General features: G+C 55.1%; 8 protein-coding genes and 2 long non-coding RNA genes across 35 annotated transcripts in view; 6 read left to right on the forward strand and 4 right to left on the reverse strand.

Annotated features, from left to right (window-relative positions):
- Positions 1–16410, reverse strand: part of WDR4 (WD repeat domain 4) — a 21594-nt gene extending 5184 nt beyond the window's left edge. The window contains exons 1-8 of one of the 6 annotated variants that reach the window (XM_049104637.1): positions 15703–15882; positions 14200–14262; positions 13195–13286; positions 11904–12132; positions 7462–7618; positions 6623–6735; positions 5029–5089; positions 1196–1294 (exon numbers count right to left, since the gene is read on the reverse strand). In XM_049104637.1, the coding sequence (XP_048960594.1) occupies positions 1196–1294; positions 5029–5089; positions 6623–6735; positions 7462–7618; positions 11904–11935 (462 nt within the window). In that variant the 5' untranslated portion in view covers positions 11936–12132; positions 13195–13286; positions 14200–14262; positions 15703–15882. The other 5 variants (XM_049104636.1, XM_025462078.3, XM_025462080.3 and 2 more) reach the window with 5 other exon arrangements.
- An 11183-nt stretch (positions 16411–27593) lies between these two features.
- NDUFV3 (NADH:ubiquinone oxidoreductase subunit V3) lies at positions 27594–40242 on the forward strand. Of its 2 annotated transcripts, XM_025462082.3 has the most exons (4): positions 27594–27738; positions 29452–29572; positions 36605–37738; positions 40016–40242. In XM_025462082.3, exons 1-4 carry the CDS (start codon positions 27691–27693, stop codon positions 40165–40167), a joined length of 1455 nt encoding a protein of 484 aa, XP_025317867.1. In that variant the 5' UTR covers positions 27594–27690; the 3' UTR covers positions 40168–40242. The 2 variants fall into 2 exon arrangements, with proteins under 2 accessions (XP_025317867.1, XP_025317868.1); XM_025462083.3 differs by lacking the exon at positions 36605–37738.
- Positions 40243–67225: 26983 nt separating this feature from the next.
- Positions 67226–70894, reverse strand: LOC112669178 (uncharacterized). Its single transcript, XR_003142113.3, has 3 exons — positions 70818–70894; positions 70036–70253; positions 67226–68202 (listed from the first exon to the last, which is right to left on the reverse strand). It is a non-coding gene; the product is annotated as an uncharacterized LOC112669178 (long non-coding RNA).
- A 279-nt stretch (positions 70895–71173) lies between these two features.
- On the forward strand, positions 71174–133469 carry PKNOX1 (PBX/knotted 1 homeobox 1). Of its 8 annotated transcripts, none has more exons than XR_004811018.2 (13): positions 71179–71314; positions 100772–100840; positions 102357–102464; positions 105260–105387; positions 107821–107992; positions 109920–110090; positions 114711–114810; positions 115385–115482; positions 121126–121254; positions 124681–124757; positions 128177–128349; positions 130221–130957; positions 132633–133469. XR_004811018.2 is itself a non-coding variant. In XM_025462086.3 (13 exons), the coding sequence occupies exons 3-12, from the start codon at positions 102414–102416 to the stop codon at positions 130430–130432; spliced, it is 1311 nt and encodes a 436-aa protein (XP_025317871.1). In that variant the 5' UTR covers positions 71179–71314; positions 100772–100840; positions 102357–102413; the 3' UTR covers positions 130433–130458; positions 130797–133469. The 8 variants fall into 8 exon arrangements, 7 of the variants coding, with proteins under 7 accessions (XP_025317872.1, XP_025317871.1, XP_025317869.1 ...); XM_025462086.3 differs by having other exon boundaries at positions 130221–130458; positions 130797–133469; XM_025462084.3 differs by having other exon boundaries at positions 130221–133469.
- LOC118353004 (uncharacterized) lies at positions 132950–139637 on the forward strand. The gene is made up of 4 exons (XM_035709360.2): positions 132950–133091; positions 135781–135923; positions 136096–136695; positions 138116–139637. The coding sequence occupies exons 1-4, from the start codon at positions 132950–132952 to the stop codon at positions 138215–138217; spliced, it is 987 nt and encodes a 328-aa protein (XP_035565253.2). The 3' UTR covers positions 138218–139637.
- Positions 139638–139906: 269 nt separating this feature from the next.
- CBS (cystathionine beta-synthase) lies at positions 139907–159406 on the reverse strand. Of its 2 annotated transcripts, XM_049104508.1 has the most exons (17): positions 159264–159406; positions 156457–156658; positions 153768–153874; positions 152096–152230; positions 151821–151900; positions 151596–151730; positions 151271–151340; positions 149912–150003; positions 149048–149173; positions 148421–148505; positions 147417–147522; positions 146306–146383; positions 146079–146213; positions 145579–145687; positions 143014–143098; positions 141302–141476; positions 139907–140654 (listed from the first exon to the last, which is right to left on the reverse strand). In XM_049104508.1, the coding sequence occupies exons 1-16, from the start codon at positions 159301–159303 to the stop codon at positions 141319–141321; spliced, it is 1743 nt and encodes a 580-aa protein (XP_048960465.1). In that variant the 5' UTR covers positions 159304–159406; the 3' UTR covers positions 139907–140654; positions 141302–141318. The 2 variants fall into 2 exon arrangements, with proteins under 2 accessions (XP_048960465.1, XP_025289825.2); XM_025434040.3 differs by lacking the exon at positions 139907–140654 and having other exon boundaries at positions 140683–141476.
- Positions 153836–155970, forward strand: LOC118352972 (uncharacterized). The gene is made up of 2 exons (XM_035709199.2): positions 153836–153930; positions 154319–155970. Exons 1-2 carry the CDS (start codon positions 153895–153897, stop codon positions 154991–154993), a joined length of 711 nt encoding a protein of 236 aa, XP_035565092.2. The 5' UTR covers positions 153836–153894; the 3' UTR covers positions 154994–155970.
- Positions 159407–172232: 12826 nt separating the features above from the next.
- U2AF1 (U2 small nuclear RNA auxiliary factor 1) lies at positions 172233–185705 on the reverse strand. 3 transcript variants are annotated; one of them, XM_025462092.3, is made up of 8 exons: positions 185547–185705; positions 181849–181936; positions 177921–177987; positions 174526–174575; positions 174253–174351; positions 173562–173695; positions 173379–173471; positions 172233–172519 (listed from the first exon to the last, which is right to left on the reverse strand). In XM_025462092.3, the coding sequence occupies exons 1-8, from the start codon at positions 185588–185590 to the stop codon at positions 172372–172374; spliced, it is 723 nt and encodes a 240-aa protein (XP_025317877.1). In that variant the 5' UTR covers positions 185591–185705; the 3' UTR covers positions 172233–172371. The 3 variants fall into 3 exon arrangements, with proteins under 3 accessions (XP_025317877.1, XP_025317878.1, XP_025317879.1); XM_025462093.3 differs by lacking the exon at positions 177921–177987 and adding an exon at positions 178828–178894; XM_025462094.3 differs by lacking the exon at positions 185547–185705 and adding an exon at positions 178828–178894.
- A 5058-nt stretch (positions 185706–190763) lies between these two features.
- LOC112669185 (uncharacterized) lies at positions 190764–200695 on the forward strand. Of its 10 annotated transcripts, XR_007407587.1 has the most exons (5): positions 190867–192438; positions 194465–194789; positions 198311–198508; positions 200163–200293; positions 200602–200695. It is a non-coding gene; the product is annotated as an uncharacterized LOC112669185 (long non-coding RNA). The 10 variants fall into 10 exon arrangements; XR_007407589.1 differs by lacking the exons at positions 200163–200293; positions 200602–200695 and adding an exon at positions 198875–199474; XR_004811109.2 differs by lacking the exons at positions 198311–198508; positions 200163–200293; positions 200602–200695 and having other exon boundaries at positions 190764–190904; positions 192328–192438; positions 194282–196617.
- Positions 200696–218708: 18013 nt separating this feature from the next.
- Positions 218709–221952, forward strand: CRYAA (crystallin alpha A). The gene is made up of 3 exons (XM_035709332.2): positions 218709–218995; positions 220006–220128; positions 221204–221952. The coding sequence occupies exons 1-3, from the start codon at positions 218807–218809 to the stop codon at positions 221411–221413; spliced, it is 522 nt and encodes a 173-aa protein (XP_035565225.1). The 5' UTR covers positions 218709–218806; the 3' UTR covers positions 221414–221952.
- Positions 221953–278311: the final 56359 nt, after the last annotated feature.

The raw sequence follows: 278311 nt of genomic DNA on the forward strand, positions 1-278311 counted from the left end.
GCCTGTCAGCCTCCCCACTCTGGACTGTCCTGTTCAAGTGGAGTTTAGACACAGCGAAACTCTGACAGCTGCCACTATGGCAGAGGAAGGAAAGGAAAAAAACAGTCCTGGAACTTTCTGGAAATCAGTGAGAGAAGAGGAAGACCCAGCAGACTACCAGTTTCACAATCCCAACGTGCCACAGCAGACAGCAAAAGCCTCTCCGTGACTGTGGCCTTCCCTCAGTGTCTCCAGAGCCAAAGGAACTGGTCAAGAATAAGGACAGGAGGGGACAGAGAACACAACGGATTATTAACGAGACACAGTTATGTGTGCAAGGTCCACACGTCCTGGAGAGGGAACATCCAGGCGCCGGTCACAAGTGGAAGCCCGGTCTGCCCACTTCTGAGGCCAGTAAGGGCGGCAGTTACAGAGCAGTCTCCGAGGCGACAAGGGAAAGCAGCCAACCCGAGGATGAGTCAGACGAGCCCTCCCACTCTGGCCCAGGTCTCCTTCGGGCAGGCAGGGTGCCACACAGGAGCTCCAGGGGAAAGGGCAAAGCTGCCCTGAGGACAGCCAGGACCCGGCTCAGCAGAGAGCACCCCCAGGGCCAGCTCTGCAGTCCCGCGTAAGCACGGCTCCCTCCCTGCCCAGCCCAGGAGGGCCTCGGGGAAACTGGTGGGGCCATTCTCAGGTGACCAACCTGGACCTCAGCTGTGCAGAGCACCGGCCCAGGAGCACCATGGAGCACCCCAAAAGGCAGCCCACACATACTCCCTGAAAATCTCTGTAACAACCAGGGCCCAGGAGACCTGACCTGGGGATACGCTGACCAGTGTGCCCTCCCAGGGTAAGGGGGCGGTCATGTGATTAACCCGTGACAAAGGGAGACTCGGGAAGGGTGCTCGGCTCCCTGACTGGCTGATAACCCCCGGTGAAGCCTTCTGCTCTTTTCCATTTCCAAGCAGGACTGGAGGAGGCATTTCTATAAAGTGGGTGTTCAGACACAAGTAAGGTGAGATTTAAGTTACTTCCCACTTACAGGACCGGGCGCTTTGAGAATTTGAAATACACGATCTCTCCAAGGTGGAAGGAGTCTGCGTAGACGGCAAGGAAACGTTTCCAACACAACAGCGAGCGGTCTTATTCACAGGATCCCAGTGACTAGAGCGGCACCCAGAAGTCCCCACAGACCCAAGAGACAGTGTGACGTTACCTTGTCACCGCACGGCTCCGCTGGCTCCCGCAGGCTGGTCAGGTGGCAGCAGTGCAGCTCTCGGCCCCCGCGGTACTCCCAGAGCCTCAGCGTGCAGTCCTGCACACACCACGGACCAGTCAGTGTGTGCACACAGAGCAGGCCATCCCTGGCACGCCAGGGCACCCACCCCGTGGCGGAACCTTAACCCAGTGACACGTAGCGCACAGAGGCTCCCTGCTCTGAGCAATGACAGTGCGGCCATGCCAATCGTTAGGTTAACACACGACACAAGACAACCTGCCTGTCACATGCAGGACGTCAAAGGTCATGACTGCCGTACTGGAGCCGGGAGCACACTCGCAGACACATTGCACACGCACAGATGCATCAACAGTCACACATTTGCACAGGAGCGATGCGGGTGGGGCCGATGAGCACAACGACTGTCCCACATCCCTATTTAGTGAAAAGGGAGAGTCCGAGCAGCCTGGGTGGCTCAGAGGTCTAGCACCGCCTTCAGCCCAGGGCAGGACCCTGGAGACCCGGGATCCAGTCGAGTCCCACATCGGGCTCCCTGCATGGAGCCTGCTTCTCCCTCTGCCTGTATCTCTGCCTCCCTCTCTATCTCTCGTGGATAAAGAAGTAAAATTCTTAAAGAAGAAAAGGGGGAGTCCATGTGTCACCCCCAAGACTGTCAACTGGTACAGCCTGCAGGGAAACTGGCAATGTATTAACTGGCATCCCCTCAGTAAGGGATCTCCGGGTGGCTCAGTAGGTTTAGCGCCGCCTTCAGCCTGGGGCATGATCCTGGAGACCCAGGATCGAGTCCCACGTCGGGCTCCCTGCATGGAGCCTGCTTCTCCCTCTGCCTGTGTCTCTGCCTCTCTCTGTGTCTCTTATGAATAAATAATAAAGTAAAATCTTAAAAAAAAAAAAAAAGCCTCAATGCTCCAGAAAAATATGTAAATACGACAGAAAAAGGCTCATATTAACAAATGCTTGTCGATGACCTCGTTGAAAGGACAGGATGTAGAAAGAAGTGCACATCTGAGAACATTCAGACACAAGGGCAGTGAAATGAAGCCTTGCTGGTTCATTTCCTTGGATGGCACCTTGGAGACCCCTTCCCCGGTGTGCACAGAGGCCATCCCGACAAGAGGGCACCCGAGGCCCAGATTCCAAGCTGCCTGCTTAGATGGCACAGACACAGCACATGGGGGAGTTTCTAAATGACTGGGAGGAAGGGAACAAGAGCAAGGCCCTTAGGAGCCAAGAGCAGCGGTGTGTGGGTACTACGCAGAAGCACAAATACCTGCCATGGAAATAGCACACAAACTCAGGGGCTAATGGTCACCCACCCCTAGGTCCCCCACAGCGACAGGAAAGGGATGTTTCTGAGGTGTGAAGCCTGGGGGACAGAAATGCAACAAAAGAAGACAATGGTGAGGCCCCCTTGGAGCAGAAGAGTGGAGGACCTGGTGCAGGAGGCTGCGACCCAGCAGCAGCATGGTGATGGGAGGGGGTGCTGTCAGAGTGGCAGGTTCACCCTCTGAAGCCAGGAAGCCAGAGGCCACCGACTCAGGGACTCCAGATACAAGCTGAGGAGCACAAGCAGCCCTCCCTGGTCACCTCCTGGAGCACGGGGACAGGCCTGATGCTCGAACGGTGAAGACGGCAAAGGGATCACCAGAAGAGGGCTGACCCAGATGGCCTGCAGGTGCCCGACTCCGACACCCTGGGCTCCCAGACGCAGCCTCCACCAGGCTGGCCATGGCCCCGTCCCCATCACAAATGGATAGATGAGACCAGCAGACATCTGTGGGACATGGACACCACAGAGGACGAAGGCAACACATGCGTGGGCTGGGTGAGACCAAAGACGTGCGCTCAGGACTGACGAACGGGGCGCCTAACAAAAGGACACTCAGTATGAGAAAAAGCTCCGGACAATTACCAGGAACAGCGGAAGTGAAATACCCACAGGACACTCGAACTAAAGTTGAGGAGGAGTCTCAAAAAGCTGAACCAGGAGCATGAGAGAGAGACCAAGGGAAAGAAGTAGCAGGAAACGTAGCCCAACATCCCACACCACAGACTCGAGGGGAAGCACCCCAGTGAAGACACTGCCGGGCCCAAGATCTCCACCGCAGGGGCCACCCCGACCGGGCAGCCGGTTTCCCAAGCCCGGCCTCCACCTCCCCTAACTTCAGAGCACAGGGGCAAGAAAGGCCCCCGGGGCATCTAGAGAAGCGGAAACAGATCCCACTGAAAGGACCCAAACTCACAATGGCCTCAGGCATCTCACAAAAGCCAGGCACACTGGGGATCAACCAGCGAAAACACGGGTCCCATGCCTTCCAAATCCCTGGGGGAGCTTTCACCTCAAGCTCTATACCTGCCACCCACCAGGCTTTCCTCCGCTGGGTACCACCCTGCCAGGCATCCCTCCAACCAGGAGCTGGGGGATTAAGGGCACTTCCAGGAAAGTAGCTTTATGACAACACCCCCCCTCCACCTTCTGATGCGCTGCTCCCAAACAGAGGAGAGCGAGAGCAAGAGAATGAAAAGGAACGGGGTGGGGTGTAGCCCACCAGTAAACAAGTGGACAAAGGGCAAGGGCATATCACCACAGAGGGCAGGAGGGCACAGGGAAAATGTGTGTTCTCGTTTCTCGATTGCTCACATTCTCTGGCTACGTGGGTCCCAAGGGCGCACCTTGGCAGAGCCGGTGGGAGCCACGGCCAATTTCCACTGCAGGCGGCACAGCAAAATTTCACAAGTATATGCTTCTAGTGAAAATGAAAAGTCCCTTTTGCAAGGTGTGAGGGGACAGAGGACAGTGCACTCTGGCAGCCAGAGCGCCAGCCCTCCTACATGTTCAAACAGGATTACAAGCAAAATGCTGGAACTTGCCAGGCTAGTGCTAAAATCAAAGGTATTTATTTCATTTTTCTGGACACCTATTTTTTTTTATTATGAGAAAAAGTAAAAGGCATAGGTACGGCAAAATTCACAAAAACTGGCCGCCCCTGAGGACTCTGGCCACATCTGTTTTCCTGTTTGCTACCACAGGACCACACACTGCTGGGAAGTACAGGACGGGACAGCAGAAACCGTGAGAACACGACGTGGTGAAGGAAAGCAGCACACATGCACACACAGCGGCCAGATGTGGCAGGATGCCACGGAGGCCACTGTTCCCACCCAGAAACCCTAATTCTTTGAAGGTCCAGGGCCCTTCCATGCAGCCCCCACCACCCCAGGCATCTGAGTCCCATAAAACACTAAGGGGCAAGAAAGGACAAGGACAGGGCTTCCAGAAAGAAAAGGAGACACCACCACTAATTCAAAGCCTTCACTGTGGCAGAGACTACTGCTCCATGATCCTTTCACAGATTATTCCTTAGAGTCAAGTCTCTGATCACTAAACCATCAAGCTTCAAGCCCCAACTGCCAGGACGTAGAAGTTTTCATTACAGGTCAAAGCCCCCACCAAGGCTGGGCCCCACCTGAGGGGCAGGGTCAAGAGCCAGCACAGTGGTAAGTGGATGGAACCCAGGACCCCCGGACCCAGAAAGGTCTTCCACCAACTGCTATAATGGTGGTGACGTCATGTGACGACAGCCCTGAGAACACCATCCTCACACCCTGCTCCCGTGGTGCCCCCCCCACACACACATAACACCCCTCAGTGGAGAGCCAGCCACAGCTCCAAAATTCAGAAGACGAGCACCATCTAGTGGACAGCCACCAGGCGAAAGACCCACTCTGCGAACAAAGGCTGCGTGTCCATCCTTGCCCCCCAATCCTCCTCCCCGACCCCGGCAGCCCCCCTTGCTAAAAGCACTTACCCCAGAGGAGGACAGCAGCAGCTCGGGGTGGTCGGGCACCACGAAGATGCGGCTCACAAACCTACAGTGCAGACAGAGCTGAGGGTGAGCCGAGTCCCCGTGCGCTGCTGTGACGTCTGCTCGCCCATCTGTCATCTTAGAAGGAAGCCTCCTCTCCCCGCCCCGGGCCCCCCACAAAAACTGCAATGGGTCCCCCGTGTAGCTGGACAGCACTGACAAGCTGGAGGAGCATGCCGCGTCGTTCTCAGGAGCCCCACCACAACAGACCCCAAGCAGGAGTGTGCCCCAGCCATGCTGCGGGGACACCACGAGCATCTGTACTGCTCACTCCGGCTGCCCTGCTCCCAGCCCAAGACCTTCCCTGCAGGTCTTCCTGCGGGTTTTCCTGCATGTTGGTGACCACAGGGAGCCTGGGGGTAGGAGGGGGAACCCGCAGGACAGAGCCAGGGGGTGGGGGCAGCAACACAGGCCAGTGGACAGAATCAGACCCACTGTCCTCTACCGCTGGCCGGGCAGCCCCCACCTGGGCTCTGCCGGCTGAGAGCCAGCCTCTAGCGTGGCAACGGGACAGCGTTCCCCGCGTCTCACCCAGCAAGGACGCCATCACTAGCCCACGGCTCGCGGGACACCCATGATCGCCTCTCCCCTGGAGAACGTCATCACAGAGGGCTTAAGTCGCCTCACTGGCTCAAAGGGCGGAAAGGACGGAAACCAGTTTCCACAGATCCTCCACGAGATCCTTAAACGCCTATCTGTACTCTTTGTTCACAAGCTGAAATACCTACTGAGCGCCTTCAACCTGCCGGCCAGGGTGCTGAGGGCGGGAGCCAGCCGGGAGCGCAGCCCGCAAGGCCCTCCGTGCAGGGCGCCGGCAAGAGTCGGGCCCGCGGAGGCCTCAGGAGAGCGCCCTCAACATAAACACGGCGCCGGCCACACCATTTACGTTCACACGTGACCACATTAAGAAACAGACACAGGTGAAAATAACTGACGCTACTACTCTTCCTTAACCCGATTCATCCAAAATACTACCATTTCAACACACGCCTTAACTAAAGACTAGTAACAAGCTATTTCTATGTTCTTTTTTCCTATGAAATCTCTTAAATTGGGTCTTGTACATTCATAGCACATCTCACTCCAGACTCCAGGACTCGGGGCTCCTGTCTAGACAGTGCAGACTAAGAGAAAAGCCCAGCAGCACAGGAAGAGCGGAAGGGAGACTTTGCTGAGAAGATAAGTGACAGCACATGCAAAGGCCCTGAGGCAAAGTGCTGTGTGCTGGGTGGGAGCACAGTGAGGAGCAGCAGACCCCAGTAAGAGACAGCCACAGGGCTTGCAGGTCGTAACTCCAGACGCTGGATTGCTAGAGACCTGAATCAAAGCCCACGTGAGCTGTCAGGAGCTACTAACAAGGCCACTAGTGACCTTCACAGAAGTCAATTTATATTCCATTCAAAACCAAGAAACAGGAGCAACCTCAGAATTAACTCACTCAGGGCAGGTCCTCTCACACAAGGCCCTCGCCCAGGCGCAGGCGGCCCACCTGTGCTTCAGCCTGCACTTCCTCCTGTGGGGCAGGAAGGGGACTCACTCTGTGTGCCCGAGGCAGAAGGACTCGATGCTGTGCGGTGCCGCAGCCCAGCTGACCCGGATCTTCTCATCCCGGTCGGCAGTGAGGACGTAGCGGTCATCGGGACTCACAGCCTGCACACGGGATTAGCAGGGACAAACCTGCTGGTGAGAGTGGCCAGAGCTGCCCCCCACCTCCAGCACCCCCCCAGGACTCGTCCCCCGCTCTACACCAGGCCGCAGCGGCATCCAGATGCCTGTCTCAATGCAACTCCCTCCTGCCACCTGGCACACCATCCCTTGGCCTTCCTCTCTTCCTCCTCCAAGTGTCCCCATGGCCAGGCAATCACCACGTCCTGGTGGTCTTTCCTTCAAGAACCCCTCCCTCATTGTTCCGGTCTCTCCTGTCAGGTCCCACCCCAGCTCCACCACCTCTTGACCGCCCCCAGCCCTCACCGGACCTCTGGCGGGGGAGGGGGGGGAAGCTCCAGGCTCAGGGGTTGGAAGGACAGAGGTGAGGCCCAGAAAACAGGAGGACGAGCTCAGGCTTTGAGATGGCACCTGCCCTTCCACATCCCTCCTCCACTTCGTCACCCAAACCAGGCTGTGCCTCACACCTGGAACCACCCAGGCACCTCCTAAGTGGCCTTCAGGCATTCACCCTGTCAGCTTCACCTTCAATTCCATTCCCGCGAAGCCCCACAAACTCCCACGAACTCCCACTCACAGAGCCACAGAGCTGTCCCTGCTACAGAACCCTAACCCCAACAGCTGGGCTCACAGACCCGGCCTCACCTCCCCGGTGACTGCCCCCGCCCCACCTGACTGCAGCAGAGTTAATTAGGCCCATCACCCACATACCACGTCCAACAACATTGACAGGTGCCCAAGCTCAAGCTGACCGCATCTCTGTGGCTCCAACACAGGAAAGGAATAAACGTCCCCAGACTTGTCGGCCACCAAAAGCTTCTCCTCCGAGGCCGTGAAGGTCAGGGCCGTGCACCTCCTCACCACGGTCCTGGAAGGCAAGAGACGCCCACAGTTGGCTTGCACGGGTCAGCACAAGATCGGCCGACAGACCTGCAGGCCGGAAGTTCTGCTGCCGTTACGTCAGCCCCTCGCCCCGGATCTCCCTGCCAGTTACCAAAAGCAGTGCCAGAAAACTCAAGCAGTTAAGAAAACACAAAGCCAATACCTTAGCCAAATTCTACTTTGTAATATTTTTGCTTTTATGACAGCAAAATCTAGGTATCCAATGTGAAATCTACCCAAATTTGCCGTGTATTTGAAGATTGTCGTAATAAAATATTGGGAGAGTCGCTCCTTGATTGACCCCAGCACCTCTACTGTGCACTTTGGGGAAGAAAATGGTCAGCTTCATCAACAGCAACATGTTCTGATCGGAACCACAAGCACACACACCACAGAGGGCCCTCCTAGCCTTGGAGGTCCAGGACCACTGAGTCCACACCCCAGCCCCGGAGGACCCTGCTGCGCGGGAATCCCACCCGTGCTGCCCACACACAACACCCCTGAATGGGGCGACAGACCCCGTCAGCACACACAGCATTCGCTGTCCCTCCCCCCACCCCCAGGGCAATTCCAGAGGAGGGCGAGCTGCCTCAGCACGTGCACTGCTGGGGAGGTCAGGGCTCCAGCTCAGGCTGTGTTAAAGTTAACACACTCATCAATTCAAGCCCTTGGTCCAGGTTCAAAAGATGTGCCACATCTGTGCGTTGGTTGCATCCTGTGCCAGCCTAAGCAACAAAGTGACAGCTCACACCACACACACACACCTACCGTTCTAGGTCTCGCCTGCTGGTGGGGAGCAGGGTTCACGCAGCTTCCTCTCGCTCTCCCGGGTCACCTCCCTTCTACAGGCATCCCTACAGCAGAGCCTGCTTTCCACACGGCAACCCAGGGATCCCACACACCTGTACTTATCCTACTGCTTCATGCACAAACATCCATGTAACCTACCGTTACCACGGTTCCCCTCAAAAGAGCTGGGGTCCCTCCTCTCCTTTGTCACCAAAGGGGGTGGAAGTGGACTCACTTTCCAACAAGAGCCAGTGTCTGTGCACAGGGCACCCAGCTCGCCACAGCTGGACCCCAGATGTCACTCGAAACAGAAACTGAAGCTCAAGAAAGCCACATCTCGGGATCCCTGGGTGGCGCAGCGGTTTGGCGCCTGCCTTTGGCCCAGGGCGCGATCCTGGAGACCCGGGATCGAATCCCACATCAGGCTCCCGGTGCATGGAGCCTGCTTCTCCCTCTGCCTATGTCTCTGCCTCTCTCTCTCTCTCTCTGTGACTATCATAAATAAATAAAAATTAAAAAAAAAAAAATTTAAAAAAAAAAAAAAAGCAAGCCACATCTCCAACATGAGGACCAGACGATGTGGGACCCTCCCATGTTCTCGGGAGCAGAGGAACAAGAGGCCGGAAAATGCAGATAAGAGGGCCTGTAGCTGTCCCAAGGCTCCAGCCTGTGGCAGCGGCACCTTCTCCCAAACTTCCTGGAGCCAGTGGAGCCACAGAAGGACAAGCATGCGGAGGGACTCCCGGGTGGCTCAGCAGTTTAGCGCCTGCCTTCACCCCAGGGTGTGATCCCGGGATCCTGGGATCAAGTCCCGTATCAGGCCCCCTGCATGGAGCCTGCTTCTCCCTCTGTGTCTCTGCCTCTCTCTGTGTGTCTCTCACAAATAAATAAATAAATCTTAAAAAAATAAAAAAAAGAGGGGCAGCCCTGGTGGCTCAGTGGTTTAGCGCCGCCTATAGCCCAGGGTCTGATTCTGGAGACCCGGGATCGAATCCCATGTCAGGCTCCCTGCATGGCACCTGCTTCTCCCTCTGCCTGTGTCTCTGCCTCTCTCCTCTCTCTCCTCTCTGCGTATTCTCATGAATAAATAAAATCTTTAAAAAACAAAAAAAAAAGAGAGAGAGAGAGAGAGAAACAAACACGGAGAAAACAACAGAAGAAAGACAAACGGCTCCTGGGCAAGACTAACCAACTCTCCGACCACACAGTCACTGAAGCGCCGCCGCACGTTCTGACGTGCATTGATGCAGCTGCTGCGCAGGCACTGGTCCACAGCGGGGGCTGGACCCCCCGGAGGATGGGGCGTGGACTCACACGAGCACCCCACCGCTGTCCCCCGCCAGCGCAGCACAGCAATGGCTCCAGAATCTCGTCCCTTTGTTTTCTGCTGGGGCTTTATCTTCTGAGGCTGGTCAGTCCTGGCAAGGATTCCAGGACGCACCTTTGCTATACAGGGCACGCAGGGGTGAGGGTCTGAGGGGGCAGGTCACAGACCCAGACGGGGGTGGGCTGGCCGCTCTGCCCCAGTCGGAAGGCAGGGGCCTCACCAGGCTTCGAGGGCTCCGCCCTTCCGCCTCCCTCCAGTCACAGGGTTCACTGCCCAGCGTCCCATCCTCACCCACCCCCGGGGCCAGCCTGAGCCTCTCCCCTCGGCCACCAAGTGGAGCACCGCCCCGGTCAGGTAGCTGAGCCCTAAAATCACCCCAAAGGCCTGGTGTCCATCCAAGGCCACCTCCAGAGCACCACACTCATTCAACAAAACCGAGCGTGTGGGGGCCCAGTGGCCACAGGGCACCGAGGATACCAAGCTCCCTGACGCCGCCACCTCCAGCAGCCAGGCCGCTTCGGGCAGGACAATCCCATCCCCTGGGGCTCTCTGCCTTTCCACGCTTTTATTATTTCAACACAGGCAGTTTCAGAAACAGCGAGATTTCCTACCTAAGATTTCTCACCAATAAACGTACACAACACACATAACAAAGTATCCTGCCACCCCAAGCACCCGACTTTTGGTTTAGAAAACCTGGCCTTGGTTCTGAGCCTCTGCGTTGTAAACAGACACCTTGAAACGAATCACTGCTATGCACTACTCCCATTTGGGCTTTTCCTTAAAAACCTCCAGGATTAAGTTTTAAAGCCGATGGAGAGCTCCGAGCTGTGAGCAACTCTTGCTCCAATGTGGGTAAGGTGAGCCCAGGACACCCTAAACACTGGACTAAAGATCAGATGCGTCGAGAATGGGTGTTTCTCTGAGGAAAGAGTCCATCTATTCGTGCCCCACCCCCCAGGTGTAATGGCTGAGGGACCAGGCAGCAGCACATCTTACTTTGAGATCAGCGTAAATCCACAGGACTAGGCAACGTGAGAAATAGACCCACGTTCTAGACCCACGACATTTTCTGGCCTGACCCCTTGGCTCAGTGGCTGCCGCAGATGGGATGGGAGTTATACGGGGTCCTGTAAGCACTGCACGCACGATGTACCTCCCCCAAGCAACACGAGAGGCACACCTCACACAGAGCTTTCCGACACAAAACTACTCTGCTGGCATCAATGTAAAAACCAAGGCTGGGGGATCCCTGGGTGGCGCAGCGGTTTGGCACCTGCCTTTGGCCCAGGGCGCGATCCTGGAGACCCGGGATCGAATCCCACATCGGGCTTCCGGTGCATAGAGCCTGCTTCTCCCTCTGCCTATGTCTCTGCCTCTCTCTCTTCTCTCTCTGTGACTATCATAAATAAATAAAAATTAAAAAAAAAAAAAAAAAACCAAGGCTGGGATCCCTGGGTGGCTCAGCAGTTGAGCATCTGCCTTCGGCTCGGGGCGTGATCCTGGAGCCCCAAGATCGAGTCCCACGTCGGGCTCCCTGCATGGAATCTGCTCCCTCTGCCTATGTCTCTGTCTCTCTCTCTCTCTCTCCTGGAGTCCCAGGATTGAGTCTCATGTAGGGCTCCCTGCATGTATCTCTGCCACCCCACCCCCTGCCATATGTGTCTCTCATAAATAAATTTTTTAAAATCTTAAAAAAAAAAAGACCAAAAAAAACAAATGAGAAAAAGGCAAGTGCCAACCACCATTTGCTAATGTGTAACTTCCCATCCTGACAATTTCTAGATCTTTCCATGAAGACAATCGCCAACACACTACCTTTAAAAGACAAAACAGGGATCCCTGGTGACATAGCGGTTTAGCGCCTGCCTTTGGCCGAGGGCACGATCCTGGAGACCCGGAATCAAATCCCACGTCCGGCTCCCGGTGCATGGAGCCTGCTTCTCCCTCTCCCTCTCCCTCTGCCTATGTCTCTGCCTCTCTCTCTCTCTCTCTATCATAAATAAAAAAAAATTTTTTTAATTAAAAAATTAAAAATAAATAAATAAATAAATAAAAGACAAAACAAAGACACAGCACCTTCCCCTCAAACATCCCTGGACAATGCAGAGGGAACCAGGCATACAGACACACGACTCTGTGCCTGCACACTTACCCGGGCCTTCCACTCCAGACCTTGCCCTGCATCCCCTGATATCCTGACAGCCTCAGGAACCCGAGGACACTGGGCAGCCCTGGTGGCTCAGCAGTTTAGCGCCGCCTTCAGCCTAGGGCGTAATCCTAGAGACCCAGGATCCAGTCCCACGTTGGGTTCCCTGCATGAAGCCTGCTCCTCCCTCTGCCTGGGTCTCTGCCTCTGTCTCTCATGAATGAATAAATAAAATCTTAAAAAAAAAAAAAAAAAAAGGAAACTGAGGACAGTCGAGAGAACTCTAGATGCCTTCTTCCAGACCCTGCACGATGCCAGGAGCTCTTGGACAATAGCCAGAGCCCCACCAGAAGCCCTGGGCACTCGCCCTGCAGTCAATGGGCAGGTGCCACCACAGGACAGGGGCGCGTTGACAGGCTGTGTGGGTGACCCCTGTCCCAAGGTCAGGACAATGCACCCTCCTGAACAGGGGACACATACCAACATAGATTGCCACCTGCGGTTTGTGTTTTTACTCTTCTTGTAGAAAATAAGATGCAAAAGGAATCCAAAAAGCACAGCTGTCCCCAACACAGATGTGAGCCAGCTACAAAGTGAAATTCCTTAACCTCGCCTGTTGGGTAGTACATATATCATCACCTGCATGTGTTTATCCCTTACTCCTGAGGGACAGCTACGCTGTGCAGCCTCAGGGAGGCAACAATGAGGTGACAGGATGACTCTGCCCCGTGTGGGTGCTTCCATCCTTGTCACAAAGACCTCATAATCCCGGCTCTCACCCACTTGAGGAAATAAAGAACTTAGTATCAGGACCCTGTCCAAGCAAGAGGAATTTATACCTGCCCAGGGCCTGTATCAACATCACCCGCCTCCTCTCCTAATCCTGATTTTCTTCATTTCTGCCACGACAAGGCTGGGGGAACACTGGAAAACATGATTGCTTGGTGGCCAGGGGCACCGACTCTAGAGCCAGAGTGACCAGGTGCAGGACCCAGCTCTGCCCTGAGCTGACTGGGATCAGCTTCCAGACTCCAGCCAGGGATGTGGGTGAGAACCCCCTCGCCCCCACGACACAGGGTTGTTTTGAGGATTAAATCAGTTATCACACATGGCACTGACAACAGTGCCTGGCACAAGGCTGAGACTACGTGTTAGTTGCTTATTTACTACGTCACTATTGTTGCAGGCATGCAAGTGTAAGCTGTGCGTTCAACATCGAAATTATTCAACGTTAGCATTTCATACCTGACACTCAGACATTGCCATGGTTTTGTACGGAAAAGAATCAGACGCTTACTGTCATCAGTTAAAGCAAAATAGCTGCCAGACTTGGAGAAGGTGGACGCCAGAATCGTGTCACTCCCCTTATCCACGGGCTGCCCGTCCTCCCTGAGAAGAGAAGACAAGGATCATCAAGGCTTACCTGTGTGAACAGGGCTGCGTTCCTCCAGGCTAGCCTTGCTCGTTTATATGAGCAGAGAGAGAAAACAGCAGGAGGTTCATGTACCCAGAACATAAACACGTATTAACCAAACAGGGGGAAAGTCAAAACAGCTGTAATTTTTAAGGAATAAATCTAATGAAACAGAAAAATCTCTCAGCACACAGACTAAAATCCAAAGAGCTGAGCCAGGGACTCCTGGGTGGCTCAGCAGTTGAGGATCTGTCTTTGGCTCAGGGCGTGACCTCATGGTCCCAGGATCAAGTCCCGCATCCCGCTCCCTGAGAGGCTTTGCCTATGTCCTCCCCTCTCTCTGTCTCATGAATAAATAAAATATTTAAAATAAATAAATAAGTAAACAAAGAGCTAGGCCAGAAAGACTCTCAGAGATCACATGGCCCACTCCCTCAGGGACATAAACGAATCAAAAACTAGAGTCAAGGACTAAATCATAAAAACAAAAAAAAGGAGCCACAAGACCAATTTTACCAAAAAAGGGCACCAGACAAATAATCACACTCTTCTTTTCTTATGTTCCAATTAACTAAAGCTAACTTCAGGGCATTTAAAATTGCATTGCATTACTTCAAGATTCCACCAGAGTTAATTACTGACAGAAACTAAGTAAAAGTATTTAGAAAAACCCTAACTACTCAAATGTTCTTAACACCAAACTTAAAGCTGGTTCCACTTTTCTTTCCTGATGTGGTACCCAGTTCATCCACACAACAGTGTAAACACAAATGAAGATTTTGACGAGCAAGACAGCTTACTCAGTGAGACAACAATTTACTCCTTGGGCTACCCTGTCCCCTTTGGTCCAACCATGATCGGGTCTGAAGAGTCTCCCCATCACCTCACCCTTTATTCTCCTGTGGCTTTTCTGCTGTGCTGCAATCATATGTGAAGAGGACGTCATCATCACTAAGAAAAAACAGAAATACTTTAAAGGGAGCACTTTATTAACAAAAACGTGAGGGTTTTTTTTTTTCTTGGAGTACAAATATTTTCATATTCCTTAAATTAAGGGTCTTATCCACAACAAAATATTGCAAAGTATTTCAGAGAAAGGCTAAGGAGCTTTATTTATTTGCTTAATTTTTTCAGATTTGCCATATACCAATGGCATGGTTCTGCACTCAAAATTACTGGTTAAGTAAAACAAATGAGGACAAAAACTTAATAGGAAGTAATACGTTATTCTTTCACGCCCTAGAAAATTGATGCAAGAGAGTTATGTTGGAAGAAATCACATTCGAATGGTTTTTGGTGAGATTCTTGCACGTAAGCTTAAAACCGGGACTCCTGGGTGGCTCAGTGGTTGAGCGTCTGCCTCCCACTCAGGGTGTGATCCTGGGGTCCCGGGATCGAGTCCCACATCGGGCTTCCTTCATGGAGCCTGCTTCTCCCTCTGCCTGTGTCTCTGCCTGTCTCTGAGTATCTCTCATGAATAAATAAACAAAATCTTAAAAATAAAAAAAAAAAATAATAAACTTGAAACTGCCACCATTTAAAAACGTCTCAATATACGCAACTGAATTATTAAAAGCTACATCTAAAACTAATGACGTGCTGTACAACGGCTGAGCATCTGTCTTCGGCTCAGATTGCGATCCCGGGGTCCTGGGATCAAGTCCTGCACCGGGATCCCTGCGTGAGGCCTCCTCCTCCCTCTACCTGTGTGTCTGCCTCTCCCATAAATAAATAAAAAATATTTTTTTAAAAAGAGGCACAAAGGAGGAATCATACTAAAAAAAAAAATTACGTGGGCAGCCCCGGTGGCTCCGCGGTTTAGCCCTTGCCTTTGGCCCACGGCGTGATCCCAGATCGAATCCCATGATGACGGGCTCCCTGCATGGAGCCTGCTTCTCCCTCTGCCTGTGTCTCTGCCTCTTTCTCTCAGGGTCTCTCATGAACAAATAAAACGTGGGCAGCCTCAGTGGCTCAGTGGTTAAGCACCGCCTGTGGCCCAGGGTATGATCCTGGAGACCCGGGATCAAGTCCCACATGGGGCTCCCTGCATGGAGCCTGCTTCTCCTTCTGCCTGTGTCTCTGCATCTGTGTGTGTATGTGTGTGTGTGTCTCTCTCATGAATAAATAAAATATTTTTAAAAATCTAAAGAATAAATAAATAAACGTTAAAAAAAATTAAAAGGCATATCCTATTCTTAAAAAGGGGGGGGGGTTATTACAGTTGTTCTATATCAAGCACAGTATCAAGTGTAATAATCCCATGACTCCCAGAGGCATGTGTTAGGATACCACGAGCCTGTAAAACAAAATAATCTGGAACCAAAAAAATACATAAATAAGCAAATCATAGTAATAACTGAAAGTAATAAAAATAAGTAATCTGGAACAAACCACAAGTTGGTGAGTGTTATCGTCCGTGAAAACCAAATGGTTAACAGTGCTGCCGGGTTAACCGAAACCCAGCCTTGAACAAAGAGCAGAGCGAGTGTCTACACTTGACACCCGTGTCATCGGCTTCAAGCACGAACCGCAACTACCCCCAGACGGGAGCAAGGGCCCGCCCGAGGCCGACCTCGTGGGGCCGGGCCGCGGGGAGCATGAACCTGCGAGAGCAAAGCGTCACGGGGTGCAGGGGGCGCTGCGCCGGGAGGACCCGGAGCTCCAGCGGGGGGGGGGGGGGGCGGCAGGGGGCGCGCCCGGGCTCCCCTGGGGGCAGGGCCGGGGCCCGCGGGCCCCGCCCGAAGCGGCCCGCAGCGTCGGGGCACTGGGGGGGTCTCGGGAGAAGACGAGCACGTGGCCCGGCCGAGGAGGAGGAGGGGGAAGGGGGGGAGGAAGGAGGGGGAGGGGGAGAGAGGGGGGAGGGGCCGGGTCCCCCCCGCCCGGACCCGAGCGAGGGAAGCGGCCCCCCAGGCCCCGCCGCGCGCCTGCCGCCCGCTCACCTGCTCGCAGTGGAGGTGGCGAGGAACCGGCTGCCGCCGCGCACCACCAGCGCCTGCCCGCACAGCGCCAGCCCCGCGGAACTCGCCATGCGCCCGCCGGACCGCCGCGCCGCCCCCCACGTGCGCCGCCGAGCCCCTCTTCCTGCTGGCGCCGCGCGGTGACGTCAGGCGCAGGCGCGCGCGGTGACGTCACCGGGCCCGCCCCGCGGAGGCGCTGGCCGCGCGCACGCGCACCAGGCGGCCGGCACGCCCACGTGGGAGCCCCTCCTCCGCGTGCGCGGGGCCGCAGCTGTGCCCTTGCGCGCTGCAGCCCCGCGGGGCTCCTCGTGCAGCAGGTCGGTGGGCTCGGAGCTCGGGCGCTGGCTCGCCCGCCGCAATCGCCCTTGCCGCCCCAAGCCAGAGGGATGCCCCCACAAAACACCCATCTGACCATTGCCTCCCCCTGCCTCCAGCCAGCAGGTGGCTTCCCATTGCTCTCACGGCAAAGACAGGCCCCGGTCATGCTCCGGCCGGCTGCCTGTGGTCTGGCCCCCACCTACCCTGCAGCCTGCACAGGCACAGTGCACTCACCCCAGGGCCTTAGCACATGCCATTCTTGGGTCTCCCCAACACCCCCATCTATTTACTGTAACTAGTGAATTCCAACGCTTCAGTGGCATCACTTGATCAGGGGAGCCTTCCACGCCTTAACGTTATTTGCATTCGTGCTTATTTAATGTCTCTCCAGACTACAAATGCCTAATTTTGCAGGTCACAGTTCTCCTAACTTGCAGCACGATACCTGGCGGGGGAAGTCAATATTTGCTGAGTAGGTGAATGGAACAACTAGTCGTGAATGGAACAACTAATCGTCTTAAAGGAGTGGTTACTGTTACAGAAGAGCGAAGGGGTGATGATGGGCAGGAGGCACAGGGAGCTGGGAACAAGCTGGCCCTAAACCCACCTCCTGTATGAATCCAGGATGAATTTGTGCCCCAAATCAAAGGAGGCTGCTGCCAGCAAAGCAGAATGTGTGGGAGAAAGGCAGACCTCCTTAAAGGCAATGCGGTAGGGCAACTGGGTGGCTCAGTGGTTGAGCATCTGCCTTTGGCTCAGGTGGTGATCCTGGGGTCCTGGGATCAAGTCCCACATCGGGCTCCCCGGATGGAGCCTGTTCTCCCTCTGCCTGTGTCTCTCATGAATAAATAAATAAAATATTTAAATAAAAAAAAAAGGCAGTGAGGTAAAAGGGATTTTCACAAAGGCAAAAGATGGGAGAGTTTGTGTATCACAGTACAAAGGACACAGAGGGTTAGGGAGAAGAAGAGGAGGAAAAACATTGCAAGGGAGTATTGGGGGGCAAGGTTGCTGCTAGGCAGTAACCACAGGGAAAGCAGGAGACTGCCCCATGTTTCTGAAAATGAATCTGCTATAAACATCATTTCTATTCGACTACACTAGCTGGCACAAAGTCCATGCTCATGGTCTGGGATGTTTTTCAAGCATGCGAATGAATTGACAGTTTCTATTCTGGGCAAGATAATTATACTAAGACCACAGAGATCCTAGAGGGGGGCCAGTCATCACTAGGCTTGGGAGCAAATTCAGCTTTCTTTACAGTCATCACTTAACGCCTTTTTTTTTCGTCACTTACGTCTTATAGAATGTTCCACGACACACCTTCTAACCTAAAATTGACTAGAATATACCTATTTGAACTGATCTTGAAGTTTGACTCCCTTCGTGTTATAAGTTACAACCTTGAAAAATTAGTACAAGTTTTTTAAGCTGTCGAGACTGAACAATAAAGATTTAAGAGAATCGTGCATTGTATCACAAGACGCAGAGCACGTATACATGAAAACTTAGAGTTGTGCTTGATCATCACACGTGAACACACCCTAGTCATTTTGATCTTTTTGAGGTGATGAGCCATGAGCCTCGCATTCTGAATCCTTACAGTACTTGAGCCAATGAGATGTATTTGCCTAAATATCTTTTTCTCAGCAAATTCCAGGTTAACCCAAACCTTTTCTTTGTAACTTTTTTTTAAAGATTTTATTTATTTATTTATTCATGAGAGACACAGGCAGAGAGAAGCAGGCTCCATGCAGGAACCCCTGTGTGGGACTTTATCCCGCTACTCCGGGATCACACCCTGAGCCAAAGGCAGACACTCAACCAGTGAGCCACCCAGGCGTCCCTTCTCTGTAACTTTTAATCAAGTCTGAATTGAAATGGTTTTAAGCTTATTTCAGTTTTCACAATTTTCCCTTTTGTACCTCTTCTGATGCTACATCAGTTTATTTTGTATGTGCTATCAGAAGTTAATGCAGGAGCACAGATGTGTTGCTTAAGGGGTCTTTACCACCATTCCTGTTATGTATAGATGTAAACCATTTCAGCATTAATATGATGTGTTGATATATTTTTTAAAGATTTTATTAATTTATTCTAGAGAGGCACAGAGAGAGAGAAAGAAGCAGACACACAGGCAGAGGGAGAAGCAGGCTCCATGCAGGGAGCCTGATGTGGGACTTGATCCCAGGGCCCCAGAATCACACCCTGGGCCCAAGGCAGACGCTTAACTGCTGAGCCACTCAGGTGTCCCGATGTGTTGGTATTTTACTATCTAATGTCTTTACCATATTACCCAAAACCCACAACTCAAATTTCAGTTCTGTAAAATTGGGCTGGTTTTTTTGTTTGTTTGTTTGTTAATGTAGCTAGTAAAGTTATAAGCAAGTTTTTACCTCTGAAATTTGCAGAATGATGAGGGTACATTCATCATTTACAGCTTGGATAGAAATGGGAGCCATTGGCTTTTGGGGCATTTCCCTTGGCAATTTTCTCAAAGAAGTCCGCTCTGTTAATAGCAGTTGTAGTTAATAACTTTTAGTAACTGTACTAGTAATTGTATATGTTTTTCCCTTGTCACAATAATACATAATAAATACGTAACAAGTAACAGAGCAACAAATTGTGTAGCCTAAAACAGTGATCATTTACTTAGCTCAGTTCTGGGGGTTGGCCATTTGGGCGGGTCTTAGCTGGATGGTTCCTCTAGCGTTGTCTGGTCTTTGCTCGTGTGTCCATGGCCTGCCATCTGGTTGGAAGAGAACTGGCTGGTCTAGGATGGCCTGGGACAGCTTGTCTCTACTCCATGTCATCCCCCAGGAGGAGACTGGGCCTTACCTACATGGCAGGCACAGTCAAGAAAAAACTCTGTCCTTATGAGGTCCAGGCATAGAACGGCTGTGCTGTTGCTTCCGACACCCTCTTGGCCAAAACAAGACAAAAGGGAAACAAGGTCCAAAAGGGGGAAAAGAAACCCCTTCTTGGTGATAGGAGCATCAAAGGCACATTACAAAGGGCCTGGATAAAGGGAGGGGTGGAGAATTGAGGCCATGTTGTGGTCAAATCTACTACAGTCCATCCTTTGGCCCCAATTATTCACATTTCTCCACCAAAAAAACACTCACCTCCTCCCAAGTCTCACCCAATCCCCATACCATACTCAGAATGCAGGGTTTCATGATCCATATACTAGGTTGAATGGGGCTCCTCAGGTAGCTCCTCTTGATCCACAGACAGGTAAACTAAAGGTATCATTTATCTGCCCCTGCACAGCATACAGTGGTCAAAGGGGAAAGGACCACCCAGTGAATACTTCCATTTGAAAAGGGAAAGAATGGGGCAGCCCCGGTGGCCCAGTGGTTTAGCGCCGCCTTCAGCCCAGGGTGTGATCCTGGGGACCCAGGATCCAGTCCCACGTCAGCTCCCTGCATGGAGCCTGCTTCTCCCTCTGTCTGTGTCTCTCTGCCTCTCTCTCTCTCTGTCTATCGTGAATAAATAAATAAATAAATAAATAAATAAATAAATAAATCTTTAAAAAAATAAAAAGGAAAAAGAAAAATATGCCCTTTAACAACTCTGACACTCTTACTGCCCTTAGTAAATTGGGGACCCAGAGGCCTTTTTCACTTTAAACTGTCCAATGCCCTGAAGGCGATGCTCTGTTCCATACAATGCCCTTAAAAACTTTGTGGGCATTGTGGGGGGCAGCCCCGGTGGCACAGCAGTTTAGCGCCGCCTTCAGTCCAGGGCGTGATCCTGGAGACCACAGATGGAGTCCCACGTCAGGCTCCCTGCATGGAGCCTGCTTCTCCCTCTGCCTGTGTCTCTGCCTCTCTCTCTCTCTCTCTCTGTGTGTGTGTGTGTGTGTGTGTGTGTTTCATGAATAAATAAATAAAATCCTTATAAAAAAAGAAAACTTTGTGGGGATGCCAGCATCGTGGCTGAGTAACGATACCCATCGCCAAGTCCCCCCACCCGACAACGGCCTAGCGTCCATCCCCAGACGGGGCACCCTTGTGGGGACTGTGGGACCCAGCCCCACACACCAAGGAAGCCAGGAAGCGTCTGGCCCACCCATGTGTCCGGTAATAGACACCTCCGCTTTGGTCCCAGCTCTGAAGCTTACAGTGGCCCATGAAGTGGCTCCACCTCCTCTTGGCCATGGTCTGGGAGCCTCTGGAAAACACCATCCTAGACAACACCTCCCCCAAACGAAAGGGCTTTTGTGGGAGTCCAGGTTTCCAGTGGACAAATTTCAGCACATCATTAGAACAACAACAACAACAACAAAAAAAATATATATATATATATGAGTTTGAGGCACTAGAGAGGGTAAGAGGATCATTGCCCATGTCATCCTTCCCCCCAGGCCCTACTTAGCATCGAGAGAGAGCTGCTCAGCCCATGGTTTCTCCCACAGGGGAAAGAGAGAGCGTGTGAGTGAACACCTGACTCCCCCAAGTGTGTGAGATGCTGCCAAAGACACCCATGTCTCTCTCGCCCCTTCCAGAGTATGAGCCACGAGTACTTGAGGGCAGGAAGAGCTAGGCGAGCCCAGATAGGGCTCCCAGGGGCAGGAAAGGGACCCCAACATCACCCACTCCCTTGTGACTCTGATCAAGAAGCCTGCCCAGGAGCCACTAGGGACACCTTGCCCACAGGTCCCCCCCAGCGCCCCATGCACCTCACGCCCACACACTCCCACCTTGTGACCGGCTCCCTGTGTGCACCCCCAACAGCACTGAGAGTGAGTTCTGGCAAAACGGGCCCAAATCCGCGGGTCGGGGAGAGACCCTCTTGAGCCTTAGCACCCTTGAGAAACCAGGGAAGCTGTGGGTGCCCGGCCTGGTCAGTTGCGGGCTGGAGAAGGCACACAGGCTTCAGAGTCGGCCACCAGAGGGAGCAGGAAACGCGGAGGAGGCCTGCCATGGCCCCGGATCCCCAGCAGGCCGGGAGCGGGGTTCTCTCCCAAAGGCAGGGAGTAAAGTCCAGAGGACGTGGGGGCCACTTCAAATGGGAACACAGCAACGCCGGACTTCAAGGAACATGCAAAATCAGAGAAACACGAAGGGGACGCCTGGGTGGCTCCGTGGTCGAGCGTCTGCCTTCAGCCCAGGGCGTGACCCCAGGGTCCTGGGATCGAGTCCCAAGTCCGCATGGGGCTCCTTGCAGGGAGCCTGCTTCTCTCTCTGCCTCTGCCTCTCCCCCTGCTCATGCTGTCTCTCTGTTTCTGTCTCTCTCTCTCAAATAAATAAATAAAATGTTTTTTAAAAATAATAATTGATGAGCAGCCCTGGTGGCTCAGCAGTTTAGTGGTGCCTTGGGTCCAGGGGGTGATCCTGGAGTCCCAGGATCGAGTCCCACATCAGGCTCACTGCATGGAGCCTGGTTCTCCCACTGCCTGTGTCTCTGCCTCTCTCTCTGTGTTTCTCATGAGTAAATAAACAAAATCTTTAAATAATAATAACAATAATAATAATAATAATTGACGCAGGATGCCTGGGTGGCTCAGTGGTTGGGCATCTGCCTTTGGCTCAGGGTGTGATCCCAGGGTTCTGGGATCGAGCTCCACATTGGGTTCCCTGCATGGAGCCTGCTTCTCCCTCTGCCTGTGTCTCTGCCTCTCTTTCTATGTGTCTCTCATGAGTAAATAAATAATCTTTTTTTAATAATCTTTTTTTGATACATATATATTTGTAAAATATATCAAGTATATAAACACTTGATATATATCAAGTCATTACATTGTATACTTTAAACTTATATAACATTATGTATCAATTATATTTCAATAGAGCTGGAAAAAAAAGAATCTCCTTAAAAAAAAAAGTCACTGGTATTTTCCCATCTGATGTGGTTTTGACATGTTGTTGGTTGACTTACATTTTCCCCAAAAAATATGAGATGAAATCCCAACCCCTGGTACTTGAAATTTGACCTTATTTGGAGAGAGTCTTTACAGAGGATTTCAAATTCAAATGATGTCATCAGAGTGGGCCCCAATCCAGGATGATTTGTGTCTTTACAAAAAGGGGAAATTTAGACACAGAGACAGACATGCACAGAAGACAGACACTCTAAGAGAAGCCACGTGAAGACAGGCAGAGGTTGGAGCGACGCGGCTACAAAGCAGGCAGTGCCAGGGGTTGGCGGCCACCCCAGAAGCTCGGAAGAGGCAGAGAAGGGGTCTGCCCAAGGTCTCTGAGGATGCTGTTCCTGCCGCCACCTTCTTTTAGGACTGCATCCTCCAGGACGGTGGGACGATAAACGTCTGTTGTCTTAAGCCACCCAGGTTGTGGTCCTTTGTTACTGCGGCTCTAACAAACTGATACAACCTACATTTTTATTTTGAGGACAGTGGTGCTCTATCAGCAAGTTCTTCCTCCAGGGCAGCGCTCAGCTATTCACCCGTCCTTGGTAGGACATTTGGCCATTAGAGAGTAAGAAAGGGGGACGCCAGGGTGGCTCAGTGGCTGTGCATCTGCCTTCGGCTGGGGTCATGACCCTGGGGTCCTGGGATCGAGTCCCGCATCGGGTTCCCCGCAGGGAGCCTGCTTCTCCCTCTGCCTGTGTCTCTGTCTCTCTCTGTGTGTCTCTCACGAATAAATAAATAAAATCTTTAAAAAAAAAGATAGGTAAAGCTCCAGTAATGGCCTGCTTGATGAGGTGGGAGGAGAAACATGAAGGCATTGAGCTGGGTTATATATACGAGATCCATACACACAGCATCCTGCCAAAAAAACCTATTCATCATTTCGGTACATAGAAGATAGAATTTCTAGTAGTATTGGAATCTGTATCTTTTCCATTAAAAAGTGGGCATCTAAAACTACCATATAACTTTTGGGCACCAAATAAAACAAGCCACTTAGGGTTTTTTGTTTTTGTTTTTAAGATTTTATTTATTTATTCATGAGAGACACAGAGGCACAGGCAGAGGGAGAAGCAGGCTCCACGCAGGGAGCCTGACGTGGGACTTGATCCCAGGTCTCCAGGATCACGCCCTGGGCTGAAGGCAGTGCTAAACCGCTGAGCCATCTGGGCTGCCCATAAATAAAATCTTAAAAAAAAAATGAGAACACAAGTCCCAAGGCTCCCTCCATGTGGACCTCACCCGTCCCCCCACCCCCCCTCCAGAGGTAGTGGCTTGTCCATGTTAGTGAGTAGGAAACTATGTATTCTGGATATCAATTCAGTAGGAGTTAAATGATTTCCCAGTGTGTGGCTGGTCTTTTTACTTCCTATAGCACCTTCTGCTAAACAGGATTTTCAGTTTTATTTATTTTTATTTATTTTTATTTTTTATTTATTTATGATAGTCATATAGAGAGAAAGAGAGAGAAGCAGAGACACAGGCAGAGGGAGAAGCAGGCTCCATGCACCGGGAGCCTGACGTGGGATTCGATCCCGGGTCTCCAGGATCGCGCCCTGGGCCAAAGGCAGGCGCCAAACCTCTGCGCCACCCAGGGATCCCAGGATTTTCAGTTTTAATATAAATAGCCCGGAATGTCCTGGGCCATGGGAAGTATGTGTGTGTTTTAACCCCAAATTCAAGAGAGGGTAGGCCTTGGGACACTTCTTTCCCCATTCAGTGCCCCGGCTGAGATAGACACATTTCCCCATGACCTTTCTTTGTAAGCCAGGGGCTTTGCCCTCATTCACCCTGTCCCTGAGGGAAGCTCCGCAAGGGCCTCCTGCTGCACTTCCCAGTCCACTCCCAGTGCTCATGGCTCCAAAGTCCTGTTTCCTCCTGACATCAGTTCAACCACGAATTTTATTTTTTATTTTTTATTTTTTTCAACCACGAATTTTAAATGAGATCAACAAAGGCTCCCAGGGCAATGGGGGCTTCTTGTGTTTTTTGCTTTGTTTTGGTCCCTGGGGACACACACTTCCTGTGGTCCAGGACATTCCAGACTATGAAGGAAATGATCACACTAGACCCAGAGAGGTGGCACTCAGCCTGGTGGACACAAACCAACCAAATCAATTCAGAAGTAGTGCACACTCAACCCAGGGCTTGGGAATTGCCACAGGGAAGAGCCCAGAAATGCATGAGTTTCAAGCACATCAGTGCTCAGCAATTATGGACAAGAGCCAGCAGAGACAACAGAACTGCACATGGGAACAGAATCGTTCATTGGAAATTATGCTCGTGATGTTTTACCCAGCACTGAGAAATATTCTAATATATTTTCAGGATATCGAGTGTCCAGATAGTCCCAGGGACAGTCCCAGATAGTCACTACATGTTAAAACAGTTTAGAGGCGCCCGGGTGGCTCAGGCAGTTGAGCATCTGACTCTTGGTTTCTGCTCAGGTTATGGAATCGAGCCCCAAGTCAGGTTCCATGCTCAGTAGGGAAGTTACTTCCTCCTCCCTCTGCCACTCTCTCTGTGAGCACATGCTCGCTTGCTCTTTCTCTCTCTCAAATAAATAAATAAATCTTTTTTAAAAACCCATAATTTAAAAAAATAAATAAAAAATAAAAACACATAATTTAGAGATCCCTGGGTGGCTCAGCGGTTTAGCGCCTGCCCAGGGCGTGATCCTGGAGACCCGGGATTGAGCCCCACGTCGGGCTCCCTGCACGGAGCCTGCTTCTCCCTCTGCCTGTGTCTCTGCCTCTCTCTCTGTGTCTCTCATGGATAAATAAATAAAATCTTAAAAAAAAAAAAACCCTTTATATCCACATAAAACATGAGGATCTTCCCTGTGATCTCGACAACCTAACACTCTCTTCATTTAAAAAAAATCCACTTAATTTAAAACACATAAAATTAAGTTGTATTACTTTACCTAGAAAAATGGCATAATACATCTCATTTGGGGCTTAAAAAAATGCGTGTATTAGACAAAATGCAGAGCTATGGCATGTGTGAGGATGGCAGGACACCTGAGTATTTTTATTTTCCTTTTTGGCCTAAACGCCTTTGAGTTCAGGGTTGGTCCAAGTGCTGCTCCATTTTCTAGTTATCTTAAAAAGTAATCTGCACTTAGGAGACCAAAGTTGGATATGTAGTAATTTAGAGAGTTCTTTAAGTGATTAATAAGGAAATATAGATAAACATAAATTTTTGAGGTTTTCATTTAAAAATGCTGAGTAGATACTTGCTAGAGCTCCATGCTGGGGTGATGGGTGCAGGAGAAACAAAATCTAGTCTATGGTTTTCCAGATGATTAGAAAATACAATCTGGGGGCACCTGGGTAGCTCAGCAGTTGAGCTTCTGTCTTCGGCTCAGGGTGTAATCCCAGGGTCCTGGAATCGAGTGCCGCATTGGGCTCTCTGCATGGAGCCTGCTTCTCCCTCTGCCTGTGTCTCTGCCTCTCTCTTTGTTTCTCATGAATAAATAAATAAAATCTTAAAAAAAAAAAAAAGAAAAAGAAAATACAATCTAAAGGGCACTTGGGTGGCTCAGTTGGTTAAGTGTCTGCCTTCGGCTGAGGTCATAATCTCAAGGTCATGGGATGGAGCCCTGAGTCAGGCTTTCTGCTTAGTGGGGAGTCTCTTTCCCTCTCTCCCTCTTCCTCTGTCCTCCCCCTGCTTGTGCTCTCTGTGTCAAATAAATAAATAAAATCTTTAAAAAAATACTATGTATAAGAAAAATAGAAAATAGGATATAATCCCCTCTCCACAAATACTCATGAAAGCACTAACCCTCTCTGGCCTCTGCATCCTGGATTTTTCTGCAACACCTTCTATTTGCCTCTTGCACTTGGCCCTGTCCTTTCCATCCTCTTTGACCTACCATGGTGTAGGCCTACCTCCACCACCCTACTTGACTGCATTAGCTTCCTGCTAGGTCCTGCTCCCTCCAGGCTCAGACCTTGGTCTTCCACATCTTTGCCATAGTCAACCTTCACACACTCCTGTTGCTTCTTTGAAAACCACCAACAGGGCTCCCCACCACTCAGCAAGTCTCTTCTTCCCCAGGGTTCCCACCACCAGATGTGCCCTCTCCTGTACCACCACTCTGGCTGGCGACCACTCTGGTCCCAAAGGCGTTGGCCTTCTCATTGTATTCCCGAGGCTGACCATTTCAGCTACCTTGAGCTGAATGTGCTGGCTGCTGGTGGGAGGAAATTAGGGCTCCGGCCCCCGTGAGGGGTGTGATGTGGACCTTCCCAATTCCAGGCCAACTTCCCCACGTGGCAGCTGTGGCTTTGCACCTTCAAGGTGCTCAGTCACCTTTGAAAGAAGCAGGCTGCACAAACACGAGTGTGAGCTTTCCACTGGAGACACGGGAGTGAATTGGGCTTGACCAAAGAGTAATTAATTCTGTTATCATGGTGATCCCTTCTCTTGCAGAGACAAAGGAGGATCCCTTTGTCACTGTGATGGTGAGACCTCAGGTGGTCCCTCTGCTCGGGGACCTCGGGTGGCTGGTGGCAGGCCTGGTGGCAGGCCGCAGGGCATTGGCAGGGCTCCAGGGTCCCCTCTGGAAGGGTGTCTGCGCATGTACGCCGCCTGGATGGAGTGGAGTCAGAGGTGGGGGCCGGGGGCCGGTGGGGGCCGGGAGCTCGGCTACCTGCCTGCACTGCCAGCCATGCACGTTCAGGTAAAGTAAAGCGTGCATCTCTGACCCTCCGAGCTCCGGCCCTGGTGCAGTCCCGGGCCCGGAGCGCGCCCAGGGTCCCGCCCCAGGCTGCAGACGGCGTGTACATCGCCGGACCGGGTGGGACCGGGCGCCGCGGGGCTCCGAGCGCAGCACACACGGCTCGGGGGCAGAACCAGGGCTGCCGGGCGCAGGGACACGAGCACACGCTGCGCCCCGCTTCCAAGACCGCGACCCCGCAGGAGCGCTCGGCGGCCGCGCTGGCTCCGCCCATCCCCGCCCCGCCCCGCCCCGCCCCGCCCCGCCCCGCCGGTGATTGGCAGCTCCGCCCGGGGGCGTGGCCTGAGGCGCCGCGAGGGATGCCGGGATGCGCCGGCAGCCTCCAGCCCTCGGCCCCGCCCCGTCCCGCCCCTCTGCCTGCCTGTGATTGGTGCTCTCGGCGCAGGGGGCGGGCCCGCGGCCCGTGGTGCGCGCGCTGTGGTGACGTCAGTCCGGGTGCGACCGCAGCCGGGCCAGGCCCTGGTGCGGGCGTCCCCGGTGTCACCGTCATGGCGGCGTCGCTTCTGCTGCGGGAAGGACGGTCCGCGGCGCTGAAGGTAAAGGGGAGCCCGTGTAGGGCCGGGGCGTGGCGGCCTCTCCAGCCGTCCCGGTGGGCGGTCGGCCCGCATGCGGGGCGCAGGAGAGGGCGCGGGGCGGAGGGGCGGGCCTGGGCCGGGCCACGGCCCCTTGGAGGAGGACCCCGGTCACCTGGGGAGCCCGGGGCGTGCGGGGCGGGGCCGGGCCGCGGGCAGGTGCGAGGGCTCCCAGGTGTCAGGGGCGCCAACCACGGCGTCTGCACCTCTCGTGTAGGCCGGGAGGGGGAGGCAGGAGGGCTGACCTGGTCGCCTCCCCGGCAGCCCCGGGGAAGCCCGCTTACCTGACCCCATCCGTCTGTGAAAACAGGAAGGGAGGGCTTTCCTCTAACCCGGAGGGAAAAAACGTAAAGCCGTTTCACTGTATTTAAATTTTTAGATGTCTCTCGCTGCAAAAGCACCAACTCTTCATTGCAAAGTGGAGTATAGACGTCGGAGGGGGGGGGGTCTATTTCAGTTAGTCCTTGAAACACTTGGTTCTGGGGCACCTGGGGGCTCAGTGGTGGAGCATCTGGCTTTGGCTCAGGTCGTGACCCCGGGGTCCTGGGATCGAGTCCTGCATCGGGCTCCCTGTAGGGAGCCTGCTTCCCTTTTTTTTTTTTTTTTTTTTTTTTTAAGATTTTATTTATTTATTCATGAGAGACACAGGCAGAGGGAGAAGCAGGCTCCCTACAGGGAGCCCGACGTGGGACTCGATCCCAGGACTCCAGGATCACGCCCTGGACTGAAGGCAGCGCCAAACCGCTGGGCCACCAGGGCTGCCTAGGAGCCTGCTTCTCCCTCTAAGTCTCTGCTTCTGTGTGTGTCTCATGAATCAATGAATAAAACCTTTAAGAAAGAAAAAAAAACAAACAAACCTGATTCCAAATGGTTGTTTGAGCTTTCATGTATACACAGAGGCATGCACTTGCAGTCATAAACGTAGAAAACACATTTTCCTCTTTGCATATAAAGGAGAGGCCCCTCTGCTGTATCTATATCCAGCTTCTAGAAGTGCCCAGCAGGTAATAGCTGTTAGTAAATACATGCTCGGTGAGTTATCAGTGATAGTTTGTTTTCCAATTATGATTTTCTTTTAAGATTTTATTTATTCATTCATGAGAGACACAGAGAGAGAGGCAGAGGCATAGGCAGAGGGAGAAGCAGGCTCCATGCGGGGAGCCCGACGTAGGATTCATCCCGGGTCTCCAGGATCACGCCCTGGGCTGAAGGCGACGCTAAACCGCTGAGCCACCCGGGCTGCGCCCAATTATGATATATTGTAAACAGTTTGGGAGTAATCATTATTTATCCACATCATTGTTAACAACCAGATAGTATTTCTTCTACTTAGCTTTGTAAGTACAGGAAAACATTTTACAAAAAGAATCGGTATTGTGTTGGCTAACAGGTAATCGGGGACGACAAAAAAGTGTGCACGGGAGAAGCTGTTTTGACGTTTTCCTGGAGTTACATAGCTAATAGTGACTGTCCTGTGGTTATCTTTCTTGCAGCTCCTTTTTTTTGTTTTGTTTTGTTTTTGTGTTTTTTTTTTTGTATTTTCGCAAATTTCTGTAATACACGTTATGGAAATGGTGATAACAATATACCATTTGGATGCACGTAGTATTTCTATGTTGTAATGGATCCTAAGTGATGTTACCCTAAAATGTCCATATTTGTTCATTCTTCTGTCAGATTATGCTCCTCGAAGCACGAGTATTTCGAGGACTTGCTTCCACGGTTTCTCTCTGTGCAGAATCAGGGAAGAGCGAAAAGGGACTGCCACCAAATCCCAAGAAGCAAAGTCCACCAAAAAGTAAGATTTTAATGATAGTCATAAGGGAAAGATAATGCAAAATAAATAAGTCTGTTTTCCAAGCATGAAAAGTTTTACTGACCACATAATTTGATTCATCTCCAGCAGTGTCCAGATTATAATCAGAAATAAAATCCATGCAGATTTTAGACCAAACACATCAGTAACGAAACAGTCTTTGACTCGGTGTTTAGCCCCAAACCAGTTTTGTCTGTTTTCTAAGTGCCTTACTCTAACACATAGCAAGGGGATACAGAGGGCAAAGGCTGGGGTGCGTAGATCGCCCTAGTATCGTACTGTAGCCCACACTCCCATGGTAGCTCTGAACCCCATCTTGCTTCCCCCAACTGTGGCTTTTCTCATTGTCTCTGAAACTCACATGTGGCCTCCCGGGCTCTGGTTGGCCATAGCCCAGGGTTGTAGGCATCCTCTTATGACAGTAGAGAGGGAGTTAGGGCAGGCACCATTTTCCATTACAACTCACTTTGATGCAGCATGATATCTGATCTGTGTCCAGCTCTTTCCATAGTCATTTTGACTGTTATTGCTGTTTTTTACTTTTTTTCCTCCTAAATACCAATGTAGCATATCCTCACGGAAAGAGAATAGAAAATGCAACAGTATATTTTTAAATACTTCTCTTGTGGGAATTTTATTTTCTACTCCCGATTCCTTACTAATGACTGATTTACAGGGGTGCCTGGCTGGCTCAGTCAGAGGAACACATGACTCTCAGTCTCAGGGTTTAGTTCGAGCCCCATGTTGCGAGTAGAGATTGCTTAAAAATGAAATCTTAAAAAAGAAAAAAAGTGAAGATGTATATGTACAGTCTCTGCAAACCTTGATTTTCATATGTGGTTCAGAATGGTAAGTTGAATTTATCTTATTTTCATCAATATCATTTCCTCTGTTTGAATATTTAAATATTTAAAAATACTTAGATATTTTTTTGTTTTGTCGCTTCTTGGTGTGCACACAAAAGCACTGGTAGGTTTCAGAATATTGGCCCATTGTGGATTGCTGGCCCCCGACTGCCTTTCATGCCCTAAGCACATCATTGCTGGAGGCCTGAATTCAGCTCAGTTTAATTCTGTTTGACTCAGAATGTTCTGTTCTGTGTAACTCAGTCTGTATTGGCCTCACTTTTATTTCTTTTTAAGATTTATTTATTCATTCATGAGATATACAGAGAGAGAGGCAGAGACACAGGCAGAGGGAGAAGCAGGCTCCCTGCAGGAGCCCCATGTGGGACTTGATCCCAGGACCCCAGCATCACAGTCTAAGCTAAAGGCAGATGCTCAGCCACTGAGCCGCCCAGGTGTCCCTTGCCTCACTTTTAAATCCAGTGTTCTGTCTCTCTCTTCCTCATGTTTTTAAATAGAGATCTTAAAAATTAGGACTCTTTTTTTTTTTTTTTTTTAAAGAGCCACAGTACCTTGATCACTCCTAAAAAATGTTTACAACCAGACTGTCAGTTCAGTTCTGTATTATGCCCGGCACATTTTTGACATTCTTTCAGTGTTTACTGCTGATTGGCTGCATCTCATCACTAATGTTCTCGCTGCGTTTGGTGAATTTTTAGTCTTGTCTCTGCAATCCTACATCATAGATTTATGAAACTGGACTAGTGGCTACGTGAGTGGAATAGGGCACTTGGTCATGTGACAGTTTTGGGTGCAGGCATGAGACAGGAACACTGACCTGGGAGTTGGCCTTGGGCCTGTGTAGTTTCTGCCCCTGGAAACCAGTTCCTCCCTGCCTGAGCAGGGCCGGCATGAGATGTGTGTCTGTGTCGTGTCCACCATAGAGTGCTTTCAGGTAGGAAGACAGAATGCTGAACCATACTGTTTTTAAGACATATTGCATTTGTGCCTCATCATTTCAAAATAATTACAATCCCTGTATAAAGAGAAAGAGGGGCGCCTGGGTGGCTCAGTGGTTGAGCGTCTGCCTTTAGCTCAGGTCGTGATCCCGGAGTCCTGGGATCAAGTCCCACATCGGGGTCCCTGCAGGGATTCTGCTCCTCCCGCTGCCTGTGTCTTTGCCTCTCTGTGTGTCTCTCATGAATAACTAAATCCCCCCCCCACAAAAAAAAAAAGAAAAGAAAGAATACTTCTAAATTGACATGTATGCAGGCCTCAGACTGGTTAAGTGTCGGACGCTGAAATGCCTTTTGCCTGCTAGTGGCACATTGTCAGGTCAACCGCTGTCAACTCTCAGGGGCTTTAGAAGCTCAAGTGGAAGCTTGCACACAGGGTGCTAAGCACTCACCCGTGTGCTCACATCTCTAGTCAGTGCCTGCCTTAGAGGCAGGACCCCAAGGTTACAGAACACCTGCCTTCTGCCCTCCAGAGCTCCAGCTTCTGGTAGCACGTGCTTCCTTCCTGAGGATAGCCCCCAGTGCAGAAACCAGAATCCAGGGTCTCTTTGTAGCCCCCCCTCCTGCAGAAGCGCCTGACTCCCCTACTTTTTTTTTTTAAGATTTTTTAAAAATTTATTTATTAATGAGAGAGAGAGAGAGAAAGGGAGGCAGAGGGAGAAGCAGGCTCGATGCAGGGAGCCCGACATGGGACTCGATCCTGGGACTCCAGGATTAGGCCCTGGGCGGAAGGCAGGCGGCGCTAAACCCCTGAGCCACCACTGAGCCGCCCCTCCCCCCCTCCCCAGGCTCCCCTGGCTCCCCTACCTCCCCTACTTTGATGTTACTTTGAATCTAGGCACTAGGCTGTTTTGCAACAATCAGTACTAAATCATTGACTAACTCCAGTGTTGCTTTTTAAAGAATCTGTCAAGAAGCCAAAGTTAATTATCCATTTCCAGTCCTTACTTCAGCTTGAAAAGTGAGAAATCTCTGGAAATAGGGATTTGTTGTATTTAATTCTAACCAACAGTGCGAGGCACTGTTCCAAGCACTCCATATATTATCTTATCTGGTCCTCAGAACTCCGTGAGTGGATACTATTAGTAACCCTGCATTATGGATGAGAAAGTAGAGGGAGGAGATCCATGAGCTGCCTGAGGTCACACATAGGTCAGTAGTGGAGCGAGACGTGAACCCCAGCAGTGAGGCCCCACCATCTGTACTTTTAATCACTGTACTGTCTTGCCTCTGGAAAAAAAATCTTGATTCTCGTGTATTCATTAAAAAAAACAACACTTTATAGTTCTGTACATGTAAAAAAAAAGTTTTAGCATGTAAAAGTTGAGTATTCTTTCATGTCGTCAAAATATTCCTTTGTTTTGGAGTGTGCTTTGTTTCCAAGATTAGTTTTGTGACCCAGTGACAGGATATGAAAGAATTCTAAGATAGCTAATCTATTTCAAACACCAATACATCATTTTTGCTTTGATAGGGAGGCCGCTAGGGATGCACTGGTGGCTCAGTAGGTAGACCACACGACTCTTGATATCAGGGTCATGAGTTTGAGCCCCACTTTGGGTGTAGAGATTACTTAAAATCTTTTTTTTTTTTTAAGATTTTATTTATTTATTCATGAGAGACAGAGAGAGAGAGAGAGGCAGAGATACAGGCAGAAGGAGAAGCAGGCTCCATGCAGGGGGCCTGATGTGAGACACAATCCCTTGTCTCCAGGATTAGGCCCTGGGCTGAAGGCGGCACTAAACCACTGAGCCACCCAGGCTGCCCACTTAAAATCTTTAAAAAAGAAAATAAATAAATAAAAGCTTTAATCAGGAGACCACTAAAAACTTGAAGGTCATGCCCTCACTTTTCAACTGAGCTGAAAAGATTTGGGATGTGGAAGTTGTTTTGAGAAGAAATAGAGAAGCAGTAAGACTTGTCCCGGTGCTGTTACTGGTATTCATAGCCCTTAATTGTGTGTAGGCTGGTATGGTCATTTGTATGGTCTCTGACAGAGTAGAAACAGTCCAGGAAAGTCTTCGACTTGTGCAGTGTGATGTGCCTCCTCGGTTGACTTAACTTAGGTAGTGTGGTGTTTTCATATACTTGTTTTTCAAGGAAGGTCAGCATCAAACTAAAACATAGAGTATATGGGCATCCTGCCTCAAGGTGAAAGTAAGGGACCTCATGAAAACAGACTGGTAAGGTCATAAAGGGAAAGCCATTGTTCCTCTGCATGATGAGCCTGTTTTCACGGTGACGACATTCTGCTCTGCACGGTTGAATGCAGACGTGATCTGCACCCTGGCACTCTGGAACAGCAGTTACTAGCGGCAGCTCCAGATCATTGTGGCAGCTTCCTTCTGAGTCACAAGAGGACACTGGGCCCCTGCTGCAGTGGGTCAGAAATTGGCTCTCATTAAAAATTAGCAAAATGCATCAGTCAGAGAAAGAAATAAAACAGAGGAGCACAGAGGAGGGAGGGAAAAATAAAACAGGATAAAATCAGAGAGGGAGACAAAGCCTAAGAACCTTAGGAAACAGAGAGGGTTGTTGGAGGGCAGGGGCTGGGGGGATGGGGTAGCTGGGTGATGAGCATCAAGGAGGGCACGTGATGTCATGAACACTGGGTGTTATATAAGACCAATGAATCACTGACCTCTACCTCTGAAACCAATGACACATTATATGTTAATTAATAGAGTTTAAATAATATTTTGAAATTTTTTAAAAAAGCATTACTATGTTTTAGTCTATTAGCCTTTCTGTGGAACTCTTCAGTAATTTAGCATGAATAAAAGAAACCTTAAAAAAAAAAAAAAAAAAAGAAACCTTAAAACATTCTTATTACGTATTACAGAAATTTTCTTTTCAAACAGAATTTCTAAATGATACCACTGTTAATCCCATTTGAAATTTTCTTTCCTTTTTTTTTTATTAAAGATTTTATTTATTTATTCTTAAGAGAGAGAGAGTGTGTGTGTGTGTGTGTGTGTGTGTGTGTGTGTCAGAGACACAGGCAGAGGGAGAAGCAGACTCCATGGTGGGAGCCCGACATGGGACTCAATCCTGGGTCTCCAGGAGATCCCTGGGTGGCGCAGCGGTTTAGTGCCTGCCTTTGGCCCAGGGCACGATCCTGGAGACCCGGGATCGAGTCCCACATCGGGCTCCTGGTGCATGGAGCCTGCTTCTCCCTCTGCCTGTGTCTCTGCCTCTCTCTCTCTCTCTCTCTCTCTCTGTGACTATCATAAATAAATTAAAAAAAAAAAAAAATCCTGGGTCTCCAGGATCACGCCCCGGGCCAAGGCAGGTGCCAAACCGCTGATTCACCTGGGTTGCCCTTCTTTTCATTTTTAATAGATAAAAATCAACCTATAATGTAGTTTTGGTAACTTATTTGCAATTTAAAAAATCTCCACAGCACTGTTTTTTTTTCTTAATATTTTATTTATTTATTCATGAGAGACACAGAGAGGCAGAGGTAGAAACCAGCTCCACACAGGGAGCCTGATGTGGGACTTGATCCCAGGTCTCCAGGATCATGCCTGGACCAAAGACAGCGCTAAACCACTGAGCCACCTGGGCTGCCCTCCACAGCACTTTTTGGAAGATTCAGGCATTGTAATTTTTGTATTCAAAGCAGCATATATAAGATATGCCTATTTTAACTTAACTTTTCATTCTCGGAAAATTCTGACCCCACATAAACATGGATGAATGATACAGGTGAGCAGGCTAGGAGGTTGTGGGGGCCACTAGGGATTTCTGAGCTGATTTAGGTACAGCTGAGAGAAAGTTCAGTACATGTACACTCTTTTCCTCTTTTTTTTTTTTTTTAAGATTTTATTTAAGAGACAGCAAGAGAGAGCCCAAGTGAGAAGAGGGAGAAGAAGCAGGCTCCCCACAATTCCCAGACTCTGAGATTATGACCTGAGCCATAGGCAGAGGCTTAACCTGGGTGACACCCAGGCGCCCCCCCTTTGTCCCATTTTTAGGTTTAACATGATCCTAGAGCTCTGTGTGAGTTCTGAGAGTTAGCTGCCTCGGCACCTGCTCCGCATTTAGAATGCAGATTCTGGACTGGCATGTAGCCACGGAATCACATGGCATGGAGGAGGTACTACTGCTCCTGCTGATGGTGCTGGTGGAGATGGAGGTGAAGGTGGTGGTGGAGGTTGGTGGGGTTGGTGATGGAGGTAGTAGTGGAGGGGGTGGTCGAAATGGTGGAAGTGGTAGAGAGATGGGTGGGGGTGGAACTGGGGGTAATAGGTGTGATCCTGGGGGTCCTGGGATCAAGCCCTGAGTCTGACTCCCTGCTCAATGGGGAATTTCCTTCTCCCTCTGACTCTGGCCCTACCCCTGCTCATGTTTGCTCACTCTGCTTTTCCCTCAAACAAAATATTTTTGAAAAATAATAATTGAGTCTAAAAAAAATGCAAGGTTTTATATTAGTACTCTTCTCCCCTCCCCCCATTTTAAAACCTGTTGTTTCCAGTGATAGACACATCAAGTTATTTTAGAATTTTTTGGTCATTAAACTTTTCTCTGGCTAAAGAAGCCCCCAGATGACTTGTGATTTTGAAGGACTTCTCCTCCACTCAGGGCATGTTCATTTGTATGACATCATCCCCACTCAGTGATCCCTAGCACTCACACATGTATGTGCACACTCAGATACAAATGAGGCTCTTGTCCCTGCTCTGCTTTGCCGTTTTGTTCATAAGGTTAAGGTTCATCCAGTATGAATGACTTTCTTAATCTTTGAAGATCTTTGTAAAGATTTAAGAAATTACGATTTGTAAAATGTATAATAGTCATTTAGAAATCTCTTTATAGCCTAACTGTTTGAAACTTGGATGAAATCGTTTAAAAATTATCAAAGAAGCCCTCATTGTCAAAAGTGGAGACAAGTTTGTTACTTCTGTTGGTAAAAATCCCTGTTTTTTAAATATTTTGGCTGCAAAGAAAAACATCTGCATTTCTTACTGTTGTCTGTCATGTGGCTTGGCTTTGACCTACAAGTGCATTCCCAGGAAACATTTCTTAGGATGAGTACATTGAAGATTTTATAATAACAAGTTGTTAGTAATAAAATGTCTGTGAGTTACTGATGAATTTAGATTGTTTTGTAAAATATTGAAAATAATATTCCTCTTTATGCCATTTCCTAGATGTAGTGGAACGAAAGGAGAGGGGCAGGCTACTCGCCACCCCAACCGCAGCCGAATTGTCTAAAAACTTGTCTTCACCCAATTCTTACCCGTCAATTGTGAATCGAGGCAGGGTGGTAGCTAGCCCTAGCACCAGTCCCGATGATAGCATGCCATTCACAGATGAAGGGCTTCCAGAGTTTTTATCAAGAAAGACTTTGGTAGAGTTTCCTCAAAAAGTTCTGCCTCCATTCAGAAAACAGGGTTCGGATTCAAAAGTTCCTCAGGAGAGCAAAGGAAGGACAAATGATTCATCATCATCTTCGTCATCTTCAACATCTTCGTCCAGCTCCTCCAGTTCAGACTCCTCCTCGGATTCAGAGTCTGACGAGGAGGGTGATGCCTCCAAGGTTGATCCTCAGATGATGAGCAGGGGCAAAGAAGGGCTTCCAACACCACAGGCCCCCCGTTCCCCTGAAAGTAGAGCCTCCAAAATTGCAACAGCAGCAAGAGAGAAGATCCGGTCACAGCAAATGCAGCCAGATCTCAGCCCTTCAGAGAGGCCCCGTCAGGCAAAGAAGAAAGGGCCCACCGTGAAGCCATCAGAGGACAGAAAAGATGCTAAACCAAAAGCTACAACCCCCAAGTTACAAGCAGATAAAGAGATTGTGAAGCAAAATATAAAGGAAAAACAAATGGAGAAAATACTTAGATCAAGTGAAAAAGATCAAGAAAGCCAAAAGCCACTTGAAGTTAAAAAAACTTTCCCTGACCCCACAAAGTCAGGATTGTCTACACAGCCAGATGTCAGCCCAGCAGCTGGGCAATCGACAGAAAGAACCAAAGAGGCAGGACAGCTGCAAGCATCTCCTGATTCCAGAGAAAGACATTTTGAAAAGCAAGTACTGGAAGGTGACAGGGAGGTGGCATTTCCCCTACCCGACAAGGAAAATGCAGGGAAGCAGGTAACGGGAGGAGTCTTGGAGGCTAAAGAGGAGATTTTGGAAGGTCAGACGCCACTGCAACATCCAAAGCCAGTTCCTGCCCCTGATGCAGGTGTGTTCAAGCAGAAGACCACAGGTCTGGAGCCTGAGGGGAAGGACGGGACGGCTGAAGACGCGATGCCAGGCCTGCAAGAGCAGGACAACACACCGGGTATACCTTCCCTTGTGCCCTCTTGAGAACCTCCTTTCCTGTGCGGGTGGCGGGCCTCTGGAGGCCCCTGCAGGGTGAAGACATGCTCCAGTTAGTCAGACCCCGCAGGAGAAGTCTGCCCCCTTCCACGGCCGTAATTGTGATGACACACAGCCTAGGCACAGCCCCGGGGCCCTGGATGTTTCCTCTGCACTGGAAGCGTGTGCCCTGGGCACTCCCCACCAGCCCACAACCAGTGCCGTTTCTGCCCTCGGGCAGTTCACATCCTCACCCTTAGCCTCGGAGGCTGTCCTCGGAGGCTGTCCACGTGTCCGTTTGGTGAACTTGCAGAGCCTCCTCTTGGCGGAAGGGGTCCTGTGTAACCCCAGAGGCCGTGCTTACCCCCACTGGGAGGGTCTTCTGGGCGGCTACACTGAGCAGTGCTCTTAGATTCCTCGGGTCCGAGGGGACATCCACATGTTAGGAGAGAGACCAGTCAGTGACACAGGGACAGCCAGGAGCAGCTTCAGTCTTCTTTCCACTGGATGACATTTCCTTCTCTGGTTTCCCCAAAATACACAATGGGTGGCTTTGTTTTTCTATACTGAATTTTTATGAAGGGCTACTTCGCGGTCATAAACGTTTAGTGTTTTATTCCTACTATGCTACCGTCTGGCGGTGCCCTGAAGTTTAGAAATGGTGTGTGCTGTAGGTGGGCGGTGGCCAGGCAGTAAGGGAGGGCTCTGGGTTCAGAGCCTGGCTCCGCAGAATATCTGTAAAATGCATTACTAACAAACCCAGCCCCTTCCTGTTGGCTCTGTAGTCCTCCTGAAGCCTCCCCTTGCCTGATTTCCACTACGTGCTAATTGTTGTTACTGGTTGTGTTATGTGGACAGAATTTGTGTTTCCTTCCCTCCGTTTTCTCCCTCTTTCATTAATATGCAAAGTGCCTGCAGTTTCCAGACTGGTCAAGAACCCAAGAACCGCATTTCCTGAGCCTACTGTTGCACTCATCCTGCCATAAATTGGAGAGGAATACCTAAACCTTTAGGACGACGACAGGGTCCACATTGCAAACCATTTTGAAAACAATTTGCTTCTAATTTTTCACGGGTGTGTTCTTTTTCCCACATTCCTTGTGCCTTTTGGAGGCTACAACCACCACCGCCCTGGAGCACAGCCCACGTGTGGGTGTCCCGAAGCAGTCGTCCTAGCTCCTGCCACCTGGCTTCTTGTCCCCTGACGGGATTGATTTTCATATGAGTTTTCTGAACCCACATTTCCCTTCAGTAACCACGCTCCCTGTATTTGCTTTGAAGATGTGCCTACACCATGGGGAGTCTCTGCTCGTTGAGATTGGAAAGGTGTCAGCTCTGAATAAGACATCATTTTTGTTTACTACAACTAAACACATGAAAAACAAAGCTTTGATATGAATTCAAGTAGGGGCACTATTTAGGTTATTTTTTGTGTAGCTCAAGTAGGAGTTGAGAGAGCCCCGATGGCAGAAGCCCAGGATCAGTAGGCACTTCACCCCGCCCTCCACCTGCCGCCCCACATGCCGCACCTCCCATCCCCTTACGCTGCATGTGACGTGGCAGGAGAGCGATATTTCTTTTGCTTCAACCACACACTTTTTTTTTTTTTAACCACACACTTTTAGTTCTTCGACTACCATTCTTTTTCACGTAAAGAAATAAAATCTAGTTTGTATATTTTAGTCTGAATCTAAAGCATACGAACAACTTTTTCAGAAAAAGTTGAAAACTATACACCTTGTTTCCATTTCCCCTTAAGTTGGTATTAATGTTATTAAAACAGGGTCTAATTTTCTTGTACCCAGAGACCTAGTAGAAGGCTCACTTAAGCTTCTGCTTTTGAAAATTGTTTTCTATAAGTGGTTTATTTCTATTATAAGACAGATTTCTAATAGATCAGGTTTTTTTCCTGTATCTTTAAGTGGCCTGAAAGTCCCTCCATAATTGTTATAGGCATTTTCAAAATTCTGCAAAGTACAGGATCTAGAAGTGTATGAAGTAAGGTGTTAAGACATCTCGTAAAAACCATCATGTTGCTCCCACTGTTAAGGCTTTGTGTTTCAGAATCCATTTTCAGCTAATTCCTTTATTTTGCTTCTGAAGATCCTGTTGCTTTCACGGGCTTTTCTTTTCTAATTAGACAGTTTATTATTTCAGGCAGATTGTATGTGACAGATGCTAGATGCTCGGGTGTCTGTGAGCTGAGCCCTGCAGAGGTGCTTCCTGTCCCGTGTTCTCACGGCCTTGCTTTTCCCCACAGAGCCTGCTCAAGCCGAGCCATTCGACAACACCACGTACAGGAACCTCCAGCACCACGACTACACCCCGTACACCTTCTTAGACCTCAACCTGGACCTGTCCAAGTACCGGATGCCTCAGCCCTCTTCGGGTCGGGAGTCGCCTCGCCACTGAGCTCTCCCCTTGAGAGAGTAAACCTATCGGTGTCTGGGCTACAGAAATAAAATCCGCTCCAGCCATGAGGCCTGACATGTATAATCAGTGTCCCTTTTACGGGAAACGGTGAATTAGTTAACACCCATTTAGAAACATCTGTGCACAAGGGATTTTTCTCCCGTGAGCCAGAACCTCAGAAAATTCTAGGCACTTTCCATCACTGTGATCCCACTATGTCGAGTCCCTGGTCAGTTTAATGTTAGTCTCCCTTACCAGCTAAGTGTTAATAAATGTAATAATAACTTCTAATTTGGTAGAACACATTCTCGATAAAGCGAAAGTAGGAGTTTTACTGATTTTAACTATGGTACTGCAAAAGAATTGTAACATTAAGTTCTAGCACTTTGAACAGAATCCTTTTGTTCACTTGAATTCAGGATTAGATGTAAACTCAGGGAAGTTTTCAGCAGTGGGATTAGGGAGCCGTGGAAGTTTTGTAGGGCCCAGCAGAGCAGCACTGTTTCCAGATGGCCATGGTGGACTCTGCGCTGTTTTAGCTACAGTTTCTGGGTTGGCTGAGTAACCTTCCAACACTCATGATAACGTTACTCACGCGCCTGGGGGCATAAGTGGTGTGAACAGGCTCAAGTGTGTGTTGGGGGGTGTCTCTGTGCTAGCACCCTGTGGGGACGAAATAACCGATTCCTTGGAGGACGTAACAAGTCGAGGTGACGTTACTCCCCATCGCACAAGTGAAGATGGAAGCTGGGGCCATTGGTTAGGGTAGCGCCGCTCAGTTTGGCGGGGAAGGCCGCCCACAAATCCGTGTCCTTTTCATGGTTTGCTTTGTTCTCCCACGGCCCCTGTTTATGGGCCCAAAAGCCTGGGCCTTCTCTCACTACATTTGGAATCCAGTCCCTGGCCTCAGTATGGTGTATTTGTCATTATGGTTCGTGTTTCTGTAATCCTGCGTTGCTTACATTGAGTTAGAGCGCCGAGATTGAACACTACTACTGTGATCATCTGCCTCGGGTTTTTTTTTTTTTTTTTTTAAGTTTTTTTTTAACTTTTATTTATTTATGATAGTCACAGAGAGAGAGAGAGAGGCAGAGACACAGGCAGAGGGAGAAGCAGGCTCCATGCACTGGGAGCCCGACGTGGGATTCGATCCCGGGTCTCCAGGATCGTGCCCCGGGCCAAAGGCAGGCGCCAAACCGCTGCGCCACCCAGGGATCCCTGCCTCGGGTTTTATTACCTCCTAGAGGCTTAGCACCTCGGTGAGATTCTCCTTGTCACATTTTTATTATTATTATTATTATTATAAAAGTCCTAAAACCACATTGCCCAAAAGAAAGGAAATGAGAAATACAACTGTGCCAACCCCACCGTGACTAACCTGTCCCATGCCTGCCCGGTGCTGGGGCTGCGGATGGATGGTGCCCTTGGCAGTTTTCTATCCTGCTGGGTGTTTCTGTGTAATAGCCAGCTTCATGAACTAACCACGAGATCCATGTGGCATGTGGGGTTCGCGGGGTGGGGTGGCGTAGGGTGGAGTGCAGAGCTGCGGTGGGTTTCCTCCGACTGCTCCTGCCATGGGGTCCTGCAACTCTGGAGCGAACAAGAAGTACAAGTATATTTCCATGTGTGTGAAGCTTTTCCCTGGGAACCAGGCCTATTAGATTATCTTCCAGTCTCCAGGAGTTGGCTCCCTCTCCTCTGTCCCCCAGGAAGGCTTGAAAGCGGCCACAAGGGGCACCTGGGGGGCTCAGTCAGTTGGCCACCTGCCTTTGGCTCAGGTCATGATCTCAGGGTTTTGGGATTGAGCCCCATGTTGGGCTCCCAGCTCAGTGGGGAGTTGGCTTCTCCCTTTCCCCCTGCTGGTGCTCTCTCTGTCCAATAAAATTTAAAAATTAAAAAAAGCCAAAACGAGTGGTGCCAGCCATGGCTGTGCTTGAAAGACCTGCCATGGTGCATCTGCTAGCAGCACAACTGTTGCCCATGGAGCACAGTTTTCAGATGTGTGCTAGTGCCCGTGCTCTCTTAGCAAGCACTGCCAGAAACATTGGTGTGACTATTACTCATGTTGTGTTTTGTATTGTTTCCTTAAGATGGATTTCCAGAAACCAGTCTGATGAATCACATGTGATTCACAAACATTTGTGTTGCTTCCATTTCCACAAGGTTTTTACTTTTTAAAAATTTTTATTTATTTTTTAATATATTTTAGTACCTTTTTTTTTTTTAAGATTTTATTTTTTTCATGAGAGAGAGAGAGAGAGGCAGAGAAAGAAGCAGGTCCCATGCAGGGAGCCCGATATGGGACTCAGTCTGGGAACTCCAGCATCACGCCCTGGTCCAAAGGCAAGCACTAAACTGAGCCACCCAGGGATCCCCTTTTTTTTATTTTTAAAATATTTTTTAAGATTTTGTTGACAGAGTGAGCAGGGGAGCTGCAGAAGGAGAGAGAATCCTCAAGCAGACTCCTCACTGAGCACAGAGCCCAACATGGGGCTCAATCTCATGACATTGAGGTCACAACCTAAGCCGAAACCAAGAGTTGGACACTCGACCCACTGAGCCATCCAGGTGTCCCTCCACAAGGTTTTTTGTTGTTGGTTTTTTTTTTTTTTTTCCTCTACAGGGTTTTGAAACCAGTTTAATATGTTTGAGTTAAGCAAGGTAATTATTGTTTCCTTTTGTGTTTTGCCTGTCACCTGAACTCTAGCATCCTTCTAGACATTTGTTCTTTTACACCTGTTATAAATAAACACCCTCAGGCTGGAGGGGATGGTACATGAAGCATAAGTCTGTCCCTCACTTATTGTGAATTCTTGTCCTAATGTTGACTGGCAGCCGGTTCATAACTGAAAACCAGAAGAGTGTTGTGTGATTTTTATGATTCTGCTTCCAAGCACGTGCTTTGTGTTTGAAAGGTTGGTGTTGTCCTGCCTGTCTCCACTAGCATCCGCAAACCAGGGAGGTGCTCCTCGGCTCTGAGGTCGCCACCCAGCACCATCTGGCCGTGGCCCCATACCTTGCACATAGGAAGCACCCACATCGGGCTCCCTGCATGGAGCCTGCTTCTCTCTCTGCCTGTGTCTCTGCTTCTCTGTGTGTGTCTCTCTCATGAATGAATAAATAAAATCTTTAAAAAAAAAAAAAGGGGGATCCTTGGGTGGCGCAGCGGTTTGGCGCCTGCCTTTGGCCCAGGGCGCGATCCTGGAGACCTGGGATCGAATCCCACATCGGGCTCCCGGTGCATGGAGCCTGCTTCTCCCTCTGCCTATGTCTCTGCCTCTCTCTCTCTCTCTCTCTGTGACTATCATAAATAAATAAAAAATAAAAAAATAAAAAAAAAAAAAGAATTTACTGCACGCTAAGGGATGACAAAACCATTGCTTCCCATAAAGCAGAGCCAGCTGGCTTTCGATGAAGGACCAGATAGGAAATCATTTGGGGGTTTGCCACATGCAGTCACTACTGCAGGGTCTTTTTTTTCTTACAACCCTTAAAAAAATGGGAAGCCCATTCTCAGTCTTCGGCCTATCACAATGACAGAGAGCAAGGGTTTCCCAGGGGTCGTGGGATTGAAGGGGCTGCTGTAAGCCGCTTAATACAAGGGCCCACTAGACCTTCAGATCACTGGTGCATTTCAGGTACTCAGCACCCATGCTTCTACCGTGTTCTCTCCCAACCACCTTTCTTTACCCTATTCCTGTCTTTATTCTAGAAAGTTTTTGGGGTTTGTTTGTTTTTTAAGATTTTATTTATTCCTGAGAGACACACACACAGAGAGAGAGGCAGAGACACAGGCAGAAGGAGAAGCAGGCTCCATGCACCGGGAGCCTCATGTGGGACTTGACCCCGGGACTCCAGGGTCATGCCCTGGGCCGGAGGCGGCGCTAAACTGCTGAGCCACTGGGGCTGCCCTGTATAAGTAAATTCTAATTTTAATGAACATTCATAAACTTAAAAAGTAAATTTTATTGGACATGCATTTCTTAGTGAAATGTACTGGAACTCTTACTACTTTTTAGTTTTTCCAGTTATTTCCTATATCCGTGAATGAATATTACCTAAGGCTAGAAGGGGTTCAATTAAAACAGCCAAATAAAGAAAAAGAGGGAGAGCAAGTATAGAGCAATCATGGAGAATGGATGCAGGTTTTATGGGGCCTAAAACTTAGTTTGTGGAGCTCTCTTAAATGAAAATAATGCAGAGTTATGAATTCAAAGTCAAGTGTGACAGTGAATATTATGTAGGTTGAGGAAAAGTAGCTTACAAATCTTAAAGAGTGGTAGATGCTATAAACTGCACAAAATCTAGAAAAATAACCTAGTTTAATTAGCCACACAACATACCTCTATGTGTCAGGCAGCTAATAAAAAAACATAACTTTGAGAGGCACCTGGGTAACTCAGTCGGTTAAGCGTCCAACTCTTTGTTTTGGCTCAGCTCATGGTCCCAGGGTTGTGAGATTGAGCCCCGTGTCCAGTGCAGTGCTGCTGAGTGTGGATCCTGCTTAAGATCCTCTCCCTCCCGGGGCACCTGGGTGGCTCAGCAGTTGAGCGTCTGCCTTCGGCTCATGTCATCATCCCGGGGTCCTGGGATCAAGTCCCATGTGGGGCTCCCCACAGAGAGCCTGCTTCTCCCTCTGTGTCCCTGCCTCTCTCCGTGTCTCTCATAAAAAAATAAATAATCTTAAAAAAAAAAAAGATTCTCTCTCTCCCTCGCCCTCCGCCCCTCCCCAACACATGCAGGCACACACTTGCTCAAAAATAAAAAATGATGTTGGGCTGTATACTTAAAAAAAAAAAAAAAAGATGTATTCATTTGAGAGAGGGAGAGAGAGCACACAAGATGGGGGGAGAGGCAGAGGGAGGGGGAGAGAGAATCCCAAGCAGGCTCCCCCTATTGAGCCTGGAGGCGGACGCGGGCCTCGAGCTCACGACCTGAACCGAAATCAAGAGTCAGACACTTAAGGGACGGAGCCCCCGGAGCCCCCGGAGCCCCGGGCTGCGTCCTTCTTGATTGCTTCTTCACACGACGATCGCGGCTGTTTTGCCAGATGTAAAGATGACGCCATCGCTCCTCCGGCACGGCTGATCGAAGTTTGGTTTTGGTAGTTCAGGTTCATAAACATGTGACCCCACACCGAAGTCTCGGCTGTGCGTAGTGCTGCTCCAAACGCACGGGTTCTGGTAAACTCTTTCACAGCATCCCCTGAAAAGAGGGAAAGTAAGGGCCGCGTTTAACCGCATCTGCTGCGTCACGGAGTCCGTCCTCGCCAGAGAATTCTGTTCGTACAGACGGGAACTAAGCCCGCTCATAGGACTTTTCATGATTTAACAGGATTTTGCACCCAGTAGCTTCTGTTCCATGTGCTTCAGGACCCGCACACTACCCCCCCTCCCCCGCCCGGCTACTGCCAAGCGTCGCAGGACCCGGTCACATCACGTTTGTGGCCAGGCCGCGCACTCCTAGCCGTGCCGCGCACTCTTGGTCACGTACGTGGTCACAGCCGTGTCCGTGATGGCACACGAGCCCGAGCCACATATCCCCTCTGGTCACCGCCTTCACACCCGAGCGCCTGGCGCGTCGGCTCCGTGGGAAGCAGGGCTGTGGTTGAAGCCGTTCCCACGCCGGACCAGCAGCGCGGCACCACCTGCCCAGACTGTGTACCCCCGGGGCGGGCAGGTCAGCGGGCCCCCAGCCACCCCTGGTCCCCTGACCAGGCACGGGACAGAGCAGGCTGGGGTGGAGAGAGGCTGTGGTCAGTAGCAGTTGGGACCCAGATGTCTTCCTTTTGCAAATTTGACACCAGCGACCGGGCGAAGCCTTGCCTGGACCCCACGGCGCCCCAGTGGGGGCTGAAGCTTGTGGCCCCATGGGAGTGCCCCACTGGGCGGGAGTAAGTGTCCTGCTTGCTCACACGGACGCGGTTGGCAAGTGACAGCGGACAGGATGGCCCCCATAGGAAGTGAGTGTGGATTTATGGCATTCAATCCTCAGTCGGCAGAAATGAACGCCCGTGTCTTCCCCACGAGGCTGGAGAACCCACAGAACATCCGGGGTCTTGAGGGTGTTACCTTGATCTGCCCGGGGTCAGCAGGCCTCTCTGTCTGTCTCCGTGAAGTCGCAGCAAATACGCAGCGGAGACCCGGTCAGCGGGCACAGCGCCGCGTCCTTCCTCGTGGTGAAGATCGCGGAAGATGCCCCCGGCCTGGCGTTCCCGGCCTGCTTTTGGCTTTTGCAAATATTGAATGCTCCTGGAGTCCTGTGGCCGAGGAACTGTCCCGCTGCCTGAGGACTCCCCTCCCGCGCCCCGGCAGGATGTGCAAGAGGCACAGCCACCTGTGACCGCTGCCCCACGCCCCGGCCCCGGATGCACAGCACCCCGACACGGGCCGGAACGTCCGCGGGTAACACCATGTCTTGTTCTCAGCAGAAATACATATGTGAGGGGCACCCGGGTGGCTCAGCAGTTGAGCGTCTGCCCTCAGCTCAGGGCGTGACCTCGGGGTCCTGGGATCGAGTCCTGCGTTGGGCTCCCCACTGGGACCCTGCTTCTCCCTCTGCCTGTGTCTCTGCCTCTCTCTGTGTCTCTCATGAATAAATAAATAAAATCTTTAAAAAAAAAAAAAAAAAGGAGAGAAGGAAATGCATATGTGAGACCAGGGAAGAGGGCTCCGCCGTGGGGTCAGGGGCCCTGACTACGGGCACTGCCCTGGAAGCGTGCACGTGTCTGGGCCCACGCGGCCAGGTAGGCTGCCAGGTGGGTGAAAGGGCTGCCTGCCGCCCAGCGAGAGGGTGGGCCCTCCAGAGCATCAGCTGCTCCGGAAGGCACAGCCCATGCCGTGGGCCACGCGCAGTCTCTGCTGCCCTGCAGCACCCTGCAGATACCTCCCGTCTGCACCGGGTTGGGCGCCTGCAAATGGACTATAAACCTAAGTCACGTTGGGAATGAAACAGGAATGTTGGCAACGAACCCCCTCCTCGGCCTCTGCGGGTGGAGAGGCCAGAAGGCGGGCTGTTGGACTCCGTGAAGAAGCAGCTCTTCTTACCCAAAGAGGATGACATGTCTCTCCTGTGGCCCGGTGGGACAAATCGGGACACTGAACATAGCCCGGGGCAGCCGTGCCAGTCTAGCGTCTCAGACAGGCAGCCGGCAGTTTGCAGACGCACGAAAGGGACAAAGGTGGGAGGAGAAGAGGGAGGTTTCTCTGCACTGTCCTCGGCAGTCAAGGCCTGGCCACCAGCTGGACCCCCTTGATGGGAGTGTCCTGTGACTGAGGACACCAGCCCGGGCCCCGGGGGCAGGACCAATCCCACCATGTTGGCACCCACTACCCTTTCTCTCTTTCTTTGAAGCACTGGTTTAGAAATCTCTCAAAATCCAAACTAATCAGAGCCCAGGTTACAAGTACATCTTGATGTTTTCAGTTTGTTGGAAGCCTTGCCAAAGCTTTTATTTTTGAGTACGGGGCTTAAAATATACCCTCCTCAGCTCCGAGCCAGCCGGGGCAAGCCAACATGAAACCCCATCTTCCCTGGAACATATGGCAAGTCACTGCTGCTGGAACAAGAGAGAAAGCAGTAGAGAAAGGATGTTCTGGAAATAAAAATGTAGGCCTCACGCATGGCAATAGGCATAGCTTCATGCCACCAAAAGCTGTTTTCTTTTTTTAAGATTTTATTTATTCATTCATGAGAGACACAGAGAGAGAGGCAGAGACACAGGCTGAGGGAGAAGCAGGCTCCATGCAGAGAAGCCTGATGCGGGACTCGATCCCAGGACCCAGGATCATGACCTGAGCTGAAGGCAGACACTCAACTGCTGAACCACCCAGGTGCCCCTAAAAGCTGTTTCTGAGCAAGAAAATGGTAATGATAGAGTTTATGAGAACAAGAAAGGGAGACAAGGCGTCCCTGAAAACGGACTCAGGCCCCGGGGCCTGACGTCCTGTCCGAGACCCACGTGCAGGAAGGACCCGAGAGGCGCCTTTCCACGCCGCTCCCAGCGAGATGCTCCTGCGGGAGGAGCCCCCCTGCCTTGGTACTTAAAGCAGCTCCTTTTCTTCCTCCTGCCTCTCGGTGTGTCCACCCTGGTGTGTCCACCCTTCGTCCCTTGGCACTGGGCCCAGGGTCCTTAAAGCATCCTGACGGCGTCCCCAGACCCCCACTTGCAAACTGAGGTCATGCGCAGCCCGAGGTCCGCTCACAGAGCTCACGCTGCTTGGACTGTGTTTAAGGCTGACTTTTCAGCATCCTTTTAATGTCCCCTGTATTTTTTTTCCAGTCTTTTGGTTATTTAACCTAAAACCATAATTCTCCTCCCACGCTTTTAGCATTCTGGGGGTTTCCATGTCTCTCTTGTCTTTTCAGTGACTGCTGTAATTTATGGTTGTCGTTCCTAAAGAGCTGACAACACAGAGAGTCGGAAATTTTATGTCGTGTTACCGGAGAGCAACGTTTTAGATATTCGGATTTATTGTTGGAGTCAGAGTGTCATTAGGAAAAAATGCGTCCGACGAAGGAGACCGCGGGTAGTATAATCGTAGAGGTATCGGGTTAATATATAATGTATAAGTCTGCGTAATGGATAGTTTTTATTATTCATAAAATGTTCAAATGACTCGCAGATGTGCGGCCCTGCAGCTGCTCCCTCCTCGCGAACGGCCTCGGGCTGTGACTCAGGGAGGAATGTGGAGCCAAGGGGTCCGGGCAGGGAGCGCAGCCCTTGTGATATTCCCAGGGAGGAAATCGCTCATTGTCAGCGGGGGTGATGATGACAGTCCCATAAAAGGCTGAGCGGGGAGGAGCTGCTGGAGACAGAAGCGCCCACGCGTGCTACGTGCTACGTGCTTTCGAAAACAAATGTATTGACTTCAAAATCCTTTCCCGTGATTTACTGTAGTCTGCTCTCCGCGCCCCGACCCCCGACCCCCGACCCCAGGGCAAATCAGAGTGGCCCACGGACACAGGCTCAGGGGCGGGGCAGTGGGGAGAGCGGACCCCTGCGTGGTGGCGCCCCCGCCCCCCCATGCACTCCCCACCCCCCTGCACCCCTACCCCACGCCCCACCGAAGATGCAGAAAGCATCCTTCAGAGGGCCCACTGCTCAGCCCTCACGGCATGCCCTGCCCGGGGCACACCAGGGCCCCCGCGGCCCAGCGGCTCACACGTGATCCTGCAGGAATCACCCAAGGGTGCTGGTGGAAATGCTGATTCCTGGGCCCGCGGAGGGCGCTGCCAGGACAAGACCAACAAGCAAGGAGAACGATTTTTTGCGGCCACTGCAACAGGCGGGGGGCCCCATCCACAGATCGGGGGGGTCTCGCCTTGGACTTTTGCAGGGAAGGTGGGACGAGTTACAAGTGGGTGACTCACGGTGTCACTGTCACCCGGCCAAGGGGGGCTCGGTCGGTCTGCTGAGCGGGAAATGTTTGTCTCTGTCTAGCCGGTCTTGCTGGGACAATTCGAATCTCAGCTAACCATGGATGAGACAAAGGACGGGAAACTGGAGAGTCTGCGTGTAAAAGGGCATCTTTGTGAGCCGTACAGGAACAGAGAGGAGAACAGAGAGAAAGACGGACAGGGAGTCTCACCCGAGGCACACGGGGAAGGGGGGCTTCTCGAGATTGCTGTTTTCTGGGGGATCAGGTGACTTTCGTTATTGTCAGCATCAATAATCTACATTTTTTTAATATATATATTTTAATAATCTACATTTTGACCAATGCCCAGACCTTGAGAAGGTCTGGAAACTTCAGGGGACTCCACTATGGGGCATTGGAGCCATGCAGGTGCTGAGTCACCCCAAAACTTCGCCCATCGTGTGGTGACCTGAGACACCGTTACGTGGCCAACCGCCCAAGTCCTCTTCGGGGTTTGCTGTTATTCCTGCTCATGGATGTTGGTCTTCCACGTCTCAGACCTCAGAGACCTCGGGCCTCTGCGTTCCCCACGACGACGAGGGGCTTCACCACCCCCGTTGCACAGTCTGTACGGGGATGGCCTGGCCCGCCCGGCACGGGGTACCTGGCCTTGCCTGCTCTCCTCAGTGACCTTGGCCGCCCTGTCCTCTCTCCTGGACTTGGACTGCCCAGAACCATCCCGGGCGTCTCCGTGACAACACTTTGTGGCCGGCAGGTGGCTTCTGCTCCTAAAGGGCCCAGCCACCTCTCACCTGGCCCAGGCTGCTGTCTGCTGCCCTCTGCCCATGTGCTGGCCAGGGCCAGTGGGACATGGAGCGCTCTCGACCCGAGGGACCTGGAGACACTTTATGCGGGCGGCCAAGGGATGCTGCGCTGTTAGTTCCCAACACAAGGTTGTCCAGGGCTGGGAGCCCATCAGGAGAGGACAAAGGGAGGCAGCGGTTCGCTGAAGCCAAGGAGGTAGATGAATGCGGGACGCGGGCAGTGGGGCACGGACACCGCACCCACGGGGGCCTGGGCCTGAGCTCCACCTTGCTTCCCTCCTACCCTCTGAATTCTGGGAGCCAGAAGGAGGGAGCCCAGGAAGCAGCCGGTGCAGGTGGCCCCTCTGGGCCCAGAGCAGGAGGGAGAGGGGTGCACAGACCTGGCGGGGCCGGCACCTCTGTCCTCCCCGGGGACCCAGGGCCAACCCTCCTCCTCAAAACTGCTGGAGTGCCTTGGAGAGTCTGGAAGGGACACCTCTTCCAGGGGATAGTGGGCACCTCCATCTTCATCTCTTGGCTTCTATATTTTTATTTGTTTGCTCCTGCATTTGAGCTTCTAACAAGGTGTGTGTTATTCGACAATAAAATCCAATACGCCTGTTTGAGGACATAAAGCAGTAGCGCAGGGGGAGATGCTAGAGCAGCTGACCCACCCCGGATCCACCCTCCGGCCCTGGCCTGGCCCCTGAGCTGCTGTGCTGAGGGCTGGGGCTGGATGCGGGTCTGATTACTGTCCAGCCCGAGGTGCAGCCTGTAATATCTGCTCAGGGCCATCGCGCGGGGACAACCCGTGTGACCCTGACACTGGGCGTGGTGCAGACCCTGCAGCCCCCCTCCCTTCAAATGGCCCTCGCTCCAGATGCCAGCTGCACTCTTGGGGTCCCAGCTTCCACTCGTGCTTCCGACTGACTGGCTGCAGATTCGAGAATTCCTACCTCCTCCTCTGGCTCGATCATTTGCCAGAACTACTCAGAGAATTCAGGAAAGCACTCTGATGGTGCTTATAGTTTCACCGTAAAGGACACAGATCAAGACCTGCCAGAAGAGGAGACCTCAAGGTGAAGTCTAGGGGGCGGGGCTTGAATGCAGAGCGTCTGGGCCCTCGGGTGCACCATCCTCCCGGCACGTCCCCGTGTTCCCAGCCCTGGAAGCTCATCTGAGCGAGGGACGTCTGGAGTTCTTATCAGGGGTTTATCACTGGGGCACGTTGAATCACAGGTCACGTGGCTGAGCTCAATCTGCAGCACCCCCACTTCCCCAGAGATCAAAAGTTTTGCCTGATATCACTTGGCTCAAAGTCCCAACCCTGTAACCCAGGTTGGTCTCTCTGGCATGAAGGGCTGGCATCCTGAGGCTGTGGCGGGCGTTAGCCACCTCCCTACCTCCCTTGCACAAACGCAGGTGTGGCCTGACGGTTTAGAGGCCCCCTCCCAGGAACTAGCCACAAAGACCTGCCACATTCTTCCTGTTAGGCCACATCGGCTTCCCACGGGCACAGCCAGGGTCCGAGGGAGCCACCTGGAAGCCACAGCCCTGTGGGGGAACCAGAGGACACCAACGTGCCGGCCGTGCTCCCCTGACGGATACCCAGGGGTTCCTGAAGCTCGAAAAGTGGTCGGGAGAAAACCCAGACATCCAAGATGTCAATTCTCCTGGCAGGAACAACAAAAGCGAGTAGGGGATGTTATTCAGAGTTGCAGGTGATCGCGAGTTCCCACATTTACTCTTTATGACTCCCTATGTTTGGATTTTTTTTTTTATTTTTTTTTTAAGATTTTTATTTATTTATTCATGAGAAACACACACACGGAGAGGCAGAGACACAGGCAGTGGGAGAACCAGGCTCCATGCAGGGAGCCCGACGTGGGACTCGATCCTGATACTCCAGGATCATGTCCTGGGCCAAAGGCAGGTGCTCAACCGCTGAGCCACCCAGGCTTCCCTGTTTGGATTTTTAAATGACTTTTCCACCTAAATGTAACTTTGGGGATTTAGCTTGTAATTAATCCTTTCGAGGGGACTCTGATAGCTTCTGGAAGTGAACTCTTTCAACCCATTTAAATATTTATAGACCGAGATAAATCTGTCTATGTTCTTAATCTGGTTGAGTATCTTGGCCACAGCCAGCACCAGGGAGTTGGTGACCGGCTGTACATGTAACTAAGCAAATCATTTCGTGGGAGTTTGTGTCTGTTCTGAGGAGCAGGGGTGTCGGGATGGAGGGGACCACTCCCGAGGCCTATCCTACCGTAGACTCGGTGTAACGTGTCGGATGAGATGCCTCACTTTACGGTGCCCCTTCTTCCCCATAAAGTGGAACGGATCACACTTTCTCCTGCTGCAGTGAAATAACCCGATGTCTGGGATTTGTCTAAAACTCCCTAAGAGGGGGAAAAACAACGGGAAGTGGATGGGCCAAGACTTGGGAAACATTGATAATCTTAGAGTGGAACGATGGGTACTCAGAGGTTCATTACATTTCTCTCTCTGCTTTGGTGCATGTGACTATTTCCAAAATAAAAAGCTAAAAAAAAATAATAATAACAATAATGCCCTCCTTGGTGTGCCGTGCAGGAACGTTCAGCAGTGTCCTCAGAGTACCTTTGCCTCTTGGAGAGGAGGATGGCACATAAATACATTCTGAGTTATTGCTCTGTGGCCCTCAAATGATTGTATCACCCCTGGAGGTATCGTTGACAAGGAGACAGAGAATAGATTAGGACCCACGGGACCCACGGGAACCACGGCTATGAAACACGAAGACGAAGCATCCGAGGCGTCGGATGCTACGCGGAGGATTTCATCTTAGTGTGACAAACTGGAAGCCCATCTGGGCAAATCGGCAACGTAGGAAATAAATTCGCAATATATCAAAAATATGTTGCCCACTAGCTGATAATTTATCTCTGCATCTCCGTATGTGTCACATTTCCAGGCTCGTAAATGATAAATAATAAATGTTTATTTATAAATCACCGGTTCCCAGCGGCAGATGAGCAGCCTGGATGAAGAGACGCGGCCGCAGACGCTGGTTCATTCCCACCAGTGCGACTCGGGTCCACATGTCCCCCTAGTTCGGGGAATCGGGGAGCCAGTGAGAAAAGTGGATACACTGAGGAAACCGGGCCTGTCCTCACTGGCGGCCGATCTCGTGAAAAGTGCATCTGAGGGCAGGGAGCAGCGGAGCACAGGAACACGGGCGGTCAGGTCTGCGCGGGTGCAAAGATGAACCAACGCACACGCATCCCTCCTCGGAAGAAGCCTGTTTGAGAAGACGTTGCAGCTGGCTTCCTGCAAAGCCCGGAGCTTTCTGGGGTAGTATAAAGGGAATGACCCGGTGTGAAATATCCCGAAAGGAGAAGAATGCCTCCTGGGGATGTCGGCGGCACCCCTCAGACACCTGGGGTGTACGGGTCCGCATGGGCCACGGCGCTGGCTGGGGGCGGGGGTGCACCTGCAGGTGCTCAGCCGCGCTTGGGCAGCAGGAACCCAGAACCTTGGACAAATATGACAGTTGTGGACAAAGGCAATGTGGTTGTGGCTGAAAGTGGGGAGGAAGATGTATGCAGAAGTATCCTGTACCTCTAGGCCTCCCGATTATTTATTAATTATTATTATTTTTTAAAGGTTTCATTTATTTATTCATTAGAGACAGAGAGAGAGGCAGAGACACAGGCAGAGGGAGAAACAGGCTCACCGTAGGGAGCCCAATGCGGGACTTGATCCCGGGTCCCCAGGGTCACGTTCTGAGCCGCAGGCAGACGCTCAACCGCTGAGCCACCCAGGCGTCCCACAGGAGGATCTTTAAGTCAGCAAAAAGTACCTTTTTTTTTTTGTTTTTTAGTAATCTCTGCCCCCCACATGGGGCTCGAACCCATGACCCAAGATCAAGCGTCACACACTCTTTCCACGGAGTCAGCCAGGTGCCCCAATAAGGAATAACTTTTGAAAAGACTTGTAAACTTTTACATAGAATTAGAAAAAGTTAGGCTAATTATAAATGATTTCCCCCCCCCCTTTTTTTTAAAGATTCTTTAATTTATTCATTTGAGAGAGAGAAACAAAGAGAGAGAACACAAGCCGGGGAGAGGCAGAGGGAGAGGGAGAGGGAGAAGCAGACTCCCTGATGAGCTGGGAGCCCAAATACGGGGCTTGATCCCAAGACCTGGAGATCACAACCCGAGCTGAGGGCAGACACCCGGCCATCTGAACCACCGGGCGCCCCTAATTATAAATGATTCCATCCTATTGGTGACAAACCTTCTAAAGAGCCTTATTAGGCCAGAACGTGTGTCCCTTGTTCACAATGAACAAAGGTAGGAAAAGGGGACACCCAGATACCAGCGAAGAGCACCCGCCGGGAGGGGGACCCGGACCTCGTCTTCTCTGTGCCTTGAACTTGTCCAGAAGGTCCCTCCCCATAAAGGGACCCGGAGAGGCTCCCTCCGGCTCTAGAGCTCTGTGAGCTCTTTCTGTTTTCTGGAAACAGAATCCCTCCCTCCACGGATCCTGCCCGTTTGCACACAAGAGTACACGCATTTGCAGGTACGGAATCGTGTGGAGGCGACAGGCAAGAGTGCGGTCCAGCCGGACAGGCCGCAGGGCGGACAGACACACAGCCGCGTGGCGCGCGGGCCGTCGGACCCAGCCCACAGTCCGGCCCAGGCTTTGTGCTTTGCTTTCTCCTCGTTGAAAACTTGCTACAGAAACAGCAGCTCCATCCTCTGATGTCTCAAGAGATGCTAAAGGCTCATTTCAGCAGGATTAGGAAACAGCCGAGAGGGAGAGGGAGAGGGAGAGGGATGGGCAAGAAGGAACAGAAGACTTTTCTGGCGCGAGGTGTCTGCGCGTGCTCAGAGCCCGCCCCCTCCTCACCCCTTGGGCCCCACCTGCAGCCTCCCCAGAGGCTCCAGCGGACCTGGGTCCCCGCGAGGGCCATGCGGCCTGCCGGTGGGCGGGGAGGCCGGAGAGGGGCCTGCAGCCAGGCCACCACCTCTCTGCCCCCCTGCACCCCCAGGCAGGAGTGTCTGAGCCCTGGGGGCTTGCACGGGTCGGAGGGGAGCCTTATACCCTTTGTGGGCGGACGGGAGCGGGAGGTGGGATTGGAAGGCACGTTTTTCTTTTCTTAAGATATTTTATTTTATTTTATTTTATTTTATTTTATTTATTTCTTTATTCATGAGAGACACAGAGAGAGAGGTAGAGATACAGAAGGAGGGAGAAGCAGGCTCCCTGTGGGGGAGCCCAACGCAGGATTCGATCCCAGGACCTGGGGGTCACGCCCTGAGCCGAGGGCAGACACTCAACAGCTGAGCCGCCCCAGCATCCCTGAAGGCCTATTTCTCTGGGGCTGACACTCAGCTGTGTAATCCCGCCAGGAAGAACCACGGGTAAGTGGCTAACTTGGCACAGGCCTTCCAGAACCGTCCACAGCAGCCGTGGCAGTCCACAGTGCCTGCCTGCTGTCCTGATGGCCTCCACATGCCATCATAAAGGCCTAAATAGAAATGAAGAGGGCTGGGACCCCCGGGTGCCTCAGTGGTTGAGCATCTGCCTTCGGCTGGGCATGATCCCAGGGTCCTTGGATCGAGCCCCACGTTGGGCTCCCTGCTCAGCGGGGAGCCTGCTTCTCCCTCTCCTCCTCACTTGTGCTCTCTGTCTCTGTCTCAAATAAATAAATACAATCTTAAAAAAAAAAAAAAGGAGATGGTGTTGTAGCTCAGGGCACCTGGGTGGTGCAGTCAGGGGAGCATCCAACTCTTGATTTCAGCTCAGGTCATGATCTCAGAGTTGTGAGATCAAACCCTGTCTGGGGCTCCAGACTCAGCGCAGAATCTACTTGAGATTCTCTCCTCCCTCTGCCCTTCCCTGCCCCCCCATAAATAAATAAAATCTTAAAGAGAGAGAGAGAGAGATGCTGCTGCAGCTTGAGTCCAAGGCCAAAGGCTGTCTGCTGGTAGATTCCTGCCTCTGGGGGGAGCCTGCCTTTGCTCTCAAGACCTTCCTTCCACTGTTGGGACGAGGCCCACCCCGTGACGCAGAGTAATCCGCTTTACTGATTACACGTTAATTGCATCTAAAAGAAACCTTCATGCCCACATCTAAACTGGTGCTTGACCAAACATCTGGACACCATGGTCCAGCCAAGCTGAGGTACAAAACTAAGCATCCCAGGTTCCAAAGCTCGGGAGGTACCGCCCCGCCCCCGTGCAGCTAAGCCCATGCCCAGAGCCAGCTGCACACACTTGTGTCGCTTTACAGTTCCTGCCCCTTGCGCTTCCTTCAGCCCATCTGAGCACGTCGGCAGCCCCCCGTCGAGGGGGACATGCACACAGCCAGCTGTGCCCCCGCGACCCCCGCCTGCTTCTGTGGTGCAGCGTGGGCCCCTCCTCTGCCCGCCGTGGGGTATTAGGTTTTAGCTGATCACTGACCTAGCCTAGAAATTCTCTTTCTCATTCCCTGTCTCTTTTTAAACATACACCAGACTATTATTGAGCCTTAAAAGGGAAGGAAATTCTGACCCGCGCCGTAATGTGAACCCCGAGGACACGATGCCAAGTGAAATAAGCCAGTCACAAAAGGACAAAGGCTGCGTGATCCCACGCGTACGAGGCACCTGGAGGAGATGGAAAGAAGAACCGTGAGTACCAGGGACGAGGCACAGAGCCCCCCCCCGGCCAGATGGAAGCGCTCTGTGGACACAGCAACGTGCCTGCACTCGAGGTCACTGCCCCCTGACATACAGTCAAAGCAGCAAACTTTATGTTACATGTTGTTCATCGTTAAGTGTGTTACATGGTTTCCAAAACTTGGGGATTTTTAGTTCTCTCTCTAGGACTGATTGGTGGCTTAGCGCCACGGAGAGCGAGAACATGCCTTGGAAGACTTAAAATCCTCCTGAATTCCTTGAAACCTGAGCATCCTCGCTGGCTGGCTCTGTCCTGATGCTGGTGATCATGTTTCGACTGTTCATTGACTTCATCAAGAAATGATCTCTTTGAAGACCTGGCATCTATCAGGTTGCAGAATCGGGTAATTCGGAGAATCGCTGGAACATACACTGTATTACGGTATTTGAACGGCTCCTGGCACGTGCTGGGTGTGACCCTGGAAGAGTGTGTAAAAACTCAACTCCAATTAGAGTAAAAAGCAGGCAGGATTGCACGTAGCATGTAACACCCAGCAGGGGACCTTGCACCTTCTGGGCTCTCATTACAGCTTAATAAGCAAGTGAGAGATGTAGATGAGGGGAAGAAAACTCCAGAAAGAGATCCTGCTGTGTAACAAATCAGAAGTCAGTTCAAAGAACGCCCCCTCTACTGTGTGACATTAAAGTCCAACCAGGTGGGGCGCCTGTGGGGCTCAGTCGGTTAAGCATCTGATTTCGGCTCTGGTCATGATCTCAGGGTTCTGGGATCGAGCCCCGAATGGAGCCTCACGCTCAGCAGAGGTGATCGTCCTCTCCTCTCTCTCTCTCTCTCTCTCTCTCTCTCTCAAATAAATAAAATCTTTTTAAAAGGTGTCCAACCAGCTGCTCTGAGAGCATGGCCCATGGGCCCCAAGGACCCCCAGGACCCATTCAGGGGAGTGTCTGTGGTCAGAACTATGGTTATAACAACACTGAGATGCTACTCGCCTTTTTCCCAAGGACCTGGGCCGAGCTGGTGCAGGAGCAACGGTAGGAAAAACCCGGGCTCCTCGGCACATCCAGGCAGTGGCATCAAGTCATGGACTCTGCACCTGCACCCACTCACCATCATACAGGATGGTTTCGGGACGCCTGGGTGGCTCAGCGGTTGAGCATCTGCCTTTGCCTCCGGAGTTCTGGGATCGAGTCCTGCATCGGGCTCCTGCTTCTCCCTCTGCCTGTGTCTCTGCCTCTTTCTGGGTCTCTCATGAATAAATAAATAAAATCTTAAAATAAAAAACAACAGGATGCTTTCTCTAAGGATGTGCTGAGGAAGCAGAATGTATCAACTAATTGCTATAAGGTTTGACTGCTGAGTATGCGAGTTTTGATATTCTGTGTAAGGAAATGGGAAGTGCCCTCATCAGGTTCCTCCGCTGCGGCCCCAAGTACGGCGAAGCCTGGAGGAAGGCTTGGGTGACGGTTTGAGCTGCCGTGGCTGCTGTTTCTCCATGGAACACCCCTCTCACTTGAAAGCACAAGTGACAGACAAACTTTTGCCTATTTAGACTCGGGGATTTGGCAGACATTTTCTTAAAAATGAACAAAGTAAGTTTGCCATTTCAAGGAAACCAACGGATGGGATTTGCTCTCAAGTGATAAAATGCAAAATCTCAAGTAAAAAATAAAATTCTGAAAAACTAAAAAAAAATAAAAATAAAAATAATAAAAATAAAAATAAAATTCTGAAAAACTTGGGGGCACCTGGCTGGCTCAGTCGGTGAAGCATCTGCCTTCAGCTCAGGTTATGATCCCAGGGGTCCTGGGATCGAGCCCCGCGTCGGGCTCCCTGCTCAACAAGGAGGCTGCTTCTCCTCCCTTCACCTGGCTCATGCTCTCTCCCTCTCTCAAATAAACAAAATCTTAAAAAAAAAAAATTCTGGAACTCTGAATTTGATCACATCGCAATGCTTAAAGACTGTTCGGATGAGGTGGTGATGTTGACAATTGTGACTTTTCATACTGTCTAGTGAAATGTACCAACACTTGCAGAATCTGTATAACTCGGGCAGCCCCGGTGGCCCAGTGGTTTAGCAGCACCTTCAGCCCAGGGCGTGATCCTGGAGACCCCGATGGAGTCCCGCGTCGGGCTCCCTGCATGGAGCCTGCTTCTCCCTCTGCCTGTGTCTCTGCCTCTCTCTTTCTCTGTGTGTCTGTCGTGAATAAATAAATAAATAAATCTCAAAAAAAATCTGTATAACTCAGTGGATTAATATTTTTCAAATGACCGGAGTGGCCGTGTGACAAAATCACGAATGGGTAATAGGTCCATTTGAAGTGCCGGAGAGACCAGTGGATTTTAGGCTAACAGCACAAAAAGTTCATTGATGCGGTGTTGGACTCCACATGGCCACACACCTTTCAGAAACGTCTACGTATAGGTTTTGCTGGGGTATCTATATAAATACTCCTGCACCTTCCAACTGCACATCTCTGCGAGGCCAAATTTCCTTCACATACATCATCTAAAACAATATACCACGACAGACTGAACACAGAAGCAGATATGAAAATCCAGCCATCTCCTCTTAAGCTACATATTAGAGACTTGCAAAAGTGTGAAACATTTTATTCCTCTATTTTTTGAATTTGTTTTTCCTAAAATACACTTTTAAAAAATTTTTATTTATTTATGATAATCATACAGAGACTGAGAGAGAGGCAGAGACATAGGCAGATGGAGAAGCAGGCTCCATGCACGGGGAGCCCGATGTGGGATTCGATCCCGGGTCTCCAGGATCACACCCTGGCCCAAAGGCAGGCGCCAAACCGCTGTGCCACCCAGGGAACCCCTAAAATACACTTTTTATATCATCAGAGAATACTATGGAATAGGTTTCTTTTTTTTAAATATTTTATTTATTTATTCATGAGAGACACACAGAGAGAGGCAGAGACACAGGCAGAGGGAGAAGCAGGCTCCATGCAGGGAGCCCGACGTGAGACTCGATCCCAGGTCTCCAGGATCAGGCCCTGGGCTGAAGGCGGCGCTAAACCGCTGAGCCACCCCGGCTGCCCATGGAATAGATTTCTTAATGAAAAAAAATTCTTATTTTTAAACTTTTTAAAAATTGTATTTATTTATGTGAGAGAGAGAGAATGAGCAAGGTGAGAAGCAGAGGGAGAAGCAGATTCCCTGCTGAGCAGGGAGCCTGACATGGGGGCTCAATCCCAGGACCCTGAGATTATCACCTGAATTGAAGACAGATGTGTAACCAACTCAGCCACCCAGGCACCCTCCTAATGAAATTAAATCAATTAATAAAAATCTTTTAAAAGCAATTTCTTGGTTTGATTCTCTAATGCCATATGTGTTCATAAGCCAAAAGCCAGCTGGGAAGAGTGGCAGGGCAGTGTCTGGCTGGCACAGCTCAGGGCTGGGTAAAGGGATTCATTCCAACTGCTCTGGGGAATGTAAGTCCAAATTTCCCAGTTCTTCATATTTAGGAAATGCCTTATCTTATAAATTTAACCTCTTGAGTATTTCAGGAGGCAGGAGGGGAGAGACAGGAGCTAAAGAAACTCAGAACCAAATGGTCTTTAAAAAATCATTGATACCATCTTACACCCACTAGAATGGCTACGACAAAAACAAAAACAGAAAATAACCAGTGTTGGCAAGGATTTGGAGAAATTGGAGCCTTCGTACGTGGCTGATGGGAATGTAAAATGGTGAAAAACAGGATGGCAGTTCCTTAAAAAATTAAAAATAGAACTGCCATATGATCCAGCAACCCCATTTCTGGGTATATACCCAAAATAATTGGAATCAGGGACTCACGAACTGGAACAGATATTTGGATACCCATGCTCTTAAAAACAATTTTTAAAAAACTTTTTTGGGGCCCCCGGGTGGCTCAGCGTTTGAGCGTCTCCCTTTAACTCAGGTCGTGACCCTGGGGGTCCTGGGATCAAGTTCCACATCCGGCTCCCTTCAGGAAGCCGGCTTCTCCCTCTGCCTGTGTCTCTGCCTCTCTCAGGAATAAATAAAGAAAATCTTAAAAAAAAAAACCCAACACAACGCTTTTTGTTCATAGCAGCACTATTCACAATAGTCAAGGGGTGAAAATAACCCAATTGTCTTGTCCATTGGTAGATGAATGGATGAGTAGAATATGGTATATGCAAACAATGAAATATTATTCAGCCTTAAAAAGGAAAGAAATCTACATGGAAAACCAAGTCATTGAAGAAAGAAATTGTAGAAGACAGAAAGATCTGGAAAGATGTTCTGTGTTCATGTTAAAATGTCCATATTACCCAAAGCAATATACAGATTCATGCCCTATCACAGGCAAGCCCTGTCCAATCTCAATAACACTATTCACAGTAGAGAATCTTAAATTTTGTGTGGAACAGAAGATCCCGAATAGCCAAAGCAATCTTGAGAAAGGATAAATCCAAAGGTAATCACCCTCCCTGATTTCAAATATATTACAATGTTGTACTAGTCAAAACAGTATGGTGCTGGCACAAAAACAGGCACCTAGCTCAGTGGAACAGAACACAGAGCCCAGAAATAAGACCATGCATATAAGATTAATTAATTTATGACAAAGGAGGCAACAATATACAATGGGGAAAGGACGGTCTCTTCAATAAATGGTGCTGGGAAAGCTGGACAGCCCCATGCCAAAAAAAAAAAATATATATATATATATATATGTATGTATGTATATATATATATAGACCACTATCTTATACCATACACAAAAATTCACTAAACATGGATTACAGGCTTGCATGTGAGCCCTGAAACCATGAAACTCCTAGAAGAAAACAGAGGTGGGGCAGCCCAGGTGGCTCAGCGGTTTAGCACCGCCTTCAGCCCAGGGTGTGATCCCGGAGACCCAGGATCGAGTCCCACGTCGGGCTCCCTGCATGGAGCCTGCTTCTCCCTCTGTCTGTGTCTCTGCCTCTCTCTCTCTCTGTCATGAATAAATAAAATCTTTAAAAAAGAAAGAAAAAAAAAAGAAAACACAGGTGGTGAGCTACTTGACATCGGTCTTACGAGTATTTGGATCAGATGCCAAAAGCAAAGGCAACAAAAGCAAAGATAAACTAAAAAGGTTTTGCACAAGAAAGGAGACCTATGGAATAAAAAGACAACCTATGGAATGGGAGAAAATATTTGCAAATTACGTATTTGGTACGGGGTTAATACTCAAAATATATAAAGTACTCATAAAACACAATAACAAAAAACACACAATCTAATTTAAAAATGGACAGATGGAAAAAAAATGCACAGATGGGGCATGTGGGTGGCTCAGTTGAGTGTCCAACTCTTGATCTCAGCTCTGGTCTTGGTCTCAGGGTGGTGAGTTTAATGTCCACATTGGGTTCCACTCTGGGTGTGGAGCCTACTTAAAAAAAGAAAAAAAAGTAAAAAGAGAAAGGTATGCCTGGGTGGGTCAGTGGTTGAGCATCTGCCTTTGGCTCACAGCGTGACCCAGGGGTCCTGGGACTCTAGGATCACGCCCTGGGCCGAAGGCAGGCGCCAAACCACTGAGCCACCCAGGGATCCCCGGTCAGGTATACTTTTTATAAATTTATGTATTTATTTATTTGACAAAGAGAGAAAGACTGGGTGAGTGAGAGCACGAGCGGGCTGGGGGTCAGAGGGACAAGCAGACGCCCCACCGAGCAGGGAGCCCCATGTGGGTCTTGATCCCAGGATCCCAGAATCATACCTGAGCCGAAGGCAGACGCCCAACCGACTGAGCCACCCAGGGCTGCCCCCCTCAAGTGTACCTTAATAAAAGCAATGTGTGTACGGAAAGGCCGACCTGTCACATGTGACAACACAGACATCACAGAGGACCCTCGGGGACGTTATGCCAAGGGGCGTGAGCAAGAGGCTTTCGAGCAATGGTTCGACTGGGTCACTCTTCGTAAAAAACAGCAAAGAGAGGCGCACTTCTGCTTATTGGTTCCATCTCTCAGACCAGGGAGGGGTGCACGGCTTGGCTGGCAGCTTCAGGTGCAGGTGGGTGGGCTGTGCCCCCACCTCCCCGGGCCCCCGACCCTGGGCAGCAGCGGGTGGGACAATCAGCTGGACTCTGCGGGGGCTTCCGTGTTGTGAGTTTTGTGACTTCAACGAGAAACAGATTTTTGCAAAAATGACACCAGACAATGCCTCTTGCCTCTGAAGCTAATTTAGAAACGGGCTGGGCAGGCCGGGAAACCAAGGCAGCCGTGGCGTCAGGAGTTGCTGGCGGCCCGGTCACCCGGTCACTCGCTGCTGCCATGGGCAGAGGAGGCCCGCCCTGGTCGGGCTGAGACAGAGGCACCCTCAGCCTTCCGAGAGCGACAGAGCGTGGCCGGCCAGCTTCAGGCCCCCTCCACTCGCCAGGGTTTGGGTGGTGACCCGGGTGCGACCTCGAATACCTGCTCGGTATTCCCCCCCCCGCGGGTGGTTCAGGGGGGCAGGCTTTGCACAGGGGAGCCCTGGGGGTCGGGGCCCCGCATGGAGCCCTCTCCCGAGTGGATTTGAAGTTCCCCACCTGGTACCTACAGGGAATAAGGATCACTCTTCCCAGAAAGGCTGGCTCGGGGTCTCTGGTGGGAAACTGCTTTCTTTAGAGCTCAGCCTCTGGGTTACCCGCTTCCAGCTTTTCCTCACCTGGGAGCTATTCTACAGCCCAAGATGTGGAGAGCAGACACCGATGCAGGCGACTTTTGCCCGTGGGCATGAAAACCACGGCGTGGGGGGTTTTCCGTCCTGACTCACCCCACACCTGCCTCCCAAGCCCGTTCTGCACAATTTGCAAGTCCACGCCAATGTTCCTGGCCCATAAGTGTGTCTGCCCTTCACGCTTTCCTTTGAACTGCTTGCGATGTGGGAAACAAAGGCAGAAGAGAAACTATTCAACGTCCTGACTGCCTACAGCCCACCGACAAGTCCTTGAAACAGGCAGAGTGGCCTCCCTCTAGGGAGTCACCTCCTCGATGGTGACACTTTGCTCAGGGCTAAAGGCAATCTTAGCCCCACCCCGGGGGACCCTGCAAGTCTGCTTTCACATATAACAATTCCTTTAGAAATGTCCTTTATCTCTACTCCCCGAGATAGGTGTTGGCGATCATCCCCAACACACGGGCCACCCAAATCCACCTGGAGGGTCTCATGCCTCAGGTTTTATTAGACGGTAATAAATGAGTTTTTCCCAACAACAGCGAAGCCCCTTGAGATCTTGGAAACCTTGCTTCCAAAATTCTTCAGAGACTTACACTCTCCCTCACTCCTCCCAACTTGAAAGTGTATCATGGGCCACTCCTCGTGACCCCAGGGCAGCTCTTCCTGCCTACGGGTCCTGACCCCATGCTTTAGTAAAATCACCGTTTTTTTTTTTTTAATATTTTATTTGTTTATTTATTTATTTATTTATTTATTTATTTATTTATTTATTTATTGGAGACCCAGAGAGAGAGAGAGAGAGAGAGAGAGAGAGAGAGAAGCAGAGACACAGGCAGAGGGAGAAGCAGGCTCCATGCAGGAGCCGGATGCAGGACTCGATCCCAGGACCCCCGGGTCACGCCCTGAGCCAAAGGCAGATGCTCAACCACTGAACCACCCGGGTGCCCTAAAATCACCTTTTTCAACCAAAGATATCTCAAGAATTCTTTCTTGGCCCTCGGCTCCGAAGCCTAAGCCTTTCCCCCATCGCTCGCACCATCTTACCGGTTCTCCGGGTTGGGAGTCAGGAAGGCGGGCGTCTGGCACACGCTGCCTGTGGACCCGCACGAGGCTCAGGATTCTTCCTTCGGTTCACAGCTTGTTGGACATCGGTCCACCCTGCATGTGGCCGCGGCTGCCGTTCCCCGCCGCGTTTTGCTGGGATCCTTGAGGGATGGTGGTGAGGACAGCGTCTCCTGATCTCTTAGGACTTCACTGTCGGGATCGTTCTCTCGAGAAAGCCAAGGCTTGGGAATAAAAGTGTGCGTGTTGGGACCCCTCCTCCCAGCCGGAGCTCTTCACGAGCTCTGCTAGCCCGGCGCCCCCAGCACTTTCCATCTGCAGCCCCATTTTCCCCTCTGTGCAAGCCTCTCAGACAGGTACCGCGGCCCCCCCTGCCCCCCTGAAGACAGGGAACTGAACCCTGGAATGAAACTGCCTCCTGGGGTTTACCTGGCAAGTGGCAAAGCCAGACTTTGTACCCGGACTGCGGGCTGCAAGCCCAGGGCTCCTTTGACCATACCACAAGCGTCTCTCTCTAAGATATTTATGTATTGATTCATTCATTCATTCATTCATTCATTCATTCATTCATTTGTTTTAGAGAGAGATGAAGAGAGATAGCAAGCAGAGGGAGAGAGAGAGAATGTCCAGCTGACTCTGATGAGCACGGAGCCCAATGTGGGGCTTCATCTCACAACCCCGAGATCATGACCTGAGCCAGACTAAGAGTTGGATGTTTAACCCCTTGAGCCCCCCGCAACTGTCTCTTTAACACGGACAAGGAAACTGTCTCGTGTGAGCAGCCCCTGAGTGGCCTGCTGGGATCCTCTCCTCCTGGAGGTCCTGTCTTCATGTGATCTCCCCTCGAGTGTGAGCGGGACCTGGGACTTTCTTCTCACCAATAGAGTACAGCAAAAGTGATGAGATGTCACTTCTGGGATGCCCGGGTGGCTCAGTGGCTGAGCATCTGCCTTGGGCTCAGGGCGTGATCCCGGGGTCCAGGGATCGAGTCCCGCATCGGGCTCCCTGCATGGAGCCTACTTCTCCCTCTGCCTGTGTCTCTGCCTCTCTCTCCGTGTCTCACATGAATTAAAAAAAAAAAAAATCTTAAAAAAAAAATGTTATTTCTGTCTTCCTAGCAGACTCTGTTCCTTGCTGGCCTTAATGAAGCAAGCTGCCGGTCATGAGTTCCCCCCATAAAGAGGTCCAGGTGGCAAGAAACTGAAGGTGACCTCCTGCCAAATGCCAGCAAGGAGCTGAGACCCTCAGACCATCCGCCCACCAGGAAATGAGCCCTGATAACAACCATGTGAGCTTGGAGATGGATCCATCCCCAGTGGAGCCTTCCAAGGAGCCCCCCAGTCCTGGCTGGCACCTGTGAGACCCTGAGGCAGAGGACCCAGTCAAGCCAGGCCTGTATTCCCGAGGAGCAGAAGCCGTGAGATGATAAATGCGTGTTGTTTGGAGCCACTAAGTTTGTGGTAATTTGTTACAAAGCGATGGATTGCTAATACACCGGGTCTTAGACACCTTCATTCATGCGTTCGGCAAATACTAGTTTGTCAGGCACCTGTCCAGGTGCTCAGCATCCATCAGTGAAGTGAAATTCGTGCAATGAATTGTAAGTGTAAATTCTAGTGTTTGCATGTGTCTGGGGTGGTGGTGGTGGTGAAACAGTAGACGTAGAAGCAGGCTCCCTGCAGGGAGCTCGATGGGACTCCATCCCTGAGCCAAAGGCAGACACTCAACCCCTGAGCCACCCAAGTGTCCCGGGGGCACAGAATCCTGCAGGTCCCCTTTGGCTACTACTGTAAAGACTTGGCTTTTACGGTGAATATGATGGGGAGCCTCCAAGGGGTTGAGCTGAACAGTGACGTGATCTGACTTAAACACTTTTAAGGTTTTATTTACTCATTTATTGAGAGAGAGAGAGGAGCAGACTCTCCGCTGATCTGGAGCCCGATGCGGGGCTTGAGCCTAGGATCTTGGGATCACAACCTGAGCCAAAGGCGACTGAGCCGCCACCCAGGTGCCCCCTGACTCATATTTTTAAAAGAATCACCCCATCAGGGCAGCCCTGGTGGCTCAGCGGGTTTAGCGCCACCTTCAGCCCAGGGTGTGATCCCAGAGCCCTGGGATCGAGTCCCACGTCGGGCTCCCTGCATGGAGCCTGCTTCTCCCTCTGCCTGTGTCTCTGCCTCTCTCTCGGTATCTCTCATGAATAAAAAAGAAAAAAAAAAAAAAGATCATCCCATGGTTGCAGCCCAGCACTGCTGGTGCCTTGGGGCCCCTGTCCACCCATGCAACCTGGGGCAGTTTATACATCAGCCACCCTGGCTGCCTTAATTAGCTTAGAGACCTGCCCTTATTTTTTTTTTTTAAGATTTTATTTATTTATTCGTGAAAGACCCAGAGAGAGGCAGAGACAGAGACACAGGCAGAGGGAGAAGCAGGCTCCATGCAGGGAGCCTGATGTGGGACTCAATCCCGGGACTCCAGGATCACGTCCTGAACTGAAGGCAGGTGCTAAACCGCTGAGCCACCCAGGGATCCCAAAACCTGGCCTTATTTTTAAGTGGTTTTCTCGCTCATTTTCCTTAGTGATGCCTCCAGATCCTAGCCATCCGTCAAGACCAGCTCAAGCCCTGCCTCCCCCCACCGCCTGCAGCCTTAACCTCGAGCCGTCCCCCACGCAGGGCATTAAGTACCTTTGTGCCATTAGTGGTGAAATCTTGGAATACAGGTGAGGCCCGGAGCCGACGACCAAGAAAGGATTCCGGAGGCGTCTTTGGTGCAGAGTGGGGGGTTTATGGAAGCCCGGGGATGGGCCCGTGGGCAGGAAGAGCGGCGGCCCGGGGCCTGTGAGGGGAGGCTGGTTACACACCTGGGAGTAGGGAGGGGTTTGAGGATGGCGTCCTCTCGAAGGAAGCTTGGAAGCAAGGTTTCCAGCAAGGTTTCCTGAGGGGCAGCTATTGTTGGGCAAAGGTCACTTATTACCCTCTAATAAATCCGAGGCATGAGACCCTTCAGATGTGTATCGGTGGGCCGTGTGCTTGGGGATGATCGTCAACATGTATTGTGGGGGTTTAGAGATAAAGGACATTTTTAAAAAAAGATTTTATTTATTCATTCACGAGACACACACACACACAGAGGCAGAGACACAGGCAGAGGGAGAAGCCCATGCAGGGAGCCCGACGTGGGATTCGATCCCAGGACTCCAGGATCAGGCCCTGGGCCAAAGGCGGCACTAAACCGTTGAGCCACCAGAGCTGCCCGATAAAGGACCATTTCTAAAGAAATTTTTATATGTTAAAGTAGACTTCCAGGCTCCTGGGGGTCGGGCTGAGGTTGCCTTCTGCCCTTAGCGAGGTATGAACATCCAGGCAGCTGAGTCCGTAGAGGAAGGTCCCTCTGCCTTTTCAAGGACTTGTCGATGTGCCTTGTCCTCAGCTAGTCCTCCGTTCCCTCATCATAATCATGACCCTTGGGAAAACAGTAATAAAGTTTAGGGGGGGAAATGCAAGAAAAGCCGGAATGGCTGGGTACCTACAAATGTCCTTTATGTTTGGGAACACTCGGTCCTCAACGTGAGGGCGGAGGCCGGGGGTGGAGGCTAAAGGAAGCAAGGAAGCATCGCCCCTCTAAGGCTCCATACCTAATTTTGAATTATTCTTCCTAGAGAGCCCCCCACCCCCCACACGTGTGAGCCTCAGTGGTGAAATTTTGGAGTATAGGTGAGGTCTGGAGCCGACGGCCAAGAAAGGATTCTGAAGATGTCTTTTTTTGCAGAGTGGGGAGGCTTTATGGAGGCCCGGGGTCGCACCCCTTGGCAGGAAGAGCGGCTGCCCCGGGGCCTGGGTGGGGCGGCTATTTATATGCCTGGGAGTCTGGGAGGGAAAGGGAGATTTCAGAAGAATTGTCATCTGCTAAGGAGGACCTAAGATGCGGGAGGCCTTGCCATTGTCACGTTGAAGATTGCTTTTCCCTCAGGCGAGGCATTAACATGAAGACAATTGGAAACTTCCTGAAGAATGTCACACATCCCACCCTGGCCGGGGGTCGTTTGCGGGTTATCAGCTGGGCTTTGTCCTCAGCGAGCCCTGCTGCTCAGCATCAGGGCTGCAAAAACTGGAGGTGATTGCTGACGGCGCCCCAAGCCCTTTGTCTCCCACCCACCCCTGAGACACCCCCCCCCCCCCCCCGTGAAAGGGAGAAAGGTTAGCAGATCAATGGGGTACAGTGAGGAAACCAGAGCACAGAGGCCACAGGGTTGGTGAGCGGAGCCCCGGGGCTCATGGGCCTTGTGACCTGTACCGGCTGTCATGTGACCCCACACACCCAGGTCCTCTCTCCGGGTTCCAGAACCCCTGCAGAGCGCGCTCTTGAGGGAGAGGCGGGTGGGGAAGGATGGCCAGCCACATCCCAAAGCCATGTGCCCCCCCCCCCCGCCCCCTCCAGTCTGGTTCAGTCTTGATGGATCCTCATCTTCAACTTCCTCCGGGAGGCCTGGCTCTCCCAGTTCCACCAGCCCTACGTTAAGAGGCTCTACAGCAAGCTGATTCGTAGACGTTATGTAACCTTATATTTTGTCTTCCATGTGCATTCTTCAGAGAGTGAACTTGGCATTTTAGGTCTCGTGCACGTGTTTGTGGAAACATGGGACAGGTGTTTTGAAAACACCTATGAGCTGGATTTGACCTTTTCCATCTAGAGGAGGTTCACAGTACTCTTGCTGAAATGGTGAGGGGGGGGATGGTCTTGGAGACCAACATGAATGAGATTGTTAATGCAAACCGATGCACATGATGGGCCACCTGGGTGGCTCAATGGTGGAGCGTCTGCCTTCCCTTCAGGGCGTGATCCCGGGGTCCCGGGATTGAGTCCCGCATCGGGGTCCCCGCAGGGAGCCTGCTTCTCCCTCTGCCTGGGTCTCTGCCTCTCTTTCTGTGTCTCTCATGAATAAATAAAATCTTTTTGTTTTTTAAGGTTTTTTATTTATTTATAAATAATCCAGGATCACGCCCTGGGCCGAAGGCAGGCGCCAAACCGCTGAGCCACCCAGGGATCCCCTAAATAAATAAAATCTTTAAAAAAAATTTGATGTATGTGATAAACGAGAAATCTGAGGCTGGCTAGCGGGAGCTGGAGCCGGTGCTATATCGGCTGTGAAGAATATGAATCTTCCTCGGATCCCAAGAAATATCACCATTGGTGACTTCAGTATAAAAGTGCCAAATCTGCCCACTTAGTAAAAAAAAAAATTAAAAGGGCCACAGTCCCAGGTGAAATCTAGGGGCAAAAGTCATTTAAGCTCACCATGCAGCTGTTCACCAAAAATAGAGACAGCCTTAACTTCTGCTCTTGGATGTAAGCCAACACACCGTATAGAAGTCGTGTAAAACCGGGATGGAAGTCTGATGTCGCTTTTCTCGCTCAGCGGCTTTGAAGGCATCGGGCGGTTCCGGTGTGATACTTGTTTCCTTTCTGAACTGCATTCCTACGGCTACCCAAGGCTCGCCTCTGTGCTGTGGCAACTGTGTTTCAAAAAGTGTTTGAGACATTTCTTTAAATGACGTAGGCTCCGAGATGTTGGGTGTTCTGCGCGCATCAGCAGGGCAGCCTCCCGGATCCCAGGACCCCGGGGTCACGACCTGAGCCATAGGCCCTCGCCCAGCCGCCGAGCCACCCGGGGGCCCCGCGCATCCGCAGCTCGCACTGCCCCCCCACTCCGTGGGGTCCCCGCAGCCGCCCCCCAGCACAGGCCCCGCTGCAGCCGTCCCCGTAAACCGCGGAGCCTCGGCGGCTGCAGCGCGGCGCTCCGAGGGTCCACCTGCGCCGCAGGTCCCGCCCCGCGCCCCGAGCTGGGCACGGACTGCACGGCGGCCCCGCGGCCCGCACGCCAACCCCCGTTCTCCGAACCCCGGAGGGCGCGGAGGTCACCCCGGGGCGCGGCCGGCCCGCCCACTGGGGCCCCGGGGACAGGTGCGCTCGGGGCCCGGCGCGGCCGCTGCAGCCCCGCCCGGGGGCAGCGGGCGCACGTGCGCACCCGCCCGGGGAAGGCGCACAAAGGCGCCCGCGCGGGGCCCGCCGGCTCGCACCTGCGCCAGGTCGCGCCCCGGCCGGCCCGATGGTCCGGCCCGCCCTCCCCGCCGGCCCGCGGCCGATGGTTCCGCCCACCGCGGCCCCGCCCCCTGCTGCATAGTCATGAGGCCGGGCCGCTCCTCGCCCTCCCCGGCGCGCCCTGCTGGGGGCGGAGCCCGGCGCGGGCGCGAGGCGGGGGCGGGGCCGGCCGCCGGCCGCCCCCGCCTCGCTCCCCGCCCCCGAGGCGCCGGCCCCGCCCCCCGCGCGCCGGCCCCGCCCCCGCGCGCAGGCCCCGCCCCGCGCCGCCGCGGCGCAGGGACGGGGCGGGGCCCGGGCGGCGCAGGCCCCGCCCCCCGCCTGAATATTGATGCGGCGCGCGTCGGCGTCGCCCTCCTCCCATTGAGCGAGGCTGTGTCGCGTGGCCCAGCGTCGGCGTGACGGTTGGACGCGGGCGCGGCACTGCGGGTCCCGATTGCTGCAGCCGCTTGTCAGTGTGATGAAGATTGGCACCCAGGTAAGCTGTCACTCAAGCGCTCCGCCGCCGCCGCCGCTCCGCCGCCCCGTCCCTATCAATCACGCCGGCCCGCAGGCGCCGCGGCCGTCGCCCCGCCGCCGCCGCCCGGGTCCCCGCGGGCCGCCATCGCCCGGGAGGGCCGCGCCGGACCCGCCGCCCGGGGCAGGGGGCGGGGAGGGGGCGCGGGTGGGGGAGGGGAGCCGCGGCCGCGGGGAGGGGCGCAGGCGGCCGGGCCGGCGCGGGGGCGCGCCCCGCTGGGGGTTCCGTGTGGCTGGAGGGACGCGGAAATTTCTGGAAGGCGCCGCCGCTGCCGCGCGGGCCCCGCTGCGAGGCGCGCGCTCCCAACCGTCCCTCTTGGAGCGCGGCGCGCGGGCCTGCGCGGGCGGGGGCGCGGGGGCGCGCGCGGGGGGCGGGGCCGGGCGGGGGCGCGGGGGCGGGGCCTGCGGGGGCGGGGCCTGCGGGGGGCGGGGCCTGCGGGGGGCGGGGCGGCTCGGACCCCTGGAGGCGGGCCTCGGGAGCGGAGGGCAGCGGGGAGCGGGGCCGGGCCGCGCGGTGGCCCCCGGGGCAGGGCGCCCCGGTTCCTGGAATCGGCGCAGCGGGCGGGGCGCGGGCGCGGGCGCCGGGAGGTGCGGGGCAGGGGCAGGGGCAGGGGCAGGGGCGGCCGCTCGCTGGCATCCGCACTCCTGCTAGCGGATCGTGAGTCACCCGCGAAGAATTAGGAAAAGTTGAGTCCGCCTTGCCCGGTGCGGGCGGCCGTGCCCGGGGCCCCGCAGGCTCGCCGCCCGCCGGCTCGGAAGAATTAGCTCTCCGCAGAGGCGCCGGGGCCTTAGGGAGCGGGTACTTCCCCAACTTTGGGGTGAACGACACCCCCAGCTGCAGTGGGGCGTCGGGTCGCAGCCTTTTCCAGTTGAGGCTGGAGAGGGGACTCCACTGTGCGAACGCGACCCGGCGTCTCGGGTGCATCACATAACGCCCCGGGCGTGTGCTCCGAACGTGCCGAGGGAGGCTCCGGGCGGAATGGAAACGCCGGCCCGTGCGCTCGCGGGCGGTGCCCCCCCCCCCCCGGAGTCGTGCGCCGGTGGATGGGGAAGGTGGATGGGGAAGGTGGCGGGTGGACCGGAGCCACCCCCGTGCCCTCGGGGTGCTGGGCGTGCTGGGCGTGCAGGCCCACGTGGGCTCGCGTCGCGGGAGGGAGGAGCGCTGGCCTCCGCAGCCCCCACCGCAGCGCCGGAGCCCGCACAGTGCTCTCCTACCAGCGGGACCGGGCGCTTCCCTTGCCAGAGACTTGTTTATTTTCTTAATTGTGTTTATTTGTTAATGAGAAGCACAGAGAGGGAGGGAGAGAGAGAGAGAGGCAGAGACCCAGGCAGAGGGAGGAGCAGGCTCCACGCAGGGAGCCCGACGTGGGACTCGATCCCGGGACCCCGGGGTCACGCCCTGGGCCGGAGGCGGCGCTAAACCGCTGAGACCCCCCCCCCCCCCCCCCCCCGGGCTGCCCTGTCAGAGATTTAAAATTGGGAGTTAGAATCGGTGAAATATGTGCATGAAAATGTAACTTGAAAGCTTAGCCTCCCGTGCTGAGGATTTAAGTGTCCACAGGCTGCTTGCGTGCGGACACATTTTGTTGGGTTCCCGTCCACTGGTTTCCATGCACTTACGCTTGTGTGTGTGTGTCCGCGTGTTACAACTTGAGGGAGGTACTGCAGGGGAGCGCTGGGAAGGTGCTGGTGCGAACGGCAACATTCTAGCTGTAACTTTCACTTTTGTTGCAAACTGTTAACGCGCTGGAAACTGTTTAGTAGGAGAAAGGCTGAAACCCTGGGGTGAGGTAAAAGCCTGTGCCTCCTGGGGCTTTTCGCCTGGCCTCTGGGCTCCTCGCAGAAATACTGTAGAGAAAATAGGATGGAGGAGAGAGGCCTTATATTGTGTTGAAATACAGTTACCAAGATATTTTTTTTAATTTTTATTTATTTATGATAGTCACACAGTGAGAGAAGAGAGAGAGAGCGAGGCAGAGACACAGGCAGAGGGAGAAGCAGGCTCCATGCCCCGGGAGCCCGACGTGGGATCCGATCCCGGGTCTCCAGGATCGCGCCCTGGGCCAAAGGCAGGCGCTAAACCGCTGCGCCCCCCAGGGATCCCCAGTTACCAAGATATTGAAGCAAATCTATGCCCAGGTTGCTCAGGCGCCCTCTGTTCGCTCACTTACAACAGGTGAAGTCCCGGCTTCAGCGATTCTTTGTGGAGCAGTGACCAGCAAAACTGATAGTTGGAGGTGTCTGTGGCAGCTCTAGTGCTTTGTGAAAATCTCTGTAGTTTCTGTTGGGGACAAAGTCACAGGCACTGCTAAAACTCCCAGCATTTCACGTCTTCTTTTGTGATTGGGTGCTGAATTTCAGCGAGAGGTTATTGCAGACAAAGACGTGATGTGTTTTCTCATCCAGGTGCGCGAAGCCCAAGGTCAGAACGTGTGCAGTGGACATCAGTGCCCTCCCATCACCCATTTGTGGGAATATGTATGTGCCCTTGTGTTTCCTTCCTCCATGGCTGTCCTGGTGGCCAAAGGGGTGAGGGAATAAAAGTGCAGAGGAGGGAGCTCACAGCTTAGCAGTCTGGGGTCAGCATGGGTGTGGGGAGAGCTGCGGCAGCCACGGTAGGGGGGGTAGGGGGGGTGGGGGGAGTGCCATCTTATGCCACCACCAGGATCAGTTGCTGTTTTGTCTTGGACAGTGGAGATAATAGTGTCAAAAACGTTCAGTCTGGGAATTGTTAGAATCGACATTTAAGAGCCGAGAAGCCTTGATATGGTAGAGGCCTGGCTGCAGGGCCTGTCTGATGAGGCTACACCTGCCATACCATCAGGCGCCCCTTGTTTTGAGGTGTCAGCCCCACCACGTTAGTTACTGTTTCTGGAAAGTTGGTTCACACAAGCCTGTGTGACATCACAGCAAACGTGCTGTCTGACAGGGTAGTTTGAAACCGGTGACTTGGAAGCACTGTGGTTCTCAGGGTGCCGGGGGTGGGGGTGTTGGGGTGGGGGTAGAGCAGCTTCTGAACTCTCTAGGATTCCTTAGGAGAAAGGTTCTACAGTGTTTTCAAAGTCTTGAAAACTGACCTACCAGGTTACAAGACTGAGAGTCTGTGAGTAGAATTTTTTTTTTTTTTTTTTTTACTTTTATTTATTCATTCATGAGAGACACAGAGAGGCAGAGACGGAGGGAGCCCGATGCGGGACTCCATCCCAGGACCCTGGGGGCACGCCCTGAGCCAAAGGCAGATGCTGAACTGCTGAGCCACCCAGGCGCCCCTTAAATTCATTTTCTTATCCTGAGTTTTCCTTTAGGTGATAGCACACAGGTCCTGCCTCCTCTCCCCGTAGGGTACGCCGCTCAGTGTGGCTTGTGGGCGCTCCTGCCTGGGGGAGCTCCCCACCACCCAGAAGGCGGGTGTAACTTCGTGCAGCCCCTAGCCCAGTGCAGCCGGCTGGCCGCAAACGCCTTTCTCTTTGCCGTCTGTGAGCGATGCGTACACGGTGATAAGCGGCTGTGTCAGGTCTCGAGGTGGCAGGGAGCAGGCTGGCTGCGATTCCTGGGGTTGAGGGTTACACAGCAGTAAGGAAAATAGGAATCTAGTGGGATCCCGGGGCCCACAGAAGGGTCGGCAGCCTGGCAGGAGTCTGGGCCTTCCCGGTTGGGTTGGACTCTCCCCTGCTGCCTGCCGCTCTGCACACGCTCTGCACACTCCCCGGCAAGGTCCCCTCCCCGCAGCCTGGGGCCCAGCACCACCGCTCATCCTCTTCCTGTTTCTCGGCGTGTGCACCCCGGGGAGACCCGCTGCCTCTCCCTCCGCCTGCCTCCCAGGCGCTGACGCCCCCTGACCCACCGGCTGGGTGCTGCTCGTCCCCTGCCTGGCCTGGGTGGGCAGCTCCTGCCTTCCGCACAGCACCCTTCCCAGCGGAGGTTGGGTCGCCCCGGAGGGCCGGTGTGTGGGTGGGTAGGTACTGTGATGCAGGTTCCAGCCGGAACAGTCTGAACAGACTTGGGAAAATAAAGCTTCATGGGAGCTTGGCGAGCTCGCAGTACGTGAATTTTAGCTCTGCGTTCTTTTAAGTTGGGTGTGTATGTGTCCTTCCCCCACCACCAAGAATGTACTTTAGCAGAATTTCTTGCAGCGTCAGTGCAAACGCTTCTGTGCCCTGTAGGGCAGGGGTTCTCAACTGTGAAACTCCTGACATTTGGGGCCAGATGCTTCTGTGGTGTGGAGGCCGTCCTGTGCATTGTGGGCCGTAGCAGATGCCAACGGGAGCCTTACTTCCAGCTGTGACAACCAAAATGTCTTCACATATTGCCAAATGTCACCCTTGGTTGAGAACTCATCTGAAACGGCATTTCCCAGAATGTAGTATGTGGAAGCGGAGTTTAATGGGATGTGCATCTGTATTTACATATTGTTATTTTGTATCGTATTTGTAGCCAGCATTGTTCTGTATGTTTCCATGTACTTATATAACCCGCATGTTTCTCTTTTAAAAGATGTATCTAAGATCTCCACATAGTTTTGTGATTCTATTGTTTGTTTTCTGCTTTGTGGCCATGTCTGATGTTGCACAGCCTTTTGAGCATTTAAGTTTTGATATCTTCTCTGTTTTTTCCATTATTCTCTGGCCTGCCAAGCTCAGTGCTGGTGAGATCACAGGGGATGTGGGTAGGAAGGACGGTACTCCTGGGTCCATTTCTAGGAGCACACGGCGCCCCGGGAGGAAGGATTGTCCCTGTGAAAGGGCCCTTGCTTTGAAGAGTCGGCTTTCTTATTTTTCATAAAGTACTCGTTAACTCTTAATAACAAGTCCCTCATGAAGGTTTTAAGTGTCGGTTTTTAATGATGCCGATGATAGTCACAGTCGGAAAAGCCAAAGGTGTGGTGTGATTTTAAATTCTCCCAGCGGTCTCCTGAGACCATCCAGCTCCGAATTTACCAAAACGGGCGCGTTGTTGGCTCAGGTTGAGTGTCTGCCTTCAGCTCAGGTCATGGTCCTGGGGTCCTGGGGTCCTGGATCAGCAACTCGGATCCCTGCTGGGGGGTGGGGAGGGGGAAGAGTCTGCTTCTCCTTCTCCCTCTGCCATTCTCCCTGCTTGTTCTCTCTTTCTCTCTTTCTCAAGTGAATAAATAAAACTTAAAAATTACTAAAACAGATTCTTTTGTTTTTAGAGACTTTATTTATTCATGAGAGACACCCACAGAGAGAGAGGCAGAGACACAGGCAGAGGGAGAAGCAGGCTCCTCGCAGGGAGCCTGATGTGAGACTCGATCCTGGGACCCCAGGGTCACGCCCTGAGTCGTACGCAGATGCTCGACCGCAGATGCTCGACCGCTGAGCCACTCAGGCGTCCCACCAAAACAGATTCTAATACCATTAAAACACCTTTGTTATTGGAACTTTTCTGTGACTTTAATGGATGTGGGGACCTTTGGCTTAGAAAAGGTTTTAAATTTTTTTAAATTAATTAATTTAAAAAGATTTTATTTATTCATGAGAGGCAGAGACACAGGCAGAGGGAGAAGCAGGCTCCCTATGGGGAGCCTGATGCTGGACTCCATCCTGGGACTCCAGGATCACACTCAGCCAAAGGCAGGTGCTCAACCGTTGAGCCACCCAGAGGTTCCTTTTTTTTTTTTTTTTTTTTAAATACAGAGTTTGTTTTAACAGGATTTAGTATCTGATTTTATTTGAATATTATTATTATTATTAAAGATTTTATTTATTTGATGGAGAGAGCACAAGTAGGCAGAGTGGCAGGCAAAGGGAGAGGGAGAAGCAGACTCCCTGGTGAGCAGGAAGCCCAACATGGGGCTCGAACCCAGGACCCTGGGATCATGACCTGAGCCAAAGGCAGATGCTAAGCTGACAAAACCACCCAGGTGCCCCTTTATTTGAATATTAAACTTCAAGAGGTATCTCCCCAAACCTTGTTTGAAAAATAATTTCTTGATGAGTATTTCCCTCAATATGAGTTGTGGACTGAACACCTCCCAGGGAAGAGGGCTGTGAAGCCGGAATGGAGGGCAGCGGACGGGTGGCCTGTGCTGCTCAGCTGCAGACACTGATGACTTCCCCACACGCAAAAGGGAAAATCCTTGAACCACAGTGACAGTTTCCTGAAAGGTATCTGTGAAAAGATCTCTTTTTAAATAAGAATTTTGACAGTTTTCTTGGATTCCTCGACAGCTTTCTTAGCTTTATTAATAAAAAGGCTTAGGGATGCCTGGGTGGCTCAGCGGTTGAGCGCCCGCCTTTGGTTTTGGGCATGACCCCGGGATCCTGGGATTGAGTCCCCACATTGGGGTCCCTGTGAGGAGCCTGCTTCTCCCTCTGCCTGTGTCTCTGCCTCTCTCTCTCTCTGTCTCATGAGTAAATAAATAAAATCTTAAAAAAAAAATAAAAAAGCTTAGTTTGAATGCTATGGTTGGCAGTCCTGTGCTGGCTACATAACCGGCTCTTCTAGAGACAATAAACCTGAAATTCCCCTAGAATTTCTTGCATTTCTTGATCGGTGGAATTGATCATGCTCCTTAGTTAAAGCAGCTTTTGAGAGCAGCTGTGAAGTGGCCCCCTGGGAAAATAAACCCCTTGCTAAGTCTGGCAGCTAGGGACGGATGGGGCTGCTCCTCCTGCATCAGGCAGTGTAGAGTCACTGAAAAATGCAAATGACTCCATGTCACCAAAACTGAGTTAGCAGATTTTAGATGGGTTAAAAATAGTATAGTTCAATTTTTAAAGTATCACATGTCTGTTTTGGACAGCTATACTCTAGGCCAGGGGTTGGCAGGGACAGTCCCACTGTGGGCTGTTCTTGTGTGGCCCTGGGGCCATGCATTATACATTTCAAAGGGTCATAAAAGAAGGAAAGAAGACTACATGATGAAGATAGTATGTGGCCCACAAAGCCTAAAGTTTACCTAAAATCTGGCCCTTTATGGAAAAAGTTTGCTGACCTCCACTCAGTTCTGAACTGAAATGTGGAAGTTGGTCTGGATCTAAATTGATAAAGTTGCATAACTCTGTTGGGGATAAACGAATAACAAAAGGGAAGAATTAGGATAGTTTCCCTTGGTGGACTGTCCCCTGCTGGGGCTGGTCTGTGATATCATCTGTGTAAAAACACGGCTGTGTAAATAGCTCTTAAACCAGAATTAGAATCGTGAAGGCTTCCATGTGACTACATGCTGGAAGCTAAATCTAGAAGTCTGCTTTAGTGACTAGTTCCTGTTGCTTCTGTGCTCAATTGTTTTTCTCTGTTGTTGGCATCTGAGCACTGGGAAACCTTGCTTCACTGATGAAGTCAGTACATAGGATTGAATTTTCTCCTGGGTTCCACTGCCTCTCCCAGAAGCGGTTGTTCTGGGACCCCAGATGCTGCTGGGAAAGCGGGGGTGGAGGGGTTCCTTGGTCAGGAGCCTCTCCTGTGGGTAGTGCCCCCTGTGTGGGCCGGGCTCAGGGATTGAGTGTGTGCTGGGTGCAGGGATTGAGGGCGGGTGGGCCCTGGGGTGTGGGGCTGGGCTGGGGCGCCCTCGCTGTTCTTTGGTTGTTCTTTCTAGAATCCCCCCAACCTTTTTGTTTGCTTGCTTTCAAATCTGTTTCAGCATTTCCTTTGTAAAAGGAAAAAAAAAGGGGGACTAACAATCTTCAGCTCCTTTATAACAGCTGTCTTCTCCCAGATGTTTTTAACCTGTCTGTATAATGTCAAGTTAACTTGCCTGAGGATGCGCTATACCTGTTGTGGACTTAAATGTTTGTTTCTCTGTTTCAATTTTAATGTCAGTCCAGTATATCCTAAGAATATAACCTTTAACGGTTTTAAGTTTAAAAAAAAATATCATTTTGTTTGTTACTTTCCTTGTTTTTTAAAAATATTTTATATGGGGATCCCTGGGTGGCGCAGCGGTTTGGCGCCTGCCTTTGGCCCAGGGCGCGATCCTGGAGACCCGGGATCGAATCCCACATCAGGCTCCCGGTGCATGGAGCCTGCTTCTCCCTCTGCCTGTGTCTCTGCCTCTCTCTCTCTCTGTGACTATCATAAATAAATAAAAATTTAAAAAAAAATATTTTATATGAATTGACTTCCAAGTGGATAATTTAGTTAATTGAATTTGCAAGGAGTGGAAAACATTATGGAACATTCCCAGTATCCCTGCCTTCAAGCTTAAAAGAGTGTTTTTCTAATGTAATTTTTAATGTAATAAATAATACTGAAAGTGACGATTATAGTGCAAATAAAATATTTAAATATTTTTTCTTTTTACTTATATTCTTGATAGGGTGTCAGTTAAATTATCTGAAACCTGTTTAGACTAGTGAGAATAATTAGATGTTCAAAATAGTTAATGTAATATGCTTTGCTGTGTTTGATGTGGCTCCTCATTAAAAGGAGGCATCACACTACTGTACTAGGAGTATATAGAATATTAAATGTGTGGATGTGTACATAATGGTATAATACAGGTTACATGGCATTATTGGGAATGAAGCATTACAGCTAAGAGAAACCCACAGACGATAAAGTTTAACCTTTAAGTGCCCTGAAATTCATTTTAAGGGGTTAAAAATGTTCCAAAATGATCCTAGTTGTGTTTGCCCTCCCAGACTGTTCTGTATGCACAACCAGCACTGAGCTTGTTAAGGACACAATGTCCCAGCCCCTTCTGCTAGAGGACAAATTCATGGGTGGAAGTACAGAGAATGTAAGTGTATGTTTTGTTGGTGCAGCGAGGACTGTTAGAGCCATGGCTTGGGATGCTGGGGTTAGTGTTGATTTTGGGTGGTTTGAGAGCCGGCAGTAGAAGACCGAAGGGGGGCTGTGGGATTCCCAAAGTACCAGAGGGAAGTGAGCACAAAAGAACTTCATTTCAACAAAAGTGTGTTAAGAAGAACGAAGAGGGGTGCCTGGCTGGCTCAGCCGGCAGAACGTGTGATGTGTAAGATGAACTTCCATCTTGGGGCTGTAAGCTCAAGCCCCACTTTGGGTGTAGAGATTACTTGAAAACAAAAACTTAGTAAAGGAGAAGGAAACAAGGAGGTTTACTTGGTGTATTAAAGCCAAACAACTAATAGTAGATGGCATGAATAACCCCAAAGATATCAGTAACTACAATTAATGTAAAAGGGTTTAAATATCCTAGGTGATGAGAATTCCAGACTTAGGAGAAAGGTGAAATCTAGTTAAATGCTATATGTAAGTGATACATGTAGAACACAGGGAAGTGGGAAACTAAGGGATGGGACACTGTATCAGTCTTATCCAAAAGAAAGCAGGTTTAGAAACGTTAAACTGGACACAACTAGATTCAATTTACAAAGCTCTAGGGGAATACGTCATATTACTCAAAGGTATGGCCAATAACTATAAACTAATGTAACAGTAAAACTTTCCAAAATAGAGGGTGATGGTTCTGTGTGTAAAGGGGAGGACTCTCATGTGACTCTTGGCTAGCTGCAAACTAAGTAGACCAAAAAGGAGAAAAGATATGGAAGGGGAGTTCTTAACCTGACTGTTGACATTTGGGGCCAGACCATTCTTTATTAGGGAGCCACCCTGTGCTCTGTAGGTTATTTAACAACATCCCTGGTCTCTACTCACTAGATACCAGTAGCTACCCATCTCCCTAATTGTGATAGCCAGAAATGGTTCTGGATGTTGCCAGATGTCCCTGGGGAGCCAAATGACCTCCAGTTGAGAGCCACTGATACAAAGGATCTAAATAATGCGGCCAATAGGGGGGATGCCTGGGTGGCTCAGTGGTTGAGCAATCTGCCTTTGGCTTAGGTCGTGATCCCAGAGTCCTGGGATCAAGTCCCGCATCAGGCTCCCTGCAAGGGGCCTGCTTCTCCCTCTGCCCATGTATGTCTCTGCTTCTCTTTGTCTCTCATGAATAAATAAATCTTAAAAAAAAATAATGTAGCCAATAGATATGTACAGGAATTTGTACCCAACAAACATTAAAATATGGATTCTCTTCATTTACATGGAACATGGAACAAAACTGACCACATATAGGCCACAGAGAAAAACCCCAAGTTTCAAAAAGTAAGTCCTGTGGGCCAGATTCTCAGACCATAATGTACCCTAGTTATGAACTTAAGAGTGAAAGGATAGCCAAGAATAACTCCCTGAAAATGTTAGGACCCCCTTCATTATATCTCTTGGATTAAAGAGGAGATCGAAAACTATTTTCAGACAGTATAAGTGAATGGGCTACATACCACAAGCATGGGATCAGGCAAGAACAGTTCTCAGGAAAAAGAAAATGTATAACTGAAATGTATTAGAAAACAAGAGAAGTAAATGCATTCAACTTTCAACTCAAGAAGCCAGGAAAATAAAATAAATCAAAGAAAATAGACACAAACCTATTTTTGCTTTTTGCAAATCTGATTAAGAAGAAATGAGACCGCAATATTTACAGAGGTGATCTAACTGCACATCTGAAGTTATAATAATATAACTAATATACCACATACAATTTGTTGGCAACACTTCTGAAGAGTTGTGGATGGTTTATGAGGAAGACGTAAGTGACCAGAATTGACCTTGGAGGTGGAAAACTTCCTCCTACAGACCAGCTTTAGATGAAATTGAGAAGCTAAAGATTTATCTGTTTAAAAAGACACTAGAGGGGCACGTGGGTCGCTTAGTCAGTGAAGCATCTGCCTTCAGCTCAGGTCATGATCCCAGGATCCTGTGAATGAGCCCTGCCTTGGGCTCCCTGCTCAGCAAGGAGCCTGCTTCTCCCTCTCCCTTTGCCTGGCACTCCCCCTGCTTGCTTTTTCTCTGTCATGTAAATAAAAAGACACTAGGAGCCATTGTGTGAGTTCGATTAAACTTTGTATAAATTGTAGCAACCATCAACTTGATAAAAATATATTTGTCATTATGTTACACGGTCAAGGTTTTCAGGGTAAAGAAAAGACACACAAGTATGAAGTCAAAGTAGTTAGGTAAATACCCTGTAATCCCAAATTTGAATTGTAGATATTAGTGTTAATGTGTTTTGGGAAAAAAAAATTTTTTTTAAATTTTTAATGAGAAAACATTTCCTGTGTCCTCTGAAAAGCCTAGAAACAGTGACCAAGCAGTAGCAGTGAGCACCCATGGCATCTAGATTGTGGTCTCTACATATCATTTCCCACTGAAAGGAATCAGGGCCCTATGAATGGATGGGAAAGTCAGAGTTTGGTGTAGAAAATGAACAAAATGAGCCTGGAGTAGCTTGTTTTACCTGAAAGCAAGAAAGCTATCGAGAAACAGGGTGTATTAAAGGCTCTAGGATGGGCAGCCCGGGTGGCTCGGCAGTTTGGCGCCGCCTTCGGCCCAGGGCCTGATCCTGGAGACCCGGGGGTCGAGTCCATGTCGGGCTCCCTGCATGGAGCCTGTTTCTCCCTCTGCCTGTGTCTCTACCCCCCCTCTCTGTTTCTCATGAATAAATAAATAAAATCTTTTTTAAAAAAATAAAGGCTCTAGGAGGTAACTAAAGGGGCTTGCATTGGCCAAAGATGGGATAATTTGGAACATCAAAAAATATATACATTTTTTTTTCAAAGTTAAGTTGCTCTCAACTTTTTTTTTTTTAATTTTTATTTATTTATGATAGTCACAGAGAGAGAGAGAGTGAGAGGCAGAGACACAGGCAGAGGGAGAAACAGGCTCCATGCACTGGGAGCCCGATGTGGGATTCGATCCCGGGTCTCCAGGATCGCGCCCTGGGCCAAAGGCAGGCGCCAAACCGCTGCACCACCCAGGGATCCCAAAAAATATATACATTTATATAAAACTGTACTTACTTTTTAAATGTTCAAGCCCATGAGATCATAATGTACTAAAAACAGCCTCACTGGTCACTATTGGAGGATGCTGGGGAACCAGCACATTATTCTGAGAGTTGATAGCTCAAGGTAAAGAAGCAAGCCTGGGGATGCCTGGGTGGCTCAACGGTTTCGCGCCTGCCTTTGGCCCAGGGCGCGATCCTAGAGTCCCGGGATCGAGTTCCGCGTCGGGCTCCTGGCATGGAGCCTGCTTCTCCCTCTGCCTGTGTCTCTGCCTCTCTCTCTCTCTCTCTCTCTCTCTCTCTATGTCTATCATAAATAAATAAAAATAAATCTTAAAAAAAAAAAACATAAAGAAGCAAGCCTTAAGGAACCCCATCACTGGGGCTGCAGTGGGGAGGATGGACTTTGGGGTTGGGGTGCGGTAGGGGTTGGGAAGAGTGGCCATGGGAGAAACATCTGGAAGCATTGCTGGGAGGTCAGGAAATAGAGACTTGGGGGGGAGGGGTCCTTCACCCCCTCCTCAGTGATTGTTTCAGTAAACTTGTTGAATCAAAGCTAGATGACTTTTCTCCAAAGTGAAATTCTGGAAAATAATCTTCACAGTTGCAATTAGAGTCTTTGTCACCCAGCATTTTAACCCTTATATGCTCACGAGTAGTGTCAAGAATCCTTCACTTGCTACCATATACTTTTTGCTACATCGGATATTTTTTGTATGTGTTGATGAGGCATGAGGAAGAAGTTCTTTCCTTTTCAGTAATTCGTCTTAACGGTATTTTGGAGATGTCTGACTTCCAAACCATGACTGTGGGAGGTGCCACTTCTACACCTAAGCACCAGGCTGTCACTCTCTTTTGACTCTCGTTAATGTTTGCAGAGCAGTTACGCATGTGGGCAGCATCAAGCATTACATCCTGGCTGGGATTGAAAGGCATTCCTGTGTGCCCATGGATCTGCGCCTTCCTCCACGCTCAGTCTTTCCCATTTTGAATGACACCATAATTCATAGATTGGATTCATGAACTTAACATTGTAGGCATCAAAGTTGCACAGGTTACCAGATACTGTACTGATTTGCCTGCGAGTTCTACAGTTCTGTTAGAACCAGGGTTATCGTATTCTCAGAGATAATGTGTCAAAGACACAGCAGGGCTTCAGAGCCAGACTGACCTCACAAGGGGATTTCACATCTGAGGACCCTGTTATAAATGATCTACCAGAGTGTTCTGATTAACCACTAGTGTGAACCCGATCACTCCAGAAAGCAACCATTTCATTATGCTTGTGGCTGTGTGGATCAGGAATTTGAGAAAGGGCTACAGTGGAAACGGCCTGTCTCTGCCCCACAGTGTTTGGGTCCTGAGCTGGGAAGACTCAGGCTGGCAGTGGCTTGATGGCTGAGGGCTGAAGTACTTCGGGAGGACTTTTCTCAAATCATTTCCACTGCCTTCTTGTTCTGAGTGAGTCACTAAGGTCAACCCAGATTCAAGAGCTGGGGACAAAGACCCTGCATCTCAATGCGAAGAGTCAGTGCATTAGGGGATACATAAATATATAATATATGTGTGTAATAATATATATATAATATATATATATTTTTTTTTTTTTTTTAAGATTTTATTTATTCACGAGAGACACAACACAGAGAGAGAGAGAGGCAGAGGGAGAAGCAGGCTCCCTATGGGGAGCCTGATGCAGGACTCGATCCTGGGACCCTAGGCTCATGCCCTGAGCTGAAGGCAGATGCTTAACCACTGAGCCACCCAGGCACCCAGGGGTATGTTTTAAAAGTGTCTCACAGAGGTCTTGACATATGGAGTAGACATTTAGCTGATATTTCTTCTCTCATTTTCCCTTTTCTACCCTTTGTACAAAATGAAGAGTGAGCCTCTTAGGACAAATTTCCCATGCATCCATGCATTGGCATGGACTATATAAATAGGACTATGACACAGAGCTTTGAGACAGTGTCCTTCCAAATCGGTAGCGATTTTATCTTTTGAGTGCTTCTGCCTTAACCATAACCAGCTTGGTCATCAAGAGTCAAGGTGCCGGGATCCCTGGGTGGCTCAGCGGTTTGGCGCCTGCCTTTGGCCCAGGGTGCGATCCTGGAGACCCGGGATCGAATCCCACATCGGGCTCCTGGTGCATGGAGCCTGCTTCTCCCTCTGCCTGTCTCTCTGCCCCTCTCTCTCTCTCTCTCTCTCTCTGTGTGACTATCATAAGTAAATTAAAAAAAAAAAAAAAAAGAGTCAAGGTGCCCGTGGCTGAACAAGAGAGCACATGGTTGATAAGTAGCGTCCTTGGAGAGTAGTGCCAAAACCAGTTTTGCCAGCATTTTACAGGAATTGACTGAGTTCTGAGATTTTTGTAAAAGCATCAAAATTGCAAAGTTTTGTGCATTTTTGTTACTACTTCAAGCCTTGGCAAATCTCAGGTCTTATTTCTTCTGTTCCATTGGCCTGTTTATTTGGTCTTGTGCCATTACCCACGTTTGGTTGTTACTCTGGCTCTGTAGGAGGTTTTGGAAGTTGGTGTTTCTTAAACCTTTCAAGAGTGATTTGGCTATTCATGGACCTTTATTCTCCCATATGCATTTTTAGAATAGGCCTCTTGAGTTTCTCAAAAACAACAGGAATCTTGATTGGGACTGCATGTGCCAAGAACAACTGGTCTCTCCATGAACTACCAGAAGGAGAGGCAGGCCAAGCAAAGTTGGCAGGTACGAGGTTAGTGCGCACAAACTGGGGGCGTTTCTTATCCAGCAGTCCACCAGAAAGCATATAATAACAATGGTATACTTTTGACAGTAGTGAGAAAAGCCACAAGATATTTAGGAATAAATCTAGCCAAGAATACAGAAGACCTCCACAGAGACCACCCAACTTCATAAGGGACGTGGGAGGGGGCCCCGTGTTCTTAGATGGGGTCACCTGGTCCTAGAGAGATGTCTCCTCTCCCTAGATTAATCCATAAATACCTTTTTGACATTGTTAAAAAAATTGTGTCTTGACAGCAGGAACCTTGTTTTTGTTTCTGCTCCATCCCCAGCATTTAGAACCAGAGAAGACTGTCCCTAAATATGCCGACTGAATGAATGCACAGCAAATGTATGCCCTCCCTTTCCACTGCACAGGTTGCTGGGAGCCCTTTCCAGGCGGCTCTTGGATGTGACCATCCTGTTAATGATTGATGACAGGTGACTATAGTTGATTTCACCATTCCTCTGTGGATGACATGTAGGTTCTGTTTCCACTTTTTCTTAAATTTTTTTTTTTTTAATTTTTATTTATTTATGATAGTCACAGAGAGAGAGAGAGAGGCAGAGACACAGGCAGAGGGAGAAGCAGGCTCCATGCACCGGGAGCCCGATGTGGGACTCGATCCTGGGTCTCCAGGATCGCGCCCTGGGCCAAAGGCAGGCGCCAAACCGCTGCGCCACCCAGGGATCCCTGTTTCCACTTTTTCTTAAGGTGGCTAAAAAACATTGTTAGCATCTAGCTTTTCTTCTGTGAGTTTTTAGGCCTTTGAGGCTTTTGAGCATCAAAAAGAGGTTATTTAACAAAAATTTTTTTAAGGATTTTATTTATTTGACAGAAAGAGCAAGCAGGGAGAGCAACAGGCAAAGGGAGAGGGAGAAACAGGCTTCCCGTTGAGCAGGGAGCTGATGCAGGGCTCAGTCCCATGACCCTGGGGTCATGACCTGAGCCAAAACTAAGAGTAGGATGCTGAACCCACTGAGCCACCCAGGTTCCCTATTGCATACTTTAAATGAAGAGTCAAGGCTAAAATGTGAGATTAATTTGCCAAATTTTCTTAAATACTACAAATACCTTAAATAAAGTCAAATACATGTTTTATTCTGAAGCTTAACATAAAAATATTAAAATCTGGGATCCCTGGGTGGCGCAGCGGTTTGGCGCCTGCCTTTGGCCCAGGGCGCGATCCTGGAGACCCGGGATCGAATCCCACGTCAGGCTCCCGGTGCATGGAGCCTGCTTCTCCCTCTGCCTATGTCTCTGCCTCTCTCTCTCTCTCTCTCTCTCTCTCTGACTATCATAAATAAAAATTAAAAAAAATTAAAATCTAAATCTTCACAGGGCTGAACAACCCCCTTGTCCAAAGCCATCATTGAATCTTCTCAGACCCGCAGGAGCTCCCTTGTGGGAGCCCCACCTCAGCTAGGGGGCTGTGGCTGGGGTGACAAGAGAAGACAGGCCCACCTTCCACCCCACATGCAGTGTCTTCCCTGATTCGTCCACCTGGTCAGAGCACAAAACACTTCACCACTTGGTGGAATTCAAACAATCTGTTTATATCTCTCCTTTTCTGAAAAACTAAACTTACTCTTCCCATCCACCTGGACAGGAACGCATGGAAAACAGTAAAATGCCTGCCTATCGGATTTGGACCATGTTTCGTATTTTTGTCCACCTTTAAGGTCACAACACTAACATTATATTCTTAGGTTGATTTTTTTTAAATTTTTATTTATTTATTTATGATAGTCACAGAGAGAGAGAGAGAGGCAGAGACACAGGCAGAGGGAGAAGCAGGCTCCATGCAGGGAGCCCGACGTGGGACTCGATCCCAGGTCTCCAGGATCATGCCCCGGGCCAAAGGCAGGCGCCAAACCGCTGCGCCACCCAGGGATCCCTCTTAGGTTGATTTTGAGAAGACTGTGACCTGGTTTTTGGCTAAATGTGTTTATGGTCAGATTGCTCTCCAGACCAGTTACACAGTTCCTGAGTCCCAGGACTCCTTCAGGATTCCAGGTGTCACTTCATCTTTGCTAGGGAAGTGTGGGACTCTTATTTAAATGTAATAATTGCTAGATGAAAAAGGATTATTATTTAAAAATTTGTATTTCTTTAATTACTAGTGAGTTTTAATATTTCTGTACATGGAGATTGGAAAATTGTGTTTTCTTCATCTGTACTAGTCCGGCTAGAACTCTTGAAAGGGCACCAAAGTAGCAACTTCAGTAAATGATGTGTCCCCTTTTCAGAGTGCCTGGGTGGCTCAATCATGAAGTGTCTGCCTTCAGCTCAGGTCATGATCCCGGGGTCCTGGGATCGAGCCCTGTGTTGGGCTCCCTGCTCAGCGGGGACCCTGCTTCTCCCTCCCCTCCCTGCTCATGCTCTCTCTAACTATCTCTGTCACTATCTTTGTCTCTCTCTCTCTCTGTCACATAAATAAATAATAAAATCTTTAAAAAAATGGTGTGTCTTTTTTTTATTGGATGAAACTTTTAAAAGAGATAGATAAAAACTACATCAAACCCTTTGAAACCATGATATTGTAAGTACATCGGACTGGCAATTCTTTGAGTTGCATCTTAGAGCTCTGTGTAATGTTAAGTGAAGACAGTGTTGTGTAAGTTTGAACATAAGAGGAATTTATTTTTCTGTGTAATGGTGAGAAGAGATAAGAACTGATTGATTTTCTAAATCTCATGTTAGCCTTGGTTTTTACATACTGCTTAACAAAGCAGGTATTTTTATTTTATTATTTTATTTTATTTTTTCATGAGAGACACACAGAGAGAGGCAGAACCACAGGCAGAGGGAGAAGCAGGCTCCCTGCGGGGAGCCCGACATGGGACTCGATCCCAGGTCTCCAGGATCAGGCCCCGGGCTGAAGGCAGGGAGCTAAACCGCTGAGCCACCCGGGCTGCCCACAAAGCAGGTTTTGCTACAGATGAGCTTGCTGACTGCCCATCCTTGGGTCGGATGCCTGTCGTTTAGTTCCCAGTGAATGGTGGCTTTCCCTTGGGCGCCCAGATCGTGGCTTGGGCCTGGCTCGGCTGGCAGCCTCCTCCTGAGCCCAAGAAGTGGTGCGGGGAGCCGCGTGCCTGGCTGCTTGCGGCTACGGGCCAGCGTTAGTACCTAGCGCTGGTGGAGCGCTGTGCTGGGCAGTGGGATGTGGAGGGGGGCTCCGCAAGTTAGGGGCAACACAGTGGCAGGTGGCCCCTGCAGGGGACCGTGCTGCCTGTGGGCTCAGGGCGCCTTTGGGCCTCTTGGGTCAACGGCGCCACCTGCTGGCTCCTTCCTCCGGTTCTGTGGTGTCCTGTCTGCGCGAATGTTCGGCCCCTTCCTGCTCTGCCCCTGTTTTTACTCAACAGAGGGAGTTTCCCACCCCCCACCCCCTTTAAAGAATTCCCTGCATGATATCCTATTGTAGAGGGAGCACATGTTTTCAAAGCTTTGGGCACAGATGTCAAATTTTCCATTTACAATGGGTGTACTGATAATGTCAGACCTTGAAGTTGTAACCAGTTTTGATAGAGAGGACTGCAAATCCCTGGTTTTGAGATAAAATTCTGACTTTCCTCCAATATTTACAATGGACATTTTGAGACATAAAGGTTAAGAGTAGAAGGGAGATCCCCTACCTCCTGGATTCAGCAGTTGTTGGTCTGCCCACGGTTTGTTTGGCTGTGTGTGCCTGTTGAGCATGTAAAGTAAGTTCTGGGTGTTGTGACCACATCCCTACACACTGCGGCCCTCGCTCCTCAAAACAAAGGTGCTTCTCACCGGTGAGCGGCCCTCCCGCGAGGTTGGCAGCCCCTGCATCGCCTCTTACAGCTCTTGTAGTGGGCACATCCGGTGGTTCCTGCTTCTCTCTCTCTCTCTCTTTTTAAAGATTATTTATTTATTTATTCATGAGACACAGAGAGAGAGGCAGAGCCACAGGCAGAGGGAGAAGCAGGCTCCCTGCGGGGAGCCCGAGGCGGGACTCGATCCCGGGACTCCAGGATCACAGCCTGGGCTGAAGGCAGGCACTCAACCAGTCAGCCACCGGGCGTCCCTCTCATTGTGGTTTGATGTGTATTTCCCTGATGTCAAGTGATGTTAAGCATTTTTTCATGGGTCTGTTGGCCATGCGTACGTGTTCTTTGGAGAAATGTCTATTCATGTCTTCTGTCCCTCTCTTGACTGGATTATTTGTTTTTTGGGTGTTGGGTTTGATAAAGTTCTTTATAGATTTTTGCGTACTAGCCTTTTATCTGCTAAGACATTTGCAAATATCTTCTCCCATTCTGTAGGTTGTCTTGGCTTTGTCAACTGTGTCCTTAGCTGTGCAAAGGCTTATTATCTTGATGAAGTCCCAGTAGTTCGTTTTGGCTTTGTTTCCCTTGCCTTGGAAGCCATGTCTAGCAAGAAGTTGCTGTAGCTGAGGTCACAGAGGTTGTGGCCTGTGTTCTAGGATTTTCATGGTTTCCTGTCTCACATTTAGGTCTTTAACCCATTTTGAGTTTATTTTGTGTAAGAAAAAGTTTCTTACACAAAATAAGTTTCCAGTTTCATTCTGCATGTGGCTGTCCAGTTTTTCTAACACCGTTTGTTGAAGACACTGTCTTTTTTCCAGTGGATATTCTTTCTTGCTTTGTCGAAGATGAGTTGACCATAGAGTTGAGGGTCCATTTCTAGGTTCTCTATTCTGTTCCATTAATCTCTGTGTCTATTTATGTGCCAGGACCATACTGTCTTGATGATCACAGCTTTGTAATACAGCTTCAAGTCAGACATTGTGATGCCATCAGGTTTGTTTTTGTTTTTGTTTTTAAGATTTTATTTATTTACTCATGAGAGAGACGGAGTGGGGCAGAGACTCAGGCAGAGGGAGAAACAGGCTCCATGTAGGGAGCCTGACACGGGACTCGATCCCGGGTCTCCGGGATCATGCCCCAGGCTGAAGGCAGTGCTAAACTGCTGAGCCACCCAGGCTGCCCTGGTTTTGTTTTTCAACATTCCTTTGGCTCTTTGGGGTCTTTTTGGTTCCATACAAATCTTAGGATTATTTGTTGCAGCTCTGTGAAAAATGTTAGTGGTATTTTGATAGAGATTGCATCAAATGTATAGATCGCTCTGGGTAGCATAGACATTCTAACAATATTTATCCTTCCAATGCATAAGCATGGAATGTTTTCCCATCTCTTTGTGTCCTCTTCAATTTCTTTCATAAGTGTTTTATAAGTTTCATAGTACAGATCTTTCCTTTACCTCTTTAGTTAGGTTTATTCCTAGGTATCTTAGTGTTTTTGGTGCAGTTGTAAATGAGGTCAATTCCTTAATTTCTCTTTCTTCTGTCTCACTGTTAGTGTATAGAAATGCAACTGGTTTCTGTGCATTGATTTTGTGTCCTGTCACTTTGTTGAATTCCTGTATGAGTTCTAGCAATTTTTAGGTGGAGTCTTTTGATTACTCAACATAGAATATCATGTCATCTGCAAAGAGTGAGAGTTTGACTTTTTTTTTTTTTTTTTTTTTGAGAGTTTGACTTCTTGGCCCATTTAGATGTCTTTTATTTCTTTTTGTTGTCTGATTGCTGAGCTTAGGACTTCTAGTACTATTTTGAACATCAGTGGTGAAAGTGAACATCCCTGTTGTGTTCCTGACCTTGGAAAAATTCTGTTTTTCCCCATTGAGAATGATATTTGCTGTGGGCTTTTCATAGATGGTTTTTATGATTTCAAGATGGTTCCCTCTTTCCCTATGCTGTGAAGAATTTTAATGAAGAAAGGACACTGTGCTTTGTCAAATATTTTTTCTTCATCTATTGACAGGATCGAATGGTTCTTGCCCTTTATTAGTGCAGTGTATCACATTGATTTGTGGCTGTTGAACCACCCTTGCAGCCCAGGAATAAATCCCACTTGGTTGTGGTGAATAATACTTTTAATGTACTGTTGGATCCTATTGGTGAGAATTTTGGTATCCATATTCATCAGGGATATTGGTCTGTAATTTTTTGTTTCTGGGGTGGGTGTCTTTGTCTAGTTTTGGGATCAAGGTAATGCTGGCCTCATAGAAAGAGTTTGGAAGTTTTCCTTCCATTTCTATTTTTTGAGACATCTTCAGAAGAATAGGTATTAATTCTTTAAAATGTTTGGTAGAGTTCCCCTGAAAAGTTATCTGACTCTAGACTCCTGTTTGTTGGGAGATTTTTGATGACTGCTTCAATTTCCTGGCTGGTTATGGGTCTATTCAGGTTTTATATTTCTTCCTGTTTCGGTTTTGGTAGTTTATACATCTCTAGGTAGTTTATACGTCTCTAGGAGTGCAACCATTTCTTCCAAATTGTCTAAATTGTTTGCATATGGTTGTTTATACTATGTTCTTATCATTGTATTTCTTCAGTGTTGGTTGTGATCTCTCCTTTTTCATTCATAATTTTACTTATTTGAGTCCTTTCTCTTTTCTTTTTGATAAGTCTATCTAAGGGTTTATCAATCTAATTAATTCTTTCAGAGAACCTGAAAAGAATTGATGCTCAACCACTGAGGCTCCCAGGTACCCCTAAATTTTGTTATTGCTTGGTTTATATAATTGGCTGCTCCCAAGTTAGAGGCAAAATATATACACTGTTAGGTCTTCTTGTTGGTAGATCCTTTTATTATGATATGGTGTCCTTCTTCGTCTCTTATTACAATCTTTGGTTTAGGGCAGGCCAGGTGTCTCAGTGCTTTAGCGCTGTCTTCAGCCCAGGGCGTGATCCTGGAGACCTGGGATCGAGTCCCGCATCGGGCTCCCCGCATGGAGCCTGCTTCTCCCTCTGCCTGTGTCTCTACCTCTCTCTTTCTCTCTCTCTCTCTCTCTCTCTGTGTCTCCCATGAATAAATAAATAAAATCTTAAAAAATAATAAAGTCTAGTTTGTCTGATATATGGATGGCTACCCCAGCTTTCTTTTGATGTCCATTAGTATGGTTCTCCACCCCCTCACGGTCAATCTAGAGGTGTCTTTGGGTCTAAACACACCTTGTAGACAGCATATCAGTGGGCCTTTTTTTTTTTTTTTTTTTTAATCCAATCTGATACCCTGTGTCTTTTGATTGGAGCATTTAGCCCATTTACATTCAGAGTAATTATTGAAAGATACAAAGTATTACTTGTAAAGTTACTGTTTCTGTGCATTGTCTCTGTTCCTTTCTGGTCATTGTTACTTTTGGGCTCTTTCTTTGCCCAAAGGATCCCCTTTAATATTTCTTGCAGACCTGGTTTAGTGATCACAAATTCTTTTAGTTTCATTTGTCCCGGAAGCTCTTTAAAAAAAAAAATTGGGATCCCTGGGTGGCGCAGCGGTTTAGCGCCTGCCTTTGGCCCAGGGCGCGATCCTGGAGACCTGGGATCGAATCCCACGTCGGGCTCCCAGTGCATGGAGCCTGCTTCTCCCTCTGCCTGTGTCTCTGCCTCTCTCTCTCTCTCTCTCTCTCTGTGTGACTATCATAAATAATAAATAAAATAAAAAAATAATTAAAAAAATTTTTTTTAGATTTTATTTATTTATTCATGAGACACACACACAGAGAGAGGTAAAGACACAGGCAGAGGGAGAAGCAGGCTTCCTGTGGGGTGCCCAATGTGGGACTCGATCTGGTGACTCCCGGATCATGCCCCGAGCCAAAGGCAGACACTCAACCACTGAGCCATCCTGGTGTTCTTGTCCTGGAAGCTCTTTATTTCTCTTTCTGTTATGAAGGACAGCCTTGTTGGAAAAACTATTGTTTGCTGCGTATTTTTCTCATTTAGCCCCTGAATATATCATACCAGTCCTTTCTAGCCTGCCAGGTCTCTGCGGACAGCTCTGCTGCCAGCCTTATGTTTCAATGCTTGTAGGTTAAGGACCTCTTGTCCTGAGCTGCTTTTGTGATTTTCTCTTTGTATCTGAGATTTGCAAGCTTCACTATTAAATGTTGAGGTGTTGACCTATTTTTATTGATTTTAAGGGAGGGGAGGTCCTCTGTGCCTCCTGGAATTGAATGCCTGTTTCCTTCCTCAGATTAGGGAAGTTTTCAGCTATAATTTGTTCAAATAATCCTTCTGCCCCACTTTGCTTCCTCTGGGACCCCAGTTATTCCATATTGTTTCACTTTATACTATCTCTCTCTTTCTCCGATTCCTTATTCTTCATCATTTTGTCTTCTATATCACTGATTTTTTTTCTTCTGCTTCATTTATCCTATCAGTTAGAGCCTCCATTTTTTATTGTATCTCAATAATAGCCTTTTTGATTTTGACCATTAGATTTTAGTTCTTTTATTTCTCCAGTAAGGGATTCTCTAGTGTCTTCTATGCTTTTTTTCAAGCCCAGTTAGTATCTTCATAATCATAATGTTTTGAATTCTAGTTCTGACCTCTTAGTTATATCCATATTGACTAAATCCCTGGCAGTGAGTACTGCCTCTTGTTCTCGCTTTTAGGGTGAGTTCTTTCATCTTGTCATTTGTCCAGAAAAGAATAGATGAAAGAGAGAAAATACAAAATAGCAACTATGATACCAGAAAAATACACACTAAACAAATCAGAAGAGAACAGAAACCCAGAAAACCCCAAAAATCCAAAAACAAAAACACAAAAAAACAAGAATAAAATCAAACAAGAAGTTGAACAGAACAATAAACTAGATCCTGGGTGTATTTTAGTTTGTTGTTAGAAGCAACTAGATCCCAAAATAGGAAAGAAAGAGAAACTTACATATATACAAAAATAAAATTGAATACAAGGAAAGGAAGCAAAAAGTGGAAAAAAAAGACATGTAAATGTAGAAAAGAAAAAAGACTTAAAAATTGATAAAATAAGAAAATAGCTAAAAAGAAATAAAATCTAAAACTGAAAGACTAAAGAATCATAAGAAAAAACCCACAAATGCTATATACTGTTCCCCTGAGAGCTGGAGTTTTGCAATTCTGCATAATTAATTAACTTGGTATCAGCCTGAAGTCCCTGCTGGTCTTCTGGGGGAGGGCCCTGTTGCCCTGATTCTCAGGTGTCTGTGCCCCTGGGGATTGCACCCCGGTTGCTGGGGGAGCCTGCTGGGGGAGCCGGGCTCAGTGAGGGTGGCTCAGGAACCAGGTGGGGATGAAAGAGGTGGCACCCCGATCTCCATCCCCCCACTCTTCGTGAGTCCCCACAGAATCACTCTTTACTCCCTGTGTTTACCTGGGGAGCATTTCTATCTCAGGCAGGAACATTCCCCCCCCCCCCCACCCTTGGAGTCTCTGAACTTTGCAGACCCCTGCTGTGTGCTCCTGCTCTCTCCTCCCAGGGCAGGGAGGGGGGTCCCGCCACGGTCTGTCCCTGTTGGGCCCCTGCCGGGAGAGGGTCACCCCTCAGGGCCTCAGTTCTGCTTTATGGCCACACCTAGCCGGATCCCCGCTCTGATGCCTAGGAACTCTGCCACCGTTGGGTGCTTTCGTTTTTTGTTTTTGTTTTTTTTTCAATATGAGATTTTACTTTATCATGATTTAAACTGAGCAAAAATGAAGAGACAATAAATACTTTCCAACTATTATAATTTTGACAGAGAACAGTGTTTCTGTAGATTGGTGGTCCAATCAACGTAGCCAACATTTACTGGATACCTTCTACATGCCAAATGCTCAACTAAACATTTTGCAAATGCTAGCATTTAGTACTTATAACAACACTTTAGGTAGGTATTATATTTTTTTCAGAGTGTAAAGATTATTTATTGGGGCGGGGGGAGGCATAGACAGAGACAGAAAGGGAAAAAGAATCTCCACCAGACTCCACTGAGCGAGGAGCCTATTGCAAAATTCGATCTCATGGCCCTGAAACCATGACTTTTTTTTTTTTTTAAGATTTTATTTATTTTTTCATGAGAGACACAGAGAGAGAGAGAGAGAGAGGCAGAGACACAGGCAGAGGGAGGAGCAGGCTCCATGCAGGGAGCTCGACGTGGGACTCGATCCTGGGTCCCCAGGATCACACCGTGGGGCTGAAGGCAGATGTTCAACCGCTGAGCCACCCGGGCTGCCCGGCAAATTGAATTAAAAAAAAAAAAAAAAAAAGTTGGGCAGCCCAGGTGGGGTTATATACATATATATACATATAACACCCAGTGTTCATTCCATCAAGTACCCTCCTCAGTGCCCGTCACTCTTGTTCTTTTTGTGACCCCGGGGGCCCTGAGATGACACTGACCCACCTGGGATCCCATCCCTATGATCACCTTTCAGGAAGACTACAAAAGTTCTGATTTTTGTGTTCACTGCTTCTAACACTTTCCAGTAGCGGCTTTCAGAGGCTCCCTACCCCTGCGGTTTAGCTTCCCATATATGGCCTCCGATTCAGGTCTCTAAACCTCCTACCTTGCAAAAAGCAGTTGCTTTTCTATTGGTAAAACTGCAGCAATTCTTTTCTCAGATCTCCGGTTGATTTTGCAGGTGTTCAGAATGATTTGGTAACTATTGAGCTGAATTCCAGGGACCAAAGTTAGGGTCCTCTACTCCTTCTTCATCTTAAGTCTTCTTGAATTAGTGTTTTTGTATTTTGGGGGGTAAATACTCAGAGGTGCATTTGCTGGATTAGTAGGACAGCTCTATTTTTAACTTTCTGAGGACCCTCCATACTGTTTTCCAGAGTGGCCGCACCAGTCTGCCCCCACCAACAGTGCAAGGGGGTTCCCCTTTCTCTGCGTCCTCGCCAACACCTCTTCTTTCTTGTGTTGTTGAGTTTAGCCATTCTGATAGGTGTGAGGTGGCTTCTCATTGTGGTATTGATTTGTATTTTCCTGACAATAAGTGATGTTGAGCATCTCTTCGTGTGTCTGTTGGCCATCTGGATGTCTTCTTTGGGGAAATGTCTGTTCATGTCTTCCCATTTTTTTTTTAATTTTTATTTATTTATGATAGTCACACAGAGAGAGAGAGAGAGAGAGGCAGAGACACAGGCAGAGGGAGAAGCAGGCTCCATGCACTGGGAGCCCGATGTGGGATTCGATCCCGGGTCTCCAGGATCGTGCCCTGGGCCAAAGGCAGGCGCCAAACCGCTGCGCCACCTAGGGATCCCTGTCTTCCCATTTTTAATTTGGTTATTTGTTTTTGGGTGTTGAGTTTTATAAGTTCTTCAACTATTTTAGACATTAAACCTTTTTAAGATATGTCATTTGCAAATATCTTCTCCCATTCTGTAGGTTGCCTTTTGGTTTTGTTTCTTTTGCTGTGAAGAAGCTTTTTATTTTGATGAAATCCCAGTAGTTTACTTTTGCTTTTGTTTCCCTTATCTCAGGAGATATATCTAGAAACATGTTATGGCAGATGTCAGAGAAATTACTCCCTGTGCTCTCTTCTAGGTTTTTTTTATGGTTTCAGGTCTGACATTTAGGTCTTTAACCCATGTTGAATTTATTTTTGTGTATGGTGTAGGATAGTGGTCCAATTTCTTTCATTTTTTTTCAAGATTTTATTTATTTACGAGAGACAGGGGGAGACAGAGAGAGAGAGAGAGAGAGGCAGAGACACAGGCAGAGAGAGGAGAGGCAGGCTCCATGCAGGGAGCCTGATGCGGGACTTGATCCCGGGACTCCAGAATTATGGCCTGACCCAAAGGCAGACGCTCAACCACTGAACCACACAGGCGTCCCTCATTCTTCTGTGGTTTTCCCAACACTGTTTGTTGAAGAGAATATCTTTTTTCCCTGGGATAATTATTTCCTGCTTGGCTGAAGATTAATTGACCATAAAGTTGTGGGTTCATTTTTGGGTTTTCTGTTCTGTTGATCTATGTATCTATTTCTGTGCTAGTACCATACTGTCTTGATGATTACAACTTAATAATACAGCTTAAAGTGTGGGATTGTGATGCCACCAACTTTGGTTTTCTTTTTCAACATCCCTTTGGTTTTGGGGGATCAAAAGATGTGGTGCCATGCAAATTTTAGGCTTGTTTGTTCTAGTTCTTTGAAAAGTTCTGTTGGTATTTGATAGGGATTGCATTAACTGTGTAGATTGCTTTGGGTACTCTGGACATTTTAACGATGCTTGCTCTTCCAATCCATGAGGATGGAATGTTTTTCCGTATCTTTGTGTCATCTTCAATTTCCTTGATCAGTGTTTTATAGTTTTCAGAGTATAGGTCTTTCACCTCTTTGGGTAGGTTTATTCCTAGGTATCTTATTGGACTCAACAGATTCTTGTTTTACTCCCAATTACTATCATACTTCATTGCTCACGTTGTCCCACTTTTGGCCAGTGAGAGCTTCTGCAAGCTGGTTTGTCCACAGTCCCCATGATTTTTTGAGCACAGGTTCCAGGCTCATCTTGTCCTTTCCCTGTTCCAGCCCTAGGATCAAATCAGCCACTTCTCTAAGGAGCCCTGATTCTTTGTACTGGGGATTGATATTTATCAGCCAAGATCTGGATACTAAGTGCTAGTTGCTACTGGGTGTCACTGCTTCTCAAGCCTCTCAGTGGACAGGGCTGGGCCAGTGTGTGCATGTACTGCACCTGTCATGTGTATGTAGGTGAGCTGTGCATCTATGGCTCTGTTTGTGTGTGTTTTTTATTTTTTTTTATTTTAAAGATTTGATTTTATTTATTCATGAGAGACAGAGAGAGAGAGAGAGAGGCCCAGGCAGAGGGAGAAGCAGGCTCCATGCAGGGAGCCTGATGCGGGACTCGATCCCGGGTCTCTAGGATCACGCCCTGGGCTGTAGGCAGCGCTAACCCGCTGAGCCACCTGGGCTGCCCCTGCCTATTCTTTAAGTGGAAGTTTTATAAAATATTTTCTTTTCCACTTTGAATGGTCTCAGACCTTCAGATGGCTGATGGAGGGAGAGCTCCGCTCCCGCCGTGCAGCTCTGAGCACGCGAGCCCCTGGCAACCCAGGCCATCTCCTGGGGGGCCCCATCACTTTCTGGGCACGTCCCCTGGTCTGGGTTGCCTTCTGGGTAAGGTGGCGCTCGCACCTCCCGCTGCATCTGTACGGGGTTAAATAGCACAAATGTGGAAGCAGCCCCCGACACAGGTGCGCTTACCTGACGTCTCTGCGGCCGAGAAGGTAAAGGTGTGTAATCAAGTTACTTTCCAGTCTGCCCGTCGGTTCATAGATGTTCCGTTTGCCAGGGTGGCTTTCCCATGGAGTATCGGATGACTCTGGATGACTCGGGTACTGGGGACTTAGCTCCTCCCACAAAGCCTCTGCTGCTCTTCCAGTGACTGTTAAACCAGCCTGGTGAGCCTGTGGCTGCCCTGCCCTCTGCAGGCCTAGGATGACTCAGCCAGAGCCTGGCCTTGGGACGGGACCCTTCCTGCCAGCAGCCACAAAAGTGACAGTAATAGAGACCAGAAGAGGTTGAAAGCACAGCCAGTTGATGTGGGCACCGGGGCAGGCGGAGCTGGCGTGAGCCGCCATCCAGACCATGCTGTGGATGGTGAGAGACGGTGCTGGTTGTTGGGGACACAGCAGGACAAGGTCCTTGACCCTTAAGGACCATGTAGAGGAAGGAAACCACGAGGCACCACAGGACTGAGCAGAGGCTGGACGTGAGGCCCCAGGAGAGATGTGCAGGGCTGGTGTGGGCGAGCCACTGGGCAGACGCTGGGGATGATGATGGGGATGAGGAGTAGTCACGTGCGGGCCGCGCCCAGAAAAGGCCCGAGTGTTCCAGCAGAACTGCCAGGCAGCGGGAGCACCAGGCAGGGGGAGGAAGTAGTGTGGTGCCCTCTGACTGTTGGCACAGCTCCCAGTAGGAGAGCGCTGGCCAGGGCGCTGCTGCCCACGACTTGACCTCCTGGGGTTTTCACCAGGTTTGCATTTCTGAAAAGTGGACAGTGGAGGGGAGGAGGGTGAGGCCAGAGGTTCCCGTGAGCCGCTGCTGTGGTCAAGGTCGTGGGGAATGCTGGTTGGAGTCACTGCCCTGGGGTGGAGGGGAAGGCAAGATGCTAGGAGGAGGGGCAGCTTTTGGTGAAGACAGAGACCATTAGGAGGTGACAGAGTTGGGGGTGCCAGGGGCAGAGGGGGCACCTTCAGTCATGACTCCACATGGTTCACTTCCCAGCCTCGGGCTTGCCACGTCCTGCCCTCTCTCCTGCCTGCTCCCGTCAGGTCCTCCTCTGCCCGGCCCACGGACACACCCCTGCAGGTCCCCATGGCCGTGGGCAGCTGCACGGGTGTGACTGACACCCCCTCCTCCATCCACCTCCTCCGCTGGCATCAGTGGCACCACTTGGTTCTGTTCTTGCCCTGCTGGCTGCTCCCCATTCTGTGCTGGGGGCCCTGATTTCCCAACCTCCTGACCCTTACATGGCCTGCGCCCTCTCCCCGGGTGGCCTCTCCCGGGCTGGACGCTCTGCCCACTGTCTCAGTGTCCTGGGGCTGCTGGCACAAAGTCCCACAAGCTGGATGGACAAAAACAACAGATACATCTTTTCTGGTCTCGGCCAGAACCTACAGTCAACCCAGAATGTGAAGGTTTAGGGGAAGGTCCTTCCTGCCTCTCTCAGCTCCCGGTAGCTCTAGGAGTCCTTGGCTTGGGGCTGGCTTCTGTCTTCACGTGGCGGTCCCCTCTGTGTGTCTCAGATCTTCCTCTCCTCACTCTTAGAGGACACCAGTCATTGGATTTAGGGCCTCCCCTAAATGCAGGATAGTCTCACTTTAAGATCCTTCATATAATTCCATGTGTAAAGACCCTTTTTCTAGAGAAGGTCCCATTTGCAAGGACTAGGGGCTGGGCTTCGGCTCTCTCCTGGGGAACTGTTCAGCCCCGGCTCGTACCAGCCGTACCCTGGTGGTCACCAGGTTTGCATTTCTGGTACCGTCTCATTGGTTCAGAATTTGTATGAGAAGCATCTCAAACCTAAAATGTCCCAACTCTTGCTTTCTCCTCCCAGGCCGCAGAACCTGCTCCTCTCCATCTGCTCCATTTTGGGACATGCGGCTCTGCTCTGCCCGTGGCTCAGGTGGGAACCCCGCATGGGCCCCTGCCTGCGCAGCACTGCACACTTGTCCTCTGTGTGTCCCTGTCACGTCCCCCTTCTGCTCAGACTCTCCCACGGGTCCCTGTCCCCCCATGAGAGTCTGTGGGACCTGGTCCTGTGCCCCCTGCTCCCTTACCCTCCCCTTCTTCAGCACCCTGCCAGGTCACGCTAGCCCCCCTGCCCCCGGGGGTCTCCTGCAGGCACCGTCCCGACCTTCCCCCCACCCCCCCGCCCCGAATTCTCTGTCCCTGCCTGCTTGTCCACATCTCATCCCTTCCTGACAGCCGCGTGTAAGGGGGCCGGGGTGTGCCTCCCCCTCCCCCACGACCTGTGTGTGCCAGTCTGGGCTGGAGCTTGTGCTCCATGGGCACACAGGATGGTACCTAAGACAGGGGCATCTGCTGAAGGAAGGAGGGTGACCCCGTTTGTCCCCACATCCTGCTGGCTCCCCGGGCAGGTGGGCAGCCCTTGGCTCCCGTGACAGCCTGGCCAGCTGTGCCTCTGGCCAGTTACTTGGGCTCCCCAGGGTCAAGCAGCCCCGGGACCCTGCCCCGGGGTGAGTGTGAGCGCCGAGGGGGTCAAGATGCCGAAGCATTTAGGAGCTGGACTGGCTTTTCCGGCCACCGCTGCCCCTGGTCGTGGGCTTGGCACCTTGTTCCGTACAGCTGTGCCTCGGGACCTGCTTCTCCCTCCTTCCCTGGCCGCTAGTCTCGGGCTGGGTTTCTCCCCCTGAGCATGGTCTCCCGCAGCACCCCTTCCCCCGTGACCCCTTCCCCCCGTGACTGTCAGCTAGCGAACAGGTGAATAGCTGCCCTTGACTTTATGACCTTCTCAGCACAGCCCGGACTGTCACACCGGGACCTGACTGGTTCCCGTGCCACATTGCGGGTGCTCCGATGGGGGGTGCTTGGGGGGGTGCTCTGCGTAGCCCCCACTCAAATTAGTCTTAATTTGAAGCTTTGCCTTGTCGTCAAGGACACGAGGCATTATTTCCATCTCCTCCTACATACGGGTGTTAGGAGAGTGCCCTGTGTGGTTCCCATGTGTCCACCGGGTGTCCCCGACCTCCCAGTGCCCGGGGGCTCTGGGCCAGGGCTCCTGCCCAGAAGGGGTGCCTCGTCACACAGCAGGGGGCGCCGCTCGCCCACCCTGAGTCAGTGCAGGAGCTACGTGGCCTTCCCCAGGAGAGCAGAGCCTCGCCTACTCATGTTGCACCCCGGGTCGGAGCAGTGCCCTGCGTGTGTAGACAGTTACTAGATATTTGTTGGGTGAGTGGGTGAATAAATCTGGATGGCTACAAAACGTGAAGACAAGTCAGGGCCCAGTGCAAGTGTAAATTGGTCACGCTGAGGGGGTTGGCTTATGACGCATCAGGGTGGTTTTTTCCTCTCCGTGCGAAAATATGCATTTTTACGAAGCGTATGCATGCTATGGAATAAGGGGGACCAGAGATGCTCTGCAGTGATTAACGGACACTTTTCTGCTTTTGTTTCCCCAGACACCATTTGCTTTTGACTCAAGATGATTTGATGTTTTGTTATAAAACTCATTAACCATGATGGCTACACAGACATTAAGCATAGACAGCTATCAAGATGGGCAACAAGTGAGCGCCTGAGCTTTGTTCTGCATTCTAAATACAGTCGATGGATCGGGTACTAAACACGACCAGTGCTTTATATATTTATAATTCAGTTTCCGTGAAGTTGCGAGGTCAATTTTAAGCATATGATGCATTTATTATATGTTGATCTCAGAAAGGGTAGCTGTAGAGTTATTCAAATCATTTCTTCAAGGGATACCAAGTTGCCAGTAATTCTGACTCCCCTAAGTCATAGTCTTTGGGAAATTTACCTTTTTGATGTCTGTGTGAGTGAGGGTTGTTACTTTTTAAAGAAAAACTGGGTATTGATGAAAGCCAGATGACTGGTTGCTGACCTGAGCAGGAACCATGGGGTTCCCCCTCCCCAGGTGTGAGCGGCGGAGGGGCCTGTCCCAACGCTCTGGGCGGCCTAGTTGCTGTGCTGTCCCTCACGTTGTGTGGCTGTGCCCGGACAGCTTCCTCTGATAGAGTGTGGGTGGCCTCTTGCCTGCCCTTCCACTGTCCGTGGACTTGATTCTCCTTGCAGCTGCAGTGAAGGTCTGGGTGTTTCATGTTCTGTGCCTTGAAGGAATTGGGGAGGAGGGGAAGCGGGGAGCTCAGCCCAGGCCTGGGAACTCTCGGGGGACACCTGAGGTCTTGGGATGCTCAGTGTGTTCAGAATGCGGGCCACTCCTCCTCTGACTCTGAGCCCTGGAGCTCCTTCCATTGAAGACCTTCCAGGCTTTGCTTCCTGCTTCCTGTAGTCAGGAGGCGGTCAGAGAGTGCGCAGAGGCTCTCTTTTCGCCCTACATGAAGGTATTAGTGAGCTGGATCACTAAAAGGCCAGGTGGACTTACCCAAATGAGGTCACCGCCCAGCATCAGTGAGGTTCCAGGTGGCGCCTGGGACCTCAGGCTGCCTCCCTCTTCTGTTGTGTCTTTCCGCGGTGGCCAGTTTTGTGCATTCCTGGTTTGGTTCTGTTACACAGAATTTGTTTTTGTTGGCTTGTTGTTGTTGTTGGGTTTTAAAAAATGTTTAAGTGTCTTAGCTTCTCATAGGAATTGAGGGGTGGGGGTCCTTTTCAGCCTGCTCTCTGTCCCTGGAGGTCCTCTGAGAGTTCCAAGTGATTTTTTTTTTTTCAAAAATGCAAAGCTAGTGTTGTCCTCCTCCCCCCGGCTGAGCCCTGCCTTGTGGACCCTGCATTGCCCTGGTCCACCCCTCAGCACCCCGCTTCTGGGGATCCCTGTCCTGTGGCCTTGGCGCTGGCTCTTCCCTCAAGCAGCAGTTTGGTCAGGGCCCTCCAGTCCTGCTGTCTGTGCTTCCATTGCTTCCTGTTGAAGACTGCCCTGCCTGCCCTGGTCACCACCGTAGCCTCCTCCCTCCCACCTGCCACCTGCCTCTAGTCCTCCCTCCCTTCACTGATCCTTATTCTCCTGTGTTGCACAGATCCCCTGCTGGCAGCTCTGTGTCCTGGGCAGGGCCAGGCACAAGGACGGAAAGAGCCTCACTTTTAATAGCTAAGCGCTTTCCCTTGATGTGGAAAAGTCCTTGTCCACGGTGCTTTGAACATTTACTGTTCTGCAGTATAGATGTGCCCCATTCACTTGGCCACTCCTCTGAAGTTGGACTTTAGGATTCTCTTTTTTCACAATCATTTAAACACACACACACACACACACACACACACACACACCCTGGAATTTTTTTTTTTTTTTTTTTTGGAATAAATCTTTTAAGGCTCTTTCAGATTTCCCTCCTGAAAGGTTGTGTTTGATTGGGCTTTTGTTAGCTGCTTCAGTGTTTTGTGTTTATGAGAGAGAGAGAAAGAGAGAGAGAGGGAGAGAGAGAGATCTCCCAGGCCCACGGCACCGTCTACGGGCAGTGGGACGCAGGTATTCATGCACAGCTGGACCATCCGAGAGGCAAGGGCGGTGCTAGGGCCTACACTGCAGGGCTCCCCCCTTGGCTTGCACCCACCCCCGGCTGTCAGGGCGGGGTTCATGCCAGGTTGCAGGCTCTCAGGGTACATGCGGATAAGCCCCTTCCCTTGAGTGCCTGCACCCGGCTTCTTCCTCGAGGGACGGGGTTGTGGCAGCCGGGGGTGGGTAGGTGGGTCCTGGTCCTGAGGAGTTCAGGGGGCTGGTGATCTGCTCATGGGTAATTATAAGGTTCCTGCAGCAATTTGAGATTTCTTTCTGTAAACCGAATTCCTTATGTTTAAGGATTTAGATACCTTTCACCTAAGTTAGGAATCAAGTAGCTAGTTTAAAGCAACTTAACTGATAATATCTTTTAATACTGTTTCTTTAAACACAGCTGTCTTTGCCTTCTGAATATGACTTTTTTCCTCAAAATTTGTATAGCTTATGTATTCCTGAAATTAAAGAGTAGATGGGGAGAATTTCAGCCCTGTCCTGAATAGAATGTAGGGTCTGAGTGGTTTCTGTCACAAGAGTTTGAGCTATTTGTGTGTATTTCTCTTACTGCAGTGTTAGTGTGAGGATCTAGAGAGAGATTATTTGTGTGCCACTTGCCTTCAGCACTGTGTCGTAGTATATTTTTGAAAATCATAAGCATTTCTCGGATACTGGTCCTCTCGGTTTTCAAGATAATTTGGAAATTTGACCTTTGTTGTAGCCATTTTCAAAGCCTATTAAATTCAAAGGAGTTTTGTTGGTAGCATTTTTATGTACTATTGCCAGTCATCCCGCTGTGTAGCAATTTACCATTTCTGTTGCATTTGTTTCTGTTTGAGAATAGAGTACGTAGTAGCAGTTTATGTTGTGTTTAGTAACCAAATTCTCCTCCTCCCTTCACAGATGCAAGTAGTAACAGAGTTAAAAACGGAGCAAGATCCCAACTGCTCTGAACCTGATGTGGAAGGAGTGAGCCCTCCACCCGTGGGGTCCCAGACGCCAATGGATGCAGACAAGCAGGCCATTTATAGGTAGCAATGAGATGTGATGCATGTGGGTTTTTAGCAGGAATAACAGGAGTAGAGAACCTTGTTAAATGGAATATACTAGAACTATTAGGTAGGCAGGGTAGGGAAGTAGGTGATAACCACTGGAGTGAGAAGTTTGTCAAATTAAGATGTTACTCCTAATACCTTAAAAGCTTTGGAATAGAAATCTATGTTTTAGTCAATCTTGTAAAAAGAAACCTTTAGGCCAGGGTAGTTTTACTGGAGAATCCCGTAAAGGAAGAGAGAATGCTTCCCAATACATCACTCTGGTACTAAAGCCAGATAAAGACAATACAAAAAAGAAAAATACACACCGGTGTGCCTCATGAACTTAAGCATAAAAATCACTAATCAAATATTAAATCCAGCAGCACATAGAAAGAATAACATACACTGACCAAGTGGAATCTATCCCACGAACTCAAAACTGATTCACTAGTCAAACAGTCAACCAGTGAGGCCCACAACATGATCATACCAAATGACACTGGAAAGCATTTGACAAAAGTCAGCAGCTAATTATGATTAAAAACTGTCAGCAGAGTGGCAATAGAGGAAAACTTCCCTGACCTGATGAAAGGCAACCTCAAAAGGTCTATAGTTCTCATCATAGTTAATGGCCAAAGACTGTTTTCCTCCGAGCTTGGGCATAAGCAGAGATGTCCACCCTGACTCAACCCATTCACACCGCCGTAATGAAAGTCCTAGCCAGTGCAGTAAGGCACTTTTCTTACTTATAGAAAAGGGATACCAGATTAGAAAGGAAGAAATAAAACTGGCTCTGTGTACAAACAACATAATTGTCTATGTAGAAAATCCCAAGGATTACCGAAAAACTCCCAGAACTACTTAAGTAAGTTTAATAAGGTCACAGATTACAAGAGCTACCAATCCCATTTCTTTCTTTCTTTTTTTTTTTAAGATTTTATTTATTTATTCATGAGAGAGACACACACAGAGAGCGAGGCAGAGACACAGGCAGAGGGAGAAGCAGGCTCCATGCAGGGAGCCCGACATGGGACTCAATCCCGGGTCTCCAGGATCACACCCCGGGCTGCAGGTGGCACTAAACTGCTGTGCCACTGGGGCTGCCCACCAATCCCATTTCTATATGAGTGATATACAATTAGAAGCTGAAATTTAAAAAGACAATACTATTTACAAAAGCTCCAAAAAATTTAGGTATAAATCTAACAAAACACAGAAACTTTATGCTGAAAAACTAGAATGCCAATGCAACAATCAAAGAAAACCTATATTAATGGTGAGACACACCATATTCATGGTTTGAAAGGGTCAACATAGTAAAGATGTCCTTTCTCTTAAAATTGACTTGTAGATTTACCACAATTCCAATTAAAGCCTTAGCAGGATATTTTTGTACATATGGACGAGTTAATTCTAATTTTATACGGAAGGCAAAAGAGCTAGACTTGCTAAAACAGCGTTGAAAACAAAGAACAAAGTTGGATTTTGAGATGTACTAGGTATGGTATTACAGTAATGAGGACGTGGTGATGGTGGTGAAGGCATAGGATCAGTGTCACTGATAGAGTCCAGAAGTAGATGTACAAAAACATGATTTATTTGATCTTTGACCAAGGCACAAACACAGTTTCTTGGAGTAGAGGTAGAGTTTCCAACAAGCGGTGTTGGAACAATTAGACATTCATATGCTAAAGGAAGATCCTTGACCTAATCTCACATTTTATATGGAAGTTTACTCAAAATGGAGTATAGATCTATTTTTTAAAAAAAAGATTTTATTTATTTATTCATGAGAGACACAGAGAGAGAGAGGCAGAGACACAGGCAGAGAATCAGGCTCCATGCAGGGAGCTCGATGCAGGATTCGATCCTGGGACTCCAGGATCACACCGTGGGCCCAGAGCAGGCGCTTAACCGCTGAGCCACCCAGGCATCCCTGGAGTATAGATCTAAACATAAAATTTAAAACTACATAAAACTGATCTGTCCACACAGTAAAATATTATTCAGCCACAAAAAGGAACAAAGTATTGGGTGAGCCTGGGAAACACCACGCTAAGGAAGCTAGATGCCAAAGGGCACGTGTGGTATAATTCCGTTTATACGAGATGTCTAGAACTGGCAAATCTGTAGGACAAAGTCGGTAGTGGTGGCCTGGGGCTGGGCTTTGGGGGAAAATGGGCAGTGACTGCTCATGGCTACCAGGTTTCTTTTGGGGGAGGATGAAAAAGCTGCAGAATTGACCTTGGTGATGGTTGCAGCGCTCTGTGAACAGAGTAGACACCATTGGATTGTACACTGTAAGCAGATAAATTGTAGCACGTGAACTGTGTCTCAACAAAGCTGTTACACTAACGAATGCGTACATACATGCTAAAATATTCTCGTGCAAATGTAGAACATATATTTTACATTTTTTCCCCCCAGGCATCCACTATTTCCATTATTAGCTTTGTTGTTTGAAAAATGTGAACAATCTACACAGGGCTCAGAAGGCACAACTTCTGCCAGTTTTGACGTAGATATTGAAAATTTTGTAAGGAAGCAAGAGAAGGAAGGAAAACCTTTCTTCTGTGAAGATCCGGAAACTGACAATTTAGTAAGTAAAATATGTGTTTTATTCTTATTTTTTTACTTCTTCCAAATTTAAGATCCATTCAATAAATTTTAAACTTCAAAGTAGGACTTTAGAATGTAGTTCTGCTAAAGGGGAGAAAGTTCATGAAATAACTTCCTGTGTGTGTGACCTGTCCCCACGTCTTCCAGCCTTCTCTGGTGACCTTTACTGTAGGGATCAAAGGAGATCATCTAAGCCTGCATCACAGAGGGACTGAGGATTCAGTTCTTTTGTAAATATTTGTGAAGTTTGTTGGGGTTGGTGTGCTTACGTGCCCTGCGTCTCGGGCATGTGTGTGCCCCACTCCTGTTCTTGGCTTTTCCCTGATCGTGGCCACACAACCTTATTGTCCAGGACAGACCTTTAGCTCTGTCTTAGGCTGGCAGTAAGGTGTGGTGGGCCACAAGGCTGATGCAGGCACAGAGCCGGCCAGGCTTAACAAAGGGCCCCCACACTTCTCACCGCGTCCCCTGGCCTTTCTGCCTCACGTGGTGGGTGCCCTCCTCCCTGCCTCGGGAGGTTCGGGGTTCCCTGTGCTGTCTAAAGGAACTGCAGAATTTGTCAGAGTTAACATCCCTGCTGCACCCAAAGGAGCACTGCCCTTCTGTGCCAGTGGAGCACGTTAGCCTGCGTTGGGGGGACACGCCCCTTCCCTGGGTTTCCTTTACCGCCTGCTAAGCCCCAGCCCAAAACCTTAGGGCCCTTATCAGCAGAAAAGCATCTTTAGAAAACTTTTTCCTGAATAAATGTCTCGGATCTTTGTTGTTTGTATGTATGTGTGTATGTATTTATTTTTAAGATTTTATTTATTTATTCATGAGAGACACACAGAGAGGCAGAGACATAGGCAGAGGGAGAAGCAGGCTCCCTGCGGAGAGCCCGATGTGGGACTGGATCCCGGGACCCCAGGGTCACGCCTTGGGCCAAAGGCAGGCGCTCAACCGCTGAGCCACCAGGCATCCCCCTTTGTTGTTTTTTAATTTCTCATTATACGTTCAACTCTTGGTGCCTAGTGGGCTTTACCAATGCGCTGTCTGAGCTGGAGTCAGCTTCCTCAGCTTTGACCTGGGTCCAACAGTGCCCGCCCTGTGGGGTGAGCAGCAGGAGCTGTCCCCGCCTCTGGATCTCTGGTCCTCAGCCAGCAGTGTGTGGGCCGCGGGTGTAGCCGGAGGGACCCAGGCTCTTCTGACTGGCGTTCCAGCACAGGGCCTAGCAGAGCTGGGCACCCAGTCACTCGCTCTAGTGACCGATGGACTGGTTCGTTCCACAGCACCTACGGATTACTGCCTCCAGGGTCACAGGGAAGGAGCTGGGCGTTGGGTTGTGGATTCACAGGCCTGTAGTGCTTATTATTACAGACCCTTACCTACTGCGGTGGGCCGGGTTACTCTGAAACTTAGTAAAGTCACCATAAAACCTTTGTAAAAATCTTAAAAGGGCTGATCTAGTGCTGGGGGCAGAGTTCTTAGGCTTGACACCGAAAGCACAGTCCATAGAAGGCAGAGCAGGTAAATTAAGTTTTATCAAAATTAAGAGCCGCCTGTGAGATGGGTACGGATTCCTCCCCATTTACAGGTGAAGAAACCGGAGCAGAGGGAGGGGGACCTTGCTCTTTGTGTAGCAGGTCAGTGGGGCCGAGTCGAGGCCCGGCTGCCTCCGGGTGCTGTGACTCCCCAAGGACGGCACGGGGACCATCTGTGTCCCCACACGCCAGATGCAGCGAAAGTGCCAAAGGTCTGTGGCGCTGGGGTGACTCGTCGTCTTGCCTGGTTTCTGACGGGATTCCCCTCCCGTCGGGGGCTGCACGGCAGTCAGGCCAATACCCGACAGTAGTTATGTGCCGAGGATTATAATTTACCCTTAAGCTGTCATTTCCTTGTCTGAACGCCTTCATTTTCTCTGCTTCTAGATGGTCAAAGCGATCCAGGTTTTGCGTATTCATCTTCTTGAGCTGGAAAAGGTTAATGAACTGTGCAAAGATTTCTGCAGTCGCTACATTGCTTGTCTAAAAACGAAAATGAACAGTGAGACTCTCCTGAGCGGAGAACCTGGAAGCCCGTACTCCCCTGTCCAGTCCCAGGTATCTATGTGGGTCCTGCTGAGCTTCGGGGTGACTGTACGATCTGCACGGGTGACGGGTGCTGTCCTCTGAGACCAGTAGCCCTGTCAGAGCCCCTGGGCTGTCTTAGGGCCAACCTCCAGCCAGGAGGACAGGCCCTCGAGGCGTCGTGCAAGTAAGTGGGGTGAGGCCTCGACTTGTGTACCAGACCCTGGATCCCACCTTTCTGGAGGATGGACTGCCATTCACTGCTTTCCTTTTTCTTTGGAATATGGTTTTTGTTATTTCTTAAAATTGTGGTAAAATACATGTCATAAAACGTAGCATCTTAATCATTTTTAAGTGTACAGTTCGGTGGCATTAAGCATCTTCCCGCTGCTGTGCAAACCATCGTCACCATCCATCTCCAGAGCTTTTCATCTTCGTAGACTGAAATGCTGTCCTCATTAAATGCTGACTCTCCACCTTCCCTCCCCCACCCCTGGCCCCTACATTCTACTTGCTGTCTCTGTGAGTTTGATTAGTCTACGTACCTCATGTAGGGGATCGTACCGTATTTGTCCTTTTGTGTTTGACACGATGTCCTCAGGGTTCATCCGTGTTGAAGCACTATTATACTTGAGCCATTCTGTGGTACGTAGTGACACTCGTGGTTGTAGTGTGCGGTTCTCCGATGGCTAATGGTGTTGACCTTCTTTTCATGAGCATGTTTGCCATCGGTGGATCCTCCTTGGTAGAATGCCTGTTCATGTCTTTAGCTCATTTTCCTTCTTTTTCTTTCTTTCTTTCTTTCCTTTTTTTTTTTTTTAAGAATCTTCTTTTTTTTAAATTTTATTTATTTGTTTATTTGTGAAAGACAGAGAGAGAGGCAGACATAGGCAGAGGGAGAAGCAGGACCCATGCAGGGAGCCCGACATGGGACTCGATCCCAGGTCTCCAGGATCACGCCCTGGGCTGAAGGCGGCGCTAAACCGCTGAGCCACCCGGGCTGCCCTAAGTACCTGTCTTTTATTGGCTGTATGGTTTGTAAATATTTTTGCCCAAGTCTGTAGCTTATCTTTTCATCCACTTAACAGGATTTTTCACAGAGCAAACACTTTAAATTTTGACCAAGTCCCCTTTATCAACTTTTCCTTTGATGAATTGTGCTTTTGGTGTTAAGTCTGCCCTGCCTTAGATCCCAAAAATTTTCTGTAGTTTTTTTTTTTTCTGAAAGTTTTATATTTTACATTTAAATCCATGACCCATTTATTTTTATTAAAAAAATTTTTTTTCCATGACCCATTTTGAGTTAACTTTTGTATAAAGTACAAGTTTAGGCTGAGGTTCTTTCTCTGGCCTCTAGATGTCCAGTGCTCCAGCACCATTTCTTGAAATTCCTCCACTGAATTGCTTTTATGACTGATTGTCAAAAATCAGTCAGGCGTATATGTGTTGGTTTGTTCTGGTGTTGTCTGTTCTGTTCCACTGATCTGTGTGTTTATACCATCCACTCTTGGTTATGGTAGTTATTCAGTAAGTCTCAAACTTGAATAGACTGTTTCTTCCCACTCTATTCTCCTTTTTAAAAGTTATTTTAGTTATTCTAGTTCCTTTCCATATAAATTTTGGAATAATCTTGTCTATATCAACAATAATAAAATTGAGATTTTGGGAGGAATTGCATCAAGCCTCTGTATCATTCTGGGGAGAATTGATGTCTTTACTCTGTTGACTCTTCCAGTTCACAGACCTGTTATGTGTCTCCATTTATTTACTCTTCTGTCATTTCTTTCATTAGTGTTTTGTAGCTTTGTTAATAGAAGTCCTGCACATATGTTTTTAGGATTAACACCTACATGTTTTGTTTTGTTTTGTTTTGTTTAGCAATTGTAAATGGTATTTGTTTAAGATTTTAATTAATTAATTAATTAATTTTTTAAAAAAAGATTTTATTTAATCATGACAGACACAGAGAAAGAGAGAGAGGCAGAGACACAGGCAGACGGAGAAGCAGGCTCCATGCAGGGAGCCTGATGTGGGACTCCATCCCGGGTTTCCAGGATCATGCCCCGGGCCGAAGGTGGCGCCAAACCGCTGGGCCATCAGGGCTGCCCTAATTTATTTTTTTAAAAGATTTTATGTATTTATCCATGAGAGACAGAGAGAGAGGGGGGCAGAGACACAGGCAGAGGGAGAAACAGGCTCCCTGTGGGGAGCCTGATGCGGGGCTCGATCCAGGACCCCGGGGTCACGCGCTGAGCCGAAGGCAGAGGCTCCACCGCTGAGCCATCCAAGCGCCCCTAGTATTATATTTTAACTTCAGTGTCCCTATTGATATTTAGAAATACAGTTGATTTTGTATGTTTATCCTGCATCTTGTAACCTTGCTGAGCACACATATTGTTTCTAGAAGGTCCTTTTCACAGATTCCTTAGGATGTCCTACCTGTTTGGTTATGTCATCTGCAGATCGGAACTCTCCGCTTCCTTCCTGATCTGTATGCTTTTCGTTTCCTTGTCTTGCTGCGTTGGCTAGAACATCTGGCAATATCTTGAATACCATTGGTCAGAGTGGACATCCTGCCTTATTCTCAATCTTAGGGGAAAGCGTTCCTCCTTTCACTATCAATTGTAGTTTTTTTTTTTTTTAAGATTATTTATTATTTATTCATGATAGACACAGAGAGAGAGGCAGAGACATAGGCAGAGGGAGAAACAGGCTCCATCCCGGGAGTCCGATGCGGGACTTGATCCCGGGACTCCAGGGTCGTGCCCTTGGCAAAAGGCAGGCGCCAAATAGCTGAGCCACCCAGGGATCCCCTCAATTGTAGTTTTAGTGGAAGGTTTTTTCTAGATGCTCTCATCAAGTGGAGGCAGTTCCCCTCTAATCCTATTTTTCTGAGAGTTTCTATTAATGTTGAATTTTGTCAAATGCTTTCCCTGTATGAATTGATACGATTGTGATTTTTCTTGTTTCCTCTGTTAACATGGTAGTAGATCACATTACTTGACTGTTTCAATACTGAACAATCCTCACATTTTTTGAATCAACCCCACTTGGTATGGCACACAATTCTTTTTCTGTAGGTTCCTGAATTCTGCTTGCTAATGTTAGGCGTTTGTGTGTCTGTATTGAAGGATATTGGTCTGTAGTTGCTTTTTTGTTACCGTCTTTGTGTAGGTTTGGTACCATATTCATACAGCTTTATGGAATAAAAGGAAAAGCGTTTCTTCCTTTTCTCTTTCTGGAAGTGATTGTGTAGAATTGGTGTTAATTCTTTACATGTTTGATAGAATTCTCCACTGGCACTAGCTGGACCTAGAGATTTCTTTTTTGAGTTTTCAGATTATGCATTTGGTGCCCTTAGTAGTTCTAAGGCTGTTCAGATGAGCTGTTTCATACTAGCTCCTGTCTCAGATGTCAGATGCATGTGTGCCGGGTGGTCCACAGCCCTGCTTCTTGCCTGCTGATGCGTGTAGGGTCTGCAGTGCTCTCCTCTGTTTTGTTACTGATATTGGTAATTTGCCATCTCGCTTTGTTTTTTCTAACTCTTATAGAGGTTTGTCAGTAGATTGATGATTGATCTTTGCAAAGAACCAGCTCTTTTTTCATCGATCTCTGTTGTTCAATTTTCATTTTCATTGACTGCTTTTGATCTTACTATTTCCTCCCTTCTTTTTAGAAAAAAAATCTTTTTAATGATTTTATTTATTTATTGATGAGAGACACAGAGAGAGAGAGAGAGAGGCAGAGACGCAGGCAGAGGGAGGAGCAGGCTCCATGCAGGGAGCCTGATGTGGGACTCGATCCAGGACCCTGGGGATCACGATGTGAGCCGAAGGCAGACATTCAACCATTGAGCCACCCAGAAGCCCCTCCTTTCTTTTTGCTTTGGTTTCCTTCTGTTCCTCTTTTTTTTTTTTTTTTTTTTTTTTTCTGTTCCTCTTTTTATAGGTTCTGGATGATGGGTGCTTGGGTTATTGATTTGGGTGAATTAACTTTTATTCTAACCAAGTTAATGGGCTAGATTTTATATAAGCTGTACCTACCAAAGCTTATACACACATTCAAATTGATGTGGCGTCCTGCAGAGTCATGGTCTTTGGATGATGTCCACCGATGCTGTTTAACTGCTCAAATATCTGGGTGTCTGCTGCGTGCCAGGCCCAATGCCTGGATGCCAGGTGCAGAGCTTCCTTCCCTTGCCAACCACCAGTGCAGCCATCAGAGTGAATGGATAGATTGGCCTGTTGGCACGTACCTTCAGATGGGTGGAATCTTGATGTGGTGTTGATGGTCATCTTTGTGGAACCTGCTGCGGGCCGGGCCCAGACCTAGCACTCTACAGACATGAGCACCAGGGAGCTCACCTCTTTTACGATGATTAATATGATGACAAGATGAACGATAATGTTTTAGAAGCCAGATTGAAACTAGTATCTCAGTATTGATCGTCGTATTTGATACTGGGTCAGTCTTGGATCTCTTGGTCTGCAGGTATGTGAGGTGCACTTTACAGGACACTTGTCGCCTCATTACATCTCTTTGTCTCAAATACCTTTCCTTCATTAATGATACCATTAGGCCACTTGTTTTAAAGTTTTACATGTGGGTTTTCTGTTTTCCAGTAACCCCTCCCTGTGTATTTCTGACCCACAGCAGATTCAGAGTGCCATCTCAGGCACGCTCAGCCCCCAGGGGATCGTGGTTCCAGCATCTGCCCTGCAGCAGGGGAACGTAACCATGGCAACAGTAGCAGGTATGCTGGCGGAAGAAAGGATGCTCTTTCCTTGAGCTTTTGTGGAAAAGTCCTTTATGTTACAACAGAGAAGTGTGTAAATGTAATTTCTAATTAATGTCAGTTTCTGATACAGGAGTGGCAAAATCTAGAGCTCTTAGAATTGAATGCCTGTTTCTTGTTTTAATTCTCAGTAACAAATATGTTATGCAAATTGTGTTTCCCTACCAAAAAATTTGAGGGAGAAAGGTTTTGTTTTTTATTTTTTTAAAAGATTTTATTTATTTATTCATGAGAGACACAGAGAGAGAGAGAGACATAGAGGGAGGAGCGGGCTCCCTGCGGGGATCAATCCCATGACCCTGGGGTCACACCCTGAGCTGAAGAAGGGCGCCCAACCACTGAGCCCCACAGGTGCCCCAGGGAAGTTGTTAATAATTTATAGAGACAAGTCAACCAGTAAAGTATTGATCATTTGAAATGATTTAAAAACCAGACTGGAGATTTTATTCCTTTCACACATACATTCAGTATATTGAGAATATGGTTTTAAATTGTTGAGACTCACGAGTATTTTCATTTCTTCCTTCTTCAGGTGGCACAGTATATCAACCTGTCACAGTTGTCACTCCTCAAGGCCAGGTAGTGACACAAGCGCTGTCGCCTGGCACGATCAGGATCCAGAACTCCCAGGTGCATATGCCATTTCTGTGGGAGGGCTTGGGGACGAGTTGCGCGAGTTGGGGGGGCAGCAGGAGATCCAGGCTTGGTCTGTTCCCTGTGCCTGAAGATGGTTTGTCTCAAGCTGGCTTTCATATAGCGATCTCCAGTTAATCTCAGTGTCAGTGTTTTGTCTCATTTATCCTTCGTTTTCCTCATTGTAAAAAAGTTGGCAAAGTTCAGAAAGTCTAAGGAAGCAGAGAAAGTCATCCATTACCCCTTCTCCTAAGCATCCACTGTCTTCAATTTTAACACCGGATCGTGTAGTTGTCTCTGGATCAGGAGACTTGCTGTGTAGAGACACTCTTCCTGCCCCCGTGGAGGTTCACAGCAGACCCAGCACTGCCAAGGCCTTTCTGCTGTGCACCTGCTGGGCCAGCAGCGCTTCAGGCTGGTCCTCGGGGAGGCCAGGGCACTTCCTTAACATCCTTCCACAGCCTGATGGGAAAGCTGCGCAAGGGCTGCCCCTCCCGTGCTCCGGGTTGCCCAGTGGAGGCCCCGCCCCAAGGAGGCTGGTCTGCCCCTCCTGCCTCCTGGGGAATACTGGCTCCCAGAACAAAGGAGGCAGCTTTCTGGCCAGAAGCAGCGGGTGGATATGCTGTTCCATGCTGTGCTGAGGTCATGGTCCTCTCCCTGGGCCTATGCAGTAAGAGGAGGTTGGACTCGGCTGCATCTAAATTACAGAGACACACACACGGATGCATACAGCCTTGTTTATCACATTTAGTTAGGGTTAAATCAGTTAATGTTCCTGTTATCAGCTCCTATGTAAAAGCACAGATTCATTCTTTCTGTTAGTTCTTCGTCTTTGGCCTGCACACATATTTTGCACAAGCTCCTGACGACTCGGAGGCCCAGCCTGGGAGATGTTGGTGTCTCCCTCAAACAGAGAGCAGATGTGAGAGGGCCTGGGGCAGCCACAGGCTTGCCCCGCCAATCCAGGGGTTACTGCCTCTCACTTCAAGGACAGAGTTGAGCTGGAGCAGGGGGCCTTGTCATCTGGGCACATGAGGTCTCGCCAAGCCTGGCAGTGGGTAGAGGAGAAGCTGGGCTCCACCAGCATTGTCTTTGGATTCTCCAACCAACCCACTTTCCCTGGAGCTTTCCATTTACCATGGCTGTGAACACAAGGCAGCGTCTGGTTTGCAGGTGCTTTTAGAGAAAAACACTTTAAAGTGAGGTGCCTTCCTTATATAGTAGAGGTTTATTTGCCCTGTTGCTTAAGAAGAAAACTTTCTGGGGTGCCGGGGGCGCTCAGTCAGTTAAGCGTCCAACTCCTGATTTCAGCTCAGATCATGATCTCAGAGTCGTGAGATCATGCCCAACTGCTCACATTGGGCTCCATGCTCAGCAGGGAGTCAGATTCTCTCTCTGCCTCTCCCTGCTGCGTGCTCTCTTGCTCACTCTCCCCCTCTTCCTCTCTCAAATAAATCAGTCTTTAAGAAAAAAAAAAGAAATTTTTCTACTTAACTGAATTTTCTTATAGATGGACATGACTAGTTTAGCAAACACACAGAGTTTGTATTCAGCATAACCCCTTCTGACACGGGACGTGCACGTGACCCTCCCCAGCCCCGTTAGGCAGACTCCTTGCAGCCTGTGCACTGTCCTGGCACTGGTGCTCGGTGGTTCTCCACCGAGGTGGTTCACCCTGCACCTGTCCCCTCCCTGTCACGCCCCTGCCCAGTACAGCTCCCGGGGCAGCAGGGCCGGAAGCCAGAGACACGAGCTGCCCCAGGTTTGGAACAGAAGAATAAACAGATGGACTGTGGGCCCTGGGGGCAGGCGTTCTTTGAATAAAATCTGTATGTGGTCTATGTGATTTTTATTGTGGCTATTTGGGCTGCTCTGGGCGCTTTTTTTCCCCCATTTTCTTTTTTTTGGGGGGGATTGGTTCTTGCTGGGCTTCAGATAATTGGGGAGAGTGACTTAACCACTGATAGTTTCTGTTTCTGTGTCAGAAACTATGGGGTAGGTTTTACCAAGAAAACTGCTCACTGCCCGTCATAGCTCCTGTTGTCACTCTGGCCTGCGTCATTCCGGGCAGCCGAGCAGTGGCAGTCACTGGTGAGCCCTTGCGATGCTCATCCTGTGGTGTCCCCGACCTGCTCCGTCCTGCCCCGAGTCTGGCTGGGGCAGACTTTAGCATCGCCACTGCCCCCCAGAAGAGCATCGGCCACTGTAGGCCACGTCCTGACCTACTGCCCATCAACAGGAGGTGGGATTTGGCCTCTTCCTAGGACATCTCCATGGAAAGGTGTTTCTACTTCTAAAAATATGTTTTCAAGAAACGAGAAGTAGCCAGGGGGATTTCATTGGTTTCCTGTCCCTCCAGTCCACCCCTCTTTCCCAGGAGAGTCTTATTTATACGATATTTATACATTTTAGGTTTCTGCTATTGTTTGGCTTATGACAAGGTTTTTTGCCTCCGTTTTACTCTTATTTTGCTTTTTTAAATCTGCTGTGTGTCCAGCTGAGGGTGCAGGGAGCTGAGAGGCATGGAGCAAACCACCGCCCTTCCCGCCTGTTCCCTCCTCTCCCCTCAAGCAACTGCTTTCTGATCTTGCTGCTCTTTCCTCCCCGTTGATAAGTAAGAATCCTCCCTCTTCACTCCCCCATAAGCCCCTGGATTGGGCTCTCGTCCTGGTCGGGGCCTAGACCATCTGCACACTCCCCTCGCTGAGGCTCTTCCCCGTCCTGCCCGTGCGTCGGTGTGGCCAGACCTGTTCTCAGCATTATTGTCATCATGACCGGTCAGCACTGCTCTCCACGGAGCTAAGTGTGATGCTGTGAGCACCGGGCTTCTCCGCCTCAGAGGTGTCTGGCCCAGTTCAAAGTGCTCTGAGGGTGCCCTCGCCAGCACCCTGGCCTGACTCCCAGGCGCCCCGCTGGCGAGAAGGCACAGTGGTGCTGCGTGTCCCCAGCAGCTCTCCCCTCCCGGCCTCAGGGGCTCTTCCCTGTCCAGGCTGGACATTGGGCATGTTCTTGAACTTTCCTTTGACATGCCATTGAAGGAGTTCTCTACTTTTTTGGTTTTACGCTCCACTATGAACATTTCCAGCGAACATGTGCATGGGAAGTACATTTTGTTGAGTCTCTGCAAACCTGAAAAGACTTTATTTTGGTGTCGTACTTGATGCAGACCGTTTATAAGTACGGTTTCGGATGACATCGCGCGCATCAGGACGGGGAGCGAGGCATTCCTGGGCTCTAGTGGCAGTGTCGCCCTGGGGAGGAGGTCAGCGTTCACTGCTTTTCTGTTGCTGTTTTCTCCTTTCAGACGCTTCTCTGAGCTGTTGCTGAGCCCTTGGAAAACCTCGTGTTCCTGAGTCTGAGACCTCTCCTTGCGGTCTGGGACAGCCCTGCCCCCACCCTGGCACGCTCCTCTCTTTCCAGAACCCTTGCTAATTGAACATTAGACTTTCTGAATCGAACCTCTGAGTTTTTGTGTTGTTTTGTATTTGTGCTCCCGTTGTCTGCTTTCTGAGAGGTTTCCTTTTACCTCCCGGCCCACCCACGCAGGCTGACCTCTTCAGCTCAGTTTGGATTTCCTAGACTCTTCCTCGCCCTCCGTGCTTTCTTTTGAAGTAGCTCTTGTTTTTGCTTCATGGGAGGTTGAAGTTGTCTTCAGTTTCTGCATTCTCTCTGTTTCCTCTGCGTCTCAACGTTTCTTCACTTTGGTATCTTTGGTTTCAGTGGAGGCTTTCAAGTGTTTGGGGACAGTTGGCTGTCCTCGAACTATAAACATGAGCCGCCGGAAAGCCGTTGGGTGCAGGGCAGGTGCAGGGCCATGGCGGGCCGCCTTCTCCACTGGCTGGCCTCCGGAGTGTGTTCTCTACCCAGTGTCTCCAGAGAAGGACTCTCAGATTTCTTGCCCAGGGCCTAGGCCTGGCTGCAAGGGCAGGAGTGGGTTGGGGTCTCCCATTTTGTGGGTAGACTTTTCTCACCCCCATTGTTGGCTTTGCATCTCGTTCCCACTGTCCAGCTGGGCCCATGGGTCCCTAGGCTCCTGCAGGGCAGAGGGCAGATTGGTCGTCTGCAGAGAATGATAGAGAGGGTCTGGGGGCTCTCGCTGCTTCTTAGACAGACTTCTGACCAGTCTCCTAGGCTTTTAAATCCCCACTTGTCCAGTCCTGGGCTGTGCTGGAGCTCAGCAGGGCCCATGGCCATTCCGTGCAGAGGCCCTTGGCCTCCTTTCTCACGCCACCTTGTTGGCACTCAGGCTCTCTTGGGAGCATCCGTGAGGTCGAGTCACGCAGCCAGCTGTCACTTTGCCTCTCTTTGAGCCTACATTTGCTTTAACCGTGCACAAAAAAGCAACACTGAAAAAAAAAAAAAAAAAAAGCAACACTGAGCATTTGTCCGATTTCATGAAGAACATATATTAATTGAGACAGGTAAGGCAGATGAGCTAAATTTTGGCCCTGGGTGCTTTGGAGTTAGTATTAAAAGTTCATTTCCTATTCTTTTTCCTGCACACGAACACGAGTGTCGAGGGGGTGCCCAACACCATGGCTCTCAGGCCTTTAAGAGATAAATACATTTCACAAACACTTAGGCCTTTATTAATAATCTTGAGTTTTAAACATTTCAAGAGGCAGGTAGTGTCTTGTCTCCTGTAAGTCAAAAATTCCGCTTCGATGTCATTGAGGCTTTTAGAGAATATATCCGAAGTGACCTAGAGCCAGAGGAAGTAGAGATAATACAGTGACCTCCCGAAATTGAGTTCCTCTCCTTTCAACTGTGTCTGTGAAAACATCACATGGACGGTAGTTGGTCTCTTCAGTCAGATTCCTGCATGAGTCCTGGGTTGCCGCGTGCACAGCAGCAGAGCTGTGCCCAGTGTGTCTGCGCCCGGGCCCGAGCGAGCGGTGCCGCTGGCCTTCCTGGTCCGTGTCGTGTGCGCCGACGACACCACCTCCACAGGCGTGCTGGGCGTGAGCGGCGGCACCTGGGGCCTGGGGTCGGTGGGTCGGAAGCCTGGCCCTACAGACCTCAAATCTTTCTTACGTTTGTGTGAAAGACACGCATGTAACGAGTTTGTGGGGGTGCTGTGTGGTCCTTCCTTTAGGAGGGAAACAGGCGGAGTGTGTCCTTGCTGTCCTCAGAGGCGACGGAGGCCGCGTCTGCGGTGGCTCCTGAGGCGTCTGGGCCAGCGGCGGTCGCCTTGGTCCCCCTGAGCCGGGTGTCTGCACTGTGTGTGCCTCTGTCTTTCCTCCGTTCAGCCCACGTGGCCGCCTCTCGTTCCTGCTGACTGCTCGGATCTCTAGGCCAGGGTGTAGGTGTTGTCACGGGCGTGACACGAAACCGAGCGGTGGGCTTGCTGGGGCCGTGGGACTCCCCTGTCTGCGGGGCAGTGGCCGCGAGGCCCTCTGGGCTCCTGTGTCAGCGCCTCGCTGGCTGCGGGGCCACTGAGCGTGGGACAGCAGGGTAAATAGAGAGAACGCAGAGGGAGCCACCGCGCAGGTGAGCCCGTGCGGCCGACACGCGCCTCCGCTGGCAGCATGTCATTTAGCCATGAGACCTTTGCTTATTTTCTCCATCTGAAGTCGTAAGCTACTTGCATGTGCCGTGATTTTCTGTACTTTCTAACGTTGTTTTTCAATTGTTTAAAAGCTTCAGTTACAGTTAAACCAAGATCTAAGCATCTTGCATCAAGATGATGGCTCATCTAAGAATAAAAGGGGTGTTTTGCCGAAGCACGCTACCAACGTGATGAGATCTTGGCTCTTCCAGCACATAGGGGTAAGAATGCACGTGACCGCGCGGCCGGCAGCGCCCGGAGACGCCCGCTCGCTGGCTTACTCTCCAGGAAAAATGTACTGCGTGCGTGGACAGGCCTGGTGTGCGTGTCGGTGTCTGGCTGACTGTCCCCGTGTTAGGGTGGAGCGTGGGTCAGACGAGGTCCCTGCCTCAGGGACGTCACCAGGAGGGCCCCGCTGCCAACACGGGAAGTACTTCCCCCCTGTGTTAACCATCTACGGCCACGCAGGGTGACGGGGCGAGGCCACCCTAGAGGAGTGCGCAGAGAGGAGGAACGCGGGCAAAACCTGGGGAAGCAGTGACATTTTAGATCTCGGATCTCAGAGGAAGATGAGGTAGGGTGGAAGGTCGAGCCGCGGACAGCGGTCGGCACGTGAGCTTATTGACCTTGAGATAGCCTTTGGCCCTGCAGACAGCCCCGGCCCGTCCACACGGAGCCTGCACACCTGTTTGCTCACCTGGATCAGGGCCACACCTGTGAAGGTGGCCCGTCTGAGGAAGCACACACTTGCTCATCCATATACTGGCCAAGACTTGCTCATTACCCATTTGCGATCCTCATCCCCGTGCCCCTGAACTTGGGGGAGGCCCATGACCCAGAGCAGCTTTCAGGAGTGACAACCCAGTGTAGCAGCCAGGGTCAGGAGCGATGGGCTTGGCTAGGGGAGTGTGTGACGAGACAGAGGCAAGTGGCCACTACCTGCTGCGTGCAACCTGACCGGGGGAAGGGGGGCGCCCACAGGGTCGTGCAGGCACAGGTGCAGAGGCTGCTCTGTGTCCGGGAGGGGAGGCGGCCCTGTAGGGAGCCGGCTGGCAGCCTCGGGAGCCAGCTTTGTGGCCAGGTGCTTTCATCGCAGCTTCCGTTCCCTCGGAGGGCACATGCCACCAGCCCCCTGCAGCCCTGGCTGCCTCCCTGTCCCCCGTTGCCCACGGCGCCAGCCGGCTTTGCCCCTTTGCTTCACCACCTCGGGTACCCACTCATGTCTTTGGTCACCGACTGCTTCCTCCGCGGCCCTGCCTTGCTCATCGGTGTCCTAGGGCCCTGCGGCTGTCAGCGAGGTATCCCTTGGGCCCTTTCTATGCATCCGCCCTCTGGGGCACCTGCTGCCTGGGCCTGAGGCCTACATTTGTTCCTGGCATCGGTCTCTATCCTCGCCCTGACCGTGGGCCCCCAGGACAGCGCCAGTCTCCGTCATCTCCTGTCTTCCGGGGTTCAGCCCTTGTCACTGCCAGCCAGCACCCCCTTTTCTCTAACTGGTGCCAGGCTCTTTCCCTGGGAGACAGCGGTGCAGGGTGGCAGCCGACCCCGGGCTTGGAACTGGGCCGTGAGGTCGCCAAGCAGTTCTGGGGAGGGGATAGGACCCCTCTCCATTTCCTGGCCCCCAGCTTCTCTCCTGTCCTGCTCTGTGGCTCCGTTCTCTGCTGAGCCACCCCGCCTGCAGGCCACGCCGACCGTTCGGGGAGCAGTGCTGTCTCTGAGCAGCGGGGCCACATCCGGATAGTCGTCCTGGAAGTGAGGGCTTGTGCGGACACAGTGGTTCGGCGATGTTCAGTATAGCGGTGGGAAGGCTCGGGATGTGATTCGGGCACATCCGTGGCCAGGCTGTCCCACAGCTAGTTCCCGTGGTAGACGAGGGCCCGAGCCCCCGGCAGGCCCAGGGGTGGCAGTGAGAGGGCGGGCCCTCCCCGCCGCTGGTGCCGAGGTGGTGCCACCCGCGCGTGTCTGCGCCGCAGGATCGCAGATGAGTGCTGGCCTGGCGGCTTCCTCGGAGGTGCCCTTTAAGGTCATAATAATTTCTAAAACAATAAATCCTGTTTGTTCCTTTTATTTTCTCCTTTCCTACGAAGCATTTTCTGTCCCCTCTTGCCCACGTTTTTTTGAGACCCAGTCCTCTTCGCTGGAGGCCAGCGGTTTACTGCACGAGGGGTTTGCTTTCTGTCTAGTGCACTCAGGCTTCCTGCCCCCTTTTATTTTATGAGCTTTTAAACGGTATTTGCATTTCTGTAACCTCTACCCCGGCACCATATGTGGTGGCATCACACCGAACCGCTGTCCATCTGAGGGGACAGCCAGCACGGGGGGACTGTGGCACCACGCTGCGGTGACTGTCCCTCTTGCCGCATGCTCTCTGGGGTCCTGGACAGTCCAGAATAAGGGACTTCGGTGCCGGTAGGTTTTCCAGTAAATGTCTTAGGGTTTCTTTCTTTCTTTCTTTCTTTTCTTTCTTTTCTTTCTTTCTTTCTTTTCTTTCTTTTCTTTCTTTCTTTTCTTTTCTTTTCTTTCTTTTCTTCTTTTCTTTTCTTTTCTTTCTTTCTTTCTATCTATTTATTTATGATAGTCACAGAGAGAGAGAGAGAGAGGCAGAGACACAGGCAGAGGGAGAAGCAGGCTCCATGCACCGGGAGCCCGATATGGGATTCGATCCCGGGTCTCCAGGATCGCGCCCTGGGCCAAGGCAGGCGCCAAACCGCTGTGCCACCCAGGGATCCCTGTCTTAGGGTTTCTACACGTGGGCAGTGATTGGGCCTTGGAGAAACCGCTGATTACTGTAGGTAGGGCTCATTTTCCTTTGGTACATCTGACAGTTTTGACAGGTACTTCTGGTTTAATTCTGTTCTTTAAAGTGAACTGTTTTCATCCTAAAAGAAAGACGACTGTAACAGGCACACACACCCCACCCCCGCCCCTGCCCAGCCTTGGGCCCGGCCCTTCCCCGGGCGGCACCTGCGGACCCAGCATGGGGGCCCTCCGTGCCTGCTTGTGTCAGCTTGCTCTCATGTGCCTGTGATCCAAGTGTGTCGCCCTGTGTCCGGCTGCCCTGCCCCTCTCCCACATCCTCCCTTTTAGCCAGCTGAAGGATGGGGAGCGTGTGGACTCTCCGGCCTCAGCTTCCTCGTCTGCAGGACGAAGAGGACGGCCGGCCGTCTCAGAAGTGACCGTGAGGCTCAGTGATTCACTTTAGGGTGTGCAGCGTGACTGCCGTGCTGTGTCTTGCTGGGTCAGAACTCAACCACATGTCCCCAGCATATGGCTCATAGCTGGGGCCTCAGTGAAGGTGTCCCTAGATGACAGATTGAATCCCAGGCTCCGGGGAGCGAGGTCCCACAGCCACAGCAGCTGGGGGCAGGGGTGGCACCGCTGGCCGCATCTCTGAGCCTTCTCACCCTGTGCCTGACCGCGCCTCAGCCTGCACTTTAACTGCTCCCGGTGCGGGTAAACGCATCCTTCTGTTTGGGACACTTGTTAAAAAAACAAATGATAAGACTAAAGAGGTTGGGGCAGAAAGCACTATCGCTACTTAGCAGCTTTTGACTAATAATTATTCGTATGCTTCTGTTCTACCTAGATAAGCTGGAGTTCCTTTTTAAAAACTGAAGTTCACATTAACGCTTCCTTTTATTTTTTAGCATCCCTACCCGACAGAAGATGAGAAAAAACAGATTGCTGCTCAGACAAATTTGACACTGCTCCAAGTTAACAACTGGTAAGCAGCGCCCATCAGCATGACCGAGCCTTGAAAATGCACTAATAAGTAGTGGAATTTGGTTGAAAATATCTTGAGTTCTTTTAACTAGCAACACTCTGCTACCACAGGGGTGGAACTGGTGGCAGGATATTTGAGAATAAATCAGCACACACTTTGAACCTTAACCTTTGATGATCGATAATACTTCACTGTGGACTTTATCCTACATCCTGCGTGTCCGGTTAGAAGTGTGTTTCTCCAGGGGCGCCTGGGGGCTCAGTCGCTTCGATGCCCGACTCTTGATCTTGGCTGAGGTCATGATCTCAGGGTTGTGGGACCGAGCCCTGCGTCAGGCTCCACACTGAGCATGGAATCTGCTTAAGATTCTCTCCGTCTCCCCACCTGCCCCCGCTCGCTTGCATGTGCTCTTTCTCTCTCTCTCTCAAAAAAAAAAATGTTTTTCTCTTTTGTGTTACTACTACCCCTAAGCCCCCACATTCATTCAGAAATGTGATGTTTTTATCAATGAGCTTCTTTAGGCAATGGATGGCGGCGATGAGGCATCCTGAGTCCCTCTGTGGCTCTCCCACCTTTGGAAACCCTGTGTCACTTTGTCCCACTCTGAGTGGGGGAGGCAGCCCCTCCGCTGTCCATGTGGTGGTCCTGCCCCACGGCAGGACTCGTCCTAAGAGGGGAATGCCTAGGGAAGTGCTGACTTTATTTTTTTATTTATTATTTATTTATTTATTTATTTATTTATTATTTATTTATTTATTTTTATTTTTTTAAAGATTTTATTTATTTATTCATGAGAGACACAGAGAGAGAGAGAGGCAGAGACACAGGCAGAGGGAGAAGCAGGCTCCATGCAAGGAGCCCGACGTGGGACTTGATCCTGGGTCTCCAGGATCATGTCCTGGACTGAAGGCAGCGCTAAACCACTGAGCCACCAGGGCTGCCCAAGTGCTGACTTTATTAATGAAATATCTTGTTCTAGTTTCGGTGTCACAAACCGCTGTGAACACTTGGTCCCACGTTTCTAAGTGTGTTCATGTCTCACTTGTACTCACAGAGGTGGGAAATGGTTTCCTCTCATAAGATGGGCATCGATTAAAGAGAAGAAAGCACTAATTTTACCACTTGTAAACACTTATCTTTTTTTTTTTTAATTTTTATTTATTTATGATAGTCACACAGAGAGAGAGAGAGAGAGAGAGAGAGAGGCAGAGACACAGGCAGAGGGAGAAGCAGGCTCCATGCAGGGAGCCCGACGTGGGATTCGATCCTGGGTCTCCAGGATCGTGCCCTGGGCCAAAGGCAGGCGCTAAACCGCTGCGCCACCCAGGGATCCCACACTTATCTTTTTAACTGTTAAAATTTAAACTTGAGGTTCGGGTAAATTCTGATATAAACGACAATCTCCCAACATATGCAGTCGTATGTGCGGGAGCTGTGCTTTGGGCGGCACTAAATATTTATCGTGCTTTTGGTCATTGTTTTAGCTTTGGGTACCAGTAATATAGGCCATGCTCTTATTTCCTGTTGAATCTCACAAACAGCGTCAGAAAAACAAAGGTTTCACATATGTTGTTGCTGTGACATTCATGATAGCCTAGTAGGCTCCGTTTTCTCGCGCGTCTCATGTGACACTTCCTGTCTGGGTTCAGTCCACATGATGGTCAATTGATTGATCGGGGGTGGACCTTAGAGTCACTTCTTTGGACATTCTGATACTTCTGAGGCTGAGCAGCAACAAAAGCATCAGAATGTTACTTTTCATCTGTTGACATTCCCCAGCTTGTTCCCTTGCTGCTCTATTACGTTAACACTTGTCTTATCTGGAAGGTTTGACATCAATTTTTAATTTTTAAATTAATAGTTTACCAGCATGACTAGCATAAAATTTCTAAAAACTTTTCATATTTGTAGCTACTTTTACTTTTTGTGAGTTTCTTTCCTTTTACATTTACAAAAGTTACATGTTGGCCTGAGCTCGAGCGCCCTGTTAGCTCGTGCCCGCACTTGGCAGCCTTGAACGGGAAGGCTGAAGAGGCAGACGCTGCAAGCTTCCCTCCCCAGGCGGCGGTGGGGTCAGGGCCCAGCTGGGGGCTCCGTGACTTCCAGGGCCCACCTTGCTTGTGTTCCAGGGGCCAGGTCACTGCCTGAAGCTCTGCGGCCTCAGTCCCCTCATTTCCATTGTAGAATGTATCGTCCGGTGATTGTAGATGCTTCTGAATGCTAGGATTTTAATTTTTAAACTCTATGTAGGGATCCCTGGGTGGCGCAGGGGTTTGGCGCCTGCCTTTGGCCCAGGGCGCGATCCTGGAGACCCGGGATCGAATCCCACGTCGGGCTCCCGGTGCATGGAGCCTGCTTCTCCCTCTGCCTGTGTCTCTGCCTCTCTCTCTTTCTCTCTCTGTGACTATCATAAATAAATAAACATTTAAAAAAAAAATAAATAAACTCTATGTAAATCTCTGCACCCAACGTAGGCCTGGAGCTCTGGGCTGCAGATGATGAGTGGCAAGCTCTGGGCTGGCCAGATGCTCCTGAGGGTCAGTCAGGATGTTAAGTGGCCTTGGAGCAGGTGCAGTTCCAGCTCTGCTGTGCATCTGGGGACCTGGAGAGCGGGGCTTGGTGGCACAGGGCCAGGACCAGCCTAGAGCCCAAGTTTCCAGGGGAGCTTGTGTTTCTCTTACACTGGGAACACAGCTCCTCACCCTCAGAGGCCTTTGCTGGGGCCGGGGTCGGGGGGGTGAGGTGACCCCCCTCCTCACTGCTACTCCTGGAGGTGGCGGCGGGACGGCCCTAAGCCTGGCAGGTGCAGCTGTGTCTGCAGCAGTGTGTGTGGTCCGGAGTGCCGCAGGCTTCCACGGGGGGCGGGGGTGGGGGCCCGGAGCTCCCCTGCCCCTCTCCCCCCCCCGCCCTCCCAGGTCCTCCGAGGGCACTGCTTTGGTGCTGGGAGGGAACGGGCTGAGGAAGGCAGTCTTCCCTGCACATATTTACAGTCAGTACCGTGTGTTCCCACATGCGACAGTGCTCCTGCCGCTCCACCTGGGCGGGGTTGGTCCCTGCGGCTGACAGTCCCTGGGGGGGGTGGCCCCAGGGTGCCGGCAGGGTGCCTGCACAGCCGAGTGACTTAGGGCAGGGGCCCCTCCGCACCCTGTCACCTGTTGAGGGCCGAAGCTCTGGCCGAGGCCGCGTGGAGGTGAGCACGAGTGGTGTCGGGCGCTGTTTGTACCCTGAGGTCCGGGCCGGAGGGGACCGCGGGGGATGCAGGGTCACTGCTCGCAGGGCGACGGGACAGGGGATCGGCAGGCAGGGCTGCCAGGTCCGGTCTGGTCCCCCGAGCTCAGACGTCTCCCCTCCCCCACCCCCCAAGCTGGGGGCTGGACACAGCGTCCTGGTGACCGCGCCGTGTCGCCCTCCATCCCCAGGTTCATCAACGCCAGAAGACGGATTCTTCAGCCTATGTTGGATTCTAGCTGTTCCGAGACTCCGAAGACGAAGAAGAAAACTGCTCAGAACAGACCAGTCCAGAGGTTTTGGCCTGACTCCATCGCCTCGGGAGCCGCGCAGCCGCCGCCCAGCGAGCTGGCCATGTCGGAAGGTGGGCGCCGCTGGGGGGGTGCGGGGGTGCGGGGGGCGGCGGCCTTCACCTCCCGGCCTGGCCGCGGTGGCCCCGTGTCCCGCGGGGAAGGCGCCGTGTGCAGGGCACCCTGCCGGACAGTCGTACGCAGCTCGCCTGCGTCTCGGGGGCCCCGCGCCCCGTGTGCTCTGTCCACCGCCACGGCCCAGGCCGCCCTGGTTTGTCCTCTTGGACCCCGTCCCCTCTCCCCGCACCACGTTCTTACGTGTGTAGACGCGGTGTTGTTAGCTCCTGTTCCTATTTCCCTTGTTCCTATTTCTGCCCAGCACTGAGGACACTCTGGGGCCCTATTTCTCAAATCCACTGTCCTGTAGGCCCCCCGCCCCCCGGAACCTGGGTGCGCATCTGTCCTTACCACTGTGCTTTCCCTGGCTTTGGATGCTGCTGCTTATTTCCATTTTGACGGTTTCTGTGTACGTCTTGGGGCATTTTAACCCCTCTTCTGTGGCTAGGCTGCCCCCAGTACCCCTGAGAGTCTTTTCCTCCATTCATGGCTCCACTTCAGAGATTACGGTCACCGTCACTGTTCTCAGGGTCCTGACATCTGTGGGTCCCATGCTGGTTCCCTCCCCAACGTCCCTGGTTTCCCTGCCCACGGGCCTGCCTGGCCATTTCTAAGTGGACGGGAGGCACTGGGACTGCCCCCTGGCCGGGGCTGGGGCTTCTGCCCTGTGGGCCGGCTTCTAAGGTCTGTTCCAGCACTGAAGTCACTGGGACCCCCTGACCCTCTGGTGCCTTGCTTTGTGTGATCGGTCCCTGTCGGTGACCCAGTGGTGCTCAGTCCTGGGCCCCCCCACAGCCAGGGCAAGACTTTGGATTGCCTCCCTCCCGCAGCCCCCATGCAGTCAGCGCTGGCTCAGAGGCCTGGCCACTGTCCTCTGATCTCCAGTGGTTCTCCGCCAGGGCCTGATTGTTTGCTGCGTGCGTGTGCAGACCCGTCTTCCTCTGAGTGTACAAGGGGGCTTTGCACAGCTGTGCTGCCGGAGGGCTGGGTCGGGCCCCTCACAGTGGATTGTAAACCATGCTTTATCTTGTTTCTTGAGTTACGCTTGTGTGCATTTAGAGCTGCGGCTTCATCATTTGGGTCTTGATATGCGGTGGTCTTTTGGTTAAATAATTTATGGTTTCAGTTTTTGTTTTCTTTTTTAATTCAAGAATTAGTTTCAAAGATAATAGTTCTCTCTCCCCCTTCCCCTCTTTCTGTCCTTGGAAAAGACAATACCTATATACTGGGAAGAAGTTCCAACAAAACTATCCAGTGAAAAGTGACTTTTCCCTCCATCCTGGCTTCACATCTTCTCAAGAAATCATCCTTATTACCCATTTGTGCTCCCAGTTCATAGATGACACGATATACTGTGCACAGACAAAAGTGAACGAACAGGTCTCTCTAGAAATGTTTCCCAGACTCTGATATATGACACTATCTTCTCCTGCCACTGTTACCTATGACTCCTGCAGACCTTCACGGATGGGCATGCGAGACCCCTGCGTGTGTGCAGTAGCAACAGAGCACCTCACTGTCCCTCGGCTGTTAGGCTGGGAGGCACAGGGGGACCAGCATGTTATAAGGTCCCTGGTCTCTTTTGTGTTCCTCGTGGCACCTGCTTTCTGCCCTGCATGTCTGTGTTCTTACAGTCCTGACCACTGTGGCCTTCTGACCACCAAGAGCTTTTAGAGCATATTAGCCGAGGGTGGAGGCTGGTTCTAGAGACATTTCCTAATCCCCGTTGAATATCCCAGAAGCCTATACAGGGGTCCTAGCAGACAATGCCCAGCTGAGTAACGGGGTGTCTTCTTGGGTGGCTGCTAATTTTAACGTTCTGCTGTAGGAGCCGTTGTGACGATCACCACGCCCGTGAGCATGAACGTGGACAGCCTCCAGTCTCTGTCCTCGGATGGTGCCACCCTGGCAGTGCAGCAGGTCATGATGGCGGAACAGAGCGAGGACGAGTCCGTGGACAGCACAGGGGACAGTGCGGCCACGCTCGCCCCCACCCACCTCAGCAGGCTGGTCCTGGAGAACAGCGACTCCCTGCAGTAGGGGGCCGGCGCGGCCCAGAACCACGGGTGGGCTGGCCTGACTTTTTATAGTTTGCACAGCAAACATTTTACACAGTTTTATTTCTAATATGTTTTATATGTAGATAGAGAAGAGTGCACTTTTGTATTTCATAGTAAGCTTTGAGAGCATCTTTGCTGGTGCAGCGACTTCTTTCAAGTGTGTGTGTGCGTGTGTGTGTGCGCGTGCGTGCGTGTGCGGGTTTTTAAGGAAATTCTTTAAAGGTTTAACGCTAAAAACGTGATGAATGACAAACACCCCCATGAGCCCCTACTTAGACTAAGGAATAGTGCTGCCATTTTCTAAAAAATTATGCAGTTTTAATTTAGTTCTGTGGTTGAAGCAGGTCTCGGTGGGCTGATTTATTTGTGTGGCCCATGGATTTGAAAGAAGCTTCTGCATCTTAAAGCTGCCAGTGCGAGGCGGACACCGCACAACAACAAAAGTGGGCGTGACTCCGTGGTGGTCGCGCAGCGGTCTGAATACGCTTAGGTTCTCGCACATTCGGTGAGCCTGTTTCATTTGCTATAGATAAAAAGAAATTCCTATTTTTACCTTGCTGGAATTATTGGATAAAAAGCTATTTTTATAAATTCGTTATGAATTGGATTATGACTATATTGAGGATAAAATTTCTAGAGAAGAAACAATACGCGGTTACTCTTTCAATTTGGAATGTTCTGAACTGACCAAATTTCATGAACCTCCCCAAGTTAGCTAGCATTCCATGGTTCTCTGTCATCCCAGGGTAGTGGTTTATATTTACTACTATGAAAGACACAACTGTTGAATGAAATTTTGATACCTGCAAATTTTAGTTTATATGTAAATGCTTACACTTGATCTGAACATAGATCTAAAGGTATTGCTAAATAGGACTAGGTGAGTCAGGTGAAGTGGTGGCCAGTAATCGGTTAACAGCTCTTACCACCCATATTTCTGATTTAAATCTGACTACAGTTAAATGGTTACCCTGCCACTTAGCTGTGTGTTGTTTTAGGATGTTTTAGTCGCCATATGTTATGCATAGAATGTTTATTATAAACTAATATAAAATGTCCTCTACCCCACTGGCTCAGAGTGAGGGCCAATAACCCACGCTCAGCTCCATTCAGCCCTGTTACATAATTGACATCTCCCCAGAGTGACACGGTGCCCCGGACAGGGGTGATGGCACGACGGCAGACTCGCCTGCCTTTGGTCCTGGTGTCTGTATTTTCTCCTTGTCCGTTGTTGCTTTGGAATTTCCAGAGCCCTCCCCCTCTGACTTGATCACAGGAGATTTGGAATGATTTTAGGACTTCCATTTCCTGGCCACAAGACGAACCAAAAGAGTAGACTGGGTTTTATTGACTTCGTTTTCATGTATTTGCAAGGGGGGCTCTTTCTCAGAGCGAAACAAGCCACCTTGTCTCCTAGTAAAGTCTTTATATGGTCTTACATGGGATGCCCACAGTTTGTGTTTGGGGAAGTCGTCCGTTCTTGCGGTTCAGCAGCGGGAGCTGGCTACAGACCAAGGTTCCACTGAGGGATATTTTGAGCTAGGGCAGATTTTGTTCTGCAACTGATTTTTCCCCCCAAAATTTATCGACTAAAGCTAATCACAGAGGAGTATTTCCTAGATAACTTAGAAAGCAGTTAGAAATACATGGAGATTTCTCTTAAAATATTTCAAGAGCTTTAGAAGAAAAACTTGACTATCAACTCTCCGCGAGAGAATCACATTTTAAAGCAGCAGTTACATTCCTTATTTATAAGCGATTTGTAATGTTCTCAGTAAGTCTACCCAAGTTTAACGGATCATTTTAACTTGACCTAAAGTCCGACATTGTTGGACTTCTTGAAGCTAGGACCGGTGGAGGCCATCCAGCCTTCCTCCATCCCCAGGTCCCCAGCCCCTCCTACAGCCGCCCTGCTCTTTGGGTGAGCACAGTTCTCCAGAGTGTGGACTCCGCAGGTCACCGTCCCCCCACCCCCCGTCCCGGGATCCCGGAATCGCACTCCCTGAGTCTCCGCTTGTTAGTTGAGGGCTGCACAGACTTGGTCAGTTGGGAGACAGGGTCTGGCCAGGGTCCCACCGCCCATACTGGCCTGAGACTCGGCCCCCTGTGCCCAGTGACACATTATGCTCCCTCTGGTTGAGGCTAGTTTTCTGAGGCTCTAAATCCTTACTGGGTTCTAGGATGAGCCATTCAGAGAGAGGCGCTTCGTCTACGGCCATACCACCCTGAACGCGCCCGATCTCGCCAGAGAGAGGCGCTTCCGGACAGGCCCGAGGTTCCTTCAGACCCTTCCTGGAATCACAGGTGCTCGGCCACGGCCCTGGCACGGCCAGCTGGGCGGTTCGCAGATGGCCGTGCAGCATGTTTGTCGTCAGTCTGCAGGTTCGAAAGCCCCCATCTCCAGCCCTCGGGCCATCCAGGGAATCTTTAGGAAGGGGACACCGTCGAGCGAGCGTGCATTTTCAGTGAGCAGATTCGATCCTGACTTTCCGTAAGGATGCCGTGGATGCGTCCTGAGACCCACAGGAAGCATGTTGCTGCCCCACTGTTCGGAGGCCGAGGGGGTCACCTGCCAGTCCTCCCGGCGAGCTGCAGCCCGGGACCAGCTCCGCGGCGGCCTTCCGACGCCAGACGGCCCAGTAAGTTGAGGGATTTGTCCAGTATGCAGGGTAGGGTGGGCGGCAGGCGCCCGGCTTGCTCCGGGACCACAGCACTGCCCACACCCTGCCCTCCAGGGTCACAGGGGCCTTTCCTCCGCCCTCTGCGGGAGCCAGCGCCAGGGCACTTTGCTCCCAGACGGGCTCAGATGTTCCCGGACGGTGGGAAAGGCCCATCTCTGGCAGTCAGTGACAGAAATGACTCCGCAGTCTGCCTTTGTTGTTATGTTTGGTCTATGAACTGACAATCTTTAAAATGTGAATACTGTAACAATATGTTTTCTTGGATTGTTGTCTTTAAAAGGGACTTTTGTGAAGCAATTGATTTATCAAAGCAAAAAAATTAAACATAGAAACATGCTTTATGGATGTTTTCTTTTCTAAAGCTGATGTCACCACAAGCTGCTTTTCCATTTTAAGTAAAACATTGAGATGGTGGACAGGTTTTGCTGGTGACCTGGGGTTCCAGTGACCCTGCACACTGTTGAGGAATTAGGATCGTACTGCACTGGGACACTCAGGGCCATTTGCATTTTCAGAAACCTTTCTTAAATTACTTATTTCAATTAGTCATTGGTATTCTGGGGGGAAAATTGGAACGTTTTTGTTTTTTATTGTAGTTTATCATCAACCTAATTATTTTGATAGTAACAAGAAAACGATTCGTCAGTGAGGTCTCGCCTTTCACAGTGCATGTTGTAAAATGACACCCAAGGCCGTTCGGGACTCGGTGAAGAGCTACATTAAAACAATTTCGGAGAGTTTTTCTTTGTAGTCCAGTGTGTTCTGACTACCCCACCCCACCCTCGAACTGTTTATGCTTAGAGGCCACGGTAAGCAGACTTCAGTATTTTTAAAAAGGGCATCTGCAATTGTAAATCTTGTGGGCAGCAAGGAGAGCCAGCTCCAAAGTACATGGTTTCAGGAAATGTTCTGATTGGACAGAAAATGGAGCCTCTGTGTCGTCTCTCCACCTGCTCCAGGTCAAGAGGACAGGTGCACCTGAATTTTTACCAGGTGAGACCTTGGCCCAATCTTTGACCTCTTGAGGCTTCAAGTGCTTTGTTCATAAAAGGAAGAAGTTGGTTTATAAGGTTTATTCTAGCTCAAAAGTAATATTTATAACTAATAAAATTCTATTCATCTATCTAGGGCGATAAGTAAATAAGTAGTGATCTAGCAAATCCTGAAAATAAGAAATATACTTGGATTAATGTTTTGTGTTTTGTTATATTATGCAGAGGTCATAAGTCAGGAACGTTTAGCGCGTATGCTGTGTGTATACACACTTTGTGATGAAATTCTTAGCAGTGATTTTTGCCGTTCTACAATTAGATCCACTTGTCTTCAGTAGGATCTAAGATCCTCGAACCATTTTTAAACTAAACTTTGCAAAGCTGCAGAGCTGTAGCATCTGAGCACGGGTGCTGGGATGATGATCGCTAGCTTTCCAGCAGCCCACTCTCCCCGTCACCCTGGCCCCCAACCGGGTCCCAGGTCCAGCCGCCTCCTCCCAGCAGTGTCTCCTTAGCTCTCCCGCAGCAGTCTGTGAAGGGCTACTTTATGTGGCTAATTGAATAATTTAGCATTTTACATACAAATAGTATTTAGAAGGTATTATCTGGCACAGATGTTTCCATTTCTTATGTCTTTATTTTAAATGGACCCAAGACTTCAGCCCATGGAAGCCAGTGATGGCTTTAATATAAATGAGGAGTTCTTTTATTGTGGTGTTTGAAAAGGAACATTTTAAGGATGGTGATGGCTTCCTTCCGTTGCTTAGACATTTTTTAAGAAAACGGCTTGTGGAAAAGAATTAGGTATATTTTAAAATCTGTTGCTTTATGGTAATTCTGTTTTCTCTAATATTAACATAGCAGTCAGGTCGGAAATAAGTAGTGAAGCCCGTAAGCGTCTACACTGTGTGTTAGTGTAGACCAGACATCTCAAGCCCAGAGTTCTGTTAGAACGGAACGGTGGGGTTGAGCCAGAGAAGCCAAGACAGGATGGGTTCCAGAAGTTGTCGAGTGTGTGCAGGGCACTGGGTCGGGTCCCCGGGAGGTAATCGGTGGCATGTGTCAGAGCAGAGTCAGAGAAGCGGGGTGAGGCCAGATGTCGGGGCTCCTGGGGAGAACACTGTGGATCAGTAGAGGAGGAGGAGGGAGCTTATCTTTGTTACCCCGTGGAAGACCTTCTAAGGCCCCAAACACACAAATGACAGGATAAAAGATGAGGGCATCTGGCCAGATCCGAAGGAAGCCTTCCTGTTCAGTGAAGGACACTGCGGACGTGAACAGGTGATAATCTGCGAGAAGGGTTTTTCTTTTCTAACATCTACACCCGATGAGGAGTTCAGACTTAGGTTTAAGGGCAGAGTCCTACAAATCAAAAGAAAAAAAATGAAATCCAGAGGAAAATGACAGAGGATACTACTCGGCAGGTCACGGAAGGGCGCATCCGCACGGCCCACGGGCACAGGCAGCGCCGGCCTCCTAATCAGAGCTGCAAGTCACAGCCTCCTTGTCGCTCGGGCCCAAGGGGGGCAGGCGGTCCTGAGCCTGTGTAGAAACGGGGGGCCTGTATCCCGGGGTCGGAGCATCGCTGGGACCCCTGCCGCGGGGCCCTGGTCCGGTACTCGGGGTACCGCCGTGTGCCCTGCCGTCCTGGCCAGGGAGCCGGGACGAGTACCTGTGCAACGTCCGCACGATGCTCCCGGTGGCGTTATCGGGCGACACCCTGGGAGTCCAGTCGGTGACGAGGGGCAGGGAGGGGCCGGGGGGTGGGCGCCACCAGCTGGACGAATGTGGCAGGCGGGTGCTGCTGGGGCTCTTGGCGGGGGGGGGGGGGGGGGGGGGGACTGGGGGGGTCCCTTCGCTGCGTGCGCCCTGACCTGTGACGGAGTGCCGCTTCGCTCGTGGCGCGGCAGGGAGCAGGGTAGCGCGGCCTCCCGGGTGACGAAGCGTGGGCGCCCACGTGCTGGGTGTAGGCTGCGCCTTTGCTTTGTCCCCGTCGCTTTGTCCCCGTCGGGCTGCCCGCCGGCCGCGGCCTTGAGCTCGGGGCAGGAGCGGGGAGGTGGAGGCAGCGCTTCTGTTCCGGCTCCTGCTTCTCAGGAGTCCCGCCCCTCGGGCCTCTGCCGGCCAGCTCTGACTCACAGGGCGCGAGGAAGTGGGCCTGGGATCGGGGCTGGACCCAGGGTCCAGAAGCTTCTCTGGGCCTCCCCCGTAGTGGTCTTTACAGGGTCAGCGGAAGTGGCCCCTCCCCTCGTGGATTAAGGCCTTTACCTCACAGCAGGGAGCGTGGGTCACGCCTGCACGCCCCGAGGGGTCTCCCCAGCCCCCGGGCTGCTCCCCACGCGCCCAGCAGCCCCCGCGGGCGTGAGCGGCTCTCCCTGGGCCAGGGTAGGGGCAGCTGCCGCTCGTCCTGCCCTGGGGGCCTCTGTCCCTTCGGGGTGGAGTCCCCGGCGGCCCTGCAGCGCAGCTCTGCGCTCGCGGAGAGGAGGGTCTTGTCGGTTGTCGGCTGTCCCCGTGGTGGGCGCCTGCGGTCCCAGCTTCTCCGGAGTCCCAGGCCTGTCCCAGGCTTCCGGCAGGTGAGTGGCGGCTGCCTGGAGCGCACCTGCCCCAGGACGCAGGCTGCGAATCCAGCCCGGGCCTGCGTCCCGCGGGGGGTGCCTGGAGGGGGTGGTCACGAGCTCTCTGCCCGGGGGTCCAGGAGTGAAAAATGGGAACCAGGAAGGAGAAATGGGACTTGGAAGACATTTTTACTCAGTGTTTGAGGGGTGGTTTCATGGTGGCCCGCTTCCCGCTGGGCGCCCTAAAACCGCTGCGTGTCTCTGTGCGGTGGGAAGGTCTGTGTTCAGCCGTGGGGCGCCCGTGGCTGGTTCGGATCCTCCAGCGCTGGGCGCCCCTCCAGGACTTTGTCCACAAAGTGAATCCCTTCTCTGAAACCTGGCTGAGGCTTGGGGAGCCCTGGCCGGGGGACACCTGGCACTGTGCCCGAGGCTCTGACCGCCCTGCAGCGCTTCCACCGGGACCCCTGGGCCCCTCCGGTCTCATCCGTGGAGGGGAGGTTTCTCAGGGTCCACACGGTCCTTCACGGGTCTTCGCCTTTTTTGAAGTTGTCGACTTTTAGTGAAGCAAATACCCGTTCGAGACAAATGCAACTTGTGACTTTAGTCACTGAATTAAAAAAGTCAGCATGAATTTGTTACAATGTTACAGAAAATTGGAGTCAGTTTTACATTTGAATCCTGGGGCCATCAGCCTGTAGACGCTCTGCCCCCCCCCCCCCCCAGGGCTGTGTTCATCAGGCACCAGGCGGAGTCCCCGACACCTGTGGGTGAGCCCCTGGCGGGGCGCCCATGAGCACCCTCCCTGGCCAGCCCGGGGGGGGGGGGGTCACACCGAGCCTTCAGAGCAACCCTCCAGTTTCAAGGCCGGCTTTCAGGGGCCCCAGTGGGAGCCAGGCTGTAAGGCCCAGCCTGGGCATAGAGCCTGCCCCCATCCCTCCTGGTACCTGGTCTGTGTGCCGCCCCCCCCCTTGGTTGTGGCAGCGCTGCCCCCCACGCCCTGGCCGGAATCCTGCAGACGCAGCATGTCCTCCTCCTTGGTGGCGGGGGCGGGGGGGGCATCTGGCCTGCTAGGCCGGTCAGGTGCCTGCATCCTAGCCGCAAAGGATGTTGGGAGAGCGATTGGTGCGTCGGTCTGCAGCTTGAAGGTGGCCTTTGTCTCTCCCCAGGGCGCGTCAGTAGGGGAGGCAACCCACAGCCCAGGACGAGCGCTCACGGCCAGGCCTGACCCATGCTCCCCAGCCCGACTCAGTGGGAGGAGGGGTCCTCCAGCCCCGTGGGACGGTCACAGGGACCCAGGGAGCTCCATCGGCTGGCCCTGTGGGACACTGGTGTCCTGAGCCAGCTGTCACTTGGCGGGGGGGGGATTCCCTTAAAAAGGGCACCCTCAGGAAAGGGCAGGACACGTCCCCACCCATCTCTGGTTTTTCTTTTCCCTTAGGACCGGCACCCCCCACCCCCACCCCAAGCTGAGCTGACTGAAGACCCCCTTCCCAGCTTCCCTTGCAGCCCAGTGTGGCTCGGTGGCTCCTGCCACCGCTGAGCTGAGCATGGCCCCGACCTGCGCAGGCCTGCGATACCAGGCAGGAGCCTCCCTCTCACAGACAAGGTGTTAGTGACCGAGGAACCACCGTTTGTAAAGGTGTGTCCAGCGGCACCTGGGCTGCTCCATGCGGGAGGACATGGACACGGGAGGGACACATGCCAGCAATAGGCGGATTGTCGTGGAAGGCCTGCTGCTCCGGAGAAGCAATGTCTGAAGGTGACAGAGGGCGACAGCCCCAGGGACCTGCTGGAGGCGTCTCCTGAGCCCCGTGCCTGCTGCTTCCACCGCAGCCCTGCCCAACCAGGAGGCTCATGAAGTGCCCCCGAGACCACCCCATGTGGCCACAGGCACCGTCCCCCGGGTGTCAGGTCCCCGGGGGCTGCTGTCTTCTGTGACCAGCATGAGCAGCAGGGGCAGGAGGCTTCTGACAAGGTTGAAGGGCCACCAGGGAGGGTTGTTGCCACCAGCCTTAGGGCGCAGACCCCGCGGTCAGGCCCAGGATGGAGGAGAGGCTCTGAGCTCCACGCTGAGCATCCTGTCTTACGTTCTACCCATGGACCCAGGGAAACACACTATGAAAGTGTGTTACACACCAGCATTGTTGCGGGAAAGTCAAGTTCCGACCCGTGGGGTTCTTGTAATGACAGCATCAGGTACTAATGCCAACCCCACTTACTACCAGGCCTGTGACTGAGGTCCACAGGGCTCTGATGTTCCTCCCCCTCAAAGCATCCCCTGCAGCCCTCTGTTCTGCTGTGGCGGGAGCAGCCCTTTGTCAGGGGACCTGCCTTCCCCACCATTCTGGGTGCCCTCCAGGATCTTATTGGGCGCAACACCCTTCTAGTGCTTTTCAGGACCAGGGGGCCAATTTGCCTGGGTGGAGATGTCTGTGGCCTGCACCCCAGCCATCATCTTGCTGTTAAGGGAGGGTCTGGCCTATATTCCTTCCATTCTGGATGTTTTTTAGGCTCTGCTCCCTTGTCTTCCAGCCTCCACAAGCTATAGAGATCAAGTCAGATGCTTTCCTCATTCCCAAGACTTTCCCCTGTCCCCACCCACCTCTGGAAGCTGCTTCTGGATCCTGTCCCTAGTGATCTGACATGTCACAAGGATGTTCCCTGTGAGCGTCTTCCCTCATGCACTGTGCTTGGGTGCTGGAAGGACCCTCAACCTGCAAAACCGTCTTTCAGTCCGGGCAGGTTCTGGAACTATTTCCAGTCAAGTTGTGGGATCCAAGAAGCTCAAAAAGTTCTGAGCACAAGACACATGAAGAAAAATACACCAAGTACATCATGATTCCCAAAATAATACTGAAAATGAACAAAGCTGGAGGGCTCGCAGTTCCTGATTGCAAAACTTACCACAAAGCTCTAGTCCTTAAAAAAAAAAAAAAAAAAGCTCTAGTCCTGAAAACAGTGTTATGGCCCAAGGACAGATCTCTTGACCAATGAGTAGAATTCAGAGTCTAGAAATAAATACTTCCATCATCAATGGACACTTGATTTTCACCAAGAGTGCGGAGACCGCTCAATGTGGGGACACACACACACTCTTCAACAGACAGACCTCCATGTACAGAAAAATGAGGTTGGACCCCTATCTCACACATGTATAAAAACTAACTGAAAATGGGTGAATGAGTCAAGTACGACAAATAAAACTATATAGGTCTGAGCAGAAAAGAGGTAAAATTTCATGACCTTGGATTTGGTAATAGGTTCATAATTATAATACCAAAGGTATAACAAAAGAAAAAAATAAATTGAACTTCAAAGTTTAAAATGTGCACTTAAAAGTCATCATTAAGAACTGGAAACGTTACCCCACAGGAGGGGAGAAAATACTTGCAAATCTCATACCTAGTAAGGGTCTAGTATCTAGAATACATAAAGATCTCCTACAACTGGGCAATAAAAGATAACACAATTTAAAAATGGGCAAAGAACATGGATAGGCATTTCTCCAAAGACCCACGAATGACGAAAAAGCACATAAAAAGGTGCTCAGCATCAGTAGTCACGAGGGAAGTGCAAGTGAAAACCACAATGAGATACCACACATCATCAGTTATAAAGCAAACAAACCCCCCAAAACTAGAGAAATGACAAACGTGGACAAGGATGTGGAGAAAGTGGAACTTTGTGTATGGCTGAGGGGGACGTAAGGGGGCGCGGCCACCAGGGAACAGTCTGGTGGGTCATCAACCTGGAATCACCACATGACCCAGCACTTCAGCCCCAGGGATAGAACCCAAAGAATTCAAAACGGATCTTCTCGTACACAAAGGTTCACGGCAGCCCAGTTCCTGGCAGCTGATGTCCTAGATGAAGGGACCAACAAAACGTCCATCCACACAGCGGACCATTACGCAGCCACGAAAAGGGACGAGGTACGGAGCCTTGCTACAGCGCGGGTCAACTTCAGGAACACCGCGCTGAACGGAGTAAGCCAGACGCAAAAGGTCAGATTGCATGATTCCGTTTATATGACGTATCCCAAACCAGTAAACCCACAGAGACAAAAAGCAGATGGGCAGCTGCCAGGAGGGGGAGGGGAGGGGAGAGGACCTGGCTACACGGCACCAAGACCATAACATCTTTAAACTGGTCATTTAAAGGTATGAAAATTTCACCCCAATCACAAAGCCCCAACACTCCAGTCGCTCTGACCGCCCCAGGCCCCAGCAGACACACGGACCCCACCTCCCTAGCCCCCTTCCTGCTGCTCCCCAGTCTGGATTCTTCTCCAGAAAAGGCACCGTCTGCTTTTACCCTCCCACCCCCACCCCGGTGATTGCGTGGCCTCACCCACCTGGCTGACTCCTCGTTGAAACTCAGATTTTCTCATTGAAACGTTTTAGAAGAAAGTTAAAAGCCCATGCGCTCCAATAAACCATAAATAGACTCATTTAGGTAGCCAGGGGTCACGAGGGGGGAAGCCAGCACTTATGCGGGTCCCGGGCTAAGCACCCTACACCTGCTCCTCGCACCCATCACGTTAGAGCAACCCCAGCGTCAGGCGGTTAAAAATCACATGTTGGTTGGTTCAGTGTCTACAAGAGCGAAGGAGAACGGAGCCCACCGGCGGCGCGGGGGCCGTCAGAGCTGGACCGTGGCCGAGGCAGGTCTGGGCTCCGGCCCGCTTCCTGACTTGGTCTTCTGCTCCCGCTCCCGGGCAGCCACGAAGTTCAGCAAGTCGATGGCAGTGACGACCCTGAACACCGTCTGCCTCTTACTGGACTTCTCACTGCCGTGGCCTGAGGAGGAACAAGGCGGTCGGTCTAAAGGCCCCTCCACGCAGCCACGCCCACACCCACACCCGGGCCCTCGGGAGGCAGAGCTCCTGGGGCCCCGCCCGAGCCCGCAGGTGCCTGGGTGCCGGAGCCCGGCGGCTCCCAAGCAGACCCGACACCAAACGCCGTCTTCTGACACGAGCCGTCGGGGCGAAGCTGCAGAGAGCGGGGCCCTGGCCTCCCCGTCCCGGCTCTCGCTCCGTCTGCGCGTCCCCCTTGGTGTCTGACACTCGCGTTGGGGCGTGAGGTTCCCACACTGCCCACACCCATGAACTACACCGGCTCACGGCTCCGGCCCGACTTGACGCCCAGGCTGTTCTCTCGGGCCTGGAAGGAGCGCCAGCCCTGGGCGGCCACGCTGTGCTGACGGCAGAGGGTTGGGGACGGTTAGTTTGATGTGTCCGCTTGACTGAGTCACAGGGTGCTCAGATATCTGGGCAGACGTTACTCTGGGCGTCTCTGGGCGAGACCCGATACTGCACTGGGGACACGCAGTAGAGCCGATGGCCCTCCCCGGCCTGCCGAGCCTCCCCTAACCAGTCGAAGGCCTGAACAGAGGGAAAAGGCTGGTCCTCCCCGAGTAAGAGACCATCTCCTGCCTTTGGGCGCAAACCCTAACATCGGCCCTTCCTGGGGCCTGGGCTCTTGGGACCTGCCGGCCCAGTCCTCATAGCCTCCTTCCCCACGAGGAGCGGCTGCAGAGGCCCAGGTCCCATCTCTCCCCAGCACCTGTCCGCGGCCGGCCCTCACGCCTCTCAGGGCAGCGGCCACGCAGGGTGGGGGGCTGGCACGGGGCCCCCGAGGAGACCGGCCACGCGCAGCCCGCAGGAGTCAGCGGCCCTGCAGCCCCTCCCCGAGGGTTGCCCAGCACCGGGGCGTGCAAGCGCCGTCCAGGACGTGGCCTCGGGCCTCTGGGCCTTTGGGCCGAGCCCTCGCTCTGCCAACACAGCTGGAAGCAGACGTTGGAAGTGCTGCCACGTGGGCTTGGTCCAAGGAAACATCACTCATGGACCCTCAACCTGGAACCCCTACCTTCCCTACTCGAATACGAGGTGAGACCAGGAGGGCAAGCCTCCCGCTCAAGCCTGGACACCCTCCTTTGCCCGCGGAGCCTGCGACACTGACAAGAGCCCACTCTGGGGGAGGGGGTACATAGCTGCAGGCCCCCCCACCACACCCGACACGGCCAGGCCCCGCGCTGTGGAGCCAAGGATGGGGGAGGGTTAGCCTCAGGCTGGGGCAGCCCAGGCCCAAGACCAGCCCTCACCCTCCCCAGAACTGGAGCGGCAGCCCCTGGCCTGCGTGGACGCGAGGCGCGGCCTGGAAGTGGCCGTGGTGTGGTGCTGCGAAGGCCCGGGCTGCCGGGGGTGAAGGTCGGCGCCACCGACCCCAGATGCCCTTCGAGGGAGCTCGCGGCAGGAAGGCGCATGGAAGCGTGGGCCCGGGCTGTGGCAGTCGGCGCCCCCCGCCCCCTGCCCCGCCCACGGCAGGCCCCACTCACACTGGATCTGCTCGTGGACCACCAGGGCGAAGTGGTCCATCTCCAGGATGTGCGAGAGCTTGCCCAGTGGGTCCGTCAGGTGGATCTGGAAGGGAAGCGGAGGTCAGCGCTCACCGGGGCCGCCCAGCCAGGCCTCGAGCTGGCCGGAGCCTGAGGGCCGCTGCCCCCGTGCCCGCTGCCCCCGGGCCCTCCGGCGACGGAGCAAACACAGGAAAGGCCCGGAGAACACGAAGGCGGGAGCCCCGCCTCTACTGCGCTTTGCCGCCCGTCACCAAGAACGAGCACCGACGCCAGCCTCGGGGGGAACCGTACAGAGAAGGGGAGAAGGTGGGGACTCGCCCCGCACCATCCACTCGAGGCCCATCATGGGAACTTATGGGAGAAAGAAAACACTTTGGGGCCCCCTGGAGTGGCCCACGTGCCGCCCCACCACCCTGGTGGGGTGTTCCCAACTGGATGGGAAAGAGATTTAGGGCTACAGGATGGACAGGAGATCCAGGGGTCAATCGGGGGCCGGGAAGACCAGCCACGGATGGACACCCCGGTCCCCACGGCGGGGGGAGCAGCAGCCACCACCCGGCCCGTCACCCCGCTCGGGCCCTGGTTCACCACCAGCTGACCCAGCGCCCAGGTCCAGGTGGGCGCCCCCCACACGCTCACACCACAGGAAAGACCTGAAACGGGGTTTCTCAGTCCAGCCTCCTGGGACCTTGCTGGTCACAGGGTCCCCGTGTCCAGGGGGAAGCTGTTTGCTCTCAGCGAGAGGCCCGGATGCCCTCGTCTTTGTCCGCACGTTCTCTTAGCAATCAGCCCGAGAAGGGCGCTCTGGGGACCAGGGCCACCTCAAAGGCCTTCTAGCACCCCCGATGGATAGACCCTTCCGCATCGGGACACGGGGTGTGCGGCCATCCAAGGTGGCCCCTCGGCGAGCTCATCCGAGGCTGTAATTCCAGTGGAAAGCTCTTTCCGGCCTCCAACGGCCCAGAGGGAGAGGCGGGGTCCTCGAGGCGGGGTTAGTGGACGCCTGGGCCCACAGCCCACCGGGAAGGCTCGCGGCCCGGGGCTCTGCGTGGGGTGCTCTAGCGACCCCGTCACCCCGCAAGGTGCCCAGGGGCTTAGACGGGTGTCACCTGCAGTTAACCATGGCACCCAGCGGTCCCTTTGAGGGACCTGGACGGTCCTCCCTCCCCACGGCCCCCACTGCCGCCCGCTCCCGGGGAGGGGCCCGGGGGCTGCACCAACCCCAGGTGATCTCCCAAGCCCAGCGGCCACACCGCAGCCCGCCGGCGCCCTGCCCTGTTGCCCTGGCCATGGGGGAGCTCTGGGGAGTCCAGGAGGCAGGTCCCACCGGCTTTACGCTGCGGCCCGGAGACCCCGGCTCCACCCGCAGCGGCCCCTCGGTGTGTCACCCCCGCCAGCCCTGCCCGGCAGCTCAGCGAGGGACACGGACACCCAGGGGCCCTGAAAGGAACAAAAGGGACGCGGGCGTTGGGGGGCACCCCCCAGCTCTGCCTCCAGCCTCCAGGCTCCGTCGGCCCGAAACCCAAAGCACCGTTGGAGCAGAGGCTCCCCCGTCGGCGAGGCAGGCGGGAGGCACGGCTGGGTGCAGCCAGTCCCAGGGGAGCAGCCGGGCGCCCAGTCAACCCCAGAAGGCCCGACACACGGCAGGGGGCAGGCAGGACAGGGCGCTGTGGGCAAGGAGCTACACACGTGCGTACGCGCGAGTCTGGAGAGCACAGGGCACCTGCGCGGGGGCAGGGACGTGCACGGCTTTGGCGTGCTGGGGGTCTGCGAGGGGTAGAGGACGCCTCTGGGTGACCGTGGGGAACACGCTCACGGTGTGGCAGTCACCTCCATACACGGGAGGGAAGGAACCCAACAGCCTGTGCTCGGCAGGGCCGGCCCCAACTGGCTGGGGACCTGGGGGCCGGGTAGCCTCACAGAGCTGACCCATGTGCTGGGTGCTCTGGGGGGGTGACCAGGGGCTCAGGGAGGCCACAAGGAGGGACTGAGCAGAGGCCAGCAGGAGGGGCAAGGCGGGAGGTCCAGGGAGCGCAGGAGAGGGTGCAGTGGGGGACGGGGATGGGGGTGGGTGGGATGGGGGGCGGGGAGCAGTAGGGGATGGGGAGGATGGGGGGATGGGGGACAGGGAAGCAGTGGGCGGTGGTGGGGCAGGGGGATGAGGGTGGGAAGCGGTGAGGGATGGGGGGATGGGGAGCAGTGGGCAATGCAGGGGGATGGGGGGGATGAGGGGACTGGGAGCAGCCTGCCCTGCCCGCCTGCCCAGGGCCCCAACGGCCCTGGCCCATCTCCCAGAACATTCTAGTTCTCACTGGATCCGGGGCTTGCCAGGGATTCCCCAGGAGTGCGTCCAGGAAAGGCCGGGACCCCGCGTGGGGCACGGTCACGCCCCCAGATGCCAGCTCGGCAGAGGAGATGGCCTCTGGGCCTGCTGCGGACCCCCAGCCACACGCTGCCAAACCTGGGGGTGCCCACGCCCCGCCCCGTGGCCTGGCCGGGGCTCCCACCCGAGCCGCACCGGCCTCCAGGCAGCGGCGCCCATACCTGCTTAAACTGCTTGTAGAGAACTTTCTGCACTTGGTCTGACGGCTGGACCTTCCCGGCACGCAGGGACGACAGCATGTTCCCCAGGGTCACCATCCCCAGGATCATCCTGGGGGGTGGGGGGGGGGGGCGGGGGTCAGTGCGGGCACCTTCCCCGCCCGGGGCAGAATAAGCCCACGGTCGCCCTCGGGCTCAGATCTGCACTGCAAACTGGGGGGCCCTCTGGGGGCCTCCCCTCTGACCAGTGTCGAGGGCAACCACCCGGCAGCATCCTGGGACACGGGTTTTGGGGCTACAGTTGGATTGTGTGGGGAGCCCGGGCACGTGGTCATCTGCGTGGCCTTCCAGGGCTGGCCGTGTCCCCTGCGCCTGCCCCGTGCGCACGCCGAGGCCCCGGGGGTGGGGGGACAGCAGGGCCCAGCTGTGCGCATGACCAGCCCCCCACCCCCCAGCATCTGCAGCTCCAGGCACAGCACAGGGTGGGGGGGGGCGACACTGACCCTGACTCATCCACCACGGGCACCTGGTCGAAGCCCTTCTCACGCAGGATCTCGATGGCGTGCTCGCAGGTGACCGTGGGCAGCACCGTCAGCGGCGCCGACAGGCTCAGCTCCTGAACTTGGAGGTGCCACCACCTGGGGGGGAGCAGGGCGGCCGTGACCTGGGGCGTGGGGGGCCAGGAGCGCATGTCCTGTGGCCACGGGGGGACCCCGGGAGGCAGCCTCACCACGGCTTGGTCACCGTGAAGTCCTCCTCCTTCAGGAAGCCCTTCTGAAGCATCCACTTGTCACTCAGGAACTTGGACCTGCGGGCGTCGGGAAGTCACCAGGTGGGATGTGGGGTCTGCCCGCGTGGAGCGGGACACGGGGGTTCACAGAGGAGGCGCAGTGCCCCTCAGCAGACACCCTGAGGCCTGGGGGGCAGACTTGGGAGACCCCGGGGTCTGTGTCTGAGGAGCACAGGGCACCAGGGCTCCTGTCCCCGGACCCGAGCCAGCAGGCCCCCTCCCAACACTCGCCCATCACTCGGGGGCAGGCACGAGGCAGTGCGACCTGCCAGGGATGAAGGATTCAGGCCCTGCCCTGGCACCCACCTGGGACCCGCCTGACCAGGCGCGTGACCTGGGGATGAGGGGTGAGAGGACACGCTCCGACCCCGTACAGCCATCCCCAGGGCTCACCCACACCCTCGCTCGGGCCCGCCCCACCCCTCACACCCGCTCACACCCACACAGCGGCCGGCCAAGCTCGCGGGGCGTCAGGCGTTCGTGGGCAGCCCGGCTCAGGGCCATCTGGCCGCAGGACCCCGGACATGAACCCGCCTCTGGGGAACCAGCTCGGCGTGGTCACGAGGGGCAGCTGAGCGCCCTGGGCACGCGTACCCACGGCTCCCACACTATGGAGGAGGTGGTGAGGGTTTGTGGGCGGGACGGGGGTCTCTAGGTCCCTGCGCCCTGGGGACCTGCTGCAACTGGACCCGTGGTCGTCAGGCCTGGGACACGAAGCGCACAGGTGCTCAGCACCATCGGCCTGAAGGGGCTTCGGAGGCCACTGGTCACACGTGCCAGGGCAGAGCCAGGGGCCGTCCCACCCCAGCCACAGGTGGACCGAGCTATAGGGTGAAACGGGGGGGGGGGGCTTCATCCTCCTCCTCCCCCTGCTGAAGCGCTCGGCCCCAAGGTGTGTGGAGTCACGGGGGCAAGAGGCCCTCTGTGGGGCGCACTGGCCTCAAAGGGCGTCCCAGGACCCAAGATGGGGATGGGACCTGCAGGGGGACCCCCAGGCCAGGAGGGGGGAGCAGAGGCTGCGGGGGGTGGGGGGTGGGGGTGGCGCCCTTACATGTAGTTGCGCACGGAGTCGGGCAGGATCACCACGCAGCGCTGGCCCTCCTGCAGCTCCTGGGCAGCCTTCACGGCCACCGACACGGCACTGCCGGCGCTGCCACCTGCGGAGCGGGTCGGGGTCAGACGCCCCCGGCGGGGCAGCGTGTGTGCACATGCTTACGTGCCTGGACGAGCTCTGGAGGGATCCTGGGGGGCCACCCACAGGGGCTGCCTCTGGGGAGGCCCCACTGCTCAGCGCCCCCGCGTGCCTCTGGCCCCGAGCTCACACCGTCCGGGCGGTCGGACCACCCGCTCCCCCAGGAGCTTTGCACGGAGCACGTGCGCCGTCGCAGGTCCTGCAGCTCAGGCAGGCGGCCTCGGGGGCGGCGGCAGGAAACGGCTGGCGAGCAGAGCTGTCCCATCGCCTGTCCCCCGAGGCCCGGGCAGCGGGCAACCTCCAGCCTCCCCGGGGCGACCCCAGTCGACGGTGAGCCCCCGCTGCGAGGTCAGTGCTGGTCCTGAGAGCTCTGGCCTCGCCCCCAGACACCCCGCCCCGCCGACAGCACCGCCAGGACACGTCCCTTGGCCCGGCCAGGCCAGGCCAGGCGGGAGGCAGGTGCCCGGCGCACACCCGGGCCCCGACGCCTACTGTGCCGGGAGCACGGTCTTCACGTGACACTGCTGGGGGTCGGCTAGGTCCCCCGGGCCCTCAGCTCGGACGCCCCTTCCCTTCCCAGTCCGTGGGCCACACCCCGTCCTCAACAAGGCGGTTCAACACAGAAAGCCAAGCACACAGACCCTCCTAGGACCCAGAGCTCCGGCCACCTTCTGGAAGGACACCTGCTCCGTGGCCCTCCCGCCCCGCCCGTGGGCACCGCGGCCTCCCGAAGGGCAGGTGGGCACACGGCCCCGGAGGAGCACGGCCGCCGTCCCGCAGCCTCAGGACGAGGGCGCCGTTCCCACAGCGCCCGTCCGTGCCCCGCACCCCAGCCGCCAGCCCGGCGCCCGCCCGGCGCTCACCGCACAGCAGACCCTCCTGCGCGATCAGCATGCGGGCGAAGGCGAAGGCCTCCTCGTCGTTGCTCTTGAACCACTTGTCCACCACCTGCGGGCAGGACCCACGCCCGAGGCTCTAGAGGGGCTTGCGCACTGGTGTGGGGGTGCGGCCTCTCGGACGCCCTGGGTCCAGGAGGCCGTGACCCTCCACAGACGCGGCCCGGCCCCGCATGTGGGATGGGATTCTCGTGCGTGAACACCTAGAACTTTCTCCCTCTCCCAGGTCCCACACGTTCTCCCTCTGGCAGCCAGAGCTCTGCTCCGGCCCCGCTGCACGCCAACGTCCCCCAGGCGGAAGCGCCCTCCAGGTTCCCAAAAAGGAGCGTGCCTGGGGTTCTCCTCGTCCACCTGGCTCACCTGCCCTAACCCCTGCGCAGGGCCCTGATTGTGCATTGGCCACGTCAGCATCCACAGCACACGCCTGGGACGGGGCAGCCTGTCACCTAGCCTCGCCCCCAAGGCCACGCTCCGCCCACCTGCGGGTGCAGCGCTCGCTTTTCCGCGCTCCCTCCCCTAGGAAAGCGGGTTCAAGGGGGCATGGGGGCAGAGGCTCGGACCCCCTTGCAGGGGAAGCGCCCTGGCTCTACCCACCGTCCGGTCCAGCACCGTGGGGATGAAGTCGTAGCCAATCCCCTCCACCTCGTACGCGGTCTGCTCTGACTGGTTCAGCTCCTCGGGCTCTGCTAGGATGGAGCCCTCCGGATCCACCCCAATGATCTGCAGGGTGGGCGACAGGAGGGCCCAGCTGGCAAAAGTCTCGTGGCCACGCCCAGCCTTCGGGGGTGGGGTGGGGTGGGGTCGGGGTGGGAGTGGGGGGTGGCAGTCCCACCCCTAGCAAGCACCTGATACAGACCTGCCCCCAGGGTGCAGGGTCAGGCCTCAGGCAAAACTGGAAACCCAGGAAACCAGGCCAAGACAAATGTCACCCCGGGGCACTCAGAGGGACGGACAGGTGGGGCGGGGGAGCAGCCTCGCGGGGGAGACACTGGCGAGCAGGGCACCCCAGGAAGGCCGTGGGGGACAGAGGGCGCTCAGGGCCACCAGCTGCACCGTCTGTACAACCCCCTCCCCAGGTCCACACTCAGCCCCAAGCCCACATTCCCTCCTGGCTGGAGCACGTGCGGCACCTGAACCTACGAGCAACAAGCTCTGGAACAACCCTCAGAGGCCACCACCCCCCTGGGGGCATGAGGGCGCCTTAGTCGTGGGCCGTCTCCCTGCAGGGATCTGAGCCAAGTAGGGGGCAGGGGATCGTCGTCAGGCTTCTGGGCGTCGGGCGCCAGAGCCTCTGCCCTGGAGCGGAAGGTCCCCGTCCTGACCCCGCTTACCGCCTGTGTCTAGGACGGTGTCTGATGACGACCCCCCGCCCCCCGCTCAGCCCAGGCCCCCGTGGGGAGACGCACACAGGCAGGGCCCAGGAGCCTCCACCGCCCGCCGCGGCCCTGGGTCACTCACTTTGCACCCCGGGCATTTCTCCTTCAGCTTCCTGGCGATGCCCGTGATGGTGCCACCCGTGCCCGCCGAAGCCACCAACATGTCCAGCTTCCCTGATGGGAGAAACTGCGTCAGGGGGAACGTCCTCAGGCCCTAACCCAGCTGGCCCACCACACTCGGTGTTTTTTTTTTTTTTTTTTTTTTTAAGATTTATTAGGAACACCTGGGGGGCTCAGGGGTTGAGCATCTGCCCTACTCAGGGCATGACTCCGGGGTCCCACATTGGGCTCCCTGCAGGGAGCCTGCTTCTCCCTCTGTCTCTGTCTCTCTCTGGGTCTCTCAAAAATAAAATCTTAGAAAAAACAAGATTTTATTTATTAAAGAACGTAAGTGGAGGAGAGAGGCAAGGGGGGAGGAGCAGGATCCCCGCTGAGCAGGGAGCCCGAGGATGCAGGACTCGATCCCAGGACCCCGGGGTCATGACCCGCGCGGAAGGCTGACCTCCGACGGAGCCCCCAGGCGCCCCCGCCCCCGGAGAAACCATTGTCACATTCCCACAGCCCTTCATTTGGGGGCCAGAGCTTTTTAAAAAGCGTTCGTGACCCAGGGGGGCTTGGTTCCAGCCTTTGCTGAGCGACACACGGCCACCGAGATCCCGATCTGGCCTGAGTCCCCAAGTGCCACCCAGAGGCCTGGCCAGGACGTGCCGCCTGCGGGGGACGGGGAGGCCGGTCAGGGAGGCCGGTCAGGGACGTGGTCAAGGGAAGGGAGTCACAGAGGAGACAGGAGGCGGCCCACCTCCCACGCTGCCGAGGGGCTGGCGCGGGCGCCCGCAGACAAGTCCCCACCCGCGCCGAGGCGCTTTGGCCAAACGCGCAGATTCGCCCACGGGAAGCCTGGGCGAGCACAGGCCCGGACCTCGCCACGGACGCCCGCGGCAGCACCGGATTCCAGGCAGAGGCCAGGGAGCAACCGCCTGGCAGTGCCCCACTCAAAGCTCTGGGGAGATCACCCCCACGCCCCCACGGGCCTTGGGCTCCCAACGTGAGCAGAGGCTCCAAGGAGCCTCCCGGCCTCCGGGGAGGAAGAAAGCCCGAGCGCTGAATTCCACACTCACGTCAGGGCCCAAAAACCGCGTGGAGCCCCCCCGGCCCAGACACAGAAACAGGGTAAGGAGGTGTCCCAGGAGACGCCAGGGCAAGGGCTCAGAAAGCACAGCAGAGGCAGGAAGCCTCTCGAGGGAACTGCTCTGGAGAGCTTGTCACAGGGAGGCACAGCGGGGCTGGGTTTTGAGAGGCGAGCAGGAGTTGGCCAGGGACAGCGTGGTGACTCGTGTGCCCCAGGCAAGCAGGGAGAGGCGCGTGGAGCACAGGCGCGCACCGTCACACTGCTGCAGGATCTCCTCGGCGGTGGTGTCGTAGTGAGCCAGCGGGTTGCTGGCGTTGCGGTACTGCGGGGACAGGCGGCGAGGTCAGACACGCGGCAGCGGCCACGGGGCACCAGGCGCACAGCCCGGGGCGAGCCACAGGGCACCCCGGCGGCTCGGGAGCACGTGGAACGTTCAATCCAGCCCCCCCGAGGGTGCGCTTCCTCAACTAGTCCGCTCCTGCCACCCGTGTGGTGTCCCCAACCCCAGCAGGTCCCCGGAGCCCCCTGCACAGGTCCCCACCCCGAGTGCACACGGGCCCCCAGACCCCGGCCTCACCTGGTCCAGGATGTGGGAATTGGGGATCTCGTTGTGCAGCCTCCACGCCACCCCCACGTGCGACTCGGGGGAGTCAAACCGGGCGTTGGTGGGCGTCCTCACGATCTCGGCCCCAAGGGCCCGCAGCACATCCACCTGCAGGGCATCGGTGAGGCCCGTGTCCCCACCCCCCGTCCCCCAGGCCCGGCGCGCAGGGGCGGCCCCAGGAGGTGACCCTGCCCCCACCTTCTCCATGCTCATCTTCTCCGGCATCACGATGACGCAGCGGTAGCCCTTCACGGCGGCAGCCAGGGCCAGCCCGATCCCTGGGGGCGGGCACGGGGTCAGGGGGGCCATGGCGCCACCCCGGGGCCCCTACCCACCCACCCTCCCTCCCCCTGGGACAGGTGCAAGAAGGGCTGAGCAAACTGGAGGGAAGGGCCCGGCCACACAGGCCTGCACGCGGCAGCGGTCACCGCAGGCCAGGGGACGCCCCCACCCCGGGCTGTGCCAGCACCCACCGGTGTTCCCGGACGTCGGCTCAATGATGGTGTCCCCGGGCTTCAGAGTCCCCGCCCGCTCGGCGTCCTCGATCATGCGCAGGCTGATGCGGTCCTTCACGCTCCCACCCGCGTTGAAGAACTCACACTTGGCCACTGCGAGCCAAGGATGAATCACGACAGGAGGTAGGCCCCGGCCCCAGCCCCGGCCCTCTAAGTGATCCCTGACCCCACCCCCCGCATTCTGACGGAGCCAGAACATGGGGACACACATGGTCTTGGCTGGTTCTATAAACCAGCCCCTGCGGTCCCGCCTGCGCCTGGCGGAGGGTGCTGGTGCCCTGGGAACCTCCCACCTGCCCGTGCACCTGCCGTCGCCCAGTGGCAACAAGCGTTGGAGACAAAGACGCCAAGGACCCCTGCTGGGTGGACGGGCCAGAACGAGCCCCCTGTGGGGTCGCACGTCCCCACAGAGCGGTTGGACATGCAGCCGGCGGCCCCCAGGTCCCGGCCCCGCGCCCTCCCACCGGGGGCTGCAAACCCCCAGGCCTGCCTCCCGTCACCGTCACCCTCACGGGAGGAGCCCCTCGCCCGGGCCACGGGGCTCCCCAGCCATCTCCCGGCAGTCCTGGGCCAGGGCCTCCGCTCTTCCTCCAGCTCTTAAAAACATGTCGTGCTTGCATCGGGGCGTGGACATGGCACCAGCCGCGCCCGGAGGGACCCAGCCGGCCTGCGGGGAGGGGCACAGGCACCTCCCTCTGGTCCGTCCCGGTTTCCTCCCACAGACCTCGGCCCCAAGAGCCAGGCTCGGTGCCCCCGGGACTCGGCAGCCTGCGCTGGGCTCCCTCCAGGACGCGGTGGTGCTCGCTCTGGGCCCCGAGACCAGCCTGAGCCACGCTCAGCGGGCCTGTCAGGGGGACTCACTGACCTCGCCACCAGCACGGCCACCCGGCTAGGCCCTGGGGGCTGGCGCTGATGCAAGGCCAGGGAGCGGGGCAGGGAGCGGGCCAGCGCCCCCAGGGCTGCCCCCAGCTCAGCCAGCCATCGTGGCCTCAGGCCCTCTTCCAGCCCCACCCCACATGGGCTCTTGAGGCCGTGCCTCCGTCCCCTTGGGGGTCGAGCTGCCCGGGGGCACCAGGCCTGGTCCCCTCCACCTGCTGCCCGCCATGCGACAGCTGCTGCGCAATGCAAGCCCGGGAGCCGTGATGGTGAAGCCATGCCCCCCCCTTCCTGCACAGAAGCCCCTTCCCCAGGACCCCTAACACTCGCGGGTGGTCCTCTGCTTGCCAAGAACCAGGCCACACACGCTCCCCACGTGCCCACCGCCTCGGGACGCAGAGGGACCGTCCAGCCCTGTAAGGCCAGCAGAACGGAGACCAGCCCTTCCCGCCCCGCTGGTGCCTGGGCCCCCTGTCACGTCGCCCCCTCCTCAGATGGGGCTCCTTCTTGCTTCCGTCCCGCCTTCCCCGCTGGCCCACATTCAGCCCGGACCGGAGTGGCCGGCTTGGTCACCCCGCATGTCCCCTGCTGGGCTCTCCCCTCCCCCGTCTTCCTGGAAACGGCCTGGACATCTGTGAGCCGGTGGGTTCCCGGCCCCTCTGCACCCCCCACCCCAACCACGAGGGTCCCGGGGGCGGGGCGGGGCGGGTCCAACCCCACATCCCCGGGCCCACCCACCAGGCCAGGTACTCACAGAGCTCGCACTTCAGGCCAAACTTCTTGCCAATCTTGTTGATTCGCACCATGGGGGTGTCCCCAATTTTCTTCAGGATATCCGGCAAGATTTTGGGGGATTTCGCCCTAGAACAGAGTCGTCCGTGATGAGTCAGGCCTGGCAGTCCAGCACGCTGTGTCAAGTAAGTCAAGAAGCAAATCAAAGACCTGGCTTCACTGGGATCTGAGTGATGATACAGACCTACACGCGGGGTGAGAGATCAGGGCACACTCACACACGCGTGTGCACACAGGACCCCCCATAGGATTTCTGCAACTGCTTGTGTTACGTTATTTCCAAAGAAGAAAGAGGCCGTAACAGCACTGACTTCAACGGGCCCTGGTCCGTGCGCTTGGTGCGTCTTTCCCGGGGACCTTCACTCAGTTCCCTCTCTCAAGCCAACCCGAGTCCTCCTCCCTTCTCCCCCGGGGTCCTCCCCCAGCCCCTCCCAGCTCCCATCCGCCAGCCAGCTGTCCCCCTTCACATTCAGGTGACCGGTTTCCTCTCCCCGCTCTTCCACCTGCTGACAGGTGTGCACAACCCAGCTGGCGGTGTGCAAACCATGCTACGTGCACCTCCTGAAGGGCCCCCTCCACCTCTCCCCCGTCCTCCCGCTCCGGGACGGATGCCAATCCCACACCCTCCTCCTGTCTGCGCCAAGGATGTGCTCACCGAGCATTCGCCTGGGAATACACACCTCTGACCGAAGGTTCCAGAAATGCAATCGCTGCCTACACCCTCAGGTTTCTAAACTACGGGCCGTGGTTCTCAGGCTGCAGCGAGCCCAAGGCACTGGGCGCCCATCCACCCCGCATTCCTGGCCCCAAGCCCAGCCCCAGGGCCCGGCTCCCCGGGGGGTCCAGAGGTGCTTAGGAGGCAGCATTCCACCCCGGGCCGGGCGAACAGGCCTCCACGCCCACAAGGTGGAGTCCAGCCTCCAACTGCGGCCTCCCAACAGGAGGAACACCCGGCCAGAGGGAGGCCGGAACAGCAGGGAGCACCTCACAGACGACCTCAGCCCCGAGGGAGGCTGGGCCCTCAGGCTGAGGCTGGGCCTTGATTCAGTGACTCCAGCTGCATCCTCTTGGGGGCTCAATCGTCCTGCCCCAGCCTGGGAGGCCCGCCTGCTCCACCCGCCCGCTCCAGACAGGAGGACATGGGCCTCCCGACTCCGGACCAGGCCTCGGGCGCTGGAAACCCCCTGAGCACCTGCCTGACGTGACCAGGGCAGGAGCCAGGGATCAAACGGGCCAGGGAAGGCCCAGGAGGCCCCCGGGGGGCAGCCCCACCACAGCGTCTGGCCCTCCCTTCCTGCTGCGCCCACCCTGGTCCTCCTTCTCAGCCATTCCACCTGGGAACCATCTAGAACCTCCCCCGACCGCCCACCCAGACCCATCACACCTGCGGCCTCACCATGAGGAGCCCCGAGCACCACAGGCTCCGGGGCACGTTGGCCGTGCACTCTCCCCGCCGGCTTTGCAGGGGGGTTAATTAGGCCCAGCAGATGAGGAATAGGTGTTTTGCACCCAGTCAGGGGGCCTCCCTCCCACCCCAGGCCTTCTGACTCAGGACTCAGGAGCCCTCAGGAAGCCGGGTCTCTCCCTGCGGCCCTGCGCCCCCTCCCTGGGAGCCTCCCCAGCCTCTGCCCCAGGGCTCATCCCCAGCTAGGCCTCCGCAGCTCCCAGCACGGAGATGGTTCGATGTTTGCAGCTTCCGGGCTTGGGGAAATTTCCATCTCCATCTCCATCCGTGAGCCCCACTGGGGCCCACGCCTCCCCACCACCCCTCGCTGCCGAGCGTGGGTACAGCAGCGTCTACGCAGTAAAAATCAAACACCTTGACTTATTTGTTCACTTCTGGAAGATTATCCTAAGGACGAAAGCGCTCAAGTTTTATCGGGGGTCAGAGATTTTAGTCTTTTTTTATTCCTTTCCCACAGACGTATCTCCTACACTTAGAACAGGGCACAGATGACTGCAAACATCTAAATATGCAGGAGAGGGACGCCCCGGGGCTCAGCTGAGCCTCTGCCTCCGGCTCAGGGCGTGACCCCGGGGTCCCGGATTCCCGCATGGGCCTCCTGCAGGGAGCCTGCTTCTCCAAATGCCTGTGTCTCTGCCTCTCTGTGTGTCTTATAAATAAAATCTTTTTTTCATAAATAAAATCTTAAAAATACTCAAAAGAGGGCTTCAAAGTTCTTCACGCAACAGTCCCAGTTCAACCACGAAAAGAGCCCACTGCCGACAAATATCTCGTTATCAGAGAAGTGTTCACCGCTCAGGCTTAAGGGGAGGCGCGCAGGCTGCATCCCTAATTGCTGCAGCTGCGCGCTCGCCTCCAACGGGAGCATATGGCCTGTGGGGCTGGGCTAGAAAGTCCCCTCGGTGGGTCCCTCAAAGCCTGTGACTGGGGCACATCCGTTTAGTTACCCAGCGTCGACTCTTGCTGGGTACCGGGCTCGAGCGAAAACCAGCCTTGGCCTCTCTGAGCCTTGGTCGCTCATCTAGAAGGTGCCCCCACCCCCACCCCGTCCCAGCTCACCCCCACCCCGAGCGATTACAAGGGGGGGACCAACCTCAGGTCTACATGGCCATGTGGCTTCCAGGTGACAACCTCCTCTCTTCAGGACAATAGACAAAGCAAGAAGAGGTCACGGACCGGCACTTACAAGGCAGTGTGGTGATGCGGAGACTCCGCGAGGGGCCTGCCCAGCTTCCAGGAGCACCTGCTGGGGGCATCGGGACGGATCCAGAGGCGCTCCTTGGCTTCTTTATCTGCCGGGGGCCCCTTCTCCAGGGATGCCCCTGAAAGGTGGGGGCACCCTGCGGACCCCGCTTCTGCTTGGGGTGTCTCGGAAGGCATGCTGGGACCTGGCAGAGGGAGGGGGAGAAACTGAGTTGGTTCAGGCTTTTTTTTAAAATTATTTTTAATAAAAGATTTTACTTATTCACAAGAGATCATTTATTCATCTCGGGGTCCTGGGATTGAGTCCCACGTCGGGCTCCCTGCATGGAGCCTGCTTCTCCCTCACCTATGTCTCTGCCTCTGTGTCTGATGAATAAATAAATTAAATCTTTTTTCTTTTAAAAAAAAACTTATTAAAAAAATAGAATGATAAAGAGGACATCACACGCTACCAGAAATTTAAAAATCACACACAACCTTCAAATAGTTGAGACAAGAAGACAGAGGAGCAGGCGGATGGATGGATGGGCAGGAGGGAGGGAAGGAGGGAAGGAGGGAAGGAGGGACGGGGCGAGCTCACTCCTGGTGAGGCCCCACTGGGCTGCAGCCCTGCCTGGCTCCTTTGGGGTGACAACCAGCAGGTGCCACCCTCATCTTTGCAGACCCCAGGATTGAGCTCAGCCCCTCCTCTGCCTCCTACTTCTGTTTCCCTGCACTGACCAGGAGGCCGGAGCCCCACTAAGCGCAGACGGATCACTGAAACCCCGTAGCGCCAGCTGTGTGAGGGGACGGGACAGCTGCACAGATGAGATATGTCCCGCATGCCATCCGGGAGAGAGGAGGGGCTCGGGGAGACTAAGGCAGTGTCAGTGAGCGTGGACGTCAGCGAGGAGTCCTGTGCACCAACTGTCACACGGGTGCCTACTAATGCAAGAGGCTACGCGGGGAAACTGCGTTAGGAGGCAGGCATCAACCCGCGAACCCTCCGTCCCGGCTTCTCCATTTTTCCTATAACTAAAACCACTCTAAGAAAGATAAAATAAAAAAGGCTCTGGAATCCTGTGGGTTTGGAAGAGTCCCGGCCAGAAGCTCACGGCAGAGGATGTGGCTCAGGGTGGTCGCTGAGCACAGCCCCACGGCTCCTCTAAGAAGGGACCCCAGATCCCAGCCCTGCACCTCCTCTGCTCCCCAAGAACTTCCTAAGGCAGCTCTGCTGTGAGATGGTGGGGGGTCCTCTCCTGGAGATGCAAATCCAGGCTCTTGCAACCCTCCCTAGCCTGCTCCCTTCCTCCTCTGGAGCCATAGGGCCAGGCTGGGTGCGGTTCCCATCACCACCTGATGCAGCAGGGCCCAGGGGCTCCCCACATCGCCCATGCCAGACCTGCACTCCGGGAGCCTTGCCACCCTTTGCAAGTCACGCCCCTTGGACAGTCTCCAGGCCCCCGGGACTGGGGGTGATCAAAAAGAAACCAGCCAAGAAAAAAAAAAAGAAAGAAAGAAACCAGCCTCCCAGCTTAGCCCCGGGTGCACAGACTTCTTTTATGGCGGTGCAGATCACCCCCCAAACCACTCAAGGACAACCTTCTCCAATCTTTTGAAAAGCCCTAAGCAGAACAGTGCCTGTCCTCGGTGGGGCGCCGGAGCAGGCCGAGGGCAGGGGACTCTCCCGTCCTGCAGGAGTCCTGGGGCGCAGGGGTCCCTCAGTCCCCATCAGAGGGCCCTGTGCCTCCTTTCTGGAGACTTGCTCTGCGCAGCCCCGGGCCAGGTGAGGAGCAGCTGTGGACCCAGATGGAAGCCGATCGCGTTTCTGCGCCCCCAAAAGCACTGGGCTGGACGCTGGCTCCGGCCGGACGCTGGCTCGTGCCGGACCGAGCACGTGCGTCCCGGGGAGGCGGGCTCACCTGGCGCCACCTGGGCTGGCTCCTGCCCCACCTTAACCGCGAGACCCCGAGGGCAGCCTGTACTCTGCAGACACGTACCAGTCCCCCCGGTGTTGGGGCTGGGGGTGGGGGGGTCACGGGCAAGAGTGCAGATGGTAGTAAATCTCTCTTAAAACGTGAGGTTCCGGGCAGCCGGGGTGGCCCAGAGGTTTAGAGCCTGTTTTCGGCCCAGGGCGTGACCCCAGGGTCCTGGGATCGAGTCCCACGTCGGGCCCTGCATGGAGCCTGCTTCTCCCTCTGCCTCTCTCTCTCCCTGTGTCTCTTATGAGTAAATAAAATCTTTATAAAAAAAAAAAAAGTGAGTCCCTACGGGGGTTTGGAGCGCGCCTGGGGGGGCACTTCGGGGTAAGCACGCCCAGGGAGTCCTTGGGAAGCTAAGTGCTGCTCCCCTCCCCCAGGTCGGCCGCCGCCCCGCCTACGGTCTCCTCCCCACCCCCGAGTCTGCCCCGGCCACGGCCCGCGCCCCTCCCCCAAGGGCACCCAGCTCACGTGCCGCCCCCGCACCTACATCAATATTTACTCCCCCCCGGACAAACGGCGAAAAGAGCAATTTGCGAAACAGCCGTTTCCCGTCCAAAATGCGGTGAAAAATCACTGGTCGCGCACCGGCTCCCGCCCGCCCCCGCCCCCCGCCCCGTGCGCTCCTCGGCGCGGCCACGTGGGTGCAGCGCCTCGGCCCGGCCGTCCGCACGCGCGGGAGCGGGAGGGTCCGGGCGCGGGGCGCAGACCTGCTCGGCCGCGTGCGGGGGCAGATGCTGCAGCTCCGCGGGGGGCGACCCAGGCCCCGCCGGGACCCCCGCCCGAGCCCCGGCCCCGGCCCCGGCCCCGGCCCCGGCCCCGGGGCGCTCACCTGGACGGAGAGGCGGGCACGCGGGGCGGGCTGGGTGCATCCGGGCGCCGGGGCTGCGGCCCGACAGCTGGGACCCGAGCGCCAGCCGCCAGCCGGGAGCCGCCAGCCGGGAGCCGGGAGCCGCGGGGACCCGGGGCCGGACGCGCGCGCAGCCGATTGGCCCCGGGGGGGGCGGGGCGGGGCGGGCGGGGCGGGCGGCCAATCCCAGGGCCGAGCTCCCGCCCCGCCCCCCGGCCGCGGTCCCGGGCCCGCCCCCTCCGCCCCCTCCCCCCACCCCACCCCCTTCACAGCCCGGGACCCGCCCCCTCCGCACCCCTCCCCCCGCCCCCCGCCTCCCACCCCTCCACAGTCCGGGGCCCGCCCCCTCCCCGCAGCCCTCTCCCCCCACCCCACCCCTTCACAGCCCAGGACCCCCCCCCTCCCCCAACCGCCCCACTCCCCGCCCCTGCAGCCCGGCCGCAGTCCCGGACCCGCCCCCTCCCGCACCCCTCCCCACTCGCCCCCCGCCCCCCACCCCCTCCACAGTCCGGGGCCCACCCCCTCCCCCACCCCCGCCCCCGCAGCCCGGCCACAGTCCCGGACCCGCCCCCTCCCCGCACCCCTCCCTCCCACCCCACCCCCTTCACAGCCCAGGACCCGCCCCCTCCCCCAACCCCCCGGCCCAACTCCCGCCCCCACAGCCCGGCCGCAGTCCCGGCCGAGCCCCCTCCCCCGCCCCCTCCCCGTCACAGCCCAGGACCCGCCCATCCCCCACCCGCCCCACTCCCCGCCCCCGCAGCCCGGCCGCAGTCCGGGACCCGCCCCCTCCCCGCACCCCTCCCCACTCCCACCCGCCCCCCCACCCCCCTTCACAGTCCGGGACCCGCCCCCTCCCGCACCTCAACCCCCCACCCCCCACCCCCCACCCCCCTTCACAGCCCAGGACCCGCCCCCTCCCCCAACCCCCAGCCCAACTCCCTGCCCCACAGCCGGCCGCGATCCCAGGCCCGCCCCGCCCGCCACCCCCGTTCACAGCCCCGGACCCGCCCCCTCCCCGCACCCCTCCCCACTCTCCCACCCGCCCTCCCCTCACCCCCCGCCCAACTCCCCCCAGGGCTCGCCCCCTGCCCGCACCCCCCCCCACTCTCCCACCCGCCTCCTCCCCCCGCCCCCCTCCCAACTCGCCCCCCGCCCCACAGCCTGGCCCCGGGCCCGGGCCCCGCCCCCTCCCCACCCTGCCCCACCCGACGCCCTCACTCCCTGGCCCCGGGCCCCGGCCCCGCGCCCTCTCCCCCCGCCCTCACCCCCGCCCCCACCCCCGCCCCCACTGCCCAACCGCCGACCCCGACCCGGCCCCCACTCCCCTTTGACGCCTCCGCCGCCCGGAGCCCTGTGCCCCCCCACCCCGTCCCCCCGTTCCCGGGGCCCCGCCCCGCCCCGCCCCTGCGCCCCCCCGGACCCGCGGCCTCCTGGGGTGCGGACGCTGGGTCCCCGCGTCCCGATTCCGTTTCCTGGGCTGAGCGCTCGCTGTGCGGGAGCTGCCGAGCTCACGGCCTGCGCCCCGGAGCGAAGGGCTCGCGAGGCCCGAGGCTGATCCCGCCCGGGGCCCCGCGCCCTCGGTCAGGGGCACCAGCAGGCGCCGGCCCGGTCCCTGCCGTGCAGGTGCGGCCCTTGGGAGTCCCCCCCCCGCGTCTGCGCAGCCCGGCCTCGCTCCCCCAGGACTGGGAAGGCCCCGGGGCGCAGGGGACTTGGCCAGAAGAAACCCGTGTTGCACAGGCCTCGCCATCACCCCGGGGCGCGCCCTGGGGCACCCAGCCTTCTCTCCAACGTGTGCTCTCTCCTTTTAAAGAGCCTGCCTCTGGGTCCCTGGTTCCTCCTGGCACCTGCAGGGACTGACGAGCCAAGGCGGTGCCACCAGGTGTGGGCCGAGGTAGCAGCATCAGAGGCTCTGCCCAGCACCTGGCGTTCGACTTGGCCGTCCTCTGCCACGGGCAGGCTTTTGTAGGCTCTGGAAATACGGGGAAACTCAAACAGGGCCCCTGCCCCTGGGATGCTTTTCTTCCAGGGGAGGGAGCTCAGCACCTATCTTTTTCTTTCTTTTTAAGATTTTATTTATTTATTAACAAGAACTAGAGACGCTGGCAGAGGGAGAAGCCGGCTCTCCTAGGGAGCCCCATGCAGGACTCGATCCCAGGACCCGGAGCCAAAGGCAGATGCTCAACCGCTGAGCCACCCAGGCGCCCAAGATTTTGTAATAAAATCTCCACTCATGAGAATGAATCTGAAGATTGTTAGAGACAAGAATGGGGCCTAGTATTAGATCAGGTGGTCAGGAAGTCTCTCTGTCCCGACAGGTGACAGCCACCTCTTGTTCTCAAGGAGGAATGTTCCAGGCTGGAAACAGCCACCGTGCGAATGCCTGGGGCGGGAACACGCTCAGGCTAGAAGAGCTGAGGAAAGGTCAGGGTGGCCAGAGCAGGGAACGCGGGTGGCCCAGCGGAGGGGGCGGGCCAGGCTCCAGGCTTCAGCCTCCACATTCCAGGCCCGCAGAGGGTTTCCGGCCAGGGGGGTTTACATTATGCTCTGAATTACTCTCTTTTCTGGCATAATTTCTGCCGGTCACTCACGAACAGGATGGGAATTCTCAGATGCTCACCCAGATTCCCAAATATTAAACTTGTACTAACTCCTGGAATCTGTCAATAGGACCTGATTTGGAAATAGGGTCACTGAGTATATCATCAATGTAAGAGGGGGTCGGGTCCCCCGGGGGGCTCAGCGGTGGAGCGCCTGCCTCCAGCTCAGGCCGTGACCCCGGGGTCCCGGGATCGAGTCCCGCATCCGGCTCCCTGCATGGAGCCTGCTTCTCCCTCTGCCTGTGTCTCTGCCTCCCTCTCTGGGTCTCTCATGAATAAATACATAAACTATTTAAAAACATTAAAAAGTAACTTAGAAAAATCACCTGCCCTACTGTTCAAGGTGCACACCGCGGTCAGCGGGCAGATAAGGAGAATCAGTGTTCAGACTGGCACAGCCAGGCCACCGTGAGGTCGCACCGTAAGGTCCCTGTCACTTGGAGGAGCCCTGTGCCTGCTTGTAGCCCCGGGGGCACCCAGTGCAGGCGCCTACAGGCCTCAGTGGCCTGGGCCCACTGGTCACTGTTTTGAGGCCCAAATGGCCCTGGATCAGGACTGGACAGGACCCTGTGTCTGTCGTGCCGTGAGCGCCTCCTGTTCCCTGTGCGTTTCCAGCCCACCTGGACTCCCTGCCCCAGTCCTGCAATGACGGGGACACGTCCCCCGTGGGCCTTCATGCGGGCTGAGCTGTGCCCTCCCCGGGTTCCTGAGCGGAGCCGCAGCCCCACAGCCGAGATGGGAACTGTGTGTGTAGGTAGTCATTAATGAGGTGATGGCAAAAATGAGGCCCCCGGGGTGAGTGACCTGTGGCCAGGCTGCTCTGACCTCTGACCTCCACCAGCCCCCTGCCCCCGGGTTTAGCGGGAGTCCCACAAGGTCAGTTTAGAGAACCCCCATCCCATGGCTGTCACCTGATGGAGTGCCGCATGCCACCCGACCCCCCAGCGCAGCCCAAGTCCTTGGCCTGCCTCCCTGCCTTCCGCGAGGCCCCGCCCCCATGCTCCCCACCCCCCCAGCTGTCAGCCCCCAGCTGTCCTCCTGTTTGGGGCCGAGCCCAGACTCTCTCCTTCCACCACACACCTGTCCACGGAGCCTGTGACTCTTGATCCTGGGGGCGTGAGTTCCAGCCCCACGCTGGGAGCGGAGATCACTTGCAACAGAAAGTCTTCCTTACCGGTTCACGGTTCACGCAGCCTGGGAGGCACAGCGTCCTTAACAGGAGGGGCCTGGCTCCCTCGACACACACGCGCATTCCTCACACTCGGGAGGCTGGTGGTCCAGCTACGGCGCGGGCCTGCGGAGGGCTCTTGGGAGCACCGGCACTTCAGTCCTCAAACCCGGGGCGGGGGTGGGCGTGGGGGACACGGCCATTCAGCGTTTGCAGACCTGCACCCGGTCTGACCGGTGGCCTAAGACGCGGGAGAGGCAGGGATGTGCACACAGGAGGCAGCAGTGTCCACACGGCCAGGAGCCAGGCCTCCGGAAGAGCCAGCCCTGACCAGGCCCCGACCTCAGACTTCCCCGACTGGGGGAGAACAGGTGTCTGGTGGTGGTGCTGGGCGGGTGTTTCCTGCCACTGCACCCAGGACCCCCAGGGCTGCAGAAGGCTGTGCAGCTCATGGAGGAGCAGGGGCCCGAGGAAGGTGGGAGTCGTTCTGGGGAGGTGGGATCGGGAGATGGGGGTCTTCTAGGTGCAGGACGCAGAGAGACTGTCCCCACGGGGCAGGGCAGCCTCTGGCCTCTGCCCACCCCAGTTCCAGGGCTCAGAGCCAATCTCTTTGGCCATTTTTTAAATTTTTTATTTTTTAAGATTTTATTTATTCATGAGACACAGAGAGAGGCAGAGACACAGGCAGCGGGAGAAGCAGGCTCCCTGTGGGGAGCTCGATGCAGGACTCGATCCCAGGACCCCGGGGTCACGCCCTGAGCTAAAGGCAGACGCTTAACTTCTGAGCCCCCTGGGCGTTCCCCCCACCTTTTTTTTATCCTTATGGTATTCATCTCCATAACAGAGATAAATAACCTGTATTTCTCTTCCTTGATTCAGGAAATTCATATGATATCTATTTTATTTTTTGACAATATCTATTTTATTATTTTATTTTATTTTTTTAATTTTTATATATTTATGATAGTCACAGAGAGAGAGAGAGGCAGAGACACAGGCAGAGGGAGAAGCAGGCTCCATGCACCAGGAGCCCGACGTGGGACTCAATCCCGGGTCTCCAGGATCACGCCCTGGGCCAAAGGCAGGCGCCAAACCGCTCCGCCACCCAGGGATCCCGACAATATCTATTTTAAATAGTAAAAATAAATGCCATGTATTGTCCCAACGACATTTTATTTGTAAGCTGTATTGCTGCAGTTCCCACACTGTACAATCACCCATTTGAAGTGGACCATTGGGTGACTTTCGGTGTATTCACAGAGTCGCACAACTATCACCAGTCACTTTTAGGACATTCTTATCACCACAGCAAGAAGCCCTTATCGGCCACTTGTCCATCTTCTCCGGCAGCTGTTTATTCGGATCCTTTGACCCCTTTTAAACTGGGTCGTCTTCAACAACTGAGTGGCTGTATATATTCTCAATACTGCACCCATGACAGGGTTTGCAGATATTTCCTCCCATTCTGTGGGGTGTCTTTTCACTGTCTCCATGGTGTGTCTTGCACAAAAGTGCTTCGATTCCTCAGTTTTGATAAGCTCCAATTTACGTGTATTTTTCCTGTTGTCACTTGTGCTTTTGGCATCGGATCTAAAAAACCAGTGCCAAATCCAAGTCATGAAAACCGTCCCCAGGTTGTCTTCAAAGTGTTTCAGGATTTTAATTCTTTTTTAAAGAAATATTTTATTTATTTATTCATGAGACACAGAGAGGCAGAGGGAGAATGCTGGCTCCCTGCGGGGAGCCCGACGGGGGACTCGATCCCAGGAATAAGTTTTGAAATCAGGAAATACAAATCTTCCAACTTGGTTTTTTGAGATCTTCTTGGCTATTTAGGATCCTTTAAAATTCCCCATGAGGGCAGCCCAGGTGGTGCAGCGGTTTAGCGCCACCTTCAGCCCAGGGCGTGATCCTGGGGACCCGGTATCGAGTCCTACGTCAGGCTCCCTGCATGGAGCCTGCTTCTCCCTCTGCCTGTGTCTCTGTCTCTCATGAATAAATAAATAAAATCTTTTAAAAAATAAAAAATAAATAAAATTCCCCATGAATGTTAGGGTCAGCTTTTCCATTTCTGCAAGAGGGCCGTTAGGGTTGTGGTAGGGACTGCTTCGGATCTGCAGACGGCCGTGGGGGAGTACTGACGTCTTAACACTGGTAAATATTCTGATCTGTGAACACAGGCTGACTTTGTTTATTTGGGTCCTTATTTTTTAAAAAAGATCTTATTTATTCATGAGAGACACATAGAGAGAGAGGCAGAGACACAGGCAGAGGGAGAAGCAGTTTCCCTGCGGGGAGCCCGAAGTGGGACTCGATCCCGGGACCCCGGGGTCATACCCTGAGCTGAAGGCAGATGTTCAACCGCTGAGCCCCCCGGGCACCCATCGTGGGTCTTTAATGTCTTTCGGCGATGTTTTGTAATTTTCAGCGTACAAGTCCTACACTTCCTTAATTAAGTGTATTCCCGGCTGTTACTCCTTTGGATGTGGGGAGTGAGTCTCCTGGTCTGTGAACATGGGATGTCTATTTCTTTTTTTTTTTTTTTTAAGATTTTAGTTATTTTTGAAAGAGAGAGAGCACAAGGGTGGGGGCAGAGGGAGAGGAAGAAGCTGACTCCTCTCTGGGCAGGGAGCCCGGTGCAGGACTCGATCCCAGGACCCTGAGATCGTGACCTGAGCTGAAGGCACCCGGGTGCCCCAGGATGTCTATTTCCTTGAGTTCTCTCTTTTTTCTTTCTTTCTTTCTTTCTCTTTCTTTCTTTCTTTCTTTCTTTCTTTCTTTCTTTCTTTCTTTTTCTTTCTTTCTTCTTTCTTTTTCTTTCTTTTTTCTTTCTTTACTTTCTCTTTCTTTTTTTCTTTCTTTTTTCTCTTTTCTTCTTTTTCTTTCTCTTTCCTTTATTTTTTTCCTTTCTTTCTTCCTCCCTTTCTCTCTCTCTGTCTCTCTCTCTCTCTTTCCTTCTTCTTATAAATATGTAGAAAGAGCTCTACTATGAAGGATGAGCTCACGCAGTCGTGGAGGCTGAGCAGTCCCACCGTCTGCCATCTGCAGGCTGAAGTCCCAGGGAAGCCAGCCCCACTGCGGAGGCCAGAGGAGCCCGAGAGCGGATTCTCCACGGCGGGAGAAGGTGGCTGTCCCAGCTCAAGGACAGAGCGGGTCCACCCTCTTTCAACAGTGATTTGTCACGTTCAGCGTGTGAGTCTTAAACTCACAACTTTTTACACTCCCTGCCAGCTCTTGGCTTTGTAAAGCAGGCCTAGGGGGCTGGGCCCCTCTCCCCGTCCTTCCCGGCGTGGCCCACGCACTGCCTCCGGGGACCGCCGCGGTGCTCCCAGCGCCCACTTGCCAGCAGGTGCGCCGCGCTGTTCAGGACCCGCACCCGCGTGAGCAGAGACTCCTACGGCGGCCTGAGGGGGTGCCCGCTGCTTCATCGTCACCTGACCGGGCAGGGCCAGCCTCCGGACCAGGATTCCACCTCCAGCCTCCGCCTGTCCCCGCCACCCGGCCCGCTCCTCCCGCCAGGCAAGCAGCCCAACCTTGGGACGTCAGGCTGAACCACGTCAGACTGCTGATGTGTGACCTTATTCGACCTACAAACAATGGCAATTTCATATGATTTCACTTGTTTAAAACAAACAAACAAAAAAAAGAGCTGGGATTTGAAGCAGGTGCCTGAGTGTATTTATCCAGTGGGCGTGGATTTATCCAGCTGCGCGTGAGCCAAGTACACCTGGGCGCTCCTGGCATCTTCTGAGCCAAAGGATGCGGCGTGTGCTGAGATGGGGGCCCCGCTTCGGGGGAGTGCTCCTGTGCTCCAACGGTACGTCCCACGGGGACGGAGGGCAGTTCCCCCCCTGCCCCGGTGCATGCCTATGAGTCATCCGTCCTGTGGGGACCCATGGCAAGGCACGGGTACGGGTGTGACGGAGGCTGGGCCGGGCACCTCTCCTGATGGGCTCTGCGGACACGCAGTGGCTCGATTTTCGGGCCTGTCCTGCTGCTCCTAGAACAGCCTGCACGGAAGGCAGCACCCGGTGGGCCTCAGGACTGTCCGGGGGAAACGCTTCCATCACAGGAGCAGTGGTGGCGGGAGAGGCCCTGGAACAGGGATGGTGACTCAGCCTCGGGCGAGCGGTCCCAAGGTCACACCACGGATGCTGTGCTGTTTTGTGTGTGTGGTGTGTGCAAGGGCACGCCTCGCCTCGGCACGGAAGAGGTGGTTTTTTTTTTTTTTTTTAAAGATTTTATTTATTTATTAGAGGCAGGGAGAGAGAGAGGCAGAGACACAGGCAGAGGGAGAAGCAGGCTCCATGCAGGGAGCCCGACGCAGGACTCGATCCCGGGTCTCCAGGATCAGGCCCTGGGCTGAAGGCGGCGCTAAACCGCTGAGCCCCCGGGCTGCCCGAAGTGGTGGTTTTTTACCTCCAAATGGTGCTGGAGCAACACGATGTGCACACGGAACCGTAGCTAACCCCACGCCACACAGCCTCTGTGAGCCACGGACCCAACGTGAGGAGGGCGAGACCACCCAGCTTATGGCAAAGAGTATCGGCGGGAACCTGGGGGGGAAGATCCCGCAAACGGGGGCCAGAAAACACTGTCCGCAGACCCAAGGCTGATACGCTGGGACCCGATTAAGTTCCAGAGACAGCCCTGAGCGGGGAGAGGCCAGCCTCGGGCCAGAGAAGCACCCGCAGCGCCCATCGACCACGGCTGCCTCTGTGCACCACGTGTCACCAACTCCCGTGACACAGAAGAAAAAGACAGTGTTTCATTTTGTATAAAAACGGGCCAAGCCTGGAACAGGTGCCTCCCGGGAGGCTGAGTGGCTGAGGGGCCACAGCATGAGCCCGCGCCCGCCAGGAGAGCCTCAGCGACCCAAACTGGAGCGGCCTCCCCCGGACTCAACCGCTGTGCCCCCCAGACCTGAGCTGCCCCCCCGCCCCCCACTGCCTCGGCCACCCCGCCGGGCCTTGGTCTATTGTCCACACGCCTGAGGCTCGACCTCAAGCACATCAATCAGATCGCTCCCCCCGTGCAAATCCGTCCTTGGGCCCCCGGGCCCTGCGGGATGTCCCCCCACTCCCTCCGGCGCGGTGTGCCCTCAACGGCTGTGCCAACTGCTGCCGCCCGCCTCCGTGGGCGCTCCCCCCGGCTCCCCCACCCCAGCACCGTCCTGAGCGGGGCCTGCGGGGCCAGCCAGCGGCCCTCCCTGAGCCTGCGGCCGCCCACACTCCGGCCCGGCGGGGACTGCCCCCTGCCGGTCCCCAGCAAGGACCACAGCTCCCGGGATGGACACGCGGTGAGTGGGAAGGGAGCCGAGGCGTCAGGGGTGCCCATAGGGATCCGGGTGCACCCAGCAGGGACTCCTCTGCCTGCCCCACCCCACCCGGGGGTGTCCTCCTGCGCCTCCCGCTCTTGCAGCCATGGGGCGCAGGCCGCTCCCCCGCTCCCCCGCTCCCTTCTCTCGGGCTGCAGACGGCAAGTCCGCTGTGTCCAAGCCACACTGAGCGCTGAGAAGCAGCCTGGCCAGAGCAAGGCAAGTCAGACGTAACGGTTCCGTTTCTGGAAAACTTAAAACCTGGGGACATAGGGCAGCCCGGGGGGCTCAGTGGTTTGGCGCCACCTTCAGCCCAGGGTGTGACCCCGGGGTCCCGGGATCGAGTCCCACATCGGGCTCCCCGCCACCGCATGGAGCCTGCTTCTCCCTCTGCCTGTGTCTCTGCCTCTCTCTGGGTCTCTCATGAATAAATAAATAAAATCTTAAAAAAAAAAAAAAACCCTAGGACACTGTCGTGTTTAAGGAAGTTTAAGGAAGCGGGTTTAAGGAGCTGGTGACAACCGAGGGACCGCAGCTGCTGAGTGGCTTCCTCTGGGAAGAGAAGAGCCCTGTGGGGAGGCCAGACACACCACGTAAGCAAACAGGTACCTGATAGCGTGTCATTCACCTTGGAACCCCAAGGACAAATCCCACTTCACGGTGGCATATTGATTTTGATTTTTTTTAAGATTTTATTTATTCATTAATGAGAGACACAGAGAAAAAGAGAGAGAGAGAGGCAGAGACACAGGCAGCGTTGGCAGCGTCGTGCAACCACGTGCCCTGGGACAGCGGTCAACCACCAAGGCGGTTTCCTCAATTCTCGAAAGGTGGTGTGTGACCCGGGACACAGCCCGATCCCACGAGGTCCCTCCACCGCTGCCATGTCCGGGCTGCCCCAAAGCCCCGCACCTGTTCGGACCGGCGAGGAGGGGCTGGACCTCCGTGACCCTCCGTGACCCAGACTGCCTCCCACTTCCAGTCCCCAGAGTGTCTCATCTCCACGTCTCCCCGGGGGGCTCGGCGCTCGATCCCCAGGGGCTTGTCTGCAGCCGCCGGTCCCCGAGCCCCCTCTCCATCGACGCCCACTTCTCAGAGCCCTGGTCTCACCCCGAGGCGCAGCTGAGGAGCCTAAGTGCCAATGGGCCTCTCCTCGAGCCGGCCCACTCGGTGCCCCCTACGGGCGGTGCCGGCCGAGCCTGGGGCACCCACACCGTGGGGAGGCCCAGCCGAGGACCCGGGGCACCCTCTCCTGCCGCTGCCGCATGGCGGAGTCCACAGGCCGGAGCTGCACACCGAAAGCTCCCAAGCTCACACGTCTGGGGCTTCCTGACGGTCTCGACGTCTCTGCGTGTTTGGGAATTTCCATAATAAAAAATTAAAATGCTGTTTCTTTCATGAAATGATGGTGAAATTTGACAAGAGCATTTGAAACGGTCTCACTTGGCAAATCACAAGCGAAGACTCCCACGCGGATCAGGGCCGTGTCTTTGGGAAAAGCCCCGTGTCTGGGCAGTGCTGGGCTACAGGTGCGCCCCCTGCGATGGCCCCCCAAGTTACCCCATGCCCCCTGGGACGGCCCCGAGTCACCCTGCACCCCTGGGACGGCCTGTCTGTTCCAGAAGCGAACGTGTGGTTCTATCCTGTTCGTGCAGTGAATCAAGACCTTACTTTTTAGGAATCATTTGCAGTTGTATCCCCTTTCGGTAAATGAGGAACCCTGAACATCACGAATGGTGACGAGGTAATTAACCACTTAGTGTAGACGCTGCAATCACGTCACCCATCTTTCTCTAATAGGAGCTCATTCAAAAGTGAATTTTGAGCAATTTGCAGGCATAGGTGACCCCGTTCCCCCGTAAGAAACCTTTTAGGAGTGTTGCCTACTACACACACAGCGAGCTGGTGAGTTAGGGCCCCGTGTCGAGGGCACGCAAAACACGGGCTTCAAGTTAGCGAGAGAACCAACCGCCGGGCGGCCTGCGTGAGAGCACAGCTTGCCTGCGGCTCCTGCTCTCCGTGTGGTTCCAGTCTGAACACCTGGCACGATACTCATTTTTTAAAAATATATACTTATTTTTAATTTATTTATTCACGAGAGACAGAGAGGTAGAGACGCAGGCAGAGGGAGAAGCAGGCTCCATGCAGGGAGCCCGATGCGGGACTCGATCCCGGGACCCCGGGCCACGCCCTGGGCTGAAGGCAAGCGCTCCACCGCTGAGCCTCCGGGCGCCCCTCGGCACGATTTCAGGACAAGAAACCTCTTAGCGTTCTCCTGGGCCTAGACTCCTTACAAATCACCATGACTTCAGGGGCGTTCTTTCCCTTCCCACAGAAATCCCCACGGGCCCGGGGTGTGTGTGGGCGCCGCCACGGTCGCCGGTAGACACCGGGACACTGCTGGGAAGCAGGAGGCCAGACGCCCCCAGGGCCTCCCACCCGAGGCGCAGGATTCCCGGGTTATGTTACGTCAGTGGTGATGTTTAAAGGCACTTGTGGTGGGATTTCTGTGTGTTTTAACAACTTTTACAGGAAAGGGGGGATTCTAACCTTGGTTAAGAAATACAAAATAGCGGCGCCTACTGGGTTCCAGTCCCAAGTTGTCTGATTACCAGCTACACAAAACCTCGGCGAACTTGCTTGTCCTTGGGGCGCCTGGGGGCTCAGCCAGTGAAGCGTCAGCCTCCGGCTCAGGTCATGATCCCAGAGTCCTGGGATCGAGTCCCGCATCGGGCTCCTGCTCAGCGGGGAGCCGGCTTCTCCTTCTGCCCTCCCCTCCTCCTGCGCGCTAATAAAATCAACAAATAAAAAAATCAAAATGTTTGCCACATTCCCTCCATTTACATATAGTGGAAATTACCCAATCATCTCTACAACTCTGACCAAACTTGGGCAGATAAACCTTAAGTCCTACTGCTGACGCTCGGGAGTGTGCAGAAAGGTGACGCAAACATAGCTTCCTAGACCAACTGAGAACTGCTGCCAATTCATCCCAAATCATCTGCCCATAACCACAGATACAGAACTGGTTTTGACACAGACTGAACTTGAACAGAACGTTGCCATTAGAACTTTAAAAAATTTCATCACATAAAATTAGATGTTCATAAAACAAAACCAACCCCCCCCCCTTCGCCAGGTAAGTAGGATTTTCTCCTGGGTGCCCGTGTGCTGTTGCTACAGCCGGGGGGCTCCTCCCACACTACAAAGGCAGGACCCGGACGGACCCTTGTTCCCCCAGCACCAGCAGGTGCTCCCAGCCCCAGAGCCAGGGGACAGCCAGGCCCCCATGTGGGCACCCAGGGGTGGCGTGCCCTACAAGGCAACCTCCTGAGAAGTGTCCCTGGCCGAGGTGTGCGTGGGCCCGGACCAAGCGGACAGCCATAGATGTCACACCCCAGCACCCGAATGGCTGTCGTCACTGGCACGGCCCTGCACCATCGGACACCGAGCCCACGTCACCGCAGCCGTCAGGGGATGCACCGCCAGCTCTCGTGAGCTCTGGGCACAGCCCGGTTTAGGCCACCTGGAGACTCTCCTGGTAAGAGAAGTGGAACACGATGGGGCCTCCGGAGGTGTCCCTGCCGCAAGTATCTACCGAGCTAGCAGTCATTCCTGTGACCCCAGGCCCCCCCGTCCCCGGCTCTCTGGGAGCCTCAGCGGAGAAATGCTGGGTCACCAGTGAACATGGAGGTAACTGGTTAACAGGTGGGGGTGTCTGTCTCAGCCTGAGTCTGAAACCATGGCTTCGTTTCTACCCCAGTCACTGACGGGTATTAATCCTCACCTCCAGGACGGAGACGTGCGTGGCTGCCAAGCAAGGGAGAGGGAGTGAGTGACTTTCCACAAGAAATAAGTTACACCAAGGATACTGTATCACTACAAATTTTATTCAGAAACCCATCTTTGTTTTTTTTTGTTGTTTTTTAAAAAAAATTCCCGTTATGAACTGGTTTGGTCAATCAACTACAACACTGTCTAGCAGACATACGGTAAAAACGGCATGGCTCAGAATCGCCCAGATCTTTCACGGTCTCTCGACCGCCTCCTGTCACGCTCCCGTCCCCCACCGCCGCCGCCGCCACCACCGCCGCCGCCACGACCACGGTCTCTAGACCGAGAGCGACGCTCCCGAGACCGGGACCTCGATCTATGCCTGCAACCAAAGAAAACAAAACTGTGTCATCCAAAGCAAAGCATCCAACGGTATCTCACAATGATTAACGCTTCCGAATACTGTATCCCACCGAGTGGATGGCACCAATAAAGGGAAATCGCTCCCACGAAACTGCACACCCACGCTGTACGTGCACCCAGAGGCCAGGGCAGAAAGCCAGCTTGTCAGGATCATGAGGCAGGTGACCCTCCATGGACTGTGCTTCCAGGATGCCAGCTCCAAGGGTCGGGGGCTGTTTGACACCCCCCGAAGCTGTTATCAGGCCCTGGCCCCTCCCCCGCTGGGCTCTGGGGCACGGAGGGCAGGGCTCGTCTTCTCCCATGCTTTCTGTTGACAATGAAACAGTCACCAACAAGCCCTACATCTCCTGGGACCTGTTTCCCAGGAGGGGGGTGAAAAGCCCTGGGGTCAGAACTCAGCCAGGCGGGATAAGATGCCTCTCCTGACTTCCGGGCTCACTCTCTGTTCTGTGGCACCGCAGGCTGCCCTTCACCACCGGGACCACACATGGGACCCTGCCCGATTCCGCCCACGCTCCCTGCCCCCAAAGCAAACAGGACACCAAATGGGAGCCCCCAGAGGAAACACGCAGCACATGAAGTTATGCTGAGGGATAAACCCTGTGCTCACGAACCCACTTGGACCGCCTCCCCCTCACGCAGGTCCCAAGGGCTCGCAGGACAATGTGGGATATTCTTTTAAGAGTACATTTCATACCTGAAAATACATACTATGTCCCAAACAGTGACTTTTACACTCAGGGCATGCTTTACTTGATAAAGTACCTTCCAGAACAGAAAGCGCCAGGAGGCAAGAGAAGGCTGTGGGAAGTACTCACTTCTTGCGCCGGCGCCCGTACAGCTCCCGCCGCAGCTCCCTGGAAATGGGCTTCAGGTGCATGAAGTTGCAGAAACCGCCCCGCGTGCACTCCCTGCGGGGAAGCAGAGGCCACCATGCCGCGCGCTGCCTGCTAGTCCCCCGCCAGCCCTCCCGCGGGCCCCGCACCTGCGCCGTCACCTACCCCATCTCGTACTGGCGGCAGCACGCCTCTCGGAAGTCAGTCACCGGGGAGAGCTCAGCGTGGATTGGCTGCCCATTAAACCAGCGGTTGTTCAAGTCAATCACGGCCTTTTCCGCGTCTTCCTCTCGGCGAAACTGAAAAAACGAAGCAGAGATGCCTGCTGCCCACACTCACCCAGAAAGACCTCCTCTCCAAATACACGTGACACGTTCACGGGGGCAAAATATAGTGGGATGCTGCTGCACAGCAAATTTAAAGACAGACTATCTTTATCTGCAATCGGATCACATAATTCTGTGATGGTCTGAGATCAGACACACACAGCCTAGGCTTTCGATCAGTTAAAAGAGCAAATGCGATGATTTGTGTGGGCCATGGGGGCTTAAAAAAAAAAAGGGGGGGGGGACAAGAAACCACACATATAAACCAACTTCTCCTGCATCCAGACAGCAACAGCGATGAAAACCCCAACACCGAAGTGCGGTGACTGTGGTGTCCCATCCATCCCTCCGGCACCCACGGCTGCTGTCATGCCCAGGCTCTGGCCAGCCAAGGACTGAGTGCATTAACATTCATGACTAGCAGCGAGCTTTCAGAACTTTGAAGTTCTAACATCCGAAGGTAGGCGGTCTTCGCTCCTTAGTCTGCATCAGTCAAGAGACAGAACTCCCACCTGTCAGTCTGTTCCTACCTTGACGTACACGTTCCCAACTAGGTGGTCTCCGAGGTTATCACAGACATTCATCTCCTCGACTTCCCCATACTTCTCCTCCATTTCTGTAAAAACCTCCTGTGGGGGGGGGGGGGGGGGAGACGACACAGTAATTTAAGGCTCAAGAGATACTTAAAGTACCACCTGCACATAACTCCCATTTAAGCATATCTATGAATAGGAACGTATTTTAACTCCTTGCAAAGGGATACAGAAGGCGAACAGGCTGGTCACTGTCAAATAGTATCTCACCTCAAAGAACTCATCATAGTGCTCCTGCATCTCGACGTCACTCACGGCACCTATGAACAACAGAAACCTTGCTGGTTAGAGACGGAGCCTTAAAGACAACGCTGCGTTTAACTCAAACTGCTACAGTAACACACATTAGATTGTCTAGAGAGGAAACACAACAGAGCTGCATTCTACTGGAGCACTGAAGATACTGCGTGACAGCCAATTGTTAAAAATTTTAAAGTGTGGTGAAGTTTTTAAATGCCCCCTATGACGGTCTCAGTTCTGGCTATTAAAATCACAGCAAGTTTTAATCAGCATCAAAGGGCCACGTTTTCAGAAAGTGTTAAGGAAAAAGTTTACCCTCAAGAAATTTTTAAATGAAAATTTTCTTCCTTTTATGATTTAAAATAGAGGCCAAGGAATCACACTGATTTTTTCCTCTTTAACAGGCTAAAATAAAAGCTGAAATCAGGGTATGTGATTAAGAGCTAATGTTCCTGACTAATTTCTTACAGATTAGCAGCCACACAATGCTATTATAAAATTCTTTCTGATGCGATTAAAACCCAAATGACGATAAATAAAGACTCAGTAGGATAATTACGAAGTTCAATTACAGTAGTTCGAATGCCTCTGAATAAAGGGAAAGTTACAATGCTTTGCTGAAGGAAGCATTCTTATTTTATATTCCATAACTATTCCCATCAAGTTTATTCTTCATAATGCACATGCACTAAGTGTAATCAATCATGTCCACTGTGTGGGCAGATTTTCCAAATTTACATTCTACCCTCATTATCATTCTACCAAATTTTACCGTTCAAATTCTACAATTCTCTTACCTAAACCTGAGAAATCACAAAGCTGGCATGTCAATGAACCAGTGTCCCATACAGCCCGATCACGGAGCCTACCAAGGCCGAGTGGCTTCAAGGCTGGGCCAGCTTACTGTTCAGTTGTCCCCTCCCCGACCACAGTCCTGGACCGGCAGCCCAGCCTCATCAGGCGGCGAGGGCACTGGGGCAGAGGCACGCGGATGTATCCACCATGCTGCCTGGGGCAGTTTCCCTGGAAAACTTTATCTTTTGATTCTGAGAATGACTGACATTTACTTTCTAATGCATGGGAGGGGGTAGGAGGGGTGATTCCTGCCATCTTAGTTATTTTTGAATTTCCGGGGGAACCCAGCTTGCTTTAGAACCCAAAACCTCTTGACTGCATTAGGCAACAACTACTCCTCTTGACAGCCCGGTACAATTTAAAAGCTATCGTGGACATGACCTCCTTCCTCGGGCAAATCAAGTTCTTAAGAAGAAGTAGTCGGGAGAAGAGATGCCCATTCCAAAGGGCAGATTTTAATCTTTACATTCCCTTCTCACATCAGAAAAAAATGAGGAGAAAAGACATTTGCATGCTCAAAGTGCTAGCCCTGTTGAGTCAGGCTCTGGTGGTGGTTCAAAGACTGTTGTAGTCATGGTATTTCTAATTCTCTCCCTGGAGAACAGCATTGTACCTTAGTGACTTCTGGGAAGTTCAATTTGAAAATGCTCGATAGTGGGCATATTTTATCTTCTAGACTCTGGTTAAAAATCTCCAGTCAACCATATAACTAGGGCAGGACAGAGATGAGTGATTAAGACACTGGTCAACTGCAAAGTCATCTACGTGACTCCATGGATCTTACATAATACCACCTGAAGATACCTAGTTTTCTCACAGAAACTTTCTTCAACTGGGATTCATACTTCTATACACGAAAGGGCATGTTAAAAAGTCGTAAATTTAGGAAACTGATGAACTCGGCTGGTTGAAATTTACTCGAAGGCTCTGTTGCAGGTTCATCAGCTTAAATGGATTTTCTACCTAAATTGATCAGAACTTCATTTAATTTGTAGAATCTGGAGCCCATAATCGGAATATTTGGTACAGCTCAACTTTTATTATGTAGCATACGCACAACAAGAGCACTGTGAATCGCAGGTAAAGACACGAAGAAAACTAATCCAACATTGTTTTGTCAACGAAGCATCCGCAGTCCCCAAGTAAACGATCAGGGCAAAGAATGATTAATTGTCATTACTCAATCGTCAACCTCTCATTCGTTTTACCCCAGGGCAGGGCTGTTACGAAAATTATTTAATAAGTCCATGTGTAAGTACTTCCCTCCACCTATTGATTTTGTTTCTTTAAAAAACAAAGCAAAACCAAGTATTTTAAAACAAGGGCTACCCGTAAATCCTGTTGCCATCAGATTCAGGGAAACAAATGATCTGCTATCAGGTCAGCACGGCATGGAGAAACACGGTGTGTTGGCAGGAGAACCTTCCCAGCCCTCCCCCACACAGACACGTGCACTGTGCACTCACACAGCCGCACAAAGAGGGTGGCCCGAGCGGGCGGTGTAGACTGTCCCTATGAGCTGAGGAGCCGTGGGCCAAGGATGTGTGGGACTTAGGTCTGTGGCTATTCAGGGGCACCTGTGGACAGCATTTTCTATTACATTTTGCAGCTTCAAAACAAACTAGAAAATGAGAAGCTGTTTGGTTTGGACCCCTTGATTTTAGTAGGAGTCCAGGATGATCCTTTCAATGTATCCAGATGACTGAATTCATTCCACGGCTCAAGAGCCATAAAATCTAAATTTTAGCTTTTCGAAACTTCCAGGGATACTAATATGGATCCTGTTCTTGAAAAACTACCCCTGAGGAAACACAACGTTTGTAACTTAAATTTACTATTTCTCAACATAGGGAGAAACGAGCAGGGTCTACTAAATGCCCAGACTAGCTCCATCTCCCCACCAAGTACACCTTTTCTTTTCCACACGTAGTAAGCTAGCTTCTCCAAGTTGCAGAAAGCTACGTAAAGGACTTTGGTTAAAGACTGAGTCGGCATAGGGCTGGCGTTGAGGAAAACTCAGAGGAGTCCGTGCAACTCGGAAGATCCTCACTGGGAAACACTCTCAGAACAATGCTCTTACAATAAAAGCATGAGCTCCAGAATGGAGTTCAAGAAAAAGTCTGATAAGACATAAAACCTCAAAAATAATTTCAGGATACTGCTTTTTAACGTGAGAGAAACTTTCGGATACTATTGCTCTTAAGAGGGGAAGAACACAGCTGCACATTTAACTCCAAGTATATTCTCCCCTGGGATGACGGTCAAGGTAGCAAGAGCAGCAGCTCCAAGCTATCGTACAGGGAGGGTATCCTTTCTGGTCAGTTTTTGTTTCTTAAAAAGTGGGCAGGAGTTCAAATCTCAGAGGTTTCCATGGGGTCAGTGGGACACAAGCTCTCGACACCTCTAGTGAAAGGCCGTCCTTGACACTACAGCGGCAGACCAGGTGGAGCTGACACTGAGCTCTGACACGCAAGCCCAGGGAACCAGGGAAGGAACTTGTATGAACTTACAGCGCAAACCGTCAGCAGACTGGGAAGAGTTTTGAGGGTTACGGTAAATGTTCAAGAGGGCAATGGTCTGAAATACAAAACGCAACAACTTTATATTATGGAAAATTAAATTTAAACACTTAACCGGTTTCCTGTGGCGATCACTTCAGTCAAGACTCAGTGCTGAAAAAAGAGCAAGTTATTTTCTTTCGAAGCAGAGAGGTTTTTCTCTTAGTTGGTGGCTGTCTTGGAGCACCCTAACACTGCAACGTCACAGAGATCCCATGATATGCTGATATTGTATTTCTGTTCACGGGACGCAAAGATTCCCCATTTCCAAGTTCCAACCCAGTTACGAGTGCAAGCAACTTGGCAGGTTACTACCAAAATGGTCTTCGCTATTACAGAAAACTTCATGAGCTGAGAAAGTGCCTGCATAAACTGATGACAAAAACCATGAGAGCAGAGAAATACAATAATTACATATCATGAAATCTCCACTTCCTAGAGGAAAAATTGTAATGGTGAAATAAAACCCACACTTATTGGGCAACTTACCTTATTGATTCCTAAACATTCCTAAGATTTTTACCTTTACAGAAAGAACTTAATAAAGGCCAGGGGTTCAGGCACTGGAAAGACCAGTGTTTGGCTGGGAACTGTCAAGTGTCACATGGACAGACCCCCTCCCTCTCGTTAACAAACGTCAACCCAGGGAAGAGGCCTCCCCAGAGCCCTTGCCTCGGACAGCCTCCTGAACGTGGCCAAGTATCAGGTTCTTGCCGTAGGTACCAAGGCCTTCCAGCACCTTGTCCTGTTTGCAACAGCTCTACGTCAGCAGCTCAGAAGCCAACAGTATTTGTCTCAATTAAGAGTGGGCTCTTTAACACCATTGTTTTAAAAAAATTTCTCCAACTGTGGGACTTACAGTGTGAGCCGTCAGCCGTCTGTGCACTGTTTTGGGGATTACGATAGATGTTTTGAATCAAGATGGTCTGCGGGGAAAAAAAAATAAAAAGGGGAATTCTACTGGCTGCTGTGCATGTATTAGACAATTGCAAAGAGACAACTTGTTTGCAAATGGCTCAACGCTTGCTTGTCTGTTTCCCACAAGTCAGACACTTGTCCTCTGAAGAGCACACCCAAACCATCATATTATGAAAACAGAGTGTGAGCAGTGACTTAGGTCAAGTTAGCCAGCAACCAGGAAGAAACTGTAGCCATTTTTTCAGTAGTCCCACATTATTCCAGCGTTTTAATGCAAAATAAATGATAGCAAACTAACGGTTTTCTTATACTCCAAGCTAGCAGACACTAAGATGTTGAAAAATTCACATGCTAATCATATTCCCCACACAAAATGATTTTTATTTTTTTTTTATTTTTTGGGAAAACCAAATGCGTAAGTCAACTGTATGCAGTCCATCAAGCTGTCTGGTCTCACAGGAAACAGGCGCACCAAATGGGTGTCCTGACTGTCATGGACACCTATCCCACATTTGTTTGCTTGGTGGGACCTCTGTTTACATAATACAATAGCTTAAACATCTGTTCTTTTCCGATCCTTCTTTTAAGGGAAAAAAATCCTTTTAGCCCTTGTGCTTTAAACTGGATCAGGAAGACTTGAAACCTTACATTGTACCGTTCTTCTTAAAATCAAGTTGTCTGAAAAAACAAACCATGTTTAAGTTAGTAGGCTAATATATTACATGAATCTTAACGTCCACATCACTGCAAGAAGCTTAAAAAGAAACCCACACTGAGTTTTACAAGCTGAACCAATATACTGCATGATTCAGAAAAATAAATGTTTAGTCTCAACAACACAGGTCCACAGCAGTTTTGTGAGTGGCTTTACAAAACCTGCAGTTCCGTTTCTAGCTACATTTAAAGGAAGAAGTTGTGTGGGCACACCCCAAAGGTCTGCTATGGGGAAACCCACACGGGAGAAACATCAACCGCCAGGCCATGACCATGTACATGATGGTCACACACACACACACACACACACACACACACACACACACACACACCCCTTCCTGCAGAGCCTTGCATCTTCCCCCAGGCACCAAGTACTGCCCCAGGTCAACTTATCTTGGCCTCGGCTGTTTCCCAAAGCTGACTTGACTCAGTTTTCAATGGGAATCACCAGTAAGCCTAACAACTCTGACAGAAAGCTATACAGAGCCCAAATATTCAACAAGGAATTCATTATAGGTCTTGCTCGGGTCATCTGGCAGTGGTTGGTTAGTGAAGGAAACTATACCCAGAGCGGGCATTGCAATTCCATTATAATTGGGGTCAGGATTGCCTGAAACCAACCAAGCCCGTAACAATGAGATGCTCAGGTGAACACATAGAACTGACCCCAACGTTAATGGAATCGCTGCCTCTTCTTGATCCAAAGTACTCAGATTAACTTCACATTAACATTCTGAGGTATCAGTGATTCACACAGAAAATAAACCAAATGGCTCTGGATAGCTTAAAGAAAACTTTCCTACCAGGATCACTTCTCTCTCAGCCCAACACTTGGCACATCTGGAAATAACCCACAGAATCAAAAATCTCAATGGACACGTAAGATGTTTGTTAACTGCCCAATCTATAATCACTGGCTTAGCTGGGGAGATTTAGTTCAGAAATCAAGCCACTTAAAAAAAAATTGCAGTAAGGTTTACAGCAATATCTACAATATTCTGAGATTCAAAAAAGAGACGTATTCTCCTAAATTAAAGATAGGTTCTTGTTATACTAACCATGCTGTGTCAGTGGAATAATGGGGGAGAGGAAGCCATCACCCCTCTTCTAAAAACATATTACATATGTTTCTAAAACATATTGTGGGGTTTTCTTTGGGCTTAAATTAGAAAATACAAATATCTCTTTCCTACAGCAATTGGCTGATTTTCCTAAATACTTATAGTAAAATGTAAACATCTGTTCTGGCAGAAGTTCAAGAACACGTGAACAGGATGATGTGAGCTCAGAGGCAGGGTCTGGCAGCTTCCAGGGGCTACACACAATAGCTACCCAATGATTCAGAGGATGCTCACTCAGATGTCACCACCAGTGGGAAGGAACTTAAGCCCTCAGTCTGGAAAGACTAGAATTTTTCAAAGTCTAAATATCCAGATAAACATGGGCAGAAGTTTCCTGTTCCTATTACAGGTGCTTTTTCCCCTAACTCCTCAGTGATCACCTGTAGGATGCAAATCCCACCTGTTCTTCAGTTAACAAACAAAGCCAACCAAAAAATCTACAATTTCTGATTGATCTAAACTCACAATGGACGACCTAAGCCCAAGCTAACAGGCACCTCTCAACCAACCAAATAGACCGGCTACAAATAACTGAAGGTAAATGCCCATCTTCAAATGTTAAGTTTCATTTTTAATGTTTCTATGACATGATGTCATGGCTAACCCCTCACCTGGGCATCTGCAAGAGGGGGCACACCCAGGACTACTGGGGAACCCGAGCATGTGCTGAGAATGGCACAAGCACCCCTGTGGGTGGCTCTGTCCGTCTCTGCTGCCTGGAGAGAGCAAATTGCAGAAAGCCCACTTGGCTTCAATCGGTGCCAGGAAAACAAGGCTAAGTCCACGCTGGCGAGGCTGCCCCCACTGGACCCACGTCTATGAGAGGGGAGAAGGGGTGGCAAGGCGGCAAAGACCAGTCACAGCCAACAAGCAAACATTAATCACTTCTTTGTAAAAAGCTTCTCTACCTGCGGAAGAAGGACCTGTCTTGCAGACCTCCTCCCTGGGGGTGGTTCACTGGTCTCATTCTCATTTAAACAGAACAACATACAAACACAATGGAGACTAAAACTACTAGAGAAAAAAATGTCCTATGTAATACATGGAAAAGCATTAACTGCCTCTGTAAAGTACATGAAGTTTTGATAATTTGCATGAATACAGAAAAAAGAAAGAAAAAAACAAACCTGGCTAAAGGTCGGTTTATTGTGCAACCGAGAGCATCTGTCTCCATGACGACATGCTCCAATTTTGAAATAAAATGAACAGTTGACTCTGTAAGGGAAAATAAGAGCTGATTATTTTGCTGGGAAGGCATCAAACAGATGTAAATACGTCAACATCACATATGCTTCTGAACTACTTTTCTTTTGCTCTGAGAAAACACAGACATACAGTTTTCTTGGGTAGCAGGTCCCTTCCCCTTCCTAGCAGCATTTCTGGGTGACCCTCCCCTCAATCTGCCTCTGACAAATACGTTAGTCCTTCAATGAAGAGTGCTCTAACTCCACCCCAGACACCCCCCCATCCAAAGCCACTCCACTCTCAACTACTTGCTCTGCTCTGCTGTTTCTTCTTAATGGAATATTTAAGCTTAAAACTAAATTTAATTCAAAACATATCTATTCTCTAGCGTTCCATGATGAAATTCTCTCTTGAGGACACCAACACAGCACAGTGAGGGTTGAGATTCTGACTCTGCCACTAGCTACCTGGGCTTGGGCAAGTCACCCCACCTCTCCTGGTCCCAGGAGCCACCTGTAAAATGAGGAAAATGCCAAGCTGGCTTTGTTCCAAGAATCACATGCCATGTGTACACTTCATACTTAGTGCTCATTAAATGCAATCTCTCACTAAAACAAAGTCCATGTTCTCTCGTTCATGACGCCAGACCAACAGGAAATTTCCAAACACAGGTCTGAAGTACGGCAGTCTCCTGGTTTCAATACACTGACACAAGCTATCAGGGGAACTCATCTGCTTGTTCCTACACAAGGCCACCTCCTGTCTGTATCACAAAGCTCTCCCTTAGGACCGTTCAAATACCTGGATGATCCAGATCAAATCAAAACTAGCAATCCAGCCATCACCGTGACAGCAATGTCAGATGGCTCAGATCTGTGATGGGTCATGAAATCTTACTGGATGAGCACCACTCAAAGCTAGATTTGCAGACTTGGGAGGGTCACTTCGTAGGTTCAATTTTTTTAGCAAGGGCTCTACGTTCAGACAGTCAATCCAGAGTTAGAATCAAAGGGTCTTAAAATTTGATGGTCTGCAAAGATCAATTAGCCACCAATTTATCAGGTATCAATAAGCATGGAAAAGTCTGAATTTACCAGGGGAGGAAAATTACGCATTTGCAAACTTATCCTTAAGTCTTACTTCACGTATAATTTGAATACATAATTTACATCTTCAGAAAATCACCTGAAAATTAAGAGCTTATTTTAAAAATACCTCAGAATGGGCAAAACCCCCGCCTGAACAACACCCAACTATTCTACATAATTAAAACAATCTTTGTTTCTGTACTTTCAGAAATGGCTTTAATTTCATAGCACTTGATTAGAATTTAGTATATCAGTCAAAGCTGTCCTAGTAATAAACTTTTAGCAATCCGCTTATTAAACCACTGAAATAAAAGAGATTTTTAAAAAAGTGACCATTACAGAGAAGATATTAGAGGACCAACCTTGCTTGAATTTAGAAAATGACCATAAGTTCAAATGTAGGACTACCTAAATCTTTTTAATTGGCACACACCTACATTTTACTTATAGCTTGGGGGGGCGGGGGGAAACGTTAGCAAGAATCATCATCTTTGTTTTTTAGGCATTGATACTGTGTCCTGGAAACTAAAACCCCACAAATCTCCCCGAAATGAGACGAGTAACAGATTAAATAATCAAGTTTCTGAATTAAAGCCATGCCTTTTACAATTCGGCTTTAGTAGGCTAAAATGTGGTTACTTACATCAGGAATATATAAAAAAAGGTTAATTGGAATAAACCTCTAAAAGTTCTGCAGAGTACAGTGAAGGCACCATCTGATGTAACTTTTTACAAGAATAAGGAAAAAAACTTTATGGACTACAAGTCATGGCCCACACTATTACAAGCTCAGGGAGGAAGTTACTGACGCATCTTCCTAATCATTCTACACTCCGAGAAGGCTCTTTCCAGCAGAGCTGGCCCATTCATTCAGGGTGATGTTTACAGGTAGCTTCCTCCTCTGAGCCCCGTCCACAGCGCTTAAAAAGCATCACATCGGTGCATCTAACTTTAATTTCCCTTTCCCGACATACAACCGCCCCTCCAGTTCCTGGAGATCAAGACCCAAATTTCATTCATCTTTAAGTCATCAGAGATGGACTCAATAGTGTTTCTGGAGTGACCACGACTAATGATCATGTCACATGGTTTTGTCACTAAAATATATAACCCCCTCTTCCAAACACAAGATGTTTTACAGGACAGACTGCATCCTGGAAGACAAAGAATTTAAAGGGTTTCAGGGGCCCCTGGCTGGCTCAGTCGGCGGAGCAGTGCGTGGCTCTGGATTTCAGGTTTCTGAGTTTGAGCCCCACGCTGGGTGTAGAGATTACTTAAAAATAGAATCTTTAAAGGGCCACCGGGTGGCTCAGCGGTTGAGCATTTGCCTTCAGCCCAGGGCCTGATCCTGGAGACCTGGGATAGAGTCCTGCATCGGGCTCCCTGCATAGGGCCTGCTTCTCCCTCTGCCTGTGTCTCTCCCTCTCTCTCATGAATAAATAAAATCTTTTAAAAATAAAGTAAAATCTGTAAGATAGAATTAAAAAAAACCCGTGTTTGAAAAAGTGGTTTTAGGGCAGCCTGGGTGGCCCAGTGGTTTAGCGTCTGCCTTTGGTCCAGGGCGTGATCCTGGAGTCCTGGGATCGAGTCCCATGTCGGGCTCCCTGCATGGAGCCTGCTTCTCCCTCTGCCTGTGTCTCTCTCTTTCTCTCATGAATGAATAAATAAAATCTTAAAAGAAAGAAAGAAAAACAAAAAGTGGTTTTACAACATTATAACAAACCGAGGGCTGGATCATCAAGAGCCCTCATCAAGGTAGAGCCCAGAAGAATCCCAACACCCTTAACTACTTCTCCAAAATGCAGACCGAGCCGCAGCTTAGTCTAGTCTTTAGTAGGTTTCCAAATAAGAGTTATGCTCCTAAATGAAGACATTTACCCTGGAGTCCAAACTTCCGCCAGCGCACCGGGAATTAAAACCTCCAAGATCAAAATCCAAATTTTTTTTTTTTTTTTTTTTTTTTTTTTGCTTTTTGCTTTTAACCCAACAACCGGGTAGCAAAGGCATGCAACCTTAAAAAAAAAAAAAAAAAAAGAGGTGGGGGGGACGGCGAGGAGGGACCCCGCGTTTCTCTCGATGCTGGAATCACAGGTCCGAGCGCGTTCAAAGCTGCGGGCCGAGCTCACGGGTCCTCCCGACCCGCCGCGTCCAGGCCGAGGCTCGCGGGGCGGACGCGGCCCCGAGCAGCCGGGCCCCGGGCTGTCCAAGGCCGCCGGCCCGCAGCCGCGTTCGGGGCCCAAGCGGGGGGCGGGGGCCGGTTCCCGTGGACAACTTCGGCGCGACCCGCGACGGCTCGGCGGCGGGACGCGGGCCCGGGGCGCCCCCAGACGGGCCGGGCCGCCGAGCACCCCCGGCGGGAGAGGCCGCGCCGCCCAGCGGAAGCCCATCGCCCGCCCGCCCGCCCGGGCGCCCACGAGGCGGCGGCGCGCGGCTCCCGAGGCCGGAAGGGCCGCCGCGCCCCTCCCCCCCGCCCGCCCGGGCCTCCCGCCGCCGCCCGCGCCCGCCCGCCCCCGCGCCCCCGCCCCGGAGCCCGCCGGGCCGCTCCCACTCACTTGTCTTTCTCGGTGCCAAAAATGGAGGCCAAGTACTCCGCCATTTCCCACCGGCCGCCGCCGCCGCCGCCGCTGCCGACGCCGCCGACCCTGCCCGACGCCCGCGGGAGACGTCACCCGGACGCGACGACGCTCGCCCCGCCCCGACGGCCTGGCGGCGCTGCCCAATCCGGAGAGGCGTTGCCTGCGCGTGGGCGGGGCTTGGCGCGGGCGAGGCGCCGCCCCCTCGGCCCCGGAGCCCGCGCTGCGTGCGGCCGCCCCCCGCCCCCCCCCGGCCCCGTCCGCGTTCTCCTCCCCCGGAAGCCGGCGCGGGGGGCGGCGGGGAGAGGCTGCGGGCCGGGCGGGCGCCCTGTGCGCGGGAGCGGGAGCGGGAGCGGGAGCGGGAGCGGGCGGTGCGGGCCGACCCCTGGGCTCGCGCGCTGCCCGCGGGGCTGGAGTCGGGAGGGCCGGGCCGGTGCGCGGGGCCCAGCGCAGGAGACCCCAGACCGGGCTGCGCAGGGACCGGGGCGGCGGCGGGGTGCGGGGTGCGGGCCCGGGGCGCGCGGAAGTCCCTCGCCGCGGAAGGAGGCGGCGGCGGGGGAGGGAGCGGGGCATCCTCGCTGTCCCCCCCCAGGAGAGGGCCCGTCCCCACTGTCCCCCAGGAGAGGCCCCGTCCTCACTGTCCCCCAGGAGAGGGCCCGTCCACACTGTCCCCCAGGAGAGGCCCCGTCCGCAATGTCCCCCAGGAGAGGGCCCGTCCCCACTGTCCCCCCAGGAGAGGCCCCGTCCTCACTGTCCCCCAGGAGAGGCCCCGTCCGCAATGTCCCCCAGGAGAGGCCCCGTCCCCACTGTCCCCCCAGGAGAGAACCCGTCCCCACTGTCCCCCAGGAGAGGCCCCGTCCCCACTGTCCCCCCAGGAGAGAACCCGTCCCCACTGTCCCCCCAGGAGAGGGCCCGTCCCCACTGTCCCCCCAGGAGAGAACCCGTCCCCACTGTCCCCCAGGAGAGGCCCCGTCCCCACTGTCCCCCCAGGAGAGGGCCCGTCCACACTGTCCTCCCAGGAGAGGCCCCGTCCCCACTGTCCCCCAGGAGAGGCCCCGTCCCCACTGTCCCCCCAGGAGAGAACCCGTCCCCACTGTCCCCCCAGGAGAGGGCCCGTCCCCACTGTCCCCCAGGAGAGGGCCCGTCCCCACTGTCCTCCCAGGAGAGGGCCCGTCCCCACTGTCCCCCAGGAGAGGGCCCGTCCCCACTGTCCCCCCAGGAGAGGGCCCGTCCCCACTGTCCCCCCAGGAGAGGGCCCGTCCCCACTGTCCCCCAGGAGAGGGCCCGTCCCCACTGTCCCCCAGGAGAGGGCCCGTCCCCACTGTCCCCCCAGGAGAGGCCCCGTCCCCACTGTCCCCCCAGGAGAGGCCCGTCCCCACTGTCCCCCCAGGAGAGGGCCCGTCCCCACTGTCCCCCAGGAGAGGGCCCCGTCCCCACTGTCCCCCAGGAGAGGACCCGTCCCCACTGTCCCCCAGGAGAGGGCCCGTCCCCACTGTCCCCCAGGAGAGGGCCCGTCCCCACTGTCCTCCCAGGAGAGGCCCCGTCCCCACTGTCCCCCCAGGAGAGGCCCCGTCCCCACTGTCCCCCAGGAGAGGCCCCGTCCCCACTGTCCCCCCAGGAGAGGGCCCGTCCCCACTGTCCCCCCAGGAGAGGCCCCGTCCCCACTGTCCCCCCAGGAGAGGCCCCGTCCCCACTGTCCCCCAGGAGAGGCCCGTCCCCACTGTCCCCCCAGGAGAGGGCCCGTCCCCACTGTCCCCCCAGGAGAGGGCCCGTCCCCACTGTCCCCCCAGGAGAGGGCCCCGTCCCCACTGTCCCCCAGGAGAGGCCCCGTCCCCACTGTCCCCCCAGGAGAGGGCCCGTCCCCACTGTCCCCCCAGGAGAGGGCCCGTCCCCACTGTCCCCCAGGAGAGGCCCGTCCCCACTGTCCCCCCAGGAGAGGAACCCGTCCCCACTGTCCCCCCAGGAGAGGGCCCGTCCCCACTGTCCCCCCAGGAGAGGCCCGTCCCCACTGTCCCCCAGGAGAGGGCCCGTCCCCACTGTCCCCCCAGGAGAGGACCCGTCCCCACTGTCCCCCAGGAGAGGCCCCGTCCCCACTGTCCCCCAGGAGAGGCCCGTCCCCACTGTCCCCCCAGGAGAGGCCCCGTCCCCACTGTCCCCCCAGGAGAGGGCCCGTCCCCACTGTCCCCCAGGAGAGGCCCGTCCCCACTGTCCCCCAGGAGAGGGCCCGTCCCCACTGTCCCCCAGGAGAGGCCCCGTCCCCACTGTCCCCCCAGGAGAGGGCCCGTCCCCACTGTCCCCCCAGGAGAGACCCGTCCCCACTGTCCCCCCAGGAGAGGCCCCGTCCCCACTGTCCCCCAGGAGAGGGCCCGTCCCCACTGTCCCCCCAGGAGAGGCCCGTCCCCACTGTCCCCCCAGGAGAGGACCCGTCCCCACTGTCCCCCAGGAGAGGACCCGTCCCCACTGTCCCCCAGGAGAGGCCCCGTCCCCACTGTCCCCCAGGAGAGGCCCCGTCCCCACTGTCCCCCCAGGAGAGGGCCCGTCCCCACTGTCCCCCCAGGAGAGGCCCCGTCCCCACTGTCCCCCCAGGAGAGAACCCGTCCCCACTGTCCCCCCAGGAGAGGCCCCGTCCCCACTGTCCCCCCAGGAGAGGCCCCGTCCCCACTGTCCCCCCAGGAGAGGGCCCGTCCCCACTGTCCCCCCAGGAGAGGCCCGTCCCCACTGTCCCCCCAGGAGAGGCCCGTCCCCACTGTCCCCCAGGAGAGGGCCCGTCCCCACTGTCCCCCCAGGAGAGGCCCCGTCCCCACTGTCCCCCCAGGAGAGGCCCCGTCCCCACTGTCCCCCAGGAGAGGCCCCGTCCCCACTGTCCCCCCAGGAGAGGGCCCGTCCCCACTGTCCCCCAGGAGAGGCCCGTCCCCACTGTCCCCCAGGAGAGGCCCCGTCCCCACTGTCCCCCAGGAGAGGGCCCGTCCCCACTGTCCCCCCAGGAGAGGCCCCGTCCCCACTGTCCCCCCAGGAGAGGGCCCGTCCCCACTGTCCCCCAGGAGAGGCCCCGTCCCCACTGTCCCCCAGGAGAGGCCCCGTCCCCACTGTCCCCCAGGAGAGGCCCGTCCCCACTGTCCCCCCAGGAGAGGGCCCGTCCCCACTGTCCCCCCAGGAGAGGCCCGTCCCCACTGTCCCCCAGGAGAGGGCCCGTCCCCACTGTCCCCCCAGGAGAGGCCCCGTCCCCACTGTCCCCCAGGAGAGGCCCCGTCCCCACTGTCCCCCCAGGAGAGGGCCCCGTCCCCACTGTCCCCCCAGGAGAGGCCCGTCCCCACTGTCCCCCCAGGAGAGGCCCCGTCCCCACTGTCCCCCAGGAGAGGACCCGTCCCCACTGTCCCCCAGGAGAGGCCCGTCCTCACTGTCCCCCAGGAGAGGCCCCGTCCCCACTGTCCCCCAGGAGAGGCCCCGTCCCCACTGTCCCCCCAGGAGAGGGCCCGTCCCCACTGTCCCCCAGGAGAGGCCCCGTCCCCACTGTCCCCCAGGAGAGGGCCCGTCCCCACTGTCCCCCAGGAGAGGGCCCGTCCCCACTGTCCCCCCAGGAGAGGCCCCGTCCCCACTGTCCCCCCAGGAGAGGGCCCGTCCCCACTGTCCCCCAGGAGAGGGCCCGTCCCCACTGTCCCCCAGGAGAGGCCCGTCCCCACTGTCCCCCCAGGAGAGGGCCCGTCCCCACTGTCCCCCAGGAGAGGCCCCGTACCCACTGTCCCCAGGAGAGGGCCCGTCCCCACTGTCCCCCCAGAGAGGGCCCGTCCTCACTGTCCCCCAGGAGAGGGCCCGTCCCCACTGTCCCCCCAGGAGAGGGCCCGTCCCCACTGTCCCCCAGGAGAGGGCCCGTCCCCACTGTCCCCCCAGGAGAGGGCCCGTCCCCACTGTCCCCCCAGGAGAGGGCCCGTCCCCACTGTCCCCCCAGGAGAGGCCCCGTCCCCACTGTCCCCCCAGGAGAGGCCCCGTCCCCACTGTCCCCCAGGAGAGGCCCCGTCCCCACTGTCCCCCAGGAGAGGCCCCGTCCTCACTGTCCCCCAGGAGAGGGCCCGTCCTCACTGTCCCCCAGGAGAGGGCCCGTCCTCACTGTCCCCCCAGGAGAGGGCCCGTCCACACTGTCCCCCAGGAGAGGGCCCGTCCCCACTGTCCCCCAGGAGAGGGCCCGTCCCCACTGTCCCCCCAGGAGAGGGCCCGTCCTCACTGTCCCCCAGGAGAGGGCCCGTCCCCACTGTCCCCCCAGGAGAGGGCCCGTCCTCACTGTCCCCCCAGGAGAGGGCCCGTCCACACTGTCCCCCAGGAGAGGGCCCGTCCCCACTGTCCTCCCAGGAGAGGCCCCGTCCTCACTGTCCCCCCAGGAGAGGGCCCGTCCACACTGTCCCCCAGGAGAGGGCCCGTCCCCACTGTCCTCCCAGGAGAGGGCCCGTCCTCACTGTCCCCCCAGGAGAGGGCCCGTCCACACTGTCCCCCAGGAGAGGGCCCCATCCCCACTGTCCCCCCAGGAGAGGGCTCGTCCCCATTGTCCTCCCAGGAGAGGCCTCGTCCTCACTGTCCCCCCCAGGAGAGGGGCCCACCCTCACTGTTCTGTCCCACCCCACCAGAGAGGGGCCCATCCCCACTGTCCCCTCCCCCCAGGAGAGGGTCCTGTCCTCACAGTCCGTCCCCCCAGGGCCCATCCTCACTGTCCCCCCCCCCAGGAGAGGGGCCCGTCCTCACCGTCCCTCACCAGGAGAGGGGCCTGTCCTCACTGTCCCCCAACCCCAGGAGAGGGGCCTGTCCTCAGTGTCCTTCCCCCCCAGGGCCCGTCCTCAGTGTCCCCCCCAGGAGAGGGGCCCACCCTCACTGTTCTGTCCCACCCCACCAGAGAGGGGCACATCCTCACTTTGCCCCCAGGCTCCATCCTCACTGCCACCCCCCCTTTCCCAGCACCAGGCCTCAGTCTAAGGGGACGCTGGGTCCTTTCTGTGGATCTAGACATTTCCAGTGTTTTTCGTTTATTCTTTTTAATATGAGAAGATGCATATGTCCGTTGCCGTCCCTCCTTCCTTATCCACTCTTCTCCGCCCGCCTTTCCTCGCGTAGCCTCCATCCTGGAGATGCCTGGGTCGGAAGGAGTACGTGGCGAGCGGCCTCGCTGCTTTTGCAGCTGCTGGTGCCCCGCCGTGTGCCGTGTGCGTGGCGAATCGCTTAATCCAGCTGTTGCGGGGCTCGGGGATGGTTGGCAGCCTCCGTCTTCCGTGCGCGGTCCTGCAACAGAGAGCCTCCCGCGTGCGTCTTCCGGGGCGAGTGCACCGCACCTGCGCTTGCAATCTCAGGGCCTTCGTAAGTAAACAGATGGAGAAATCCCAGTTTTGTTCTGGGATGAGGACTGCACAAAAGTGAGTTATCCTGGCGGAAATGTTCAATGTTGGGGCAGGGGGGGGGTGTCTCTCCAGTTCTGTTAAAATTTGATATAGAACACATTTGAGAGCGGGTTGCGTGTGAAGAGATGCTAGTGAGATGCTGGGGTGGCCCCAAATGCAGTTACGGGGAGCCTCAAAGGAAACCCAGGGCAACACAACTGGCCCTGTAGCCACTTGTCGTCTCTGGTCTTATTACCCTCAAATCCAGGCAGGACTCACGTCCCCCCCAGGAGTCTCATCCCCTCAGGACTCAGCAGAGCTCTGCTGTGCAGAGACTGCCGATGTCATTAAGGTCGCAGACCCTGAGATAGGAGAGTATCCTGGACCATCGAGCTGGGCCCAGACCAGTGACTAGAGCCCGTAAATGCGGAGATTTCTCTGACTAGAGGCAGAGGCAGGGACCGAAGCATGAGACAGACTCAACCCATTGTCCCTGGAGGGAACCGTGAGGCAGGGAATGCAGGTGGCATCTAGAATCTGAAGGACAGCCAGCAAGGAAACAGGCAATTGTCCCTAAGCGCATAGACCTGAACTCTACCAACACCCTGAATGAGCCTGAAAACGACTGTTCCCCAGAGTCCCCATAAAGCCCACCTGGCTGACCCCCCGATCCCAGCCTTGCCGAGGCCAGCAGGCTTCCTTTCCAACTACAACACCGTGAGGTAATAATATGTTGTAAGCCGCTTGGTGGGCGACGGTTAGAGCACCAATGGGAAACCAGTCGCCGTTACCTATGCAGCCGGGACCTTTCCAAAGTCCAACATGCTCATAGCCCTGTTTAAGATCCTCGGCGCACCCTAAACACCCGGCCTCAGGCTCCTTTGAGGGTAATAAGACCAGAGATGACAAGTGGCTAGAGGGCCAGTTATGTTGGTGAGAAATGGGGAGCAAGAACTGGGGCTGGGGTGGCAGCGGTGGTGGTCAGAGTCCTGGGTGCAAGCTGCAGGCACTGAATACGGCTGCTGTGATGGGCTGAACCATGTCCCTCTGAAACTCATACATTGAAGTCTTGCCATATGAATTTCCCTCAAAATGGGACTATGTTTGGTGATGAGGCCTTTATAGATATGATTAAGGTAAAGTGAGGCCCTGATTCAACCTGACTGGGGTCTTTACAAGAAGTTCGGACACAGGGGCAACTGGGTGGCTCAGTGTTTGAGCGTCTGCCTTTGGCTCAGGTCGTGATCCCAGGGGTCCTGGGATCACCCACAGGGAGCCTGCTTATCCCTCTGCCTCTCTCTCTGTGTTGCTCATAAAAAATAGAATCTTAAAAATAAGAATAAATAAATAAATAAATAAATAAATAAATAAATAAAATCTTTTTAAAAATAATAAAAAAAAAGAAGTTGCACATGAGGACACAGGAGAGGACTGTCTACGACCCCAGAGATAGGCCTCAAGAGGAAGCAGCCCTGCTCTCACCTTGACCTTGGACTTCCAGCCTCTAGCACTAGGTGAGAATAAATGTGTGCTGTTTAAGCCATACTTTCTTGTTGTTTAAAACGGATTCCCCCCCCGCCAAAGGTTTTACTTATTTGACAGAGAGAGAGAGAGAGAGCACAAGCAAGGGGAGTGGCAGAGGGAGAAGCAGGCTCCCCACTGAGCAGGGAGCCAGATGCAGGGCTCCATCCCAGGACCCTGGGATCACGCCCTGAGCAGAAGGCAGACGCTCAACCACTGAGCCACCCAGGTGACCCTGGGCATGAAACCCTCTTAAAAATAATAAATAAATAAATAAATAGATAGATAGATAGATAGCAAGCAGGCTCTGGGGAGAGGCCCAGGTGGAGTAGCATATTTGGGATTCATTCACATGTATGGAATTAGTATGTATAAATATGTGTGGAACTCTGGACCATATATACAGAATTTCAGTACATGTGTGTGTTCCTGGGGGCAAATAGTCCATGGTTTTGTCTAATTCCTAAGGGGATCTTTAGCTTCCAAAATTAAGAGAAACTCTGGGCCCTGCAGTGTTGCCTGATGGTTCAGGACTCTTTTTTTTTTTTTTTTAAAGTTTTTTTGTTTTTTATTTATTTATGATAGTCACACAGAGAGAGAGAGAGAGAGGCAGAGACATAGGCAGAGGGAGAAGCAGGCTCCATGCACCGGGAGCCCGACGTGGGATTCGATCCCGGGTCTCCAGGATCGCGCCCCGGGCCAAAGGCAGGCGCTAAACCGCTGCGCCACCCAGGGATCCCGGTTCAGGACTCTTAAGTGTTGAGAGTGGATCAAGGGCCAGAGCTCCAAGGGGCAGCAGTGCCTGGGGGAGGGTGGCAGCAGGACCCTTCAGAGGAGCCTGGGCAGTGACATCTGGAGGAAGAGAGCCAGAGTTGGGAAGCCAGGAGACCAGACGGTCTCAAAAGCAGTTGTCCCAAGAGAGAGCAAGAAGATGTGGTAAGTAGGCTATGTAGCGGGATTGTGGGTATTCTTGGTTGGAAGGGGGCTGTAGGCTAAGCTCCAGCGTTTGGATGAATTCACCTGTTCACTCGGCATCAGAACAAACATTCTGTATGTGAGGAAGAACGGGGACTCAGAGGTAAGGCTTGATACGTGACAAGACAGATGCCAGTCCAGCAGGCAGTCTGTGTCATCCAGAGGGTGCAGATGCACGGCATGGTCCAGGGAGGATGACTCCTGAAGACTTGGAAGCTGGATGTAGGGTGTCAGCTGTAGAACCCCTGGGAAAAATGGTGGAAGGCAGGATAAACACTGCATATGGGAACTGAACTCAAATACAAGGTTCCATCACAAGGAATTAATATGGTTACTAGAGGGACGCCTGGGTGGCTCAGTGGTTGAGCATCTGCCTATGGCTCAGGGTGTGATCCCAGAGTCCAGGATCAAGTCATACGTCAGGCTCCCTGCAAGAGGTCCCATTCTCCCTCTGCCTCTGTCTCTGTCTCTGCCTCTCTCTGTATGTCTCCCATGAATAAATAAATAAAATCTTTAAAAAATATATGGTTATTAGAACCAGGGCCACCAACATCATTCCTCCATCGTCCATCCATCCATCCAACCATCTACCCCCCCATCCATCATTCGTCTATTCACCCAACCACCCACCCATCCATCACTCACCCATCGACCCACCCATCTATCATCCATTCATCCATCCATCCACCCATCTGTCCATCCATTATCTAATATTTGGGGGGGGGGATACCTGTTGTACCAGTTACTGAGGCAGTTATACAAATACAGGTGGGAGCACAGGTCTCCACTTAGGAGTCTGCCAAACACCTTGAGCTCAACATGTTTCCGGCTGATCTCATTTTCTCCTCCTCCCAACTACAGAACTTCGCCTACTTCAGCCTTTAGTGACTGTTCGTCATCCATACCGTACATCCGCATGGGTGGTGCTTGGCTTTGTGTCTCCCTTATTCTCACATCCATTCTGATTCCTTGCTCCTCTTGGCCGGGCTTCAGTACCCCTGGGTCACCACAGTAGTCCTTATGCTGCTGTTTTCATCTGCTCAGGCTGCCGTAGCAGAAGACCAAGGACAAGGCAGCTAATGAATGACAGACAGGTATGTCCTCCACTGCTGGAAGCTGGGAGTTCAAGATCAAGGCACCAGAAGATTTCATGGCAGGTTAGGGTTAGCACGCTATGAAGGTGTGCACACGAGGTGTGTCTGCCCCAGGGCCGGCTTTATTCGGTCCTCAAGCAAGGTTCACGTGACGATGAAGCAGGTCCAGGATTCCAAACTCAGGGACATTTCACCACGTGTGGAACTTGACTTCTTGCACGTCCCACGAAGTGAAGCAAGACACAGGCCGCACAACAAATGAGGTGGAACAGGACGTAAGTGAACCATCCCAGGGCGAAGTGAGTGTGTGGGTGTGCAGTGGGGATAAGGCCTCTGGCCTGTCTGGGTCCGCTCTCGGCACGCACCGCTTCTTATGTTCCAGCGGGGAAGGATCTCTGTTCCTCGTGGAGGTCATTCGGGCAGGGCCTTCCGCAGCGGGTGCCTTTTTGAAGTGGTCAGATGTGGAGGGATCAACGTCTGGGAAGTCTGATGGTTTGCTGCAAAAATCCTCCCTTGTCGAGGGATGTCATCTGTCTGGGGCCCCTGCAGGCCTCCTGTGCTTCTGCAGGCTGTCGGGTCCGGGTGTTGGCAGCCTGCGCTGGTCTGAGTGATATCTGGTCTTAGCTCAGTACCGTTGGCTGCTGTGTCATGCTTGCTTGACATGAGTGACTCATCTTGCTCTCTACATTTCCTTGTTCATAGATGGCATCTTCTCCTTGTGTCCTCACAGTGGGGAAGGGGCGAGGGAGCTCCCTGGGGTCTCCTTCTTAGGGGCGCTCACCCCATCACCAGGGCTCCCCCTCCTGGCCCAATCACCCCAAAGGCCCCGCCCCTACTGCCATCACCTTGGGGGTCGGCTTCAGCGTGTGAGCTTCGGGAGAGCAGGTTCAGACCATAGCAGTCCACTCCTGGCCCCCACATCATGTCCTTCCCCCATGAGAGATGGGCTCACTCCATCCCAACAGCCTGAGTTTGAACTCATTCGAGCATCTACTCTAGGGTCGGAGTCCAAAGTCTCATGTAGTTCAGGGGTGGGGAGACCCCAGGCACGTTCATCCCGAGGCAGACCCCTCCCAGCTCTGAACCTGCCCGAACACAGTGCTGGGGCACAGGACAGACATTCCCATCCCGAAGGGGGAGCAGCTGGAAGGAAGGACGGGGTGACAGGGCTGAGCAAGTCTAAACTACAAGAAAATCTGTGAGAGTTTGAGGCTTGAGAAGAACCCTCTGGCTGGATCCTCTGCCCTCCAGGACTCCTGGGGCTTTGCTAGGCCAGGCTGGTTCCCCAAGGCTCAGGCGGCCCTGCCCCCTAGCTTTGGGTGCCACTCCCCCCAGGTGGAACTCCGTGCCAGGGCCCTGCCCCCGTGGTGGCTCCCTGGGGTTGGGGTCATAGAGTTACAGCTCTACCTGGAGCCCTGTCCTTTGAAATCTAGGTGGAGGCAGCCATTGTCCCAGGACTCTGCAGGGGCAGGGGCGGGGGGGAAGCACCTGCAGCCATAGAGTGTGGGGGTGGAGCTGCACTATGCACTAGCCTGGCCGTGCAGGGGCTGCTGCCCCTCCCTGAAGCCACCCTGCCCCTGACCCCAGTGCACTTGGGCAGCCAGCGGCAGAGTCGCTCTGATGGTCCCTGAAGGCCTCAGCGTCCTTCTCCCTTGTCTTAGAGAATAATGTCTGATCTCTTCATCGATGATGACGGTCACTTGAACACATTCTTCATGTTCTCAGTTTTTGCAATACAGATAGGCTGGGAGTTTCCCAAATCTGAAAGTTCTGCTTCCTTTCTGATTAGCAAATCCATCTTTAAGACATGTCTGCTTTACAGTAAGGCCTCGGGAGCAGCCAAGCCACAACTTCCACACTCTGCTTACACAGACTTTCAGCCAAAGGTCCAATTTCCTCCCTCGCGCTCACTGTCCACCGAACACCAGGACACAACCGAGCCCAGCTGTCACCTGCGGCGGCATCGGAGTTTCCAGGACCATGGGTCTCGTTTCCGTCTGCCGCACCACCAGAGCGGCCTTCACCACCCACATTTCCACCAGTGTTGTGTTCAGGATCAGTCTTACTTGCAATTCTGAAATACAAAAGCTCCAAAACCAGAAAGTTGTGGGTTTTGTTTCTGTTTTTTGTAATTTTGGTGCCAAAATTCAAGTTGCTGCAAAACCTGACCTGACCCGAGGGGGCTAATGCCCCAGCGACCCCCTGGCGTGCAGGGACCTCTTCTGGTCACTGACACTGTATGTTTTATTTTTTTAAAGATTTTATTTATTCATGAGAGACACACAGAGAGAGGGGCAGAGACCCAGGCAGGGGGAGAAGCAGGCTCCCTGCAGGGAATCCGATGCGGGACTCGATCCCAGGACCCCAGGGTCATGCCCTGAGCTGAGGGCAGATGCTCAACCACTGAGCACCCCACCCCCCCGCCAGTGCTCTACTGTGTATGTCTTAAATTCTAGAATGTGTTTTTCCTTTTGTGACTTTGGGTTTAAGAGCACGATGAATGAATTTAAGAAGAGGGAAAGATACCCCCTTGCTTGCTGGGGGAGGGACATGTAAGATTCGGTCCTTGTCATAGCAGGAACCGATACCAGGAACCCTAGAGGCTGCTTTTAGGCAACAGGCTAAAGCAGTGGAAATGTGAGGAAGGCAGAAGGGCCCGCAGCTGGTGAGGGAGCAGAAGGCAGCTGAGGACAAGGCACCAGCGGACACCCTCAACCTCCCCCGCCCCCCAGCCCTGGGTGTGATGCCTGTGACCTTCTTCCCGACCTTCCTCCCGGAAGCTCCCAACTGTCTTGATCCTACTGCCTGGCTAGAGGGAAAAAACCTACCTTGGTTTGACAATAGCAAGGCCTCTGTGTCTGTGAATCTTCTTTAACACATGAAAATCCAAAAAAAAAAAAAAAAAAACACATGAAAATCCTTTGGAAATCTCCCTTTCCCTCACCTCCCCCAACTCCCAAGTATATGTAATCAGAGTCACCCCTCAGAAGCCGGGGCAGCTCTTTCTGCCTACCAGTCCTGTCCCTGTGCTTTTAACAAAACAACCTTTTAGCACCAAGGAATCTAAAGGATCCTCTCTCTCGCCCCCACCAAACCTCACCTAGATTCCAAAACGACATCGCAGTGACCACCGGGCTGCACACGAACAGGCCTATCAGGTGCCCCACCTCAGAATAGCCATGGGCCCTGGCTGACCCCTGGGGTACTCATAACTGGCATGGTTACCAGAAAATTCTCTATGTTCTACCTCCTTCCTCCCCGTGAGCCACAGCCCCCACCATGGCCTTGGGGCAGACAGTCCCTCCTTGGTGGCTCCCTTGGGGTGTATCTAACAAACCATCTCCTTTGTGCTGCCTCGGTGAACCCGATTGGGATGCAAGAACCACCAAGACGTTTTGATGTGTTTTGGGGGCAGTGTTGCTGAGGCCTGGGGGCACCGGCAAGAAAGAATTCTTGAGACGTCTTTGATGCAAAAAGGTGACTTCAGTAAAGCAGGAAGACAGGACCAGGTGCAGAAAGAGCTGGTGCCCTGGGATTGGGAGGGGTGACTGTTACATACTTTGGGGTTGGGGGAAGTAAAGGGAAGGGAAGCTCCAAAAAGACTTTCACAGGCTAAGGAGGCCCCGCTCTGGTCAAACCAAGGTTGTTTTTCCCTCTAGCGGGGCATTAACACTAAGACCCCAGGGAGCTTCCTGGAGGAACTTTCTACTCTGCCGGCCTCCGGTACTTGTCAATGGGCTGCAGGTTATAAGGACACTTAATTTTGTCTCCATTTCCTTCTCCCTTTGTTTCTCAGATCCATAAGACTTAGGAAATCGGAGGATGAGCCGCTGAAGTCTTACAGTGCCTGTGATGACCAAGAACCGCCCGGAAAACTCCGCGTGGCGGTGGAGGGAGAAGGTGCCGAGCAGGAGCAACCGGAGCGGTGTTGGCGATGCAGAAGGCGAAGGGTCACCAAGGCAGCTGGGATCTAGCAGGAAGATCCTCGTTACAGGTGAGCATGAACATTCAGAAGGTTGGCTGTACAAATCGAAGCCGCGTTGTGATACAAAACAGCCTGAATATCTGTGGCGGGAATCAGGGACCAGGAACCATCTGAAAATCCTACGGATGGGCTTTGCTATGACTGTATGAGGCGACAACCTTGGTCCTCAAGTGCCTGTGAGGCAGCTGGGTCCGGGGCCCTGTTTCTAGAAAGGCCATTAGAATGGTGGAGGGAGGCGCGGGGTAGGGTTTCAAGGTGCAGAGCACAGGCTGGGCGCTCGGGTAAAGCTGGGCTCGACTGGGGACGGCCACGGTTCTCAAAGGCATGTGCCGCGTCCCCATGTCTCCTTGTGCAAACATGTCCTGGTAACGCAAGAAATGTTTTCCGCCTGGTGTGACGATCCCGTTCTACGAGCAGCATCGATTCGCCGCAGACAAGAGGACTAACGTTATTTCTGTGCAACTGTTCCACATGTGCCGTCTCTGAATGTCTTGGGAAAAGTAATGTTCCTGACATGTTTCCCCAGTTTGCACAAGGAGTTTTATGTCCCGTGAAGACTGAATGTAGAAGCTTTCCCAGAGGAGGGGTAAATGCATGCTTCTGCGGTGGCCAGAGCGGGGCTTCCTGAGCAGCAGGACGGCTGCTTACACTGTTGCTGCTGCTTGGAAGGTGCAGGAGCTCCTCTAACACGCGTTTGGCACAACTTTGATCTAAAACGATGCTGGGGGGGATCCCCGGGTGGCTCAGCGGTTTACTGCCTGCCTTCAGCCCAGGGCCTGATCCTGGAGACCTGAGATCGAGCCCCACGTCGGGCTCCCTGTGAGGAGCCTGCTTCTCCCTCTGCCTGTGTCTCTGCCTCTCTCTCTCTGTGCCTCTTATGAATAAATAAATAAAATCTTAAAAAAAAAATAAAACGATGCTGGGCACTGAACCTGGAGAGGAAGTCTGCCCGTCAGAGGACGGGGTGATAGCAAACCTCATTATTTATCCCAAAGGTTTACCAACCCAAGTTTAAGCCGAAGGAGAGTGACGTGCTGAACCTGGAAATGAAGCAGGTCCAGTGCCTTCCTGAGTGATGGAGAAATCGCCGAGTGGGTTAGATACAGAAGAGTACAAGGAGGGTCCATCAAACTGTGTCCCTGAGGGCAGTGCTGGGCTTAGGGTTCCAAAGAAAGTATAGGACGCCCGGCTCAACTTGAGTTTCAGATAAATTATGACTAATTGTTTAGTGGAAGTATGTCCTGAATGTCACAAGGGATTTATATTAAAAATGCGTCCACCATTTATCTGCAATTTGTCCTTCATTGTTATGTGCTAAGTCTGGTGACGCTAGCTGGGGTCTCAGACACCTGTGTCTCCGGTCCCCTGGCCCTGGGCCTGCACACAGAGGTGCTCAGAGATGTCTGGGGAAGGACAGAATGTGGGGATGGACTTTGGCAGGGTGTGAGCTCGTGTCAGCTCTCAGTTTCTTGCCTCTGAACTTTCACATCTGCCCATTGCCTGCTCTGGATCATGGAGGTGGGCTTTGTGAGCCGTCTCCTCTGCCAGCTGGGGTGCCGTCGAGCCCCGTCGGTACTTGGCATGGTGGAGGGGAAGGTTCTCTCTCAGTGCACAGCACCAGCGATGTACTGTGGCCAACATCTCCCCTTGGCATCTCTTCCAGTGGCCGCAGGGGAGTGACCTGACAAGGGGCGTCCTGTGAGCTGCTGCTCCTGACATGCCGTTGGGTGGCTCGGCAGAGTGTCCTGGCGCACAGCACCTCCTGTGGCACCTTCCCGGCACCCCAGGGGGCAGGTGAGGTCCTAAGCAGGCCACACTGGGGCCACGTGGGGCCTGCTCCTATGAGGGCTGGGGTGGGGGTCTTCCCTGCCAGCCTGAGGGCTGCTCCCCACATCTGCTAGTCTTGTACCCCAGTGTTCTCTGAAACGATTGCTACCAACTCTCCGTTGCTCTCCAATGCCCTGCTCATAATTCCTTGGAATGAACGTTCCCTGTTCAGATTTCCCCGTGGTTTCTGTCTCCTGAATGGGGCCTGCTGGCTCAGGCCGGAAGCATCTCTGGAGCTGTTTCTACTCTAATCCGAGGCTGGTTTTCTCTTTCAGAACAGGGCCTGATAGTTGGCTTGAGGAGTTCTGTGTGACGCCAGGCACCGAGTGCAACCCAGAGACTCCTCCCACGCAGGCCTCCCTGAGGCCTCTTGGACCGCTGTCTGCCTCCTTGGAAGGGGTGGTCACCTACTGACCTCTGTCCCCACTAGCTGGCCCCGGGCAGGTCCCCTGGGTTTAGGAGGGGAAGCTGGGTCAGCTGGAGGTGGGCGTGGGAGGTGGAGACACAAAGGAACTCGACGCAAGTCTTTTCCCAAGGAGGAGGGTGGGGGGACCCTGAGTTAGCTGAGACCGGACCCCACTAGAGCACTGTGTTCCTTCCAGGACCTCAGGGGGACGGCTCTTTTCACAGGCTACAGTGGCTCCTTTTCAGGCGGGAGACCAATAAACACAGAGTGGTGTGACTAGGCCAGGGGACAGTCCCCCGAGGGACCTTCATCTGTCAAGAACCTTACAGCCTGTCACCAGCCAGCGCTGTCACCCCACAGGCCTCTAGCAGGAGGCCAGGGCCAGTGCACGTGTCCCAGTCAGCCAGAAGGTCCTGGAAGGAGGCCTGTTTTGGTCGGTAGAGGAGTCCTTGGGGCCCAGGTCCTCTTGGGTCTCCTGACCCAGGGTTCTAGGAGCATCCCCAGGGGAGCTCCGACCATCCTTGCACACCCTGCCGGTGCCTGCTGGGGTCACCCTGCCGGTGCCTGGAGCCCATGGCAGTGTGCCCACCGTGCTGACTGTGAACCCATGAGGGCCCCCCTCTAGGACGCCACGTGGTGGGCCACCTGGGACGCCCACCTGCTGGCCCCCGACTGGCTCTAACGCAGGTTCCCTTATTAGTTTTCACACTGCCTTCTGCTGCTGCCCAGCGCTGTTCATCCCAATCAGCCCATGTCTCTTCATTGCCATCTTACCTTTAAAGAAAAGGGAAAATGCTGATGTGCACGTGTAGGTAGCACGCTCACCCTGCAGCATTACAAAGTCTTACAGACCTCAGGATGGACGGTTGAGCTTCCTCTGTGGACGGACAGATGCGCTCTGATGACACAGGGAAAAACCCCACAACAATCAAAATCACCAACCAACCAACCAACCAGCCAAATCTCACAAGGACACACCAGATAGGACGATACATCCACAGCCGGGGCTCGTAAGACACTTTAGGAAATGCAGCTCTGTGGGCCAGGGATTCCGGGAGCTTCCAGTCAGTCGTTCTGTCTTCCACTTCTTCATTCATCACATTCTTAAGGAGCACCTCCTAAGAGGGAGGCTTTGCTGGAGGCATCAGGGAGTCCAGGGTGAATGAGAGCAGGTCCTAAGGGACCCCATGTTCACGGGGAGAGAAAAAAACCAAGAAGAAAATGTGAGACATGATGTCAGACCTTGCCAAGAGCCGCCAAGAGAAGGAATGAGTGCTTGTAGGGGCCCAGAGGGCATGGGAGGGGGGGCCCTGGCAGCTGAGACCAGGTGAGATGGGCGTGGAAGGCCACTGGAGGTCATGACAGGTGAGCTGAGGCTCCCAGATGTGAAGAGGGGGGGACAATGCAGGGGGAGGCTGGGAGCTGCAGAGGAGGCCTGGGACACCTCGGTTGGATGCCACCCAGAAATCACCAGGTGCCCCTGGGGAGTGTGAAGGAGAAGACAGTTGAGACCCCCTTCCTGTTAGACGGCATCTAGTCTCACACAAGCTTGTCCACGGGCTCGCACGTCTGATGAGACAGCCAGAAAGCAACCCGAGCCCCCTCGACGGTCGAGCGGATGAGCACCTGCGCTCTGGTGCAGCAGGCCTGTTGCTCCGCTACAAGAGGAGGGAGGTTTTGACACAAGCCGTGATGCGGGGGGACTCCGGGGACACGAGGCTCAGACCCAAAGGACCACGTAATGCATGGTTCCACCATATGAAATGTCCAGAAGAGGCAAATCCATAGCAACAGAGAGTTGATCAGTGGTTGCTAGGGCCTGAGAGGGAGGAGGTGTTGGGGGGGAGGCAGTATCGACAGATGTGGGGTTTCTTTTTGGGGGGACGAAAGTGCACTGGAATTTGACAGTGTGATTTGTAGCATTCATGGAAGACTGAAAGCCACGCAAGTGTACGCTTTAAAGGAGTGAACTTTATGGTATGTGAATTACAGCTCAACAAAACGGATTTTTTTTAAGGATTTAGTTATTTATTCCTGAGACACACACACACACACACAGAGGCAGAGACACGGCAGAGGCAGGAGCAGGCTCCCTGTGGGGAACCCGATGCGGGACTCGATCCCGGGACCCCAGGATCATGACCTGAGCTGAAGGCAGATGCTCAACTGCTGAGCCACCCAGGCGTCCCTTATTTTTTATTTTTATTTTTAAAGCAGAGCTTGGTGTGTTGAGGACAAGGCAGCAGGGGAAGACTGGCTGGGGAGTGGATCCCGGGAGGGTGAGCACCAGCCAGGTTGGAGGCATGCAGGTGGAGGTTTGGGAGGTGTCACAGTTGGAGGAACTGACCCGCGTGGGCCATGGAGGCGAGGTTGTGGAAGGAGGAGGTTGGCCTGAACAAGCAGGTTTAACAGTGGGGTGGGGGGCAGTGGGTCCCCCTGGAGTTGCTGTTTCTTACTCAGTCTAGATGGATGGACATCCGGCCAGGAGTCAGGTGAACAATGTCTCGGGGCCTTGTCTCTGGACCCCCCCCTCCCACTGCACACACTCGGGGAAGACTGGAAGGCCTTGGGCAAGAGGGGCGATTCTCAAGCAAGCGTCCCCATTGGTGAAATGGGGCTCCTCTGTGTACCTACCTCAGGGTATTGCCGGGATTGCTACGATGAGACAGGGGAAGCGCCGAGCACAGGCCTGGTGCGTGTGTGAGCCGAGTGGGGGTCAGCACCAGCTGGGCAGCTCCGAAAAAGTCCCTTCCTCCATCTGGGCCTTGGTCTGTTGATCTGTAAAATGGGGCTGGACTAGCCGGTTCCCGATGTTCCTTCTCAAACCCTCGATTCTGTTGCTGGGTCTGAGGAAATCGGTGAAATTTCACTCCCCAGTGGGGTTTAAGAGCAAGGCCGATGTCCATCTCCCAGGTGGCCCTGAACACAGTCTCAGAGCGGGGGAAGGGGAGGAGGGGGCCAGGAAGGGTCCTGCCCGCTGCCCTGATGGGATGGCAGGCGACATTACTGTGCGCCCTGCCACGGGGAACCAGTTAACCCTGTCTCAACAAAAGGAACTGCCTGTGTGCTTTCTTTTAGGCACTTATAATCTATCAGTAGTTAAACCCTTAAGGAGTCTTAAGAGCTGCATGCGGGCCCTGGGACACCTTATTTCCAGCAGAGTAAAGGTGGTCCACACACACACATGACCTTCATACTGGGTTCTCCATCTTTATTCCTTTGGATTTTAAAAAAGATTTTATTATTTATTTATTTTAAAAAGATTTTACTTTTATTTATTCATGAGACACACAGAGAGAGGCAGAGACACAGGCAGAGGGAGAAGCAGGCTCCCTGCGGGGAGCCCGATGCGGGACTTGATCCAGGGACTTCAGGATCACATGCTGGACTGAAGACCGTGCTAAACCGCTGAGCCACCCGGGCTGCCCAAAAGATTTTATTTATTTGAGAGAGAGTGCAAGAGAGAGGAAAAGCACAAGCAGGGGGAGCAGTAGAGGGAGGGGGGGAAGCAGACTCCCCCACTGAGCAGGGAGCCTGATGATGTGGGGCTCGATCCCAGCACCCCGGGATCATGACCTGAGCTGAAGGCAGCTGCCTAACCGACGGAGCCACCCAGGTGCCCCCTATTCTTTGCATTTTGATCTCACTTAATGACTTTATGTGAGGGTAGTTCATTCTCATGGTCCAGAATTCAAAATGAGAAGCTCCGCAGGCCCTGTGCCGTCCCCATGTCCCCCCAGAGCAGCCGTGTCGCCAGCTTCCACCGGGCCCCGCAATCTGTGCAGTTACAATCCACCGCTTGTAACTTGTGTTCGCTCTGTTTTGGCGTAAATGTTAGCACACAATACACTTTGTTCTCTATCTCATTTTTTAAAAAGATTTTGTTTATTCATGAGAGACACAGAGAGAGAGGCAGAGACACAGGCAGAGGGAGAAGCAGGCTCCATGCAGGGAGCCCGACGTGGGACTCTATCCAGGGTCTCCAGGATCACACCCTGGGCTGCAGGCGGTACTAAACCGCTGCACCACCGGGGCTGCCCCAAATTTCCCATTTTAACCATTAAAAAAAAATTATTCACGAGAGACGCACAGAGACAGGCAGAGACACAGGCAGAGGGAGAAGCAGGCTCCCCTCCTGGAGCCCGATGCAGGACTCGATCCCAGGACCCTGGGGTCACGCCCTGAGCTGACGGCAGACACTCAACCGCTGAGCCACCCAGGCGCCCCGCATTTTAACCGTTTTTAAGTGTTGTGCACTCCCCCCCCCATCTCCAGTGTGTTTTCATCATTCACAAATGAAACTCTGTCCCCATGAAACACTGACTCCTCATCACCCCCATTCCCAGCTCCTGGGCGCATCCACTGTCCTAACCCCCACCCCCGCCCCGTCTCTCTGGGTTTGACTCCTCCAGGGACCAGCTTTGAGTGGGATCCTGTAGCCTTTGTCCTTTCCTGTCGGACTGACTTCACTCAGTTTGGTGTCCTCGAGGGTCCTCATGCCATAGCAGGTGTCAGAACACCCTTCCCCTTTAATGCTGGGTGATATTCCGTTGTACGTATATGACACCTGCTTTTAATCCATTCATCTGCTGGTGGGTGTTTGGGTCGTCCGCCTTTTTCAGTCTTTGTGCGTAGTGCTGTGGGGAACATGATGTGCATACGTCCCTGTTTCTAGAACACTGTAGAACAGGGGTGCTCGGGTGGCTCAGTGGTTGAGTGTCTGCCTTCAGCCCAGGGCGTGACCCCGGGGTCCCGGGATCAAGTCCCGCATTGGGCGATCCTGCTTCTCCCTCCGCCTGTGTCTCTGCCTCTCTCTCTGTGTCTCTCATGAATAAATAAATTAAAAACAAAAACAAAAACAAAAACACTGTAGAACATTCCGAGCAGCTGAGCCCAGCGTGCCTGCCTCTCGCTATGGACACCTGGTTCTCTAGCGTCTGTTCTCTGCTGTTGCAAACACAGCTGTACCAAGAAACCTGGGGCACAGGCTACTCCACACGTGTTCGTGGGGTGCATTTCTACACTAAGGTGCGTTTGAAACGTGAGAACTCTGGCGCATCCACTGCGTTTAGATCGGTTTTGTCCGGCAGCTGTTGGACGCTGGTTTCCATGTGCCAAACCTTGCGGGTGACAGTGTCAGGGTGGTGGGAGTATTTACTAGGCGATAGTCACGCCAGGGTTTGGAAAACCCGACTTTTGCAGCTCCTGAGGCTACAACTCTGAGGCCCCCAAAGCCCGCGGGCTGCGGCGGTGGACAGCAGGGGGCGCAACGCTCCCGCGTTTGGGGGCAGAGAAGGCTCGAGGTTTCCTTCTGCCGCTGCTCCCTTGCATGACAGTGACCAGACTCTCCTACGAGACGACAAATCGGTGTCTCCTAAGGGGAGGCCACACGGAATCTGCTGATGAGGTTTCGGGTGGAGAACGAGTATGAAAGGTGGAAAGCGACATGGGGGGTCACTTAGGGACCTCTTTCCACGTCTGGCTCCCAGCCTGCCCTGCTCTTCAGCCTGGCCTCTCCCTGGGTGTCAGGTGCTGAGCCCACGGGCTGCCACCTGCATGTTCTTTTAAACAGGTGACGGCATATCTATTTGTCTCAACTCCGTGCACGGTGGCCTTGCTGCAGGGTGCATGTGGCCCCCGTCTCGTGCATTGACTGGGACTGGCACTCAGCCCCGCCTTGCTGCGGCTCCTGGCCTGGGTCGGGTGGGGACGTCCTACCTGGTGGGGACGTCCTCTGGGGGCCACAGCCCTGCAGGGAGGCTGCGGGAGGGGCAGTTTCTTCCTCCCCCAAGGTCACTAGGGGCCAGTGCAGGCTCTCTCCCGCTCCACCTGCCAACATGTGCAGGGGCCACCCTCCCACCCCAGGGCTCTGGGGCTCCTAGGTTTGGAGGTGTTTGGAAGAGCCCAGAGGGGGCCAAGGGGTGATGCCCAGGGGATGGGCTGGGTGGGGGTTGAGGGGCGAAGAGGCAGGGGTGGGGTGGGGCCTGCAGTGAGGATGACAGGGCTCCCTCCTGGCGGGGCTCCTGGGTGGCCGATCCCCCACCCACAGTCTGCCCTGTGCAAGGGTCCCAGGCAGTCCTCACTCAGCCAGGCCCCCCGCCTCCCTGGTGCCCCCTCAGCACCAGCGTGCTTCTCCGCTTCTCGCCAGGACTCTGCAGAAGCCCGGTGCCAGTCACCGCTGCTGGACCAGCCCCGTTTTTAAGTTTTGTTTTTTTTTTTTTTTAGGATTTTATTTATTTATTCATGAGAATCGCACAGAGAGAAGCAGAGACACAGGCAGAGGGAGAAGCAGACTCCCTGTGGGGATCCCGATGCAGGACTCGATCCCAGGACCCTGGGGTCACACTCTGAGCCAGAGGCAGAGGCTCCACCGCTGAGACCCCAAGGTGTCCCCGTCTTTATGCCTTGATGCAGGTTTGCGTTTGGTGAAGCCAACCCCGCAGCTGCTCTGTCCCCGTCCTGCGGCCGGGCTGCTCTGTCCCGCAGGCTACCTCCTGGCGGCCCAGTCTGCTCGCCCACCGCCCTCGCCAGGTGCCCCCACCGGTGTGCTGCCCTCCTCAAGCTGCACGGACACCCCGCCTGGCGGACACGCAGCTGATCCCCGGCAACCCAGTTGCAGCACCCCAGCACCCACCACACCACCCCCCCTGCAGTCCCTACCTCCCCATTTGGGGGAAGGCACCCGAATGCGCTGGTCCACATGTGTTGACGGGGCAGGGCCGAACCGAATATGATAATTAGTTTAAGCCAAAACAAATGATTTCGACTCATTAGATTATGACGCACGGGTCTTCGGCCTGAGCTGTGTGGTGATGTGGGTGCTCTCTGGGAAGGGAGGGCAGGCCAGCGCTGCTGAGCTCAGAGCACAGAGGTGCAGGCCCTGCTCAGACCCGGGGACACGGATGGGAGGGCCCTCGAGCTGCCCATGTGGACCCTTGTTTTATGGAGAGAAGACAGAGACCCAGAGATGGGGATGGAGCCTGCGCAGGCCGCTGAGCTGCGACCTGGCGGTGCTGGCGGAGCTGTCCCCTCCGGGCCGGACCCACGTCTCACGGCAGTCACTCCCGGGGCAGAGGGGCTTCGGTGGGTGTTGGGGAGCCTAACAAAGTGCCCCGGACTGGGAGGGGCGTCAAATAACAGACCCTGACTGTCTCACACATCTTCTTCCCCCTGCATGTGTCTCTGTGTCCGAATTTCTCCATAAGGACAGCCGTGCCGAGGTCAGCGGCCCACCCCAACCCAGCACGGCCTCGCCTTAACACGATCACACCCGTAACCACCCTATTTCCAAGTGGGCTCACCCTCATGGGTTTTGGAGGGGAACCCATATCTTTTGGGGGACCTGATTCAGCTCAGTACGGGGCCTCCATGAACTGAGCGGGTGATGTAGATAGAGGCTCTCGGGAGCCGCCAGGCCTGGGGATGCAGAAATGGGAGCTTTGTGGAAGTTTCAGGGCGATCGTTTCTCTCAGGTGCCTTTGTGGGTTCCCAGAAGGGTTTGGAGAGGTCGGAGGTGGCTGTCGAGTGTGTGGGCATCTGTCTATGTGGTCACGAGTGGGGAGGAGGCTGATGTCGGCCTGCGGGTGGGGGGGGCGGCCTTCCCTAGCCACTCGCACATGGGGCACGGCCAGAGGAGCGCGGCACAGATTATGATGGGAGCTGTGGGGCTTCGGAGTTAGCAAGGACGGGCCTGTGCCCCCCGCACCGCACTGTCCCCCCAAGCCTCTGGTTGGTAGATTGACAGGCGCTGGCGGCTCTGCTCAAACAGCCCCCAAGGGTGAGCCTCGGGCAGAGGTGGGGCAGGTGGATAAAAGCAGAAATGACCCTCGCAAATTGTTGACCACGCCTGCTGGTGTCTGACCAGAGTCTCCTCTTCCGCATCCTCCGGGTTTTGTGGGAAGGCCGAGGTGTGAGCCTGGACTCAGAAGGGAAGGAAAATCATTCATTCATTCGCCAAGAATGGATTTACTGAACACCTGCGGTGCCCCAGTCCTGGGGGGTGGGGTGGGTGGAAGTCAGGCTCCAGTGAATTTCTCTGCCCAAACTTCTTTTTTTTTTTTTTTTTAAAGATTTATTTATTTATTCACAAGAGACACAGAGAGAGGCAGAGACACAGGCAGAGGGAGAAGCAAGCTCCATGTAGGGAGCCTGATTTGGGACTCGATCCCGGGACCCCGGGGTCAAGCCCAGGGTCGAAGGCAGATGCTCAACCACTGAGCCCCCCGGGCGTCCCATCTCTGCCCAAACTTCTTAAATTTGCAAACATGGTGATGCGAGAGCGCCTGCTCCCTAGGCTGCCCGGAGCATCGAAGACCTTGGTCAGCCCTTGGCTATTGAGAGGGCTCGAGATAGAGGGAGAAAGTGTATTCATAAAGCCCTAAAACTTGTTTATTCATAAAGCCCTAAAACTGTGCCCTAGGGAGGGTCGAGGACTAGGGCTGGCCACCGCCTACCAGCCCAGATCTGTCCGCTGGGAGCTGTCAGAGCAGAACGAAGGTGCCAGCTTTGCGCTGCTGGCCATCATGGGGCTTTCCTTTATTTCCCTTCTAATAGGGGAAGCGTCTTGGAAAACCCCACAAAAACCATTAGAGATAATCTCATCTATTTCAACCGGTGATGGACTCTTCATGCGTGGCTAACTAGATTTAGGGAAAGCCACGTTGTGCAATTTCCTCTGGAGGAACAAGAAGACATAAACATTATACTGGCTGTCTTTATATCCGCCTTTATGAATTTATAGAGAGGAAGGAGCTGTAGCTCTCATCTCGGCGGGAATGTGGTGATTTGACCCGGCAATTTCACTTCTGGGAATTCACTTACAGAAATGCTCATACGGGAACGTGTGTGCAAAGTGCAAAGGCAGTTCCCGGGATGTGATTTGCAGTGAGCCCGACTGGAGGCACCCCGAGCGTGGCTCCCGAGGCAGTGCCTGGTCGCGTTCCCGCACACGCACAAAGTGGGGTGTCAACCGGCTCTTAGGAGGAGCAAGGGCCTGGCAGTGAAGAAGCAAGATGTTCTGCGGGGTGAGCTCTCCCCCCGTAAGACCTGAAGTCACTGCAGCCTCACACACTCTGTAAGTGGTCGGCGACGTGGCCACGTCCCTTCCTCTACCCCATTTCCCGGCACCTCTCAGCCCCAGTGTTTCAGTCCGGATCTGCACATCACACCATCTCATTCCCCACATAGCTTTTTTTTTTTTTTTTTTTTTTAAGATTTTATTTATTTATTCGTGAGAGATGCAGAGAGAGGCAGAGACACAGATAGAGGGAGAAGCAGGTTCCCTGCCGGCAACCCGATGTGGGACTCGATCCTGGGTCTCCAGGACCATGCCCTGGGCCGAAGGCAGATGCTCAACCACGGAGCCCCCCAGGTGCCCTCCCCAACATAACTTCTTAACAACCTAATGGTCTGTGTTCAAATTTCCCCCATTGTCTCAAGCATGTCTTTTTTTACAGAGAGTTTATCTAAGTCAGGATCCGCACCTTGGATTCAGTTGGCAGGGTTGGCAGGAAACGTCGTGCCGGGCACATCCGCGTCGCTTCCTGGCGGCTGCTGGGACAAGTTACCACGAACGCGGTGGCTTAAACCCACACAAACTGTCTTACGGTGGATGTCAGTTGTCCAAAGTGTGTGTCGCGGGGCGCAGGTCACGGAGTTTGTAGACGTGCGCTCCTTCTGGAGGCTCTAGGGGACCATCCTCAGCTTCTCCAGCTTCCAGAGGAGGTCCCCATTCCTTAACTCACGGTCCTTCTGCTCTGACCTCTGTCCTCTTTCTCGGACCCTCCCGCCTCCCACTTTTCCGTCTAAGGGCCCCAAGAGGGCACAGGGCACTCCTGGGGGGTCTCCCCACTCTGGCTGTTTGACTCCATCGCATCTGCCAAGCCTTGTGCCGAATAAGCATATATACAGGTTCTCAGGATTAGGAGTTGGACATCCGGTGGGGGGGGGCACGGTTCGGGGGGTGTCACTCTGCCCACCACAGCGGCTGATTAAAGCCCAGGAGGGAGAGTCACAGTGACCCTCGGACGGTCCTTTGAGCCTTGCAGCTGGAGTGGCAGCTGGCGCTGAGCTCGCGCTGGAGGGCAGGGGTGCTGCACGCATGGCCGAGGGCACGGGGCCGCGGGTCAGCCCGAACACAGCTCAGCCGCGGCCGCAAACCCCGCTTTGCCGACTGCAGCCTCTTCCAGCCACAGCATCCCTTGGTGGGGGTGTCTTCTGGGCCTCCGGGTGAAGTTTGTCACACGTCCTGGGTGGTCTCCAGGCATGGGCATTCACACAGATCGGAGCCTGTGACGGTCAGGGATCTGTGTGTGCGCGCGCACGTGTGTGTGTGTAAATACACGTGACATAAAATGTCGTGTCTTTACTGGTTTAAGGTGCAGGCAGGTCTGTGGCACGTCCATTCCCATGGCTGTGCAGCCACATGATGGTCAGTTTTCTGGGCGACTGAGGCAGGCTACGGTCTCTGGGGATTCACTGGGACACCGAGGGAGGCGTTGGTGGGAAGGTGTTCTGTAGGGACACGTAACTTCTACCATTAGTTGGCTTTGAAGGAGACTGTTCTAGGGATCCCTGGGAGGGGGGTGCTCAGCGGTTGAGCATCTGCCCTTGGCCCGGGGCGTGATCCCGGGATCCCGAGATCGAGCCCCGTATCGGGCTCCCTGCATGGAGCCTGCTTCTCCCTCTGCCTGTGTCTCTGCCTCTCTCTCTCTCTCTCTCTCTCTCTGTCTCCCATGAATAAATAAATAAAATCTTAAAAATAAAAAAAAGCAGGGGAGGGAGACTGTTCTAGATCATATCAATGGGCTTGTTCAGTTGAAGGGCCTGCAGAGCAAACCGGAGGTTTTCTGGGCGGGGGGGGGAGGGGCGGGGAGAAATGCCACCCGAATCCTGCAACATCCCTTCTGCCTGGGTTTCTGCTCTTGGTTCCGGTGGAGAAGGTGAAGCAAAGGTTGGGGTGGGTGAGGGGTCTGACCTCTGATGCTGGTGATTGGCAGTGAGGCGTGATTCATCCAGAAAAGCAGAGGTAGGCATTTTGCATAGAGCCCGCGAGACGCAGAGCAGCAAAGTGGCTGGGGCCTGCCCTGCCTCGGCCTCTGCCCTGCAGCCTGCGGGGTTCCGCGGGTTCCCCGGTACTCCCCTCACACCCTGGCCGCCGTCCTGCAATCCCTGGGGATTAGGACTGCCCTGACCTCAGAGTTTTGTTTTTTAATTTTATTTATTTATTCACGAGAGAGTCTCCCTTACTGCCCCTCATCAGCGTGGGCTCAGGATGGGGAAGAAATAAGCACATAGCAACGTTCCCTCGAGCCTCAGGGTCTCACCACAGACTCGTCGGTGTGCAGCTTGGGGGGTGAACAGGGGCTTCCATCCCACGTGCTCACATGAGACACGAAGAAGACACCGAACAGGTAACCACATCAAAGAAAATAAAAATTAATAGTAGAGTAAATCCAGGAAACATGGAAGGGAGCACGTAGCCACACGAGCAGAAATGCATGAAACAGGAAACAGTATATCCTAGAGAGGGTCAGCAGAGCCCAGAGTTGAGTGTCAAAAAAAATGTGATGAGATTGAGAACGGCCCCCAGATGAACCGAGGGAAAAGTCGAAGAGATGGAAGGAGACGACGATGGGACCGGAGGAGAGCACGCGAGCGCCTCTGCGTCCTGGCGCTCCGGGAGGTTAGAGCCGGCAGGTGTGGCAGGTGGCCTAGCCGAACGGTGTGCGGAAGGAGCAGGAGCTACAGCCCGCCGTCGGCTCAGGCAGAGGGAGACCCGGAGTCCTAGAACCACCACAGGAACGGAATTGGGGGGATCCCTGGGGGGCTCAGCGGTTTAGCGTGTGCCTTCGGCCCTGGATGTGATCCCGGGGTTCTGGGATCGAGTTCCGCACTGGGCTCCCTGCAGGGACCTGCTTCTCCCTCTGCCTGTGTCTCTGTGTCTCTCAGGAATAAATAAATAGAATCTTAAAAAAAAAAAAAAAAAAAAAGGAACAGAATGGGTAGGAAAAATGTCCCCAAATATGAAACTTCTGGCCTGGATGTTCACAGGCATTTTACTAACGTTTAAACAATTATCTTAATTTTTTTGGAAGATTTTATTTGTTTATTTATTCCTGAGAGACACACAGAGAGAGGCAGAGACCCAGGCAGAGGGAGAAGCAGGCTCCACGAAGGGAGCCCGACGTGGGACTCCATCCCAGGACCCCGGGGTCACGACCTGGGCCAAAGGTAGACGCTCAACCCCTGAGCCACCCAGGCGTCCCAACAATTTCAATTTCACAGAAACTCTTCCAGAGGAAAGAAAAATAGAAGCATGACCCCCTGTCCCCCGACCCCCCACCCGCCCTGCCCTGTTTTGTGAGGTGATCACAGCTCTGATAGCAAACCCGGGTGTGGACAGATCAAGAAAGAAAAGCTACAGGCAGGCCTGTTGCATTTGGAGAAGCAATGCAACATCCTAAATGGGACTGAGCCGCTAACACGGCCAGAAGTAGGGGGTCGTGGGGTCCCCCAGCGTGGTGTGGGTCGCGAGGGTGCCTGCTGGGCCACCCTGCCTGGCCCCTAGGGGCTGTGCTTCTCCAGCAGCTGCCGGGAGGAGGGGGCACATAAAAGGCGGGTCCACTGGGTGGGGTGTCGGCAGGAAGGAACCCACCATTACATCGTGGCTCGGAGATGCACCTGCCGGGGCTGTGGCCAGTGGTGGATCGCGTCCGCCGCATCGCGTGGATTATTGCACGTTGCGTCCTGGGTTATTCACTCCCTGGATTGTATTTTTGACGCCTCCCCGGGGTCGCAGCCCCTAGCAGGATGTTGGGCCCTCGCTTTGCCCCGAGATGCTTTCTGAGAAGCCAGGGCGGACCCAGCCGGGTGGACCCCGGCCGCTGCGTGTGTGGGCGCGCGCTGTTCCATCCTCTCCACTTTTCAGAATGTATGAAAGATTTTTGCTGTAAAAATAATAAACTCCGAGAAATAACCCTTTATTCCCAGGCAAAGATGACTGACAATGCAGAGTGCTGGCGAGCAGACGTGCCACCACTGTCCCCGGCCCCACGGCCCGCTGAGCCAGGACGGCGTCTGCGTCCTGGTCACACGCAGTTCGGGGGGCTCTGCAGCGCCTTCCCTCCCCGCCCCGGGGCCGTGGTGGGGTCGACCCCGCGGAGAGTCGGCCGAGGGCTCAGCCCAGGTGCCTTCCCGCTGACGCATAGCCATGCCCGCGGGCCCGCAGCGTATGGATTTGCGGGTGGGCCCCGCTGGTCCCTGGAGTGGAAAATCGGGGTGCCAGGGCTTTGTGAGTGCGCCTGCAAACTGCTGGCGCGATGGGAATCCTGTAGATAAAGCAAATACCAGCCTTTGTGTGCGCCGGGCTGGCATTCAGCTCGAGTGCAGCGGAAAGCAGATTGCTGAGGACAGGCTTAGGCCGGCCGCGCCGACAACGGGAGGGGTCACCCCGCAGGCCGCGGCGCGGGCAGCCCTGACAGCGCCCCCGACAGGGCCCGCCGCACTCGGGTGTCAGACACGGGGGATCTCGGGGCCCGTGGCTCATGCTCCCCCAAACACGAACACCGCACACGGAGGCACAGCACGCTCCTACGGACACGCGGACGCCGACGTGTGTGAGCCTCTCCAGGGGCCTGCCCCGACACCCACGGACCCCACCCTGGCCCCGGCCCTCGGCCCGCGCCCTCTCCAGCCAGAGCCCAGGGCGTCGGCGCGCACTGCAGCCAAGCCCACCCTAGGGCGCCCCTCCCGCCCTGCCTCGGTGGCCGCCCAGTCCCAGCGTCAGCAGTTTCCCTGGGAGGTCTGGTCCCGGGCGGGACTGGGCCTCAGCAGATGTCCTGAAATAAAGAGAATCGTCTCCGAGTCCAGTTTCCTTCCTCGGCTTTAGCAGAGACACACTTTTCCTTTCTTTGATTTTTAGAAATTATTTCTTTTCCTCTGCAATGTGGGTCCAGCCTACGGGAGACCCTTGGCTGAACAGGAGGAGCAGGGGCTCTCGGGCAGGGCCAGCCTGGGCCTCGCTGGCTGGAGCCGGCCTGCGGGGGTCTGCGGGGGTCTGCTGGGGCCACCGTGACTGTGCAGCGGGGCCATGACCCGGACTCCAGGCCTCCGGGCCTCCGTCTACTGGCTGAGCCCCAGGGTGCACCTCGTGGTCACCTGGTGCCCTCCGTCGGCTGCCCACCTGCCCTGGCTTTGCAGCCCCCTCCCCACCCCATGGCAAGGTTACCTGCCTCTCAGGCCAAGACGGGCCCCAGGCAGTGGGTGGTGGGCAGGGGACAGCCTTGGGCCAGTCGCACTCTCCTTAGAATCTAGGTTCTGGGGCACAGGTGGAGGGTGACAAAGACTCTCCAGAAAGCTAAGGCTGGGGAGCCGTGGGCAGATCTGAGATGGCCAGGGAAGAAAGGCCACAGTCAGGCCCACGTGTGCCAGCCTTGCACAGGCTCCCGGGAGGAAAGCATGGCTCAGAGGCACCGAGTGTCAGCCTGGGGCCACCCACGAGTAAGCCCCTGTCCTGCTCACTCCTGCCCCTGCCCGGCGACCTGGGGCCTGGTCCCCCCCTCCTCCCCGGGAGCTCCAGCTCTGCCTCTGCCCCCGCCCTGCACAGTCTGGGCCCAGAAGTCAGAGCCACACACCCATGCACTTCCTCTTCTTTTCTCTCTTGGAGGCCATGGCTGGGCACACCTCTGCTGGGGTCTCCGGGACGGGCCAGAGGGACACAAACATCAGAGCACAGCCTGTCCTGGTCAGCAGGGCTTACACAATGCCGCAGTCCAAGGCCTGGTGGCTGGGCGTGACTGGGGATGGTCTGACTCACTCCCGCTCAGTGCAAAAGCAGCGGGGCTCTCTGCCTGCCTCGGAGGCAGGGGCCTCTTTGTCACAGTGAGGATGGGTGGCTGTGCCTGATAGCTGGCACCCAGGACCCCCGCCTCCCGGTGGTCCTTGCCCTGGCCCACCCTCCACGGCTCCTGGTATTTTGTTGGAATTTCGTGGCTCATCTTCTTTTGGGAACACCTTCTGGTTGGCTCCCAAGCCCCTGAGCACCAGCCCCCGAGCCAAACGGGAAAGATTGGCTATTTCCTCTCTACAAGTGCTCAGAGTTTGCCAGGATGATGGGTGCTTCCCCCACTGTTGAATTTATTTATCTGTCCAGATTCTGAACAGTGGCAGAGTCTCGCTTTTCTCAAGTAAGAGCATTATTTGAAACAAACAAAAAACAAAAATCAAAGTCCAGTGGGCCCGTCAGTGGTCTGTTGAAAGCTGGGTTCACAAAGAACTTTTTCAGAAAACATCTCATCACGGAAGGCCTACTTTCAGGTCTGGGACTCGTGGGCTGTGCCGTCCCCAGGCTGGCTCACGCAGGTGGCTCTACCTCCAGGACTCGGCACCTCGGCGCTGTGACATCCTAGAGCGGACTGTGGCCTTGTGCACGGTCTCTGGTGACCAGGCAGGTTGCAGCTTGGAGGCTCACAGAGGCAGGGCCCGAGAGCTCTGAGTGTCATGTCTACCCATGGTGGGGGGGCAGTGCGGCGGGCTTCAGGTCTGCCCTGGTCAGTGATGGGGTCCCGTGCACTCTTGTAAAGTTTCAAAGTTTCGAGAAGCTTCTGGTTTGCCCACGTGTAGCCCAGAGGAGCCCAAGGCCCGTGGGCCTAGGCAGGATGCTCAGAGCAGGTCTCTTTGTGAACGTTCCCTCTGCACAAAGAAGCACAACTTTGCTGCTTTGTTCTTTTTTTTATTTAAATATTTTATTATTTATTCAGGAGAGACACACAGAGAGAGGCAGAGACCCAGGCAGAGGGAGAAGCAGGCTCCCTGCAGGGATCCCGATGCAGGACTTGATCCCAGGACCCTGGGGTCACGACCTGAGCCAAAGGGAGACGCTCAACCGCTGAGCGACGTGGGTGCCCCACTGCTTTGTTCTTTAAAACAATTAACAACAAACAGGAAGACTATAGGTCCGTCTTAAAGATACTACTCAAATTCAGTGAAATATTTAATGTGCAAAGTGACACTTGCCCCGAAATATGACACCTCGCGGCTTACACAGGCCACAAGGGCGCCGAGCCGTGCCCCAGAGAGACCGAAGTGACTCCAGGTCTGGGTCCACCTGTGGGCGGTCCCGACTGACTTGAGATCTTGCGGGTGTGGCCGTGGAGGTCGGCACCGAACACGGGCCCCACCCCCCCCGTGAGCCTGACCAGTTCCAGGCCCTGGAAACCGGCTCCGGGACCTACGCAAGCCCGCAGTCGGCCGGCCGGGGGGCCAGGGGTCTTGGGGGCGGGGGGCGGGGGTTCACACAGCAAATGTCTGCGAGGGAATGAGAGCAAATCTGTGCTAATGTGAAGGTCACGTAAACACGGCCGCTCCTCGTTACTGGAGGGTTCTGCGTGGTGTCAGGTGGCACGGCTGGTGACCCGCCCGGCGTGGAGGCTTCCTGAGGCTGCAGCCCGAGGTCCGGCTTGGGTAGGGCTGCTCCCTCCCGAGGCCTCTCTCCTGGGCGCGGGGATGTCTTCTCCGTGGGTCCCTCGGTACGTGGCCAACCGCTCCTTCCGCCGCCACCGTGGCCGTGAAGGGACCTCTTCGCTGTGATTCGAGGGGCCCCCCCGGCCCGGAGGGAAAGGGTCTTCTTTTCCCAGAATCCAGGGCAGTGAGGGGTTGAGGCGGGGGTGAGTCTGCACACATGGGTGGGCAGCAGCCAGGCCCAGGCCCGTGGCTTCCTCTCCCTGCGGCCTCGGCTCACCGTGGAGGCCACGGCGACAGGCCCCACGGAGCCCCTGCCCCTGCCGGCTGCTGCAGCACGTGGGATTCCGAACCCTGGAAGGGGCAGGCACGTGAGGGGGGTGAGTGCCCAGGGTGCCCCTGCAAGTCTGCAGGATGCGGGCAGACCCTTGGCGCTCAGCACCGGGTGGGCACGTCTGCCTCCGTCTCTGCCTGCCGTCGCGGGCTGCTTGAGCCACCCCACGGAGGCCCACGGCTGGTGAGCAGAGCAAGGCTCTCTGCTCGGTGACAATGCCGGGGGCACCAGAAACACGGCCATTGGGACAAATCCTCAACTGCCTTGTTGCCTGGTGCCTGGGGGTGGGTAATGGCTCCCCCAAATCATACTTGCAGAGCAGAGGTTGGCCCTTTAGATTTTTCGGAGCCCTTTCCACCAGCTGGCGGTACGCACCTAGCAGGTGCTGAGAGGCTCGGGGAGGAAGGATTTGGTACAGGCCGTGTGTGCGGGGTGCTCTGAGTTCCCACTGCTAATACCGACTCCACCTTAGATGTGTGGGGTACGGCCCTACGCCAGGGCTCCTCCGTGACCGGCCGGGCCCAGGGGTGGGAGGGAAACGCCTAAAGAGGCCCAAGTGCTTTGAGGAGGCACTTAGCTCCACCAGCATGCCGCGGACATGGGCTCGAGGCCGCGCTGGGAAGCAGAGGCATAAAGACCAATAAGGGGGCGCCTGGGTGGCTCGGCGGTCGAGGGTCTGCCTTCAGCTCAGGGCGTGACCTTGGGGTCCTGGGATCTAGTCCCGTATCGGGGTCCCTGCATGGAGCCTCCTTCTCCCTCTGCCTGTGTCTCTGCCTCTCTCTGTGTCTCTCAGGAATAAATAAATAAAATATTAAAAGAAAAAAGGAAACTGATGAACAGTCCCCCAGGAGCTGTGGGATTTGGGGATCCCGTGCATAGCCTCTGAGCCCAGCATCTCTCCTGGGGTATGTGGGGATGAGTGCCCACTCACGGCCACGGAAGCAGGTGGGAGCTGCCTTCCCCGGCCCCCAGGAGAGGGCAGGGGCAGAGCCCCGGGGAGAAGCTCCTTGGGGACGGCGTCCCCCTGGGGTCCAGGGCCCCATGCTGGTCAGCGCCCCAGGGCCCCGGGGTCGGGAGCAGCGGGCGCCCAGCACAGGCCACATTTCTGCTGACCGGGCAGCCTTCCTCCTGAGCTCACGCTTTCTGGACAAATCCCCCTAATGCTTCCATTGTGTCACGGCGTATATAGGGAGGCCTCACCCCACAGCTCTCCAGTGCACTGCCCAGAGGCCCCTGCCCGACTCCCCACCAGCCCCGGGTCCTTGCATCGCCGACGCCCAACATGGACATCGCCATCCAGCACCCGTGGTTCAAACGTGCGCTGGGCCCCTTCTACCCCAGCCGGCTGTTTGACCAGTTCTTCGGCGAGGGCCTCTTCGAGTATGACCTGCTCCCCTTCCTGTCCTCCACCATCAGCCCCTACTACCGCCAGTCCCTCTTCCGCACTGTGCTGGATTCCGGCATCTCCGAGGTAAGACCGGCTGGGGGCGGAGGAGGGGGCGCAGGTCCTCCAGGTGCCTGGTCCTTGGTGCAGGGTAGGGAGCTGCTTTCCCGCCGCGCCCTGCCTGGGCCCAGCTTGACCGTCTGGAGGGGGACCCCGAGCCCGACCACCACCACCGTCTTTTCCTCCAATGAGCTCACGACCCGCATGTGGTTTGTGATGCACCAACTGCGCTGTTGGGAACCCCAAGGGCAGCCCCACCAAGGCAGGTTGAGGGCAGATGTCGGTTTTGGGTCCCCAGCTCTCCACACTCTTCCTCCTGCCGGGAAGCCTGGGTGGACGGGCTGTGCCACCCCCCGGCCCCAGGGGGGATCCCCGTGAGCAGCCAGTGGAGCTGCAGAGTGTGCTCTTTGCAGGCCCATCCCGGTGTGCGGGGCCGGGCCTGAGGGGAAGCGACGAGACCGGCCTTCAGCCCTAGGGCAGACCCTGGGGTCCAAGGTCTGGAGCGGCTAGGTCGTCCCCCCTGCCGCGGCCTAAAAGCAGAGGCCAGCCGGGCTCGGGTGCAGGGCCGGTCAACTGCAGAAACGGAAGGAGCCCAGCTGAGCGTTCCCAGCGAGCGCAGCGAGGGGGTTGCGGAGGGACGGCCTGTGGGCACGGTGGCAGCTCTGCAGGCCGCCGGGCATATCACGTCCACGGGGGCTGCTCATGGAGACACTAGGCAGGCCAGGAGCCGTGACCTTCCCCGAAGTGCTAGGTCCAAGCAGCCAGCCAGCCGCCCCGGAGCCCCGTCCTGACTGTAGCCAGTCACCCCGCTAACCATAGCCAGCCTCAGTTCATCAGCAGCCGGGCAGTCAGGGGACGCACCACCGCCTTGGGGCTAGCGACCGCACGGTCCCCCGTCAGGTCCCTGGGACTCTGTCCCCTGAGTGCGTGGAAGGCGTTTCTCCCCTGATAGCGGGGACCCAGGGGCTGGCCACCCCCAACTCCTCGGCCCCCCGCTCCTCCCCGGGAGGCCCACATGACGAGCGTCTGGGTTTCAGGTCCGATCTGACCGGGACAAGTTCGTCATCTTCCTGGATGTGAAGCACTTCTCCCCGGAGGACCTCACCGTGAAAGTGCTGGAGGACTTTGTGGAGATCCACGGCAAGCACAACGAGAGGCAGGTGAGCCCGACGGGGAGACGCGCCGTGCACCTGTCTTCTCGGGGCCCCGGAACCCCGGGAGGGGCAGACGGCCTCTGCCCTCGCCTGCCCGCTCTTCCCGGAGGACCCAAGCCAGCGGCCTCCCCGGGACAGGAGGTCCACAGCTCAGCCCCTGCAGTGCGGGGCCTGCGGGGAGCCTCCCTTGGGTCCTGCCTGCTGTCCCGGGCTCCCTCCAAACCTCTCGAGTGATGGGGGGGGTTCTAGGAGGGGGGATGCCAGGAAACACCAGGCACCGACGCGGCGAGCTCTGAGCCAACTCAGATTTTCACAGGGTCCTAACTTGGGCGGGTGAGCCGTGACAGCAGGGCGGCTGGCCGTCACCGGTGCCCCCAACACCACGTGTGTTCACGCGTTCACCCCACAGGGGCCCCATTATCCTGATCGGGCAGGTGGCAGAGGCAGGCTCGGGGGCGGGGTGTCGGTGGCCTGGCTGGCCCACAGCTGGCACAAGGTGGGGTGGTCTCTCACCGGCAGTCGGAGACCGGGTTTTCCCGTAACAGTTGGAGAAGCCGTGTGTGTGTGTGTGTGTGTGTGTGTGTGTGTGTGTGAGCCCCTGCCCCCCCGGCTCCTGCCCCTCCCATCCTGGGCCCCATACGGTGGGGTGACCCCCAATACCGCGTCAGCGTGGAGGAAGAGGTCCGGCCCGGGGTCCAGGGCCCAGGGCTGTCAGCCAAAGGGAGAGTTCTGCACAGACATGGCTTTCTGACCCTGCTCGGTGGACAGCAGACGCCCCGAGCCTGCGGGGGGGGTGTCACGGGTGGAGGCCAAGCCTGACCCAAGTGCAAAGCTGGGAAAGAACCATTCGGGTGACTGTGGACTGAAGTGAGTCTGAGGAGCCAACCCCACGGCACTGAATGGCCCCAGGCTGGCCTGGATCCGCTGGGCAGGGGGGCCCGGAGGCCGGGCAGTCACTCAGCCGGAGCCCTCCACGGGGCACTGGGCCTCCCCCGCCGCCGGGTGGGACCCTGGGAGGCCCCGAGGGCCTTGCGCACGGGAGGCTGGCGTCCCCGACTGCAGCCCTCCCCGTGCCCCCCAGGACGACCACGGCTACATCTCCCGCGAGTTCCACCGCCGCTACCGCCTGCCTTCCAACGTGGACCAGTCTGCGCTCTCCTGCTCCCTGTCCGCGGACGGCATGCTGACCTTCTCTGGCCCCAAGGTCCCGTCTGGCGTGGACGCCGGCCACAGCGAGAGAGCCATCCCCGTGTCGCGGGAGGAGAAGCCCAGCTCTGCGCCCTCGTCCTAAGCTCGGCCCCGGCCTCGGCTGCCACCCGCTGCTGCCCCCACGGCCCACCGATCTGGGGGCAACCCTAGAACGTGGGGTGTGCGTCTCCCTTGGCCTTCCCTGATTCCATTTCTTTCTCCTCCTCTCCGAGGGAACGAGGGTTTGAGAGGGCAGCCTGGAGGGCTTGGGGCCTCGGCCTGAGGTCCTGCGACCTCGGGGGGACCCAGGTCCCCATGCCGGCCAGCTGGTGAGGGCCCTCGCCGTCCCGGCAGCTTGAGACCACAGCCCCGGGCTCCCGGAGGATGCGGCCTCTGGGTGACCTCTGGGTGCACCTTGACCCTTGTTGGTGGGCGCCCGCATCGGGACCCGGCCGTGGGTCCCACCCACGTTTCCTGGGTGCCCTGAGGTCCGTCTGGCAGAGGCGCCTGTGTGCCCGGGCTCTCCGCAGCCTGCTCCTCCCAGACCACCTTCCCTCCACCCTCCTCTCCGTAGTACCGCCCCCGGGGCACCCGGGCACCCTTGACAATGCAGCCTGTGGCAGTCAATAAAGAGCAGGTGACACAAGCAACTTGCTGACTGGTGGTCGTGCTGTCTCCTTTGGGGAGGTGTGGAGAGCCGGGGACCTGGACTGGGGGTGCGGGGGCAGCGCTGAGGGGTGGGAAGGACCCCGTGCTGCGTAGGACGGAGGTTTGGGTGGAGAACATGGGCCTTGGGGGAGGACAGGAGGATGGAGAAGACGGGAGAGACTCGGGGCTCCTTCTGCAGCCCGTGGGAGTCGGGGTGCAGGGGGCCTCACCTCCTCTGGGGGGCTTCTGTCCTGGCTCCCCTGGGTTGCAGGGTATGGACCCTGGCCCTGTTGCTTCCTATGGCCCGAGGACGGGCAGTCAAGCGTGGTCAGAACGTCTACCTCCCCCTCGCCGAGCGGGAGGCGCGGTGCTCAGGGGCCCCCCTCCCTGGAACAGACGCAGGTGTCCTCGGGGGGCTTCTGGTGACTGGGGCTGGTGTCCCAGCAGCCTGCCCTAGCCCGGAGGGAAGGTCTTCTCCGCGTCTGTCCAGCCTCCTGCCAGTGGGGAAGGCGACCAGGCCTGGAGACCCACCGCCTCTCGGGGCAGAGGCTCCCCCAGCAGCACCACAGCTGCACAGTGACCATGCAGAGGGTCCCCTGGCTGGTGGGCCCCCAGATGCATCTCTAGGGCTGGATGGACGGCGAGGCGACGGTGAGGCTGCGTCGGGGTACGTCTCCGGGGCAGTAGAGGCCGGGGATGCTGGGGACCCTGCTGGGGTCCCGTGCGATGGTTCTGGGGGGGCACCCGTACTCCTCCAAGAAGGGTGGACACACGGGAGAATTTCCTGGGACGTGGTCCGTGTTCACAGGCGGTGAAACATTGTGCCGCCACATTAGGTGGCAGGCGGCACGTGAGGCATGCACACAGGTGTGCGCACTTGCACTCACGCACACACATGTGCATACACTGGGTACTTACTGCTCCGGGCCTGGCTCCATCTCAGGAAGTCTCACGCCGGAGGATCCCAGACTGTCCCACCCCCACCCGCCCTGGCTCCTTCCTACAAGAAGCCCCCCCTGCTGTCATGTCCCCTAATCCACATTTGTAAGGAATGTGGGGGTGCTGCATGCTGGGTGGCAAGGATGGCCACTCCCCTTGGGGGCTGGGGCTGGGCATTTGGGAAAATCAGAGCCTCCGAGGCTCCCTCCACCTCCTGGTCCTGCCCGAGACTGGCCGTGCTCAGAAGGCGCCTGCGCTTTTGCCCCGCGTGGAGTGTGGTTGCCTGCACCTGCGCGGACGACCGCGGCCTTGGACCGTGCCCTCTGGGGCGGAGGCTCATGCTCCTCGAGCCAGGGCAGGCGGCTCTGGGGCCCAGTCCAGGCCGGGGAGCTAAGAGGACGTGCCGGAGAACTTCCCATCCTGGGCTCTCTGGCAGCAGGCTCTCGGGGAGCACGCCTCCCCACCGGGGGCTCCTCTGGCGTGGCTCCCGAGACGGGCACTGTGGCCACCCCCTTCTCGGCTTTCCATCCTGCCTCGGCGTCGCTTGGCCGGGGGGCCCTGACGCTGCTGCTTCCTGAGCTGGCCCTGGGATCTGGGGTAGGACAGACACGCCGGAGGCTGTTCACAGACGCCCCCCGCCCCCTCCCATCCGATGCTGGCCTCGTCAGCAGGTGTCCCGAGACCCCTCATCCGGGGCCTGCTCCGGAGCAGCCTCCTGCGTGGGCCACCCTGGGCGGTTTCACGGCTGCTGTGGCCCCCTGTCCACCCCCACCGGTCAGGGAGCCTCTGCGGGCTGTCAGCCCCCTCCCAGAGCACAGAGGGCAGCCACTACGGGCTGCATCAGCGTGGCCTCCTTCCGCTCAGGCTTCGGGCAGGCCGGCCCTGGGCTCTAGGGAGACGGCGGTCGAGTCCCTGCTGGCTGACAGTGAGGGCTGCCGGGCTGCACCCCGGTCCTCCTGACCTCAGGGCAGGACCCTGTCCGCCGTGCTACCCACTGCGCGGGGAAACTGGGAGGCGCTGGGGAAGCCAGGGGGGTCCCGCTCTGTGGGGCGGCCTGCGGTGTGACCGGGGACGGACTTCCCAGCCCCTCCGAGGATTAGGCCACGGTCCTCGGCCCTCGGTCCTCGGCAGGGTGGTCGCTCAGGGTGCTGAGCCCCAGGATCCCTGTAGCCCCCCCCACCTGCCACCCCGCCCAGGCCGCCTGTAATTCCGAGGTGCATCGCCAGGTGGCAGCAGAGGCCTTGTAGGCCCCCAGACCGGGCTGGGCCCAGAGGTCACCTTCAGGCTTCCAGCCCCGGGAAGCAGCCGCCGCCGCACACCTCCGCAGAGGCCCGGCGCCAGCAGGCCGGGCTGGGCGGCTCCGAGCCTCGGGAGCCCCCACCCTGACCCCAGGCACCGATATCCAGCAGGGGGGGCACGAAAGGCCGCACAGGGGGCCAGTCGTCTTTGTTTCATTGGCTTGTTCGTGAAATCATTTGAAGAAGGAGCAGCCCCTGGCGGGCAGGGGTGGGGGGGGCAGGGGGCAGAGGGGTCAGCCTTGGGCCGTGGGTCCCCTGAGGTCCTGGCGGGGTCTCCTCCCCTGCAGAATGACGCAGCGTATCAGCTCCCCCATCCCCCCTGCCAGCTCCTGTGGCCACTCCTAGGACGCCTTTCAGGAGGGGACGCGGCCCTGGCCGGCAGCCCAGAACCTGACCCAGGGGAGTGGGTCACGGGGCCCCAGATGTCGCCAGCCAGATGCCGCAGGCAGGGGCTGCCGGGGAGGTGCATGCACTCGGGGAGCACAGCTGGAAGGGCAGAGGGCACACCAGAGTCTGGGAGCTATGGGGTGAGGTCGGGACCTGCTTCCTAAGGGCAGGCGGCCTCTTCTCTGCAGCACAGGTGCTGGCCACCCACTGCCCCCCTGGCCTTCGGGTGGGAGTGGGGTGTGGGCGGCGCGGAGGGGAGGATGTGTTGGGGGGTTGCCTAGCTGAAGACTGCGGCTCCCACGGGGCCCCCAGCAGGGCCAGTTCCCCAGCTGCGGGGCGACCGGGCTGGAGGCCTTGCTGCAGGATCTCCTCCAAGGGCTTGGGGTGGTTTGCGGGGGTGGGGGTGGGGGGGGTGGGGGGAGGGCGGGGGGGGGAGGTGGGCGAGCCCTGCACCCACATGGAGGCTGCTCTCATGAGAACAGAACCCAACAGGAGAGATGCGCGCGCACACACTCCCATGTGCACACACAAAACACACATGCACGCTCACACACAACATGGGCACACACAGACACACACGTGCTCAATGCACCACACACGCATGCACGTGTGCACGCAAGGCACATCGCCACACGTACAGGCGCACAGGTGCACAACATCCACACACCCAAGCAGCACGCGCACACACACGTACACGTGTTCACGTGCACACAGACCCGCCGGCAGCAGCCGGGGGCAACCTCCAGGCTTTGTTTCCCGCCTCTCATCTCCTCGGCGTCCCTCTGCGTCTGATTTGTACTTGAACTTGAAAGACACAATCGCACAAAGACACTTCCCGCCCGTGTCTCCGCCTTGAGGGAAAGCCTCCCCCCGTGCGTGTGCCGGTCAGCAGACTCTTTCCTATCAAGGAGCTTTTCGGGGGACCCGACAGCCTATGTGCTGCTGGGAGCACCCGATTGCTTTCGGGTGCTGGAGATGGGCAAGAGAGAGGCTGGGCGGCGCTCAAGGGCACCCCAAGGGCACAGGAAGGAGGGGCCGTGAGGAGCAGGGGCGGCTCGTTCTTCCGTGGAGCTGTCAGCCACCCGGAGCCCGGGAGGGAGCGCTGTGCCTTTACCCCCACCGGGAGCGAGAAATCAATAAAAAAATATATAATCTGGCTCCGAAGCGCAGCTTTCCGAAGCCAGCGTGGGCCTCTCCAGAGCCCGGTAAACCTCGAAGGGTGGGCTTGCTGATCCCTAGCTGCTGGGGTGCACGGGGCACCAGCAGGGGGAGGCCAGTCAGACCTGGAGGACCCAGGTGGGTGACGGGTCACCCCTACGTGTCTGTGAGAATTCGGAGACCGCACGTGGGCCCCAGTGACCTTCTGATGCTGAGGACAGGGAGTGTGTCCCCCCCCCCCGTCCCTAGAGGCCGGTTTCTTTCTGGTGCTGGGATAGGCAAGCTTTGGGGTTCTCTGCTGGTCTGTGCCAGGTGTGGGTGCCCAGCTCACTCATGGGGAGGTACAGGGGCTGCTGCTCCTCTGCCTCTGGAGCCATCTGAGGACGTGTGGCCTCTTGGGGTGGGGGTGGGGGCTGGGATGGGAATCCCAGCTGTCTCCTGAGTCCTGTCCTCACTCTCTTACCTGCCCGTCCCACGGCCGTGGTGGGGACAGAACCTGTGTCCTGGGACCTGCCGCCGTGGTTGGGGTGGCTGAGTGGCTGGGTAGGTGGGTGGCTGGGTAGGTGGGTGGCTGGGTGACTAGGTGGCTGGGTGGCTGCATAGGTGGGTGGTTGGGTGGCTGGGTAGGTGGGTAGGTGGGTGGCTGGGTGACTGGGTGGCTGGGTAGGTGGGTGGTTGGATGGCTATGTAGGTGGGTAGGTGGGTGGCTGGGTGACTGGGTGACTGGGTAGGTGGGTGGCTGGGTGACTGGGTGGCTGGGTGGCTGCATAGGTGGGTGGTTGGGTGGCTGGGTAGGTGGGTGGCTGCATAGGTGGGTGGCTGAGTGGCTGGGTAGGTTGGTGGCTGGGTGTCTGGGGTGGCTGGGTAGGTGGGTAGGTGAGTAGGTGGGTGGCTGAGTGGCTGGGTGGCTGGGTAGGTGGGTGGTTGGGTGGCTGCATAGGTGGGTGGCTGGGTGGCTGAGCTACCATAGGGGAGGATGACACACTGCACAGCTCTGAACAACAGGAAGGTATTTGGAGGCCGGAAGTCAGAGACAGGTGTGGGCAGGTGTGCTCCCCTGAAGACTCCAGCGGGAGACCCTCCTGCTTCCTCCAGCAGCACCCCCACCGCCCGTGCTGCCGGCAACTCCTGGCCGTGCCCGTGTCACCGCAGTCCCAGCCACCAGGGTCACGGGCCTGCCTCCCCGCGTGTGTCTCCCTGTCTCTTCTCCTAGCGACACCACACACCTGGATGATCCGGGATGACATCCTCTTGATACCTACCTTGGTTCTGTCTGTAAGGACTTTCTCCAAATAAGGTCACGTTTGCAGTTCTGGGGTTTACGTTCCGACCTCTCTCCCGGGGGCCCTTCGAGGCAGGGCTTGCCCACCTCTGGCTCTCCCGGGGCGACCCGCGTTCACGCGCTCAGGCCAGTGTTTCTGTTTTGATGTCTCCATGGCGATCCACGGTCGGCCGCCCACGGATGACCCGATGTCTGGCGTCCATCAGTGATTCACCTCGTAACGGACGCTGACCCGGCCCAGACACCGCTGCCCAAGGGGCTCCAAAGTGTCCTGTTGCTGCGCGGGCGCCGCGGGTCACGGGTTCTGGCCCTTGCCCCCCCCCCCCTGCCGCTGGCCCTGCCGGGCGCCCTCACTCACCTTTCCCTCCTCTCACTGGCGGATGTGATTTAGGGCAAACAGACGCACTGGTCCCCCTGGAGGCGTCGGAGGCCCGCTGGGTCGGAGGACTTCCGCTTTAGAAAACGGGGAGCCTCCAGTCCTTGCCCAGAGCTGTGCCTTCTCCCAGGCGGGCAGGCGAGCTCCCGGTGCCGGGCGCTGGCGGGGGCAGGAGGGGTGACGCAGCCCTGCGCCCGGCCTCCCCGCACCCTGATGGAGCAGTCCCGCGCACGGGGGCTGTGGGGTGCCGTTGACACCAGGTGGCTCTCAGGGGCACCTCCCACCCCCAGGGCGGGGGCGGCAGGAGGGGGATGGAGACGCGGGTGTGAGTGGATTGGGGCCTGTGCCCCCGACCCCTGTGGCTGCTTCCTGTGTCCTGTGTCCATGTCCCGCCACCTGAGCCAGACCCGGATGGAGGCCGCCCTTGGGGTGGGGACCTGCCTCCCCCTCCCCGTCTGGGGGCTGCTCCCCTGCAGCCCTGAGTGCAGAGCGGCGCCCGGGGGTGGCAGGTGGCCGCGGCAGGGTGCCAGGGGGGGCTGGGTCCGCGCTAGGCCGATTCTCCTGCCGGCGCCCTCCTCACCCGTACTGCCCCGAGCCTGCGCTCCGGGATCGGAGCCCCCGCACCCTCCATCCGACAGGCTTTCTGGAACAGCGGTTCTCAAATGAGAACGTGTGTGCAGTTGCGGGGCACCTTCTTGTTGGTGGGTGCAGGTGGGGGTGCGACCTGCCTTCCCAACCAGCTTCCGGGGACGTGACGCTGCCTCAGGGGCACTTGAGCAGCCGGGGTGGCCTCTGTGAAGTGGCCGGTCCCTCCAGCTCTGAAACACCCAGTGCCTCGGGTTTCCCGACCAGCGGTTTGTGTTGGGGGGACGAGGGGGGTGTCCGTGGAGCAGCCTGGGGGTCGGGGAGCTCATGCGTACCCTGTGGGGGCGACTGGACACCCCTGCTCAACGTTGGTGATCCTCTGGCAGAGGGTGGGGTCGGGCAGGGCAGGGAGCGAGGTGCCGAGGATGACGTGGGGGTGTCCCGGGCTGACCAGCTTCTGCTGTGGCCCCAGACGATGTTCTTCACGCCCGGGCCCCGGAAGCAGGTCACTGTCACTTACAGCCCCACCTTACTGACAGGTCTGGAGAGGGCAAGGAACCTTCTAGGCTGCATCCAGCTGGGGGTGCGTGTGTGTCGGGGTGGCGGTGAGCTGAGCCCTTGCTGCCCTGCCAAGCTCCCAGGGCTCCTTCTGAGGGGCCCGGTTTGACGGGCTGGGTCTTTTGTCCTCTGAACGTGGGATGGCCGATGACTCAGTCCTGGTCTTGGAGAGAGATCCCCAAAGCCCCGGGCAGTGGGGGGTGAGGGAGGGAGGTGGCACCCCAAGCTGCCCACTAGGAGGGCCCTGGGGACCTCACTCAGCGCTTTTGTCCCTGGGGGAGTCCCAGGGACATACAAGGAGCAGCTTCTCGTGGCCCTTGTGACCTGGGAGGGCAGCGGTCACACTACAGCCCTATTTCCTGCCTGGGCTTCCCCTCCCACTCCGCCCCTCCCGGGAGGATCTCAGGGCTGAGCTTTGTGCCTGGGGGGGGGGGTGAGGGGACGGGGGTGGGGGGGAGGAAGCAGCCCTCCCCCAGCCCCCAGCCCCCCAGCCCCCCAGCCTTGCCAGCAGCTGTCACGGGGGCTCCCTGTCACCCGGGGGACTGGGGGTGGTTCGAAGCTGGGCCAGTCTGTGCTGTCGGGATGAGTGCTGGGGGGCTGTGGGCAGGGACTGGGGTCCCTGCAGCAAGGTGATGCGGGGAGCGGGAGAGCCAGGGGCCCTGCTTTCAGGGCCGGCGGGTCTGGGCCAAGTCCCAGCTTGGAGCTTTGGGCTTCTCGCCTCAGTGTCCAAATCTGTCATATGGGACGCTGACAGTGACGTCTGGGGCCTCCTTCACCCTGGCCCTGCTGTCGCCTGTCTCCACCCAGCGGCTGGAGCGACTCCCCAGCAGCGCCGCGGGGTCCCTCACCATCCACACAGCTGACACTCGGGCACCTGTGCCACGCTCTCCAGATGCGTCCCCCACAGTCTCGCAGTCAGGACGCAAGCCCAGGGCACGTCCAACAGAGGAGGCCGGACGAGTTTCCGGAACACGGCCAGCACGGTCAGTGTTTGTTCAAGGAACCAGCCGGTCCTGCTCACCGTGAGTGGGCCCAGCATCTTCCGAGGCCCCATCTGATTCCAAGGAGGAAGCAAGCAGGTTCTCAGCCCTACAAGCCACCCGCCCGCCCGCCCGCCCGCCCGCCGCCTCCTCCACACACCAGTGGTTCTCGAGGCCAGAGGTGGCTTACTGCCTCCTGCTCCAAGGCTGAGCCTTCCTGCCCAGCCCGAGCTCCTTGAGGGGCCCTGGGCCCAGGCACGCGGCCCCTCCCGGACTGTGGGATCGACATCCCCGAAGCTGCTTCTGACCCCAGAGAGGAGCCCCAGCTCTCACACGGCTCCAACTGCCGCGCCCTCCTCACCGGCGAGTTGACCTTCCCAGTGACCCTCACTGTTTCTCAAAGCGGATCTGTGCACCAGCAGGGCCGTTCCCGAATCCGGGGCCTGGGCTCCCTCGAAACTGCAGGGTGGGGCCGGAGACTCCGTGCCCACTGGTCTCAGCTCTGTGCCCCGGAAATGGGCACGAAGGCCTCATGTGAGCTGACACTTGATCTTGGATTCCTGCGTTCTTTCTCTCGGGGTTGGCTGACGGTGGTGGCGGGCGTGCAGGGCTCTCCTGCCGCTGGGGGGCCGGCCTGGGTGGAGGCGATGTGTCCTGGGGCCCGTCCTCTGGGGGGAAGGCAGTGCGGCCCCCGGTGGTGCCTGGGCTGGGATGGGAAAGAGCCTGTGCCCATGAGAACCACCGGAGCGGGGGCGCCTGGGTGGCCCAGCGGGTGAGCGTCTGTCTGCCTTTGGCTCAGGGCCTGATCCTGGGGTCCTGGGATCTCGTCCTGCGTTGGGCTCCCCGCATGGAGCCTGCTCCTCCCTCTGCCTGTGCCTCTGCCTCTCTCTGTGTGTCTCTCATGAATAAATAAGTAAAAGCTTAAAAAACAACAACAACCAACACTAGAAGGAACTCCCTCCAGGCCTGGATGGTGGTGAGTGCTTTGCTGCAGGCAGGGTGGGGACCTGCCTCCTCCACGCGCGGGCAGGGGTGCCAGGATCTCTAAGGTTCTACAGCTACTTCCCGCAGCAGGTCTGCAGGACCCCAGGGCACCCAGGCTGCTGCAGGTGAAGGCAGGCCTGGGGGTGAGGGGTGCCCGGATGGGGCAGGTGCAGACTTGGGGTCCGAGAGGGCCAGGGGGCATCTGGACGTCCGAGCTGTGCTCCTGCCTGGGGCGGGGGCGGGGGGACAGGGGGAGGTGGCAGGACAGGAGAAGGCGCTGAGCCCGCAGAGCAGCAGCAGGTGCTGGGAGCAGCTAGGAGGTAACTCGCGTGAACCCGGAGCTCGGATGCGGGATGTAATGTCCCACGTCTGGGAGAATCCCACTGGGTGGACACATTTCACGGTGCCGGTGGAGGCATGGGGGTGGGGGGTAGCCGAGAGTGACGGGCCGGGGGCCTGGGGTGCAGAGCATTCTCTCTCTGCGCCCAGACCCGCTTTTCCAGCAGCCCCGCAGGGGGGTGGCGTCAGGGTAGGGCGGGCGGGGTGGCCTGGGTGGCGGCGTCAATCACACTCTGTTTACTGATGTCTGTGCCTGGGTCATGGCCAGCGGCAGGCTCTGGACTCTGGAGCCCCACCCCCCAGTGGGGACAGGTCCGGGGGGACAGCCATCTGTCCTGTCACCACGCACTCCGGCACCAGCAGGCCAGGACCCCGCCCCGTCCGGGGTCCCCCACCCCCAGTGCACCCCCTACATGAGCGGATTTCTCGCCTTGGGTCATGACTTCTGCAGGCTGGTCCTGTCCACCTGGGTCCCCCGAGCCGGGGCAAGGTTGCGACCCTGCTTGGAGGAAGCACCCCCCGTGGCGCCCACACAGTGACTCAGGCACATGCCAGTGAATGTCACCTCGATACTGACCCTCCCGGGGAGGTGACCCTGAAACCAGCCCAGCCTGGGCGCCCTTGGCGCTGGCACGTGGTCCACTCTTGTAGCTGCTTCAGAGTCAGGCTCTTCATCTGATACCAAGTCGTGGGGTTGTCGGGGGACCAGATGGATCGATTGCTTTCCCGGGGCCAGAACAGGAGGTGTAGACACCAGGCTGGCCGTCCTGGGCTCACCCGTGCTCTCACCTGCCACCGGGGGTGGAGCGGGGTTAATGTCCACGGCCCTTCCTGTGATTTCTCTCGTCCTAGGACCCCCGTGTCCCTGCCCGTGTTGGTACGGATGACCCACAGCCCAGGAGACAGCATTTCTGAGGTCCTGGAGACTCAGTCCCTGGTTCCTACTCCGTCCTGCGCCCGTCAGCCCCACGCAGACCAGTTGGGCCAGTCCCGGAGACACAGGGACGCACCGTGTATTGAAAACCAGATAGAGGGAGGCTCCCACTCGGGAGAGGCAAAGTCATCCCCACGCAGCCGCCTGTGCCGCGGGTTCCCCAGATCTGCGCCCACCGCGGCTCCACAAAGTTGCCACAGATCCGCCTCTGGATTAACAAAGCCCGGGACCCCTGGGTGGCTCCGCGGTTTAGCGCCTCCTTCGGCCCAGGGTGTGATCCTAGGGTCCTGGGATCGAGTCCCACATGGGGCTCCCTGCATGGAGCCTGCTTCTCCTCTGTGTGTCTCTCATGAATAAATAAATAAGATCTTAAAAAAAAACAAAACAAGAAAAAAACATGAGTGAGAGCCGCGAACACACCCAGCAGTCTGCAGGGAGAGGCAGGGCCACGGCTTCCTGTCCGCAGAGGTGCTCCCCTTGGGGCCTGGGATCCCGAGTGTGCACCTGCCCACGGACACTTGTGTGTGTCGCCTCTGTGCACTCGTGCACACCTGCCCTGTATGCATGCTTGTGCGCACATGCACACATGTCCCATGGGTAGAAATATGCTCAGGACAGCGACCCAGCCCTGCTTCAGAGCTCGGTGCCAGGACTGGCCGCAGCCTGGTTTTCACAGTGGAGCGGCCCTGACCTGTGGGTCCCCCCTGAAGCCAAGCCCATGTTTCTGAGTATGCCGTGGGCCTGTGCACGCGAGGCTCCGTGTGCTCAGGGCGTGCAGGGCGTGGTCAGCCGGGGCACGTGCGTGTTGGTCACCTGTGCTCCTCCCACCGGGAACAGTGTGGTCGGCCCAAGGCAGTCTGGTGGACTCGTTCAGGGCTTGACCTGCTGGATCGTGCATCTACGATTTATTTATTGGGCACTTGCTGCGTCCTGGGCTGGCCTGGGCTTGGGGAGGCTGTGCCTCGTCTTCAGGAAACGCTCTGCTGGGGAAAGGAAGGAGGGAGGGGGGACGGGGTAGGTGGGGCACGGACGGGAACGTACAGCAAGCGTCGTGGACACGGATGCCTCAGTGAGGCCTGGGGTGGGGGCGTCCAGGCCTCCCCAGCGTCCGTCTGTGCAGCTCGCAGGATAGACTGGTTTGTGCTGCATGACTCATGAGCTTCCATCCCAGTGGCCTGGCACAACCTTGTCCCTGACCCCGGGGCCGTGGATGGCTGACCTCACAGCGAGGCTTCCTGTTTATGGCTTCATTTTTGCTGCCTCTTCCCGGGAAAGGGTCAGGCTGGTGAATGACAAGGAGGGAAAGTGGCACCTGTTGAGCCCCTGCACAGCCTGGAGTCGTGGGGGGCACTCGGACGTGCTCAGCCCCCAGGGCGCAAGCGGGGAGGGGACGCGGCCTGCACCCACGCCCTCGTCAGGCTGAGCACCGAGCCGGCCGTCCTGGTCTCCCCAGAAGGCATTCTCCCGAAGTATTTACGGGGTTCGCTGTAGTCTGAGCCCACATCAGAGGCCCAGTAAGTGGCAGCTCTGGTTATTGGTAGTTAGAGCCGAGAGCTTGAGTAGGGCCAGCCTGTAAGGTTGCACGGCCTCACTCGGGCCACGGACACGCGTGAATATCCCTGCCTTTCTGTCGGGAGGTTTGGACGGGTGGCAGCTTGGGTTCCGGACTTTTTGTTACGCTCTTCTTCTGCATCATCTTTCTCTGGTGCCGCAACGGATTCCCAGGGACGCTGCTCGTGACAGTCAGCTATTGCCGCGCGACAAGCTAGACAAAGCAAACGCCAAAACAATGGAGTTAGCATGTGGTTGTGCAGGTCGGGAGCTGTGGCTGGACTCAGTTTGGCGGTTCTGCTGGTCTCGGGGGGGCTCCCCCACCCTTCTGGGTCCCTCCGAGTCAGCCCCGTGGTCTCTCTTCCTCGTGCAGCCGGCAGGGCGTGTTCCCACAGTCCAGGTGAGGACCAAGAAGGGGGAAGCGCTCAGTGGGGCAGTGGGGGGGGGTCTCTTAAGGTCGAGGCTTGGAGCTGGCACGGTCCCTCTGGTGTCTTCTGCGGGCTGCAGGAAGCGGCGGGTGAGCACAGGCTCCAGAGGACGGGAGCAGGGCTCCTGACGGAGGAGCTGCCCGGAGTGTGGGCCCGGGGGGGCACGAGGGCACGGCGGGGGGGGCACATGACACTGGGCTCCGTGTGCCCGCCACGCAGAGCACTGGGCCCTCAGCCCCGCCTCCTTCGGTTTTTGCGGCTGCCCAGGTAGCCTGGCCTTGCTGGACTTCCCCGGCCTCGGGGGCACCGTAACCCAGGGCTTTTTTTGTTTTTTTTTGTTTGTTTGTTTTTGACTCAGTTTGAGAGGAGTCCATCACGGGCCCTCCAGGCACCCACTCCCTTCCCTCCCTCATGCGCTCATTATACTAACAGGAGAGGCTTGTGTTTGGGGGATGCAGGTGGATTTTCCTTTTAATGTAATCAGTAGGGTGGGCCGGGGGGCGCCTGGGGGCTCAGTCGGTTGAACCTCCGACTCTTAATTTCAGCTCAGGTGGTGGTCTCGGGGTCGTGAGATCCAGCCCCGTGTCAGGCTCCCCGCTGAGCGTGGTCTGCTTGGGATCCTCCTTCTCCCTCTGCCCCACCCCTGCTCGCTCGTGCTCTCTCTCTCTCTCTCTCTCTCTCTCTCTCAAAAGAATAGATGAATGGAGTCACCCGTGTGCATTGAGTGCAGCTGGGTGGGGGGTGCTTGCCGTGGCCCCGGGGCCCTGGCGGGCTGGAGTCTGAAGCTCGTCTCTGCTGGGTTCTGTTTATCCGTGCCTGTTGGCCAAGGGCCTCCGGGCGTCTCTACACAGAGGTCTGTGCTCACGGCACTTGGGGACGGTGCAGGGGTGGGGAGAGAGGGCTCGGAACTGGGGAGCATGGTTCCTGATGGGCTCTCCAGCCCCACCCGGTCGGATCGTGCTGAGCTTGACAACCTCCCTCCCATCAAGCAGGCGCCCGGGGGCGCCTCTCCCAGTGGGTTCTTGGGTCGAGGCCTCCTGTCCTGGGCCCTGCCTCATGGCGGGGAGCCCTGGGAGCAGGAAGCTGGGTGGGGAGCATCTGACCCCCTGACATTGGCTCAGAGCCCCGGGCTGGCCCTGCTGTGGGAGAGCACTGAGAGTTGCCAGGTGGGGCGGATGGCGAGGCGGGTCCTGGGTGCCCGGTTGTTGGGGGGCGGGGGGCCAGGCGGCTCAGGACGGGCCGCTGGGGAGGGGACGGCATCTCGGGTTCTGGATCTTGCAGCTTCTTTGCTTTAGACATAGGCTATGGGGATGGGGCCCTTGGTCCTAGGGGGTAAGGAGTCTGCAGGAGGGATGTTCTGCTCTGTGGCCTGCACCATGACCCCTGTCACCCCGCACGACCCTGTCCCACGTCTAACCAGCGGGACCCCCTCACCACTGCCGGGACGCATGGTGGAGGGCGTGGGGTGGGAGAGGCAGGAGAGCCGAGAAGCGGGGCTCTGCTCCTGGACTCCCCGGGCCCGGGGCTCCGCGAGGGCTGGGGCTGCTGGGCCACCGACCCCGGAGCCCTCCCTTGTCCTCCTCTTCAGGATGCAGAAATGGGCTGGAGGGAGCCGGCCTGCTGCGAGGGAGAAGGTGAGCGCATCTGTGCCCCCGGGGGCGGCTCTGGGGGGCTGACTTAGGGGGAGGCTGACAGCACAGGGCGGGGGTGGGCCTCGAGCCAGAGGTTGAAAGTGGCAGGTGAGTCGTGGAGCTCTCACGCACAGCACGGTGATCGCCGTCAACACGGCGTCACAAACTTCGAAGTTGCTAAGAGACTAGATCTTAATTGTTCTCACCACAAAACCGTGACAGTGACGTGCCACGATGGAGGTGTGGGCTGCCGCGCGGTGGTGATCGTACTGCGCCGTACAAGCGTGTCAGATCAACACTCGCACAACCTGAACTTCACGGTGTTATAGGATGAGTGTGCCTCAATTTACAAAAAGTAAGCTGAGCGCATCTGGGATGGGGACCAGGCAGGGTCTCCAGATCAAGCAGTTCCACTGGGACCCTGAGGTTCCGTGGGGTTTCCTCACACAGGGGCCTCTCAGCCCCCCACATTTCCCCAGGAGCGCATTCCGGGCTGCTCCTCTGGGTCCTCCAGGCCACATCCCGGCCTCTTCCCATGCAGCTGGGCAGGGGCAGCACTATGAGCATGAGCTTTGGGGGCACACAGGCCGGGGTCCTGTCACTAGTTCTGCGGCTTCAGCAGGTGGTTGAAGTTCTGTCTTGATTTTCTCTTCTGTCAAATGGGTCTAATAATGTCTACCTTATCATTGTTTTAAAGATTAAAAGAAGAGGGGCACCTGGGTGGCAGAATTGGTAAAGTGTCTGCCTCCGGCTCAGGTCATGATCCTAGGATCCTGGGGTTGAGGCCCATGTTGGGTTCCCTGCTCAGCGGGGAGTCTGCTTCTCCTTCTTCCTTTGCCCCTCCCTGCCTCCACCCCACTGGTGCGCGCTCTCTCTCTCTCAAAAAAATAAAAATCTTCAAAAAATAGATTAAAAGAAGACACTTAGCATATTTGGTACTTGATCCAGAGTAAGTTGTCAATAAATTGTAATGACATCATGACCACTGTCATGATCATCATCATCACTGCCATCACTGCTGTCATTACCATGATCACCATCCTCACCATCACCATCCCCATCATCACCACCATCACCATCCCCATCATCACCATCCTCATCCTCACCATTACCATTTTCACCATCACCACCCCATCCCCATCATCCCCATCATCCCCATCCCCATCATCACCATCACCATCCTTACTACCACCATCCCCATCATCACTATCCCCATCCCATCCCCATCCTTACCACCCCCATCCCCATCCTTACCATCCCCATCCCCATCCTCACCATCCCCATCCCCATCATCACCTGTCACTGCCATCACCACTGTCATTATGATCATCACCAAAACCAGTACCATCACTGCTGGGTTGTCAGATTACCTGAATACTTCATACTCCCTTGGTGGTCTAGTCCAGGGTGCAAGAAGGAGACTGCAAAAGAGGGGGGAGAACCAAAGACTGCCCTCTACAAAATCTGACCCCAGACTGATCATGCAGTGGGGTGTGGGGTGGGTGGAGATGAGGAAGGAGGAGGTGGTAGTGTGACATGTAGGGTGGATTCTGAATTCCATCACCTAGCAGGGACCCATGGTGGCTTTCTAAATGTTAGGTGACAGCACATTCTGAGCAAGCCCATCAGAATCATGGTTCCCTGAGCTGGAACATGGTGAGTCAGCAGCACCAAGGAGGGCTGGGCTGCTCAGGGGTATTGCAGGCAGGAAAGACTCCTTTATGATGAAGTTCTCTGTTCAGTGTCAGCCTCAGAGCACAGTGAACTGGCTGTGTGTGTATGTATGAGTGTGTGAATGTGTATACGTGTGACTGTGTATCTTGGTGTGTGTATGTATGTGTACACGTGTGAGGGTCTATCTCCCTGTCTCAGGGGTAGGGTCTCGGGTTAAGCCCACAGAGCAAGGGGCAGGGATTACAGTGAAGCGAGGCAGTCAGAGGGATAAGGAGGCTGACCCAGGGGAATGGCCGAGTCAGGGCCGTGGGTCCTCAGTGGAAGGAAGGCTGGTCCAGGAGGCCTATGGGCAGAGCCAGGGGCTGGGCTGTGAGGAATGCCGACCGGAAGACAGAGGGATGGCCTGAGCTTGGGGGGGCAAGGACCCCAGGAGGGTGCAGGAGGGAGCTGGATGACACCTGTGCATCCAGTGCATGGTCCAGTAGCTGACCCTCCCTGTGGCCCAAGCTGCCTGCCTGATGTGAACGTGTGGATGTGTGTGATTGTGCGAGAGCAGGTGTGTGATCAAGTGTGTGCATGTGTCCATGAACATGTGAATGCCTGTGATTGTGTGTGAGAGCAGGTGTGCAATCGTGTGTGTGTCCACGAGCATGTGAATGATCGTGTGTGTGCATGTGATCATGTGTGAGTGCATGTGTCCACAAGCATGTGAATGTGTGTGTGAGGGAGTTTGAGCGTGTGCGTATCTGTGAACGGACCGCAGGAAACAACCCAGGCTCTGGGTCCCTGTGGGGAAATCTCCACGTTCGTGGGTCCCGGGTGGCAAATATGCAACACTGACAGAGGCAGCTGGGCCAGGGGCCATCTGGGAGGCTTTCTCAGGGGGCGCCCGTGGTGGGTCCTTTCCCCGTAGGACACATCTGGGGGTGGGCCGCATGTCGTGGTGGGGCAGCTGGTCCCCCGGTTCTGCGTCAGTGCAGAAGGGCTGGCCTTGTCCCCCTGTGGGCCATCCACATGCAGATTTGCTGGGCGGTGAGGGCTCCTTCAGGGGCCGGCTGGTCTGGCAGGTGGAAGGGAGTGGCAGGAGGGCGCTGGGACCCCGTGATGAGTGGGCCACCGTGGACAGGCTCTCCTTGCTGCTGGTTGTCGGCGCTGGTGCACGAAGTGTGAGCAGCAGCTCGTGGAGGTTAAACATGGGGCAGGCATGAGCAGGGGGTGCTGCAGCCGTGCGGCCAGTTGATTCACAGGTGCCAGCGCTAAGTTTGACTGTGGCGTCCGTCCTTGGGGCTGTGGGTTGAATTCCTAGGTTGTTCTGGTTCTCCTTCGGTGCTGATGTGGGGGGGTCCCCTTGGGCCCTGGTGGGATGTTGGGTAGGCTGCACCTGCTTCCAAGGCCTTGCTGGTGACTGCTCCGGTGTGGAGTCAGGGCGGTGGCCCCAGGGCCCCTGGGATGGCCCAGCGCCTGGGTGCCAGGGCTCTGTGGCCAGCAGTGGCATCCAGGGACTCCCAGCCCCGAGCTCATGGAGGACAGAAGGCACCCCCCTGCACACTCATAGCCCCTCACTGGGTGCCCCGGGCCCGCTAGGTAAAGGTGACTGATGGGGACAGCCCTGGTGGGGGGCGTGTTCTTGTGCCTCACGCTTCTGTGTGTGGGTGGGCTTGCTGCACGATTTGTGCCAACCGCAGACAGGCGGAGGCCCTTTAAATGAATTCCTGGGCGCCCCATGGTGGGACCTGGCTGATGGGGCAGGTCGCCTGCTGGAGTTGCACCTGTTCTAAATTGCCATCAGGCGAAATTAGATGGAAAAACATGCAAATGCACTAGGAGCTTTTTGGCAAATTAGCATGCGAACGGGCGGAGGTGAGGACGGCCTGGGAGGGCGCGCCTGGCACCGCCTGACTCATCGCTGAGGCGGTCAGACTTAGCGGGCTCCCCACGAGTGCGGTTTCTAAAGGGGGAATTATTTCAGCTACATTTCCTAGATTCCTGAGGTTGCCTAGAAAAGCCAAGAAAAGATGCTCTCCTGCTGTTTCCTCCCCTCACATCGAGTGGCTAAAAGCGAGCGAGCCTTTCCACACTCAACACTCTGTGCAGACCTGGCTTGGGCAGCCCTTGATTGCTCGCAGGGCACGGGATGCCAGTATGTGTTAAGCTGGGGTGGTGGGGGGGTAGGGGTTATTTTGGCTAAACCTGTAGAGGACGGAGCCGTCAAGGCCTTGAGTCCATGGTCATCGTGTTTGGGAAGCAGTCGTCAGGCTCCATTTGCATGTGGAGCCACCCTGGGTGCTGGAACCTGCCCACATTATCCCCATCCTCTGTGACCCCATCCTTCCTCTGATGTCCAGGGCACTCCATCCCCATCACCCACGTGACACTGTGATTGTCCATCCTTATGGTTTTTAGTGTATTTTTCTAAGCTCCACCTCTACCTGGTGGAGGTACTTTGTCTTATGCCTTCCTGTGTTTTGACCTTCCCTTCTCTCCTCTTGGCCTCGAGGTCACCGCACACAGCAGTGCTGGGGGGTGAGCTCGCCCTCGTGTGGTCCAGGGTGATTTCCCAGGGGAGGCACCCTCTGTTCTCTGAATGGCAGAGAGTGACCCACCCATTGTGGGAGACACAGGGACAGGACACCGTGGTGGACCGGTGGTCAGTCTCCCAGTGATGGTGTCACTGTGTGTCTGCCCTCTGACCTCAGAACTCAGCTAATCTCCTTTGACTCATGCTTGTTTCCAGACACAGCGACAGCAACGTTTCCTGAATCCCTGAGGATATGCACACCTGTGGCAGAGGGGCCGCCCAAGCAGGTGCCTTTGGGAAGACAGAGCCATCGATAGTGACCTCCCCTGGCCTGGCCTGCACCTGTGCGCACCTGCTGCAAGCAGGGCCATGTGAGTTGGCGGTGTTCAGCATCTTGCTGGTGGAGGGGCAGGCTGAACCCAAGAAGCTTTGTAAAAAATTCTCTGGGATGGAATTTGGAGGTGGAAAGATCACATGCAGATTCATGTGGTGGATGGAAACAAGTGACCGGTTCCCATTATTTTCAGCAGGTAAGTAGAGGCTAAAGCAGCAGCAATAGTAACAACACACAGCCCAGACCCTGCTGACATGTCCTTCCTGTCCTCAAGAGCTTGACATTTTTTAGGTTGTCCTCCAGGGTTGCTGCCTGGTTGGAAAGATGCCCTATATCAACTATCAACTCTACAGCCAGCCTAGACCACCGGAAACCTGAGCCCCGGGGGCGAGGCTGGAACCAAGACGTCTCCAATCCTTGATGATGATGATCCACTCACCCTGTGGGTCCCTTGTGGTGCTGGTGTACCCAGGTACTTCGTCTTGTTCTTGGGACGTCTGGGAGCTTTGAGCAGCGTCAACTGGGGATATGTTTTAGGATCTGTGTCTTTGAAGGTTTTGCTTCCTTTACATACAACACATCTTTCCCCGTTCCTCATTTCCTGGGGAACGCGCTAGTCCTTTCCCAGCACTGGGCATTGAGAAGAGAACAACGAGGAGCTGGAAGAAAAGACCTGGCAAAGTCTTCTTTGGGTCAGTTCTGAAGCTGTGCTGTTCTGGGCATTGCCCTGGGATTGCATAATCCACCCCAGTGCTGACGAAGTCTCACCTGGCACCACTTCAGGTTAAATAAACTTGGCCCAGGACGTCCAGCTTCCAGAGAAATTTTGTTTCACTAGTCTTCCTGCTGCTGAACTTCAGACAAAATTGAAACAATAATTATTTGAAGGCACTGGGAAGTGACCTGAAGCAGATGAAAAAAACCCTCGAGGTACATGAGCTTTGAGAGGAGTTTGAAAGAAAGCTTTTCTCCTGAGGGCTCCCTCCAGACCTCACAGTGGGATGAGCTCTAACAGAAGGCCACAGTATTGGGCAGAGAGGTCAGAGGCTAGAATTCCACATTGCCAGGATGCCTGGAAATCTAGGAAGAGATCTCCAGAAAAGCCCCATAGGGAGAAACCCCTTAACTTGGGCACAATATCTGCTCCAGTCTTTGGGGGATCCCCGAGGTGTGCATGTGCAGAGCAAGGCACCATAAAGCCTAGGAAGAAACAGCAGCTGGATGGGGGAAGAGCTCTGGAGAGTCCGGCATCTGGCTGGTGCTGGGAAGACCAGGTTTGGAGTCATGTCTCCCCAGGGCAGAGGACCTTCTAAGTGCTGGAATAAAATGACTTCATTATGCAGCCAGAAGATAGAAAAATACTCTATTTGAACTGCTTGAGAAAACTATTAACCTAGAGCCCTATACCCAGCTAAACTGTCTTTCAAGAATGGTGGCAAAATAAAGACACTTCAGATACACGCAAACCATGAGATTACTAACAAGACTCTCATGGAAAGATTCTACTTGGTGGTTTCAAAAAAGATATAAGATGTTGGTCAGAAGGGATTGAAGTGGACCAGGTTTCTGTGCTACTCAGGAGCAGGGGAGAGGGGGTACATGCTAAAATTTAAAAAAAGGTAACTCAAAATAGATGGAATAAAGGATAGATTTGTAAAAACCTTTTACTAGATTTTTACAAGATTTTTTTTAGATTTTAATTTATTTATTCAGAGAGACACAGAGAGAGGGAGAGGCAGAGACACAGGCAGAGGGAGAAGCAGGCTCCTTGCAGGGAGCCCGATGTGGGACTTGATCCCAGGACCCTGGGATCAGGTCCTGAGCCAAAGGCAGATAGATGCTCAACCGCTGAGCCACCCAGGCACCCCTGATTTAACAAAACTTTTAACCCCAAAATGACACAGCAGAGAGTCAGAGAATAAAGGCACAGATTAAGAGGACAAATAAATCAGAAACATGATAGCTCTGAATTGGCCCAACCCTGCAATCTCATGGGGATCCAGGGCAAAGACCACCCCCCAGTGGGGGGATGAGGTCTCTCAAGCTGTCGCTGATATTGCCCACCAATGGTCCCCTGCAGGGGTACATTTTGGGTGGGGAGTGAGGGTTTTGGAGGCATGTTTTGCCTGCAGAGGGGAGGGTGGGGGGAACTGGATTTGGAGATGGAGACGTGCTCAAGGCGCTCTTGCTGGCACAACTGGGTGATCACCGCCGTGGAAGGCAGACAGAGCTCACATCAGATTCCCTCTAAGCACCCAGGCCTTCAGAGAGATCCCATTGCAGGTTTTCTAGATTCCTCCAGACATTTCCATCCCTGAGGGGAACTGAGGGAAAGGTCCATGCCCTCAGGTGGTACAGAGGGTGCAGGAGAAAAGCAGAGGCTGACACTGAGGTGCTCACAGGGGACCTGCACAAGCAGACAGCAGCATCCCAGGCCACGTGGGCCAAAGGGCTCACCACCCAAGGGCCCAGCCACCCTTGGAGCCACTTTGTGGGGGAGCAAGCCTTTTCCAAGGGCCGGGAGAGCTTCTGTAAATGGGTAGGCCCAGGATTTGGGGATTTGGGCATCAGAGGGCAGACGGTCTTGCAGGCTGGTGACGTCTGGGACACTTGGGTCCAGGAATGTGGGAAGTTATCATTTGGTCTGTCCTGTGTCCTGATGTGGCACTGTGTCCCCAGCACTCCCCATCTCAATATTTACCCCATGGAGAGGTGATTGTGTGGTTTTGGATCTCAGCCCTTGTGCTCTGGTTATGGGTTCAGGGCTGGCACCCTAAGCCAGGACCTGGCGTGTCCCTGCATTAAGCCTGGATCAGGACCAGGTAATCAGTCCAGGCCTGTGAGCTGCAGGGAGAGGTGTCCCGGGCTTCTTCTCGCCCTTGAAGGGCACGTCCAGAGGTGACCTTCTCCTTCCTCTTTAGACATCAGCACCTACAGCCTGGCTCATGGCAGCTGCCTGGTTCTCAGTGCGAGGACAGAGCCCACACACAGAAGAGGGGAGAGCTGGGGGCACCTTGGAGAAATGCCTGGCCTCCTCCTTTGCTCTTGATTTCCCTGGCCCACATGAGCCAGGGGGTTGGCTTCTCTGTGACTTGCAGGTGAACACTTCCCACCAGGTGCTTGGACATGAACGCGTGCGTGCAGTCTATTGCTTGTGGCAGCCTGACCTTAGGTTCTCTGAGGGTTTCCCATTGTGACCTCTAGGAATTGTGATCAAAATAATTAAACTGGACCAGCCAGGTGGCAAGTCCATCACTTGCTTGGCCTCGGGCCCCTTTGTCATAATCCCGGTGGTCCCGCTGCAGGATTCTGCGTGGAGGAGGTGCGGTGAAGGTGGACAGGGGACCGACATATACTGATCCCGAGCGCTGGCGGGGGTCAGGCCGTGAATGGGCCGGGTAGGTGTCAGTGTCGCCACGCTGTGCCCCCAGACACAGGCTCCCAGAGGCTAAGGCCACTGCGCCAGGGCAGCGCTAGGGTTCGGCTCAGAGCTTCAGCAGGTGTTTGGGATGAGGGCAGCCCTCTGTGGCCGTTGGTCGTTAATCAGCCACTCCAGTGCGCAGGTGCTTGGGCTCAGGTAACCAGAGCTGTCCCTGTGAAGACCTGTTGAAATATTCATGCGCTTGGCCTGGGGGTTCTTGGACTGTGGGCCTCCTGTGACGTGCGTGCACCCCTGCCCCGCCAGTGTAACGGCTGCAGTCCTGTGTGCATGTACCCCGCCGCTTTACTTCTGGGGGTAGTCCTTTGACCCATCATCCTGCAGCTCCAGCTCCCGCTCCACCCCCAGACCGTCCCCAGGCTGGGGGTCCCGCTCTCTGGGTCCTTTGAGGCGCTCTAGGCTGCTGCGTGAGGATTGAGTTCCATGGAGAGTGTTGAGCGTGGGGCCAGCTTCTCGGTGCTTCCATGCAATCGCGGCCTACGTGGAAGGTCCTCCCCGGCCCGGAGCTTGCCTGGAGCTGCTGGTCTGGCTGTCGCGCAGGGCCCCAGAGTCCTGAGCAGCCTGGCGGGTGTGGTCTGCACGGGCAAAATGCAGGTTTTCTAAGGCAGACCCGTTTGGTCTGCCTCCCCCCACGGCACGGGTGGCCGTGCACTCACTGGGCACCTCCTGGGAAGGGACAGGGCTCAGCCCTGGGCAGGAGTCGGAGGTGGGACTTCTGTCCCAGTGGGGACTGGACACGCTGTAGACCTTGGTGTCTTTGCCTGTGACACGGGGACTACGGTGCGTTCAGAGGAAACATAACTGAGAGTACGAACTTGTTTTCAGGAAAACTACAAACACTCAAGCTTGTGCACAGACCCAGACCCAGACACAGAACAAGTGCTTGCACACATGCACACTCACATGCAAACACAACATGCACACATCCATGTGCACAACGCTCACACGCACACTCAGACAAGCTTGTGCACATACACAGACCCAGACACACAACAGGTGCTCACACACAAGCAAAGACAACATGCACACACCCATGTGCACACACACTCATACACACACACTCCAGGGGACTTGGGCTCCCAGCTTGAAAACCCTGAGGAAGACCATATTTTTCAGTTGGGGTCACATGCTACTTGCAGGTCATGAAAGTAATGAGGTGAGTCGGCACCGGCATCTTTTGAAAAGAAATAGAATAGAGTGGCTGCAAGTGGCACGTACGTGACCCCGGCCAGTGTTAGCAGAGGCCGCACACGCTCACATGGTGCACGCTGGATTGCTGTGTAAAATGCGTTTCTCCCTGGGTCGTGGTCTCAGAGTTCAGCAAACACGAGCCAGGCCATCTGATTCTCGAGTCCCCGGGAGGCCGGGCCCGCAGGGAAGAGCATGTGGCTTGTAGGGCTGGGCCATGAGCCATCGGGGGCTCTCCTGGGGCCTGGGGCGGGGAACCCCACTCGCAGAAAAGTGACTTTCATTCCCTGGTGTGTAAGGCACAGGCTGTCCTGCTCCCTTTCATCTAATTTTTTTCAATGAGGCGACTTTTGTGGGCTACCTGTGTCTCCCCTGTCCCCGCTCTGCTGACACGTTGGCCAGAGGGGCCCTCCCAGCCTCTCTGGTGACCATGCTAATTAGCACAGGTGCCTCCTTAGCTGTGGGTCAGGACTCCCCCTCGTTTCTTCACCCCCAGGACTGCAGGGACCCCACATCTCCCTGAGGGCGCACGTGCCAACCACCCTCCGCCGGCCCACGGTGGTTCTTCCCTTCTGCCAAAAACTGGAACAAAATCCAGCTGTGTTTCTTGAGCTCTTCTGGGACTCAGAAAAGAAAAATGTAATGATTCCATTATTTCTTTCCCTGGACTTTCTGGCCTCATTTTGTTCTGATAGATTTGTATACATCTGCGCTAAAACCACAGTGTGTTATTCTATATCTCCAGTGTTCTGAGCAAACTTGCCCTTCTACTATTTTTCCAAATATTTTTGTGATTTATTTATTTTAAAGATTTTAAAAAATTCATCCATGAGAAACAGAGAGAGAGGCAGAGACACAGGCAGAGGGAGAAGCAGGCTCCATGCAGGGAGCCCAACGTGGGACTCGATGCTGGGTCCCCAGGATCACACCCTGGGCCGAAGGCAGCACTAAAATGCTGAACCACCCAGGCTGCCCCATTTTTGTGATTTAAAACAATTTTATTATTATTATTGTTTTTAAAGATCTCGTTTATTTGAGAGAGAGAGAATGAGAGAGAGACAGCACGAGTGGGGGAGAGGCAGAGGCAGAGGAGAAGCAGATGAGCAAGGAGCTGAGCAGGGAGTCCAATGTGGGACTCGAGCCAGGGCCCCGGGATCATGACCTGAGCCGCAGGCAGGCGCTTCACCGACGGAGCCACCCGGGTGCCTCACAACGATTTTATATTTTTATTGTGAGCTACGCGGGACGTGTAGAGGAATATACTCGCATGTACATTTTGAAGACTGTAGCCTCTTCCAGACTAAGAAGCAGAACGTGGCCAGAACTGTAGAAGCTGCCTGTGCATCCTCTGGGGTCATGTGTCATCCCCCTCCTGCGTCCTTGCTGCGTGTCCCGTGTCAGGCATGGTTCTGGGTGTCGGGGACCCGCAGTGAACAGCACATCACCCCCTGCCCCGAGGCCCTGACGCTGCGCCTGCAGGAGGACGTGTGTGACGCTCCCCGCCTCGCTCGGCCGGAGTGCCCGCTGACGGGCGTGCAGCCCTAGACCTCATGGTGCAGGGGTGCTGCCCGGCAAACATCCCGCCAACCAGACACCGTGTGCGCCTTGAGGGCCTGGCTTCCCTGGTCCACCTGGTCTGTCCTCGTCGGCCTGCGTGGCTGTCGCCTGCTACCGTGCGTGCCTGTGCGGTGTTGCGGGGTGTGACCCGTGAGCCAGTCCCCCCATTCTGCAACTGGGGGCCATCTGAGTGGTTTCTGACTCGTGGCTCTTATAGCAAATGCTGCTGTGAGCGCGACCTTCGGTGTCCCCGGAGCCACCAGGGATGGAGTCGCTGTGGTGGGCAGCGGGCCCTGCTCAGCTGCGCCGGGCGCTGCGGCTCCAGCGTGGTCCTGCCCGGGGGCGCCGGGGCCGGAGAGCTGCCCGCTGGTCGGGGTATCCCCGGCTGTTGGCGAGGCGATGCCTGTCTCCTGCGCTCAGCATCCTGCGGTCGTTGTCTCTGATCGTAGCTGCGTCCTTCGCGTCCCGCGTTCTCTCTGGCTTCCTGCGTTCTTCACTTGGCGGTTCTGAACGGGGGCAGCTTTGGCCCCCGGGGACACTTGGCAGAGCAGCCCTGATGGCCCCAGCCCCCTCGGGCTCCCAGAGCTGCAGCCGTTCTTGTGAGTGCTCACGCGCCCAGATGTCGTCCCCAAGCCGGGCCCCCGCCAGCCCTTCCCCGGGGCATCCAGGCCGTGGCTGAGGCCCCGGGTCACCGCTGGTCTGCTTCTGCGACCGCAGGGGAGGGGCTGGGGTCACTGGCGCATTCCCCTTTCTCAGACCAACTCAGCCTGCACAGGTGGGGGAGAGGCAGCCTCTGCCAGGCGACCTGTCATCCTGTCCCTCATCCCTCAGGTGCCTCTGCTGGGGCACAAAGGAGTGTCCCCCACTGCCACCCGCCGTGCCCATCCCCCAGAGGAGGGCTGGCAGCTTCCTAGGCCAGAGTCCTGGTTGGCCTCCTGGAAGGCCTGCACCCTGTGATCTACCCATTGATTGGGGACTGCCGCCAAGGTCATGCGGGGGGCCCGTGGACGCCAGTACAGTACCCCGGAGAGCACGATCCTGCTCGGGCCCCATGGAGGGGCGGCGTGGCTCTGACCGGAGATGCCGAGAAGGGGCGCCGAGGGCTGCAGTCCAGACCCACTCCTGTCCCCCAGACTGTCTTTGAAATGAGATGTGGGAGCTCACCACCGTGGGCGTGTTCTTGGAGGCGTGGATTTCCTGATGTCATTTTGCTGACAGTAGTGTTTACCTCATAGCGATCCATGAGGGATGAGGGACAGGGAAGTGGCCGGAACATCTGTGTCAGGTCCAAGGATGCATAAGGGGTGGAGTCGATAGGAAGGAGCCGGGAAAGGAAGGTGGGAGAGCATAGGGACTCCCCCCAGCCGGTTGGGGGGCTTCTGGCACTTGGGGGCAGGTGGCCTGTCCTCTGGTATGGGAAGCACCTGGGGCCCCTACTTCCTGGGCCACCCCGTAGCTGCAAGCATCAAAGGGAAGCTGGCAGGGGCACGGGGGGAACAGTGCATTTGTAAAATAGCAGCAGCAGCGTAAAGGTTTTCTTTTACACCTTTGATTCATTAGCCATAAATTTTCTCCCAACAGCAATTAGTTTTTATGTTAGTGCAAGAAGTGTTAATTTTTGCACCGTATAAAACTGCCACCCAATTAAGTTTTGTGCAAAAGAGTAACAGCAGACAGCAGGACTGAGCGCTCACCCTCTCTTTTTGGAATGACCCCTGCCTCGGGCTTTCTAGAACCTTCCCGGCAGCCGTCCTGCAGGGCCCCGGGCCCCAGGGAGCCCAGGCATCTCTCCTCCCACCCACAGCTCACAGTCTCCCGAGAACCACCCCTGGGTCTGGGAGCTCACAGCTGCCGAGCCCAGCTGTGGCCCTGACACCATCTGCACCTTCTTGCACAGGCCAAGGTCACCCCTCGCTTGGGGCTTCCCTGGGAACAGAGGTGAGGGTGAGTGCGGGAAGCAGCCCCTTGTCCGGAGGGCGATGGCGGGGACCCTCCCTCCGTCCCCATCCTCGCGGTCTCGGTCTGCTCAGGCTCCCATCACGAGCATCACACGGGGCAGCCTGGGCAGTGTTTCTGTGGGTTCTGGAGGCGGAAGTCTGAGATCAAGGTGCCCACTGACTCGGGGTCTGGGGGGGACCCGCCTCCTGGCTCGCTGTGTCCTCACCGTGTCCTCGTCTCTCCCTCTTCTCCTAAGGTCCCATTAGCCTTTGTCACCCCTCACAGGCCCCCTCTGCCCTTCACCGCGGCGCCCCTCCCAGGTGGGGCAGGGTACCTGGCGGCCTGGGCCCCTGGGAGACAGCTGTGGGTCCGTGCGGTCAAGCCTCGCTCCAGCCCTCCTGCCTGAAGGACCCCAGGGGTGACGCGCAGGGGGGTGGGCATGGTCTCTGAAGTGGGGGCTCAAGCACTCTGCAAAATCGCAGAGCCTGGGGGCATCACGGGGGCGGCCACAGGCTGGAGTCCAGGCTTCAGGGGGAGGAGCTGGTGGGGCGGGGGCCCCGATGTTGCTCCACATCCCCCGAGGCAGGAGACCCGGGGAGAGCAGAAGCCCTGCGTGTGTGTCTGGTAGGAAGCACCCCGGACTATGGTGAGACTCTATCGGAAGGGCGGGCAAAGGGCAGGTGCCGGCAAGCACCTGCGAGGCCAGGCTTCTCTGTTGTGAGGAAGCGTACGCGGAGTTAGAACCAGGCTGGGAACGGCGGAAGGGGGGTGACGCACAGTGGAGAGGGCGCCTGCCCCGAGGCCAGCTGGTTTGGGGCTCCTGCTGAGGGGAGGGGCTAGGAGCTCAGCCGAGTTTGGTTAAGGGCAATTTTGATCCTGTTGACCAGTGGGGACCGTGGGTCAGCTGATCCGTTATGAGGCAAAGAATGGGAATTTGGGGGACTCCGGGGGGTCTGTGTCTGGCCTCGTCCTAAGTCCTAAGTGAGCAGGGGGGCCTTGGTGAGTCTCATCCGAATCATCCCGGGGTAGGGGGTTCCTCACTGTGAGCCACTTCCGGAGCACAGGGTGTGGGGGGTTTGCTTTACCAGGGCTGTTTCCCAGGGTCCTGGGGCTGGAATCAAGCTGGAGATTGTCCGAGGGCTCTGTCTCCCCTGGCACTGAGTCTGGCCTGGAGGGTAGGTGACTGTTGAGGTCACACACAAGCCCGAGGCAGAGCTGGTGCAGGAACCCAGGGCGCCCGGCCCCCCACTCCGGTCTCTCTGCAAGGTTGGCTCAGGAATGTTGCCAGTGGGGGTGCGGAGTGGATTCCCCCTGAGTTGTGGGTCAGCTGCCACGTGGGGGGCCCTCTGTGAGGGGTGGGGACCCAGCCACACTAAAGGGGGCGCTGCCTCTCAGCTCCAGGTGACTGCTGTCTGGGGGCGCGAGCTCACAGGCTCGTGGCATCTTCTGGTTTCTCAAGGGGAATGAGACATCGGGATTTATTAGTTTACATTTTTAAATCACTGTACAAACGAAACAGAAAGTGTCTGGGATTTGGATACAGCCGCTGGCCACTGGTCTGAGATTTCTGCCAGAGTCTTCCCGGCCCTGCACCCGCCAGACCAGGCCAGTATGGTCGGTCTCGGCATCCCTGCGAGCGATGGTGATCATTTTGTTTTGCATTAGAGATCTCCGGGTGCAAATGAGCTCGGGACATGGGGGCTTATTATAAAGACAGCACAGAAGCATACAGGTGGCAAAGCCTCCGGAGTCCGCGGTGGGAGCTGTGACAGCGAGACATCTCAGGGCGAGGGCAGCGCTGGGGCACCCCCAGGGGCCTCCGCGGGAAGACCGTGCAAGTTAGGGAGGCCGGCGTCATCTCGTGGGCCTGCCCTGTCCCCGTGTGTCACCCACCCACAAACGGTTCTCGTTTTCTTGTCTTACAGCTGTCGTGTGCAACCTCAGGAGGTCCCTGAGGTCCCCTCTCATGTCCCTGTCCCTGCAGGGCCCCAGAGTTGCCTCATGCTTCATCCCTTTAAGTGCTTCTTGAGTCTCTCACTACCTAGTGTCTTGTTCGTGTGGTGCTTATTAGTTCATGGTTCTTGAAAGCAAAGGAATCTTCCTGGTGGGCCGCCCCCCAGGTCACTGGCAAGCATGTGGACTTGTTGCTCTGGTCAGGCGTCCCCTCGGATCTGGTCAGCTCAACTGCAGGAGAAGGGCCTGGCTCACGGGGTGCAGGACACGGGATCCCGAGGCCTGCCCACCCGGCAGTTCTGTGGGCCAGGCCGAGGCTGTAGGTGACCCTCCAACCCAGTCCTCTGGACAGCTAACCCAACTTTCCTGCACGTTGGTTTTCCGAGAAGCTATGGACTCAGAGGAAAATCTTTCACCTGGAAATAGGAAGCCCCGTGGGCCAATGCTGGGGACGATGGTCCGAGGTCCCTGTACTCAAGCACGAGGCTCATCTGGGAGTATCATCAGCTGGAAATCCCAGCTCACCCCACTTTGAGTACAGCCCTGTGTTGGCAAATCATGCATTTGACTTTTTGGATGTTTGGAAGCAAGAGACATACGTTCACGCCAAGATCAACACCACAGCTGTGGAACTATCGGGGGCCCGACTGGCACCCCTCGCTCCAGCTGCCCTGGACTCCACGTGGCCGCTGCTCCTGGGGGACCACGCCCTGGTGTGCCTCCCTCGTCCCCAGTCTCGGGGACTCCCACTTAATCCAATCAGCCTTCCCGGGGTCAGGCGCTGGCGGGTGCTTAGAACACATCTGTTGTGGTCTCTTAAATGGTCTGTTTGAATCTTCTCAAGCTCATTTTCTGAGGAGTCTCAAGGAAGGGAAATGGTTTCAAAGCACCAGAAACCATTTGCAGGCTTTCTGCAGCTGGTGACGGAGTAATCAGCGTAGAAGCTGTGCTAGCTCTTTTCTTTTTCGCCAAGAAGGACCTAGAAAGCTGGACAAAATATATGGAGCAGGTGCATTTGGACATCGGGACAAGAGCCAGCGCAGAAGAACGGGAACAGATGAAGTGAGTCGTCTGATCAGCTCGGTTTCCCTCCTGGAGGTGGTGTCCCTGCTCCGGCGGGGAGGGCATTGCCTGGGGGCCTGCAGGACTGAGGAGGCAGGGGCTGGGCTGTGTGCGTGGGAGATGCCCGGAGGCGGGCAGGGGATGGTGAGCTGGGGCCTGACAGCTGCTGGAACCCAGGCCGGGCGAGGAGACGGGCAGCAGAGCTCCGGAGCCCGGGGCCGTCGATGCAGACGGGGGCTCATGCCTGCGCAGGGGGGGTAAGTGAGCTCTGGAGGGAAGCCTACTTAGATGCGTCTCAGGACATAATCACGGACCTCAGACACTAAAGTCAAGAACGCCTCCCTGGATACAAATGTAACCAGTTCCCTTGTAGTTATAGGAAACATTGTTCCCGGAGGTCTTTAACGTTTTGCTCAAGGGTTTGATGTCTAGACAACTACAGACGCGTGTCACCAACCTCTCGCTCACCTGGAGTGAATAAGGCCGGAAACTACTGCAGCTTTACTTCCTTCAATATCAGATGCGTGTAGCAACGAGACCGCACGCTGGTTTTTCCTGGGGAGGACTCTTTCTAAAATATATTTTATTATTTCTACCTGCCTTGAATCTTTGAGATCTGATCTTTTCTGGAATGCTCTTCACGGGCCACTGTTGTTTTTGTCTGCTTCCCCCTTAAATTCTGGTCCGTGCTTGCCTTTCCCTCCTCCTGGGACTCACCCTGGGCCATGCTGCCAGTCGGAGCACCTGGCCTGCTCACAAGCACGGACATCTGGTCGGAGTCTGGCCCGTCACGGCACTCCATGCCCGCAGCCACAGAGGGTGATCCAGGGATGGGGTTCTGAGTCCTTCCTTTACTCTGTGGGCCACACACACACACAAAATCACTATCCAGACATGTGTTTTCTGGAGGTGTTTACCTTCTGCAGTCTCGATGGCTCCAGGCTTCACACTGGTGGCGAGGGGAGAGGGGAGAGCTACAGATGGCCGCATTTGGTCAGGGTTCTGCAGAGAAACAGAACCAATAGGACGTATATATGAGGAGATTTATCACAGGATGGGCTCAGCAACAAGTCCCACGATCTACCACCTGCATGCTAAAGAGCCAGGAAAGCCATTGGTGTGATTCAGTCCGAATCCTAAAGCCTGAGAACCAGGTGCTCTGGTGTCCAAGGGCAGGAGAATGTGGATGTCTGAGCTCAAGCGGAGAGCGTGGAGTGGTCCTTCCTCCACCTTTTTGTTTTACTTGGGCCCTCGACAAATTGGGTGACTCCCACCTGCAATGGTGAAGGCAATCCTTACTCAGTCTGCAGACTCAAATGCTAATTTCTTCTGGAAACACCCCCACAGACACACCCAGAAATAACGTTTTACCAGGTGTCTGGGCCTCCTGGTTAAGTTAACACATGGAATTAACCTTCCCGTACACTGTATAAGCTCCCACTTAATCCCCATTGCCAGGCTCCACTCCTGACCTCTGGACCTGATGTTCCTAGCTCCAGAGACTTGATGCTTTAGTCTTTCAGAAAATAAAACTCCAGATGTTTGTGGGGAAATGTCTGCTATGGGGCCTACAGGGAGACTCCCACACTTTATTTTTTATTTAACAACTTAAAAAAAATTCATAAAAGACAGGGAGAGAGACAGAGACACAGGCAGAGGAAGAAGCAGGCTTCCTGATGGGGGGCCCAATCCCAGGACCCTGGGGATCACATCCTGAGCCGAAGGCAGACACTTAACCACTGAGCTACCCAGGTGTCCTGACTTTCACACTTTTAACCAAATCCCCAGTTTTATCTCTCCTCCTCACCCCAGCCATGCTTTGGTACGTCGAGTCCCTGAGCCGTTCTGGGGTACATCTGAAGTACATTCCGAAGTAGTTCATTTGCTGAGTGTCTGTGAACGGCAAATGTACCTTGTCTTTGTTTTCCTGAAATTACTTTAGCTTTGCTCTGAAGGATAGTTCAGCTGGGTATAAAAAAAAATCCCGACTTGACAGTAATTCTTCTTCAGGGCATGGTGGCGATCGCTTCAACAGGTTTTGGTATATCTTATTCTTGATGAGAAGTTCGTTGGAAACTTAGCTGTTTCTCCTTCGTAAGAAACCTGTGTTTCTTCCCCGAAGCTTTTAAGACTTTTGTTTATTTTTATTTATCCTCTCAGGCACTTGGTGTGCCCTGTTTGTCTGAGTGTTCATGGATTCAATTCTGAAGATTCTGAGCCACTTCCTCATTGTTAACCTCAGAATCCCAGGGCCTAAGTGTAATTTCCTGTTTTCTACTATTGGAATTCCCAGTACGTATGCGCCAACTTTTCTTTATCTGGTGTCCATGTCTCTCAACTTTTTTCTTATATTTCCCTTCTTTTGACATCTCTGAATTATTTTCTTGATATCTCGGTGTTATCTTCTTGGTCAGTGCTACATTGCTGATTTCCAATTCACAAACTGTTTCTTCTAGGTAGCATTTATTCTACTCCCTGAGGTTTTAAAAAAAAATTCAAGGCCATATTTTTCATTTCTCATATGTTTTTGAAAGATTTTATTTATTTATTTATTTGACACAGAGAGAGAGTATACGAGCACACAAGCTGCAGGCAGAGGGAGGGGTAGAAGCAGGCTTCGCACTGAGCAGGGAGTCTGATGCAGGACTTGATCCCAGGACCCTGAGATCATGACCTGAGCAGAAGGCAGACACTTAACTGACTGAGCCACCTAGGTGTCCCTCATTTGTAGCATTTTAAATTGGTTCTTCCCTATATTCTTCTATTTTGTGTTGATTGTCTTCTTGGTTAGTTTACCGATGTCTGATGGTTTTAAACAAATATACTTTGTAATGTCTTCTTTGATTGCTTTATTATTTCAACTTCTCCCATTTGTTGTTAAATTCATTGGCTGGGTTTCATGGCATTAGTTTCTCTAATGTGTTTTCAGTTTACTTTCTAAAGTCATCTTGAGTTGATGTTTTCTGTTTTATTTTGTTCCCTTAACCCCTGTAGCTGCCTCCTTTGGGTTCACAATTCAGAACTAGGTCATACTTCAGCAGACTGGGATTGCCTCCCCTGTGGGGGATTGCACAAGGCTGATGTGGTCGATGTTCTTGTTGCGTTGCTATCTGTCCCTTGCAGGTAAGAGCTCCTTTTCAGCCCTTGTTGACAGGGTGAGAAGCTCTCTGCCAGACCTGCGCGTGCCTCTGCAGGCTCCCTGGTCCATGTAGCAACTGGCTCAGCCTGTCTCACTGCCGAGGCTTCAACACCCAGTGCCCTGGCTGGGGAAGGGGTGTCTCTTGGCTTCTCTGCCTTCTCTAGTCATGAGTATGGGGCTTCAATTTCCGATTCTTGTTGGGAGTTCCTGTTCCCTTTGGAGATCCCCAAATGCTTGTCCTGCTTTAGGGCTCAGCTGTGCCCTTTTAAACATACACACCTCAGCGCTGACAGGAGTCAGGGTGGGGTGGCCCTGCATGAGCTAGCGGACAGGTCCCTGATGTCATGCCTCACACCCCACTCCAGCTTGTCTGTGCTCGGTCCCTATAGCTCTGCTGCTTTCATGTAGCCTCTGCTTCTCCCTCTGTCTGCCTCCAGGCTGGTCCCCGCACGTCCACTCTTCACATTGTCAAGAGGTCCTGCCCTTGTTTGGAAGCTCAGAAGCATGGCAAGGCTCGGTGGTCCTCAAGACAAAGCCCTGACCCTTTAGCAGGCTTAGCACCCCCCTGTTCTGGGGCAGCTGCTCTCGCTCTCCCCCTCCCCCATGCTCCCCTACTCTTCCTGTCCTCATGTGTGAGATTAGATGGTCTGGCTTGTGTGGCCAGCCCTGTCCTGGTGCTTGTGCAGCACGTCTCCCACCCTGGGCCATGAGGCAGGGACGGATGTGCCCCATTCCCCTGTGAGCACTCCGGGGCCAGGTGTTCCTTCTCTTGGCTCTGGGGCTGGGTGTGGGGAGGTGCTCAGTAGTGTTTATTCAATTAACGGAAGGAGGCTTAGTGATTTGGCCAGCTCTGCCATCACGCACATGTGGTTTCTCAGCCCCACCACTAAGTTAATCTGCCTCTGGCAGGGGCAGGGGTGGGAACGGGCCATGGATCAAAGTCTTAACCCGGCACCTGCCACCAGCCAAGGGAAAAAACAGCTCTTCCCTGAAAGGGGAAAAAAAGATCAAAGGCACCAAATGTATTGACGGAAAAGCCATCTCTGTGAGAAGGCAGAGGCAGTGGGTTCTTAGCAGTTATCATAAGAAGAAAACGAAAGTCAATACCCACCCGGAGAAAGTCAAATCTTGCGCAGCCTCTAGTGGCTTCCCAATCAATGCAAACCTCTTCCCCGTTAATATTTTTCCCAGTTAAGAGCTTTCACTCCTCGGATCCTTATTCACAGATCCATTTGTCCGGGCCTGCCGCGTGCCCTGTTGTTCATAAAATATACGTGCATGCGGAAGGAGGAAAGCCCGGTGTTCATTCAGCATACCCTGGGGTCCCTGAATTACAAGAAAAACAATTTCCCCTACAAAACGAGGATATTACACTACAGGGTGATGCCAATTGCTCCCAAAAGAACTTCTAATGGGGGTGGGGGGCGTCTTTCCTTGCTCAGCTGAAATCTCACCACCGACACATGGAAGGCATGTGGTCAAACTGTCGGTGAGCGAGTGGACAGCTGCCTGACGAAGGCCACACATTGGCCCCCGTGGGGTCTCACACCAGCTGCTCTGTGTTCCCCGGTGTGAGTCCGGCCAGGGTGAGTGCATGTTAGAGGTCTCACCCAGCATGCTCCTCTGCTGGGGTCCGGGGGCTCCCCAGGGCAGACAGGGTTGGCTGAGGTGGACTGTGCATAAGCACCCAGCTGACCGGCATCCACAGCCACACCAAAGCTTTTGCCTGCCAGGCTCTGCTGTCCCGCTGCCCCTGGGGACCCCCTCCCAGGGTGCTGGAGCACACAGTCACATTGGGGCTGCTTTCCGGGTGCATCCCCTCACACTCGCTGATGGGCTTGCCGTGCACAGGTGTTTGCATCTGTCCCCAGGAGGGAGCTTGCTGGGAGTGTCCTTTGCTCCCATTCTGTGTCACGCCCACAGGGGTGCGGTGGGCAGGGAGCAGCTCACAAGCCTTCTGAGGGCCTGTGGTGGAAAACAGCACCCAGCACCCCCGTCAAGGGGAATCGAGGTGGAGGGAACCTGTGCAGCAGCACCACGGTGGGGTGGGCGCGGTCTCTGGGGAAAAGGAGACCTGCTGGTTTACAAGATTCAGGGAAAGACAGTTCAGGTCAATGAGGGGGGAGGGGAGGAAATAAGGTGCCCACTGTGGAAAGCTGGCCGTGTTTCTCTTTTCCTGCCCCTTGTACAATTGCCCGAGCTCCCCACCAGCCCCCACGCCCTCGTTTCTGCAGTGTCACCCCCAAGTGGGGAGAGCGTTTCCTGCCACGCCAGCTGTTGGGACGACTGAGCGAAGACCCAGCACCCAGCTCCGGGACGGGGTGAGCCCACCGTGCTGATCACCCTGCTGTGGCCTGCGGCAGTGGCCACCTACTGCTCCCCGACGGCTCTGCTGCCCCCCGTTGGAGCCGCGGTCAGGAAGGTGGGGTTGGCAGGGATGCTAGGTGGGCAGCGATCCCCGTCCCCAGAACCCACTATACAGCTCCTTCAGCCAACTGCTCCCGGCTCCTGCTGACCAGACTGATTCCTTGGTCTTCGTAGGTGAGGAAGGCACCTCCCTGGACCTCTAGGACTGGGGTTCCCTTGGTGGACTTTGGAAGATTCAGGAAGCCTTGCCCTGTGTGTGTTACTTGTCAGGGCCCCATTCGTTTCCCTGCAGACATGGCCAGTAAATCTGCTTAGAGGGGACAGGCTCATGGGCTTAGTTTGGGGGGGGCCACTGGAGGCTGCTCAGAGTAGGTTCTGGGGACAAACAATGAGACGTCCTGCAAGGTGGGCACCCGGCTGGTCTCCTGGAGACCCAGCTGCAGCCCTGGACTCCTGCCTCCTCCTGGGGTGCTCAGATTTGCTTCTTGGGGGCCGCCAGGACCAGCCTGCCCCCTCCCCATTTCCGGCATCCAAGGCTCCTGAGGCCCTGGCTGCCTGCGACAGGAAGCCTCGTGATGGGAGGACATCCTAGGGCAGGCGTCCCTGCTGCAAGGCCTCCCTGGCCATTTGCAGACGATCCCATTTGCTGCAGCAGAGGGCCATGTGGGGGCTGTGGCCAGGACGGTGACGCTGAGTGCGGGGACCCCGTGGAGGAGGTTTCTCGGAGGGGAGGGGCCTCTCAGAGATCCATGGTGAGGTTTGCTCAGCTATAGTTTCTTTTTTCTCTTTTTAAAGATTTATTTATTTATTCATGAAAGACACAGAGAAAGGCAGAGACACAGGCAGAGGGTGAAGCAGGCTCCCTGAGGAGAGCCCGATGTGGGACTCGATCTTGGGACCCCGGGGTCACGCCCTGGGCCAAAGGCTGAGCCACCTGGGCGTCCCTCAGCTACAGTTTCTACTTCATCTTGTGAGTGAAAGAAAACCACGGGTTCCCACAAGGTGCCAGGTGAGGGTCGCTGAGGGCTTTGCAGGGATGGCCCCAGGTTTCCTTGCGGGGGCTGCTGGTTAGGTGCCTTCGGGGGACCCCCTCTCCCAGGCGGCTGGCCTATGGTGACATGTCCTGTGGGGAGCGGGGTCTGCAGAGGGCTTGGGTGTGCAGGTTCCCGGAGGACCCCCACCAGCCACCTCGAGCTGTGCCCTCCAGTCGTGTCGGGGGTTTGCACTGGCAGGGAGCAGCTGGAGCCCCTGCTCCCTCACGGCCACCGTGGGGCTGGGGTCTGCGGGGAGAGTCTGTGTGTGACCCCTTCCAGGCCAGCAGGCTTCCAGAGCCGACCATTCAGGTTTCTTCCCTTCTAGTAGAGGGTGATTATCTCTGTGGAGTGAGATCAATTAAGCAGCAAAAAGGAATTACTTACGTCTTGGCACATACAGGAGGCTTGGGCGTGAGTGCGCAGCCATTCCAGAGCCAACACAGGCCCAGTGGCGCGGGAACCAGCTCTCCTCGGGCAGGGACGGCGGAGCTTCCTAGTGGACCCAGTGTCCGGCCTCCCTTTCTGGATGCACCTTCCCGCCTTCCCTGGTGGACCGTGACCGTGGACCGTGAGCCGCAGGCAGGAGTTCAAGTCCAGATGGGTCCCCGCCTCCCCTCCCCTTTGCCCCTTCAACGAGCCTGGAACCCAGATGAGAAGGCGGGAGCTGGAGCAGCCATCCTGGGCTGTGCGGGTAGCAGAGCGGCTGACGGAAGGAGTCTGGGTGCCACGTGCCCTGGAGTCACATGGGGCGTGTGACTGAAGCTGTCCTGCTTGTGCTCCTGTGTTTGGGGTCCCTTTGTTACAGCAGCACGACTTGTGCCTTAGGGGCCCCCCTCTCTTGCATATGACCCCTGATCCTCACCCTAAGGCTGACGTTACTTTAAAAACCTTTGCTTCCGACTCCGTTTTCCAAGGCCAGTTTACCAGACTCATTTGCTGAGACAGGACGGCGAAGGCGGCCAGTACTGCACTCTTCTAACGACTCCCCCCATTTTACTTCCCTCTGCTGTCTGGCTTCTCTCTCTGTGCACTGGGGCTGACAGCAGGGCCTGTGCGAGGAGCCCCCTGAGACCAAGGCCCCCCCAGGGCAGCGAGTTCCGGAGGAGGGCGTCGGGTGGAGGGTGCAGGGTGCTTGGGCTGCAGACACCTCGGCCTGGCGAGCTCCGCGCCTTGTTGAGGAAACCAGGGCTGGCCCGGATTCCAGAGAATGAACCGGCGATCCCAAGGGGCATGGCCTTTATATTGTGCACTTTTGTTTTTAAAACATTACAGGCCTTAGATCCGCTGTTTCCCTTCACCTTTGGTCACTCTGGCTCCAGGCTGGAAACTCATCTCCCACCTCTGTTCCCGTCTGATGGATGTTTCTGCTCATCAGAATCATTTCCTGCTACGTGGCACCTCGCCCCTGTTCCAGGAACCAGTGAGGGCAGCAGGCGGGAGGCCGGCTCGGGTGACCCTTGCCGATCCGGCTTCGCTGGCCAACCGTTTGTGGGTGATCCCTTGCTCAGCCGCAGGCCTCCCAGAGACCCTGCTCTTTCCTGGTCACGGAACCAGCAGCTCAGTGACCGCTGTGGGGTCTGTGGCTGCCAGGGAACCATGTAGGTTCACCCGGACGGGCCCCCCTTCCCCCAGCTGGATGTGGACTCTGGCTTCTGCAGGCCTCCCCCGTGAGGGCCTTCACCTGGGTCACCTGCTAACGAGGATGGTGGGGGGGGGGCTCCGTGGACACCTCCCTGGCTGGGGGCGAAGTCTCGGGCTGGAGGCCCAGTGCAGCATGTGGGCTCCACTGTCTGGGGGCCGGCGCCAGGCTGGGGGGGCAGTGGCTGACTCTCTCCCAGCTTGCTCTGGACCCTAGGACTTGGGAGACAGCCAGGGGGGTCTGAAAGGCCACGGACCCCTGGGCAGGCATGGCCGTCCTTAGGGGAGCTGGTGGCAGTATATGGACGGAGAGGCAAGTGCCAGCTTCGGTGGGCCTCAGGCCATCAGGGCCACCCCTGAGGGTGATGGAGGAGTGGGTGCTGTTCAGGTCTCCCCCTGGGCCCCAGTGGCCCGCGAGGTATCACGGACAGCACCGCTGACCCGGCAACGTCGGCAGACCCCTGAGACTTCCAAGACGTGCAGGAATAAAGGCACGAACGCCTGAGTGGACTTTCGTCCGGCACGTCTGGCTTCCCCTCGTGTCCTGCTCCTTCCACTCTGCTGGTTCCAAAAGCAAATGAGCACAACGTCTGTGAGCAAGGAAAGCGGAGACTCCTGGCTGGTTCAGAGCGCTTCCTCCCTGCGGCCCCACAGGCAGTCCCACCGTCGGGAGGCCCCCAAGAGATGCTGACCGACCGGGCCTCAGGGCCCCTGCCTCCCCCTGCCAGGGGCTCGGTGTCCTCGATGGCACAGTGCTGGCATGAGTCACACGCAGCCAGACCCCGGGGGACAGGACCCCAGGAGTGGCTCAGCTCCCCAGGTGCTCCCTGTGGGGGTCCGTCTGGGTCCACGTCATGACGGAGAGCTGGAAGGTACAGGCAGCTGTCCCCAGAGATGAGAGGGCAGGTCCCCCCTCCCCGCAGCAGCAACTGCCCCCGCCACCCAGAGCCACTGGCCTTTCAGTCTGCCCTGCCCCGGGCCTGTGCCCCTTGACACTGGAGGCGACAGATGGAGGACACAGCCTGGGAGGCCGGGGCGCGGCTCCCAGAGGCAGGCCGAGGGACAAACGTCACCCGCGGTCCTGGGATGCCCCTGCTCCAACCAGTCGCCTGCGCCTCCCCGAGGCCAGGTGTCCCTGCTGGACTCCAGACCCCGTCCCGCAGGTCGCTTTGAGAGTGGCTGGCGGGAAAGCAGCCTGAAGAGCCACCCCAGCCCTGTTTGGGGAAAGCAGCTGTGTGGCCTGAAGGCTCGCAGTTTGGATTCACTGGAAGGAAACCGGGCCATCTCCCCCTTCTCAGAAGTTGTCATCTATGCAGAGATTTCCTGGAACTGCCAGCACGTCCCCCTCGGGCAGATGGCCTCGTAATTACCCTCCGGTTGGTGGCCACTTGGCCTCCCCTGGGTGCCTGCTGGCCGAGCAGGCGTCTGAGCGCTCCCGGCTTCCTGGAAGTCCCCCCACCCCCCTCCCCGGGGAGGGGAGCCCGCAGCCCGGCTGGGATCCCGCCCCGTCCAGACGGATGCTCGGATGCTCGCGGTTTGGAATGTGACAGACGTGAGCGAGGCGTCTTTTTCTGCTTGTGGCAAAGGGGCTGCAAAGTGAAGAAACGTGCCAGCAAAATCCGCGGGTGTCTATCCGACTGAGTTGGGAGGGAGGGCGCCTCCCTCCGCCAGCTGCTCGCCTCGGCCCTCGGGGTTGTCGGGCACACGGTCATCAAGGGACGGCCCGAGGGACGTCGGGAGCAGAGCATCACGCAGAACGAATGCCCTAAGCCCAAAACGACCACGAAGGTCCAACAGTTTTAGTTTTAAAAATGACCCCAGGACCCTCTGCCACGGGGCACGGCCACGGCTTTTCTCTGCAGCCTTCGCGGCCGCCCTGGTGGTCCCGGTGCCAGTGTGAGCCCCCCCTCATCCCCCACTCGTGCCCACCCCGGTTCTTCTAGATGCTCCACTGTGTTGGACAGACCCTGCCCTGTGGGTCCGACCCGGGGTCCCACTGCCTAGGGGACACCTGGGGCTGTCCCCCGCTTCCACCGCAGTGTGGGATGGCCCACGCAGGGTCCTGCTGACAGCGTGGGCTCTCCGGAGATCTCCCCAGAACGCACTCCCGGGGTTGCTGAGGGTCCGACCCTGCTGGCCCCTTCCCGCCGTCTGAGAAACACCCCCGCTCACCGCTCAGGCGGGAGGCTGCTCATTCCCCCCAGGCCAGGCCAGGCGCATTGGGCTGATTTCATCATTTTTGTTAAATTCAGAGGTAGAGTAGGCTGGCCCCGTCACGGGCTGATTTTGTCTATCAGGAAGCAAAGCGTTTTCCTAAAAATCGGTTTGGATTTGCGGTTTGGGAGAGACAGGGCTCTCGGAAGCTGCTTCTCTACTCATTCCCATGCGGATTCCCACAGCCTCTGCGCCCACAGTGTGGCTGCGAACCTGAGCCGCCCCCGCGGCTTCACCCCAGGCTTCTGCACCCTGTGGGGACATGGTGGCGGGAGGAGCCCCCAGGTGAGCAGGCCCCAGGGCCCGTCCTCATCCCCTTCCTGCACAGAGGTGCTGGTACCTAGAAGACCCGGCCCAGGATGACCCCCCCAGGAATCAAGAGGGGAGCCCTGCATCTTCCCAGAGCTGGGAGGGGCTGTGTGTGCGCCTCCCGGGTCCAGGTGCCACCCTCCCGCCCTGCTCCGCGCAAGGACATCTGAAGGTTGAGGCTCACTCCGGGATCAAGATCAGGGGGCTGCGTCTCATGATTTGAGGATTCCGTATTTGTGAATTCTCTTATGTGCTAAAATCTATTTGTCGCCCGAGCGTCACTACTTGGAGCTTTCGTGGACATCCTCGGACATTCGCAGGGAGGTGGCAAGTTGGATGTGCATGTTCCAAGGTCGAACGAGTGATGCTCGGCCTTCTTCAGGCCACTGTGAGCAAGCGTCCTATTTGGTGTAGCTAGTACTGCGTTTCTAGCATTTTTGCTTCCTACAGAGTGGGAAGGGCCTCACCTAGAAAATCCGGGTGTAGCTAAGCCTCCGTCAGGGGTGAGTGATGGGGCCGTCGGCTGGGAGTTCAGCGTAGCGCGTGACGTAGGGAGTCCTTACACAGAAGTGCGCATCGAACAAGGTCACGTAGGGATCCACTGATGACGATGCGACCGGGGACTTTCCGCACGGAGCTGCCCTTCCCGGGGAGCAGCGGTTCAGGGTTCTCGAATTCGGGCCGGGCAGCGACCTCACAGAGGTGCCACTGCTGTGATATCGAGGACGGGCTCTACCTCAGAGAATACTAGAAAGCAGAGCCTGGGAAGCCAAACTGTGGCCCAGCTGCTGAGGAGCCCGCCTGTGTGTGTCGGGGCCTCGGGGGCTCCCCAGGTGAGCTGCCAGCAGAGACGGCTTTGCATTCGGGGTGTTTGCATTCGGTAGACGTGGTGGGTGGGGCCCCAAAGCCCCATCTGAGCCTCTTGCCTTGCCAGCACCAGCTTTTTTTTTTTTGCTTTTTCCGTCTCCCTTTTTGCTCATGGGGCTCTTGAGACCGAGTCCTGGCCCAGGGGACATAAGCTGGTCCCTAAGGGGTTCCTTTGGTTCTCTAAGGTGTGGTCTCCAGCTGAGCCTCATCTCTTCCTGCCCAGCCTGGAGCTGAGGGCTGCTTTATTCACTTTATTTTTTACTTTGCAAAGTGTTTTGTTTTGTTTTTTTTTTTTTTTGTCGATGCTTCTTCCAGATTGGCCCCAAGACCGCCTGTGGGTGCCTGAAACCATAGTACCAAGCCCTGGATATATTGTTTCCTCCTATACATGCAGACCTATGGGATTAGCGACAATAATCACTACCACAATTATAACGATATGTGTAATGAGTCTCTCTCTCAGCTCACCTGGTGGGGCTGTGCCCACTTTCTGCTGCTTATGCCCACGTGAGGTGATGAGGTGCCCACGGGATGAGGCGAAGCCAGGTGGGTGGCACAGGCCACACGCGGCTCAGGCCCTGCTTGTCGGTTCTGGCCATGGGATGCCGCACCTGTCACCGATCTCCGAGGTCCTGATGGGTCTGCGCTGCCCCTTGCACAACCTGCCTTCTGGAGTCACTGGGTCCCGAGCAGCTGGACTCCTGGGTTCTGGTCCTGACGTGGCCGCCCCATCACTGTGCTGGAACGTGCGGGGTGCTGCACCCTGGCGCTGGGATTACTGCGGAAGCCCTGACACCGCGAATGCTGTTGGACACGAGCTTGGCGCTCGGTGAATATCTGGAGGGTAAAAGCTTGCCTCTGGCTGTCATCGTGCGTGTGCAGCGCCAGGGCCGGGGAAGGGCTTAGAGCTGAGCTGGTGGGAAATGCCCCATCGGGGTCCAGCAGGGGCCCGGGTCTGCGGACGGGTGGGCCTGTGGAGGCCTGAGATGCCGGTTGGGTCTGGTTGCTGCACCCAGAACCTTCCTCCCTGGCCCTGGCTTGCTCACCTCTTCCCTTCCCACACTCACTGCTTTCTTTCAGCCCCAGGGAGCCGCATCCTTTTAGCTGGAAGGAGTCACCTTCACTCTCCCTTCGGGGGGAGACGCAAAGGCCTGGTGGCTCAGGCCTTGGCAGGCGGGTGGCCTTGGGCCTGCCTGATAGCCCTGCGGCGTTGGCTCTCGTCCTGGCCCTCGGCTGCCTCCCACCCTCTGGGGCTGGAAATCCAGTGGAGGAAATGAGGGCCAGAGGGACGGAGGGAGGGACGGAGGGAGAGAAGAGGCTTTGCCTTTGCGCTTCTGGAGCCTCGGGTCTCTCCCAGTTTTGTGAATTTGGAGCAGGGGAGGGCTCTGTGGGCTCACAGGCTGAGGCCATTGTGCCAACGGAGCGTCAGCTCAGGGGCCCCAGGGCGTCACAAGGCCCCCGCAAGGACCCCTGCTTGTAGCTGGTGGGGATGAGAAGCCGTGTTGAGGGTCTCCTGAAGACCCTTGGGTGCCAACCGCCATCCCTCTCGGCCCCACATTGTCGGCCAGCACCCAGGATGACAGATTCAGGCCACAGCCCCCAGGGCGGCCCGACCTTGGGTCTTGAACCTCACCCCTCCTGGGGGGAGAGGGGTTAGCTGGGGGCAGGCCCGGGTTCCTCCCCACCAGGAAGTGGATGGGATGGGGGGGAGCAGGGCACCGCCACCAGAATCTCACCTCACGTGAGAGGCTTTGCAGGAGCTCAGGTCCACTGCCGGGACAGGTAGGGGCTTCATTTTTTGTTGCAAATGGAAGAAGTTCATAGAGACGCCGGCTACCTGCCTGGCCCCGTAAACACACTCCTGACACCCTTGAACAAGCATCCTCTTGACTTTGGGGGAACCTCTCAGAGATGCCCGGTGAGGAGGCATCGGCCAGCACCTGCTGCGTGTGGGAGGGCGGGACTCCAAGGGACCCAGGGAGGCGGGAGCCGAGGTGGAGACCCCGTGTCCTGGTGACCGCGTGCTTGACCCCCTGTTCCACATCCCTTCCCACACCGAGCTTCAGGGGAGAGGGAGAGATCTCTGCACCCAGCTCACCCCGGGGTCGTCGTGTGCGAAAGGGTGCTCCGGAGGTGAGGCGCCACGTGCGGTGACAGGGGGCCTGGAGCTGGAGGAAGGGTCGGGATGGACGCACCCTGTAAGGCCTGCGCTCCCCTGAACCACCCGTCCCCCAGTGTAGGGGCCCGGCTTTCCCGGCTCCTCCCCGTGAGTGCTCCGCGGCGACGTAGACGCTGCGTGCGCGGGAGGAAGATAAGGCGGGTGCCAGCAGAGCCGAGGTGGCCGGCCCCCCGGCTGCCAGGAAACGGGAGGCTCTGGCTTCGTCATCTTCGTGAGGGGGCTGTCCTCCCCTGGGCCTTGTATTCCTTCAGTGACGGAAGCAGAGCCCTTGGGGTGGAGTCTGGCCGGGCCTCTCAGAGGTGACGCCCCCGCTTTCGGGGCCCCTAGTGCACGTATACGTATGTGAGAAGCCAAAACGGGGTTTCAGAAGCTGTGGCACATCGTGTTTATATTTAACGAATTAGCTTTTAGCACATAACAATGAAATGCCACGTAGTCGTGCTATTCAAAATAAAGTCACAGGGTTTACGAAACACATCACTTCATGATGCATGTGGCTCACGGGGTCAAGCTTCCAGGCGCCAGGAGCCTCTCGTCTCCCTTCAGTCCTGATGGGAAGCTCCGAGGCTTCCTTGTGGAGGGGAGCCCCTGCCCGGCCCCAGGGGGCACCCGTCCCTCTGTCTTCCCGCTGCTGACCAAGCTGCCAAGTTCCCGGGCCAGCAGTTGTGCCCCCGGTGAGCTGCCCGGCTGGACTCTCGCACCAGGCACAGCGGTCCTGCTGGTGTCCCCCCAGGAGCAGCGTGAGAACTGTAGGGGGCTGTGTCCCCGCGTCCACGTCCTCCCGCCCAGAACTATTTAATACCTTATGCAGCAGAAGACGGGATCACGTTAAGGATCTTGGGGGGCAGGAGGAGTCTATGGGGATTAACAGGTGGGCCCTACGTACCGTCACAGGTGCCGTTAGAGAGGGAGGCAAGAGGAAAGCAGAGAGAGATGGGGTCGCAGCCGGGGTCGCCAGGGGCCGCCAGGAGCTGGAGGAGGCAGAAGGGGGTCTCCCCCCAGAGTCTCCGGAGGGAGCACAGCTGTGGCTAATACCTGGATGTCAGACTTCCGGCCTCCAGAACTGAGAGAGAAGAAATTCTTATTGTGGCAAGCCCTTTGTTCTGGAAGCCCCCAGGAAATGGACCCGGGCATTTTCATCTTTGTGCTTGTTTCCATACTTGGTCGCCCCCTGCACCCTGGTGTCCTCCTGCTGGGCTGAGCACGTTCTCACGTGTCCCCCGTGACCTTGCCTTCCTGGGACCCCTGCGCCATGGCTGGCAGGCCTGCTGCACACGGGGCACCTGCAGATCGGGTTGACGTGTCTGGGGCACAGCCTGGCCTTCGGGCCTTGGAAAACTCTCCTGCGGATCCCGGCTCAGTGGTTCAGGCCCAGGCGGTGCGTCCTAGTGGCGGTGGCCCCTTCGCTGGGAGCAGAGGCGCCGAGCCCGCCTGGCCCGTGTTTGGCGCAGTGTCACTCTGTAGACAGCAAGTATCTATCGGGCAGACTGAGGGCACCCTGACAAGCGAGGCTGTGCTAACACCTGTATTTTAGTCTTTCTGGACTTCCTGGGACACGGCTGAGCCACCTTGAGCACACAGAGAGAGTAAAGGCTGTCCCTTTCTTCCCTATGTTTGGACTTCAAAAGTGGTAAAACCACCCAAAGAAGCTCAGGGGATGCAATTGCTTAATGATTCTTGTTTGCTTGGTCGCCTGACCAGGAGGATAGAATAGTGGCCAAGGTCCTGGCAGTATTGAACGGAGCTGCCCCAAAGCCTCGGCTCAGCAGCCGGCCATTCCTTCATTTTGATTTGGGAGTGGAGCAGTCAGCCCAAGGACTCAGACGCGCCCAGGGAGCCTGCCCGGCGTGGCCACCTCAGCTGTGAGCCGGGTAGCCGGTGAGACCATGAGCCTCTGTGCCCCGATGGGGTGCTCGGTGGTGGAAACCGCCACCCTGTCCCAGTAGGAAAGCCAGTGGTGTCCGCACGCTGCGGTCAGGGGCTCCGTCCCCTAACATGTCTTGGCCGGAAGGGACCAAGTCTCCAAACAGCTTCTGGGTCAGGCCACAGTCCGCGAAAAATGCTCTCACCCCTCCTCCCTTTGGCGACCTGCCTTAGCTAAAGACGAGAACCACATTTGCGATTGTGCTCGAATCATCTTCGGGTGCTGCTTCCCTGAGAACTCCCTCCTACCTGGCAGCCATTCAAGGAAAAGAAGAGAACATCCCTCTGTGCCGGCTTTATTAATTAAAAACGTTGATTTGGGGCACCCGGTGGCTCAGTGGTTGAGCGTCTGCCTTCAGCTCAGGGCCTGACCCCGACTTCCTGGGATCGAGTCCCACATCCCAATCCCCTCAGGGATCCTACTTCTCCCTCTGCCTGTCTCTCTCTCTCTCTCTCTCTCTCTCTCTCTTTCTGTGTCTCTCATGAATAAATAAATAAAATCTTAAAAAAAAAGAAAAGTGGATCTTCTCCCATCTGAGTGCTATGTTCACAGGCTCAAAACCCAGAAGGCACCCGACCCTAACACGTATGCACCTTGTCCAAAGTCTCACACCTGATACGAACACTAATTCCAAATGGATCGCAGGTTACCTGTTGAACTCGATACCATAAAACTTCCAGGAAAAAATAGAAGGGCGTCACGATCTACGGCGAAGCGTTTTTTAGACTTGCCACAGCAAAAGCACATCCGTCAGAGGGAAGATTCTACGCCAGACTTCATTAAGATGAAAAACTTCTGCTCTGGGAAAGATCTCGTGTGGAGGCTGGAAAAGGCAAGTTACAGACAGCGACGCGGTGTTTGCAGACTGCGCGTCCCACGGAGGATTAGGGCCGAGGCCACGCCGAGAAGTCTCCACTGCCAAAGCAAACGGGTCAGGGCGCGGGTGGAAGGTGTGGGCGGCTGCAGAGGGTCTGCAGAGGGCGAGCGGGGCTCGGCCCCTGAAGCAGGTACTGCGTGGGGGGGGCGGGGTTCGCCGTCGGAGTGGCAGGCCCACGGTGGCGAGCACACCAGGTGTGGGGGCCGTGGGCGCGCGGCCGGTGGGAGGGGACGGGGTGCGGCCTCTCTGGACGAGCCTTCCCGGGTTTCTTACGAAACCAACGTCGGCCTTTCTCCAGGAGGCCTGAGGGCTGTGTTCACCCAAACATGCGCCCACGGCTGTCTACGGCGGCGTTGCTCTCGATCGCCCGAACCTGGAAGCACCCCAGAGAGGATGTCCTTCCACGGGGGTGGGCGGCTGAGCCGACCCAAGCCCTTCAACCCCCGGCATCGCCCACGGACGCGGAGCGGGCTGCGGCTCGTGCGACAGCTTGCCGGGTCCTCGGAGAACCGTCCTGGGAGAGGAGACCCGTGTCCAAGGCTTATGGTCCGAGCCGCCCAGTTTCCAGCCATTCTGGAAGTGGGGCGATTGCCGGGCCGGGCCAGGGAGTAGTCTCCAGGGGTGTGGCGTGCGGGGCTACCGTGGGTCAGCGGGGTCGTCACGTGGAGCCTCACGTGTGCCAGAACTGCCTGGGACCAACGTCACGCGCGAGTGTGAGCGCAACTGGTGACATCTCTCGGGGTCTCGGGGCACAGATGCCTGCTCCCTGCCTGACCCGAGCCTCACGTTTACACTCAGGCTCCTGCAAATAAAGGTGGTTATGAAAAATGTATCCTGAGGCCCGGGGGGCCAGGGCGGCCCTTCCCGACTGGTGCCGTGGCTGCGACGCGAGCCGAGAGGCACCAAGCACCCCGACCCCCGGGGCTGGGTGGGGAGCGCCTGACCGCTGGCCTCCGTCCACACCGCTGTCCACAGGCAGGGGCAGAAGGAGCACGGCTGGGGTGGGGCTGGGGACCCGGACAAGTGACCTCCAGGCCGGCCCTTTCCACCCGAGCCCACTTCTCATTGGCGTGGCTTTATCCCCTGGACACCCCAAGGCCTTGGCCCTTGAAAGGGGAGCTGAGCCCTTATTCCTGGCAGGACGGGAGTCGACTCTGCCCTAAATAGAAATACCATTCATAGGGAAGCATTTACCATCAATGAATGGGAGAGAACGGTTACGTAACCCTGTAAAAATAGACCGACGCTGAAATGTGCTCAAAGGGCCGGAGGGGAAATCTCCGGTTAAGCTCCTGATGAAATAGACTGGCTTCTGTCCCCGGGGATCCTCGGGGCGTCAGGACAGGGACGATTCGGCTTGTTTCCCTCTGGCCGGAGAAGGCGGCTGGTTGTGTCGCGCATCACCGGCCGGCTAAGCCTGTCCCCGCTGGAAGGAAGGCCGTCTCGGCGACCCGGCCGCTCCGGGACGGTGACGTTGTCCGTTGGCGGTTGCTGTCTCTGCTCCGGGATGTCTTGTGTCGCCTGCTGATCCAGATCCCCTCCGTGCACTTGTGCGGCCGCCCCCTTTCGGGGCTGCAGGGCAGGGAGGTGGAGGGTGAGCACGCTGAGCAGCAGGGGTGTGACTGACCAACTCAGGTCCCGGGGGGGTGGGTTTGTGGGGCACCAGCCTCCCCATCCTCTTGGGTGACCCTTGAGCCTCCTGCCACCTGCCCACTGTCTCGTGTCCCCTCCCCACCTGGCTTGTGTAATGCCGACGACAATGCACCAGGGGCTTTTGGGCCTTCGCAGCTGGGACCCCCGGATGCTCATGCGGCCCCACGAGGAGGCTGCTGTTACTACACCCATCTTACCGAGGGGGACACTGGGGCGTGGAGAGGCTAAGTGGGTCACTGTGGGTCACCCCCAGCTGGGGTCTGAGCCCCAGCAGACTGGATCCAGAGTCCGGCTCTTCAGATGAGCGCCCCTTACCTGGGGAAGGCCGAATGTGCCCCGGGACCCAGGCTGGGTGCTGGCAAATCCAAACTCCTCCCCTGTCCCCACCCCACCCCACCGCACCCCCATGGCACTCTGAGCTGCTCCTTCCGCGTGTCTGTTTTCACGCGTGTGCACCGGCTGCCTGGGGCGCTCACAAGCCTCCCGCCTTCCTGCCTGCCTGGTGGAGGCGGCGAGCTGAAATGCTGTTTCCGGGCAGCAAACCCAGAGCTCACCCACAGGGGCAAGGTTGTGTGAAGCGGGGATGCCAGGAAATAAGGCAAAGATGGAGTGCGGGGGGCGGGGTGACCTCGTGACCCGGGAAGGGGAGGGCCTCCCCGAGGGCAGTGTGGCATGTGAACACAGACCCGAGGGAGGTGGGGAGGCAGCCACCCGAGGAGGAGCCCTCGAGTGAAGGGAACAGCACGTGCAGAGGCCCCGGGGCAGCGGCAGGCTTTGGCCTTCGGAGCCTGGAGAGGGGAGGTGGGCATAGAAGGTTCTGGCGGCACCTGCCTCGTTGCGTCCAGAGACTTCACACCAGTGCACACCCCCCAGCAAGGGCAAGTTTCCTGGGGGCAGGGTGGGGGTGGGAGGAAATCCATGGCAAAGGGCCACCAGGAAACTCTGGGGTGCTGGAGGCGTCCTACATCTTGATCGTGGTGGTGGCTGTGTGGGTTTAAACGTCTGTCAGACATGTGGATTTGCGGTTTACGTGGGTGTGGTTCATCGTACGCAGATTGTACCTCAGTTTACCATGCACAGAAGAGGACATTCCCGAGGGTCACTGAGCTGTGGGCAGCAGGAGCAGGTGACCACGCCAGGCCTGGGTGCCGGCTCCTGGTGCAGCCCCTCCAGCCAAAGCCCGCTCTGCAGGGACATTTCCAAGGAGCCGGGGACGCAGCCCTGCGACGATGGCCAGTGCCCCGGGATGTGGCAGGTCCAGGCTTGGAGGCAGGCTGCCCCTCACCTGAGCTTACAGGTGAGCATCGAGAGGAGGGTAAGGGTGTGTGCGTGTGTGTGTGTGTGCGCGCGTGGATCCCCGGGGAAGGGGCCCCTTCTTCTGGGGCTCGAACCCCGAGCAGGTGCGGTGCAGGGGCTGCTGAGAGAGAAAGTCTGGGGAAACTGGAGCCTAGACGCAGCTGGAAATGGGGGTGCTGTGGCTGGAAGGAGCCCCTTGTCCCGGAGCGCTCCTCAGAGGACACAGAAGTATAGGAGAGGGTGCCCACTGTGGGCTTCCCAGGGGGCAGGGGCAGTGCCCCATCCGCCCCTTGAGCCCCCCCTCCCCCCCCCCCCCCCCCCCCCGCACTCCACACAGAGACCGGGATGCTGGCACCAGCACGCCATCACCTGCCAGGAGACAGCCCAGGAGGGGCGTCTGCCAGCAACTCGGGCCCGGGGTACCGGTGACGCCCCCGCCCCCACCCCAGCCACCACCGCCCCCCAAGAGCCCCGAGTTTCATGCTCAGGTATCACTATTACCTAACCTGGGGTCGAGTTGCACAGACGGTTTTACAACGGGCGTATTTCCCAGGATACGATCCTATGAGCCTTGCCTCACGCGCTGTGTCTGTCCCTCCTCTAAATCGCTGAAGAATAATCCAGCAGGTGGACCAGCAGGTCACTGGAGTGACCAGGGTACACAGTGTGCTTCGGGGTGGATTCATTCAGCAGCCACGTCCGTGCGTCAGCTGCGTGGCACGCGGCTGGCCCGGTGCTGGGTCACCGACAAGGAGCAAGTCCCCAGATGCGCCCGTCTATCACACCGGGCGCTGCGGGGGGGCCGCGTGACGTCTGGCTGCGCTTGGGCCCCCGGCAGGAGCGTGCCGGTAGGTTCAGGGAGGGTGTCCGCAGCCTCGGGCCCTGGCGGAGCCGGGTGGGGGTGCTGGCTGTGCATGGCCTGTCTGGGGCACGTCTACGTCTAATCATTGGCCTATTCCAGCATCGCTGGGCCCCCTTCCCCGCTCACCGCTGCGCACAGTGCAGGGGGCGGGGGGGGGGGGTGTCTTTGTACGTGAGACGGCTTTGCGCCCAGCGCCGATGCGCTTACCTGAGATCCCTAGGGCTGGGGCGGCTCCTGCTGAATGCCGCCTGCCTGCATTCGAAAGGTCTCGACGCAGTTCTCTGCCGACGTGACCATTGTCACGTTCTGGACTCAGATGTTCATGAGGACCCTCTCTAGACCGCGGTGCCGGGAGCGTCTCAGCGGGCACTGGGGGCAGCCCACCCCCTGCCCTCCTGAGCAGAGCTCCGAGTCCTGAGGCTGGGGAGCATGACCGCATGCGGCAGGGGGAGGCCGGCTCCCGGGGCAGCACCGTGCCCAGGCCTGCTGCCCAAAGACACAGGCCTCTGCCCTGGTGGGCGGCTCGATGGCAGGTGGAGAAGGCTGGGTCCTGAGCTTGGGGCGGAGATAAGTGGGGCTCGCCTTCAGCTTCCCCTTCTGCCCCCACCAGCTAGCTGCCCACTGACCGATGGCTTTGCCAGGGCTTTCTGGGGAGGGCTGTCGCCGGGGAAGGGGGCCCCCGGGAGCTGGTGACTGAGAGGACAGGACACTATAGGTCCCAGGCCACCTGGCCCAAGACAGCTGCAAAGTACAAGAAAGGCCTTGGTGTCCTTGGAATCCCGAGGGCCTGCCGTCACGCCTGGCCCAGGCCTGGCACCAGGGCACCCACAGGCAGGTGTGTGCTCGGGGTGGCTCCTCCACTCTCAACACGTTCTCCTGACCGTGCAAGCCGCCACTGGACGGCGGGGACAGGCTGCCGTGCGGCAGCAGCTAGTCATCAAAGAGGGGCCTGCCTGCACCCACGATGCCCCCTGTGTCAGGAGGCCGGGCCTAATTCCCCGTAACTCCCCTGCCTTCAATTCCAGCCCCCCTTGGGACTGGCCTCGACCTAAGGAGTGCAGCAGGAAGGGGGTTCTGAGGTTCCTAACCCAGGCCTTAAGCCGGAGCTTCCACTTCCTGCTCCTTGGAACCCGGCTGTGCTACTGTGAGGCCAGCCAGGCAGCCTGGGGAGCCCCATGCGGGGTGGAACCAGGGCCTGGGGGCGTGTGGGGAGCCCCACATAGGGTAGGACTGGGGTCAAGGGCATGGGGGGAGTCCCATACAAGGAGAACCGGGTCTAGGGGTGTGTGGGGAGTCCATGGGGGGTGGAGCTGGGCCGGGGGGCCTGTGGGGAGCCCCATGCACAGAACTGGGGCTGGAGGCCCATGGGGGAGCCCCACGCAGAGGAGAACCAGGGTCCCCAGCCAGCCCCAACTTGTGGCAACATGAGTGAAGCCCCTTTGCACCTTCCCACCACCCCCACCCCCAGAACACCAGGGAGAGCAGGAGAGTCCCCAGATCAAGCCACAGAGTGGTGGGGCACATAAATGGCCGGTTTTTTTTCTAAGTCTCCAAGTTTCGGGGTCATTCATTATTGAGCAATAGGTCATGAAACAGAAATGGATACGGCAAGGCTCTTAAAAATGCAACCTAACCTAGGATTTCAGGTTTTGCTAATTAATAATTCCAGAAGTGAGTCAGCCAGGGTCTGGGGCCTCAGGTGCTGACAGCCTGACCCTGACCCCCCCCTTGCTGTTAAACCGGTGATTTGGCTGTTGAGCCTGAACCACCTTCAGAGGAATCATTTCTGGAAAGGACCCCGTGGCCCTGGCGCCGTCCCCGGCGAGGCCAGTTTCTGTTTCTGTCAGCGTCTCTCTGGCCCGTGTGTCCCCTGGGGAACTCTTCTTCACCTCAGGCAGGTCGAGGGAGGGCACGTTTTCCGGTGCGGCCCCGGGTCTTGGAGGTCAGGGTCACCCTGCCCTTCCCGGGGAAGCCGCCGCACCCGCGACCTGCTGGCCGGAAGCTGGGACTTCCTTGCTGGCCCTGGTCTGGAGGCAGTGACGTCCTCCTGGCGCACGGACGGCACGGGGAGGGTGGACACCCAGGCATTCACACGAAAAGACTGTCATCTGGTGATTCTAGCTGTCAGACCCAGAGGCTCTCTTTCCTCCAGAAGGTTCTTCGCAATTGCAGACTTGCCGGTCCGTTGAAGACACTGCACAGCAGGCTCCTGGCCTGCAGCACCGGGCGGCTCCCCAGCGGCAGGTCGGGCGAGCCGCGTTCCTCTCTCCTCTCCGAAGGCCACGAGGAGCAGAGCCACGGGCCGACCCCGCGTGCCGGGTGCGATGAGGGAACCATCTGGCTTCCGTCTGGTTGCTTCCCCGCATGGGTGACTTTTCCGGCTCACCTGCCACCCACCCGTCCTCTCTGAGCCAGACACCGGCTGCCCCTTCCACCCCGGGGTCCTCGCTGCCGTCAGGCCTCTCCCGGGGGCGCAGCAGGGCCTGCCTCCTGTCCACCTCCCTGGTGTTCGGGGGGAGTGACAAGAGTGGCCCAGGGACAGCGGGGCCCCAGGGGCCGGTCCGGGGTCTCTGGTGCACTTCTGTGTTGGTTTTCCCCTGGAACCCTGACCAAGCCACTTAGGCCAAGTGCTCCCAGTTTTTAGGAAGCGTGCAGGGAAGTTGCCACATGTGTCATGGCACAAGGCTGCACGACCGGATGGTGGCCGAGGGCCTCCTGAGCCTGGCATAGCTCTCGGTGCCGTGCCCTTCACAGCCTTGTGCCCAGGGACTCCTGGGGCGCGGGTGGACAGGTTGCCGATGCTAATGCACTTGGTGCCCCGGACGCCGAGGCTGGCCTTCCCTGCTGCCCTCCACCTGGGCGGTGGCGGCGGTGGCCCTGATGCCCAGCAGCCACGCCGGGGCAGTGGGGTCGTGGGCCCGCCTTGGTTGTGAGCCGGACGAGCCCTCTGACTTCCTCACCCTACGGTGGGGACTTTGGACATCTTCACAGGGTGTTGTGAACGTCCGGGGGGCCGGGGGCCAGCTCTGGACTCTGTGGCTGAGGGGTGGGGACTGTCAGACCCCAGGACCCCGGGGCACCCGGGAGGAGCCAGCCCAGCTTCCGCTGCGTGCCTCTTCGGTGGCCCCAGCCTTCCTCTCTGGTGAGGATGGTGCAAGGTGCTCAGCTGTGGGGCGGGGGTGGGGGGGACCCTGTGAGGAGGGACCCTGTTGAGGTCGCTGTCCGAAGCCCCAGGGCTGGTGGGGAGCCAGGCTGCCCACATCGTGCACGGGGGACCAGCTGGTGCAAGACAGCAGCCGGGGGGAAGCGAGCACAGACACACAGCCTCCCTCACACACACTCTGATACCCACGTTCCCACCCCCAATGCACGCTCACTCACCCCTAGCTGCCACGCACACCAGTGCACAGCAGGACCCACACTCCCCCCTTTTAGACTCCTCCCCGTCCTGCCTCGTCCCCACTCTGGCGTCCTCAGAGCCTGAGGGTGAGAGGGGTGGGTGTCGGGGCTGCCCAGGGTGTGGGTGCGGTGCCCAGGCTCACGAGTGGCTCCCACCTTCTGCAGGCGCTTGGGGTCAGGCCGCCTGGGGTGTGAGACCCCTGCTGCTGCTCGGGCCTCAGCCCTTCTCCCAGGGGCTGGGCTTCCCCCGCCGCCTCCCCCGCCGGAGCCTGACCGCAGGACCCTTGCGCTGGTGCGCCCCGGGAGCCTGGCCGCCTTCCAGAGGGCCCTGGAGGAGCCGCTGTGGCCCGGCCCCATTCCTTCCTCCTCGCTCGCCTCCCTGGGACCCTGAGGCTGCACCCACTTCACCTCTGTTTATTATTGTTTTAAAAAGTACTTCTTTCCCACAATTCTCCTACACTGGAAGGAGTTTTTACTTGGACTCTTAAAATATATTTACTACTGGCCCAGGGTCAGGTGGCTGATGGATTCACACGGCAAGTGGGATCCTGAGTCAGTGGGAATCCGGCCTTTCGGGGCGTTTACACACACCCCTCCGGGCTTGGGAGGCGGCGACAGCTCCCGGGGAGGCGGCGGGGCCGGCTGAGCCGCAGCCCACGGCCCATCTGCTCCGAAGCGTCTGGGAGCCGACAGGCGCGCCTGCACGCGGGCCCCGGGCATGTGGTGACGGCATGTTCAGACCAGACTGTCACGGAGCTGACAGCCCAGAAACACACCCGTACGGAGACGAGACGGGAGTTTGTTGTTCTCTCCCAGAGAAGAAACTCGGCAGCAGGTGGCCTGGTGTGGCGTTCGGGAACGTGGGGTCTGGCTTGCGCTAGCCTGCTGCTCCCTCTTCCTCCATCACCGCGTGGGTGTCACCTTAAGGTCCTGAGTGGCTTAGGGCACCAGACATTCAAAGTCTGGGCACACGTGGCTGGGACTTTGTGTGCCTGGAGCCGGCCCCCGGGCACCCTTTTCGGATCATGGTCCTTCCTCCATGCGCCCTGGCCCCCGGATGTATGGCCTGGGGCCTGGGTCGGATGCTCCCAGCAGGCAGCTGGGGGTTAGCAGGGAGGAAGCACTTGGGGCTAGGACGGGAAGTGGATTGGCATATCACCCCATCTTCCCCCTGGGGGGGGGGCATTTATCAACAGCCTCCCACCTCCCTGGAGCTTTGCATGATTTCCTGGCATCTCGGAGGGCTGCAGGATCGTCCCATTCCAGGGGTACAGAAATTGAGGCCCCGAGAGCCCGTGGAATCTTGTGACTGGCCAGGAGAGCTCCACGACTGGCAGGGTGGGTGCAGGGGGCAGGAGGGAGACCCTTTCCCGAGGGGAAGCAGAGAGGGCCCAGCGGCCCCCCGAGGGCGCCCAGCACCGGGCCCCTTCCTGGCCTCGCCTGCTTCAGCCGCCTTCTGCGCGCAGGGCCCGCAAGTGTGTTCCCGCGGAGCAGATTCAACGTGAGCGGCACCAGCATCCCCGTTCAGAGGCCGGGCTGTCCCCAGGGAGAGGAGGGGCCCCCAGTGGGTCCCACAGGAAGCCGGTCCCGTCACTGCCCCGCGGATGTGCATTCCAGAGGCCCCTTGGAGTCCGGCCTTGGAGCTTCCAGGCCCGCGGCCCGCTACGTGACGGCCCGCGTGTGCACACGCCCGGCTGCGTGTGGGTGTTGGGTGTGCGCCGGCCCGGAGTGCAGGGGCAGCAGCGTGTGGACTCGTCATTGGAACAGAGCAGCAGGCAGGGCCGGGGCTCCCGGTGCGGCGATGAGGGTGCCGTCCCCTGTGCCGCGCAGAGAGCCACTGCCGTCTGCGGCGCCCCCTCCCTCAGAGTCCCGGCGGCCCGGGCTCGGGGGGCCGGCGTGGGAGACGGGCTCCGGTCCCCAGGAAAGCCTGTCACCCAGCCACCCGACTTTCAGCGGCTGGGATTGTTTTCAGACTCGGGCTTTAGGGCTCCGACAGGTTACGGCAAATTAATCCAGCGGGACAAATCTGCCTGCCTTTTCTCTCCTGAGGACGATGAGGATTCTGTCTCTGGGGAAATAAAAACCAACACTGGGAGAACTGTAGAATGTGCTGGACTTCACCTGGAATGTTTCTTCTTCTTCTTCTTCTTCTTCTTCTTTTTTTTTTTTAAGATTTTATTTATTTATTCACGAGAGACCCAGAGAGAGAGGCAGAGACGCAGGCAGAGGGAGAAGCAGGCTCCCTGTGCGGACCCCGATGCAGGACTTGATCCCCGGACCCCGGGGTCACGCCCTGAGCCGGAGGCAGACGCTTCACTGTTGGAGCCCCCCAGGAGCCCCTGCCCCCTCCCCCCGCCCCCATTTGACTTCTGAACAGTTAATGAGGTGAGTCATCTGAGTGGTGGATTTGGGGATTTGACCACACCCAAACTTCTCATTCTCCCAGAAATGCCTGTGCCCCAGCAGCCTCTGCCTCCCGGAGCCTTTCCTGTGCAAACAGATCAGCCCCAGGCCCCGGAGGCTGGGGAGGTCACACCCTCCTGGCTACTCCTGGGGGGTCAGTGGAAGTGAATGCCCCTTGATGTCATCCTTCCCCTCCCTCCCCCCCAGGCCAGCCGCCTAGGCCTGCCCACACCTGCAGCCTCAGCAGACATCCCCGTGTGGTGGCTGGACTGTGGTCTCTGCCGCCGCATGCCCGCCAGCACCCCCAGGGCCTCTGAGCCCGCCCAGCACTGCCCGCCAGCTGGGAGCTTCTCCACAGATGCACTATAGCCTGCCTGGGCCTTACTGCCCTTAGCTTGCCGGTCGTGGGGTCCCCCCAAACCTACCATCTCCACAGTGGTGACAGGATCTGCCCAATGTCTGTGACTCCTGCTTAGACCAGGCATTGGAGGAACTGGGTAGGCAGTGTGTGTGCACGCATGTGTGCATGCGTGCATGTGCAGTGTGCACGTGTGCATGTATGTGCTGTGTGCAGACACATGAATGTGCACGTGTGTGTTTCTCATTAATCCCCAAATATACATTATTGTATTTGACCCGATTTTGATCATTTTTTGCAGCACTATTTTGTTGAGACCCAATTGTTTGGGGCTGTCAGTTATAATTTGCACATCTGTGACATTTCCTGAGCTGGTGTTCCCCGGCTGGTCAGTTTGGGAAACATTGGCATAGACCAAACTTTGAGGAGCTCAAAATATGATTTTGACAATCTCCCTGTCATCCCTGACGCCCACACTTCCCCTAAACCTGAGAACATTTGATCTGGAGGATTCTGAATGTCTTTTTGGGGGATTCTCTCCACATCCAGTGGGGGGGGGGCAGAAACCAGGCCGGAAGACCCTGGAGCTGTGTGAGCAGGACAGGAGGGAAACACAGGGCAGCCTGTGTGGGGTGAACCTGCGTACGTTCTGGTCCTGCTTCTGCATGTTGGGGTCAGATGCACGGGGCGGGCCCCACGTACACTTTGTAAACCTCGGGCCTTTCCCCTGACTCACGGGGA

The sequence above is a fragment of the Canis lupus genome, chromosome 31 (assembly GCF_003254725.2).
Source record: "Canis lupus dingo isolate Sandy chromosome 31, ASM325472v2, whole genome shotgun sequence".
NCBI lineage: Eukaryota > Metazoa > Chordata > Mammalia > Carnivora > Canidae > Canis > Canis lupus.

Bases quoted from the DNA above. Each gene is read 5' to 3' on its own strand.
- CBS (XM_049104508.1), bottom strand. From the start codon at position 159,303: ATGCACCCAGCCCGCCCCGCGTGCCCGCCTCTCCGTCCAG. The intron at 146,384-147,416 runs GTAAGGGCGCCA...CGACGCCCGCAG, and splicing joins GACTCCGTGCGCAACTACAT to GTCCAAGTTCCTGAGTGACA. The intron at 145,688-146,078 runs GTCAGTGTCGCC...CCCACCCCCCAG, and splicing joins CCCGTGGTGGATGAGTCAGG to GATGATCCTGGGGATGGTGA.
- CRYAA (XM_035709332.2), top strand. From the start codon at position 218,807: ATGGACATCGCCATCCAGCACCCGTGGTTCAAACGTGCGCTGGGCCCC. The intron at 218,996-220,005 runs GTAAGACCGGCT...TCTGGGTTTCAG, and splicing joins TGGATTCCGGCATCTCCGAG to GTCCGATCTGACCGGGACAA. The intron at 220,129-221,203 runs GTGAGCCCGACG...CGTGCCCCCCAG, and splicing joins GCAAGCACAACGAGAGGCAG to GACGACCACGGCTACATCTC.
- LOC118352972 (XM_035709199.2), top strand. From the start codon at position 153,895: ATGAGTCAGGCCTGGCAGTCCAGCACGCTGTGTCAA. The intron at 153,931-154,318 runs GTAAGTCAAGAA...ACCTGCTGACAG, and splicing joins AGTCCAGCACGCTGTGTCAA to GTGTGCACAACCCAGCTGGC.
- U2AF1 (XM_025462092.3), bottom strand. From the start codon at position 185,590: ATGGCGGAGTACTTGGCCTCCATTTTTGGCACCGAGAAAGACAA. The intron at 181,937-185,546 runs GTGAGTGGGAGC...TTTCCCTTACAG, and splicing joins TTTGGCACCGAGAAAGACAA to AGTCAACTGTTCATTTTATT. The intron at 177,988-181,848 runs GTTTGTTTTTTT...TTTGTATTTCAG, and splicing joins ATAAACCGACCTTTAGCCAG to ACCATTGCCCTCTTGAACAT.
- LOC118353004 (XM_035709360.2), top strand. From the start codon at position 132,950: ATGCCGTGGATGCGTCCTGAGACCCACAGGAAGCATGTTGCTGCCCCA. The intron at 133,092-135,780 runs GTAAGTTGAGGG...CGTCCTGGCCAG, and splicing joins TTCCGACGCCAGACGGCCCA to GGAGCCGGGACGAGTACCTG. The intron at 135,924-136,095 runs GTGCTGCTGGGG...TGCTGGGTGTAG, and splicing joins TGGACGAATGTGGCAGGCGG to GCTGCGCCTTTGCTTTGTCC.
- PKNOX1 (XM_025462087.3), top strand. From the start codon at position 102,414: ATGATGGCTACACAGACATTAAGCATAGACAGCTATCAAGATGGGCAA. The intron at 105,388-107,820 runs GTAGCAATGAGA...TTTTCCCCCCAG, and splicing joins GACAAGCAGGCCATTTATAG to GCATCCACTATTTCCATTAT. The intron at 110,091-114,710 runs GTATCTATGTGG...TCTGACCCACAG, and splicing joins ACTCCCCTGTCCAGTCCCAG to CAGATTCAGAGTGCCATCTC.
- NDUFV3 (XM_025462082.3), top strand. From the start codon at position 27,691: ATGGCGGCGTCGCTTCTGCTGCGGGAAGGACGGTCCGCGGCGCTGAAG. The intron at 27,739-29,451 runs GTAAAGGGGAGC...TTCTTCTGTCAG, and splicing joins GACGGTCCGCGGCGCTGAAG to ATTATGCTCCTCGAAGCACG. The intron at 37,739-40,015 runs GTATACCTTCCC...TTTTCCCCACAG, and splicing joins AGAGCAGGACAACACACCGG to AGCCTGCTCAAGCCGAGCCA.